Source organism: Hippoglossus hippoglossus, chromosome 22 (assembly GCF_009819705.1).
Source record: "Hippoglossus hippoglossus isolate fHipHip1 chromosome 22, fHipHip1.pri, whole genome shotgun sequence".
NCBI lineage: Eukaryota > Metazoa > Chordata > Actinopteri > Pleuronectiformes > Pleuronectidae > Hippoglossus > Hippoglossus hippoglossus.
The window spans coordinates 11,929,982-12,193,984 of NC_047172.1; the positions used below are offsets into that span (position 1 = coordinate 11,929,982).

The 264,003-nt window shown below is 42.3% G+C and overlaps 11 protein-coding genes and 4 long non-coding RNA genes across 32 annotated transcripts; 7 read left to right on the plus strand and 8 right to left on the minus strand.

Annotated features, from left to right (window-relative positions):
- Positions 1 to 17,987: 17,987 nt before the first annotated feature.
- On the minus strand, positions 17,988 to 19,951 carry LOC117755866. Its single transcript, XR_004612687.1, has 2 exons — positions 19,807 to 19,951; positions 17,988 to 19,774 (listed from the first exon to the last, which is right to left on the minus strand). It is a non-coding gene; the product is annotated as an uncharacterized LOC117755866 (long non-coding RNA).
- Positions 19,952 to 19,996: 45 nt separating this feature from the next.
- Positions 19,997 to 22,470, minus strand: LOC117755865. 5 transcript variants are annotated; one of them, XR_004612684.1, is made up of 4 exons: positions 21,781 to 22,470; positions 21,162 to 21,219; positions 20,803 to 20,953; positions 19,997 to 20,599 (listed from the first exon to the last, which is right to left on the minus strand). It is a non-coding gene; the product is annotated as an uncharacterized LOC117755865 (long non-coding RNA). The 5 variants fall into 5 exon arrangements; XR_004612685.1 differs by having other exon boundaries at positions 21,778 to 22,470; XR_004612686.1 differs by lacking the exon at positions 21,162 to 21,219.
- Positions 22,471 to 22,580: 110 nt separating this feature from the next.
- id2a (inhibitor of DNA binding 2a) lies at positions 22,581 to 25,143 on the plus strand. Its single transcript, XM_034576014.1, has 3 exons — positions 22,581 to 23,043; positions 23,361 to 23,421; positions 24,360 to 25,143. The coding sequence occupies exons 1-2, from the start codon at positions 22,690 to 22,692 to the stop codon at positions 23,415 to 23,417; spliced, it is 411 nt and encodes a 136-aa protein (XP_034431905.1). The 5' UTR covers positions 22,581 to 22,689; the 3' UTR covers positions 23,418 to 23,421; positions 24,360 to 25,143.
- Positions 25,144 to 26,475: 1,332 nt separating this feature from the next.
- On the minus strand, positions 26,476 to 72,459 carry kidins220a (kinase D-interacting substrate 220a). 8 transcript variants are annotated; one of them, XM_034576005.1, is made up of 32 exons: positions 72,305 to 72,459; positions 66,976 to 67,134; positions 65,570 to 65,668; positions 64,785 to 64,883; positions 62,441 to 62,539; positions 62,003 to 62,101; positions 61,667 to 61,765; positions 60,291 to 60,488; positions 60,062 to 60,160; positions 59,684 to 59,782; positions 59,300 to 59,398; positions 59,006 to 59,183; positions 58,711 to 58,875; positions 58,343 to 58,522; positions 57,608 to 57,773; positions 57,195 to 57,346; positions 56,705 to 56,805; positions 56,416 to 56,601; positions 56,138 to 56,278; positions 55,019 to 55,256; positions 54,818 to 54,909; positions 52,450 to 52,594; positions 52,054 to 52,216; positions 37,599 to 37,777; positions 35,157 to 35,368; positions 34,576 to 34,689; positions 34,013 to 34,072; positions 30,808 to 30,924; positions 30,474 to 30,572; positions 29,359 to 29,577; positions 28,380 to 28,601; positions 26,476 to 27,957 (listed from the first exon to the last, which is right to left on the minus strand). In XM_034576005.1, the coding sequence occupies exons 2-32, from the start codon at positions 67,105 to 67,107 to the stop codon at positions 27,043 to 27,045; spliced, it is 5,166 nt and encodes a 1,721-aa protein (XP_034431896.1). In that variant the 5' UTR covers positions 67,108 to 67,134; positions 72,305 to 72,459; the 3' UTR covers positions 26,476 to 27,042. The 8 variants fall into 8 exon arrangements, with proteins under 8 accessions (XP_034431896.1, XP_034431897.1, XP_034431902.1 ...); XM_034576006.1 differs by lacking the exon at positions 72,305 to 72,459 and adding an exon at positions 70,219 to 70,345; XM_034576011.1 differs by lacking the exon at positions 66,976 to 67,134 and having other exon boundaries at positions 72,305 to 72,439.
- Positions 72,460 to 73,299: 840 nt separating this feature from the next.
- Positions 73,300 to 113,391, minus strand: mboat2a (membrane bound O-acyltransferase domain containing 2a). Its single transcript, XM_034576016.1, has 13 exons — positions 113,110 to 113,391; positions 95,412 to 95,557; positions 90,832 to 90,909; positions 85,051 to 85,146; positions 83,633 to 83,688; positions 81,684 to 81,738; positions 80,439 to 80,625; positions 79,569 to 79,761; positions 78,941 to 79,044; positions 78,785 to 78,849; positions 78,067 to 78,199; positions 77,282 to 77,433; positions 73,300 to 75,797 (listed from the first exon to the last, which is right to left on the minus strand). Exons 1-13 carry the CDS (start codon positions 113,191 to 113,193, stop codon positions 75,632 to 75,634), a joined length of 1,515 nt encoding a protein of 504 aa, XP_034431907.1. The 5' UTR covers positions 113,194 to 113,391; the 3' UTR covers positions 73,300 to 75,631.
- A 727-nt stretch (positions 113,392 to 114,118) lies between these two features.
- Positions 114,119 to 121,583, plus strand: LOC117756519 (crooked neck-like protein 1). The gene is made up of 9 exons (XM_034577066.1): positions 114,119 to 114,160; positions 118,905 to 119,012; positions 119,225 to 119,416; positions 119,736 to 119,795; positions 119,944 to 120,024; positions 120,273 to 120,512; positions 120,648 to 120,749; positions 120,930 to 121,178; positions 121,269 to 121,583. The coding sequence occupies exons 1-9, from the start codon at positions 114,119 to 114,121 to the stop codon at positions 121,581 to 121,583; spliced, it is 1,389 nt and encodes a 462-aa protein (XP_034432957.1).
- Positions 121,584 to 133,624: 12,041 nt separating this feature from the next.
- Positions 133,625 to 188,045, plus strand: asap2a (ArfGAP with SH3 domain, ankyrin repeat and PH domain 2a). Of its 3 annotated transcripts, XM_034576017.1 has the most exons (29): positions 133,625 to 134,205; positions 153,329 to 153,401; positions 159,971 to 160,116; positions 161,639 to 161,713; positions 167,192 to 167,241; positions 169,989 to 170,118; positions 170,842 to 170,927; positions 171,021 to 171,096; positions 171,204 to 171,290; positions 171,796 to 171,804; positions 172,612 to 172,715; positions 173,223 to 173,292; positions 173,734 to 173,821; positions 174,395 to 174,443; positions 174,833 to 174,999; positions 176,060 to 176,193; positions 176,653 to 176,747; positions 177,676 to 177,865; positions 177,984 to 178,069; positions 178,474 to 178,589; positions 179,341 to 179,408; positions 179,521 to 179,628; positions 180,485 to 180,701; positions 181,522 to 181,674; positions 182,536 to 182,623; positions 183,171 to 183,229; positions 183,407 to 183,486; positions 184,432 to 184,551; positions 186,185 to 188,045. In XM_034576017.1, the coding sequence occupies exons 1-29, from the start codon at positions 134,077 to 134,079 to the stop codon at positions 186,257 to 186,259; spliced, it is 2,928 nt and encodes a 975-aa protein (XP_034431908.1). In that variant the 5' UTR covers positions 133,625 to 134,076; the 3' UTR covers positions 186,260 to 188,045. The 3 variants fall into 3 exon arrangements, with proteins under 3 accessions (XP_034431908.1, XP_034431910.1, XP_034431911.1); XM_034576019.1 differs by lacking the exon at positions 171,796 to 171,804; XM_034576020.1 differs by lacking the exons at positions 182,536 to 182,623; positions 183,171 to 183,229; positions 183,407 to 183,486; positions 184,432 to 184,551; positions 186,185 to 188,045 and adding an exon at positions 181,767 to 181,914 and having other exon boundaries at positions 181,522 to 181,735.
- Positions 188,046 to 189,521: 1,476 nt separating this feature from the next.
- On the minus strand, positions 189,522 to 193,630 carry itgb1bp1 (integrin beta 1 binding protein 1). Of its 3 annotated transcripts, none has more exons than XM_034576026.1 (7): positions 193,249 to 193,630; positions 191,234 to 191,355; positions 190,563 to 190,641; positions 190,348 to 190,478; positions 190,169 to 190,261; positions 189,737 to 189,886; positions 189,522 to 189,651 (listed from the first exon to the last, which is right to left on the minus strand). In XM_034576026.1, exons 2-7 carry the CDS (start codon positions 191,303 to 191,305, stop codon positions 189,580 to 189,582), a joined length of 597 nt encoding a protein of 198 aa, XP_034431917.1. In that variant the 5' UTR covers positions 191,306 to 191,355; positions 193,249 to 193,630; the 3' UTR covers positions 189,522 to 189,579. The 3 variants fall into 3 exon arrangements, with proteins under 3 accessions (XP_034431917.1, XP_034431918.1, XP_034431916.1); XM_034576027.1 differs by having other exon boundaries at positions 193,313 to 193,423; XM_034576025.1 differs by having other exon boundaries at positions 191,234 to 191,366; positions 193,247 to 193,363.
- LOC117755869 (cleavage and polyadenylation specificity factor subunit 3) lies at positions 193,580 to 201,945 on the plus strand. 2 transcript variants are annotated; one of them, XM_034576021.1, is made up of 18 exons: positions 193,580 to 193,777; positions 193,903 to 193,966; positions 194,390 to 194,487; positions 194,651 to 194,779; positions 194,861 to 195,038; positions 195,134 to 195,223; positions 195,328 to 195,478; positions 195,664 to 195,839; positions 195,946 to 196,104; positions 196,284 to 196,430; positions 196,539 to 196,691; positions 196,824 to 196,932; positions 197,173 to 197,271; positions 197,381 to 197,475; positions 197,829 to 197,916; positions 200,860 to 200,926; positions 201,049 to 201,145; positions 201,241 to 201,945. In XM_034576021.1, the coding sequence occupies exons 1-18, from the start codon at positions 193,707 to 193,709 to the stop codon at positions 201,340 to 201,342; spliced, it is 2,073 nt and encodes a 690-aa protein (XP_034431912.1). In that variant the 5' UTR covers positions 193,580 to 193,706; the 3' UTR covers positions 201,343 to 201,945. The 2 variants fall into 2 exon arrangements, with proteins under 2 accessions (XP_034431912.1, XP_034431913.1); XM_034576022.1 differs by lacking the exons at positions 201,049 to 201,145; positions 201,241 to 201,945 and having other exon boundaries at positions 193,638 to 193,777; positions 197,829 to 197,938; positions 200,764 to 200,869.
- A 113-nt stretch (positions 201,946 to 202,058) lies between these two features.
- On the minus strand, positions 202,059 to 204,377 carry LOC117755870. Its single transcript, XM_034576024.1, has 2 exons — positions 202,616 to 204,377; positions 202,059 to 202,562 (listed from the first exon to the last, which is right to left on the minus strand). The coding sequence occupies exon 1, from the start codon at positions 204,363 to 204,365 to the stop codon at positions 203,337 to 203,339; it is 1,029 nt and encodes a 342-aa protein (XP_034431915.1). The 5' UTR covers positions 204,366 to 204,377; the 3' UTR covers positions 202,059 to 202,562; positions 202,616 to 203,336.
- A 706-nt stretch (positions 204,378 to 205,083) lies between these two features.
- iah1 (isoamyl acetate hydrolyzing esterase 1 (putative)) lies at positions 205,084 to 209,092 on the plus strand. The gene is made up of 6 exons (XM_034576031.1): positions 205,084 to 205,235; positions 205,350 to 205,402; positions 206,024 to 206,187; positions 206,922 to 207,083; positions 207,175 to 207,296; positions 208,079 to 209,092. The coding sequence occupies exons 1-6, from the start codon at positions 205,170 to 205,172 to the stop codon at positions 208,253 to 208,255; spliced, it is 744 nt and encodes a 247-aa protein (XP_034431922.1). The 5' UTR covers positions 205,084 to 205,169; the 3' UTR covers positions 208,256 to 209,092.
- An 816-nt stretch (positions 209,093 to 209,908) lies between these two features.
- Positions 209,909 to 224,069, minus strand: adam17a (ADAM metallopeptidase domain 17a). Of its 2 annotated transcripts, XM_034576028.1 has the most exons (20): positions 223,842 to 224,069; positions 223,387 to 223,519; positions 222,166 to 222,299; positions 221,735 to 221,823; positions 221,147 to 221,333; positions 219,160 to 219,290; positions 218,619 to 218,705; positions 217,825 to 217,950; positions 217,382 to 217,526; positions 216,975 to 217,066; positions 215,658 to 215,810; positions 214,819 to 215,018; positions 214,550 to 214,653; positions 214,293 to 214,427; positions 213,525 to 213,655; positions 213,290 to 213,368; positions 213,101 to 213,189; positions 212,861 to 212,920; positions 211,504 to 211,540; positions 209,909 to 210,460 (listed from the first exon to the last, which is right to left on the minus strand). In XM_034576028.1, exons 1-20 carry the CDS (start codon positions 223,945 to 223,947, stop codon positions 210,051 to 210,053), a joined length of 2,628 nt encoding a protein of 875 aa, XP_034431919.1. In that variant the 5' UTR covers positions 223,948 to 224,069; the 3' UTR covers positions 209,909 to 210,050. The 2 variants fall into 2 exon arrangements, with proteins under 2 accessions (XP_034431919.1, XP_034431920.1); XM_034576029.1 differs by lacking the exon at positions 211,504 to 211,540 and having other exon boundaries at positions 223,842 to 224,065.
- LOC117755875 lies at positions 215,215 to 229,354 on the plus strand. The gene is made up of 3 exons (XR_004612688.1): positions 215,215 to 215,226; positions 223,809 to 223,814; positions 229,151 to 229,354. It is a non-coding gene; the product is annotated as an uncharacterized LOC117755875 (long non-coding RNA).
- LOC117755876 lies at positions 218,247 to 218,719 on the plus strand. Its single transcript, XR_004612689.1, has 2 exons — positions 218,247 to 218,513; positions 218,583 to 218,719. It is a non-coding gene; the product is annotated as an uncharacterized LOC117755876 (long non-coding RNA).
- On the minus strand, positions 225,250 to 234,691 carry LOC117755873 (14-3-3 protein zeta-like). Its single transcript, XM_034576030.1, has 6 exons — positions 234,570 to 234,691; positions 233,588 to 234,020; positions 229,631 to 229,754; positions 227,181 to 227,344; positions 226,999 to 227,094; positions 225,250 to 226,336 (listed from the first exon to the last, which is right to left on the minus strand). Exons 2-6 carry the CDS (start codon positions 233,903 to 233,905, stop codon positions 226,256 to 226,258), a joined length of 783 nt encoding a protein of 260 aa, XP_034431921.1. The 5' UTR covers positions 233,906 to 234,020; positions 234,570 to 234,691; the 3' UTR covers positions 225,250 to 226,255.
- Between the last annotated feature and the right edge of the window lie 29,312 nt (positions 234,692 to 264,003).

Sequence of the window (264,003 nt, forward strand, 5' to 3'; positions counted from 1 at the left end):
TAGACAGACAGAAGGTATAGATGCGTGTGTGTGTGTGTGTGCGTGTCCATGTGTGTGTGTGTGTGTGTGTATGTATGTATGAGCGGATGTCAGACCAGGTTGTGTGTTCCTGCAGTGGCAGAGATGAGAGGGAGAGAACAGGAAGCTGCTCTCCTGGAGACAGATGGACCGCCATGCTGTGGACACACACACACACACTATACAACACTACAGCCAACAAGAGAACATATCAGAGCTCGACTGCTGAAAACAGAAAAACACAGCAACATGCTAGCCGAAACAGGCGTTTGAGGATGAAACTAGCCAATAAAACTGTTGAATCCACAGTTCACTTCAAGGCATCGTCAGAGTCGGCCGCGTCCTGCGTCTCTCAAGTCTGCAGTGAACTGAAGCTCACCTGTCGGCAAGTTCCATTGCACAGAACTTCACGTAAAAGCCTAGAATGAATGCAGGGGGACGCTCATTGAGTAACATGCCTGACACACTCATGAGCATAACAGGTGTTAATCCTGCCAGCCTCAGGTATGTGGTGACAACCCTCTCACACCCAACTCGAGAGCTCTGGCGGATCTGGGCTACGCCAGGTTGTTACACAGGAAGTGTTGTGTGTGTACATCGACACACACGCGCGCGCGTGCACACACACCTTCTGCTTCTACTCTTCACTTTTTCTGTGTCTCTCTTTTGAACACAGGAAAAGGAAAGAACGGCGGAGTGAGGGAGCGAAGATGAGAGAGTCTTCACAGACATCGACTCCAGCAGCGACAACAGCAGTATCACACCGTGTGTTTGGGTGTTTCTGCGAGTGCATGCGAGTGTGTGTGCGAGCGAGAGTGTCTGTGTGTGTGTGTTGCCCGGGCGCGTATGTTAGGTGTGTTTCACAGGATTGCCAACACATCTCCTCGCAGCGAGAGCCCTATAGGAACAGAGACATCTGTGGAGTGAAAAGACGCCAGCTTGCATGGCCGTCTCTGGAGAAAGCAGAAGAGAGAGGAGAGGAGAGGAGAAGAGGAGAAAAGGAGAAGAGGTGAGGGTAGGATCTCCAAACCTTGTATGTCAGCTGATAATTAGAGAAGTCCTGTCTAATTTAGGCTGAGAAAATGTCTAATCTGAAGTTGCTTATTGAGTCGTAAAGTAACATTTTTAAAGGAACAGGACAAAATTAATAAAATCTCTCATCTAATTTCACTTTTTTCCCTTGAAATTAAAGAATAACTTGTCACTACTAGTTATAGAATGAGGATTTTGTCTTTTCAACTCCAAAGAAACGCACTTTTCACAATCTCCTCATACTCCTGACCCACCATATGAAGTCGGTGATTACATGTGATGTGATTTCATGGTGATATACTTACGTACAGGTTATTTAATACAGGTATTTTAATAACAGCTATATGATTTGAATGAAAAGTGCAATAGTGTAAAATCTGCTACAAGGGCCCTCGGTGAATATCAGCGGATTAGCAAATAGATATTGGAGACGTCAGCCTTCTCCGGCAATTCATCCAAAACCCTGCAGCCGGGGACTTCAGCCACAAATGGATTTGATAACAATACAAGCAAATGTCCTCCTTGTGTGTACAAACAAGTGCACTCAAGCAGATGTGCACGGCAGACCTTGGGAATATGAGCCAGGGAACAGGACACAGGTGCACCTGCTCTCTGCTCTCAATGAAAGGTCAGCCAAATTCAGAGAGGGATGCGACCTTCCACTGTCGGTGTGTGAGTGAGCCAGTGGAAAAGCTGAAAGTGTGCGAGGGAGGCACAAGAGCGATTATGGTACATTTATATTCTGAATATGCAGAGAGTATATCTATTAACGTGTCTTATTTGGAGAATTAGTGTTGCCCTGTAAAGCTCGTCTTTTTTTCCTATAATCATTTTATACTACACTCTTTTTTTTCTAAGTAGCCATCATTGCCACACGTGGCTCAGTGATGCTTGCCAAAGTGCATTTCCAGCGATCTGAGCAGGTATACAGGAGAAAACATGTGCAGCCGGACCGGTGCCAGAAGAGACAGAAGGTCCGCAATGATGTTTCACTACATAGATTATGCAGATACCGCGGTCAGAACGAGGAACAGACAGGGAGAGAGGGAAACGTGAGAGAGGGAGGACGAGCGAGTGCGGAGAGAAGCAGAGACGGAGAGCAGGCAGCGAGCAAACACAGACGGACGGAGAGGACGGAGACGGGAGCGAATGCAGAGAAATGGTGCGAGTGTGAGCATGAGAAGGGGAACATGAGAGACGGAGAGAGAGAGAGGGAAGCGGAGCAGGGGAGGGGTGTGTGCAGGCTACAGCTGGCAGAGGGATTCCCAGAGCCAACTGCCAGTGTAGTGGAGCTCCTTAACAACTTCACAGGCCTCTCAGAAAGGAGCTTTAAAGTGGCCACATGGCCTGGCCAGCACAGCAGAGCAGAGCAGCAGGCTTTACTGGAGCTCTGCACACATATACACACACACACACACACATTTGTGCACGAGCATTCGTACACACACAAGCTCAAACAAGACTCAGCCCGCCAGCTGCTGACAGGGACAAGAGTGTCCAGAGATAAATCTGCGAGCGTGTGTGTGTGTGTGTGTGTGTGTGTGTGTGTGTGTGTGTGTGTGTGTGTGTGTGTGTGTGTGTGTGTGTGTGTGTGCGTGTGTGTGTGGAGCAGAGGGTTAAGCAAGATATAGCAAAAAAGTAAAATGCCTCTTCTATCCATACATGCTGCACAGAAGCGACATCCACCGAGCTTTAGCCTCATACACAAGTCAAAGCCACAAAGCCACTTCAACAAAATTCATCTCCCTCCTACCCGCAGACGTTTTTCGTGTCTCGCTAAGCAGCCTCTTTTTACATAAAACAAGAAATACAAATTCCTACAACTGCCGTCCTGTACCTGCAGTACGCCTCCAGCAGTGAAAACATGTGGTACACGCTGCTCAGCAAAGCAGCTTTGCTCCTCGCCGTTTGATTCTTCCGATAACAGCGAGCAGCGGCTGATCATCAAATGTTTTCAAAGAGTTAAGCCTCCTAATTTTGGAATCGCCGCCTGATCCTTTAAATGCCAGTGCTTGGAGCAAAGTAGAAATTGGTTCCCTCTCTTTTTTTTCCGCTCCATTCATATGCTTGATAATCATTATCCCTCTTTTGAGCCGAACTTAGAGGAAGGGATAGAGGAGGTTTAGAGACGGGAGGGAGAGGGGAGGAGGAGGCCGGTGCATGAGATGCCTTGACACACCCCACCTCTGTGTGTGGTGAGACAAATATCTCCCACTTACTTTCTCTTTCTCAGACCTTTGACTAGACGCTTGTCTGTCTGGATCAGCAAAGTATAGATTCCAGGGGTTGTTCGGCGACAAGGTTTTTTTCAGTCGGGGGATTGTGGTCTTTCCCTTTATTTTCCCACCGTCACTATGCTAGACCACTGCTATACTAATGGTGGGGCATTAGCATTTCAAGGAGCCTCCATTAAGGAGGGCAAGAAAAGCTGCTCTCGGCGGGGGGAAATCCATTTTGTCCCAGGCTCCAACATCTGCTGCAGCCGTCCCAGCCAGAAGGACGCTCGGATAAAGCCGAAGAGCCCTCTGATTTACTGTAATGACAGACAGACAGATAGACAGGCAGAACGGATGACCATATGCGTAAGTGAGGGAGGAAAAGGAAAAGACAAAAACAACTTCTGTCTCACTGTCTGTCATTTTCTGGTGCTTTCTATGCGCATGTGTCAGTGACAGTGGGGGAGAGGGAGGGGGGGGTCATGGGAAAGGCAGGTTGCCAGTATAAGCTCTGCTGGGTGAAATACTTCATACCCAAAGTCGTGAGCAAAACATAAAAACAACTTATGCGTCGATTTTCAAAATATCGTAATGGTAAGAATTTTCCGGAGAAGGCATCTGTCGTCCTAATGAGAGCCGCTCACAGGTTGGCTGTCATCTGGTTCCACACGACGGAGAAAAGACCTGAACCAAACAAGTCTGAGGGAGAAGCAGAGGGACGCAGGACCTTGATCCCTGGCCCATCTGTCCTGTTCTCTCCCTACATCTCCTCCATCCTTCCATCTACATGGTTGTTTGCTTTGGTCTAAACTTATTAAGTCCCTCACCGCCCTAAAGCCCGGACAGCACGGCGGAAGCTGTCAGCAGACGAACATACAGATAGACACAGAGGCAAGATCCATACATTTTAATTATAAACGGCTTTGTCAAACTTAAACAATCACTGCCCACAAGAGTGTTTGGGTCTGTATCGGTTTTAATGCCCGTCCATACAAACACACATGAAACTTGTGTATCATATGACCGCTCACCTACACTGGACATACGCATGCTTGAATAATATCTATCAATCAATCAAATCAATCAAATTTTATTTGTATAGCCCATATTTACAAATTGTCTCATAGGGCTTAACAAGGTGCGACATCCTCTGCCCTTCACCCTCATAATAGCTTGTCTCCAACGCATGTAAGCAGTTGTATTATTCTAAAAATGCAGCTTAACTGCACAACAGCAAAGACAACAGGGTCAGCAACGTTTGTAATTGATTATCCTTGTTGCCCTCTACACTGGAAGCCGAGGCTAATGCCGGTCGTTTATTTACAAAAGGGGGTCATGTGATAGGACCCTGACGAATCAGCGACGGCTACGTCATGACCGAAAACACCCAATCAGCAAACAGCTGTAAGTGTCTACGTTATCGTTCCCAAACATCTTCACTTCTGTCCGTTCAGACTAAAACGCAACCCCAAAGTTCTCAAACTAAAACGGAGCCAGCAGCTTTTCCAAGCTTCTCGGTTTTATCGGCTCTAAAACTTCGGAGTAGGTGGACACCAGGCGTATCTGTGGCAGAGTTGATGCGTTGTCAAACGAATGGACGTGGCCGGGGAGATGTTTTCCAAACTGGGAAAACGCCATCCTGAAGTCAACGCAGGCAAAGAATGTGTGTTTTTATATCTATATAATAACTCATGTTATATAATGACACTGTGCCCTTCTAATGAGAGAGTATATTGCAATTACATGACCTGTTTCTCCACCCGAATGGAGCGTCTGTGATGTCATGGCGCCACAGCGCAGATATTTTTATGTCCATCTGCGTAGAGCATGCTTGATAATAGCCCATTCTCCGAGATAAACGCTGCAGCAATGGTAGCAGGCGTTTAACAACCTCTGGGCTGCTGTGACACAACACAACATAACTGTGATGGATACTGACTGTTGCCATGCACCAAAACAAAAAGCTCGCCGAGGCTGATAAACCCTGTATTTCTTTATTTTTGCAGCAGAATATCTGACTCCGACTCTCGCAAATACATCTGTCTCTGCTCTGTAACGTCTTCGAGGAGCAGAGATACAGATATAAAGTGTCTGCTGGAGTTTAAACAGATGGAGGGCCTCTACTGGGAAGAGCTTTTAAAGAGTTTTCTCCACACAAAAACACAGCAAACTTCATTAAAAGTATATTTATCAAGTCATTTCATCTCATATTCAATCTTTGAAACTCAGGCTTCATTCAGAAACAGAACAAAAGCTGTAACTGTCTCCAAAGATCTTTCAATTCGACATGGATGAAAATATGTTTATTACTTGACCTCAGCAAAATCTTGAATATTTGAAACAACTGGAATCATCTACTTAACAGCTTGTTGAAGATTGGTTTTCCTATGTGCTGGGAAAAAATACTTTTTTAATATTGTCAACTATTAATAATACAAACACACACACACACACACACACACACACACACACACACACACACACACACACACACACACACACACACACACACACACACACACACACACCCTCGAGCTGCCTGGTCTAGAAGTGTGGTGAAGAAAAGGCCGATGATGTCATCAAGCCTGTGCAGCATCACATCAGCGGCTGACCTGGTGATGTCGCCTGCGGTGAGCACCTGGCTGCTTTCACCACGAGAGAGCCATTACATGTCAGAAGGGTGTTTAGAACGCACAGTCATTACACACACACACACACACGCGCACACACGCACACACACACACACAGCGCCAACAGCTGGTCTGCAACTCCAGCTGGACAAAACAATAAAACTTGGAACATCACAACACATTGGATGGTACAGAAACCTGGTAAATTTGGACAGAGCTGTGTGTGTGTGTGTGTGTGTGTGTGTGTGTGTGTGTGTGTGTGTGTGTGTGTGTGTGTGTGTGTGTCTCTCGCTCCTCCCTGCCACCAAGCCTTGACGCCACAGCTTTTAGCAGCAGCCTGACTGATGCTGTGTTACTCTGTGTGGTCCAGACGTAAGTCATCCAGGCCAGTTGCCTCACTTTGTTTACTAGTTGGTTACTTCTTGCGCATGCACACACACACACACACACAAAGACGTCATCTCTCGCTCCACAGGACTGGTTCTGAGCTCCATCACTCCTAACAATTATCTTTGGTGTTAGCGCACAGTCTGGGGCTGTTACAGACAAAGCGCACGCTGGCTTGGAGATGTGTTTACAAGAAGTGGGGGGGGGGGGAGTAAAGTGTGTGTGTGTGTGTGCGTGTGTGTGTGTGTGTGTGTGTGTGTGTGTGTGTGTTACACGTGTGAGACAGTAAATGTACGAGTAGTAAGAGCAGAAGACGAGCTTATAGTGTGCTACAGTCAGCAACACTTAAAAAGGAAGGCTTGTGGTGTGCTTTCTGCTACCGGATCATGTCCCAGTGTCCACACACACTTATACACACACATAAACACACACACACATACACACACACACACACACACACACACACACACACACACACACACAGAGAGCCAGATGGACAGCAGTGCTAAGGCTTAGTTTAATGACAAAAGGACCCTCAATCTGGACACGGATTTATCACTCACTTTAAAGTCCATCTGCGAGAAGTTTGGACTGAAAACACAACTGTGTGCCTTCCTCAGCTTGTGTTTGAGCAACTTAGCTATTCTCTCACACACACACACACACACACACACACACACACACACACACACACACACTGCTCCAGCATCTGAATGAATGATGACTGTGAATGATGAATGTTTGAAAATGTTTGAAGACGTGTGGTGGCGGGAAAACAAAAAAAACAAGAGGGGACGACTTGGACTCTCAGCCTGGTGGCGATGTCTTGGAGACATGCGACCGACGTGGGCTTTTATTTCCTGGGATTTTAATGGTGTCCAGGGGCCTGGCAATATGTGGGGTGGGGGGGTGGGGGGTGGAGGGTGAGCTGGGAGGCAGATAGACAAGAAGAGTGACAGCACGGAGATAGACTAGCTACCTATTTATAGCCCGGGCCATCTGCAGAGCTCCCTCTTGTCTTTGGTCATCCTGTTCACAAAGGCTTGGAGGCAGATTCCAGCAGCCCAGCGCCCAGCCGCTCCATTCACTATTCATTCCAGAGCCGGCAGCACCATATGGATCCGGCCCCACTGCTGGGCCCTGGCCGGCCTGTTTCTCCCTCTCTATCTCGCTCCCTCCTCAGATTGACATGGTAATGACGCCTGGGTGGCTGCTTGCAAAGCACTCTCCCCCCCCCTCACCCTCTCTCTTTCTCCCTGCGTCTTTCCCCCTCTTCTCTCTTTCTCAAAGACGCCGGGCTTGAGCATGACCGGACACCCCCTCCCTCTCCTCCTCCTCCTCCTCCTCCTCCTCCTCCTCCTCCTGTTCCTCTCCGTCTTCTTCCTCCTCCATCTCCCTCCTTCTGTCCGTCTTTACAAGCAGGCCAGACACTCCTCCCTTCAGCCGCTCTCAGTCATTCAAACGATCTCATTTCATTCCCTGACACCTGTGAAGAGCTAATGTGACCTTAAGTGGCCAAGATGCTCTGCTGCCAGTCTCACTGTGCACACAATCATCTCCGTCCACACTGACACAAGTAGAAGCAGAAATGCAACATAACAGAAACTATAGTCAAATTGTCAGCGTCACATATCAGCAGCACAAGGATGCTCCCACACCACTTCCTCTTTTTTTTTTTCAGCTCACATCCCCTTTTCCAGCCAAAGTGGCAGTAAAGTGGGAAATGGAATCAGAGAAGGGGATTCCACACAAGGAAACTGTAAATGATGCTTCAGAGCTGCAGCCTCTTGAGGGAGGGAAGTAAGAGGGGCCTTGAAACTAAAACCAAGCACAGCCGCCGTCAGCTTCCCTCTGCGCTCGGTCCTTTAGTCAGTGGACAAATTAGAAGTTTTTTGTGTATATAAATGTTTTTATTTATAAAGCCGTTCTGGACAAAGTTCCGTCATAACTCCGCAAACTTATTTTTCAAGAGAAGTCATATTTCTGTCGTCTAGTCCGACACTTGTTTACCAATTTGAAAAAATAAACATTGATTGTTATAAACATACAAATTAACTAAGTTTTATTTTTTTCAAATTGAAGTCATCAATTGTTTTAATACAACTCGTTAACTTTAATGTCAACAAACTGAATTCATTTGTGTGACACCACTCAAAGTAAACTATTCTCTTTTCAGTGTGTAAAGTCCTTCACGCTTTCAAATCCTTCCATCTAGTTAAGTTCATCTAGTTTTGAATTGAATTAGCATTGAGGGTTTTGATATCTTGATCTTGGAGGCAAATTTACTAACTGACTCTTAACTTATTTTCTCCAGATAATGGTTTATCTGTGTATCTTATTTGTTGCCAGATGTTTGGATCAACCAGTTATCCCTTATTTAAGAGGTGTATAAACTCAAAGGGTAAAACTGGGGTAAAACTAGGTAACATTTGAATGACAGTATAACTTATTTAAAGTAGAAAGTAATTGACTTTAATTCACAGCTCCTAAGAAAACTGTGAAATGCTGTTGAAAGCTTACCCTCGCCTCACTTGATCTTAAAGGCAAACAAACGGCCTGTTGCAACATTTCATAGCTCTGGGCATCAGTTATATCAGTTTACTTTTGAACTTTAATTATACTACAAGATATTATGGTATAATTATTATAATTATACTTTAATTATACCAAAGCAACTGCTACAATATCAGAACTACAACGTCACAAATAACAGCTCAGGAAAATACAATAAGCACAAGTGCTCAATAAGGTTGAAACTCAGAGGTGAACTGTCTGTTGTGAACATTGTACAAACCAACTTCCTGCCTAGTTTGACTTAGACCCACTGCACTTAGTAATTCATTCACTGTTTTCCTGTGCAAAAATTTATTATAAGTAAAGTTCAGTAGGTCCACTCACTATTAGTTTTATGACCATAATAAATTGGTAGATAATCTGACAAAACTTCCGGATTGTTGAGAACCTTCTGATCAACTTTCATAATTTATTTTGCCTCATTGGACTTGTTTTTAAATTACTTTTATTGATTCATTGATTAGTAAAATCAAATTCTAATCTAAATCGAAGTAATTCTAAATTCAAATTCTAGTGTGCTCTAGTTTTTCTTTGGGACAAGTGACTGAATTTGTCTCTGCTGTCCTCTGACCTCTTGCTACAGGAAATGAACCACAATCCAAAGGTTAAGCAATTAAAAGCATTCCATTAAATACAGTACATAGGGCTAAATATGAAAGAAAAACAGGGCCTACAACACTGACGGGCAAAACTCAGTCTTAGTTTCAATCCCACCTGCCCGTCGACAGTGATGCGAACATACTTATCAAACACTGCCAGCTCCATGAGTTTTACAGGCTAATTGCAGAGGGAGATGGGGGCGGGGGTAACTGTGGCTTGATGTGGCAATATTTTTAGAAGATAGACAACGTTACTAGTCGGAGGTATCATTCCTCAGCCATGGCGTGGCAGTCACCTAGGGATCTGTGGAGCCCGAGGCCTCGGCCAGCCCAGTTAACCATATACGCTGCGCTGGGCCTAACCTAATTAGGTGCCATCCCAATGTCAACACTGCTGCGCTCAGAGCCTGATAAAAGACGAGCCCTCTCCTCCTCTGCTCGTCCTGTGAAAGGGCTACAAAGAGCCTGGTTAGAGAGAGACCCCCACCATCTGCAAGCTCTGTGTGTTTGTTTGTGTGTGTGAGACACATGCATGCTGTCACTTTGCTGTCAACTTTGAAAAAAGAATCATCTTCTGCGAAATGTAGGAAATAAAGCATCTGCAGGTTCTAAGTCCGACTCCTTTATTCCAACAGGAAACTGGCAGCGACGAGCGAACATTTTCACTCAGACTTGCAGCCACTCTCGTGAAAAACCACGCGACGGAATCGCTCACATCTCATTTACAGTAACGCACTTCTTACATCTTCATACAGCTGTATCTCTTTCAGCAATGATTTCATGCCGTGTATATTTTGTGAGTCTGTCCGCACTAAAAAAATGTACCTCACATCCCCGGCGTCAATAAAGCACAGAGAACATTTTTGCACAGGAATCCCAATTAGGGTCGATCAAGTATGGATCCTCGAGCACAGACCCATACACACACTCAACGTTTTTAATGTGTCGTCAATCCATCCACTAATTCCATTTATACGGATAAAACACTCTCACAAATAGATTACCTGCTACATACGATCCCCTCTTTCAGTGTGAAATTGTGGCATGGAGCCACATCCTCCCACTGCTTCTTAGTCCATTAAAATACAGATGAGAGCATTTTACAGCCCGGGCCAACAGCAACGCCTCCCAGCTAATCCACCAACAAACACAAACATCAGATGAATTATCTGTAATGGAGAGGACTCTGTTCTGGCACGGCTGACGGAGAAATGAAACAAAACACGAGTTTATTTTGGTAAATATTTGGATTTCGTTTTGATTCTGCTTTTCATGTACGTAATTAGCTGGCAAATATAGATCTGTATAGAAATCCTCGCTTTGCTCATCAAGAGGGTGTTGGTGTTTCTCAGTGCATGCTTCCAGCAGTTCCTTTCAGAACTGCATCACGCGGGTTTTCTCTCTGAAAACTAGATATGAGAGGAAAGTTTCTCTTGCTTTCGGCATTTGAAGAGTTTGTCGACTTCGGCTTCTGTAAAAAAAAAAAAAAAAAAGAACGCACTTTAAGAAGAGGAATCTCTGAATCCTCCATCCATCCATCTATCCGTGGCCAGCAGCACACTTGACAGTTTCACTGGCTCAGGAGGCAAACAAACAATGCTGCTCTGACAAGCGAATCTCTCCCTTGTCGGAATCTCATCTACTTAAAGCACTATTTATTCAGTACACATCCTTTTTAATGCTGAGTCTTGGCAACGGTGCATGAAATCCAGCACCTTAATTCCATTAGCTTGTTACTCCAATAAGTCCCAATAATCTAAAGCTAACTGCAACATATACCCAGGGCCTGGAAATACACGAGCCATAGCTGCTCCCTCTGGGGCATTTTTAATAACACTAACAGCCTTTAAAGGTTGATTTATTCTGCTGATACCAAAGTAAATGGCCGCATTAACCTGTGTCGGCTGGGGCCAACTGTGCAGCTCATGGAAGAGGGGAGGCCAAAAGAAAACTGGTGGCAATATGAAACACAGCAGGTTTCCGGGATTCAAAATAATTACATCACAAAGATTTAAAGATGCCACAGCTGAAGAAAGTTGTTATTCAAATGCTTCTGGTCTCCCACCGCTGCCGAGGTTCCCACCGTCCTGAATGAAGCCGCCTTACCCTCGATCACAGTCCACACACAGGGCCGCAGCTATTGTTGATAACAGACTGAGGCTTCTCTTCAAATGGGGGCTTAGCAAATGTCATTCAAAGGCCCTGCTCTTCATTTCAAAAGTGACTCAGCTTTTGTTAGTCAAAGGGTGAAGAGGGTCCTTTAAGACCCAGATGCCCTTGGTGGGAAAGAACAGATAAACTGGTGAGAGAGAGAGAGAGAGAGAGAGAGAGAGAGAGAGAGAGAGAGAGAGAGAGAGAGAGAGAAAACAGGATCAAAAAATAAATGAATAAAAGACTGGGTTGGGGAGAGAAGGATGGCGGCGCAAGGCAGATAATCTGAGAGGAAAGAGACAGAGAAAGTAATAGGGATATTAGGAGCATGCCAAAAAGGAGAAAGGCATGAGAAAGTCTGTGCTGGTAGGTCTGATCCTATGTGAGCCGATGAGATGGGTGACGGGTGAGGAGGGGCGAGAGATAAGAGCCAAAGAGGATTAGGGCCGTGAGAACCTTTGTTGTTGTGATCAGTTAAAAGCACAGGCGCTCGACGATCCACCTGAACACTTCAGTGTGCTCACAGCAGCAGATCTGCATGTGACGGACGACAAGACACCTTCAGCTGCGCTTTGGCGCCGAGGCTCCGACTCAAGGCCACGTCCACATTTTTCATCGCTCGTTTTTTTTTAAAAAGATCTCAAGTGCATGAATATGGAAATGAAAGTATGATGTAGAAAACATTATTTCATAAACATTATTTGCCACAGACATATCAAACCACTTAAAGGGATCGTCATTATCTACTCACCACTATGCCGATGGAGGGGTTGGGTGAAGTGTTTGAGTCCACAAAACACTTGGAGTTTCAGGGGTAAACAGAGTTGAAGCCAAATCCAATACAATTAAAGTAACTGGTGACCACTTCAGACGTAAAAATACAACAGAAAAAAACCCTGAAATGCCTCCATACTGCTCCAGTGGTGTCATCCGAGTGTCCGCAAGCCCCGACATTCAAATTCAACTGGACTTTTCTGTTGTTTTCTTACGTTTGAAGAAGTGGTCACCAGTTACTTGGATTTGGCTACAACGCTGTTTACCCCTGAAACTCCAAAACTTAAACACTTCACCCCCCCTCCCCTCCATCGGCATAGTGGTGAGTAGACAATGAGTGAATTTACATTTTCCGGTGAACTATCCCTTTAATGTGTTTGCCAGTTAGCAGAGTCGTTGTCTAGTGAGAATGATCACAGCCTGTATAATGGACTCTGAAAGCCAAACGAACTGGTGGTTGCTCTGCATTGATGCAGCAGTTTTGTAGCCTTGATGACTCAAAGCACTTTACACAAGGTTTTGCCATTCACTCATTCACACACATTCATACAGTGCATCTATGTGAAGCCCTTTCTCTGTAACGCATCGCTCACACGCAGTCGTCAAAGGGCCATTTGTGGTTCGGTGTCTTGCCCATGGACACTTCTAAAGCTCTGGGAACCACCGACCCTCTAGTTCATGGATGACCCACTCTATCTCCTGAGCCACAGCCGCCAACACTGTGGTCATGTCCCGGTGTTTTTATTTTTTCATTTGACAGAATTTGGGAAGTTTTGCAACCATAGCAGAGCACACAGTCGACAAACTGTTTATTTTGGGTGTTTCGTCCTGACGTCACCTGCCTGCAGTGGAACCAGCAACACAGTAAAGTTGTGTTTGTTAAAGTTTGTTAAAAGATGCTGAAACGCCCACTAGAAATGAGGAGAACTGCGGTGGGTGTTAAATTATCATTGAATTTGTGACTATGAATCCTTTTACATAATCAATTAATCCTTGTGAATCTAACGCGATCACAGCTTTAAATTTTAATCACTTTTACACCGACAAAAAAACAAAAACAAGATCCAGAATTTCTCCACCTCAGTTTTATTCCTGGCAGCACAGAAAAGCACCTCTTAACCTCAGTGTTTGAAGAACAAGACAGAAACTCTTTATTCTACTGACTCAAAGTTTCCTTTGAAGAGTCCTGTAAACAACAGTGTGATCTGTTACTAATTACAGGGGAAATAAATACAAACCTGTGAGACGGTTTCAGTTCTTGACTCAATGATTTTCAGTGGAATTTCCTTTCAAACGTACATCTGATATATGTGAACATTCGACACACCTTCTTTCAACTTGTGAAATTTGTATTTTCTGTCACCCTGTCCACAGCCCATATCTTCCACATAGAACTTCATCTTTAGTGATGTGTAGTGAATTAGTGAATGAGTTTTTGGACTCCGTCTCGCTCTCACTCACACATGATGTAGTTTTGAGAAACCGGACTCGCGTGTTCGACTCCAAATTTTCACACTTGCACTGTAAACAAATAAATTACACTTCAAAGACAATGGGAGGCAGCTTGGCAGAGATGGTATAATGCTGTTGGCTTAGAATCGTATAGATTTAAGTGTTTTTCTGTGGATTTGGCATTTGCTGATGGATAGAAGATATTTACTAAATGATCAGAGAATGTATTTTTGAAGTAATTAAAAGCGACTGAAGTAGAAAAAAGGCTATAGCTTCTAATTTTCTGTACAAAATCAGCCTCGAGGTTACACAGAATGGATTGTATGTGTTCTGGCAGCACCGCGGACACTTCCTTTTCCTTAGTAGAAATAACAGCAGTATGGGTATGGGTGGTCAGAGAGGACATACATAGGACAATGAATCAGCCGGAGCTGTTCTCTGACCTGTTCTCTCTTTTCACAGAAGCACAGCCGAGTGTGTTTCCTACATTAACTCTCTCTTCCCTCTGCGCTGTATAAATAGATGAAGATTGAGTAAGAGCGAGATGACTGTGGTCAGAGGGTGGAGGGTTGCAAGGAAGTGCTGCAACAAAAAAAAAAAACAGACACGGCTGAGGGAAACAGTTCTACTGAGGGGGGAGCTCAGTCCATAATACTGGCACAGTATCAGATCGTGACCTAAACACTGTCAGAGCAAGGGACCCTGAGCCGGTTCAAAAGTTAAAACTAAGATTAACGTGTCACTGCATTAAAACAAGGTGATTTTTTATCAGTTCTTACTAAATATTTACACCCTGGATCTGCCCGGTGTAGCCTTAAGGCCGATTCATGGTTCTACGTCGAAGGGGGCCTATGCCGTTTTGGCCGTTCATAGTGGTGCGTACGTGTGTGTGCGTCGCTCTGCAATTACACCACTGAAACGCTAGTGGCCGTAGAGTTTCTATGCTACTGTGTTGAGTTTCTTCCAGTTTCTGGTCCGCTTATTTACAAATGATCTGGCGTCTCTGTTTACTCCAGAATAATGGCGAGTGTTATCATGTTGGAGTTGGAGCTGACAGATGTTGAAGAGCAATTACTTTTTCTTAAAGAACTGCATGAAGAAAGAGAGACGTCGGAGAAAGACATTAAACAGAGTAAGGTGAAGCAGGAGATTTCGGAAATACTGTCTGCCGGAAATGCAATGGTACCAAGCGAACCAATCACAGCTCTTGCGGACTGCGTTGACTAAACCCGTAGTTACAAGCCACAACCACAAAAGCCACAACACAACACAACTACAAAAGTCACAACACAAACACAAACACAAAAGTCACAACCGCAAAAGCCATGACACAACCACAAGAGCCACAACACAGCTTCAAAAAGCGACAACACAACCGCAAAAGCTACAACACAACTTCAAAAGCTACAACACAACCGCAAAAGCTACAACACAGCTTCAAAAGCCAACACGACTGAAATGCAACCACAACAGACGTGAGCAGCAACAGCTATTACTTGCTGTAGTCCAGTCATGGGTCATGTGTCAAGTGAGCTGCCATTTGTGAAAACCTTCCTGAAGTGTGATGCTTGTCTATTAGAGGAGTTACGGTACAGGGTGCCTGGAAGGCCCAAAAAGGATGAACCCACCTTTACCGTAGTACCTCAAACTGACAAGCATCACATTTTAACCTGCAACTTGTTTGTGTTCACCAGACAATGGCTGCTCGATACCTAGCGGCTGCTGCCTCTCTGGTTTGGAACTGTTGCATGTAATTATTATTTCCACCTCTGTTATTGTATGTGGATCTGTATTTACTCTTATTTTGAAAGTGGTTACAATACGTCCCTGACCACATCCAGAGGTGATTTTTCCGATTGGATCACAATCCGTCCAAAGTTTCTTGGGAGCATTTACACCTGTAATTTCATGAGGTCAATCGCAATCTGATCAACATAACTGCTTTTTACTTCCAAGTGTAAATGAGGTATGTGTTGACCAACCAGTTTAAACATGACTTTGTTTACCAGCCAAGACTTTCCTTAAATGTAATGGTGCAATCTCATAAAGTAAATCACTAGTTTATTAGTTTTACAGTGCACAGATTCATGGTATTAATAAAGTTCACTATAATCAGCATATTTTATATAACATTGCTTGTTTGGTATGTTAAAAGAATTAAATACAGAAAAGTACCATTGCATAAATTATATTGATGATAATCTCATCACCAGATCTATTTAGTAGCTGCTTTCAAACATATTTCATGATCCTCCTCAGCAGATTTCCCTTATTATAGAATTGTTCATGTAAGAAACTTAGAAATGTCCTTTTTTCTCCCTGGGAGCTTCTCGTCCATTTTGTCTTGATTTCAAACTATTTATGTCCTCTTTCCATTTTTAACCTGAATATATTAATACTGATTTTAATAAAACTGGAGGAACTTGTCTAACCTATTTCAATAAAGGTCTTATATTTGGTATTCAAATAAAAAATGTGGAAATAACATATGCAGAAGTTCCCTGAAATGAAAAGCAACTTCACAGTGGACAGTGACACACTCCCTTCACAAGAAACACACACACACACACAACCATGTTACCACAGATTCCAAGAAGTCTCAGGCCGGGGCGGTATCACAAGCTACTTTCACGTCTCGTATACATTCTCAATTCCCCTTGGAATAGAGGAACCTGAAAAACTGCACCCTGGGATGAAAACACCAGCTTCATCACTTCACTTGCTGAAACTCCAGTTAGCGGCGACGAGCACTGACCGTGTGAAATCACTTTAGATTTTTGCTGCATCTGTCATTTTCCTACAACACCAAATGATAATGTTGATCATTTTTCGGTGAAGTGACCTCGCCTCTTTTCTCCGAGCTGATTTCCCCCAAAAAATCTGATTTCAACAATTACAGTCTACCAGGACGTTCAACTTCCACACTGTCATACTCCCTGTGTGAGAGTGGAGATATGCAGAGCTCTGATTAGTAGGGTACAGACTGTTAGCTGCAGTGACAGCTGTGCCACAGTGATAGGTGGGCGACACAGCAATCTTAACGTGTGATTGTATGCCAATGGGCAATATTGCCCGAAAGTTATACTGCAGCCAACTTTTCCACACGGCCAACTGGTTGGTGGTTGTCACGCTGGCCAAAAGATTTGAGTGGTTCAACTCTAACACAAAATATGAGAGTGGAATTTTTAAAAACTTTGAGTGAGTAGTTCCATCACATTGTAGATGCAGGTTATGGCAGAACATATATCTGGATGGGTCAGCCGTCCACCTCCACCCAGCCTCCTGCCTCGTCCCCTGCAGCCAGCTGTGTGCTGTGGAGGAGCAGTGTGTGTGTGAGCAGTGGAGGGCCGGGCCTCCGGGGAGGCTTCGAGTGGCCACTCCATGACCAGCCTGAAAGGCACTCGGGCAGCCATGGTGTCTTTGTCTCCTCGTCCAATCTGGCCAGCTCATCTCTCCCATCCATCCATCTCCCCCAGTGCTTCCTGTCCTCCCTGTGTGCCTGCTGCAGCCTCTCACGTTACAATGGAGCCAGGCCTCGATGGCTCAGAGAACAGACACTGTCCCATCTGGACCACTGAGGACACTAAAGAGAGGCGGGAGGTGGACAGACACAGGAGGACAGCAACAGACCAGATGAGTTTTAGTCAAACCGAGGCTACTTTCTACCTTCATGTATTAGTGTTTATGTTGACAAAGAAAATGAAGTTACTCCAGACAGATGGACTCATGCTAAATTTACATGATGTGTGTTTCAGGCAGAAATGTATTGATTTTGCTGATCATAACATATGAATGTTGGGCTCCTGGTGATTATGAACTATATTCTTGGACATTTAAAGAAACAACAAATAAATTGCTAAATCTGGTCTATAAACACAGACAGAAAGTGAAGAGCACACACAGCCAACAACAATACATACAACACAATTACCCATCACTCGCTCAGCTTCTCCCACCTGGACCTCAGCTGTTGGTCAACAACAAAACAAAACAAAACAAAACAAAAAAGGTAAATTAAAAGTTAACGAAAAGCACGGAAAGGTGGATTTGGGATGAGAAAATATAGATGATGAAAAAGCTAATGGATCTCAGGGACCTTAGTATTTAAATGAACTTGCAGATTAAAAATTATGATAATAATGATACCACTAACAATCATTATACATTGTATTTGTACAGCACTTTTCAATAAACTCTGGGACACATTTCGTAGAATTTAAAGAAAAGACAAAGTAAAGATAAACATAAAAAATATACACTATTAATCATAGATTGATATATAATGAAGGATGATGATGATGTTTGCAGCCACTTTTAACATCAGTGTTTATAACAGGAATAAAAGTGCCACAGATCTCAGCTCTGAACTCCTGATGCTGTTTTGTGGGGTGGGGGTGTCTAACTGCAGACCACGCCCCTCGGGGTCGACGCAGCTACAAGAGTCGTCGCGACTCTCTGATGTGCACACTCCTGCACGCGACAGGCGCGTGGCAGGCAGAGAGGAGCAGGAGAGCGCGAGAGCTGATGGACGTGGAGAAACACGAAGTCTGCGTGTGTGTGTGCGTGTTTTTTTTTATTTTTTATTTAATTTTACGGTGGAGACGGAGCGTGAAACAAGTTCAGGAATTCAGAGTATTTTGCGTAAAAGTGCACGTTTTGTAGAAATAGCTTCAAATCAGTGGAAAGAAGTCGAGGCAAGATGAGATGAAGTAGAAACAAATGATTTAATATTTAAAGCGTCTACATCAACTCTTTGGTTATTTCCAGCCTTTATTATTCGTATTTATCGTTTATTTAATCTTAAACTTGTTACTGAATCTATACGGATTATTCTCCAAAATCTGGCAACACGTTTGATTTTATTCTACCGTCCCACAATGGCCTGTCTTTAACTCCAGGACAGCTCACACACACTACAAGTTCCTTGCCAGTTATTAGCTGCTTTTAAAATAATCTTTTGCAATTATAGAAATAGTAATAGTATTCATTATTATTATACTAATTAAGCGGGTGAATGATTTTAGATGAGCTCCGTGCAGAGCGGAGGAGGATCAACACGTTGGCCGGAGCAGACAGCCTGACGCCGGGGCTGCAGGGAGGACTGGAGCCGGTGGGCAGCTCCACTTTGTTTTCTGAACCTTATCTCCTGAACCCAAACTAATACGGAAGAGAAGGTGGAAGAGTGTGTGTGTGTGAGTGTGAGTGTGTGTGTGTGTGAGTGGGTGAGTGAGAGAGAGAGAGAGAGAGAGCTTTTATTTGTTCACTGGGACTGAGGAATGTCTTTCACTCTTGGAGGGGCAAACTTTCAGAGAAACTTAAAATATGACTTGTGGCTCTGTGCTTCTTCCGTGACAAACTCTTTTTGGTTAACAAACTAAAATAAACAAACAGATCCTGGTCATTTGACAAACTGACTCTGGGTCAGATGATGTCGGTCATCACGCTGTCACATCTGGAAACAAGCAGCCTGTGAAACAGAGAGGACACAGCTCTCACATGACAAACAAGCAGAGGGCAGGGCAGGTTAGGTTTGGTCAGTTCTAAAATTTGCCTTCAGTAAAGTTCCCGAAAGTTCAGTGGAAATCTCTCACACCCCAAACACTCAAGAGTTTAATACAAAGAACATTTTAATAGGTTTTCCAGGTTATAAAAAGAAGAGGTAAAGAATAATATAGTTGCAAGAACTAGCAGCAACCAAAGGGATGGAGTTGGTGGATTTCAGCGTTTGTGGAGGTTTTCAAATTACATGAGCAATCCTGCTAAATTAAAAATACTCCATTACAAGTCTACATTAAAATAAGTATAATTAGAAAGATTTACTCACAAGTAATTAAAGTTTAAGTATATTCAAAGTGGAGGAAATTGTCTCTGTGAGGACTATTCCACATTAAATTAAAGCATCATTTTATTGATGCATTAAGATGCATTAAGTATCGTTTTACTGTTCAAACTGTTGCAAGAGATTATTTAAACTTTTTCATATCACGTGTAAAGGTTTCACTTACAAAATTCTATATTTGATTAGATCATCATATTATCACATTAATGCAAATATTGTTTAGACTTTGTTTACACTGTCTGTGTTGTTTACTTATCATGATAATAAACCAATCAAAAAACAAAAAGTGTTTTTTATGAATTTGTAAACTCAAGATGTTAAATAAATGGAGCCTGGAGGTGTAAAGGTGTAGGTCAAATGATTTCCTCTGAAATGAAACTACAAGCGTCCAAAAAGTGTGAATGACTGTAACATTCCATCAGTGGCCAGTTCAAACTCTTCTCCTCCCTGTTGGTCACATGTCGTGTTAGTGAAGCTCCGCGTGTTCTCCTCCTGCAACTCATGGCTGCTAGACCCTCAGACCGCCACCGAGGCGCAAACCCGCAGCGACCCCGAGAAAAAACACCCGAGTCCCGGGTCGATCAGCTGAGAACCACCTCCGAAACCCCGTCTCCATGGAAACCGCCTCAGCGGCGCCGCGAGGCCTGGCTCGAGGGCTGCTGTGAATGGGATGACGTCACGGCGCCGGCGCCAGAGAGTCTGTGAGAGGGAGAGAGTGAGGGAGAGAGAGAGAGGCTGCCGCTGCCTGGTGGTTCTCTGCCCAGCTCCGGCTCTGCACCGACGTGCCCTTGCGCCAATCCATCACCTGTCCGTCAGCCATCAGTCAGGGTGCGACGCGGGAAATGTGCACAGCTGCGGGCTCGCGAGGATGGAGGAGAGAAAATGGAAAAAGCCAATTGCACCAGATGTGGACACAGACTGTGGGAGCTGCGCGTGATATTAGAAATGCACAAAAAGAGAGAGGGAGAAGGGAAAGAGGATCGCGAGGAAGAATCTGTCCGTGTCTGGTGAAGAGAACCGCGCGTAAAGAACAGTGACACAGATGCGGTTTGGTTGGATTTAGAAATGTACTGTGGAACACGAGAGTTTAAGTCTTGTATTTCTGGACGCAAATGTATCATTACATACACCTTGATGGGTCGGAGCAACTTTTGTCTCCTCTCGGTGTTTCTGCTCTCAATAATCCAGCTGCTTGTCTGTGTCTCATCTTGTCCTTTACGCAGAATCGCTCCCTCGGTTTGGCTGAGATTCACCTGCATGCGTCCTTCACTCTGTACTGTCCTGCAAAAATTATAATAAACATTAAAGTAATACTATTTCCATCTCAAGTCCACCCAGAGTTTGAACTGCAGTCATCACCACTCCTCTTAAAACCAACCCCACATTACAACATGCATTGTTTTTATATTATATCCAAATTTCAATCCAATTCACTATGCATGCAAACGCACATGGAGCACATCACAACAGCTCACACACACACGCGCACCTGCCCCCGGGGCCACTCAGTCTGTCGGTGGCATCGAACACTATCCCATCACCTCCAGCTGCAGAACGAAGCGTGTAATTTCAAATGACTCATTCTGGAAACATTAACGTGTCAAATAATCGGCAGTCACCTCTTCACGTGCTCAGGTATGAGAGCCGTGTGTGTGTGTGTGTGTAAGTCATGACTCAGTGAACCAACACCACACTCAGGTGACCGTTTACAGAGGAGGTGCGCGAGGTGTTTGGATAAATGCGCAAAGCCCACTCCAAAACCATGAAGTGGCGCGAGGCAGTGCTGAATAAAACACTGCTCTGACTGATGTTTGGTGCGCACATTAAAATCATTTAACGACTGTAATTGTTACATTTGTTTGAGTTGTATTATAGGCTACACGTTAAGGTGTGGAAAATATTTTTTAAACTTATAAATCAGCTGGTAAATCATGTTTATTTTCTGATCGGCACTGTGGCGCACCAATTCTAAAAGTTTCGATGACATTTCCCTGCAGGGATTACGCACAATTTAAGCCACAGTTGGTAAAAAAAACAAAAAACAGAGAGTGACTAAAACAATCTGAGCGTCAACACAGTGAATCTTATATTTCGGACAAGTTTACCACCATTGGATCCACAAGCTCCAGTGCACAGGGACGCGTTTTCTCATGCGTAAAAACTGCTCCGTCTTTCCTCTCGCTCTCGACCGTGTTCCTGGTGGAAGCTGTTTCTGTTTTTACCACGAACATTTTCCTGCTGGAGGCTCCTGCAGTTTGATGAAACTTGCCTCCACGCGCACACACACACACACAGAGACGCGCACACCGGTCCGGGCTGGTGTGAATTAAGAATCATCAGACGCGCCTGATGCCATCACTGCCCCTCACCTTCCAAACACCGCAACAGGAAGGAGAAGGAGAATAAAAGCATGGCTGCTGGTTTTTATTACTGATCTGTCGTTCTGATCAGTTATTAAAAATAAACTCATATAGTGTTGCACATGGAGTTTGTGAAATGTTATTTTCTCTTGGCTGCTCTCTTGGTGAATTTGAAGTATAAATGAATTTCTGCTTGATCTCCACTGCAGAACCACGAGATCAAATCAAAATCACGCACGCGGGGGTGCTGGCGCGTGCACACACCATGCCATAGTCAATTGACAGCCACGCAAATCATTAATTTTCTTGATCAGAAACAGGTAAGGGCTTAATTTTCCCCAATTGCCCACCGGAGCTGCTGGAGCGCCCTCTGCGCTCCGCCTCCAGCTCGCGTTGCCACCGGTAACGCGGAGGAGAAGGGGATGGGTTTCCGCAATCGCAGCCAATAGCAGGGCTCGTAGGCGCTGAGTGACACCGTGGCCGCTCCCAATCGTCGCGTTTGTCCCGCCCGTGTCGCATGCCCAGCCTGCCGCCTATATAAAGCGCACTGACAGTTTAGTAACCCAGTCTGATCGCTCACCGTCTGGCTCCAACCGGGACTTTAAAAAGAAGAACCACCGCAGCTTCCCTTCGCTAAAACATCAACACTGATTTAAAATGAAAGCAATAAGCCCCGTGCGGTCCTTCCGGAAGAGCAGCGCGAACCTATCGGAGCACTCCCTGGGAATCTCCCGGAGCAAGACCCCGGTGGACGACCCGCTCAGCCTCCTGTACAACATGAACGACTGCTACTCCAAGCTGAAGGAGCTGGTGCCCAGCATCCCGCAGAACAAGAACGTCAGCAAGATGGAAATCCTGCAGCATGTCATCGACTACATCCTGGACCTGCAGATCGCGCTGGACTCTAGCGTCGCACTCACCAGCCTGCATCACCCCGCGCGGCCGGGGCAGGCTCCGAGCAGGACCCCGCTGACCACCCTCAACACAGACATCAGCATCCTGTCGTTACAGGTAATTACACACGCGCGTCCTCGTCAGAAAACGGCAAGCGGCTGGATGGTGGTGGTGCGTTTGTGGAGGAAAATCCAGTGCGTATTTTATCTGTGCGCATAGCTGCTGCGCCTTGTGCGCACAAAATGGCTTGTTGGGGGGTGGGTGGGGGGGGGGGAGAAAGAAAATGGCATGTATGTGTACATTTCTTCTTTTGTTCATGACAAGAGGAAGAGCTCCGACCTACACTGCGCTGTGGCAGCGTCGGGCACTTGGATTTGGATGCTGCGTAAAAAGAATTAACGCTCTGTTGTTTGTTTGTCTTTGTTTGTTTGTAGTCGCCGGAGTTGCCGTCAGAGCTGATGACAGATGACAGCCGGACTCTGCATCGTTAAAGCGGTGAGTAAAGGCTGTCCTCATGTCTGCTGCTGCTGCTGCTGCTGCAGTCTGTCCAGGGCTCCTCTCGGGCTCCGCTGCTACAGACTGTCTCAGTCTGCTGGAGCAGGACGCCTCACAATTATTCATTCACCAATGCATTTGTGCCATTTGCTAATGTGCGCTCGCGTTGTTGTTACGGTCCCAGTGTGTGTGTGTGTGTGTGTGTGTGTGTGTGTTGTTCTTATTGCATGAGAACGTGCTGCAACACTGGGGCGTCAGTTATGGCAAAACACAGTCAGTCAACTTCCTTTGGATCGTCCATTAAAGCAGATATTTATTCATAACAATAATAATAATAAAACCAGATTCCACCATGGGCTTCTTCAGGATTTCTCCCACATCCAAAGACACATGGATCAAATTGTATAAAGTCACATTTGCAGCCTTATTATTATTATTATTATTATTATTATTATTTTTCCTCTGCACTGGAGCTATGTGGAGTAAAATGGAAGTCACTGGCTCCAGGCTGCTTGGGTTACTGTACACAAGCGGTAGTCGTCAGGCTTGTATTATAGCCTCTTGTGTCTATAATGAAGAGCATCTGCAACAGGAGAAATAATGGCTGTTTGGATTACTGCTACTACGATGTCTGCACATAATTGGTACAAGAAGTGGGTAGGCGCCAGCTGAGCGGCAATTACGCTGATTCTTCCCCAGATTGTAGGTTGAAGTTGTGCGTAAAAAGTGTGTGTGTGTCCTCCCTTCTCCCTGCATGACTGTGACTGTGTGTGTGTGTGTGTGTGTGTGTGTGTACATCTGGAGCGCAGGGTTTGCTTAGTATTGGGAGTGTTTGGTTAAATGTTAAAAACTGCGGCTTCCTCCCTGGCGCCAGTCTGTCCGGATCTCTGCCCTGTTTGCATTTTCTAAACACGCCTCTCTTTCTCAATCTTTTGCAGGTGTTTGGTCAGGACGCAAAAAAACACACACACTCTCTCTCTCTCTCTTTCTCTCTCTCTCATACACACACGCACGCGCGCAGGACCTGGGGAGCAGGACTTTACTCCCCCCCCCCCCCATTCCTCCCCCAACTCTCCACCAACCTCTGTCCTCCTCCAGGCCTGGACTCATGTTATTTTTTCTCTCTCTCTTCTGACGCTGAAACCCAGAGACTTTTTTTTGTTGCTTATAATGGGACAATCTTATGTGATGTGTTTTTCTGTTTTATTTTTTTTTTTGGACACTTTCATTGTTATTTAACTTAAGATCTTTTTTTTATTATTATTTGTGGGTCCTTTCTGGAAAATGGAAGGCGCGTTATATTCCCGTAAATGGGAGGAAAAACGAGATTATTGTCCCAAGGATTATTTCCCCTCTCCTCCTCTCCCCTCTCCCTCACCCCCTTGTCCTCCCCTCTCCTTGTTGAAGTCTTCGCTTTTTTTGCGGAGGTGGGAACGTGAATAGAAGAAAAAAAAACTTGGGTTAGTTACTGTAAAAAGTTTAGTCTTGTCTTGTCCGATTTGTTGGCACACGAAGGACTGGACGCTGTTTAAAAAGAAAAAAGTCAAAATGAAAAGAATGAAACCTTTGTCAACCCTCATCGGGGGGTTTATCTTGTATAGTTGCAGGAATTTGACACTTCTGCAAAAGTGTAATGTTGTACTTAATTATGCTGAGACTTTTTATAAAAGTAATGTAAATTGTACCTTTTTTTTATACAAAAATAAATCGAAAAAACGACAACCATTTGGAGGGTGTTTTTTTTTATTTGAAGGAGTGGATGAATTGGTGTCATGGAACCAGTGCGTGGAAAACCCAGTGTCCCAGCTGTGCGTCCAGCTGACATTCCCCCACAGCTGTATGGACACGAGGGGCTGCTTTATGTACAGAGAACATGTGACGCACTTCAGAGACGAGCTGCACAACAAAGCGTCCTTATCAGACCTGCACTGTGTGACCCCATAATGGCTGGAAACGCTCCCTCCTCGGGGGCAAACGCGACCTGTTAAGGCGCACAGTTGCGTCGCAGCTTATTTGGGGCACACTGGCTGCACTTCTACTTCCTCACATGCCATGTAAAGTAAATAGGATTAAATGGGTTTTCTGCGTGACAGCTTGAACCATTAATGCTATGGGGCTGTAGGCAGTGTTTAAAAGAAGAGGGGGGACAATTATGGAAATTTAACTTGAGGTGAAAGTGGGCCGCTGATGCGTTGCTGTTCCCAAAAGTGTTATTCTGGGAAGCTATGGGTTTTAATTCCCTTTTCTTTTTTTTTAACTGGGGTTTGGTGTAAGGGCTTTAAAAATGGGTTCTTCTGTCTTTTGATACAGCAAATGACACCGATTCTACTTCTCACACAAGATACATCAAGTAGTTGGAGCACTATTGAACAGTTTCTGCTTCTAGCCTTTGAAATGACCTGGTGATATGAACACAGTGAACGACTTGAACACTGCACTGTGCAAGTGGCATCAGTCTGGAGAAGGTACAAGGGGCCTGGGGCTGCTGGGGGATAAAGATGCCTGTCAATCATCATCGCCTTCACATTAACACCACAAACCCCCCCCCACCCACCCACCAGGCTGCACACCCACATGTAATGATGATTCATCCCCTGAGTACCACTTCATGGGATCTGTTTGGATCAAGTGAACTCTCTTTACGGCTGTTGAAACAAATAATGTATTGATGTATGAATTATAATTCTAGTAATTTACGGTGAAATGTAAAAAACTTAAATGAATAAAAACTGCCCAAAGACCCCAGCAGGTCTAACTTTGAGGGTCACTGAGCTCAAGTTGTTTCCCACTTGTCTGACAGAGTGAGACCACACCACCAGCCTGCAACACGTTCGTATGGAAAGTGCGCCATCTATCGGCCCTACATGGAACCCTCCAGTGACAACCCTCATCTCAGCCTGCAACTGTCTTCCATCAAACTGCATTAAAAAACGTTAAAAAAAAAAGACTTAGATGAATTTACTTAGCGGCTAAATCTCAGTCTACACGACTCCACCGATCACAGCTGGTTTTCCTGTGAGAAGCGGCGGAAAAAAGAGAAAACATGACACCGAGTCCACAGGGTCCACAAGTTTATTGATTCACAAAACACAGTTTCACAAGGAATTTCGGAAAAAAGGCCGATACCGCTCTGGAGTCGAGTGCATGCGCTTTCTTCTACCACAGAAAATACCAACAACACCGTACCACTGTCTACGCCATCTATTTCAAATCTATTACATATTTTTACTCGTTTCCTGAAACGGCGCCTGCAACAATTTGTCCACAACAAGTAACATCTCATCATGCGACACAACATTTCCACACGACAGCAGCACGTTCACGTGAGAGAAATCGCACAGTAACTATCCAAACAGAGGAGAGGAACACGCATCGTAACACAAGGGAAGGTAAAACATCCCCGATTTGACCTGACCAAAGCATTTCCTGGTGTAATTAAATACTAATGTAACTACAGATGTATCCTAGTACTACTCACAGCTGGTTTCCTACACTTTCTTCCAAACATTGAAACACTACTCTCCTCTAATTCTTTGGAACACGTCACAACATCAAACGACAACATCAAGAAGAGCAGCCTACACGCCACTCATCAGAACAACAAACACGTTTGGCTCCTGCTCAGAGGACGCTCTCCCTCTCGTCTCCAAGGCTGATGGTGAGCAGGTTCTGGTTGTGGATGGTGGCAGTCGTGGTGTTAGTGGTGTCGCCGCTGCTGCCGGGGGTGATGACGATGGCCGGTGAGATGTCGATGCCCAAGGAGGAGTTGGTGGTGGACTGTGTGCCTGTGATGTTGGCCTGCCGCTGACGGCTGTTGTTGGTGTTTGTGTTGGTGTCAGTGGGACTGCTTGTGTTGTTGTTAAGCGTGGTGTTGCTGGCCGTGCGGTTGAGGTTGCCAATGTTGCTGGACGGCCATCCTTCGTCGGGGCTGCTGGCCATCAGGCTGGCCTCGGACGGAGCCTCGGAGCAGATGGACATGCGGGTCACTGTGGCGTCCTGCAGGCCGCTCAGGCTGCTGGGGAGGAGGCCTCTCTTCTTCACCAGCCCCTCCAGCTCCAGCTCAATCATCCCGGGCCTCATAGCATCTCCCTCTGCGCCAGCGTCACCTTGAGCCTCCTCCAGGGAGCGGTCCGAGGAGCGGTCCGAGGAGCTGTCGCTGGAGCGCATCCCCGAGTCAGACGAGTCCTTCTTATCCAGGAGAATTTCGCTGAGGAAGCCGGGCTTGGTCAGCAACCCAGCGGGGTGGGAGGCTCTGTAGGATGAAAGAGCCTCTTTGTGGAGGAGAGGTGTGGTGTTGTCAGCGTCGTCTGGGCCAGAGTCTTCATCGTTGGGAAGCTTGTGGTAGTACGACCCAGCTGCCTTCTTCCTGGGGCCCGGGGTCCTGGAGGATGAGCTGTGGTCCAGCTTCTCATCCTCTTCACTGATGGGGTCCAGGGGCGGGGCATCGCCCCCTGAGGCGAAGTCTGTGGCATCAATAGTCTTGGAGCCTCTCTTGCTGAGGGACTTGCGGCCGTCTTGGTCAGCTCCTTCCTTAGCCTGACGAATGGGAAGAGAATTTCAATGAGAATAACATGAAAATATACAGTATCCTGAGCGATTGGCAGAGAGGCCTCAGTAGAGGGGATTCCTGTCTGTTTTTATGTGCCAAGACAAACAAGGAGTTTAAGTCAATAATTAAGAAACACAAGAAGCAGAGATTTCCCCCCTTTCTGTTCCAGAATAAAACGTTTACTACTGCACAGGCCAGAGAAATAAAAAAAATGTAAAAAGCACAAGTTAAAGAACAACATAGCATTCAGGCTGACCTCAGGAATACGTCGACACAGATTAATGACGACGGTTACCACAAGTTATTTTCCTGACAGCGGGGAGCTTCTGCTCGGATTTGACTAAAGTATTCATGTCGCCAGTGATGCATTGACAAAAACTCCACAGTGTACTTGTGACTGTCCACCCACCCCTCTGTCCTCTGAGCTGGCAGCCTGCAGGAACTGGCCGGGGTGGGGCTGCACGGGCCGCTCTCCTCCACTGCCGGACATCTCCACCTGGGCCATCTGAGCGATGTACTCCCTGTAGGCATCACTATACTCGGCCTGCTGCTTGTCTGTCAGCTTGCAGATGTCATTGGAGGATTCCTGGGAGTTGAGGCTGGACATGCTTGAGGTGCGGTGATTTGCCACCTGACAAGACGAGACAGAATCAGGGTTGGTTTGTAAACAGCCGCGTGAGTTTGTTGAAGAATATATTTGTGTTGAATCATAGCACCATGGTTGTGCGCTGTTCCTTTACACTGCATATTTCATATTATAAATATAGAAAAAGTGGCAGTTACAGTGCATTAGTAACATATATTCGAATTTAAAGTTGCCGGCAAAGATCGCAGACTGAGCGGCGATGAAAAGGCGTGGTGTGTTTGCAGCCTTGCTTGATTTGAATTTGAAACACATCAAAAAGTGCGATCATATAAAATAGCTTCGGAGCCAGCTGTCTACGTGTGAGTGTTTGCTCGTGCCTTGCAGATTTTGCAAATTGGGAATAGGGGAAGGTGAAAATAACAAACACGGGGCCCTCAACACCTTTTTGCTGCACTGCAGATTGTGTGTACATGTGTGTATTTTTAATTCTTCCATCTCCGCGAACACCATGAGCTTCCTGTGCCGTTCTCTTTTCTCACGTAAAACCACATTAATGTGAAACCACTGAGGTCAGTAACACGCTGGCGGAACGGCTGCGCGGTGCAGAGGACACGTGGCCATGTGACAGTTAGGGGCGTATGACCTTGCGAGTAACACACTCACACACATATGCTAACACCTGCAACTTTTACTCATCTGTTTTGGGTTGAGTATAATATGCACACACACATCCGATGGGTGTGTGTGTGTGTGTGTGTGTGTGTGTGTGATCGTATCTGAGGTGGTGGTGGAAAAGACTGACCGGCCAGTGCAAGTTGGTGCTGTTTCTCGGGGGCTCCTCCAGCCCGGCCCCGCTGAGCTCCTCGAAGCTGAGGTTGAGGCTGAACGCCGCCGCCTCCGACGGGGCTCCTCCTGGGCGCCTGACGGGCTCAACGTGGTGCACGCTGCTGCCCTGCTCGCTCAGAGCCCGGGACTCATCGTGAAGCACAGCCTGGCTTTCAGCATGACGTTGCTCCATCACCTTGGGAAAAAGCATCATGGCTCAAGATTTCACATCAACAAAACTTTTGAGTTGGGTTTCGGAGTTGGTCGTAAACATGTTTTTTGAGAGCATGTGATGTACAAAACAGGAATGTGAGGCGACAACAAAAGCATGTGCTTGCGAGAGGAGCACTGTGAGCTGTTCCTTAAGTAGAGCTATTCAGCTGTCCACTCCTGCCCAACAATAACCTCCCTTCATACAGATACCAGGCAGCCATCTTGAACCAGATGGCTGTGCTGGCTGCGTCCTGGCAACACAACACTGTTTAGTACGTGAAGCCGTCAGGACACTGCACTCTCCAGCTGCTCGTATGTGTTGCCCCTGCATCAGATCCCCGGTAAAACACGACCAATCCCGGGCTCTGGTTTGGTATTAGGAGCACAGACTGACATCTGACGGAGCGGAGCCGGCTACATGTGTCAGTGATTTCAGCCGCGGCTCAGCCGACAGGACTCCTGGCTGAATGACCTTCTCGTAATACGGATTATAAAATCTCCGATCCTAATATATCTCAGCGCTGCTACAAGATGTCGTATTTTGTGATCCTGTCTTGCTTCTTTTTGGAATAAACAGGAGCTGACATGTTTCAACAGCAGGACGGCTCTGGCAGGAAAAGTGTCTGCAAAGTATCACAGAGGAGAATGTGCGCTATTGTAAATCTATTTCAGGCTTTGACTCTATAGAGTAATGAAAAGGTGGTTGTTATGTGGTGGACTTTTTGTCATTTAATCATGATGGCCCACTTCTTTTGATTTGACTCAACACACCATAATCTCTCATCCCATTTGCAACTTTATATGTTTAACACGAGACCCCCACAGGGCAGCGATATTAAATCAGGCTGTGAGGGAAGTGAGGGAGGAATTTAGTCTCACCATTCCCCTGAAGAGCTGCCAGTCGCCAAAGTTCATCTCCATCTCCTTCTTCAACTCATCCAGGTTACACTGAGACAGCACGCGGCCGTTTACATTGGCCTGCAATGGACAAGGAAAGGATGGATTGGTTTGTGAATGTGTTTAAATTAGAATCAGGCAACATTATTGTGTGAGGAGGCAGTTAAAAAGGAAACTGGAAAGAAACTATGTAAAGAATATGAAAACAACATGCGCGTTAACTATCCGCAAAGTATCAGAAAACTTTTTTTCCCCTCTTCAATAACAAGCTTTAGAAACATATGGATCGAAATCTGCCTGTTATTGACAGACACACCTTCTTGATGATGGAGGTGTATTGAGGCAGCATGCTGGAGTCGATTCCATCCATCTGTTTGAGACGCTCACACACGGCATCTGTGTTCATAGAGCTGAGCAGGGCTCCGGCAGAAACCTACACAGACACGTGCATACATAATGAGAAAAGGTATTCAGAGTTTTCCAGTGGATTAAGGTCACCGGGGCAAACTCGACACACTGTGTTAGAGCAGCTCATCACTCCTGACCCAATCGATTAGGTTCAAAACAAGCGACAATTCCTGGCAGAGTCGTGCAGGCCAGTTGCTGCGACGCAGACAGAGGCGCGACACACCACAATCCCACACACCGTAACTTTCTCCACCAGTCACACAGTGCAAAGTGTCAAAGTAAACATGGCTGTCAACCTATCCAAATACACTATTACCTGCTCTTATTCCCCTTTCCTCACTGTATACATAAAGCGAGTAAAGTGTGTGCACAACACTTGAGGGATGGAGCCTGCAAGTCTGTGAGGCGCAGCGGAGCCGAGCTGAAGCAGCGGGCCGGCGAGGAGCTATGAGGCTTGATGTGAGTAATGCCAGTGGCCTGTTGATGCTGTCGAAGGCCTCGCAGACAGACAACACGCCACCCTGCTGGCACGTAAACTAAACAAGCCGCATGTACCCTCCTGCGTCCCACTCCCCTCCCTTCTTCCACTCACCCCACCAGCTCGTCTTTGTGTAACTTCACTCTTGTTCCTTCCTTCCCTCCCTCCCTCCCTCCCTTCCTCCCTCTCACATTCCTTCCCCCTCAGTCTCCTGCACTGACCTCCTCCTCTCTTTTCCATCACTCTGCTTCTCTCTTCTTCCCACCCCTTTCCTCACCTCTGTCCTCCCCCATCTCCCAGCTATTAACACCATTAAGGAACAGCTTCAGACTCGGCCTTCCTTTGGGTTTTGTTTATGGTTTCGAGGGAGAGGAAAGAAGAGCTTTGTCGGACTGTGAGTGGTTGTTAGACAAAAAAAAATAAGCAGCTCACACAACACTGTACACAAGAGTAGGGGCCAACTTTCTGTAGTGGTGGGCAAGAGGATGAAAACTGGCACACAGGGAGGATAACTACTGTTCATGTCCACATAAGAGAGGGATTTCTCTCGAATGAAACTACATTAGTGAATCTACTGTACTACTACAGGACATGTGTTTTGACTTCTATTATCATCTTCTTCTACAGCATGCTTAATGAACCAATGTGTTAGCGTTAAAGGTGAGGAAGAGACAGGTGCAAGATGGAGAAAATGTTGGGTGTGGAGGTGAAAGCGATGAAACCAAAGGTGTACCTGCTTTAATTTGTAAGGCAGCGACTTTAAATGCTTCATGAGGAGACAAAAAAGAAGCAGACAGACAAATAGTCAGACGGAAATACACACAGACGCTCATGACATTATTTTTAAGCCGAGACTGTACCTGTGAAGAAAAAAGGAAAGAAGAGAGGAGGCAGAAATTACGACAGACAAGCTGCACACATGTTGAACTCATCATCAGGGGACAGGAGAGACATTGACAGCAGTGCAGACAGACATTTATCCGACGCACAGCAGGCAAGGACACGGCTCCTTTACAGCTGCCACCGCTCAGTCAGCCAGCTACGTCAGGCTGGAAAAGAAAAGGCTATTGGAAGTTGAATTATGACACAAGGAGATTTAGTTGTTTTCGCCAGAGTCAGCGGGCTTTTCGCAGTCATCATCTCTGCAGACAGAACGGATTGAGAAAGAGACAGAGACGGAGAGAAAGACCCAGCGAGAGAGAGAGAGTGAGACATCTCTCACTCTGACTGGAAAAAGGCAGAGGTTTCACTTCAGGAGAGGCTTTGAACGCGACTCCTCGACTCAGACTGCGACATGTGTTCTAAGAACACGAGCAATAGCGTGAATGTCTGCGGGTGTGTCTGCATGTCTGTGTGTGTTGTGTGTGTGTGTTTATGTGAACCCTCCCAGTGTGTGTGTTTGATAAGACCGTAATTACAGCTGGGCTGAGCTCAGGGCCGGGCAGAAGGATGGGGAAGAGGAAACAGAGCTCTGTGAGGGAGGAAGCGTCTTGGTAAGGAGATAAGCTCTACCAGCGCTGGGCTCTTTGTCAGTGTGTGTGTGTGTGTGTGTGTGTGTGTGTGTGTGTGTGTGTGTGTGTGTGTGTGTGTGTGTGTGTGTGTTAGAGTGTGTGTGTGTGTGTGTGTGTTGCCAGCACCAACAGTTGCTCTGATGATAATCCCAGCAGGCCAAGGAGTCCATACTCACAGTTATATCGGCGAGGCAATTACACTGGTCTAGGCCCGCTTACATATGACAAAGAGTCACACACAAATGAGCGAGTGTGCGCACACACATCCACATTCGCAGATTTGCAGAAATACAGGCACACACATGAGCACTGCACAACGAGATAAAGAGCAAACCAAACTGGGATAAGATGGGCTAACGTACATCGAAAAGCCAGAACGGGAGGAAACTGAGGAAATTTATACTGAGGAACAAAGGAGACAAAAGAGCAGCGAAGATATGAGGAACGGAAAACGGTACAAAAATTAAAAAGAGCGATGTCAGTTTAAAGGGAAGGATTTTAAGAAATGTAAAAATAGAAATATACAGTCAGAAGAGATAGAGGGAATGAAAATTACATAGTAATCTGTGTTTTAATCTTTCGTACAGCTCCTTTAAATGCTTGCTGGCAGTGCGCTGATAAGTGGCTTTGTGGAGCAGAGTGCTGTTATCATCAAATTGTTCTAATAGTGGCTGCCTGCTCTTGAAATGTGTGAATATCTGGGTGGAGAGATTTAGGTTATTTTCAGTGTCACGTGATGCATTCCTGAAGTGGGTTAAACAGCATTTTCTTACCCACTATGAAAGCTGCTCTGCCAATATCAGAGTTAACTTCATTCAGCGTATTATATTTACATATGCTGAAGCTTGTTTCTATATTGTTAAGTACATTGCACCGTGCAGCCCAGTGTGATTATCTTTATTTGCTCTCTCTGCTTCTATAAACCACAGCGACAAAATAAGTGGTCTGTCAAACACTCAGGCGTGCATGTTATTCATGCAACACAATCAATGAAAGATGAGGTTGAAGCGTCAGGACAGCAGGCTGATTACGAAGGACTAGTTATGTTTGGATAAGCACAGTGCAGCACAACTGTACGTGTGCAGCATGGGTGCTAATAAGTCAGCTAATGTTAGTCAGGTTACCATGGCGGGGTCAGAGGGGGAGGAGGGGAGGCTTTCTCTGGCATCCTCTGCAATAACATCCTGACGTAGGCACAGAATGGAGACACAAGGACTAATGAAGGTTGAGTTCATGACCGCTCAATTTACGGTTTAACCTTTGACGTCTTTACTCTGGGTTTGGGCTCACAAGCTGAGATATAGCCCCACCAGCATCAGGAGCTGGACAGTGATTTGTATATGGAGCAGTGAAGAGATTAAAAACATCAGGAGCTAATGGAAATGTAACTGAAGAGTGGGGAAGAGAGGGATGGAGGAGAGAGGTAGATGAAAAAAAAGTAAAGGAGGTCATGCTGTAAGTCGACACAATGGACCCGATAGTATATTATTATACAGTGAGTGATATAATAGTACTATGAGGGTGTTTTCTTTATTACATTTAAGAAAATATGAATGCAAACAGAATAACGTCTCCCCTAACTGGTGCTGCTGGGATACTGAAACTTTCAATCAGTCCAATCACACAGAAAATTTTGTTGCATAATGTAACTGCAACACCAACTATAGTGCACTACTTCTTTACTTACAAGTCCATTGGTGTCCATAGGTAGGCCAGTTGGTTTAATGGAGAGATGCGAGGATGAGGGAGCATGGTGGGAGTAATGCCGTGGCAGGTGATACACATGATGTGGGAAATAAGGCTACGAGGGAGGAAGGAAGTAATACAGGGGAGGGGGAGAAGAGAGGAAGTAAAAACAAAATGAAAATCATAAAATCATACGAGGGAACTCATGGGAACACATCTGACAAAAATGCAGTGGGGAGATGATAACATTTCTAACTTAATCGTGTCATGTGGTACAAACAAAGATCTGTTTACTGCACAATTCACTCAGTTTTAAATACCAATGGGTCATTGCAACATTAAACAATTATAACAGAGGAACAGAGGAGGTAAACTCAGAAAGATGTGTGGTTGCTTGTGGTTGTGGGGATCAGTGTGTGTACCTCAGGTGACAGACGCTGTTTCTACTTTCGCTGTTAGAAAGTGACATGTTATTTTATGACCCTGACAAACAGTTACTTTATTTTTGGATGGCACTAGATGGACTCTAAATAGAAGGTAGAAGACTAGGTTATCTACTCGTGAGTCCCTGTTCTGTCTCACCCGGTTGTAGAAGGGGTGCTGTGGTCCAGTCATCCCGCTGAAGTAGGCACTGTGGGGCTGAGGAGGCAGGGGTCCAGTGAAGGAGCCTGCCGGCGAGCAGGCGGAGGGGGGCTGGCCATAACCTGATTGGGGCCGGGGCACTGCCTCATGCAGTGGCAGCGTGGGATAGGTCACTCCCCCCATGTGTATCTGCTCCCTGGCCGCACGCACATCTAAGAGATGACAGAGCGGGAGAGGAGAGAAGGAAGCATTTATCCGCGTTGCTGATGATCATGTCTTGGCGATGACTATAAAGACCCTTCAGATCCACCCACGCATCAATAATTTAGCTTTATTTCATCATCTCCAGAGAATCGAGGCAGTCGTGAATCCACAGAGAAAAATACATATCAAACAATTGACGCGCACACGAGCAAAACTGCTTGATTCTGGACGCACTGGGGAATACAACAAGAACATTGTTGCTGAACATGTTCTCCTTATCCAAAATACAAGACAATCAAACAGCTGAATGCTGGAGAGACAACGAGCGCAGATGTTACAATTACAACAACCTTTAGCCGAGAATTACATTCTCATTTTGATTTCTATTACTCGGTTTGCTCACAAACCAGCAGGCTTGCTGATATTCTGTGTTTTCCAAATTAGACACCAGCCATGTGACGACTCTGGCACACCGAGCCCAATGCGGTCCCCGACAAATAAAGAGACCCATGTAAACAAACAAAACAGACCATGTGAACTCATAGACACTGTCTCAAAAGCGCTTTGCCGCAATTGTCTTCACATAAATCAATTTGACTTTGAGCCGAAGTAGGAGCTGAGTGGGGAGCTTTGGTAAAATCTCCCAAATTAAAGTCAAATAAGCCCAGAGGCAGAACAGAGTGGCTCTGTGTGGCTGGCAAAGAAAGTACGAACCAGAAACAGAAGCAGGCACCAGAATGTCTCCTGGTTATACAAGTGGCTGCTGAATGACACACTGAGTGAGACCCAATCCAGCCTGTGAACACAATGGGGGCCTTATGATGTGATTCAGCCTCATGGGCGGGTATCACTGACAGCACTGCCCACTGGCTGGCCACAGGACACCGGGCACCAAGTACCGACTCGGCCACAGAGGGAAGGGAGGGAGCGGGATGACTGGTTAAGAGCGCTGGTCACCTTCCGCTCCCGGAGGAGACGTGTGGAGGTGAAAATACCTGCATCCTCTTGATTAAACATACACAAATAAATACATTTGGCGGATATGTGAGGTGTATACACACACCTACACAACTTTAGGAGTGGAGAGCTGTACTTTCAGACTGGACGTCTGCTTGTAGAACTTGGTCAGCTGCGCCCTCCGTGACTCAACCTTGGCTTAATGGAACAGACTTTGTGTGTGTGTGTGTTTTCTGTGGTCTCATAACACTATGATGCAGCAGCTTCACACTAGCCGTCATTGACACTCTTGTATAGGCAGAACGGACACTGACGCACGGTAGCAAAAAGTATGCTTCCAAGAGCGTTGGAAGCACACTTCCAGATGAATAATGATGCATTATTACGTCACTGCAACTACAACCAGTGACATTTTGGTGCAACACTGGAGGCAGACTGGTGACAGCAGGTGAAAGTATTGTCCCGATCCCACACCGCCGTAGTGGAAAGCCTGCTCGACATTTGATTGTTTGGAAATGAAAAGCAGACTGAAGGTTTCCGAGAGCCCCACCAGAGCACAATTTTAGAGCAGACCCTGCTGCAATGTTATGAGTAACGTGTCTGCCAAATGAGCTGGCACTCAACGCATCAAATCATGTACAGTTCCTTTGTTTCTCCAAGCGATTGTATGCTCTGTCCTTTTAGGTACTTTAAACATGAATGTACAGTTTCTCTGATGACACTGCAACAGGCATACAGGCTTAACACTGGCACTTTCTGTGTGCCTGTCACTCGGGTGCACAGAAGAGCAAACTCATACACCAGGACTAGGCTCACCAGCCAACCACAGTCATCAACCACCACCAACCTGAGTCCCTTCAACGCCCTGGCAGCTACGACTACAGGTAGAATCTACTACTAAGGGAAAAGACTGCTGAATGTAGATAAAATGTTTAAATTACATGTAGATGTCAGCACAAATACTGTATATAGAGGCTACTATCACTAACAGTGAGTCACTGCTGTGGATTTCTGACCCCAAAAAGGTTGGACCTTTTGTTAAGGTCGAACCTGTGGCATCTTAGTCTTTAAACCACATCTTGCTGTCATGGAGATGGCTTCATTTTTCTTTTGTTTTGTTGTCACGTGATAACAATTAAAACCATCTCCATGACAACGAGCAACTCAATGTGGCGAAGGAGGACATGAGATGTGGTTGCTGATACTGTGCGACACCATTCCAAAGACATTGTCCGCTGGTTTTTCATGCCTCTGCACTTTACGCTACAAGTTTGTACAAACCTGCTATGATCTCCCTGAGTTTGGGGTCCAGGTTGACGGTCCAGGGCAGGAACGTCTCCACTTCTCTGGCAGTGAGGACAGGCGTCCTGGAGGAGAGGAAGACCTCAAAGCTGCGGATGTCTCCATCGATCTCCAGCAGTGGCTCCACGTCCTTAGTGGTGGGGATGCTCTTGGAGATTCTTCAGAGGAAAAAAGGAAAAGAGAAGGAGGTTAATGTCGTGATAGTTTTGATATTTCCATATTCATAACCATACGCAAATATGAATTTGAATGGTTTGGCAATTAATAATTGTTAGGATTATGTTTCTTCAAATTCATTAGATTGGGAATAAAAAGAGGTTATACAAGGAAATTCTACAAAGCTTGATGGGGAAAATCTAATTATGTAAAAGGTTAAAGAGGACAATACAATAAATTATGCTGCGTTATTGACATATGGCACAAATGTGTCAACATATCAGGTTTCGCTAAGTTTGACTGGTAGTTTTGTAGCTGTATAAGCAACACATTACTTTCAGATGAAAAAAGAAAAGAGGAAATAGCAAGCGGTACTGTTCAGATGGAAGAGATATGCAACGGTCATCATCATTATGAGAGCAGAGAGATAACTGGATTTAGAGAAGGCAAGATAGTGAAAGGGGGGATGTTTGGGGACAGATAGAGTGAGGGATGTTATCTTTTCTCAGCAGAGGAGGAAACCTGAGAAGATGACAATCAGGGTAATTTAAGCAAGAAGCAGACGGAAGCACGTCATGATGCGCCGCTATGGTTGACATGGTGTTTGTTATCACAGGCTTTAAGTAAACACCATGTTTGGAGATTGTTCCGTTATTGTGTGATACTGTTTTTCCTGTCAATACTGTAGAGAAAAAGAATGTTGTATTACATTCAGAACCTTGCTGCGTTCAGTTTATGGAATATTACATTTAAAATAACCTGAAAACTGCACAATATCAAGCTTAAAGCTGTAGTTTACGAGTAGCGGCAGCAGAGTCTCTGAAATGATGAATCGTGAATACAAACACTCAAGTGTTGGGAGTCGGAAATGTCAATTCAATTTCAGCTGCACAAGGTTTAAAAAGAGATATCAGTTTAATCAAGGACAACGTAACATGTGGCCAAGGCTACAAGGAAAGCAAACACCAACAACCCAGAGCGATCAGTACATCTCCCTAATCCTATCATTCAGACACGAAAAATATGAAACCATGAGTGACTTATGACACCAGCCATTCATCACCAGAATGCGCCGCTCTTATCAGATGAATGAGGGGAGTTCAGCAAGGAGCGGGACATCTTTCTCATGTCTGCCTCCATTTCTCATGCAAACCCTCCATCATTTCCTCAGTAGATGCCTTCTCTCTCCCTACATCCTGTTTAACCTTCCCTCCTCTCAGATCAACCCTGATCCACCCTCCTCCTCGTGCATCCGCCCCTGTGTGTGCACTGGTCGGCCGCGCTGCGAAACGCTGGCTCATGCGTTGGGTTTTTCCCTGGGCCTGATATGTACTTGATAGCGAACACAGGCAGGCCTTTCTGCGACTTGATTGGATGATTAGTGCCACAGCTGCAGCACGCTAGCGAAGTCAGTGTGCGGTCAGCATCTGGCGAAGACTCGACACGGCACACCGTAAACTAATAGCCTTTACTATCGGCTAACCCTTTCCAGTTAACACAGTGGCTGAAATGTCCCCTGTCAGCTGTTATATCATTTCCATTTTCAGCTTTTAGCTGATACCCCAACCCACACTGATTACAGTGAGTGAACAGGTAGGGGTCCAGTCTTCTGTTCAAGGACACTCTGACAGGACAGATGGCTGGTGATGGACACATCTGCTGTTGGAGGGCTCGGACCTGTGACCTTGTGGTTACAGGAGTCTGGCAAGAAATACAAGGAGGTGGTGTCCAAGGGAGGCGTTTTGATTATGAGTAACTTAAATGTGGAGATATTATCATTTTATCACAGAATCTCATTTAGCTAATTCCAAATCAGGAAAAAAACAAGTACCTGCAAATAGTAAGATGGCGAAGACAGAGGCCTCTCTCACACCAAACCCCACACCCTCTTACTAACCACTTCCACAACCAAATATCAGGCAGTGAAAGTGAGTTGCATTACATAGGTGCTGAGTTACTGGCCATGTGCAACACCATGTGTGACAAATGTAAGTTCTACATTCCACTACATTTGCAAACTTGTGCAAACATTCACTCTTAAGCAGCTGAAGCTAAGATAGAAATTAATTCTGTCATACAAAGGTTAACATCTTAAAGGTTACATTTTATTTAGGATCTAGTCCAGAAAAATGTTCATTTGACTCAAGGGTATTGTGTATATAAAGGGACTCTTGCAAAAACTTAACCGTTTATAAACAAAAAACTAATAAAAATAAAGATATGCCATCACAGAAGCTGGGAGGACATTTTATTTGGGAATGAGCAGGGATGTGAAAAGATATGACAGTTTCTGTTTCCGCAATAGAGAGATTAGTCCGTCCCACAGTTTTCTGCTTAATTTACACTCAACATCTTAATGAAAGCTGCTCCTGATCCCCTGATCGTTGCTGCAGACTCTGGCTCCAAATGCCCAAGACGGAAGTATTTGTATCCTTTGCTTAAGTTCTGGAGTGGGAGGAAGAAGAGGTGCGTCATCCTTCTTTATATTCACTCTAAGGTGTGACTACTAACAGAGTTAGACTCTGTGACTGAGTGTCAGTGGTGAGTGTGCTGTTTTGAGAAATGCCCATAATCATTATCTTTGTGCTCCATCAATACACCTCTCCCTAATCCTACGTGATGCTCCTGCTGATTCACTTCTCAGCAGACCAGGTCCAGGTGGGTCACCCCCAACCCAGCTTACCCCACCCCACTGCCGGTACAGAGACACTCGGACTGACAGAAGAGAGAATAGGCTGTGAGAGGAGAGGACACATAGACACAGCTGGGCTCCAGTGGACAAAGCCCTCTCAGTCTTTTCTTCGATTAGAACCTTTAACGAGACCCAAAAGGTCGAGGAAGCTCCATGTTGGCACACAGATGAACCCCGCTCATGTGACCTCTGCTGGGGAGGATGAGCAGGACACTGAAAGCACAGATGTTACCTGCATTAGCGGCACTGGAGACGATTCCAAACTATATCGACAAAAAGAGTGCTGTGTAATGTCCACAAGAGACACCTGGGCAGTGTGGATGGGGATATTAAAAGACACGGATGAAGGGCGGAGTGTATGTGTTTGTCCAGTACATGCACATTGTGTGTATGTGTGTGTGGGTGTTTGGTTCCTTTTCCCATGAACTGTATTAACCCATATACAGGCTGAGAGAAGCCTGTGATTTTTCCCAATTTCCAGCTGGCTTACTGCTGTTTATTTGTGGGTCTGCAGACACAGACCAACAGGAGCCAGTGACTCACACTCACACACACACACACACACACACACACACACACACACACACACACACACACACACACACACACACACACACACTTCCTTTTGCTATATAGAGATCAGCCTCCCAAGACTTTCTAAGGAATCTTGAGTCTTTTTACAGGACCTTCTAAAATGGCTCAGTGGTGTATCCACAGTTTGGTTAAACCCTGAATTCTTAAATTAGAGCGACATCATTATTGGCTACTTCAGATTCTGGATAATCCTGAAGGCGACAATTAAATTCTGCCTGCACATGTTTCACCAAACACATGCCACCCTGCAACAATGCCACACGACAAGATAGCTACAACACCTCATATTTCGCTGACATTCATATTTGCTCTTGAAAAACGTGGAGTACAGAGCACAGACGGCTGCGACTTCCAAAGACAACCAGGGGCCGGTGAGGAGAACAAATCAAGGGCATCCATCACAAAATTACACCCAGACAGATGGAAAGAGGAAAAAAAGTGAAAGTGGAGAGTCAGAGGTCCATTCCTGACGTTCCCAGCAGACTGGTCAGAGGTGTCTGCAGGAGAAGCAGGCCAGGAACAAAGTGGAGCTCACTCTTCAAACTGGCCTTTAAAGATATTTGGTAAAGATCAGAGGGCGACAATCAATGTATGATTAATAAGAAGAGTTATAGAAATACTAGAGAAGGAAGGAGAGAACAATAGAGAGAGGACAGAATTCCTGATATACTAACGAACCAGACAAATTATGGTTCATTAGACTGTTTCTAGCCAATATGTTGAACTGCAGAACAAACTAACCATTAAATGCCAACAGCAGTTTTTCAGTGAGGTTTAACCACTGTAAATGTCATCCTTTGCAGATAACAAATGATGAGTTGTTGGCCTAGGCATTACGCAATGACTTCATACTTAGTCATCCTCACTGTGAACAGATGATGCAGACAAAATTAACAAAGCCATTCTTATCAGCAATCACCCAAATGACAAGATGGATGTACGGGCTGGAGCGCCAAGGAAGCCGGCGTGCTACTTTCAAGCAGACCGAGGACGAGTGAGATAAAGGCCGGCAGGCATCCCGGCAGCCGTTCCTGCACAATGGCTCCATTGACAGGAACCAGCTTATAGCTGTGGCAGCACAGGCGCTTAGGTCCAACGGCTTTCTGTGTGGTGTGGCCACTGAGAGCTTTCTGAGCTTATCCAAATGCTAATAGGTCCCAAAGTTGACTGGAGCATAGCCTTTCTTCTCCTCTCAACCTCCCACACGCTGCAGCTGACGGGAATGAGCAGAATTCATCGCTCTACCCCTTCCGTCCTCTCTTTGGGCAGTGAAACTATGAATGTGCCACTTGACTTTGCTTTACAGCTGCCCTCTGTGCTTACGGACGACATGCGCACGCATGTCACAAAGAGGTGGTCTCGCTGCCAAACATTTCCATAAAGGGGCCCAAAGACAGAGAGAGATATGTGCAGAACAGACAAACGTCTGTGCACATTGTGTTTGAGAAAGAATCAAAAGAGTTTCAGTGGGAGACACTATTGTGACCAGTACAACAATGTGTGGGTGAAGAAGTTAACCAGGCCCAGGTCCGACACATTCCTCTGCTGGTCAGAGTCATGTCCGAGCCGCTGGCACAGTGTCTGCCAAGCGCGTGGATGAAACCAGAGAGGCCCTCTCTGGGAAAACAGTGGACAGGCGGACAGACCGGCATGCTGGCGCGTGGACGCAGCATCAATGCTGAGAGAGGTTATTGTTACAATGGAAACTGCCAAGACCTCCAGCACCCCAAAAGCAGAGGGGGAGAGAGCAAAAATATGTTTTCACTTTAGATGACGCCATGTTCTTTGTCTCCTAAAAATCCAGACATATTTCCTTGATTTTAATCAAATGCTTCAAGTAATGTGGACACTCTGTGTCTCTGCTTTCCCCTCAGTCTCCACCTCTCTCTCTTTCTCGCTTCCTTGCCTTGGCAGTGCCAACTGACGACTTGTGGCAGCGTCTGCTTTCCATACACAGTCGTGGCAAAGTTTAGTCCAATAATTGAGACTCTCATGTACTAAGCTGGACCTGTGCATCCCAAAGCAAACCACAGAGACAAGCAGGCTAATGGGAAACACACAAGACTGATAAAAACCCAGCAGCTTGGGAGCGAGCGGCCTCTCGATGAGACGGGCTCAGTATTCAGTGGTTCCCTGAAATGTTGATTAAACTCATGTGTAGCACCGAAACGGAGCCTTCTTGTTCCAGACCCCAAAAACCTTAACTGAACCCTCCACTCGGAGTAACTAAGGCCTCATTCTTGACAAACAGTAAAACACTAAAACCTCAGCGTGGTGATTTATGCACAAGAGGACAGTTTGGAGCATCACAGGGCCATGGCAGAGTTTGTTCATTGTGACACTAATTTCACCACAGAGTTCATATCAGCGCATGTGGTAGTGTGATAGCTGTAATGGCCAGCTGATCGGCTGAGTATGGTGCCAAGTTAAATGGGCTGGACTGCTAAAGTGAAGACAAATGTGCTCCTCTGCAGCAGACAATACATCTGGAATCAGTCTGTATGGAGCTAAAATCCATACAGTCACTGATGAATGTGACAAATAAAGATTCAGGCTGAACCGATAATCCTCTGTTTGACTTAACACAATGGGATGTGTGCATCAGAAATATGATGAGAGGGGGACGCAGGAACGTCGATGAGTGTTTGAGCGTTGGAGAGAAATGGAAGGAGAGGGAGTGAGAAGAAAATGCTGTTCAGTAAAACGGATTTCTACAAAAGCTTCTGAAGTCCACTGTGTGTCGGAGTAAAAAACCTCTTCTGATTATTAAAAACTTTCTGCAGAACCTGGGGCACATTGCTCAAGAGACCCTCGCAGACAAATCTGATATGTAAATCCTTAAGCTATACAGCGGCTGGCAGCATGAGTGCCTTATCAAGTGCTGCTTTAAAGCAAAGATGGGGTAGAAAAGGACACTAGTGATCCCTCCCAATAAAGGCTTAATCTTCAATTCGCCTTCTTTGGGCTCACTCGCTTGCCAGGTCGTTCTTTGCCATTTCAGAGTGATTTCTTCACACACACACACACACACCCTAAAAGGACCTGACTTTCATTGACTTTTAGAGGGCCAGGATGTTAATATCAGTTAAGGACCGGATGTGTTTGTGTCAGTGTGTATTTATGCACGTGTGTGGCAGCCAAGTGGCGAATCTCACTGTCGTCTTAAAGGTCATCGTTGACCCCCTTGCAACCCTGGGCTGCTATTTATAATGAGTCCCCCCCCAACACCTTCCAGCAGGTCCAGCACAATGAGACGGCGCAAGAAAGAGATCAGAAATAGTGCTCTACACCAGAGAAATACCAAAGTACGAGGCAGACGTCTGCTTCTCAGCCCCCCACGTCAGCTTCCACCTCAGTGTCACGTTTAAATGTTAATCAAAAGCTTGTCGTCACTGATAGACGACCCTGTCACTTTAGAGCGGAGGCCGGTCGAGGCTTTTATAACATTTGAAATGATTCTTCGCATAGAAAGGGGAACAGAGCAGTTCTCTTGTTTCAGACCAATTAGGCTAATCCTTCAACCTCGGCTTACAGGCAGAAATGAAAAGGGCTTTAAGGATTTTCTGACAAAGAATGCAGCATGACGTTCTTTCCCTCCTCACGTGGTCGCCTCCACACACAAATACTGTATACAGACACGTATACACAATCAAAACCTCACCTTGCACACACACACACACACTCCCTCCTGTGTCACCTGTACACAGCGGCTGACTTGTTTTTTTTTCTTTTTTTAAACTTTGAGCAGCTCAGCAGGGGTTGAGTGTTGGTGGAGCTGGCTGAGGCTGATTCATGCCTGAGTCACCACTGCCAAACAGGGCTGGAACGACAGTTCAGGCTGGACACACACACAAGCACGCACGCCGTTTCACCCTGTTTTTATAGCATCAAATAGTTAATTAAAACCAAACTAACTGTAAGGATGCCTGAACATCCATCAGTGGGATAAAAAAAGACAACATCTTGAAAAAAATGTATTTCACAAGAACATTTACTTTTTATTTTGGCCCATGTCCCATCCACTAACACAGAGGAGGCGGGTTTATGGCCTATACTGCAGCCAGCCACCAGGGGACGCTTTGACATCATCCATTTTTAATACACAGACTATCACGAACACACACACATACATACACAAAAAGCTGGAATCAGCAGAGGACCAGTTTCGCTAATGTAAACAGCCATGTGGGACCCAGGGGGACGTGCATCAATCTGTATGTGTCCACCACCTGGTCTATCTCACTTGGAGCAGCAGCATCACCTGAGGCTGTGAATACACCTGAGACCTGAGCTCACCAATGGCGAATTCGTCTCGCAATAATCCTGCTGGTATCTGGTCTGATCCTCTACAGTTTTCACACGTTCGGATTCCTTTATCTCTTTTCACCTCCTGAGATTGGACTCTTTTTTCCCTCTTTATGCCCTTTCTTATCTCTTCCAACCCCTCTCCATTTTCCATCTTTATCTCATGCCAACCATACATTCTTTTTTTGACTCTGTCTGTTATTTATCTGCTCGTCTGCTTCAGGTAGGCAGTCAGCACACGCTTGTGTGTCGACTCAATGCTGGCTGGTATCCTATCAGTGATGGAGCCAGAGCTCTACCGAGACCTAGGTGGCTTCACACCAGCCTTTACAAATACACACGTCTTCTTGTTCTCCTGGTAAATGGCGTCGCAATGAGCGATCGAATAACCAGTTTTACTCCGTCGTTCACTAAAATACCTCCTAGAGGGATTTAGCACAAGGGCAATGGGCTTCCTAAAGCTGCTTTCAGACATGCACTGAACTCCGTAGTCCCTCCGTATTTTCTCCGGAGGATGTCATGCGTGAACGTAAATGTTTTCATGATGCTTCTAGCCCGCAACAAACGCAAAAATGAAAAAAGGGGTGACACACACATAGAAGACACTGACGAAGATGTCAAGAGAATTTGTGGTGATAAGAGCTTTGTCTGTGTGTTATCTACACAGCAGAGTTAATACGTGACTTCCTGTCTCTGTCTGCTGCAGCCCGGCTGAACCACCTCTCGCCTGAATAATTTGGAGGATTTGATGCTGTTGTGAACGCGCGTCTGTGCAGAGAACCTCCCACTGTGTTGTGCATATGGGAAAGACAAACTGCGGGTAAACTCCGTAGCTATTTCTCTGGACTTTACCCGCAGGTCATGTCTGAAAACGGCTTAAGAGGACCCGGAGAAAGAGAGAAACAATTTCTGAGCATTTGAAGTTTGTGCACGTTACAGAAAGTGTCACTAATTTGATGGGGATTCACATGCATAATAGGCCGCGTGGCAAAGAATAAAGACTTTTCATTCGGGGGCAGGGAAAGTTAAAAACTATTCATTATAAGAAAAGAATAGGATCTCTCCATTCTTTTCCTATGCAGCCAGATATAAGAGCTTATTAAAGGATTCCACATAAAGGGAATCACCCGCATGAGCTTTGGAACAGCGCTTTTATCCCGGCAACCAAATTACAATAATTGTGCCAATTAAAGTAATCCTGAATGAAGAGAGTGTCATCTTAATGTTTCAGTGCTTGGGATAAGAGTCTCTCTAATTAAGACTGAATTGCCTGGCTACGTATTCACTCAGAGTGTGATTAGTGCAAAAGTTTTGAAGTGTCCAAGAAGTGCCTGGCTAGTCATGGTTCTGAAAGCGGGGGGGGGGGGGGGGGTTTGAAGGGGAATTCAGGGTCAGGCGAACAAAACAGAGGAGAAGAGACGACGAAGGGAAGAAAAGAATAAGAAAGTGATATTCTTCACAAACTGTGAATTAAAAAGCATCACGTGCGCAAAGATTTGTAGGTGATTAAACAGCGACACCGCAATGAACAGCAATTCCAAACACTAACCAACCTACCTTACCTCTCTGCTGCGTTCTGCTTCCTGTGCCGCGTGAACGTGTGCTGTGTGTGTGTTCCGTGCATACGTGTGTTTGTTGAACGCAGCCTGCATCTCAGGGTCTGATTAATTACACTGATTCCCAGAGGAGTTGGGGGTGACATATGTTCTTGCACTGGTGTGAGCTAGGTGTGTGTGTGTGTGTGTGTGTGTGTGTGTGTGTGTGTGTGTGTGTGTGTGTGTGTGTGTGTGTGTGTTACTTGCATCCGCTTTATGTGTGATTTGAGGTGTGTGCATGCATATGTTCAATCACAAATGTTATAGTGGCAAATACTGTTTGTATGTACGTTTGTTTTAGTTACAGCATGCATGTGTTTTACCACAAATCCGTGTGTCTGTGTGTGTGTACTTATACAGATATCTTTGTGAGAACCATTTTGAGCCCACAACCTACAGAGTGGGGACATTTTGGCCCGTTCTCACTTTCTGATCCTCTTTTAATGGACTGTTTGAGGGTTAAGACTTGGTTTTAGTGTTAGAATTAGGTTTAGGTGAGAGTTAGGCATTTAGTTTTGATGGTTATGGTTAGGGTAAGAGGCTAGGGAATGCATTATGCAAATTAATGTCCTCACTAAGATAGATGTACAAACATGTGTGTGTGTGTATGGCATACCGGTATTTGTGTGTATGTGTGTGTGTAATGAACAGAAGATTCAGGTGCAGTGCCAGAAACACACTTGTGAGTGCGGCTGGGGGCATCCTGGCACAGAGAGGGCACCAGATGTCAGAGCAGTGCAGGAACCTGCTCAGTGGACCAGTGACACTTTTTTTTTTTTGAGAGCTGAAAACGGGATCTGGGCGTCCAGGAATAAACTCTCTGAGGAGCTGACTAAACCTGCCCTCATTCATTATTGGGTCCAAATCTGTTAACCCCTCATCTGCAACAAGGTCAAAAAACAATCACCACTAAAAAGAAAAACACCTCAGAGACACTGACTGACACTGTAACAGAATGAAGACACCGTATGAACAGTAAAAATACAAAATAGATGTGTATACGCAGTGTTGCTAATTCTAAACGAGCTGATCATAAAAATCGAAGCAAATTGTTACAGGAAGGTTTGACGAAATCTAATCCGATTGTGTTCTTAGAATGGGACATGCAATTTAAGTGAGGAAATTTGGTTGTAATTGAATTTAAAAAAAAGGATGCAATCCCCCAGCAAGACTACCAACCATGTCACAAAGGCTAATGGAATTTAAAAAATAAAGGTGAGTAGATATAAAAAAAACTAAACAATAGTAAAGGTCACAACAACAGCCAGGAAGTGTCCTTGAACAAGATCCAGAAGGTGAACTTGCACCCTAACTTGAAGTCACTACACAGAGGAGCTTCCGCGTAATAATGGCTGAGTGTAATGTAATGACTCTAAACAACATCAAGGAAATAAACGTACAAAAGCCTATTAAGAGTATTTGGAAATGGCAGGGCTGCTTTAAAGCAATAACCATGAAGCAGGAGAGAGCTAGGTTAGCTCCAGTCATTAAGTCTCTAATGGCCGCTAAAACCAGGAACAACTGACTCCTGAGAGACACAACACTGAGAGGGAAGAAATGATATGGCTGAAATGATAGTCACAAGGCTGCAGGCTCCAAATTCAATTTGCCAGGGAGGGAAAAAAAGAAAAGAAAACGGCATTTGAATGGTTGGATTTGGCGTTGTTAATTTGACAGCTACAAATATGACGGTCAGGACAAATGCGCTCCTTGTTCTGCTTCCTGTTGAGTTTCTGCTGTGACGCTGGCTCACTGCTCAAGCTGTAATTTATAGATTCCCCTACAGAACTAACAGAAAACTTTAGTTATGCTCTGTGTGTGTGTGTGTGTGTGTGTGTGTGTGTGTGTGTGTGTGTGTGTGTGTGTGTGAGACAGAGATAGAGTAAGTTTCAGTGTTTTGAGCCAGTATCTCCAACAGACAGTGCCATCTTTGTTACACAATGCATTCCCCCTGCTATCTTGAGTTAGTCTGGGCAGCTCCCGCTCTTACCATTAATGACAGAATTGCTGAGGTTATTAACCGATTACACATTCTCCATCAGATTAGGGAAGGCTGTACTGGCCCGCTCCCTCTATGGGAATTAGTGCAACACATTTCTCTTCACGCCGTGTCCTACAATGACACCTCACAGCACCCCATCATGGACGCTTGTTATTGCCAGGCAAGCTAAAAACGGCTTTTAGCTGTTTTGAAAGCGTGTGTGTGTTTCTGGGAGATATGAGGGAAGGTGGGTGAGTGTTTCTATTTTTTCCCCCTTTCCTAGGAGTTCAGGTACATGCCACATAGAGCGGCTGTCTTCTTCTTCACTAAGACGCACTCTGTTATTCACATAAGATTTCTGTGTTGTTCAGTGGTTTAGTTTTCATTTAACGGGCTAAACTGAGAACAACTCCTGGCACATAAGCTGCATTCAAATCAGATAGTGGATACCTGACCCGAGCGGTAAGGGGCCACGCTGGGTGAAGACAAAAATTTTGAAATGATATTCGGGTTCAGGTCAATTGGCTGGGCAGATTTTTGTCTGTAATCAGGGAGAACAAGCAATAACCATGTGTGTGTAAGGGACAGGGTGCAGCTTACATAACTGCAATGGGCTCGGATTGGGTTCGGACACAAGGAACAGAATGCTTGTTGGGTTCGGGTCGGGCTCGGTTAATATTCTCTCGGTTCGGACGGGGTTTGTCACAAAAATGTCAAATACAAGGCTCTAATTTTATTTTTACTGGTGGAAAACGGCAAAAAGAAAACACCTTCAGTCGTATCGTTCTGATGCTCTGTGTAGTGTGGCCTGCCGTGCTTTAGTGAGCCTTACAAAGAGGAGAGAAGAGGAAGAGCTCGCTGCCTTGTGACTGAGATGCAGGGCGACAGTTGACCTATAAGGGGCTGACTCACCCCCATGTTCACTTCACCACTAATATATTCACTTAGTAACGCTCAGGGGATGTGCAGTTCCGCTGTGAAAAATTGGCTGAGCACAACAACTCGTACACACATGCATGCTAAAACACAAGGAACCTGCGTGACGTTAGTTTCAGAATTAAACAAACAAAAAAAGCTCATTATAACAATAATAATAATAGTCGAATCTATGAAAAACACAAGCAGAAGTATAAGCGATGTGTGTACACATGCTGTACGTGCATGTATTTATATACACTGCTGAAAAGGAAAGCAAAGAGAAATAGCTATCCGTTTCTCAAACAGACAGACAGTTAGAAGAAGGGGCCTGAGGTTCTGAGAGGCCAGTCAAGTGCTCATCTATCGCTCAGGGACAGAAAGACCGAATAACTCATCCAGAGCAAAAAAAAGGGGACGTAAAGAGCCTCAGATCATAAGAAAGAGGAAGAAAAGAGCAAGCACGGAGACAGAAAAAGATACACAGACAGAGGCCAGAGTCTTATCAGCTGAAGATTAGCGCATGAGATAAGGCCTCTAGGCAAGGCGTTGTATTTAGCCTGTTTGAGGCTTCCTGTCATCATCATTAAGGGTGCTTCTGCGACGGCCACTGCGGGAAACAGAGCAGCCATTTGGAAAGACACCCAGTGAGGAGGGAGATAAAGAAAGACAGGACTGTTGGTCAAAAACAAGATGAAGGCTATATTAAGTCTAATGAGCAGTGTAAGCACAATATCATGCTGTAGCGACTGCACTCGAATCCAGATCCAGTGTGTATCTAGATCTGCCAGTTTTATTTTCCACAATAATTATGGTGAAAGTGTGGATATAAGGTTTCCACTATACTTAAACATGGTAAAGATATAGAAAGAAGAAGTGTTGTGACATTTTTCCCACAATAACAAAATACAGAGATCTTGCTCGTGCAAAAAATACAGCTACAGCCTTCTGAGTCAAATGGTTCTAATCTTTTATCTTGTGCAGCTGTCACTCCTTAATACTTCAAATGTCACATGTAATACTTAACTTAAGCCATATAGAAGAAAAATGGAAGGTATTGCCTATTGTCCGGTGAAAACCAAACAGCTAATGAGACAGCAGCTAGCCTGGGAGATGGGAGGAGGGAGGTTTGTCTGCTAAATCTAGCTGGCTGACTGGTTGACAGTAACTGTCTGTGACACTTTCCTGCCGCAGGAGCTGTGGGTGCTAGTGTATTGTGACAGAGTGCAACCTTTAAAGGCCAACGACTGATGCACAGCAGCACCCAAACCCAGCGCTTCAGCCGGCGTCGACCCTCCTCCTCTCGTCTGTGTTGAGCGCGTCAAACGGCGCGTCCATGACCACACACAAATACAAAAGGCAGAAACACTCACACTGTGTGTACACACACACACACACACACACACACACACACACACACACACACACACACACACACACACACACACACACACACACACACACACACACACACACACACACACACACACACACACACACACACACACACACACACACACACACACAGAGAGAGAGAGAGAGAAAGAGAAAAGAGAGAAAGAATTTCCCTTTACTGCTCAAATGAAGACGTCTGACCTTCAGTTTTCTCTTGTCCAGCTTTTAGGAAATTATCCTTTCTTGAATCAGGTCAAGGCTATAATAAAGTCATTATGACCAATTACAAAATAGTTGCCTATTAGTGTGGCACTTACAGGCACCATGTACTGATGTGGCCCACATGACAAAGAAAATCCTCTACTGCCACCTGATGGTCAAAATACTCACATCTCACTTACAACTTACATATCTACGTGGTTATTTCATTAAGCCCAACACTGATGATGTTGTTGTGTTCTCGTTTATTGATCTACTTAGTGAGCATCTAGTGTTTTATTGTCAGAAGCTGGGTCACTTGGTCAGATGAATCCGAGATTGATCTAATTTTTGTTAAACATGCCCTCATTTGGTCAAAAGTGTGGCCCAAGTTCAAAAGACAAGGGATGGAAAGACAGTGAAAAAAGAGGGGGGGAAAGTGAGACACAATAAAAGAAAGAAAGAAAATATACACAGATGTGTGTAAGAGGGCTGTGCATCTGTAGATCAGATTAGCAACGAAAGAAGTTATTTTATCTGTGTGTGTGTGTGTGTGTGTGTGTGCGTGTGCGTGTGCGTGTGTGTGTGTGTGTGTGTGTGTACCTCTCATAAATGGTCTTGAGAGCGATCTGGTCAGACACTCCTTCATTCTCCTCTAGAAACAGAATGATCCATGACGTCCTGTAAGGCCACTCCTCTGTCAGGTTGATCCATGACGCCAGACGATCCCAGTTGAAAATGATCTGATTGGCTCGCAATAGACGACCTATCAAAAAAGAAAAGAAAAACATATATATATATATATATTACGTGTGTGTGTGTGTGTGTGTGTGTGTGTGTGTGTGTGTGTGTGTGTGTGTGTGTGTGTGTGTGTGTGTGTGTGTACACACACACACAACAACCCACATCACAAACCAATCATCTATAGAGGCTTGTTGTCCAGGTTAAATCAAGGCTCAACAACTTTGGTGCTAATGTACAGAGTGATTTATTTCCTACCTGTGATAGAAACAATGTTGAGCAGCCTCCTCATGGTCTGTGGGCTAATGTCACTGAACCAGTCTTCAGTCACCAGCAGCTTGGTGAGGTCGAATGACATCTGTCTGGTGACGGTCCTCTGCATCTGGCGTCGTCTGTATGTGTCCTTGACGAGTACACAGTGACAGTTAGTCTAGTTAGCATAATACTGGAAATTACTGTCTGTATCTGTTTGAAACCACAGTTTCACTTGTTTCAATGATGTCTATTTGATGCTGAAAAATGTTGGATCTGAGTCAGAGTTGGATTGTTATATAAGTAAATGGCAGAAATCAAACCAATAAAAACGGTATGAAAAGACAAACAGGAACCCAGGATCTTAAAACAATACAGCCACAGGAGACCTTTATCAGAAACATACTCTTGAGCTAAGTCTTAAAATTGTATCTCTAACGACAATACCAGAATATTTCTCCTGACCATGGCCAAAGTTTCAGATTTTATACTTTATACTATATTTGTGCATCATTTAAGGGTCAACATGTGATCTTAGGGCATGTCATCATACAACCTAGATGGCGTCCAGTTATACATTGCTGGGTCTGTTTTTTTCTATTGCATCAAGATAACCGAGCAATGGTCTACAATTAAGGCACAGTGCAAAGGTCTGAGACCACTTTTCCATTCTGGGAAAAAGAGAAACTGTATGTGAAGTGGTGTGAGTGAAACCAAGTAATATTTTCTTCTTTTTTTCTCACACTCAGCACAATCCATATCATCTCCTCGTGAGCAAGACATATAATTCTGTGTGACTGCAAATAAAAATCAAAGAGCCACAGCCCAGAGTTGAACACTCATGACACACAGGCGAGCTATTGACACAGATCTACCGGAGAACATCTGTGATGATATCAGACAGCTGCCGTGGTCATGAGCCAAGATGAGGCTTTTGGTTGACTTTGAAGTCGTAACGCCAATCTCATGACCTCTTTCACAGAGAGATGAAACATATGGCCACCACTCAGCCCGGCCTGAAAAGGTCTGTCAGACGGTATCGTACAGTCAGCCTCAGTGACCTGACTGTACAATATGTATTGATTTTTTTCTGCAGGTCTAGATCTTTACTGCTATTTTTTACTGTATTTGCTCACTGGTTCTCCTTCTCCTCACTGACACATTGGTCAGTCATTGATGTTAATAAAATATCTACACACAGAGAAGGCGAAAATACTGAATGCCAAGTTCTGGATAATAACCTTTTTCCTTGTAAACAAGATTTGTTTAATTCCGATAAATGGAAATTAGATGGTGGAGATACTCATAATGTCATCCACGACTTGAGAAGCCACATGAAAATGGAGAGGCACTAATTGATTTTCCCCTCCTGCCCTCATCTGAAGCTCCACTTGTAGAGAGAGGACCCTCCTGCCAAGAGCGAGCTAGTGGCGGAGGGCAAGTAAACAGAGCACACTGCCCTGTAATAAAAGGGCAGACACCAATAATTGACGGTACAAGATAAACCCGAGGTACAAACAAATGTCAAACAAACAAACAAGAGAGGGAGGTGGGAAGGAAGGAAGGGGGAGTTAGCGGGATGGTCCCGCAGGGAGGGTAGGAAAGCATCAGCGACAGCAGCAGAGTCACTTAGCCTCCTGCCAGCAGACCTGGTGCCAGTGTTTTGTCACAGGGACCCACTGCTGCTAGGCCTTGTCATTAGGCTGTGGCAACGCAGCAGGAAGGATAAACAGCCATTACATCAATTACAACAGGAACCTTGGCCGCACACCGAGCACCTCTCTCGCTTTTTTTTTTTTCATCTCTGTGTATCTCCCTCTGTCCTCTGGACTTTGAGATGCCCGCCAACACCAAGCATGTACTGAGCAGCCCCTTCAGGAAGGAGGCTGAAGAGAGAGACAGCAGCGAGGGGGTTCTCAGGCAGCTTCTCTCGCCCTAACCTGGTGTTTTGTATTCAAGTTGTGGTGAACTAACAGCCTTTTAATCTTGTTTTGATTCACGCGGGGACATCCATCATTAATGTCCACCTTCTAGATGACACTCATGTCGTGAAAAAATGTAATTATTTGACCAAAACGTCTGTGTCGGTTTTTAATTCTGTATAAAAAATTTCTCTACAACCTATTATCATTGCTGGATTTATGTTTTATGAAGGGTGGGGTGTATGAACTGTATCTATTTAGGGTGGCAATTACAATAGACAAAGCTTGATATATTGGTCTTACTATAAACCTACTCTTGGACTTTTGATATCGATGTTATCTATATGGATCAAGTATATAATGGGGTCAGGAACCACCAATGTTGAGCTATAAACTCCCACAAAACATTGTACAATCTATACAAATTTGAATTAACTTCATTATGCCATTACCCTGCGATTAAGAGCATTCTTGCTGCCAAACTTGGCCTGGTCTTGGCCCAAGGTGGTCTGAGACATCTTCCTGTCGAAGTCGTCATGCCATCCTGAAAAGAGAGAGAGAGAAAGAGGATATGACAAAGAGAATGACAGCTGACCAATGCTTGTGAATGAACACCAGAAATGTATATATTTATATCAGCCATTGTCCTTTACCTTCAGCAGGTAAGGTCTCTCCATTGGTGGGGGCTGCCATGCAAAGCTTTTTAGAGGTACTGAGGCCCCTGCTGTTGAGGAACACTGGAAGGTGGACGATGTTCCTCATGTAGTCGTGGCCGTTGATGTTGGAGTCTCTCAGCACACTGTTGAGGTTTTGGTTGATAGCTTTTATGATGATATGGGGATCGCTGGCAAAGATGGAGATAAAGGGGCCTTTGGAGAAGAGTACCCTCACCTGCAACGAGACATGAACCATGAGTTTGTGTTTAAAGGACGTAGTTCATGTGGACTTGATTTGGTTGAGCGAAAAAAACATTTTAAGGTCAGCAGAACGCTCAAAATGGAGGGTTTACAATCTAATCAATCAACAACATAACAACAGCTCGCTGTGGTGCTTAAACTTAATAAGCCCTGTGAGAGCTGACTGTCCGCAGCACATGGTTTTGGGGATTTCCACTTGGATAACTAAGGGACACAGTCCAAGTGTCACAGGACATCGCTTTGTGCTACATGCAGACACGGCTTGTTAAAACCCGGCCAGCGCCCTCGGGCTCGTCCCACAGGATGATGAACCTCCGTCTCTACAGCAGCTGTCAGCACCATCAACTTAGGCTCAATCACATGATGTCTGCATCTTTAATATACATTGTCTGGTATGAAGAGTATACAGACTGAAAACATATTTAGATTTGATTTTGTAATTTGTGTAAACTAAAAAAAAATGGATTTCTGAGTATGCGTTTGATCTCTGAACTGAAGATGGTTTCAGAGTGATGGGGACGTGCTTGCAAAGATGAGAAGATTAGATTAGCACGCAGGAGGTTGCCATGCTTTCTGGGATTACTTCACCAAATAATAACATTTGGCTTAAGGAAATTATATTACAGGGGGAGGAAGGATCTAAACTTGGAGGTGAGCTGAGGCAGCGCGGAGCACCAGGGGGCTGCACTGCTGCAGAGATGTGTGGGCTCTGAGGTGAAAGACCTCGTGGCAGCTGTTTTACAACAGTGGGTTCCATGGTTTAAATTGAATTGAGAGACAGATGTTGCGCATGTTAATTCTTTCACATTAACTTGTTAACAGTCAAGAGGAAGCTGCACGAGTGAAAACACACACCGTGTCCAACATTTGCAGCACTTTGTCCTGTTCACAGGCATCCAGGCCATCGATGATGACGGCCATACGCGTCTGGTTCTGGGTGAAACCATCAATGGTCTTGGCCATTTTTGACATTAGTTCCACCTCGTTCTTCAGAACCTGGTGAGAGACGGAAAAAATTGAATGGTTCAAGAGAATGAAATTTAACATCATAAACAAATGTAATGTCCCTTGAGCTATGACAAAGGATTTCAATTTGCCTGTGATTAGGTCCTGAATTAAGTGCATTTGTCTACCTTCATAAATCCTTCACTCTTGAGTCTGTGCAGGTTGTTGGCAGCGTTGTGCAGGCGCTTCCTCTGGGAGTTCAGGACGGAATCGGCCACTTGCCACCAGGTCCTGCAGTTGAGCAGTAAAGCCAGACCCACAACACTGGCCATAGCTATCAGCACTGCATTTACCGTCAAGTTCATAGGGTCCACCTGGAAAATAAAAAGGAAGTTAAATACTTGGGCACAGAGTGACCTAGTGGTTAGAAGACACACTGTTTTAATGCAGGGTCCCCAGCTCATTGATCTAACCAACCTTAAAGATGACCAACAGGGCCATACCGGTGATCAGGCAGCCTAGTGTCAAGGCAAACAGCACGAAGGAGGGAACGCAACACGTTTTCTTCCACTTTTGACCTGGAGGATGAGAGGGGCAAATCAACCTTGTTTCTTTCATTTTCTACACAGAGCAGCATTAGCTTTAGCATTAGGATGAGGTTGAGAATGCAAAAAACTATTTCTGAATCCTTGCTTTTACTATGCTTACGAGTTTCATTATGTTTAAGAGTCATTTTACCAACAATTTATTTGTCAACACAAACTGCACAGCAACTACTTTAAACGGATAACGCCTCAAAACCACCATCATATATTTCACTTTATCCGTAATCAGTATATTAGGTTGATGTTATGTTATGTGAGGTGATCAGATTCTTTTTTTTAATTTCAACACTAGACTAAAACTGTGTGTGCAGGCTAAAACTTGATACATGACTGACATCTGAAACTAAAGACAGTGACGTCACCTTGGATCTCATCATTCTTGAAAACCCTGAAGAGTCTTGTGGCCATGAAGCCAAACTCCCTCTCACAGGCATCTGAGAGCGTGGCAATCATCTCAGCCATGGACGTCTCTCCTCCAACGCTGGATAAGCGATTATAATCTGTGAACAAGAACCTGTGTGACATTGAAGAGAGAGAGAGAGAGAGAGAGAGAGAGAGAGAGAGAGAGAGAGAGAGAGAGAGAGAGAGAGAGAGAGAGAGGTGGGAAATTGATTATATTTCTCAGATAAAGAACAACCTCATATTGAGTTTAATAGGGTAAGATTTTTTTGTCTTGGACACTGATGTTACTGAAACTGAAACATGAAACTGATGTTTTTTGTATTCCAGCAGAAAGGTAAAGTGACTTGAGTATATTTGTGTCTGTCGTTGTCACCTGACAGGCAAGGCACGTGTGGTCTGCTCAGGAAGCTCAGGCGAGTTGACAAACATCAGTTGGAGCAGAAGCTCCAGGTAGCCAACCTGGCGAGCCAGACGGGTGCTGATGACCCACGCCCAGTTCCAACTTTCCCTCTCCCGACGGCTTCCAAAGTAAACCAGCGCTGGAGATGGGAGAAGGGGTCGTCAATGGAGCAATTAGTTTTAGCTTTTTACTGAGGTGTCAATTGTATAAAATATAATTTCATTATTCTTGTGGTTAAGTTCTATTCTTAAATATGAGCGAGTTATTTTCTCTTAAAAATCAACAATATCAATTCAAAAGCTCAACACATCATGTTTGATATTGGTTGTATAATGGCTCCCTCTAGTGAGCAAAGCAGTTTCAAAAGTATCATAAATAAAAGGTTAATTCTGTTTAAATGGAAATGTATCACATATATTATTGTGGTTTTCTAAGCAATCTGAATATCACCTTGGCTGGAATTGCTGTAGCTCTAAATGAGTTCCTTTCACTTAGGTTCAGGACGCAAAAGCACTGATTCGTGGATGAGATTATAGGAGATATACATGATATATGATAATGCCTGTTTGTTATATAAATATAAAAGAAAAACACCAGCACCATATAAAAATATGTCTGAAATTTTCAATGTGATCCATTTGCAGCGTCCTCAAATAAAAACTAAATTTAGTCATCACTACTGCAGTGTCACATCTTCTGTCCTCTCACCAAAGAAGATGTAGAGTAGAGCGAGGAGGCTGAGGGACACGGCGATTGCCAGCTTCGGATCAACAGTGAAGCCCAGGACCACAGCCACCGAGCCACAGAGTACGAAGGTGAGGAAGACCACCAGCCACGAGAACTGGAACAACGGCTCTACCTGCTGGCCAGCAAATGTCTTCATCTCGTCTAATGAATACAAGGGAAGAGAAAAAAAGCACCATGTCAGATGTTTCACCCAAGTAAAAGGAGACGGAAATATCGTACGCAATGCAAGGATAATAAGAAATGCGCTAACAAAGTCTGAAATTGTTACAGAGGGATTGAAGGAAAGAAGCGTTTCCGAATTTCCGTACTTTTCCTGTTTTCTCACTTACCCTCCAGTTTCTTAAGAAGGAAAGACTTGCCGCTGCCCCACTGAGCATACAATCCAACACAGATCGGTGGCTGCATGGTGGGCTCGCTCAGGATGTCTGCTAGAGCGCTGCTATACAGGTCATAACCCAACATGTCTCCGTCTGTCTCTGACGGGGAGAGGTGCTCTGAGAGAGAAAAAAAAAAGAAGAGCAAAGAGGAAGAAGAGAAAAGATAAGGGAGAAGAGTTTAATATTTTCTTCTTTTCTTTTTGTCACACAATCCTTTTCTAAATGACGAGCAGAAATTGGGTCATACTGGCTCCGAATATCTGAGTGAGGATGCTTTTCTGGTGGGTGCAGTCGATGTTGTACGGGGTCTCTCCGGCTTTGTTGGGCCGGTAAAGCAGGCGGCCGTCTTTAGGGTTCCTCAAAAGCAGCTCGGCCAATTTCCGGCTCCGACCTCGGATGGCAATGTGCAGTGGCGTGTCTGCTTTCTGTGTGAAGAGAAACCGAAAGGACTGATTCCACTGAAAAACTGAAACTCCAGATCAATAAAACTACACACGATTAAGGTTTTCTATCCAAACATCCGCTGTGTGCAAATGCATACCTTGTCCACTGCAGACACTTTGCCTCCTTTATCCAGCAGCAGCTCCACAATTTCTATGTTCCGCATCTTTGTGGCTTTGATAAGTGGGGTCTCGCCCTCCTAAAACAAAAACACACACACAAAATGTCTCATCAAATTCATTATGAAATGTATTTATGTATATGTTCATATGCATGGGATCTTTAAATTTACCATACTACACTACACAATTGGAAAAAATATACAACTCCCTCAATATAACAGTTTTTAGGAGGAAAGACTGGAGCAGGTTGTTAAGGTAATAATTATAGTTGTCTGATTGCATCTTTGGTCAACAGTGTTCTTTATTTGAATGCATGAGAAGAAAAGAGTAGATTCACCCTTTAACTGCTGATTGTGTCTCACCTTTGTGCAGCTCTCTGTGTCAGGGTTACACTGCAGGATGTCTCTCACCATGGTCGCGTTGCCTTTCTCCACTGCCCAGTAGAGGGCAGTCTTTCCATCCTGGTGTTGAAAGGAAAAGGCAAATACTAGCTTGTTTAACTTGGAAAAGGTCAACAGTGTCAGGAATGCAAATACAGTGTGTCACGTTGTGCCTATTGATATAGGAGTAATACATTGGTGCATTTCTCACCCATGGGTTTCAGTTTACTTTACCAAAGAACAGTAATGCATGAACAGTATTAAGTAGCAGTGTGATATTTCAAACAGAAAACAAAGAAGGGCTGCTGCTTGTATTTGAACATCAGTAAGGGATAAATAATAGAGGGAGAGGATTCCCACCTGGCCCCTGACGTCAATATCAGCGTATTTATTCAGCAGAGCTCGGACTATCTCCACATGACCTCCTCGCACTGCTCCGATCAGCATCGTCTCCCCACTCTGACAGAGAGACAGAAAAGGAAAAACCGACGGAGAGATACATGAATCAAATTTCATTCACACAAACCATTTAATGACATCCTGCATCTTTCAAACAGAAGCATGTTAAGCTGCAGTGAGGAGGCCTCACCCTGTCTGGGATATTGACATAGGTGCCGGCGTCCAGCAGGTCCTGTACAATCTCAGTGTGTCCCTCCTTGGCAGCAATGGCCAGGGCTGTGTTGCCGTCCTTGTCCGTCATGTTGACATTTGGGTTCCTCTTCAGCAGCTCCTTGACAACTTCTGTGTAGCCGCCTTTCACGGCCACAATCAGAGCCGTCATTGAATTCTGGGAAATAAAAGAAAGAGCTCATTTGCACATTAGAGGATTCTCTGACATTTCTCACATGTTGTTCTCTACCGGACAGTGTGTCAAGATTTTGGTCGGGGTTTGGATGTTCAAGTGACAGATGTTCAATCATTTATGGCTGATCAGGACAAACTGTATTTCGCACATGTTGTCAGTTTATCTCAGCAGCTCTGGGAAACACGACGGGCCTAATGACAATTTATTATTGACATCTCATTTAGCGAGCCCAATAATTCATATATTTTTCCAGGCGCTAGTGTCTCTTAATCACATATGAATTAATTGCTCTGAAACATTAGCTAGCACAGTTCCATCTGATTATTGATGCTACATATCAAACCATCCCATCATTCACGTTGTGTTGGCACAGATGCGACACGACTCGAAGGAGAACAGATGTGCTGCGTCATAGGTGCAATCAATTATTTAATATTGCAGTTTACTGACACATTTGTGGCGCTTCGCAGCGTTAGATGTTGATTGTGTGAAAATGAAACTAGCGAGAACAGACAGGGTTTGTGTGTCATGGTACCTGCAGTGACCCCAAGACCAAATTATAGTTGGTCACCAGTTAATGTACCTGGTTAAAACCATAAATTAGCACTGTTCAGGAAACACTGACAGAAATTACAATAAGTTTAACAACCGCTTCAGCACTCGGTAGAGCGCATACCACCGCCAAGGCCCAACATTCCTCTTAAATTCAATCAAGCTGCACCAGATCTCACATATTCATAAATGTCAGTCCCCTAATTATGCCTGATATTCCATGAATTATTCCCTTGGAAATCCGTGAAAATAAAAAAAACGCCCTATCTTACAATGTTAAAAAAAGGATTCACACCAAAGTTTAATGGTTCCTTTCTTGGCCCATGTCCCATCCTTTCACCATGTTTCCTTGAAATACACTTTGCAGTTTTTACTCTGCATGGATAGTGTTTTGCTGCTATTATTAATAAGTATGTGAACTAAAATTCCAAACTAGAGTTCTACTGAATTGATGTTTGACTATTAATCAAAATAATTTTGAGTTGAATGGACAGAAATAGAATGAACAGTGTCAAAAAGGCTTTATTAAGTCGTTCTATATGAAAACTGGACGCTACAGAGAGTAAAAATTCACAGGATAGTTAAAGAGATATTTGAAGTTGACTTACGGCTCCTTCCTGGTCCACATCAGCTCCGTTTGCCAGAAGGTGCATCACACTTTCATAGTGGCCCTTCCTGGCGGCCCAAATTAAAGGAGTGGTGCCATACTGTGAGGTTAAGAAGAACAGATTATACAATACATGAAACAGACGTGTCATGAGATAGGAAAAGGTAAATCATTTTTAAAGGGACATTGATAAATATAGGCAGAGAGGAGAAGGATTTGAGATCTGGGCTTGGATGTGGGCCAAAGCATTTGACTCTTTTAAGTTCATACCACTAAGTACATCTTCTGTGTGATTGAAAAGGAAGCGAATGATGAACATCTTTCAGTATGTGGTTACCTTATCTGAGCAGTTGACCTTGGCTCCGTGCTGCAGCAGGAGATGGACGATCTCTGCGTGGCCGCGACCAGCCGCCCAGATTATGGGGTAGACGCTGTACTATAGGGCCAGAGGACAGGGTTGAAGTCAGTCACTAATGATCAGTGTCACACTGGCACTTCTGGCCATGTGACATGATGCAAACAGCAGATGGTGGGGTAAAGCATCACGCTGTGCGGGTGAGGAGCAGGGTTGGGGTTGTGTTCACATTCATGTTAATCTAAAATTACGTTTACTGGCAAACAATCTGAATAAAACACATGATATGAAAACATCTGACACAGACAGAGTTATAAACCTTTCCTGCTTTACAGCCATCTATGTAACTTTCAATGCAGAGATAAATTAAACAGAAACCAATGATGATAGAGAAAAAAACAGTGTGTCCAGTCTCAGTACCTGTCCAGTGATGTTGGGGTTAGCTCCTTTTCCCATGAGCATCTGGGCCACCTCTGTGCTACCTTTATAGGCTGCCCACATGAGAGCAGTCCAGCCCCCCTGAGAGGAAAACACACACAGATAAGTTCAGTAGAAAAATTATGAGGATTGGACGAGATAGAAGATTTGCTCTTGGCTCTTCATACAGTACATGTAATAATACAGACATATACAATAACAAAAGGTGTTGTTTTTTATTTAGTAGGTAGGTAAGTGAGTTAAGTTTATTTAATTTCCCAAAAAGTCACAAAGTGCTTCACATAAATTAAATAAGAGAAGCAGTTTAGTTTGTTTATATTCACATAGTTGTTGTTTTTATTTGTGTTTGTAAGCATGCGCCCACCTCCCTCCTCAGGTAGAGGGAGTGCGCAAATCTATAAATTTGACGACCATGACGCGTGAAGGTAAAGGCGGGTGACAGCAGATTGCCTCACTGACCTAAGGCTTATCAGGTGTAGCATCAGCTCAATAGCAGATGAATGGACTTTAGACCTCTGCATTTCATTTCCTTACTGTTTTTTTGCAATAAATTACAAACCTGGAACCTAAATACTCTTTGGATACATTTTTGGGATGTTTTGGCTGCGAGTCTGACAAATATAGGACCTTGGGAAAAAAGGGGTTACAGGTCAAACCCATTCTTAAGATGTTTTACCACTATAGTAGTGATACACAATGGATTCAACCACTACAATGCACATGGTGAGACAAAAGCCAGTTGGAATAAATGGGGTTTTCAGTTGTTTTTAAAAACTTCAACAGATAATGTAGAGTGTAAATCTATAAGAGGAGTGTTTCATAATGTTAGGGTCCCAACTTCACATGCACGCTCACCTCTAGTCTGAAGATCTGTGTAAGGGCAACACAAGTATTACATGCTAATCTCACAGAATTGGTAAATTCGAAGTGGATTTTTGTGGTCGGAAAATGTGCTATATCCAGCTGGCGTGACACATTTTCCAGGGAGTGAACACTGCCCATACTGTGGTTTATTATAACCCCACTGTGATGACTGGCTGTGATCTGTCCCTGGAAGCTTACGCACACCCCCCACAAGGCGATGACTCTGTTAATGTCCTGAGTCACTAATGTTACAGAAGCTCAGTGTTTAAAATCAGCTCTACATGTCATATGTCACGTCAATGTGGAGCCTTTTAGTGCCAATATAACATTTTAATGCATCTTTTATGCTACTTGCTAATGGGTAACGCTTATTGGAAATGCTGCATGGAATACACACCGCCTCTAACAAGTGCTTTCCCAAAGATGCTTGGTGCCAGGTAATAAATATTTGTATCTCCTGTTCCCAATGCTCTGCTCATGATTACACAAAATTGCCACAACAGTAGTCCTGGAGACAACTGTCTGCCCCTGACAGCTCTGTATCCAGTAACTAAATCATATCACTGCTCCATGCGGAGACTACCAGAGCTCAGTAAATGGGATTACTATGAGAGAGAAGCCATCACACAGAGAGTAATTTCATTTTATGTCCATTTCAAGGATAATGGATCATCCTGTCCCACCAGCACTGGGGTCATCACCCCCAGCAGGAACCATTAATGTACATAAAATCAAGGCTTCATGACTTTATTATATTTCAAAATTGTAGACACCTACATTTTAACAGTCAACTTACAGTACGAGTACGAGCAGACTGTCAATCAACCTCTGACGCCTTATGTGTAGTTCTTTAGCTATTACATCTTTTACCTAAACATGAATTGTTATATAATTGTAGCACTGAGAATAGATTAATATCGCTTTAGGTTTTTTCCTTTTCCCCCTTTAGCTCTTTTTTTCTACCAAACATTGTAATTACCCTTTTGTTTTTTTGCTACTTTTTGACTGATATTGACATGATGTCATAACCATAATACAGTATTCTAACACTTGATAATGTGATGTCAGAGTTATGTTTTACACATATAAAACAGATAATCCGCACATTTATTATTATTATTGTTATTCTATAATAATAATAATAATAATAATAATAATAATAATAATAATAATAATAAGGACCCAAGGACACCTTATACCTAATAAACATATAAATAAAATTATAAAAACCAAGCATTAAATCGGAATAGGAGATGCAAACACTTCAATACAACAAGAAAAGTGAAGAAGTAAAACCAAGGTTAAGATCAGGTAAGAGGCAAATATACCTAACAGTACACATAGGTAAATATTTTACAGATTTTACAGGAATACAAAAACGTTTGGAGAGTTACTCTAAAGTTAAAACTAAATCTATTTTCATGTGACATTACCCAGTTTTCGTTTCCACCCGCGTACTTACCATGTCTCGATGTTCCAGGTTGGCATTGTTCTCCAACAGTTCCCTCACCACCTCAATGTGGCCCTCTTTAGCTGCCGAGATCAACGCCGTCCAGCAGTCCTGCACACACAGACAACCGTTTACCGTGGGAACTCCCATCAGACTCCACTTCCAGTTGGACTGACGCTTGTCAGAGCTGTGCATTGGCACATCCTGGGAACGGTTACAGCTATGTACCTACCAGCTGGTCGTACCAGGTGCTCATGGGAACACAATGTCGCATGGAGAGAGCAGAACGTCAGAGACGAGAGCAACTACAACCTGCTGTGCTTCTCCTTCCTCCTCGGCGTTAGAGCGAGCGCAGGTTTGAGTGTGCCGTGTGTAATTGTAGGTTTCATGTACGTGAGATGTTAATGAGAGGTGTGTAAGTGGGAGAGCGTACGAATGCACGAGTGTGTGCGTGTGTGGGGGGGCTGGCTTCTGGAGACACAGGGTGTTGGCCGACCAGTGGATCCTGTCATTTAGTCAAAAGAGTGAAGGTAAAATAGCGTAATAAGTTATCATTATGGCTCATGGCGGCTGGTAATAGATGAGGACTTAGCCCGAGTGTGGTGAGTTCAGCAAGATGGAAAACCGCGTACGTCTTCGTTGTCGAGCGGAGGATGTGGTTAAGATGACCGCATTGTTTTTCACCTGTGCCTGGACTCCGATCCCCTCTGTATATCTCACCACCTGTACCTGTGTGTGGCTGTGTGCGCTCTTATGAGGCAGATTGGGATGTTTTGTGTGTGCGTTTGCATGCTTACCACATCATCCAAGTTCACGTTGGCTCCTCTCCTAATGAGCTCTTGTACTATCTCCAGATTGCCCTGCTCAGCTGACACCATCAGGGGAGTCTGTCCATTCTGAAATACGGAGAGAGAGAGAGAGAGAGAACACAAACTGTGATAAGGATTTAAACAAGCTAATTAACTGCACTGTTTTCTCTGTAACTCACTGGGAAAAGAATGACAGATGGTGATGCTGTTTGAAGACTGAACTCTAATCCTATCCTGTATGATCAATCCCTCGATGAGATGTGGCCTACACGTTGCTTTTCTATTAGTCGGCTTATGGGATATGAATGGCACTGTGCAACAATTTTCTTATCATCAACACATCTCAGAACTAACGATGAGCCGGTCTCAACAATTCCAGCAAACATTCCAGCCCGACAATTCATTCCAACTAAATAAATACATATTTACAGGACCAATATGTAGGATTCCGAGGTGTGGAGCATCCTTTAGCTTGTAAGACAGTTACCTAATGTATATACATCACAATGAGAGGAGCTAAAATAGATCAAAATACTGTATTGTAAGAATAGTGGGGCATTGCTTATACTGGCATCTGCCTGTAAATACCCAGTTTGTTTCTTTCAGGGTACATGACCTCATGAAGTAGTGCCCATAAAAAGGTATGTACCTCCCTTTAAAGTTTCATCTTATTCTTGTCGATCATTAAATTAGGCATTAACCTAAGACTATAGCCGCACTGTAGTCCAGACATTTTGCTGACATTTGCTGAAGGAACTTCAGAATGTAAGAATGCAAATGTCAGAGTCGGATGCTCTGCACATGTGAGAATACAGCAGGAAAATGTCTGGAAAATCCTCAGCATTTGAGTCGATGTGTTGATGATGTGTCTAACGCGTGATGGACGGAAAACTGAAAAAACTCTAAATAATACAAATATGTCATGATGAAAAAAAGGGAGTGTCGTCTGGAGAGCTGGAGCTAATCCCAGCTCACATTGGGCCAGAGGGGGGGGTACAACCTGGGCGGATAGCAAGTGTGTCATAGGACTGACATATAGAGACACACAACAAAATATCTACTGGCAATTTAGAGTCTGCAATGATACAAGGCTGCATGTGTGTGTTACATGAATTATACAAGGACTGTGGAAGGAAACCCCACACAGAAAGTCCCTAGTAGAACCAGGGATTGAACCTAGAACGTTAAAGCTGTGAAACTAGAGTCCTAAACACTATACCGCCAATATTCACAATCATTTTCAGTATTATCATCATTCTGTTAGAGTTTCACAATGGATACAATATTCCTTTCCCCTATCACCACCTATCACGTGATCTTTGAGACACGTTGTTTGCTGCATACTGAACCCTAATGTAAACATCCAGAGTAAACAGAGGGTTTTGCTGACTTACATCGCTCCTGCTGTCCACATCTTTGAACTTGTCCAGATGTGATTTGATGGCAGCCAGGTTCTCCTCCTCCACATAGCTGAACAGAGTCTGGACAGCCAGGGAGGTCATCTTCAGGGAGGTGGTGGTATCCATGGCTTCCTTCTAAGCGCCTGTACACCACTGTAGAGCGAGAGAAAAGCAGGTTAGCATTCACAGTGAGTAACAGGACAACGACAAATATCTATGTAGCCAGCACAGCACAGGCTGGTACTGTCACACAACTGTATGACTCTACTCAGAGAAAAACAGAGAAGTTCAAATCCTGACATGGAAGCAGGGTGTGGTGTCTCTTTGAAATGATGCTGTGGAATAAACAAGTGTCCAAACTCAAGTCACACGCACAAACTAACACAGACAAACACAAAACACAGGCTGGATCTCTTTTTTAAAAAAGGAGTTACAATAATTGACCCAGTTATAATAAATTAAAACAAGAAAAGAGGGTGTCATATTTTAAAAGAGAAAGAATACACATCTGCTGTATAGGTGGAGACTTGCAGAATAAACAGGTCTGTGTTTGATGTATATTTGTGTGTGTGTGTTCCTTATGTAGTGTTTCCCTGCCATTTTGTATTTTTCTTCTTTTTCAAAGTTAAAGTAAAGCCAAAGAGTGCAGTTTTGCTGTTAAGTCATGTATGCAAAACACACTTCCACAAAAGAAACAACCACAAAAATACTGCTGAAGAATCCTGAACCTTCGGGATGCATATTACTCAATCAATCGAATATTATTTGTATAGCCTATATTTACAAATCACAATTTGCCTCCATCTGTACAAGACGCGCCATTCTCTGTCCTTAACTCTCGACTAGGATGAGGGAACACTGCCAAAACCATCTCACTTAGCAGGAGAAAAAAAACCCACAGAAACCTCAGGGACAGTCACAAGTGAGGGATCCTGAAGTTTGTATATGCTGCGTCTAACAGAGCACATAAAAAAAATAACAACATTTTAAACATTCATGAGAAAAGACAGTGTCTAGCAGACTTATTCTTCCAGGATGTTTAAACTACGGCTACATCAGGACAATGCTCTGGACATTACACACTCATTATAAGAGCTAACAGGGGGCACTCAGTTCAGTCCAGTTTAGTTCCGTCTGCTCGCTCATGCTGAAAACATGAACTGAAATTAGTCTGCTCAGTACAATGAAGGCAGAGCGATCACGAGAAAGCTGCAGCGACTCATCAAATACCGCTGAAGAAAAACAATAGTCAACAACTTTCCTCCTTTGAAGAACTAATGACTCGGACAATTGATGCTCTCGACTGCGCACTCCAATTACAGCGAGAGCGACTTCACTTCCACCCTCCTCCACTGCCTTAAATTGGACTTTGTGAAACTTTGTGTACACTAAACAAGATAAGTGCCTTTTTTAATGAATGGAAGCACAATAGGTGCACAGCTGCACAGTATTTTAATACAACTGCTTCAAATTGAGGGTAAAGAGCAGTAAGACACAGTTAGGTAACTACCTGCATCTGACAAATCAATGCTGACAGCCAACTTCTGGGAGATTATTTATAATTAGGCGGCACCTTAAAGGAAGTATTTTAAACCCAGACACAGATGAGCCTGTTTGTCTCTTTACTGAATCATCTCAAACCCATATTATGCAGGCAGTTTTTCTCTAATCACAGCAAAAGTCGGGCAGTAAAGTTTGAGTTCACCAGACTCGATCTGGATTTTTATTTAAATCTACACCAAAATTTCACACACACTCATAAAATATATTCTCGAAATATGCTTGATTGTTTCATCAAGATCCAGGACTTATTCCCTGGGAGATCTGTGACAATGCCCTTTATATATAGCTTTATCAAAATAATAAAAAGGGTGAAAATTCCTGGATATGTCCCCTCAATCGAATCTTTTACGTTTTAATGGGTTCTCTGTTGGCCCATGCATGTTCCATCCTCCCAACAAGCTTTGTGGTAATCCGTCCAGTATAGTTTTTGCGTAATCCTGTTAAATAACAGACGCCAATGAATACACAACCTTCTTGGCGGAGGTAATCAAATTCTTTTAGCTGCTTGGCAGTTACTTCCTCCCATTAACAAAATCTCCACAAAAGAATAATAAAATATCTATAAAAACTAGAATTGCACTCAATACAGCACACACCTCCGGCAAGGTCCAGCTGTCCCCTTATGAAACCAGATTTAGATTCATTGGTCCGGATTTTTATTTGGATCTTTACCAAATTTCAAAAACTCTCACATTAAATATCAGAACCCTGAACATGCCTGATTTTTTTACCATCAAGATCACTGAATTATTCTCTGAGAAATCAACACAACATTTAATAGGTTCTTTCTTGACCCCACCCTTCCACCAACTTTCAATAAAATGGATTAGTAATTTTTTTCTTATTCCTTCTGACAAACAAACAGCAATGAAAACATGGCCTCTTTGGCTGAGGTAAAAAATCTCCCATTATTATATGTACACTGAAAAGAAATGTTGTTTGTCTTTGTTGTATCAGGGATTCAGTCGATCGATGAGAAACTCATTAAATATTCATCAAGTTGGGCTCTTCCATCGCGGTCAGCCTTCCTTCCTGCCACAATTACACGAAATTACTCGGCTGCGTTCCTCGCGAGTTGTCCTGGAAACCGGTTTCACATAAAGACTATCAAACACACTGCTCAGTATTTCACCATAATCCCTGAGGCGAGCAGCTCGGGCTCAGGTCAGAAAATGCTTAAATGTCACATGCCTGTGAGGCTGCAAGTACAAAGGCCCAAAACAGTCAGTTCACTTCAGTCACATCCAGAGCTGCCAATCAATGACTATCTACACGTTTTTCCTTTTCCCCCCAACTCTGACCCTGTTTCCCCAGTCAGACACCACCTATAGCTCTTCCTCCATAACACACAGTGTCACACACAAATGGGGGAAAAAATCCTTTGTTTACAGTGAAGCCTGTTGACACACCCTCCTCAGCTCCTTGTCTCTCAGCACAATGGTTGGAAGATAACGCCACACAAGAACCAATCAGTAAACATGCATCTCTCTCTCTTGGTTGAGCTATGATCAAATGGGAGTTCACACACATCCTTTCTAAACACAACACACCCGCCCAGTAAAACCAGCAGAGAAAACCCACCTATATAGAAGCAGCAACAAATGATTAAAGCCCACTAGAGGAGACTTGAGATGTGGTCTCTGGAAAAACAAGGTTAAAAGAAGAACCTCTTACCTCGGTGCAGGGTGAAACTTATATTTGGGCTATTTAACACCAATCTTTATCCGCCGCTTACTCACACACTGTATCAACAAGCACTGCCAGGCTCACGCTCAGCATCCCCCCCTTCACTCAAGGATGAATATTGAATGAGGGGGCTGGCCTACGCCCATCTCCTCCCAACACAATAGACACACGCATCCTGCATTTCATTCATTACATGCACTGGCTCGGCACCAGTAATACAGATAAAAGGGGAGAGACGATTATTCTGTCGGCCTAATGTGGGTGATTTAATTTAATGAGCGATACAATAAAGTAACATTAGGGTGATATTAATGTGGAGCTATCACTGGCACAGATTAGTACTGAAGTCACTTGAGTGTGTTTCAATGACTTAATTGCTCATCAGTTTAAGCCCAAAAATATTAAGCTGGTCCTGGTTTTCTGTGGTTTTTGTTCAAATATCCACTACTATCGGCCATTTTTACCTCCTGGGTTGGGCAGAAAAATCTTGACGAAATCAATATTACAATATTTTCATTTTAAAACACATATATATATATATATATATATATATATATATATATATCAATACATTCAAATTATTATTCAATAGTGATATCATATATTTTCCCTTTGGAAAACATTCAACACAAATGTTGAATAACTCCCTATCAGGACACAAATACTCACACTTGAAAAGCCAGAACTAGTCACATTTTTAATAAAGCTAATTATTTTGCTTTTAGAAGAAAAACAAATCAACTTTGGAAATTGGTGCAGATCAATTTCAACTCATTGATTAATTGACCAATTGTTTCAGTTCTTATTTTAGAAGGAGGTTGTTTGTGCTTTCAGACATTTACACTGTTGTCCCTGGGAATCCTTCAAGGATCCCGATGACACAAATCCGGCACATGTTCAGGGAACTGATATCCATGTTAATGAGAGAGTTGTTTTCTCTCCACAGTCGCCAAAGTGCTTGCTCATTGCGGGAACTGCTTCTCGACCTTACTATGTTAAGTGCCTTGCGATAATGTTTATTATGATTTGGCGCTTTACAAATAAATCTGAATTGAAGTGACATGAGGCATCCCCTTCTTTTTTCAGCATTCCAATTAAAACACTGAAATAAATATAAAAAACACATGTCACATAACTGTAAAAGCAGAAAAGCACAAATAAATCATAGAGCAAACCCAAATCCCTCGTGATACGTTGCCTGGTTTCACTTCACATCACATATGGTATTCATGTCAAAACACAAACCACTGGATATCATCATAAAAGCTCAAATACAGCACCAGTCAGCTGAGCCGTTATCTGAACTTGAACATGAGCCGAAGAAGCAACACTGGATAGGATCTCTAAATTTAACCAGTCAGCTCTTCGTGTCATGTGAAACTGCTGAGAACTCAACTTCCAACACATGCTCGAAAAAAACACATGTTCCCATGTTCGATAAGGGAAAATGAAGCTGGACTTTTTAAACACAAGTATAAACTTTGTACGTGCACGTGTCTTACATTAGTGGGGGGTCTGGCTCTTACTTTGGAAAGTGTCACCTGAGTAAACCTGCAACTTAAAACGGATCCCTGGTGACAGGAGCTGCTGGAAAGTGAAGGTCTGACAAACACACAAACAGCCGGGGCACAGTGTCAACTAACCGGTGACAACACACACACACACAGAGGATTTCTGCTAAAGGGTTCAACAACTCCCAGTTTCCTTCCGCAGCGGGGAGACGTGACCACAAACCAGTGGCCAGTGCCTCGTCCTGTCAATAAGTTAACATCTGGATGACGCACGCGCAACACATGGCTTCAAATGGCACCACACGCGTGAAGGAAGGACGTGTAATAAACGTTGTTGTTTTTCTACTTTATGGCAGACAGGGGTTTCACACTCGTGGTTGAAAAGCAAAGTGACTTCCTGTGTTCAGTTCTGTCACAACAACACAACAAGCTAGCTGAGCAGGCTAACGTTAGCTGCAGCGAGGCTAGCTCCCCAACAGGTCCTCCTTCCCCCTTTTTCACGTCTAAAAAGTGAAGGAAAACAAGAAAGAACAGACACAGTCAACATATTAAAGTCTTCTTACCCAGACCGAGCTGCTCTGAGGCCGTTCAAACCCCCCGGCTCGGGTAACGTGGTTAAATAAACCACTTTTTCACGTCATACTGTGGATCTGTGGCTGTTTTACACAGCAGCGTTGACCTACTGCTACAGTGAAGCTCCGCCCACTACTACCTCTGGTTACACACACGCGCGCACACACACACCACATATTTACTCAAATGCTGAACAATCAATATTTAAAGTGATTTTTCTGATTCAGTTCAGATTTTGAAAAACACAAAATGTTATGTTATATTTCAGGAAACCAAAATTCCCACGTGATGTAGAAACATGAGCTCCAGCCTTAACAGCGAATCAGTGATAATAATGTAAAAATACAGAATTCACATGTTTCTGTGTTTCTGAGTATTTTTTCTTTTCATACTTTAATACATTGAGTCAATAACACCTATTTTGCTAAAGCAGTTTTTAAAAAAAAGGACTTTTATTTAAAATGTAGTAATTTTGTATTATGGTACTGCTCCATTTATAAAGTCTTAAAGGATTTGAATAGCACAACACCACTCCATCGCCTGTTCCATTAATGCATATTGACTGTAGATGATGGGCCTCAAGTTGAGAAGCCAGGGACATGTGCTGAGATTGTTTTAATACTTTCTGGAGTGTCTTCAGGAGCCAGCCACACACACATGAATGTAATTTATATTGTGTTAAAAGATTTGGAGGAGTTAAGTATGTATTGGACCTAATAATTTGAATTATGATAAATTAAACTTGTTTTCCTTATGATTAAATTAAATGATTAAAATATGAAAATGGGAATGCCGATGTCATTTTTCTCCCTTGTGTTTAACTTAAAGTTTAAACAACATAGGCATTTTACTTACAGCAGGAAAGCTACAAGAACAATTTGGTATTCACTATTAATGCAATTAAAATTTTCAGTCACAGCAATCACTCTACCAATATTAATTTTCCATTATTGGAAAAAAATAAGACATATTTTCCAACCATCACTTTAGTGTTTAAAAATAATTTCTCTTTATTTTGCCACATAAATCAGAATTTTAATGTACTGTTATACAAATCTTTCAATAAATTTCCTTCTGACACAAAAATAACCATTATGTTACACAGGCGCACACTCACACGCACTACATGGACACATGCCCACACATACTCACACAGGCACACATGCATCCATACGCACAAAACAATATGCGCCGTTCATGATTTGGCACTTTGGACATGTGGAGCAGTTTGCATTGATCTGCTGGTTTGGGTGGCCATGCAGTGCAATAATCGCTATGTTTGTAGAATGACATCCCTTTCCCTTAGGTGGGCCGCACTCGCCGACACGGGGCCCAGGCTACAAATATAGATAACGCTAGACCACATCTACATGTACAGATCACATGAATACTGGTACGTACACACACACACACACACACACACGCACACGGAGTTATGGCAGGAATATGCAATGTTAGAAAGACAGAAAAAGAAATGAAGAGGTCCATATTTCAAAGCTCACCACTGCTGCTTTGTTATTATTTTTTACATGACACGAATGCACGAAACCAACTAAATATACTGACAAGTTTTCAAAAAAGAAAAACATATGCACAACTTCAAGGTGTTTATGATATTGTGGGCTTAAATTCCCCAGACTACTTCCTTCTCTAACAGATACGTAAAAATGTGACTCGTTTGACTGTTTGAACAACAGCTTGGTGCGTTTGACATCGTGTTCTCCACACCACATTTTCTTCACTAAACCCCTGAAAGTGTCTCATGAACTGCTGAGTGTTGTTAAGCGTAACCTGGATGAAGTGGAAGGCTGAAGGTGAGCCATGGACCGGAAAAACAACATGAGGAACCAGTGTCTCTTACACCATACAGTAAATGCACCCTGAAACATCCCCTAATCTAACATAAGAGCACACAATATGAATTAAGACCATGAAACTACAGTTGGTCTATGTCTTTGAATTTTGTACAATAAAATGTCACATACATAAATAACTGGAGTTGGTCAGATTTCCTCACAGACGAATGCAAATTGCACATATGGCAGCAGACAGGATTTAACGCCTGAATACATTAACTGTGCATCAATTTGGAAACTTTATTTTTTTTTATACATTCAATTGGTTTTTAATAATTAATGCTACAACATCATATTACAATAAATTAGTCTTCAGTAAATGTGGTAATCGGATTTAGATTTCTGATGCACCTCTCAGATTTAAGAGTTTAAGAATAGACTTTAACTACACAAGTGTTCAGCAGTGATGTTAATCCACTGTTTTACCAATTAAACAATTTAATTATTTAGACTTGCACTGATTAAATATTTTTGGAGACTTAACAGTTTCACAGAGGCATTTGAACACAGAGGAAACCTGTTGTGTGAAAAAAGATGAACACATTAAATAAAAAAAATCATCATACACCTGAACCCATGGTCAGAAATCTTAAAAAAGAACAAAAACAAAGGTTTTCTATATCACGACAGGTTAATAAACTCCCTTTGAAACACACATTTATCTGATCTGAGTGAGACAAAAAAAAAAAAAGCGGCAGATATGAATAATATTAAAAAGAAACAGAAATCCATGTTTAGACTTCCCAACGCTGGAGATGGACGAAATTTGGATTGCACAGTCAATTCATCCCAGAAAGAAGCAAAAAATAAAAACAAAACATTGAAGAATGGTTTTCCAATAGTGACGTCACAAAAATCCAAATACAAAACAAGTACAATGCGAATTCTTCTCCAATAAAGGTTTTTAAAAAAGACACAGATCAGACGATGTTTTGAGGATCCTAAGGCCTGTTTGAAATTGGCAGCTGATGATAAAGAATTATGTTTCTTTTACATGAACACATTTCGCTGTTTCCACCTAACAGAGGCTTGTATCCAGACAATGACAAAAACCCTCCACATACTGCACTTCTACTGCGTCTGTATAACCCAACACCACACTGCTTTCAGGCTCCTGCAGCGTGCCGTCATGACCGAGTACATAGAGGGTTTAAGGCAGCTTGGAGGTCTTCAATTCCACTCATGTAATGCAAAGTTACCACTATCACTCATTAGTTTACACTGTGGCCATTGTTACATCCTGGTCTCTTCTCCATGTCAGAAGTGTGATTGCTGTCGTCCTTGCTACTGGAAGTCTCGACAGGACGTTTGTGTGTTTTCTGTCTGTTAGGATTCTCAGAGCGTCCGATATTTGGTTCCTTGTCAAGTAAACAGACTCGCCGCGCTCCAGTCTCTCAGTGGTTTCTAGTTCGTCTCAAGTGTTCCTGCTGCTGTAGGGACTGTGCGGCGCCACGCCGAGCCTCATGAGGCTTTGGCTTTCTGGTTGCAGTTGTTGTCTGTGCTGTTGTGCTCCACCTGGTTGTCCTGTAGGCCGTCCTTCAGCTCCTTGGCCTGCCGGCGTCTCGATCTGACGGGCAGGGCCAGGACCACCAGCAGACACAGAAGGTGTAAGCAGTAATAGCAGGACCTGCACAGACATAGCACAGTGAGAATCATCACAACACAGATCAATAACCAGTGCTGAACATGGAATTATAAAGTTAAGTTATTAAGTTAGTTTTTAGTGTTGTTAGGCTACAGCAGTGACTCTACGACCCTGCTCACACCTGTCATTAAAATGCATCCTGAATGTGTCTCCTGTGTCCACTTGTGATTGGAACTCATTTCCTCACTCCATATGCAAATAAATAGGTCGGTCATTTGTGTAACTAAATAAGTTAGTTTTGACCCAGTCTGAGTTTACAGATGTGTCGATTGTCAATGTGTTTTTGTGTGTACTGGTGTGTGTTTGTGTGTATGAGCGGCATGTTAATATAAAAAAAAAAATCAGCGTATTGTCACTGAGAAGCATAAATTTACATTGGATTAATTGTGAAACTCTAGCGGGTCAGAAGATGTCAGCTGAGGGGGTGGGCCTTCATATGCGACCCGGGACGTATTTGCGTTAACAAAGCAAAAAAAAAAAAGGCCACATACGTCCCAGACGACCTTGGACTGTGGTCGGACTGATCGGATCTCAGGATACATTAAGGATGCATTTGTAATCGTTCAGACCTGAACTTAGAGCAGACCACATATGATCAGATCTGATGCCGGGTCTGAACGGTGTTGATCTGACTGCTGGTCAGTCCATCACTTTGGTTCAGACTGAAATAGTAACAGCTACTGGATATCATTGTGTGAATGTTAGCTTGCTGATTCTAGAATAAGCACTGTACATGAGTACAGCCCCCTGTGGTTTTGTTACTCAATGGAAAGCAATGAATGACATATATAATATATAATATGATATATAATATGAGCAGTGGCTCAATGCGTATCATTTACAGAAGAGAGAAATAAAAGTTTTAATCGAAATGGGAAATAATTGCTAAAATTTGCTTTAAAACAAACTACTTCTCAACCAACCTCAACCAATTCCAGACTATACAGTTATGCTTATTATGTAATTGACCAAACCAATACCCAGAGATATCATTTCCTGCTCCGTTAATGAGTTAATGAGTTAATAATATCTGTTTTGTATCTCCTGTCCGTCGGCCACATGCTCCGCTAAATGACGCCGGCCATTGTCAGCTGTATATTTCGTGGCAGCAGGCGAGCACTGTTAAGGCCGTTGGTTTTATTTCCCTCATAATCAATCCTCCCCATCCTCTGCTCATTAAGCTGTCTCGTTAACGGTTACAGCCTGTTACCGCTAACAAAAGGCAACCAGGTTAATGAAAAAGTGTTAATTTCTGCACTGTGGGCAGTAACTTCATCTACAAGCTCGATATTAAAACGATTATGCACAACAACGGCGTGCAAAATTCCCGCTACTAATTACTTGATAGAGAGGCCTACAGTTTCTCCTTCTACTCTGATACTTGATGTAATTTTCTTCGCCGTGTCAGTAGCACAACTCAGAGCAGTTTTGTATCAGTAACACACTATTCAATCAAACGCACATACCTGTAGAATTTGAGTGAGGGTGCCACGGTGAGTAGGACGAATGGCACAACTGTGTAGCTGATGGCGACCTGAGTCCACGCCCATGTGATGACATCATAGATGCACTTGTACGAGTCAGAGACCAGGAAGTATGGTCTGATGTTGTGCCTTACCTGGAGGAGAAGAAAAATAATTTCTCAACATGAAATTCAAGCAAATGAAGCAGCACACAGTGAAGTAAACTTTAAAATGATAAGTGGTTATTATTTATCTTCTACCTCTTTAGAGAAGTCTAACTCTGATCATGTCTGTGTCACCCGGGGCCAGTAGTATAATGGTGTCATGGGGTCAGGGGTCTTTGTGTCGTTTATCTCTTCCTGTACCGACACTCCTCTACTGTCTCTACATACTGTAAATATGCTCTTGGCTTCTTCTTTCACAAAACCAGAGTGAAGTGATCTGGCTTAGCAGAGATTAGTGGTAATGGCCTCACACTTAACATGAGGTATAAGCGGTACACAGCTATCATTATCCCCTGAGTCTCCATAAAGGGATTTTGTTGCATGTTTGTTGGTCTGCTAAGTAGCTGTGGTAAATCTAAAGTGTTCATAGACTCTGTCAGGACAGAGGGAAAACAAATAAATCAATGTTCGGGGAAGAATGTCTGGATCAAATGTGGGATCAACCTCTCCTGCAAGGGCAAAATATGTCACTCCGGAATATGGATTTTTATCTTCTTTGTTCAATCTGGCGAGAAAAGCTGTAACACTAGATCCTGTACAAACAGAAACAGTGTGTGTACTCACTGCACGTGCTGCCATCGTCATGCCGATGCCGGTGAGGAAGGTCAGATAGTAGCCGGGGTACACCCCGTGCCACATGGCCGACAGCAGGAAGGTGGCAGCAGTGGGGTTAATGGGACAGCGCTCGTAGCACACCCTGCAGACAGGACACACATTCAGTGTTTGAACCAAGCAAACTCATGTAGAAACAAATAAAAAGCTTAATTGCAATTCTGTGTGTTTTCTAATAAAGGCCTTTGCACACTCGACATGTTTTTAGTAGAAGTAGAAGAAGAGCAACTTCCTCTTCTATCCAGTCTGATATCAAGTTTGTTTGTTGATTTATTTAATATATCAAAATGATGTGATCTACCCAATTTCAAGCAAAGGATGGAGCAGGGGACCCAACTCCTGTCGAAGAAAACTAATGAAGCAACCGTGCACATCTGAGACTGTTAACAAATACAGTAAAACAAGACCTTTGTCAAATTAAATACTCAACTTAATTTGTTCCAGATGTTGCAGCAGATGTGAACAGTCAGGTGAATTGAACATTTGGAATTATTCTCTATTTTGTGGCGTTTATTTGCATTTCTCTAAATGTACAAAGGCCTTAGCGCTAAGCATTTGCAAAACATTTTGTGGCATTTGAACAATCAAAACATTGAATCCTTGACTTGAGATATGGAGATATGTATAATACTCTCACACAGACGGAAGATTAGAACCTGAATGCTTTTACCTTTTGAGCCAAAGAGCTGTCTGGATATTCCAGTTGTCTAGGAACATCTTGAAACTGGTGGCAAACTAAAATGGGATTGTAAAAAATACACTTTTAGGGCTTTAGTTGATAAGGGGCATTATCATGATTTAATCGATCTCATAAACAAAGCCTGACCTCAATGTCCAGAATCCTGAGATTTGATATCATGTCCCACCGTGGGGAGCCATCTTTGTTGTATCCATTGAAGCCGAATCCGGCTGCGTTGTTGATAGCATCAGCTGCAGGAGAGAGGCACAAATGTTTCTGAGTTCTAAAACAGGCTACGCATCGGTTTAATCTCAGTTTGAGAAGCAATGACAGAAACAGATGGGGGATGCAGCATCATATGTATTTGTCACCAGAGAGAATAAAGAGCTGCAGTTTTGGAATTCACCACTAGATGACACCGTTACGTCAAGAAACATCATTAAGTAAGACTTTGGATTTCTTTTTTTAGGTAACACTCTACTTTAAAAATAACCGAGTTCTCCGAGGCCAGAGCAAATCAGTGAGTTCATGCCACTCAATGGAACAGAGGCGCCGAACAACAAAGCTGCAACATAACTATACAAAAATCACATCAGATTCAATCCTGCTTCATCTCAATATTCACTGAATTTAACCTGTGTTGCCTCTCTCTTTTGATGCTTGTTAGAATAATGTATTCATTCATTTTCAAACAATCAAATAAAAATATGAATCTTCATATCAAATAAATGGTCAGGAAATGTGTTCTGCTGTGAGACATTCATTTCAAACTCACCGAGTGTCCAGACAAAGTAGTACTTCGGCCTAAGTGCCAGCATGGCCACGTAAAGGTAGATGACCTGAAGATGGAACGGCGTGGTGCGGACAAATTCGTCGTTTATGGAGTGCTCCACCGGGATCAGCTTGCACAGGAACAAATAGGTGCCCAGCGAGATGGCACACGTGCACAGCTTGGAGATGACGTCATTCTGCGTGAGGAGGAGAGGAGAGAAGGGGGAGGGGAGAAAAACTCATTACACTGCATTATACCCAAAAAGGAACAATAACCACATTTCGTGATGTGATACTTAGAAAACGTTGCAAACACAAGGTTAACTCCAGTCCCTGAGCATTCTTTCATGTTTTAAATTTAGCAGCGCTTGTGTTCGACTGTCTGTCTTTTCTCTTCTGAGATAAACACACACTTAAATCTTGGAGAATTATTTCATTATTAACGCGTGATACAGACAGAACACAGAAATAACCTTGAGGTTTAGACGTTTGGGTCATAACATTCTCAAAGTCTCAGTTTCTCAAAAGGGGTCCAAAAGAATTATAATTGGGCGCAGGCTCCTTTAAAAAAACTCTACTCTGTGCCTTTTATTACACATTACCCAAATATGCACTCAAAAGAGAATTGCACGGTTCAAAGTCCCACTTTGCAAAATCAAAACCCCTAATGATGATTTCAAGTAATCTCTTTGTGGATTTGAAGCATTTTCGAACATTTTTCCCACCCTAACACTAAATGTAGGTCGATTTCCCCACAGTGTTTACAGACATGCGCTGTGCACTTCTTCTCCACGGTTATTTATTGTTCATCCTGTCTGCATATAATAGTTTTCAGACTACAACTACACAGAACCTCCACAGAGGTGTGTTGTACCTTGGGTGAGGGTTCACTCTGCTTGTACTTCCCGTTCTCCTTGCCGTTGGCGTTCTCCTGGTGACGTGGCTGGTAGCAGGTGCCTTCGATAAAAGCCATGTAGTCGTTGTAGGAGCAGGTGGGCCCGGCCAGGATGCCCATGAAGTTACAGTTGTAGCTCAGGTACTCCAGCAAGCTGGGCATCCGACTTGAGGGCAAAAAGGAAGGAAAAAGGGGCAGACATATTAGGAGAACAAAATGTTTTTCATTACACAGTCCAACACCGACTCAACCCAGGAATTTGTGCCTTAGAGCGGTAGTTCCAAATCCTTTTTTGAAACATCAATTTAAAAGAAAGTGTAACGGTACACCAGACAAAACACCACTTGTGAGGATGGTTGCCCGTCCACTGAGAAACCAGGAGGGAGGGTCTGAGTGCTTTTACCGACTCCGAAGAGTTTGTGGTCTCTTACTTTTCTCTGATGAATTTATTCTGCTCAGGCAGCAATCGAACTGTCTGAACAGGAGATCTGGTTTCAACTGCTAATTCTCCACATTCCCAGTATCCGGGTCTGAGTTATCAGCTGACTGACAGCGAATTAACAAAGGTTTATGAAACAAAGATTTAGAAGCTCATTTTCAAAGCCTTATATTACTATTACTACGATTAATAATAATGATAATAATAATACCAACAACATTACTGCCACTACTACTACTGCTACTACAAATAATAATAATAATCGTTATGTTAATAGCACTTTTATTGACAAAGTTAGAAGGTACTTCACAAGAGAATAAGACAATAAAAACAATACAATTACAAACACTAAGATAAAGAGAAATTAAATAAAAGTAAATAGAATAAATATATAAAAATAAATCACTTTTCTTTTAAAGAACGTTTTAAGACAGCACCAACTCATCTCCGTACACATATCCTGCTTTTTCCACATATGAACCACACTACTGTCTCCAATACTAATGATTACTGGAAACCATTCTCCAGCTGCGTTACGGGATTGATAGGGCAATTCTGACAATATAGGTCACATGTGAGTAGTGAATGGAATGGTTCCCTAGATACCGGGCGCCTGACAACAGCTTGACAGCAACCCCAGAGAGCCTGAAGGGGAGGCGGCATGCTGAAATCAAGCCTTCACTAGAACTAAGAGCAGGATCTCCTTCACACTGAGCTTAATGCTGATTTGAAAATTCAGCTTAACCCAACATCTGAGGCAGTAAAAACATACCTGCGTCACATACCTGATAGCAAGGTATTTCTGACTGGGAGTCAGCTGCCCCTCTCGCTTGGTCATTCCTACAGGCAGACACACACACACACACACACACACTTTAATTCATAGTATTCACAAAAATCTGAATTTTTCAATCTGACTATCAAGGATTGTGGGTATTGGAACCCGAGCCTCGCCGGGGACAGAGCTACCTTGCAACACACAGGCTGAGGGGCCATGGGGGAGCAGGTGTGAGAGGCCCCTACAATATACATCATTTCTCACAGCTGAGTAAGCAGAGGACAGCGCGTGAGAGGTGGGAGAGGGACGAGAAGATGATGCAACAGTGAGAGCGGAGCTGTTGTGTGCGTAACCTCATTAGAACTCTTCATCTAACGTGACTCATTCCATTGTCCAGGCTGCTCGTTTGCACCGGCCTCATAATGAGGGAATATTCTGAGAGAGGACGATCTCGGCCAAACATTTTTCACAGCAGTTATCTTTACTAGCGAGAAGGTTTGTAAAGGTTGGCTCTGTTCTCTGGGCTAAATGCATCTGGGTACATTTGTTTTAATCAGTCTGCTCTTTGTTTATAAAGACCTGCGGTTATGGAGCTCATTAGACTGAACGCTCTGGCAACATGGGGCACAGGTATGGTTGAGCTGAGTTTATTTAAATTCTGCTGCTCCTCTGGCCACAATTAAACTGATTTAATGATCCCAATCAAAGGAACGGGAGGATGAACTCCGAGGCCCTGATAGTCTGGAATATGAGGTCTCCTAGTGTTTTACTGTACAGCTGCTTTTTCTGGAGTTATTCAGAGGGCCTGTCTGTGAGAACACAAATATTCAAGTCAACTGTTTTACAAACATTTTCTGAACTTTTGTGTGTGGCCGGGGTGAGAATACAACAGGAAAATGCCCAGAGAACTCACAGCGAGTGAGAGGGCATGCTGAGGACACTTAGAAATGTAAAGATGGCGCCGACGTGAGTGGCAGCCTCTCCAGTAGCTCCTCCTAAATTTCCCTCGGGATCGATCCTAAATTTCCCTCAGGATCAATAAAGTATCAATCTATCCATCCGAACATCTATCTATCTGACATGCGGTGAATGCTAACGTAAACCCCCCCCCACAAGAAATACAGCAGTGGAATTTACAAACACTGCAGTGTGTGCATGTTTGCAAGTATAAACGACCAAGAGGTGTTAGTGAAGAGCAAACGCCTTGTTTCTCAGAACCAGTGATCTGAAAATACATTATACAACACACACCAACATATTAATTGTTAGCATTCTAAATGTGAATATCCTGAGGGGCCAAGCAGGAAGTAAAAAAACCTCTGAGTGACTCTCCTCACCCTCTCAATCTACAAGCCTCTTCTCACCTCCGATACCTGATCACACTTCATTTTAACGCCGGTGTCAAATCTCCATCTTTCTTTATTGTTCATAAGCACCTGAGATGCTTCAATAATGACTCTTCATCTGCTTCAGAAAAGCTGAGACAGTCACGGGTCAGCCAGTGGAGGATCCCCTGGAGCATGTCAAATAAAGCTGCTGGGACTTAAAAGGGTCTGCAGCGCTCCCGTGGCACATGATTGGTCGGCTACACAAACAGTACCTTGGCTTGTACACTGAGTCATGAATGGATGAAGGATTACCGTCCCCTGTTAACACTGTGCTGTTTTAATTCAAACTGGGCTTGTGTTTCAAGTCAGCCATTAAATACGCACAGAGAGGGAGGAGGGAGGGAGAGGGTGCATACTTGGTCACTGCTCGATTACATAACTGTGTTGATGCTCTCTTTGTGGTTCACTAGTCCACTGTTAGAAGTCACTACTGGGATGGAAACATGGCCTGTCGCCTTTTTTTTAATACTCCAAATAGAATTTTAGGGACACTTTAACTTTTGTCATGTCTGCCGCTGTGCTTCCTCATACAAGATATACACACATGCTTTAGAGACACTTGTCTTACCGTCATGGATTTCAAACGCCAAGCTGGTGATCTTCTGCGTTATAACCATCATGGGCCTAAAAATGAGCATTAAACAGAAATGTTAATGTTAATATTTTCAATTCCAAACACCTTCCACTCTTTACAGCACAAACACTCACACACAACACAGTAAATATTATCGCATCATCATACCCGACCTTTACTGTGGATGTTTGTCTGTCTTTAATTTTAGTAAAGATCCTGTTAAACTGAGATCCCACTTCTTATTCAACCAGCATCAATGCATCTTGAGTGACGGGCATTTGGAAAACACTTAGCGGTGCTTCGAATCTAACCTCTTATCTCAAAGCAGGATAACTTTATAGAGTCTGTTCATGTGCTTTAGCCTGCATGCATGTAGATATATAAAACCTTTACTGTTAATACACATATAAGTCCAAGTTCCTGACTAATTTTATGCATGACAACGGTCAGTGGCCACATCAAGTTTGTCTACAGGGTAAAAAATAAGCACCACAGATGTTCTGGTCTTTTAAAGGAGATATATTAGGCTCATGTCCAGGTTCATACTTTCATTTGGGTTATAACTTGAAAAGGTTTACCTGCTCTAATGTTCAGAAAACTGTCATTTGCTGCAGCTCCTCTTGTTTTCAGCTCCTGTCTCTTTAATGCCCCCCTCCCTATAAAGCCCAGTCTGCTCTGATAGGCCAGTTGGCTCCCTTTGTTGTGATTGGTCTACTGCACGTGCAGGAAATATCGGCCTCTGCTCTCGCTTTACCTGGTTTTGTTAGGGGGCTTTCCAGACTAGCCCCAAGGCAGATACCATGCAAATGTCAGGGCATCGTGATGTCATGTGATGTTTTTAAGAAGTGTTGGCTAGAATACTGACACGGTGTTTCAGGAGCTCCTTACATATATAAACACACTAGAGAAAAGAAGAACTGAAAAAGCAATATTGTCTCCTTTGACAATATTTGAGTTCAATTTCCTGTACAACAAAGCCTATTAAGCTGTGAGGGTCAGTGATATTTCGATGAAATTGACATTTCAAAGAAACCGAGGGAGAACTGTTGAACTGAGTGAAATCACTGCCCTTGCAGAGGCTGTATGGGTTTTCAGATGGTTGCTTAGCAACCGGCCACCCCCACCCTGTAGGGAGAGCAGGCTGTCTGCTTGAATTGTCAGACAGTCTGGACGAGTTGGAATCAATCACAGCTCCTCCTGTGGACACAGCTGAGCAGTGTGACCAGCTCTTGTTACTGGTTGAGTCATACGAAAGATTTCTCTGACTCTGACTGGTAGCTCCTATTTTTTTATAGCACGAATTGTTCTGCATCTGGGATTGAATATTAACACCGAGGGAGGCCTTGTATTTTTATTTCATTATGAACAACTAAAACGATTTTAAAGAGAAGTGTGTTTTTAGTGGATCTTACCCTGTAAAATCTGCAGAGTACATGCCGTAGTCAAACACGTAGACTCGTGTGATCTGACACAATATCAGATAGCCCAGCGTCACAATGAAGCAGTACCTGAAAGGGAGAAAAAGAAAAGGTGAGAAATAACATTTTAAACAATTATCTAAAAAATACAAAACAACTAGTTGACACTTAAAATAACTATAACTCTGTTTTATTATTATATCATATTAATGATATAACAATATTTTATATTAATTATATGGTATGATATGATAAGGTATGATATATTATATCAAACCATTTGGCCCACACTTTTTTAGATTTCAAATTTCAAGACACCCCTAGTTTGCTAACACATATATCTTCTGGTATATATGTACAAAATGTGGGGGTAAAAAGAAGAAGCGATAATACAAATAAAAAAAATGCACAAAGAACACAAAAGAAATCCAAAAATGTAATTATCACATACACAACTGTTTATTTATAAATTGAGTCGATAAAGAGCTTCTTTTTTCTTCTCCCAGGTTTCTCAAGATAACTGATGAAATTTATATATTTCATAAATAAACAGCTAACCTAAACAGTTTTCCCCTCGTTACACATTATGTAAACCTTTAATTTTGCAGTTCACCTTCTTTCCAATACAGTACAACAGAGTGTCCATGGAAACAGGGCAGCGCTACTGAAATGGGGGAGGGGGTCAAAAATTGGACAAAGGGCCAGGGGAGGCTCTAATAATGTGTCACTGTCAGAGGCTGAAGACTGAGGGAGGACAACACGACCTTTCAACAGAAGACTAAAGACAGCGCGGCCCTGAAGCCCAGGGTACAAAGCTGTTGCAGAGTCAGCGCGGCTGAGGGCTAGCTAGATAGCATTCCTCCACTGCCAACAATAAGTGGATTGTGCTGCTAGGAGAAGGAACACAGCACACGAGCGAGAGCGAGACTGTGCCGGAGATGGGACATAACAGGATCCTACTGTAACTGCGGTCCAAGATACAGCAAAGACGTAATCTGCGCTTTAGTGCCAAGACTAAATAAAATAAACCACTCACACTGCAGTGATATGAAATTCAGACCTTTCAAGAGCTCTCTTAGTCTCTAAAAAAATCATAAACCCCTCAGAGAAGGCATGGTGAATAATACGAGCAGATAATCATTATAGTCCTTTAATGTGCTCTGAGATGACACTGTTTGTTTCCAACCCACACTATGTATGTTTTTTTCTTTCTGGTTAAACAGTGTCAACAACATTCTTCAGCATCCTACACAGAGTAGGAGACTGCATGTCTGGTTACAATAGCAACCATGAATCTAGACATATATCCAGTCCAGCCCTGCATCAAGAGGGCTCATTCAAGTGTGCTGTGAAAAAAATAAAAACTCACACAGACAAGGGGAGAACATGCAGACTCCACACAGAAAGGCCCTGCCCAACCCAGGATTTGTACCGGGAACCTCCCTGCTGTGTGAGCTCTAGACAGTGAACATCAGAAGGACCATCTAGATAACATTGTCTAACTTTTCTAGAGAGGCAAAGAACAACAGACATATAAATATAAATATTCTCAATGCTACGTGTTTTTTATCAAATGAAATCACTGAAACATCTTTAGAGGAAGTGACTTCTGTTGGAATCAAAACCAAAAGCTAATCCTCGTGAGTAAAAGGAAAGCACAACTTAAGCATATCTGCAAATAGTACACCAGGGTCCGAGCACCCAACACAACTTACAATTGAAAGTGCACCCAACTTGGGAGCACGAAGAGGGTAAAACCGCTGCTGCCAGGATCTGCTCCACATCTGGAGCACATCTGGAGTCTGTATCTGCACCAGACTTGTCTCAGTAAAGCTTTTTGCATCTTATTCAGAAATGTCTCTTAATAATTCAGGCCCAATTCTCTCTGATACACTAAACACCTTCAAGGCAAAAACAAAAGTAAACCTAGTTAGTTCACTTCCCATTTACTGATGTGTTACTACACGCAGCAGGAAAAAACAAATTCTACCTACAGAGTAGAGTTTTCACTTATTTACAATGGCACAAAGTGACAATATCCTATTGAAGACCACTCCAGCAATGTCAAGAAAAATTATTATAATTAACACATTACAAAATAATTAATACTGCACTAAAACAACAACAAAATATATCTGGTGTTGTTTTACTCGTTTAACCCAAACCCAAGTGCGTTCAATACTGACATTTTGGCTTAAAAGTAGCTTCAAAATGCTTAAGGTTTTTCTGTTGATTCTCCTAACATTCTCAGTCCATGGCAACATCCCTATTTAACCGAGCTCAGCGCTCTCCGCCGGCAGCTGCAGTTATCACTGGGGATATGAGCTATACGTGCTGCAGCAGCTATATTTGCCGCGAGCCCACCAGTGAGTCTTTATCCTCATCTTATTTATGTTTGTGTAATTCACAGCTCAGAAGGGGATGTTTCACTACCACTGAAGGCATCAGATAGAGCCTGGGTGTAAAGAAGGTTGCCCGCCCGCCCGCCACACACACGCACGCACGCACTTTCACAAAAAAAAAAATCATATGAATATAAATTAAAGGTCGTGATTATGTTACTCACAGAGAAAAATGACTCAATGTTATCCTTAACTGTCTGGGACCCTCCTGTGGAAGGGTAGATCATCATAAAGAGCTTAACTTCAGAGCCCCTGCACTTGTACATGTCTGCTCTGATTGGGTAATGAGCTAAAGAAGGAACTGTCTGCATCTCTCTTATATCTACAGAGTCAAAACTTAGTCAGATAATACTAACATACTTTACTAACATACTTTAACTGTGGTTCCCAAACTGTAGGTTGGAGCTCACATGAGAGGTCCCAAGATACGGGTCACAAGATATATTCTTTTTTTTATGTTTTAATCAACTCTGAGATTAAAAGGTTTACAACTGGTTAACACCCGTTTTGGGGGGTTGGGGCTAAAAAGGCAGTCCACAGAACACTGAGGCTGCAGCACCGCTGCTGCACAAAGAGCTGTTCACCTGTTTATTTAAAGTTCAGTGAAGCTCGACTCAATACGGAGAACCTCGAGCTGGAGAATCAGCTGCTGTTGCAGTTGACAATGGACATCATTAAGATGATGAGTCCTAGCTACTTCTGCTACAGAGCGTTTGGCCGCCTGTTTACTTATTTATCATTAATATTGAACCCATTGCATGTCTACATGCCACCATATCTGACACTGTTCTTCCTTTGGCCATTAACTAAACACATTCCAAATGTTTAGCCGATAAGATGACCGGTCCTGGAGATATGTGTTCCTCACACAGACACACAGAGGGTCACAATCCCAAAAATGTGAAAGCCAAAGACCTAGAAAACAAAACTAATTTGCCGTAAAAATTGAAAATAGGCTATAGAATACACTGAGCATTTATTATACGTAAACTTAATGCACTGTATTTGCACAAGGGAAATATTAAAATGTAGTTACGATTCCTCTATAGAACCTGTTTCAATTAAAGAAGGTGCTTGCGTTCCCGCCGCAGCCCTTAGACCGTATCTAAGGATTTCACAGTTGTCTTGTCTCTCTTTCCTGTCCCCCGGCAGCCAGTGCTGTGATCACGCTCGAGGCGAGTGGGGAAGCGTCTGGAACATTCCCTGTCTGCTCACTAAATCCAAAGTCAAACAGTGCGGGGAAGTGGGAGAGCGGAAGAGAGCGAGAGATACCCGGAGCCGCACAAGAATGAGTGGCATGAAATATGACGCCCTGCCGTCAAACAAAAAGTAGTCTGGTAAGTCTCGAGCCACGCATTCCCAGCAGGTCCCGGAGCCCAGGGGAGAAAAAAAGCTTTTTGCAACTGCAGCTGTCACACTGAACTCACTGTACACTTTCCTTCAATGACAGGGGGCCTGAGTGAGAGAACAGCAAATGGAGAAGCCTACGTCTTGCCACAGTGCGCTGGTATTGGGAGAGGTCAGCTGCACTGTGTAGCGTGCGTTCCCAAAGAGTTAGGAGATACAGTAACACAGGGCTGCTGCAGGTTTCTACAAGTTAGATTTAAGACTTTTTAAGTACATAATTATTACAATTTAAGATGAAAGATATGAAGGAATATCAGAATTCCAGAATGACATAATATTTACCCTGGAAAACCAAGCGAAGCTAAGTAGTGACATAAATTCTGACGGTGGCGTTTGCAGACTCAGTTGGTCTTATTTGTAGTTTTATTACAGCATGCTCACATCTGTATTGTTGAGAAAGAACTAAAACACACAGAAACATTAGAATCTATGCATGCAGCCTAAAAACTATTTTCTAAATCACGATGGAAGTAGCGTTAAATAAACGTCAGCATATTTAAGATTTACCTTAACGTATTTAAGTACTAGTATGTCGTTTTTCAATATGCTTCGGACTTTTTAAAGCCTGAAATTCTGCTTATTAAATTTGAAACTTTCGGACATAATAGCACCCCATGGACACCCTGTGACAATACAGGACATTTGAAAGGAATGGGACAAAAATGTGAGGATGCTAACAGGTAGAAAGGGGCAATCTTATCATTGGATGGGTGACAAACGATGTACAATAATATCCCATAGACGATAGTGTAAAACGAGGCAAGGTGCCAAATGCCTAAATATTTGATATGCAACCAACTCAGCGGTGTAGTTCAGAGATTAAAAGGTCCTGAGCGAGAGCCTGGGATGGCTTCTACACCCAGGTGGCCAAAAAAAACACAAGGGCCCAGAGTTAAATCTATACCTGCTGCTGCGGCAATAGCTAATTTGTTATGCAAAAAACCTGAGGCAGTGGGTTTAACTGCCTCGACAAACACAAACATGTCAGTGCATCCTGCCTCTGTGGTTCTCCTCCCCTCGGCCCCCGACCTGCTCCGGCCTGCACCCGGGGGGCCGGCTGAACTTTATCTCTGAAAGTGGTGGAGGTGAGCAAGTTCGGCATGGGTGACAGTGTATACAGTGTAAGAGTGTGTGGACACGGCTTATCTACACACTTACAGCAGAGACAGAACACCAGGCTAAAAGCGCACTAATGCTGTTTGTGGACGTTTAATCCTGGAGTAGGTATGTGATGTGACATTTGATGTAAAACACGACTGGACGTCAAGATGTCAGTGTCATTCTCCCTTTATACGAGTGCAGTTGCTATTGAGAGTAATGCTTTGTTAGCATCTATTTGAAGTGTTCTCCCGACGGATTAAACCTCTACTGTTTACACCTGGAATTATAACCTTGAATTCTGATTAAAAAAAAACATAAAAACATTATAAAGTGTGTGAGTACAGATGTCTTAGTGAGGACAAGTTAGGAAAGTGAGGACATCACTTTCTGACCCACTGTCAATAATAATAAGAATAAGGTTTAGGTTAGGGTTAGGAATTTGTCGTGATGGTTTAGGTTAGGGCAAGGGACTAGGGAATGCCTTAAGCCGATGAGTATCCTCACTAAGATAGAACTACAAGTGTGTCTGTGTGTGTGTGTGTGTGTGTGTGTCTTGATGAGCTATGGTCACAGATGGAAGCCTGGAGGCAAAATCAGTTGTCACTGTGACCCAGGCTCATGCGCCTCAAAAGACTCGAACACAAAGAAGAGGCGTGTCTGAGGCTCATTCACAGTGGACCCATTCTCAGCATTTATCTTATCTGACATGCAATAAAACATTTTTACAAAATGTTGGTTTACTGGCGTTATTGTGCTTCCAGTTCCCCTTTCAGATCATTATTGTGGGAAATTGTGGGGCATTATAATTCCGGACACTCCCAGGAAGCACATGTGGTCACCTATTACTTTACTCCACTTGACTTACTTGTGCATGTGCTCCAGGCCAGCGAACACCATGACGCTGTAGGAGATGCCGCTCTGCACCAGGAAGTGGAGGGAATACCTACGAGGAGACAGACAGACATAAATAAGACTTTACTGATGCAAATGAACAGTAAGGCAGATCTTGTACAAAGGAGCTGGTTGGCATTTAGTTGACTGGTGCTGCATGAGGAATAAGAAGAAAAAGAAGAAGAATGGTATCACAGGCTGCAGTATAAAATGGTACGGCACCTCATTTTATTGGTGTTTTACCTAGAATGGCACTCAATAGTGTAAACCTCTGACAAGGCCCAGCAGTCCCCGTATGATACCACATTTAAATTCACCAAATGCTGAATTTTATTTAGAGCTGCGTCAAGATCTATCGATTATTCTCTGAGAAATCAATGATGTTGAAAAAATGCCCTAAATCTAGATTTTCCTGGAGCTGCCCCCTGATGTGTTCTTTCTTGAGTCCCCCCCCACCCCTCCGCAACAGCTCATGGAAATCAGATGAGTATTTTTTGAGTAATTCAGCAAATAAACACTAGTTAAAAAACAACCTTTGTAGCGAAGAAGAAATATCAGTGTTTTTAGTAGTGCCGCATTTCTTACGAGCCAAATTTGCAAAAGTGAAGCAGTGCATGAGTAACGTGCAGAGCTCTGCGTCCACTGCCTGCAGGCATAGTGGGCGTGCCAACCGTTTTCAGCTTTTCTGACACAGCTGCGAGGGCTGGCCCACAGAGCCGGTGTGTAAAAGTCGTTTGACACCAATGAAAACCACGGGAGCCGACAATTTAAAGAGCTACAGGTTAGCGAATGTGATAGAACCTTTTTCAGTTTGACGAGGCGGTTCGCTTCAATGACAATTCTTTAATTTAGCTTCATCTTTTTAACCAACTTAAAAATAATGATCAATACACATGCCCCCTGCTTAAAACCGACCATCTTAGACGTTATCTGCTCTCTGTTTTATGATCCACATCCTGTTTTTTCACCACTTACTGTCACTAGGAAGTGGAAATTACAGCATTGCAAAACCACAGTCACACCATCAGTCATGTGAGGCTCCCCCACTCGTCGTGTCAAATCCAGTCACAGGACGGAACGGTGACGATCGCGCCACACCATCTTATCACCTGATTCATGTGCCCTCCCCGCTGCAAAGGTTCCTTATGTCGCACCATTACAGTGAATTGTGTCTGTGCCCCCGCTGATAAAACATCCACCTCTCGCCCGTATAGCACAAAACAGTGCACACACACACAGTTCAACAGCAGCAGCTACCAGATGGGTGTTTGAAGGGCACAGTGTGTGATGCTGCCGACGTCAAGCCTCCAGGAGAGCCGAGATGCCACACTGTGTTAGCAGTGAGTCAACAAAGAGGGCAAGGGCATCGGGGGTTGGCGGGGAACGAGGGGCCGGGTGAATTAAATGAACAAAAAAAAGGGGGTTTAACAATGCAGTATTATCTGAGGATGGGAGAGGGGAAAGATATTGGAAAAAGGGGCCATGTAACTTTAAATCTGTTCGCTTAGGAAGCATTGAACAAACACAACAACTTGTTGTCAGGTCTGAAATGCCTGAAACTAAATCAGTCCCCTTTAACGGAGCAAGTTTATTCCTCCCATTGTTACCTCCCCTCAGGAAATTTTCTGGAGGGCCTGAATGTGACAAATATCAGTCAGCCAGCCGCCTGGTGAAAGGTCCAGAAAATATCAGAGTGAGCCAATATAACAATACAGCAGGAAAATTCACAGCGAGCGGGTGGATGTGTTGAAGACTTTTCTAACACACAAAGACAACCTCTGCCTGAATGTTCTGGAAACGGTCCTGCTGTTGTGAATGTGTCTGATCTGGACAATATCCTGCTGCGTTCTTTATATGTGAGCGGCAAATGCGGTTCATGTCTCTACAAACTCAACAGCTTTAGTTCCTGCAGCATCTGTATGGCAGATACTACAGAACTTTCTACCACAGAACAGTATGAAATATATGTGTCTGTGTGTGCTCATGCAGACAAATGAGTGAACATGGATGCTTTCATGCATAACACATGAGCAAGCTGCACTGGGTGAAGTTATTTTGTATCCTGCAAATAATAAACATGTGCACGGAGCTCTGAGTTACCTTGAAAAGTTCAGATTAATGTCATCAGTCTATTTGAATCAATATATTGTGTGGTATTAAAAAACGCCTTTCAAGTAAAAAAAACACTTTGGTTCTTGTATTTAGCACATTATTTAGATAGTTAAACATAAAGAACTGGTACACTGAGACAAGAACCATAAAAAAACATTTATAACCTTTGTAAAATGTATCCACTAATAAACATTTATATGGGTTTATTTCTATTTAATTACTGTAGCAAATAAAAGTGTCAAGACTTAAACCTCACTTATTGTTTGTTTGACCTGTTTGGACTAATATAGGCTCAATTTAGGTTCAATAGGTTTTTGAGCTTGTAATGTGATCGTAAGTCATAAATAAAATAAATGTGTACAGGAAACTCAAGTTTGTATTTTTATTTTACCCCAACTGGTACAAAGCAGAAAACTGTAAAACTCAGCACTCAGGATCCCACAGTGTTTGATGCTCAAGTACAAATATTGCCCCTGGTTTGATAACTGAATCTGATCGGACAATTGCTGATCGAATCAGCCTTAAATCACAACAAAAAAACTTTAAAAATAAAGGATATATATACTTTAAAGGATATATGTGCATATTTGCATTATTTATCATGCATACCAGGCTATGCTTTCTCTTTGTGTGCATTTTTAATGCATCTTATATATTATAGCCTTGTACCTATTTGGAAATAGGAAATGAATTATGCAACGTTAGCTCTCCTAGCCACAACAAATGATATAATCCTGCCGCAGATCAGTGTCAGGCGCATCGTGTACTTGAACCGTCTGTCGCCGGGTTATCAGATCAAAGTCCTCACCTCAACCCTCATCACCTATTACCTGACGACCAGGTAACATTCACCTGATTAGCATTTTTCCACTAGTTGGATGTCTAGCTAATGTTTTCTTAGGTCTGTGCGCGCACACACACACACACTAATCCATCCACATGTACACACCGCAGCACTTTGAGAGGCACTCTGCCAGAGGTATACAGTCAAGTGGGTTGTCTATTAAAGAGCAATAGCTTTGTAATTGGATATCAGTTACTACATGATCGACCCACTTGCTTTGGCATGGATGAAGAGAATGAGGACAAGGTGAGGGAGAAAGAGAAAAGGAAAGGGACAGCAGTGAGGGTAGTGGCAGATGTGAGAGGAGAAAAAAACATTAACATGGAGAAGGTTGAAGGAGAATTAAAGCAGAATAAGAAAGAGAAACTCAATGGGAAGTGAAATACTCTACTGGTATAAATAATGATTATTTTATCATTATCAGGCTTTATCATTAACATTCAATTACACATCAAAAGCTGTTTTCAGACATGAACTCTCGGTAAAACCTGGAGAATTGGCTTCGGAGTGCACACATGCACAACAGAACGGGAGTTTCTCTGCACAGACGCGTTCACAACAGCATGAAATCCTGCGCATTTTTCCAGGCGAGAGGTGGAGCAGCCGGGTGCAGCAGACCGAGGCAGAAAGCGACGCATTAACTAAGAAGTTAATAAAACTATTTCACAATGTGGACCCAGTGTCCAAATCCAAATCCATTCTGAGTCGTAGCTCTTCCACTCATAAAGTCGAGTTGGCAGTTACCAGATGTTAGCACGTTGCCCATACCAGCGAAACACCAGGACAGGGGATATTAGCCCATTCTGGCAGACCTAAAGAAGTGCCAGTATGACATGCAGTTTAATTTATTATTCAGCCTCTTCAACTTTCTTGCTATGATTAGATATCAATGACCTTTATGGAGTGCAGTCAAAAAACCTGTTGTGTTTTACCTGAGGGATGTGACTTTTTCTTTTGCACAAACAGAAAGGGACTCTACTTAAGGCTACAGTGGCATGGATAAAATACTGCTGAAATTATACTGCAATTAAAGATCGTTTTTTTATTATTGATAAATCTGACCCATATTTTATTGATTTATTGATACATTTCATCAAAGAAATGTCAGAAAACCAAGAGAAATGTCCAAAGTGACAGACGGTAGAAGATCTACAGCTCAAACAGAGAAAAGTGCCAAAACTTCTCACTGAAAAAGCTTTTGATTGAAATAACTGAAGAATAAAAAAATAAATAAATTTGAAATTCGATTTAGTAAACTCATTGATTTATCAACTTATCCTTTTAGCTGTAGCTGAAATGATCAGGCACATCGTCTGCGGTTTGTGAATAAGCATTCTGGGAAATGTAGAAACGGAGGAGCAGCAGTTGTCACTTCATTACATAACAACATCTTTCATTACACAGCATTATATAACATTTCAAAAACCAATAAGGAATTCATGAGAATAACAATATCCTTCGAGATAGTCCAACAGCATTTACTAATAATAATGTACAATATTGTCAAATTGGGATATGGCCACGGTCTGATGGAAGAAAAGAGGGAAGAGAGGAGTATAATGACAAAGAGCTGCTGGTGAACCCGATAAGTGACTCACCAGCCAAAGCAGAAGAGAGCTAAGTAGAAGCCCAGCAGAGTGGCCACCACATGTCTGATGAATGGACTGGTCTTACTGGGGTGGAGGTAGAGCCGAAACCACACAGCCATCAGCAGGGCAAACAGCTGACATGCCACAAAGTTAACCTGCACAGAAGAACACATAAACATATTATTACAGATGTATGACAGCTGGAGATGGAACAAGTTCTGTGAATAGAGAAATGTTGAGGTAAATAAATAAATGAAAAATAATTAGAGAGAACCATTAAGTTGACCTGGTTTACTGTGGAAAACACATGCTTTGCTAACAAAGTGTATATACACAGCAACAAGTTAAATCCGAGATGTCAGCTGCATGAACGTTGTATAAAATAGCTGTGTCTAAATTCGGGGGCCACATTCGGGGGCTGCATCGTTCGGAAGCTGCGTTTATATAACGTCACAGTGGCACGACTTATTTATTCAATATTATCGTTATTATTATATTACTTTTCTTGTAGTATCAGATGTTTTGTTTTTTATTTGTATATTTTAATATATAAAACACTGTTATTAAAAGTTGTTATATGTGGAGAAAAAGCCCTGTGAACCTGAACCAGAAAACGCCATGTGTGATCCTTTGTGGTATTTTATGCAGTCTATCTTGCAGTAAACAATAAGACAAGAGATAATCTCCCCAAATGTACCATCATGTTGTATTTGTATATACATCTCTCATGGTCAACCATGTTCTGTCTGAAAGGTCAGAGTAAAGCTGGGTTAGAGTGGGCGTGAGACCTTGTTTCATCTGCTAATGTCTCCAAATGGCACCGCAAAGAGGCTTTACTCCAGACAATAGTGAGACTCACTGGATCCATCAAGAGGGGACAATGGAAACCTCTCTGTTTGATAACACTTCATTTCTCTACATTGTGCCGGAGATGCATGTGCATTATGTGCTATTGAGACCACTGGATCATGTTATCCTGTCAATTTGATTATTCCAAGACTATTTGATGGAAGGACCATCACGACCACGACCCAACATTCTATAGTGTTGACAGTGTGTGTGTGTGTGTGTGTGTGTGTGTGTGTGTGTGTGTGTGTGTGTGTGTGTGTGTGTGTGTGTGTGTGTGTGTGTCTGTATTCCTCCCATACAGAGTGATGACTCAGGTGTGGTGTTTGATGTGTCATGATATTAATAATATATTCATCTACTCTCATCATCACACTCTACACACACACACACACGCCCACGCCAACACACACACACACAGTAAAAGCTTCATCATTTATTTATTCTAATAAGTACAAATATATAACATACAAGACATCCATGAGTAACTGCAATTCAATAGCTGCTCTTCTAGTGCAATGACCTCATCACACATGATCAGTGACTGTGCACGTTTTTAAAACCCAGACTTAATTGCCAAGTATTAAATGGCTGTTGAAAAAGTCATTACTCTCAATACTGTAAAGCTGAAGCAAACACTTGTCCTCCAGGAAACCTTCATTGTTTGATGTCACGTCAAGTGATGCATGTCTGAAGACACAATGGACCACAAATATAGGTCATGTTAACAGATCCGTCTGGCCAGTAAGCAGTGAAAGGCTAAAGACACCACGAGCACCATTCATTATCTATGGAACCTGCATGATTAATGAGAGAAAGGGAGAGGGACAGACATAGCCCTAAGCATGTGGTCACGCAAGGTCTCCATGGCTAACAGTTGCATTAAAAAAGTAAATACTGAAGTGACTTGTATTCACTTCCTGGAGACCTACTTAACCCAAACCAAAACCAGTACTTGCCCAACTGTACCCCTAACTTTAGTCTGAACCACTTTCCCCAATTGAAACACAGCTTTGACCCAATTGGACAAGCTGTCCTCAATTTGTCCCCAAAGGTAGCCTATGACAGAAACAAACACACACACACACACAGGCCTCAATAACAGAAGGTGGCCTCTATTGTTCTTCTATTGTCACGGACAGTATGGTTCAAGAGAGTATCCCAGTTGGGACTAAAATGAGTATTAACAAATAATCCAGCAAGAGAACCTAAAACAAAAGGCTGTGAGTCAGTTCCAATGCTACTGTCTGAGCTTCACCCAAGAGCAAACTAAGGCCCTGTTCATACCTGGCATTCACACGCATTACAAGTGGACAGCTCTAAATACACAAGTTTGTCTGTTATCAATGTGTTTGTGAGTGTGCAACACACATAGAGAGAAGGAGTGAGAGCAGGGCCATCGAAGTCAGCTTTTACTCATTTGAAATAGTATCAAAAATCAACCTGTGGTGTCAATGTTGGTATTACAATTAAATGTATGGGAAACAATAAGAATATACAAATATTTGTATCATAAAAATGCATAGACCGTATACAAAGATGGCATTCCTCCCACTATCCAGAAATGAAGCCAATATATCCTGGATACTAACGCAGCCATCTTCCGCAGTTGGAGCCAGAATCTGTACAGTTTCAAACAGGATGGAGCTGTGGTAGCAACGTCCCGCGGATAAGCGCACTCGGCCAATCGTGAGTCAGTCTCACCTGTCAATCAGGACATTTTACCCATTTTTATAGCACCAAATAACTAATAAAAACCCAATTTAGAGGAAAAATTTGCACTTAAACATACATCAGAGTGATAAGACCTATGTAAAATGACATATGCACCTTGCCGTAATTTGGTCCATGCCCCACAAAATAACATGGAGGAGGCGGGATTTATGACCTATACTTCAGACAGCCATCAGGTGGCAATTGAGAGGGTTTTGCTTCACTTCTGGGGAGCTGCCATGCCCTCCATCTATACATACTGGGTGGTCTTTCGATGTGGCCCACAAAGAATTTACATTCACACTACTAGAAGAATGCAGCCATATGACCACCTATGACTGTGGTCTGAGTGATTGGATCTCAGATGTGTTTAACAAACCCTTATGTTAAACTGTCCACTTGTGATTGCTGATGCCATGTCTGAACAGGGCCCAGAGGCAATTAAAAACTAGCTAATCCACTGGCCATTCATTTCTACCCAGGCGTGTCAGTTTAGACACCGTCTCTATGGTATCGAAAAGCAAACTTACCGTCATTTGTCAATCCAGCTACAGTTGCTTTCAAAGGCAAACAACGCAGCCCATCGTTGTGTCAATAAAGATAAAACCCTTTATTGACACTGGCTCCTATTTCCATCATTCAACGATGAATAACACGATAAGATGATGAATGCTGGGTAACCCTTGAGTGTAACAAATTAAAATTAGTACCAGGTTCAACTGCAGGTGACCCCTTCCTCCGTTAAACTGCTAAAAACAAAATGAGCTGCTCTGGTAATGACAGCGAATCACATCAAATGGACTTCCTCTGGCTTCCTCTTCTCATGCAAGCCTCTTTTTTAAACAGTGTTTACCCAAACCACAGCTTTGGATGTCATTTCACGCTTTGATTACTTCAAGCTGCTTTCTTTCTTAAGAAGCCAATGCTGGCTGTTTCACTGAAAGAAAACCTGACTTGCCAGCTTGTGTGCCTGTCACTAAAATGACTGACTGGCTCGTCTGCAAACCAGCAAACATCCCACTCTTACAACAGCTGCTGATTTATCAAACCCACGGAGGAAAAGATAGCTGGCTATGTCACATAGATAGACAGTTTCAGCATGAATCAGTTTTCCTGTGCAGACTCATACATGTCTCCACGGACATTACAAACCCAAAGATGATCCTATCTTTTTTCAGTATCTTGTTCAATAAATAAAAAACACAGGGTATTGTCACTACTGTTCTACTGTCTGTGTTCGGACAAATGACTTGACGAGTGGATAGACTAATGAGATTCAACTGGATGACCTAAAAATTGTGCCTGCTCCAGCCTGTGCTGTAGAGTACAGGGTGTGAAGTCAGCCCCTCCCTGGATATGAACATGTTGCTTTGTAAGAAAGGAATTTCATGTAGGAGACTGGATGGGCGTGACAGAGGAACTGTATTGTTCAAGCAAAGCCCAGATATGGGTGACTAAAAACACTTGTTGGAGTTGATGGTCTCTCTGTAGATCCTCTGTTTGACCATAACCACAGACCTCTCACTCAGCATCACAAACACAAACCCTCTCAGTTCTCTAAATTCAAAAAGCTAGTCTGTGTTCAAAGAACCAACTTATGTGGTGGTAAGATGCGTGGAAATCGCTGTATCCAACCATGAAACAGGCTGCTATTGTCTCCTTGTAAAAACTTGTATGTGAACCAGTTGATTGGATAGATTATCAGAGACCTCAGGTGCCCTGAGCCTGAGATCACTAACCGTCACCTGGGAAACAGATGATTAATGAACTGGGATGCATCTTTAAAAGACAGTTCCTGAGAGTTTTATTTTGTTCCCGATCACTTCGTCACAATATATGATCTCAATATCGATGTGGACATATACGAAGTGAATGCTTGAAGACAAGCTGTTTCCAATCCCATTCCTTTGGTGTTTACGTGTTAACATCAATATCAAACTCAAAGTTTGGACAGTTCATTCATTAAAATTAATAAAAACAAGTGTAAACTGACATTGGGGATTATTACCAGCAGTTGGGAAACTGTCCAAGTGAAGAGAACCGTTATTTTGCTGAGCAGCAGTTGCACAATGAGACCACATTCCAGTCAACCTGCTACATTTCACCCACAGATGTTACTTTACACTGTGGTCTGACACCAATGCATCACAGATGCCTTCCACGTGGGTGCAAAGAAATGTATTAACCACTGATGCCTCCAGGGCGCAAGCTGCACCTTACAACGAATGTATGGCAACACGAGACGTTAGATGATGCACTGCATGAAAAAACAAAAGAGACAATATCACTCTTTGTTATACAGACAAGGTTAAATGTGTTTTCTCTCAGCCTGTCGCCGGAGTTGGAAGTAGTTTACTGAATAAACATTTTGCAATAGACGATCGTCTGTGCCAGGGTGCGATGGTTTCTTTATTCATAATGCATGGATCTCCTTCTCCATTATTGATTCATTCTGCAGCCAACCCTGTCCTGGGGTACACCACTCGTATTGTTTGTTTTGGAGTGTAAGGTTGAATATCTGTGCTACAGAATGCTTTGCAAGAGACTCAAAGGGGCACATTAAAAAAGAAAAGCCACTCAAAGATAAAGTCAATAAAAAAGTGGTTCAAACTATGTAATAAGTAGAATACAAGGGATGGAAACAAAAGTTGGACAGTTGGGGTTATGTGTCCTCCACCAAGAAACGTTGACCCAGTTTGGGGCCAATTGGGGGATTCGGAAATGTGTTGGCAAGTGGAAAAATCATGTGCCTTTATTTTCTTCTTTTCTTTTCTTTCTGATCACCTGTGTTAACAAACCCCACTATATTTGTTATTTTCTGCCAAAAGCTCAAATAAAGCCGACCCAAAACGGTTTGGAAAGAACATACACCTTACACAAGAACTTTTTTAACCACCTTCCTCCTCAGTTTGCTCTTTCTTTATCTCAGTACAGGAGGATGGTGCCTTGGAAGATCAATCACATACTGTTACAGTGTGATGGGATCAGGGAGACACAGGGAGCGCAACATGTATGCAGATGTTCTGATGGGTAGCAGGCACCAGTGAGCGATTAGCACTTAAGGGCAAATGAGCTGTCAGGGAGTTTCTCCTGGTAGCTGTGGCACAGGGCTTAGCTCAGCTTTAAGAAGCGAGTTACATTATAGACTGACACACAGACTGGCAACGAAACTGAGGGGGAGGGAGGAAGTGGCTGTGGATGCAGTGGAAGAAGGAGATAAGCCAGCTTCCTGAAGCTCATTACTGAGTGAAATACGGTGTGTCAGTGTACGTGTGAGGTAGAGAAACATCACGACCCTCGGGGGGGGGGAGCACTGTTCCTGTTCGTGTCATTCTCACACCACATTCCATATTTGTATTGTCAATCATGATTTTACAACAACAATCATGATTTGACTATAAATTCTCCCCTCCCCCCCCCCTGCTTGTTTTTCAGTCTATCTCATCAGCTAGAGATGAGAGAACCTGCAGCCAGGCAACGGGTTGTGAAGACGTTAGTGATGGCGAGGGAACTGACAGATGGGGAGTTATTTTTTCCTCTTTCCAGAATCACTCATTTATCCTCGTAGGACGATTAGTAGCAAAATTCACAGAAATCCACCCCCCAAAAGGTAGTATTGGAAAGAAAAAAAAAATGTCATCCTCATGGTTTCTCTGAAGGAAAAGTCGGGATCATCCGAAGTACTTGATACTTCGTAACCTTCATTTTGTCATCTGTGTGCGTATGTGTATGATTCAGGAAGATGCAGGACGTTCCCTTGGGGCACATAAGGCAGATATACATCTCAACAAAACTGGCTTGTTGAATCGGACCTGCTCTCTGCAGGTGCAGGACACCTTTCCCATGGGAGAGCTCTTTGCTTAGGTAATGACTTTTACTCCTGCAATTAGCCCGGGCAGCATCCATCCCCACCCCCACACTCACCTCTACCCCCTCCCTGTGCGCACTGTTGTTGTTTAGCCCAGAGAGACTAAAATACGTTTCCCTATCAAAGCGTTAGCCGAAGCGGCTGGTGGCTTCCTGTCTGTGCGTGTGTGCTTGCATCTGTTCGTTTGTGTCAGCGCATAGAGTGGGAGATAAATTTAGACAGTCATTAGCATAAAACCCATTTTTCCATGTCATTAAGTCACAACTACCCCCCCACCCCCTCACTCCTCCACCCTTACAGCTTATGTGACGCTACGGCCCAGTTCTGCACGTTCTCGTTTCCATCAGCTGTAGTCGACAGTGACTCATGCAGATTCAAGGCACTGCTGCCAGCGTAGAGGGAGGGAATCAGCAGCTAAACGTTAAACTCAACTAGTGCCAGAGTCTGAGTTCGAAAGAAAAGTGGCTATGGTGCATAATGTATCTCACACATATGTCCCGGATCCTCTTTAGGGTCTACAACAGCACAAACACCCTGTGGTCAGCAGTTTTCATGTCAGGTGAGAGCTGGAGAGAAGTCAGTTCCCACGGAGGATTAACAGCTGATGATGAGAGTACTTTCAAATGTTATAGGGCTGGCTTAAGAAACTAAGTAGATCTTCATTTGAATGATCCAATATGTGTTCATAATATGCTGAGAGCAATCTTTAAACCGCAGTATGACTTTGGCAGTATGGCCTTTTCTTGTTGAAGCACGAAGCTTTAACCTTTCTCGTGCAACTAGATCTGGACCTACGAGACATAAAATATGGGAGCTGCTCCACTGAAGGCACCACCAAGCTTCGAGGCAGATGTCTAGTTGCCTTTTGAAGAAAGCACAGGGCTGGACAAATACAATCCTTTATTTAAGATGTGCAACACGGAGGTGAAAAACTAAGGGAAGTGCAAAAACAACCGTGCAGTCTGCAAATAATCATCTGTCCAAAACAAATATACACAGCTGTATATATAAGGAAGAGAGGAAGAGCAAAAAAAAAACTAGAATTTGTCTTTTAAAGACAGCTTTCGAAATATAGGAAATTTGCAGAGGACTGTAGAAGAAGAGACGAGAATGTAGACTGTTGAGGAAGCAATACATTTAGCTTTCAATCAGAAACATGGAGAGAGTGCATTAAGCAAAGCTCCAGGAATAATGCTTCGTCATCCTCTGCTGTTCAACCCCATTCATAGGGAAATGACGGTGAGGTCTGCCAGTGTTTTCCCACATGCAAATCAGGCGCGCGCACACGCACACACGCACACGCACACGCACACACACACACACAGTAGCCAGAAAAAAAACACGGGCGATGTCATGACTACTTTAGTCAAATGTGGCACAATTCATCACAGCTCCTTGAGACAAACTGATGCGTGTGTGCGTTTAAACTAGCTCAAGCTGACAGTATGGGAACATCTTTACATGATTGGTGGGTTGCATTGTTTCCAGTGTACGTGGAGGCAGCAATAGATTTTACTATAATCCTCAAGGATGCAATGGTGGTTGTGTTCATGCTGGAAATCATGAGAGAAGTACCAAGGCGGGACATAAGCAGCCCAAAGGAGACATGCACAGACACACACACACAGGAGTGTGTGCAGCAGGGTGCACTCCTCTCGGAGCTGATCCACAGATACCAGTCAGCTCTACGGTCAGACCGGCTAAAAATAGCCAAACAATGAGCCATTCCCCACAAGGCGAGATTATAGGGCTGCTTTTGTTCAGAAACGTCAACTGTGCTCTGAGCAGTCATCCCGGTGTTCGATGAGAAAGCATAATAATGAGGTAATGTTATCAGAGTCGGGATGCAATTACACAGTGATGAGTGACCTTGGTTTATGTTCGTGTCTATCTGTCATCATGTCAGTGCACGGACGAACAGGAACAAAGGAGAAGCAGGAGAGAGACAGACATATATTTTTTTTCAGTGTAGCTTTGAGTCAGTCTCTAAAAGGTTCCTTCTTTCTTTAATGTGCTTCTATTGGCTCTTTATTTTTCCCACAGAGCTTTGCTTGATGCCGTTTGCTCCATTGAATATATACACGTCCTTGCAAACAACTGCCAGCCATATGATTTATATTTAAATACATAGTATTCAGACACATTCACGTTCCATTTGCAGCCTTATGGTCAAACTGTTCAAATTCACCTACTCCTCACATCAATCTACACCCAATAATAAAGTGAAAACAAAATTTTTGCATTGACTTAAGTATTCAGACTCTTTATACCGTACTTAGCTGAAGAATGTTGGGCAGCGATTACAGCCTCACGTCTTCTACGACAAGCTGTGCACATCTGGATTTCGGGATTTGGAATCTGATCTGAATTCTGAATCAAATTGAACTTCATTTGAATGGATTCATAAAAATCTTACGACTGATCTTTAAATATTTGTCTCAAGTGCCAAAACCCACGATCTATCGTCTGCTGGGTTTAACCAGTTTCTCATGAAGAATATCTGCTAATGAAGACTACGCTAATAAGTGAGACAGGCTGTAAATACACTTTAACCACCACCCTCACGTTGTTTGAACACGGGGCCACAGCTGTAGATCCTCAACATGAAACGTACAAAGACTGAAGTTCAATGGGAGGGCATGTTGCCACAGGTGATCATTTATGCTTTGAAAAAAAAAAAAAAAACTGACTTTGAAATAAAAAGACTACAGCTGCTTACATCAAAATGGTAATGCATCATCGCAGAACATTCTGTCGTCTCTCTGTTGGACCACCATTACTGTCTCTCTCCAGTCTAAACCCAGAGGCTACTAAAATTATTAATGAAGACTGAGGCTCCCTACTGCAATAGATTAATGCACTCAAACAATTGCCTGCGTGTGAATGTAAGTGTTGTGTGGCAGGTGAACTGCGTGCAAAATGTTGGAATGTGTTTAAATATGTCTCATAAACTCTACAGCAAATCAAATAAACGCAAAGCAAACTTCAAGTTCTGTCCATGTCCTAGTAACTTCTGATTAGTGTTGATGTTTATTGTTGATGTGTAAAATGAGCGTAGATCAGTGGGAATGCACGTATTGGAGAAAGTATTAACCGGATTAACCGACATGAGCAAGATTAAGTCGCTGAGAGGTTATAAATGTCGGTTTCGATATATCTTCGGTTAATTGGCCAGCCCTACTCAATAATAGTTTGAATGCACCAAATGAACGTCTTCGTCTTTCAAATATTATATCTTCAGAGGCGAGGACTCCAAGCAATCCAGGGAGTCACATCTGTTTCTTTTTTCTTCTTCTATGTTTTAATGCTGTCTCAACTTCCAGCAATTGGTCTGAAAGCCAGATCAGATTGATCCTGACCGAGACCATCTTTTTTTGTCAAGGCACCTTTCACACCTGCTATTTAAGTCTGAAGGTAGATGTGAAAGCGCCCTTAGTCAAACAGTGATGAACCAACAATAGTGCCCCTCATTGTTCCAGAAGCCCTAATCCTCAACAATACAAACCTGCCAGATCAGGTTAGTCAACTATTCATGACTTGAATCCACTTAACAGCCATAAACTGTAAAGAACAGCACTGAAATTTAAGTTAAATTGTCAGTTAATCTATGCTCATGTTATCAGTCCTACAACTCTTCAACAATAGTTCATGAGTAAAGGAAAAATGGCAGGAGAAGAAACAGAACACTCATAGCTTAAGCAACCTCTACCTAGATGAAAAAGGAGGCACTCAGTTGCTATGATACAGCACCACAGCAAAACCTCAATGGTGTGCAGAGGGTGAAACCACAGATCTTTACAAGCACTCTGGCAAGAATCTGCAGCCAAGTACTCAAATGACCAATTGTAAGTGTTGACATTGACAGTTGAGGGTGGAGGCTTTATACGAACTTTGCAATTCACAATAAAAGTCCACTTAAAACCTCAAAACTTTGACAATAACGCTTAAGTGTCAGAACTGAGCGAAGGACAAAAGGTTGTTTTATCTGTAAAGTTTTAAAAAAGACAAAAAATGGAAGGCAAAAGCTTCATAAGCACGTTAAGTAACTGACATTTTCTGTCTGAGTGAATGTTCTGTGATTGTTCCACTATGATACTGCTCAGATACAACTGACAACATCAAGAAGAGCTCCATGTCCCATTCAATGGCTGTAATTTATAGTTGTGAAGAGACAATTCACTGAGGGGGGTAAACACATTAAAAAAACAACAAAAAAATGTTTCATCTCTTGCTTTATACACACACACACACACACACACACACACACACACACACACACACACACACACACACACACACACACACACACACACACACACACACACACACACACACACACACACACACACACACACACACACGTGAAGTGAAACAGTCAAAGAGAACAGAAAGTGAAACAACTTTACGTGCTTGACACGGATATGTGGTAATAGTAGCAGGCATCATGGGTGAAGCACGGTGAAGGAAGCTGCTTCAATGTCATTAGACTGGAGTGATGCAATCTGCAAGGTATCTTGCAAATTGTTGAGCCTGTTCTACACAAAAATGTCTTTAAAAAAGCAGAGGAAGACTTACGCTCAGTATGATGGAGACATGAATACAAGTTTATGTTTAATCCTGATTTGTCCAATCTCATACATTTTTGAAGGGGCATCAGATAAAGTCTTTTATAAATCACCCCATTGTATTGTAATTTAATTTCTCCTAAGTTGTATTTTTTAGTTTTGATTATGTCACTGGTGACGGAAGGATGGACAGACAGAAGGAAAGACAACACGAAAGTCAGCAAGAAAGAAAGAAAACATATCCACAGTATATAGATATATATGCTGACATAACGGGAGGCGTATCTTCAAAGTCTTGGATTCTTGCTTGTTAGCCAAACCAACTGCTCCTCCAAGCAAAAGAGGAGAGTGGAGGCTTATTAAGCACAGAAAGCCAAATCACCCTCATGACACCGCACCATTACCAAACGGAACTGATGAGTTATGAAGCTGAGTCATCCACTTTCATGGCAACAGCGACTACTTCAGATCGAAGAGGAATGGCCGATGCACAGATTTCCCTGCCTATCTACAGCCACAGTAAGCCACTGTAATGCAATAACTATCAATACGGGACAAAAGCATGGTTAATGTGATCTAACAGGCTCACTCTGGCAACATTCATAAACTCAAATTAGATCAAACTCTGCAAAAAAAAGTTTGGAAAACGTAGGGAACACACAAAGTAATCTGATTCGATTATAAGCCATCATCAGATCAATAGGGATCATCTCTCTCCATCCCACGTTGGTGCTTTTTGTAGGAAACATGACCCGCACAGAGTAACACTGTCAGAGATAGATGGAGGAATAGAGGAAGCCTGACAGTTGTACAGTCAGAGGGTCCATTCCTCTGCTTCTCTGGATTACATTTTACTCTGGCAGCTGAGACACATGATCATAAAGTCTAAGCCACCTTCAATGGGAACTGCCTGCTTGTGCATTACTGTGAAGTCAACCACCCAGTAATTGTTAACAACACACCCAAGTCTTTACATATTCCCCAGGAGGAATCACACATGCCTGTTGACTGTGCACCATATTATTGGCACCAGCCAGCAGAGACTCCATTATACAGAGTCATGGGGAAAGAAATCAATTGGACGGATAAGACTCCCCAGACGACGGCCAATTAAAAGACAAGGGGGAGGTAGGGTAACTCTGACGACACCCATGGGCTTAAAACTACGACCAGTGGCCCCGAGCTGGAGGCTCTGGGGGACTCAGTCAACAGCGGGAGGCGTTGGAGGGAAGCCAACATGAGATTCTTCAGGTAAAGATGCTCATCAGAATTAAACCTACTGAGTTTCAATCTGTGTATAAAGCTGTTCCAGAAGATTGGGTCCAGAGGTTTTGCCTTTCCCATATGAAGAAAGCAGCAGGAGATTGTTCGGCTTCACAACAACAGGAAAACATCGAGAACATTCAGGTGAAGGGTGGTGCATGGGCAGCATCAGCATCAGCCCTCATCACCAGAAGCTCTTGAATCTTCCAAGTTGACATCTTCGTCTGCATCTTCTACATGTAGGGAAACTCATTTTCATCATGGGACATTTGGATTCTTTTTGTCTTTTTCAGGTTTGCGTCCATCACGTGTTAGAAACATCTTCAACTCACCCAAACACTCACTGATTTCTCCCGGCATTTTCCAGCTATATCCTCACATTAACTCACACTGACATTTTGTGGATTTTTACTTTTTTACCCTTGAAAATGTCCGGAGCAACTGACTTGCATTCTCAAATACAGACCCTTCAGAAAATCTCAAGAAAATGTCCCTAATTCAGTGCATGTCTGAAAGCAGCTGAGTGACGCTGAGCACCTGATTTTCACCTTCCCATTCATTTAATGACAGTGTCCGACTTGTATCACTGATAGCAGGGAACCGTCAGTGGATAAAAGGTGAGCGGAGAGTCAAACCCTCAGCACCATTTGAGCTCACAGGCCCACGGTACAATAGCCGGGTGGGAAACGCAGCAGCAACAACAACAAAAGACGGCTTGTTATCATGATAAAAGATTTGGCTGTTGACTGTGACAAACTGCAATCCAATATGTCACATAAACAGAAGACTGATTGTACAGCTGGGCCAGCATAGGCGGGCTTTTCATGACCACGGGACACACAGCAGCACCACCTCTGCACGGCCAGCTGGTACATATGGGGCAGCGTCTTTATATCAAACACGGTGGGTTCACTGAAATGATGGCTGCATATTAGAATCATTACCAACAGAGCTATTAGAATTATTATGATCCATACGATATGTCATCTCTCTGCTATAACTTCTCTGTATGTACTGATAGAAATTAGCTAGCAGTAGTTCACTCAAGTACCAAGAAACAATAGATGACCAGGCTACATTTGACCCACATACTGTATAAGCAGGCTCCTTTTTTCAAACCCACTGCAGCCACTGAAAATATCATCCAAAATCCATACTTACATGAATACTAAATATGAACTATTTAGAATTATGTCATCAGAATAACCCTACCAACAAAGAAGCCTTGGATTTATTGAATAATGTTAAATAATGCCATGTTATCAGGTGTAGCTTACTAACCAAGAGGCAGTCTGCAGACACAGATGAAAAACCTGCATTGTGTAAGCATCAGCATTGTGTGGTCACCTGCATTTAACACAAAGAACAAAAGGTACATGCTAAATAAACAGTATTAAGGGGTATGCATGAGTCACGCTACATCACCACCTTTTTGTTTTAGACTACATCAAACTAAAAAACCCTGGCACCTCTTGGTTCTCCATACGAGCACAAAAACTCTGAAATATATTAGGCGGCCAAACAATGAAGGGATTAACAAACAAACAGAAGGTTGTGAGGGTTCATTGTATGTTGTGTATACGTGAGAGAGCCAGCAGAGAGATGCACCATGAGCACAGCTGCTGCATGTTGAAACAGCTGCAGCGAGCGAGTTACCAAAGTCCTCCTTTCAGGGGAAACAATAGTTTCAAGGTCAACAAAAGGAAGATATGGTCTAAATTTTGATGTTTCAGGTGGATAAACCGGGGCCCACAAAATTATAAGGTTGCTATCGAACCTTAGTAGTAACAGTGCAATGGTTTGTGGGATTTTTTTTCTGTTCTGGATAATGTACTTTATGGTGCCCTGACCCACTGCATGGGAAAACATACGGTTGGGATATTGGCATGCACCACAGACACTGGACCTGGTGTGGTTTCACACTGCCCATGAAAATGCTATGCTAATCTACAAAGCAGCTCTGCTTAATAGTATCAAATGCATGTGTGCTAATGCCTAAAGGGACTGAGATAAATCAGTATGCAACACCTGCAGTTAAAAACAGTGAACAGAGAGAGAACTAAAGTCATCTTAAAGACCGTGAAAACGTGTTTTCTGATAGAAATGGACACTTGAAATCAAGCATGCGGTTTTTGGACTCGAGCATTATGGAAGTTTAAAGTGGAGGTGGGGGAGTCCAAAGAAGATACAGCTAAATGTTTATGATTTTCTGAATGAACATTGTCAAGTGTTGAAGACTAAGAGCAGCAGTGTTCTTACTGGATATGACCCTCATGCCACAGGGCTGGTGACGCGCAGATGAAAAGTGCTCAAATAAAACCATATCTGAGGAAGACACAGCTTGGGGGGGGGGGGTGTCAGGGTGTGAAATCTTGAACCTATAAAGCATCTTCAGAGCTCCTGGACCAGAGTGGGCCTCATTCAAAGCAGCTACAGTGTGTTACAGGGAAAGAAAGGAAAGCAGAGAGAGGCAGGAGCATAGTGTCAGTTCAGATTTCACAGCTCCCATTATAGCTCTGACACAGGCCGGCGCAGAGGCCTGTCTCTCCAGTGGGTTACCGCCCTAACAACATACATACAACAGCTTCATAAAAAACAGTGTCTGCCGTGCACACAGATCATACTGCATCTGAGTGGCTGTGTTGATTTGTGTGGTGCTGATAGCAGCCCTGGCACAACAGGCCAAACCAGTTGGCGGGAAGCACACAAACCGCATTGTCACAATGGGTGACAACCTGTCCAACAAAGTAGTGTTGGCAATGATAAGACATGATTACGCATCCTATTTGTGTAGTGCCATTGCCACATACTCAGCCGGTAGTCATTCAAAACGAGAGAAACAACTAAGCACAGCCACAGGCGTAGAATTCCAAGAGTCAATACCAATAAACAAATGCATGACAGAGTGGGTGACTTCTCATTTCCTGCTGAGCAGTTCCTGTAGACGTTCACTGACTGCACTGTTCTGAGCACTGAGGCAAAGGGATTGAAACTGCCAAATAAGATGAACTTTAAAATATTGTTATAATTAATAATTGTGGTCCCAGGGTCAAGAAAAGTATTAGATTTAGCAATGTAGCTAATAACTAAACTGTACCTATCCAACTCTTAGGCACAGTACGAATAGACTTGAACTCCTTACCAAGTTCAGAGGAATCATTTGCCCTTAAAAAACAGGAGTTCATGCCATGCAACATTCCAATCAGAGGGTGGAGAGGTTTTATAATGACGCGCTCCAGTCTGCACATGCAGGAGGGATGGAGCTCTTCTTATGTTTGAACTGCAAGAAGAAAAGGAGTGGCGTCACATGGCTCGGCAGCTGTGGTCAAGATCTGCTGATGTAGAAGTCAAGTTTGTAAAAAGATAATGCATCATCCGAAATAAAAGGTGGGTACATAAGAATCTAGTCATATCTTAAAAATGCCCGCTTTTTTATATGATTTCAAAGATGAATTATTTACGACATCTCAGCTGAGGATACACACACTTCCTCCCGTGTGCTCCTTTATAATCACAAAGAGGCTTTGCTTGGGTCCGGGCGGGAAATAAAGTGAGTCATGAGCTTGTGGCTTGCATGTAAAAGGTACTTTGCAGTAGGAGGAAACGGGCTCATCTGTATGTGACCCCATACCGATAACAATAGAATAAAGATAACAACTGTTGATTCTCCCGATACTGGTATGGGGGGGGGGGGGGACACAGGAAGTATCTGCCAGCATTAGAAGAAAAGAGACGAAGGATGATTTTGGCAGTTGCAAAGGAGCAAGACTGTATTTTCCCTGATGATAATACATACAGTGGAAAGCTGGAAATCAAGTTTAATTTGAGATTACATTGTGCTTTCATGGAAAAGAACATTGCCTGGTGTTCTTACAACCAAAACAATAGCTGTAACTATGTGGCTAGTAGAGCAAAGGTATTAGTTGGACCAGTAACTCAGGGGGAAATTTCATCCTCCGCCGTGTAGAAACACTAAAATCACAATGTAGTTTGGAGGAAACCACCGTGGTTAACATGGGATCTTTCTAAGGTTTCCTCACTCCAGCCACAGCAGCACTTCGACAAATCAAAGTGTCAACAGTTGAGGTGATGGAGGGAAAAGCAAAGAAACTGGTGTTTGGGTAGGGGGGAAATCTGGGCTCTAAAAGAAGTTGGTCTAACAAACCCTGAGTCGTGAGCAAACGCTTCCACACACTACCACAGGCTATCTGTAGTCTACAAGCTTCATTTATTGCTATGGAAATATTCTTTGCATACGTGCTTGTGTGCACTGGTGGGTGCGGCACGCATACAATTCTGACAGAGATAACGTTTACAAGGCTCATAGTTGTACACATTGCCCTGGATTCCCCTTCTGTAATCCAATCCAATCCCAATATCCATCCCATTATTTAAGGTGGACCGCACCTACATTATTTACCAGACCTGTTTCAGGGCCGACTGAGAAAGTGTGGTGGTGCACAGTAATTGCAGATGAGCAGTCACGTGAAAGAACACCACAAACCACACGTTTTTAAACTTTCCTCTTGGCCTAATGTATTATTATTAGTAATAATAATATTATTCCACGTGTTCTTAAACTGTTATAATTTGGTTCTCTGCCCTTGCTTTATGATTCACAAATATATGAATTCCTTTATACTCTATAGTCTTTATTGTCATTCTTCTTGGTTGCTGAATATGGTTTTTTGATTACATGTTTGATAACAGTTCTGTTGGTTTTAATGCAGTTCAGGAATCCCATGTAAATGTTTAAATAAATGAAACCTTGAAACTATGATCCATGTAAATCATGACAACATATCATTTGCATGGCCTCCTCCAAACTAAATCAGAATGACGCCTAATGCTAAATCTGACTTCATTCATAAATACATGCTCCCTGGATTTAAATATAACCATATTACCGTTTTTTTTTTTTCCTGTTGTACAACAGCTTTTCTTGCTCAGCTGTAAGAAAACAGTGGCAATAGCATCACATTGATCCCTGAGGCCTAAATGTTCCACTCTGTTCTATGGCTGAGTGCATGTTAAATGAAATGTAACTAGTTAATCCAGATTAAACTGGGTGGACGGCAGATCCAGTGATCTCTGAGGGAGGCTCCGGTGTGGCCACCGCTGGATCGGGAACTGGGTGGCCATCGAAGGGCACAGACATTAGCTGTGCTCGTAGCCCTGAGCTGATGTGTGAGAGCGGAACAACGACAGTGATTTGTGTGTGTGTGTGTGTGCACTCGTTTTCTGTAAATCCGCAGGCTGAGAATAGCGGGGTTTTTTGGGGGGGGGGGGGGTGAGGAAGAGCAGCGGTGCGCATCACCAACCTCTGCTACATCCGCACGTACGCTAACGCTAAATACGCTGATTTTTGAAAGTACGTTTTCCCACTCGGGCGGGTCGTGAATCGCTATTTCATCCACCATCCCCTCCCCAAACCTCCCCCCCCTCCCTGTACCTGGTCGACGGGGAGATTGATGATTTCGCTGATGGGCTGCAGCAGAGTGGATCCGGTGCATGGTGCCGTCGTTTGGGTCGCCATGCTCGGTGAGGATCCGTTAGGGGAAAAAAAATCCCCAGTTTTCTCTCTGTTGTCTCCTTCCTCCGCTTCTTCTTCCCCTCCCCGCAGCCGCTGGTAGATCCGCTGCTGCTGCTGCTGCGACGGGCTGGATGCTTGTAATCCACAGAACCCCACCGACAAAGAGAACAGGGGTAGGATGGTTGCTACCCACCACTTCCTGTTTCGCCTGTTGAGTCCTACTTTGGCTAGCACCTCACAAATATGCGTCTATAAAGAAAGTGAGAGAAAGAAAGAGTGGATAAGTAATAAAAAGAGAAAGATGAATGAGAGGGAGAGAGAAAAGGGAAAGAGTGAATGAAGAAATAAAGGTCAGAGAGAGAGGGAAAAGAGGGAGAGAAGGAGAGAGAGAGAAAGAGAAAGAGAGAAATAAATATTTGTGAGGTGTTTCAGCTAGTTTAAGAGAACATATGGCTAGCTAAATTTCACGTAGCTACACTTCCTTTCTTTTTTTCTAAACAAGGTTACAAAGTGCTTCACAAAATCCATGTTAAAAAAAAGAATGAATAAAAAGATAAGGTATTCAGTTCAGTTCCATTTTCAGCACCACATTATAACATATTTAGGTCGAGACCTTGACATTTAAAGAGAAACCCAACAGTTCCCACAATGAGCAAACACTTTGGCGACTGTGGAAAGAAAAAACTCCCTCATTAACTGGAAGAAACCTCAAGAACCAGATTCCGTGTGGGCGACATCTGCCTCGACCGGTTGGGGTGAGAGGAGAAAAATGGAGAAGAGAGGAGAGATGGGTGGAAAAGAGGGGAGAGAAGAGAGAGAGTTGTGTGTAACCATCGTGTTTAAGCTCTGTCAGACTGGTTGTTATAATGTAAATAATAAACTTCAGTTGTAACATGATGTCATCGGGTGATTCTACCTTTTAGTCGCAATGACGTTAAAAGCCGAACCTGAGGGTATGCTGAGGCTCAAGGTATATCTGACTGAAAAAATTCAGATCTGAGAGAAATCTACGGAGCCCCTGAAGTGGGAGTGCTCCACATATCTCACCTTTAAGATCAATCTTAAATGATGGCTCCTGTTTACATTTGTTTGTGTATGTCGTTGCTTGTGATTCATCTGTTATTGTTTGTTACCTTCCCCCGGGACTACGGATGTAAAATAGCATGTTTACATGTAGTGTTTTTTTATACTGATGTTCATTAACATGCTCTGTCCCTATCAAATGTATAAGATAAACAAATAAAAATATGAAAATCTAAAAACAAGTTAAAATAATACAAATAAAGAGGATAAATCTGTGTAAAATAATAAAATACAATGATGTAAGACCTTGTTAAACAGCTTAGTTGGGGGCGCTTGTGAATATAAATGCTTTCAACCTGGTTTTAAAATCTGTAATGGATAAAGCTAACACCATCAGGCGGTTGGTTCCAGCACTGTGCTGCATAACGATGTATAATATGGTTATAATAATAATTTCACGCCACAAACGACCGACACAAAGGTTACTATTACAGTAGAGAAGGTGGTGAACTATCTTGACTGCAGAGCTCCTTTGTCGACATTAAAAAATGGTGTAAGTGTGGGTGGAGAGATGGCGACCCACCCCTCAGCCATAACCATTTTTTTTCGACCTATCGCGAAGGGGAAAGTGAAAGCCACCAGCCAACCGGGTTTTCCAAATGGAGGCAGGGGGCGGGGTGAAGCTTGATTTACAGTTTTCAGAGCAAATCGAATTGTGCCTGAGCTGATGATTCATGTGGAGCCTCTGTCCCTAGCCCTCAAGTATTTGTAGCATTCCACACGTGAAGGAGAAAGAGTGTGACGTAAGGGGGGGGGGAGAGGAAGCGAGCAGGAAACGAGACAGTGATGCATCTCCAATGTGAGCAGCATCCCACACTCACATGCATTCAAGCACTGTACAATAAATGTGGTATACTCACCCTTTAGGATTATATGTAACGGTATGATACATGTCACATTTTTAAATCATGCATAGGACACAATGTATTCCTAGAGTCTCAACAGTAAATTGAAATTTTAGGGCTGTCTGGGCACATCCTATGTCACGACTTGTTCTTGACACCAGTCAGCCACACAAACCCCCCCCCCCCCCCCACCTTATACTGGATAGGCCACACCTCATGTTGCTATAACAGCGCTGACCCATCAAAGACACCTGAAGGTGTGCTGTGGCATCAAGTACCAAGACGTCAACATGGCATTCTCAAAGTAGCGAGGTGGAGCCTCCAAAATCTGATTTGTTGTCCCAGCACATTCCACTGATTGTCGATTAGATTGAGATCTGAGGCATTTAGACTGCCTTGACATGTCATGGGAAAATCAAAACTTAATTACTAAAATACAGGACAAAGCACAATGTCAGACAAATTAGTAAATAAACTGAACTAACACTTTGTGGTGTTGAGTGCAATTGTCATGCCATGTCATGTTCCTCAATGTTTTTTTGCAGTGTAGCAGGGCACGTTAGACCCTAGATGAGGATACTGAAGAATCGTTCCCATGAAGGGGCGTGATGTCTGCAACAGTATTTAGATTGGTGGCAGACCTGAGTGTCAAAGTGAAATGCCTTCTTTACAAATAGCTGTCCATGTCCTGCAGCAACCTCTTCCCCAGGTAAACATGCCACGCACCAGGCCGTCCACATGATGTAAAGTCGTCCAACTTGGCCACCTTCTTACCTTGCTCCACGGTCCAGTTCTAAAGCTTACGTGCCCATTGTTGGTGGTTTTGGCAGAGAGCTGAGGTCAGTATGCACACTCCAACCAGTCTGCAGCTACACAGCAGTGAGCGTCCTGACAACTTGAGTGTGTTGTTAAGATCTTCATCAGTTTGTGGTGGATTGGGCCACAACTGCCAGTCTCCACTCCACAAAAATGCACGGTAACAATTACACTGCACCATAAAGTTGCAATGAACAGAAAGCATCTAAAGGACAAAGGTAAGAATGACTTTCAAGTTATACCTGAAAAGATAGTTCAAGGTTTTCAAAATACTAACCGGGCAAGGAATGCAAATGAAGTTGGTGCATTTGCAAGATAAAGGTCATGTATGCAAAGACTACCGTGATCAGTCAGATCAGCAGTGGCTGCTCGAGGTATGCAATGACTGGAAGTGAAACTTGCAGCAGCCTTCCGTTTGAGTGTCCATTGTCTATCAGCACCACCTACTGGTTATAGCAATTCCTAGCACCCCACATGGATAGCGTTGAAGTAAATGCATTTTCCTCTTTAAATACAATGAAATAAGTACTTCAAATAGAGATGGTTAAATCAAGGACATACACGAAGAATTTTACATCATATTTTCAAGTCATCAAGCTATGAATTATGTAGATTCAACGTTTTTTCCATGAAATTACATTTCTTTATTTCGTTCTTTTGTTCTTTTGTTCTTTCGTTCTTGCTTTCTTTGGTTCTTTCTTTCTTTCTTCTTCTTCTTCTTCTTTCTTCTTCTTTCTTTCTTTGTTTCTGAATGGATGAATGAGTAGATAAAGCAGGGAAGTTATCTGCACCCACTCACAGTTGCCAGTAGAGAGCAGCACTTAGTAACAAGAACAGTCCATCTGGCTGGACTGACGTTTTTGCACTTTGGTTCATTCAGATTTCCTGGATCATACCAAAGCCTTCAAATGTGTCAAGTACCAGAATGGAAAACCAATTATAGGGAGTGAATGAATCATGGCAGAAATATTCACACAAGTTATTACTGATATATACTTTTAATCTGTGAGAGAATCACTTTATAAAGATTTATAGATATAGCTGGATTTATCATGTTGACACTGGTACAAAGAAATTCGGACATGAAACATTTTGACGCAAATAAATCTGAGTTCCCTTTTCTAAAGGACTCAATGCATATACCTCTCACCTTATATAGAGTTGGCAGTGGACTTACACACATGAAACTATATCTCTCACACAGTTCTTATCATGGAGAAAATCAACTCGTAAAAAAGATGTACAACATAACATATGTGACGTCTCATATATGTTTGGCTACAGAGAAAAGGCGACATTTGCAAGAAAGAATTAAGGGAGGATGAGGAACTGAGGCAGAGGAGCAATAAACAGTGAAGACCTTCAGGCGCCCTGGTGGACAGGTTCCACTTATCACATCAAAGCTGGATACTTACATCTGAGCAGAGGTAAAGGAAGAGGGGGAAAAAAAATGAAAGGATCATTCGAAGAGCTGCAGCAGAGCAGGGTATTGAGCACCTTAAATATGAATTAGTAATGAATGACATGGGTTTAATTCAATTGAATGTTAGTCTAAGTGTTAAATGAGCATGAGTGAACTTACATATTGAACATGTCTCAACCCCATGATAAATAAACGTTATCCTAAGGATTAAACTAGTTAGACCTCAACCTGTATGTAAAGTATTATTGAAAGTAGTAAAATAAAATGTATTATTATTTTCCCTCACTATATATTGTGTGTACCTGCCTGTGAGGGATGGGCCTAATACATTATTTAACAAACACTGGTGTATCACAAGGTAATTTGAGGCTGCGCATCATTTTCAAAGCAAAAGGATTTCATCAAATGTTAAAGAAAACAGCAGAAACACATTTTAAGCCAAAGCATCAAGTATGAAGATGATAATCCCTTAAAAATGAATTAACAAATAAAATGTTCATTCATTCTTCACATTAAAGCGTGTGAAATGTCAGAATTGCTTGTATTATTAGGAACTATATTTGCATATGTGCTGAGCTCTTGAAGTCTCTTGTCTCGTCCTCAGTGGACAACGTGCACTTCACTTACTACAGCTCTTATATGATCACCATTAATCATTCATAACTACACAAAGGAGGAGGGAGTGTGACACAAGCAGACAGCCACACAGAGATCCAGTGCATTCATGTCACTCCACTCAAACACCTTTTTGTTTTGTCTCGGCTTGTTCTACGTTTAAACTTCAATCAGGAGGACGCGCACAGTGTGGTTAAGTTGGCATCGTCATGGCAACACCAGCCCCTTTCCTCGCCGCCTCTCTCACAGACTGATACTCCGCCCATAGAGCTCGGCTTTAGAGGGCAGAGGAGAGACGGAGGGAAGGAGCAGGGAGACACAAAGCCTCTAATCTATGTAAAAGGCTGTAGGAGCGTAGGAGTCACTGGAGGTTCCCACTCATTCATAATGAAGACCAGGGAACTCACAAGTGTACACACGTGTGATAACCTCTGCTTTCAGCCTCCTTGATCATTTTCTTTGTTGTAAAAATTCTCATTCTTGATTTTAAACTTCAAATACTATTATACAAATTTATTCCATTTTTTCAAATTCAATATTACATAATCAAAAGTGAAAAATAACACAAATCATTTGAATTTATCACAAGCGTGGGAAACCAGACGAAGACCGGAAGTAAAGAGAGGAAGAGACAAATAAGGTAAAAGAACGTCAAAGCATAACAGGAAGTAAAGACCAAACAAGGTAATTATTAATCAAATCTTGATATATATCTATATATATATAGATATATATATAGATATATATCTTTGTCAGGGGAAGATTCTCTAATGTCTCTGCTGATCTCAAATTGAAAAGTATTACTATTAATATTATTGTTTCCAAAATTTTGGAAAACAAAAACATAACTTGTTAACTGACTGTCCCTTCCCTCACAGGTTGAACGTGCTCGGGTGATGTTGCTTGGACAGAATCCCTGAACACCGGCACAGGAGCTCCTCAGAAACTACACAATCTTCATTAAGAAGTATGGAGACCGTAGGGGGATCGAGGACGTCATTTCCAGCAAACGAAGATTCCAGTACAAGGAGGAAGTCAAGGTATTTACCAGGAAAACTAGAGCCTGACATACATTCAGTAGTCGGAAGGATTTGGGTTTCTACTGGTTTGAGAAAAGTGATGAAAATATGATCACGCTCAATCTGAAACTGTGCCATAAACGCCTAAAATATCTTTGATTCATCAGTGAGTGATGAAGCCTTGTTTTCCTGTTTTGTAAGTTAACAAGTCATCATTTTGTTTTTGTTTTCAGGCAAATCCACATAACCACGACGCATGGCTTGACTACCTGCGTCTGGTGGAGAGCGATGCTGACACTGAGACGGTGAGGGAGGTTTATGAGCGAGCCATTGCCAACATCCCGCCCATCCAGGAGAAGAAATACTGGAGGCGGTACATTTACCTGTGGATCAGTTATGCCCTTCACGAAGAGCTGGTTGTCAAGGTGGGTTAAAAAAAAGACGCAGTTTAATATGAGTAGTATGAATACAAAGACAAGGGGAGTTGACTATCGTTTACATCTTTTTCTAGTTCTAAAAAAACATCTGGTAATGAGAAGATTATCTGTTTTACTTCCAGTATTAACCAACATGTCCATCACAGAGCGATATTTAATTTATCACGTCTCAGTCTCAGAAGAGACCAGGGAAAAATAATATGGTTTGGTCATGTGTCTTGAGATTCTATCTAATTGTAGAACAAATAACAAATCAATAACAATCCATTCTAATTATATTCAAATATTTTTATTCTTTCTTCGTCAGGATCTAGAGAGAACGAGGCAGGTGTATCAGGCCTGTCTGGCAGTCATCCCTCATAAAAAGGTAATACAGATTTGTTCTGACAAATGTGATCTTACAGTCCTGACTCTCTATATAAATAATTATAAGTTAATATAGTAGAACAGAATTTTTTTTAAGTTGGGGCTGTTCTTAATAAACTATTAATCTTGTATCATATTTTTTGTTTCAGTTCATATTCGCTAAGATTTGGCTGCTTTACACCAACTTTGAGATCCGACAGAAGAACCTGCCGTTAGCAAGAAGAGCCATGGTGAGATTCCACAACAGAAACGTTCCCTGACACATTCTCGTATGGACTCTTTTTCCCTTTCCTCAAACTGATTCATGAGATTTAAAGAGACGAATAGGTTAAAAGAGCAGCATCAAAACCTTTTGACCAAAATTAATACAGAATCAAGGATTGCAAACATTGTACACTTAGGATACATGACAGATTCAACTTTATGAACAGATACATGCAGCTGTGATTTCCACTCATTCCCGTTTCTCTTGGCTCAGGGCTCAGCGATCGGTAAATGCCCTAAGAACAAGCTGCTGAAGGGCTACATCGAGCTGGAGATAGAGCTGTGTGAGTTCGGCCGCTGTAGGGAACTGTACGAGAAATACCTTCAGTTCAACAGGGCAAACTACACTACCTGGATCCAATTTGCTAGGATGGAGATCTACCATGGAGAAACCGACAGAGCCCGCACCATCCTCGATCTAGGCGTCCGACAACCGAGACTCGATATGCCAGAGGTATTGTTTATAGATTTTACTAGTTTTTGTTTTATCCTGCACATACAAGTACACACTACAATCATTCAAAAACCTATCTTTGTTTGGCTTGATTTTATATTGTTTCAAAGTATTTGCTTCTGTTATCGATCCTAGATTCTGTGGCAGTTTTACATCGACTTTGAGAGCAGCCAGGGGGAGTTTGGAAACGCGAGAAACCTTTATAAATGGTTGCTGCAGCGCACCCAGAATGTCATTGTGAGTACTACACTCCAGCTATTCACTCCAAAATACCTGGTGTCCAACTTGGTGGATGTACTTGTTTCTGATGTTTCAACCAGTAGTAAACCAGCTTCAGGAACCCCAACAGGCAGATGTATCACATGTTTCATTTCGCTCTGTGTCTCTTATCGGCCTCCTCGTCTTTTCCTCGCTCAGGTTTGGATCAGCTATGCCCAGTTCGAGCTGTCGATCGACAGCCCCGACCGGGTGCAGAAGTGCCGGCAGATCTACGAGGAGGCCAACAAGTGCACGAGTAGCTGTAAGGAAAAGGAGCAACGGCTGAAGCTGCTCAATTCCTGGAAGGACTTCGAGAAGGAGTTTGGCTCCGAAGGCAACATGGAGAGAGTCAGCAAGCTGCTGCCAGAGAAGGTGAAGAGGAGGAGGACGTTGACGGCCGGGGGCGGGGTAAGAACAGTTTCAGTTTTTACCTTTTATAACGATGACTTGCAGCCAGCCACAGGTTTTGATCATTATCTCTCACCGATTTCCCACCAGTCGGATGCAGGTTGGGAGGAGTACTACGACTACATCTTCCCAGAGGATACCGCCAACCAACCAAACCTCAAGCTGCTCTCCATGGCCAAGATGTGGAAAAGGCAGCAGGAGACAACGGCTGGCGAGACAGCGACTGGCGAGCCAACGGCTGGCGAGACAACGGCTGGCGAGACAATGCTTGAGGAGACAACGTCGCCACCACCGTCCTCTGAGCAGCCTGCAGCTCCTCCTGGGAACGATTCTCACAAAAACACTGTGACTGAAACCGAGCAGGAGAACATGATATTTAATAACGGAGGTGTGATGGAAATTTGACCTGGTGAGACTTGTGAAATAAAGAGATTAGCGAATAATAGTCTTTTAATATACTTTATTCCTTGCAAGGAAGGTCAGACAATCATACAGCATGCGAAGAGCATTCTGCAGAGGGAATGACAAAGAAACTGTTGCAGGCGTGTGCTTTTTATGCAGATGCAGTGAACAGATGTGTGTGTGTGAAGAGTTAAACTGTGTGTGTGTGTGTGTGTGTGTGTGTGTGTGTGTGTGTGAACTGTGTGTGTGAACTGTGTGTGTGAACAATGTGTGTGAACTGAGTGAATAGTAAAATCCCAGGAGATAAGACACAGACACAGGCTGAAGGCCTCTTCGAGGTCTTGTTGGGGGCGACGAGCACAGTCTCAGATTTGTGGCCCTGATGTCATCTTGGCAGTTACACAAGCAGAAATAGTATGCATAAGCACAGATGATATATAGTGTGGTATAATGGTAAAATTTTCCATTACAAAAGGGAACTTAAGTTTTTAATTGTCTTAAATTGAAATTGGATGGGTGTTAATTCTGTTAAGTCTGTTTGTTTTATCCCAGAAACTAATCCCTCACTAATCAGTCTGCTAGTTTGTTTGTGACCAACGATAAGAGGCCTAAGAACCCATCTATGCTTCTGTTCCTCACTCTATATACATCTACTTTTCAAAATCTGTGAGAAAGCATGTGATTGTGTCCAGTTGTACTTGTTCTGTGTCTTTGCGCCTCTTTATAGAGGTTTTCCTTATTTTTGTATGGCCCCATGCATCCTAGAAGCCTCACAAATGTGTTGAATCTATTTTCCTTCCACATTTTCTGTGTAATATTTTGGGACTTGCACTGTCTCATAGTAGGAGAGCATGTTATTTTGTAAGGAAAATAACTGGTTGGTTGAACAGTAAACTCATCCAGTGGATTGTAAAAGTTACCAGAAACTTACACCACACTGCAGGTGGAGAGGCTCTGCGTCTGTGGTTAACGACACTAATGTGAGAGGGTCTGGGTTTTCGCCTTTGTTCATCTGGGCCAGCAGGCAGTTACGGTGGACCTGGACTCCGGCCTTCTCTGTGGCTTTCAGTGCACATTTTGAGTTTGTTGTCAAAGAGACGATAGACCTCTTCTGTGTTTGTAGTCCATTTTCTTTTCTTTTGTAGTAGTCGACTGGCTTCCCAGCAAGAGTTGGTTGGGTGTCTAGTCTCGAGATGCCGCTTTATTTTGGAAGGCTTCAGCACCTCATTTGAAAGCGTCAAGTCGCAATCCACACACTGGGCTCTGGGCTCTCCATCGTCACCTCCGTTAACAAAACCATATTTAATGAAATTGGGGTTGTACCTACGTACAAATTTGACGTTTTTTGGTGGATTAGTAGCGTTACTGTCGTTGTTTTTCCGCTTAAGGAACCACAGTCTCGCGGTTAGCATTAGCTCACCTGTCACTGGGCGTCTCAAACCGATGACGTATGCGGCCGTCGCGGCCCACTAGCATCAAATTGAAAACATTTCACGGCCCAGTAGAGGGCGCTCACGGCCCACAAACGTCAGCATCACATTCTCAAAGTAGCGATGTCGAGCCTCCAAAATCTGATTTGTTGTCCCAGCACATTCCACTGATTGTCGATTAGATTGAGATCTGAGGCATTTAGACTGCCTTGACCTCTTTGTCATGTTCCTAGATGAAGATACTGAAGAATCGTTCACATGAAGGGGCGTGATGTCTGCAACAGTGTTTAGATTGGTGGCAGACCTGAGTGTCAAAGTGAAATGCCTTCTTTACACATAGCTGTCCATGTCCTGCAGCAACCTCTTCCCCAGGTAAACGTTGCACACGCACCAGGCCGTCCACATGATGTAAAGTCGTCCAACTTGGTCACCTTCTTATATTGCTCCATGGTCCAGTTCTAAAGCTTCCGTGTCCATTGTTGGTGGAAGTGAAACTTGCAGCAGCCTTCCTTTTTAGTGTCCACTGTCTATCAGCACCACCTACTGGTTATAGCGATTCCCAGCATCCTACGTAAATGCATTTTCCTCTTCAAATACAATGAGGCATATACTTCAAATAGAAAGGGTTAAAATCAAGGACATACACAGAATACGTTTACATCATATTCTCAAGTCATCAAGCTTTGAATTGTGTAGATTCAATGGTTTTTCGATGAATTTACATTTCTTTCTTTTTTGATTTCTTTCTTTCTGAATGAATGAAGCAGGGAAGTTATCTGCACCCACTCAACGTTGCCAGTAGAGAGCAGCACTTAGTAACAAGAACAGTCCATCTGGCTGGACTGACGTTTTTGCACTTTGGTTCATTCAGATTTCCTGGATCATAACAAAGCCTTCAAACGTGTCAAGTACCAGAATGGAAAACCAATTATAGGGAGTGAATGAATCAAGACCAAACTATTCACAACATAAACTGTGCCATCACACAAGTAATTACTGGTATATACTTTTCATCTGTGAGAGATTGATAAATATAGATGGATTTATCATGTTGACACTGGTGCAATGAAATTCTGACGGGAAACATTTGACGCTAATAAATCTGATTTCTATTTCAAAAGGACTAAGACAATGCATATACCTCTCACCTTATATAGACTAGAGTTGACGCTGGACTTACACACATGAAACTATATCTCTCACTCAGTTCTTATCATGGAGAAAATCAACTCATAAAACAGATGTACAACATAACATAATATGTGACGTCTCATATATGTTTGGCTACAGAGAAAAGGCGACGTTTGCCAGAAAGAATTAAGGGAGGATGAGGAACTGAGGCAGTGGAGCAATAAACAGTGAAGGCCTTCAGGCGTCCTGGTGGACAGGTTCCACTTATCACATCAAAGCTGGATACTTACATCTGAGCAGAGGTAAAGGAAGAGGGGAAATGAGGAGGATATGGAGCTCCACATAAAAAAAAGGGCATTGAGCACCTTAAATATGAATTAGTAATGAAATACATGGGTTTAATTCAATTGGATGTGTGTTAAATGAGCATGAGTGAAATGTCTCAACCCCACGATAAATAAATATTATCCTAAGGATTAAACTAGTTAGACCTCAAACTGTATGTAAAGTATTATTGAAGCTGCTTCATAAATAAAAATGTATTATTATTTTCCCTCACTATATATTGTGTGTACCTGCCTGTGAGGGATGGGCCTAATGCGTTATCTAACAAACACTGGTGTATCACAAGGTCATTTGAGGCTGTGCATCATTTTCAAAGCAAAAGGGTTTCATCAAATGTTAAAGAAAACAGCATGTGAAATCCCAGAAATGATTGTAATATTAAGAAATATATTTGCATATGTGCTGAGCTCTTGAAGTCTCTTGTCTCGTCCTCAGTGGACAACGTGCACTTCACTTACTACAGCTCTTATATGATCACCATTAATCATTCATAACTGCACAAAGGAGGAGGGAGTGTGACACAAGCAGAAAGCCACACAGAGATCCAGTGCATTCATGTCACTCCACTCAAACACCTTTTTGTTTTGTCTCGGCTTGTTCTACGTTTAAACTTCAATCAGGAGGACGCGCACAGTGTGGTTAAGTTGGCATCGTCATGGCAACACCAGCCCCTTTCCTCGCCGCCTCTCTCACAGACTGATACTCCGCCCATAGAGCTCGGCTTTAGAGGGCAGAGGAGAGACGGAGGGAAGGAGCAGGGAGACACAAAGCCTCTAATCTATGTAAAAGGCTGTAGGAGCATAGGAGTCACTGGAGGTTCCCACTCATTCATAATGAAGACCAGGGAACTCACAAGTGTACACACGTGTGATAACCTCTGCTTTCAGCCTCCTTGATCATTTTCTTGTTTCCTTTTCCTCCCCCCTCTCTTCACAAAGTCCACTCCATCACCATGTGACTGATATTTATTTACAGGCCAGCCTGTGTGGCTGATCTGTATTGTGGTGACAAAGTACATAAGCTCCTTATATAGTCAGAAGTTCATGTTCTGTGCTCCTCCAGGGACATGGAGCGTTTCTCTTTGCAGATCAGACAGGAAGTGTCTGGTGTCAGGGCCCACTGGACGAGTCCACTACAATCCTAATGTTTCTTATGTTCCAATGTATTTCCGTCTCCACTCTCTTCCTCTCCATCTTGTTGGAGTGATGCCTGCAGACACAGCTTATTTAGTGCGTCGGCCCACTCACTGGTTCTCCAGAGGGAACTGTCTGGGAGCACATTAGGATCAGAACTGAAAATAGCTCAGCAATACAACCTGCAGGAATCACTGAGATGTTGCTTGAGACCAACGCCATATTTTCCAATCAATAAATAGTGTTACCTGATCAATATGCTCCTGCTCGCTGACAATTCTCCACGTTGGGAGATCAGTGTAAAGACCTCCAGAGTGGAGTATATAGAAAAATGAACCTTTAAGTTTCAACTCATGTGTCGTCTCGCCCTCCTTTGTCCTTTCTCGTCTCGCTAGTCCAGCCTCCTTTGTCCACCATGTTTGGTAAATATCAGCTCCGTACATTTTGCATAATCCTGCAGAAGTCCTGCACCAAATTGCACACAATCATAAATATCAGTCCCCTAAAATGCCAGATTGTTTTCATTAAGATCCATGAGTTATTTCCTGATCTGAATCTGCACCAATATTTACACGGTTCTTCTTTATGTCAATTTCATGGAAATTTGTAATTACTAAAGTAGTTTAGTAATTTTTGCTCAAGCACGTACGAAGACATAGCTTCATTGGTGGAGGTAATTAAGGGATCTATCATGGACATTTTTTAATAAGCAAATTGTGGCGGATGAAAAATGTTCCTGTTGGCTTGAGTATTGATCTGATGCAGAAAAGATGACAATCCTCCATTTCTCTCTTACATTCATCCAGTCTTTCCTTTACTGCTGCAATATCGTTCACTGAAGGACAGGTTTCTCATAATTAGCTTCTCTCTTCTCTCTCACAACGGATAATGGATGTGTGGTTTACACTCTACGCACTGTTCTGTCTGACCTGCTCATACATACAATCACTGAGTTACATGGACTGAACTCACTTCTCCTCCATTAGCATTCCCAGGAGGATTTCCAGCAGATTCACTGCACACACAAGGCTTCATTCACGTTATTCTTTCCTGAGGAACATCATACTGTTGCCTCGCCTCCTTTATCACACTCTTGAGTATTTGGATACAAGATTGCGACGTTAATCCCACACAGAGAAGAAAAGCAAACACCCGAAAGGTACACTTTCATCCTCTATCGTCTCCCACCACGATCCCCTCACTCGAGTTCAAAAGCCTGAGAGGCTTTCAACTCATCGGTTGTGGAGTCTGAACAGATGCAACACAGCTCTGGGAGTCTGCACCGTGACGGCAGCCGCTCCGGGAGTTTACAGGACTGTCAGTGAGGCTGATTTGGATTCACGGTGCTGATTCCGTCATAAAGTCGGGTTAAATGTTTACTTTGGGTTAAATTGAAGTAACGTGGATGAGCCGGGGAGATCCAGCTTCAAGAGGCTGGCAGTTTCCTGAAGCAGCGATTTGACATGTGGTCTCCTCTCAGAGCTACTGGGAATGCCTTGGGTGCAAATGAGGGTACTATTGAATCTATGCTCCATATATTTATGTGTATGGTTGTAAATTTAAATGAAGGAGGGATAATATCAGTCTCTTGCATGTCACTGTTGGTCATGACTGTTGTGACACAGAACTTAACATCTTTTGTCCTCCATGAAGCCCTGGAATAAGTGATTTGCAGGAACCTAGGATTGAAAAAAATAAAGGAAAGATGATGCTGTAATAATGGACACATTTTGTATTGTCAGCTTTCTTCTAAATGTTTGCACTGACCATATGTGACATTGATTTGGAGAGTAGATACAGTAAGGTATACAGTGCAGTGAGTGCTTTTGATTTACCTTTAATTGGCCATATTACGTCTGACCAGGAGGTTATGTTTTCACCCTTGTCAGTTTGTTTGTTAGCAGGATAATGCAACAATTACGAGATGGGTCAGGGAACAACTCATTCAAATTTGCTGCAGATCCAGGAACTTTTATTGTATCACTTTCCTGGGCTTTTCCAAGACAGTGTCATTGTTCCCATTGAGTTTGAATGCATCTATTATACTGTATGTTGCTTTGGACAGACGATTCGGCCAATTGAAGGTAATGTAATATAATTTGTTATCTAAACAAATGGTCTAAAACAGCTGTGGTATGAGCAGTGTTATATTTCCAATAAAGGGACACTGGGGATACATTGCTAAGATTTTTCAGATCATAATCGCGTGTGTGTGTGTTTGTCCTGTGGTTTAACAATTAATATCCTGTGGTTTACATTGCTCGGGGCCCAGAGGAGATGATCAGCAGCACACACAGAGGGAGAATTCACCACCACTGACTTTTTATTAGTTCAGGGACCGGTGAGAGTTCACTGGCACTGTCCTATCCTAACACTGTCTCGGGGGGGCACTGAATAACACGGTTTGCATCACAACACGATGAGATAAAGCCAGCAACTTGTTCTGCTGCAGTATGCAAGATAAACAGCGGTGCAGAGATTTTTCTCCAGGGGAGGTAGAGTGGAATCCTGGAAGTGAGATGCATGATTAAACACTTCAAGTTATGGTAACTAGGAAACTGAGGAAGGATGGGGCTGGTTGAAAAGCTGCCTGTCAGAATATAATGAAGAACAGGGACACTCGATATGTTCAGGCTCATGGGGCCAAATCCTAAGAGGAGCAATAATTACTGTAAAAGCCACTTGCTCCTAATGATGATAGTGAAGCAGCTGCAGACCCCCAGCTCTTAGCAGTCATCCCCCAGATGGGTGTGTGTGGTGGGTGCTGGCAAAAAATGTCAGGCAATTATTTCACCGAACATTATTTCTTGGGTGTCCTTCAAGGTGGCAAGGTTAAATGGAGACCAGGAGCCGGACTGTTTTGTGGTTGAAGTGTGTGGGCGTGCTCAGATTTGGACGTTAATGGAAAAACGCTGCGCTCAGCCCTGGAAGAGAAAAATCTCCTGCTTTATTTGTTGCTCCACAAAAAAAAAACAATCTATTATACAATGCAGCATACCGACCATATATTATAATCTGCCACATAGGACAGGAGATGTTTTAATCTCCACCAGTTCACTGTTAACCAAACACTGGGTAATTGCCTCAAATGGTGACCTTTGACCTTAATTGACATTTTCTCCCGAGTTGAAGATAATGAGCTATATGACACCAAGGAGCCTTAGGGCAATATTGAAAAAGATAAATTATAATTTCTAATATTGCGAGAATTTAGTCGAAATCTGATTCTACGATTACAAGAATAAGACATAATTGAATGAGAAAAAAGTCATAATATCATGGGAATAGGAAATAAGCTATAAGGAGAATCCATGCTCGCTGGAGTTTCACTTATAATGCAAATAGATACAAACTTTATTTCTACAGCACTTTTCTAAACAGTCTGAATGGCTGCATCAGTGTTGAAATACAACAGTATAGTACAATGTGATGATCACTTCTCTGTGAATAGGAAGACGCCTGCACAGAGCATCCATTCATATAGAATCCACTGGTTCACACTTTCCCTGAATTCATTACTGAGCTTCATCTCTGGGAGAAAGGATCCAGGTTGGTTACAATTCACTGCCCTCGTCTGAGCACCCCCCCCCCCCCCCCCCCCCCCCCACCCCCCCCCCGTTAAAAGCCCTTCCTCCCTCTCCCATTAGGAATCCCAGCGTGTGCAAGCTCTCGCTCAGGATCACCGGGCACAGCTCATGCAGCCAACTCGTTTGTGTAACAAGCTCTTCTTTTAATGCAGCCTTTAGTCAGTGATGTGATCGGGGAGACGTTGAGAGAACTTCCTCCACATCTCAGTGTTTCAGGACCCGAGCTCGGCCCCGTTTCATTTACCGCCGTGCTGGAAAATTTGGACGGTTAGAATCAGTTGCAAATGACTTTGAACAAAGACGTCTTTCATTCCTCTTATTTGAAACACAGGACGCTGGACTGTGAGGTGATCCCACCTGTTCCACAATCATGATGTCATGGCAGAGCAATTAGGAAAAAGTGACTCCAGTACTCCAACCCCCCCCCCCCAACCCCCCTGTATTTGCTGTGCTATGTTGTCTGTTCCTGCAAACACTTTGGATGTCTGTGGCTCGCGTTGACCAAAGAATGGGAGGACTGACACACCCTGTGCTTTTCCTCTTCTGGTGAAATTCACATTTACAAATTACAAACAGCTTTTCTCAGAGTGTCTCTGCGTGTGTGGGTGTGTGTGAGTGTGTGTGGGTACAGTGTGACATCTGCTTTGGCGATTGTTCTGCCTGCAGCCGTCTGGTTCTGGTTGCATTTGGTTTTGGTTTGTTCTTCACCAGATCAGCTTTGCTTTTTAAACAAAAGTGGAAAATTGTGCACCAAAGGCAGTGGATAATGTGGACGTTTTTACTTTTGTGTCTCGATAAATCACTCCAAAATGTTCAAATGCAGCAGCCATAGCCAAAGCAGATCCGACAATTTCCACTCCGACTTGCTACTCAAGGCTGTGAGTTGTTTGCATGCAAACTAGGTCTATATTGAGGATGGGCTTCGCTGGTGAATGAGGCCTCTGTTCGCTTTAATAAAGCAGCTGCTTTGGCACCTTTTTTTTCAGAGGGAGCAGCAAATAGGGCTTTAAAAGGCAAATCTCCTGTGATTATATTTGGAGAATATTATTTATTCAAAGGCTACATTCATGACACAGTACATTTTACAGAAATAGTGCTTCCTTGTTTCCTTTTTATGATCCCTCATTGAGATGCCTGGTTGTGTTTTTCCACGTCATATAAAATACAAAATGTGCTTCTCATATTATGTTCTCATCCTGTAGCTGCTGAATGACCCGATGCACCTTGGTATCCAGTGCAGCACTTTATCTGGGGGAAATTCAAACTGATGCAAACTGACTCAACATAAAAGAGCACAAGGAAAACGGAGGAGCTCTCTCACCTCACTTGCCAAATTACTGCATTCACCCTGGAGTTTTGCTTCCATCACTGCCAATCAGAGCCAGAGCCAATTAAAACCTGTGTCTCCTGCAGAGTCATTGGAACCGGGAGTGAATACTGATTGTGTCCTTTCCCATAGCAGACCAAAGCCAGATGTTAGTGGGGTTTTATCAGTGTAAAAGGGGCTATAAGCTACTTTCCGACATGTTCTGAATACCAGATATTCTCCTGAAATTTTCAAGAGGCGCTGTATGTGAGAAGACATAACACAAGACACCGGAAAAGATGTTTGTCTTTTGGGGAAAAGGGTTGACGCTGGTGTTGAGCTGCAGCGAAAATCGATTTGTCGTGTCCTGCATTCGCTACCCAGACGCCACCCCTCACCTGAATGTTACGGAAATTTCCCAGTTGATTTGAAAGAATCCGACCCGGCCAGTCTCCTGCTGCATTATTCATGTGTGAAACCCAATTTTCTAGACATTTTCTGGAGTTCATGTCTGAAAATTTATATTTTCGGTTTGGTTTGGTCATGATTTAAAGTTCAAACCCCGCATTCAGAAAGGCAGATGGTGCTGAATACATAAAGCCATGTCGGTCGTGAAGAGCAAAGCTGGTGTTGCTTGGTGCTGCTGACCTCACTCCCTGTGTCTCTGGATAGCAGATGTTCATCGGGAGTGTGTGAGTGTGTGTGTGTGTTCGTTTCATAAGGGAGTCGAGGCCCGAGTCGCCACTCAGGGTCAGCCTGGGTCCCGGGCTCTTCATTTAGCAGCTTGCCAGGAGACGCTGCAGAGCTGAAAGAATGTGTGAACACTGCCCAGATTGTGATTTAAAGGCTGCCCATGGTTTTTTTGCCTCGGCCGCTGAGATACTATTTATACCGGTAGCCGTCCTGTCGGGGCCGGAGGAGCTGGGAAACACCAGAAGATTCTTCATCCCAAAGCCCAGGAAAGGGAAAAAAACCTGTAGCTTTGGGAGAAGTTGTTTTTAAAAATCCTGTTGACCAAAATTCAGGCATGGGAGAGAGTCTTCCCAGGTCTCAGACAGTGTCCAATGATAGCATGTTTTCAGTGTTTTTATTTTTTTTCATTTTTATTCTTGGCTGTGGCATATTGAAAATGTTAAACATCTTCTCACATGGGGCGTCTGCAGTAGCTGCTTTCATGTGAAACTCTGGAGCACACAAGGATACAAAATTGATAGCACTCTGTTAATTACTGGTCTAATTAGCCTTTCTATCTGGTTCCCTGTGATACCACACTATCAGGTCTCATTACCAGCGTCAGTGCTTATCCGGCTCAGGCTTATGTCTCGACAAATGTCTCGATCCCTTTTCTGTTACAATGAGTTTTTCTGGATTACATAAGGGGCAGCATCGTGAACCTGTTTTTACATCTCAGAGAGGGAGTTTGTTCACTTGAAACCTCCTAATTGATTGACTTCATATCCATTAAATGAATTCTGAATCAAGGAAACACAGATGGTGAGCTCTTTGAGCAGGAGCGTGAATAATGGAGTATTTTCCATTTTAGGGCTTTTAACAACTTGTTGCTGCATGTCTGAAGATAAAGCATCTGGAAAAGCCATATTCAAATGTTATTTTATTAAAGTCAAATGAAATGCTGTCTTTTAAAAAGGTCTCACAGAATGAAATTTACACTGCAGTGTAGTTTTTATTAAGGAGAAATAACATTGCTTGATCCAAAAACCTGAGACACTACAATCCAGGCACCTGTTGCTGACTTCCTGTTACTTCTGCTGTAACTAGCTCCAGATAATCTAGTTATAAGTGTGCATTTCATATTCATTCATAAATAGTGAAATCCAAGGTTTGTTCTTCCTCCCTTTTCTCTAAATCTTCTCTAAACTGTGCAAAAAACCTAATGTTGCAACATTAGGCTAATCATTCATGGTACAGCCTGTGTGATCAGACTTAACACTACATGCATCTTTAACACAACTCAACAGACAAACACAACATAAATGACAGATGTATGCACAGAAACACACAGTAAACTACACTTTCAATATGTTGTTGAATAATTTTCACATTTCTATTTATTTCCTTATCTCCACCCATGTCTCCACCTTAAGAAACTCCCAGTGGGGCTGTAATCAAGATGTTGCTTTCAAGTGCTGTCGGGAAATATATTCATTAGACATTAGACTGCACTGGAGTAATCAAGTGACAACCACTTGACCTAAGGACTTGATGAGAAAGGTTTTTATCTTTCTCTGAAGAAGACACATCAGCTCATGTATTAACATTGAAACTGGAATTTTTTAATACTTATTCTACAATAAAAAAAGTTTTACTTTACTAATAAAGGTCCACTTGGTATGTGTGTTCTTAACTATCAAGGCTATTTGTCATGATCGACAACCACTCGTTTATTCTTTTACTCTACCATACTACCTGAAACTTGCTGCTGACAAAAATTCAAGCCAATGAAGTTTTGACATATAAAATATAACATATTTCTTTTTGAAACATTTTACTTCTGAAATGTTAGAAAAATACATGTGCAAATTAAGAAAACAACTTAATCAATTTGATGACTCATGCGCTGCAACAAGTCTCAACACATGCAAATACTGAAACGCGCTGCTAATAGCGAAAACGACAACGGAAATGTTCCAGGGGGCCCAAAAATGTGATGAACCTAGCCGTAGTTCAATACTTTGTGAAGTTCCATCACCACTGACAAGTAGCAGACTTCAATAACTTGACCAACTACAGCCAGGTTCATCACTTTTTTGGGTCCCCTGGAACATTTCCGTTGTCGTTTACGAATCGATGAAGTTGTTTTCTGACTTTACTTGTGTTGCAACTTGTGTTGCGCGTGTCGTCAAATGGATGAAGTTGTTTTCTTAATTAGCACGTGTTTTCTTCAATGTGTTGTTTTCTTCATTTGCAGTGCGTAGAGCTCTCTCGGCCACCGTTAAAAGGCGACTTTTTGAAAAATCCCGATTACGAGGAGCGTGTGAAGGCATCGTGATACCACGCCCTCCGCTCGCGATTGGCTCCTAATTACCAACGGGCGCCTCCCATTGGCTGCCGCGCCTCCACCGCTGCCCCTCCTCTACCTTTGTCACTTTGTTGCGCTCCCGTTGAATCGCTGTCGTCTCCCCGGGACTCGGACGCTGGAAGAAGAAGTTGCTCGCCCCGCTCTGTCGCACGTTAGCGGGGGAAAAAAACAAGCACCGAGAGAGGGAAGCTTCACCCTCACCTGCCGCCGGAGGACGAGCCGCGTGACTGGGGTGTTAAAACCGGAGCAAGCGGGGCTGAAAGGCGGAAGGGATAAGAAGCTCCATCCCCCTGTGGAAGCGCACGGAGCCAACGTGCAGCACCGGACCGTGTGTGGAGCTAACGAGGGAAATGACATAAACACACACCCGGGGATGGTTTACTACCCGAGGGGACCTTCACAGACACTCCCGCTGCTACCACTGTGAACTTCTCTGTCCTTAAACTACAGACCAGAGAGGGAGAGCGGATCAGAGAAAGTAGTGCGTCTCCTTCTTCTCCTTGTTATCAGCAGCTAAGGGATTAATGATGCCGGACCAAATCACAGTTTCAGAGTTTGTGGCGGAGACGAATGAAGACTACAAGTCGCCCACTGCCTCCAACTTCACCACCAGGATGTCCCACTGCAGGAACACAGTGGCTGCCCTGGAGGAGGTGAGTGACTCTGGGGGGGGGGGAGAGACATGTGGTTGTGCCCCTAACCCCCATTTCCCACACATATGATAATGCAAACGTCCATCATGGGTACTTATTTTCTCTTGATCATGAAATTGACCATAATCCTGATCATGTTTGACCTAGTGAAGGATTTAAGTTGAGGAAATGGAATATTCTTAATGTTGCAAGATAGATAGATAGATAGATCTGTATACTCCATTGATAGATAGATAGAAAGACAACACACAAAACAGTCAAACACAAGAGCATAAGAATAATAAAAGGTCAAAATGAGTGGAGAGTAAGTTCACTGCAGTGAGATGAAAGTCTCGCCACCAGAACTACTACAAAGCTGTCACTGTGAAGAAGTGTGTGCTAATGGAGATACTGACAATACAAATATATTTAAGTATAAGGTGATTGAAAGAGTATCGAAGCCCAATATGAATACAGATTTAAAGATAAATAACTGAAGCTATACAAAGTTGTGCATAAGACTAACATGGCAGTGTATTTCAAAAAAGTGAAACTGAGAAAGTGAAAAAAAGGGTTGTTATAAAGCTGTAAAGTCATCCCTGTTTAATTTCAATATAATCTGCCCCCCCCCCCCCCACACTTTCACTTTCATATATTCATTATGCGCCCAATTGATATTCTAATTAACTCAGCCATTGCACATCCAGATTTTCATCACAGTGTGATTTTAAATGTGCCACTGTGCAATGATTTTCATCAAGAAGTTGATTTTGACCCGTCCCCCTCCAGGATGAGCCAGTAAGAGCTCCTATAGTCAAGTTCATTTACAGTACAAAGCTAAAACAAATCATAAATCCTGTTTTGTCTCAAAGGGCTTTACAGGTTTGTAGTATATTCATCAGATAAGGGAAACTCCATAAACATCCTTTTTAATGGGGGGGGGGGGGAGGAAGAGAAACATAGGATGGATCATTCTTCTAGGATGTTGGACACACACACAAGATGGATAAAAAGAGGAGACACACTGAGAAAAAGAAACCGCAATTACATTTCAAGGTAAATAGTATAGTATAGAATATACACACAAAGAAAGCACAATCGTCTGCACACATACACCACATTCCTGCAGCAGTCATACAGAGTATGTTTGCTTACTGATTAATCCTGCAGTTAAAAGGTGGGATAAATAGCATGGATTTGCCCCAGTTTGCTGCTGCAGAGCTACTCTGCATGCAAACACACACACACACACACACACACACACACACACACACACACACACACACACACACACACACAGAGCACTTTGTGTTCCTCCTCCAACTTGCAGGTCATCAGGAGGAAGGACACTTCCGCTTTGTTCCCTGACAGCCCTCCCTCCCTGCCTTGTTACAGTTTCCCTACTTTGTGTTGCTGTGTAGCACTGCCTCGCCCTGCCTGACGGTAAAAATAGAATTTCCCACATGAGCTGCCTCGATGTGTTATGTGTGTTAGTGTGTCTCTGCGCCGCTTGTAGGTATTGAGGTGACGTGTGAGGAAAGTGAAGAAAAAAACCCCTGTCTTCCTGGTTCCAATGAGGAAAAGTTGCGCCCAGATTGGATCAAGACAAATGTGTGGCTTACACCTTGTGTTAAATTGTAAAAACAGATGTCTGAATGCAAGATATGCAGAGACGAGATAAGTCGTTGCCGTCTAATGCCAGTTGGACTCGGTTAATCCACATCTGGGCTCAGTGTCAACGTCACCTTAAGCCCCCTGATCCTCTACACCTAAGTGAGGGTTGTGGCTTTATATTTAACCTGCCTGTGTGGAGGCGTGAGCCAGACGTACACCTGCTCAGGCTGACAGGTGCTTCACTCGGGCGTCAGACATGTTGCTACGCACCGTTTCATTCAAACCTCTGCTGCTGCTGCTGCTGCTGCTGCTGCTGCTTCTTGTTTTAAAAATAGCAGTTAATCTGCTGTTGGGAATGATTTCAGCATTACTAAGAGTAGTGGAATGTGCTTTTCTGGGGAAGTAAGCAGATAAATGTGTGGATATTACTCCTTTTTAAACAGCTGTAATAGCAGGCTTGTGCGGGTGAATTGTTGGACCGGGGATCCAATTCAGCAGCTTTGTTTTAGTGTCGCGCTGCAGTCGAAGCTGCTGAATTGTTGTTGGTGGAGACGCAGAGTAGCGTGTTGTCGTATCACATTGACCTCCCCACGCTCAGGCTCAGGGAACACAAGCCCTTATTGTTTGGTCAACAAGACCTCAGTCACTCTGTGTCTGTTTGACCAATTAAACGCTGCAGTGGAAACAGGGGAACACTTCCACTTATTGTCTGCCAGGCCCGCCTAAAGCCACCAAACACAAGCACGCAACCCAAAACACATCTACATATGTACGTACACAGGCAGCGTCCATCTTTCCTAGTTTACAAAACAGTGTCTTTCTGTTTGCATTTTGACCAACCATCAGGAGGATGACTCTTTCACCCTTGAGGAATATAATCACACATCTGCCTACTGTATATTCATTCGGAAAAATACGAATATCCGATTTTGCTGTTTTCAGCATTATACTGAGTTTTCCAACATTGTGCTGATTCTGTTTTTTCCCCACAGTAGCGGTTTGTTAAATAAGCGCTCACCTTTCAGTTTGTACCCTTGAACTGACAGTTTCGGACAGGCTGATTGAAGCAGCACTGTGTTCTGTGATGCTGCAGCGGGCTGGTGTATTATTTCAGAAGACGCCCTGTGTTTCTTTGAGACCTGGCACCTCTGAGGTTCTATAAGGGGCTGTCTGTTTTCTTGCTGACTTCAAGACTTAAGTTGTTGTTTAGATATTTTAGAAATATAATTCCATTCGTCAACATGTGGTAATTTTGACACCATTTTCTGGAAGGGCAATCAGTAAAGCATTAGAAGAAGGTGAAGGCACATCCTGTTCTTTACACAAAACCTTATATTTGGTCTAATTCATCAGCTCTGCTTTGACATTGGTCAATTGAACAAGGGAGATACATTTGTTGGAGAGTAGAAGAGTCTTTGTTATTGTGAAAATCTGCTTTTCCAGATGTTTTTGAGTTTTTACAGTTTGAAACAAATTAAAAAGACGTTCTGGTCTTAATGCTGTTACCAATGAAAATAAGAGCCAGACTGATATATCGGTAGAAACATTTATCAAAAATAAATTAATAAATTATATAGTGACAGAGTGCAGCCTATGGGATTCCTCATCCCGTTAAAGACATACATCTCCGTCTCTGTCTATCAGACCATCTTGATCCAAATGTATGAAATAAATTGCATTTAATGATCTGAATTTCCCATTCGAGCTCTTTTTAAATAGCTGATGCACTTCCAGTCTCACCTACTTAGAGGACCTGTAAGACTGACCTGGGTCTGGTTGTTTATAGGAAGCCTTTAAACACATTAACAGGAGAGGGGACTCAAGCACTCAGAGGTTTTACGTGAAAAGGCAGCACAATGCAGTGTAATTATCTCTTTCTAAATTTAACTGCAATGGACATAATCTTAATTAGGCTAGTAGTTTTAAACTGCTGGCTATTAAGAGGCTATTCACTGAGCCTCTGTGCATGTGTGTGCGTGTTTGTGTTGGTAAAACCACACCAATAAAAACCTGTTTATCCAGTAAGAGGATGACAGGCTTTGCGTCATGACCCCCCTCCTTTGTGCTGCTGTACAACACTACTTTTCTTCCTCTAAACTTTTTTTTAACACAAAGAATAAGAGCTCTGGCTATCTGGTTTCTCCCCAAAGGTTAATTTAAAATGAACTAAACAACAAGTGCTGACTGCTTGATAATATGATCCACTCCTGACAATAACAATTTTGTGATTTTCTGATTTGATGTTGGCCTATTTGATCGACCTGTTGTTGTGGCATTCTGAATGCTCTTACTTAGTGTGTTGTGACTGTTTTTGAAAATGTGGCTCCTTGTAAAAGTTGTTTGCATTTTATTGTTGGACGTGTTTTTCCTTTTCTAGTTTAGTGACATTGAAATGGTGAAAAGGCGACGCAGAATTCTACAAATTTGAAGAGGTGTCAGTGGCTGCATCAACTTTAACCCTGGCTTCCACCCAACCACCTAAAACAAAGAACTTCAGATATGTTTGAAAACTCTTGGCCTACGATTTAGTCTGGACATGCAGAAACTAAGTTGTTTGGAAACGATGACACACTCACCTGCATTTGCTTTCTGATTCGTTCTTATTTGTCAGTTTAATCTTGTCATTGGTCCAAGATAAAGAAATTCCTGCTCTTACTTTTCACTGCTGTATCTCGCGAGTAGTATTTTCTGTAACTAAGAAATCTACCGAAAGGTTGTCTATCCACTTCCTGTTAAACACATGCCCAGTGTATGTGAATAGTTGTGTGATGTGTATTTCTAGTTAATACTGTGTGTTACTATGGATGGAGATAAAATGCTTGTCTGGGACAGCCAGCAGTTTTAAAACTAAAACATGTTCTTATGGATGTACCCACTGTTATGAGCGAAACCACTTTTACACTGAGTGCTCAAATTTGAATGACCTCAGAAGTTCCATTGAAAGGAAGCATTAGCCCCTAAGGCAGAGCTGACCTCTCCTGAGTGCCTTTTGTTTGACCCAAGAAAAACTCACGAGGACATCTACACATTGTCTGTTTGCGGCTAGAAACTGGCTCACGCTGAAGTCTTCTGAGGTCTATTTTTGCATCTGTGACTGTTTTATGCCCCAGTTACTGAATCCTGCCAGACAAAGAGAAACTGCTGCAACGATGCAATCAATAACGTTGTCTCCTTGAACAAATCTCAAGTGCATCCACTTCCAGCCCAGGTATGAAATGTGTGTAATATCACGGCGTTGCACTCATAGCTCACTGGGCGGCTGTGGCGGACGTTTAAAGCTTTGATGGTGTATTAATTCTCTAGAGTGGGTCAGTTATTGGGATCGCGGCATATCACATCAACGGCCCTCTCATAGTGTCGGCTGACTGAATCAATGGGTATGACAACGGATCTGACTCAGACAGTAGACTGCGGGAGATTGCTGAGTATCAGGGCTTGTGGCCGCAAAACAGCCGTCACTACTTGACATTCAAGACTAGCTTTTGTATTGTCTGCAGCGTGGCCCTTTGATCAGTCTGTCAGCTGCTTACTGTTGAGCAGACAGCGACACAATATGTTTCATGACATTACGGCTGCTTTGTGATTTAAAGTTGTTTGGCAGGTGGAGAGGGAGCTTGCCAGAAAAACAGGCCGGAAAACTGCCTGGTTTGTTCCATAAATACACGTGTCTTCCTGGACCGTTAGCAAAGTTCTGTATTTGATGAGCCCGTCTGTCCCCCCAGCACTGTGTATTTTTTTTATACAAGGGACAGGTACATGGCATCAATCAGTGTCTCCCAGCATTCATAACTTGTTCTAAAGGGCAGGACGAAAACTTTGGTGGAGGCAGCTTTTAGGTTTGAAGCTCCGAGGTGTTGGAACAGTCTCCCTGAGGATCTGAGAACAGCTGAAAGTGTTGATGTCTTTAAACACAGACCTCTCTAAATTGGGTTTTGATTAGAATATTTTACTTAATCTATTTTATTGCTTTATATTATTATATACATTTGATTATTTTAGTTTTTTTTTTTGTTTGTCTTGCATGAACCTGCATAAAAGGTGCTATACAAAGTTTTATTTATTCATTCAATTGGTTGATGAGAAAATGTGATGATATTGGATTCATATTTGTAGATTTGCATTTACCTAGGTTTATTATATTTATGGGGCTTCATTATTGTAGAGGGTATATCTCTGAGCCCACATAACCATCAACACTCATGTACAAACTGCAGGCCTGTATCCGTATAGAGAAAACAGAGCTGCTGCACAGTCTATCTGTCCCTATAGTGTTGGAAACTCGCCCACGAGGCCTCTCCCTCTGTCCCATATCCTTTTGTCCGGTTCATTTTTCGCCAATGAATAACAGCTATTTATAGCCAAGTCAGCTTTTCATGGTCCATTACTGGTGTTGCGGGGGGGCTCAGTCCTTAAAACTAGCATCATTACTCTTCCATCAGGCTATTATTTCCTCTGACAGAGGTCCTCCACACCGGTATGCCAGCTATGCACTGGTGAGGCATGTTGGTGGTTGATTTAGTTGGGAGATTATTGGGGATTACCTCTGGGAATGCTGATGGCATTCAGGACATGCACAGGTAACTGTTGGCACTGAGTGCCAGCTGGTTCTCACAGTCTGGTTCTCACAGACTGTCTGTAGCTTTTCCAATGTTGGTGTCTAACAAGGTAATGAGGCTTTCGAAGCAGTAAGCAGATTCTCATTGAACTCATGGGCGTTAAAACGCAGTTGATGAACGCCTGCTGTGAGCAGCTTTAGTCTCTCATCCCTTTATAGCACCTCCAACCTTAATCTCAGGCCACTCATTTTGAGTATGTGCTTTAACCTTAGTCCAACTCTTATCTTGTATTAACACATAATCATATCTTGTTAAATTTCTACCTGCCTCAGTGGCTTCACTGCTTGCTCTCTGCAGTTGTTGCAAAGCAAAATGTATTTTTTCTGTACTTCTGCTTGGTGTTGACACATCTCATTTTAAGTTCAATGATTTATGGGGTATATGTCAACATCTGAAGGCAAGTGTGCTCTCGTAACTCTTCTCCAAGTGTCAGTCTGTCGGCTTCTGTTGACGCTGGAGTTGTTCTCGGTCCTGGCCTTCCTCTGCCCAGATTCCTCCCTCCAATTCCAGGCACGGTTGGGAGGACCGGCTGTGGCCTGGCTGTGAGCAACAGCTGCCCCTCGTGGAACAGGTGGCCTCGAGGAAAGTTTTAACAAGGCCTCAGACAGTAGGATTATCGATGCAGGGACAATCCGCATCTAATAGCTTTAGAGGCACACGGACAGATCTATCTGCTCTCATGCACACATGGCCTAATTGTGTAGTCTGGTCAAAGTGAGCAGCCCAAAGCCCCAGCCACACTGACCAGTCTTCAGTATACCACCTAAGAAGCTTAATGCCTCTTATAATTGAAATGGGGATTTCTGGCTGAACAAAGTCTTGTCACCCTCACTCTACATCTGCTGTCCCCACTGTCCCTTGGCTTTGCTTCAGTGTATTTAATGCACCAGAGGAGGCCAAGTACACTGAAGCAAAGCCAAGTGCATTCATTCTTCAAAACCCTGAATAAGATCACTTTGGTTCTATGTAAGAATTGTTGATGAGATTCTGTTCTGGGCACATTCTTGTTTAAAAATGCAATTTTTTAATCACATTTTTCACAATGTTGACATCATTGGTCTTTTTAGATAGGTGAGCACTGAAAGGTCAGGGGGTTAGAGTCAGGGGCTGCAAGGCTTGAGTATAATTTGGGTTATAGTTATGATCCCAAACAAACAACATGGGAGCTCAAGCACTTGCTTCTCATCTGTACTGATGTTACTAACTGTATGTGCTGAGCAAATGCAAGATTCAGTGGTGCATTAATGCTTACCTTGGTAAAAACAAATTTCCTTTTCATCCTTTTTGGGTGGCTGCTACTGCAGTCGTTCCCTCGGGATCTTTGTTTGAAATTAGAGGTGTCCCCCAGCCTCCAGCGTCTAGGACCTGGTTATTCTGTGTTTGTGTTATCATTCTGAAACAGGCTCTCACCAGACCCTCATTGTTATGCAGCAGCCCTCCCAGTTGATCTACTAGGGGCGAAGGTCATGGTCCTGCCCCAATCGATTCCAAACCATAATCTCTCTTATCCCCTGAGGGGCTTTGACTGATAGGATGTGATATTTCACTCAATTTTGTGTCTGTCCTTGTCTGTCCTGGTACGCGTGAACGTACCAGGACGTGGCTGTGAATTGATTGCCATTGGGTGGAGCCCGTTGGCCACTGTCAGGCCTGGTGATTCTGTTTTGTTTGAAGAAGGGATGTCAGGGCAAAAATCATGAACGCTCAGTCCAACATGGTGAGGGGGATCGAGGTGAAAGGGGAGACTGGCTGCCCTCGGTCCTACACAGAGGTTACGGGGCTGGACAGTGGGGGCACTGGGGATAAATGGGAACTCAAAGTTCCTCTCATCCATCAGAGTGTCCCGGCCCAGATTGCCCGAGACAGCTCCTGTTGACGGCTATTGTTCGCGGACAGGCCCTGCCTCTTCATTAATGAACTCCGTCACTGATTTGTAGTCCTGGCCACTCGGCTCTGCTTGGGGCCAGGGCGGGGTGCACAGGGTGAGTCCTCGCAATTGTGTTGTCCTGCTGTCACTTTCACTCAGAAAGCAGACCTGGACCTCTTCTCTGTTGGGGTTTCAACAGAGGCTCCTTGGCCTGTTTCTAACTCAGGTTGGACCAAAACAAATCTGTTGTATGATGCTGGAATTAAACAGACAAATCAAGGGCTTTTTGCTCATTAACATCTGAATGTAGCCTACTTTTTTCTACATGTGATGATGTATTCATTCCAAAATTATCTGATAATCCCCAAAACGTCTTCAGGCTGCACAATAGGCAGCAGCACTATTTAAATCAAATTTTACCAATGCAGCAAGTTTCCTCCGCAGAGACGGCTGGTGGAGTTCTCCTGAAGTCTAAACTCCTGGAGGGGCTGGTTTTATGTCAAGGAAAACTCTTTTCATGCTTCCAGCTCCCATTGAAGTTCAAAAGGAGTCTTTTGCGACTGAAGTGTGCTCTCAAGCCCACAATAGTCACACTCGCTGTAATGTTTTACTGCAGTGTTTTCCAGATCATTTTCTTTCTCTCTCTCAAGCCTCATCGTATTTCCTAATATGTTGTGGTAACCGTTGGGTGTTTTGCCTCTGGAACTACTACCTTGACACCGGCAGTGTATGTCTACGTGAAAAGAGTCAAACAGAGAATCCAATGTGAAGTCTGAGGAGATTTTCCCCTCCAGTTGCAGCACATTTGGTCTTTATTTCCCAGCCCCTCCTTTTAAATGTGGGTTTTATCAGCCTCCTGCTAGTTTATTAACTGAACTAAATACTCCCCTCAGAGAAGGGGAGACAATTTTAACAGGTTTTTAAACTTGGTCCCTTTAGGCCTCTTTTGAAATCCATCTTGTTTCGGAGTCTGACACATAGATTGATTGTGTGCATTTCACACTTATCCCTCTTTTTCTAAGCTTTTTTAAGGTTGGGTGAAGAAATGCTCGCCAGCTAAGAACAATGACAAACAATACATTGGGATTCTTTACACAACACACACAAATGCATTGCCACAACCCAGATCTTTAGAACAACGAGGCTCTGAAGCTGTCTGGGAAAACCAAACGGAAACAAAAGTTCTGCCTGGTTTTGTCACCTTGTAAAACATCCTGAAAAATGCCCAAGTGGTTAACATGAAAGTTTGTTTTTTCTAACACTTAAAATTATTGCAGCTGATGTTGTCATCCCAGTGTGATTTCTGGCAGCTGGCGGTCAAGGCACTGGTCCAACAGTGGCCTTTGTTGTGCTCCCTGTGGAGCAGTAAAAGCAGCAAGTGTCCCGGTGCTAAAATACCAGAAGGCTTGTAGGTAAATGAGATGTCAGACAGAAACATCTGAACAGAAACTGCATTGAAAGGTCCTGTTTAGTGCGTACAGATTAGGGCCAGGCATAAGGAAAGTATGAGAGTAAGATTTTTTAGCATTATGCATTTGGAGAATAAAGTTCAAATATTAAGAAAAAGTTGAATTCTTAAGATTAAACTTGACATTTCTAACTACTTGTTAGTCCATGTAACTGCCTGTACAAAATGCCTTGTATAGATTTATTGATTCAATTTAGAATTGGTTTTATTAACAAGGAAATTCTTTGTCTTTTAAGTATTACCCCTTTGAAGTAAGCAGATTGTCTATACAGTCGGTTGCTTGGTTACAGAAAAACGAGGAACAGCAATGATGAAGAGTAAGAGCAGGGATTTCTTTTCTTGGACCCACAATGAGGTGGAACTGTTACTGACAGTAAGTGTCAGCAGTGTTTTGCATTCACCGCTGGTAGTGGACTTGTGATAAGAATGATAAGAACCAATTAGAAAGTGAATGCAGGCGACTGTGCTATTGGTTTCCTGTTTCTGCTCGAGACGTCAAACTAAAATGGGGCCAGCAGCGTTTCCAAACTTGTCGTTTTTAGGGACTTAAAAACTCAGTGGACGGCAGACATAAAAAATACAGCGCATTTAAAACTAAAACATATTTGTGTGGATGTTGCTACAACACATTTGACCACTAACACTACTAGTACAGCTTTCCCAGCTTTGTGGTGCAGTGTACATTGCATCAGCTCAAGTATTAATGAGCTTGTGCAATAAGCACACTCCCCCGTGCCCACTCTTTCCTTCTCACACTTGCACTGAACTTGCATGCTGGAGTTTTCCATGCTGCCTCGGGGCCGGTTGACTACACACATCTCAGCTGTCTGAGAGCACAGAGAAACCCTGCAGCCATGGGCCGTTAGCGGTCGCCTGAATGGAACCCACCTCTATCCAAATATTGACTTAACTGACTCAGCGTGGAGAGAAGTTGTGAATGAAACACTTCTAAAGATGACTTTGGACTGATTTTTCTTATAGTGGGTTTGTAGTTTTGGCTGCATAGACTGGTTTCAAAATCTCTCAGTCTTTAAGTGGTGGCGCCTTAAATAGATGAGGCTAAAATATAACTTCCTCGATGACTATCTGTCTTCTCTTATATGCCTGCGGGGCTCAACTGTTCTGTATTTTTGACACATGTTTTGAATGAGTCACAGCCTTTTTCTCTGTGGATGTCAAGGCAGAGCGAGTGCCCTTCTCGTGTGGCACATGTGGAGCTGTAGACAGCAGCTTTGTGTCTGGCTGAGAGCTGCCGGACGTGGCGGCTGCTTTTAATGCCACACTTGCAGAAAAGCTGACGTGTGTCTGCAATGTGGAGGACGAGACTGCCTTCTAATGATATGATGTTTTATTTATTTTTCTACAGGGAAAGTCTCCGCAGATTGCTCACAGGTGACCTCGCATAACTGTTGTCAGCCATTTAGGAGTTGTGGTTTTGGACATCAACATTTCACACCAGCATGTCATTACACCATTTTATTCTGGTATTATGTGTCCTCTCTGTTAACACCTAAAAAAGGATGCCATGTGCTGCTGTGTTGGAAGAGGACAGGAAGCAGGCGATAGGATAACCCACCTTCACAGTTCAGTGACGGGCTCTGTCTTTAAAGAAGACAAATGATGCTTTTTGACTTTTTCTTTCTTCCAGTGGGTTATAAAGGTTTCCTGTGTATTTAAAAGTCTGCAAAGCAAGTCCAAGTGAAAAGAAAATTTCCCTCGTCAATAGTCCGGTTGAAGCATTGTGATGTCACATGGTTTCCTGATGGTTTAGTAGGTAGGTAGCCCAGAACCCTTACAGTTGGGTCCCGACAGGCTCAGGTCAATTATCCAGACTAATTTAGAGTCTGAGAAAAGGAGCTGCTGCAATGGACAGTATGAGCAAAGTGATGATTTTTCTGAACATTGGAGCATGTAAATATTTCCTGGTAATGACCCAAGTTGAAATAATGAGCCTGAGGATGGGTTTTTAGTTGCTGGTTGACAATTCCACAAACATGTTTGAAGCACACTGACATCGGAATTGCTAAAAAAACAAAAACTCATCATCATGTACTGATTTACTGCCACTGGTCACATTTATTCACATGTGATTTGGTTTTAGTGATCACAGCTCATCTGTAATACTGAGTGATATTCTGAACGTGCCACTGCCATTTGCCGTTACTGATCTGAAAGTTGATCAAAGAGGAAAATCGATTACATCTGTCTCAGCGAGAGATCTGGTTTCACATCGTACTGCTTCTCCGAACACTGTGGGCTTACCACGGCACAGTGGTGAAATAACAAGATGTCAAATCTTCCCCTTGATTTTCACTTCAAAACCAGGGCTTTTTATGAGTGTGTGTGGAAGTTATACGAGAGCTTAGAAGTTCTCTCTGGAGTAAAGTTTGTTTTTCATCGTGTAACATCTGTTACCTCAATGAAACATGGATTACAACACGTTGCCAGCTGCACAGATACTGTACCCACACGTGAACCAAATAAATTGGGTGATTACATCCAAGGCAACCGCCTTCTTATGTCTGATTTTCATCGTATGTGGCAGATTGTTTCCTCACATGACTGTCGCAGAGGGATGGATTAAAGGGTCAGGGAGGATTAGAAAAAACACTGGAGTGTGTTTGTGTGTGTGTTTGTGTGTGTATGAAAGAGATTTAAAGAAGTGTGTGGTGATGACAACAGTAATACTGCAGACATGGGGGATTTCTTGGATTGTTAAAATTGAATGCGTGTGTGTTTTTTGAAGGGGCCTCTGCGAAAAGCGGGAAAGCGTCTTGCTAAGCAGACATGCTGTCATCAGCAGATAGCTGGTCAGCAGGAACAATGGGGCTGGGTCTCTGCCTTGTCTGTCAGTCAGTGCAGCATGCAATCATCCAGGAATGTCTTTCTTCTTCAGACAGCGGAGGACGATGTTAGAGAGCGCTGAGATTAAACAGGCTCGTTAGCTGAACTCACTTCTGTTGTGGCCCGGGGCGTCTTGCCCCCCCCCTCAGTCCCGCTGTGTGGAGTGAGCTCTTTTTGTCTTAACACCAGCTTAGATACTAGACTCACGAGTTGCTTAGAACGACCCATTGTCAATTAGGAATGGAAAAGATTTGAATTTGTGATTATGGCTTGTGAAGGACAAAGAACAAAAGATTGGTGGTCCTAGCTTCTTTCTGCTCTTCTTTCCTTTTAAAATACACTGAATATCTTTAATACCTTGAATTGAAATATTATGGTATTTTATATAATGTATTGTTTTATTGTTGTTTCTGTCCTTTCTCTATCTATTCAATTTGTAACTTTTAAGAAAAGTGCTCTACAAATAAAGGTTATTATAGCCGCATTTTGACTTTGGGAACTTCCCCCCAGAAATAGGAACCTTTGTAGGAACTTTGAGGTTTTGAGCTTCAGCTGATCATGTTGTTCTTGCATTTCAGGCATTTTGAAGCCATTGCTACTAAAGCTTGTCTCTTTTCCGACATTGACTGAATTTCCTAATATTCGAGGCAGTGATTGACTTGAATCTCCTCCATGTTTTACAGTGTTGCAGAAATGATCATGTCTGCCCCGCATGTCCGCTTTATATGTCAGCCTTGTTGTATATGCTTCTGGTAATACCATCACCTTCTGGACTGGAGGGGAACTGTATGTTGGCTCATCATTATATTGTTGCGTCAGCATTAGCATTAAAAGCAGGATGCTGTGGGTTTGCAGTGGCATTTTGTCAGGTGTTTTTTCTGACCTTTTTATAAAGAAGCCATTAATCATTGTATTTAGCAGTTTAATAGCCTAAGACACATGGTTATCTAATTCATCCCACCTGCATTTTAACAAGGCAATGGAGAGGTACTACTACATGGTCAGTGAATGGATTGTTATGCCAGTGTATCACAATCCAAAAATAGTCCACTTTTCTTTTTTCTCTGAAAGGTTATAACCCTACCTTGTTTGGTATTCAAGATTAACTTCGCATTCTTCTTCGGTTGTGGCCGTATGAAGGGACTTCAGTGTTTTACTGAGGACAGTTGCTGTTTTTAAAGAAACCTCTGTGTGAACCTCCTTTGCAAATTTCCCCTCCTTGTTTTGGTTTTGAAGAATCTGGCAAATGCTGATCCAAGCACGATGGACGTAGTAGATCTGGTGTGGGTGCTTGGAGTTGAACGCTCACTCAGCTTAGCTTTTTTCGCAATGACAGCAGTCAAAAATACTCGCTCATTCAGGAGTTGGTTTCCTGTTTTACACTGTGTTTTCCTTCCCAAAGTTACTTGTGGTCACTGCCGACAGGAAGTGGCTGTGAACACTAAGGGAGGGAAATCTGCAGGATCCACTCTCCTTTACTTTTCTTTATTCCTTTTCTTGGTTCACATTTTATTCATCCTCTCAAATTATCATCCTGTTCTCTGAACATCCTCAACATTAGTTAAACTCACAGTATCTTCTTTCCCTCTCTCTCCATCTCTGAACACACACATTAGATATTATCTATCTGCACTGCACTTTCAGAGATTGGTAACCTGACACACGTTACTCTACAATTCAGTAACATAAATGAACAGATCGCCGTGGCAACGACCTCCCTGACCCAGCAGTGTTGTGATAGACGGGCTGCAGCAGATGGTGCCCGATTGTAATCACAATGATGATGATGATGACGATGACGATGTCATACATTAAGAGGACTAATTCAATTCAGTTTGTGGGTTTTCTCCTCCTCTTGCTCAGTCCACTGGGGTCAGCACGGGAGGGAGAAAAGAGCCACTGTACCGTGAGCCGCTATTAGGAGAAGAAAAGTGCTGACATCGCAATAATGTCTTATGAAGTGTGCTTGTGAAGCAGCTCCAGGCTCAGAGGCCAGGCCTATTGTGAGGGGATTTAGCTCTGATCCTGCGCTACACAGCACTGGAATTCCCCTCTCGCTCTGAATACTTCTTTTTGGGTTAAAAGTGTCTAATTTTAGAGCGGCCTGTGCTGCAAACAAGAGGGCTCGCACAAAAGGTGGCCTGGTGCTCAGTGTAGAGTCAACCCTGGAGAGCAGTGGAAATGTGTGAAAGTGATTTAAGGGTCCTGTGTGTGTGTGTGAGAGAGTGTGTGAGTGATTTAGGGCTATGCATTTGTTGTGTTCAGCTGGTTTATTACCCCGCCTGGCTGTCCCCCTCTCTTGTTTTCCCCCCCGTTCCCGGGCAGACCACTCTCTGTAGATTGAAAGGGTCTGCTGGAGCGTGATACTGCCTGATTGTGTGTGTGTGTGTGTCTGAGAGAGGGACTTTGGGCTGGTTGGAGCTGTGATGTCCAAGTCAATGTGCGTGTGATGCTTGCAGCCACATTAGTTGGTTGCAGATATGTCTGTAGGTTTCCACTGATGAATTATAACAAACAGAAGTACAGAGCCAAAAATACGTTGGTAGTGACAAGTTCCAATTTCCAAAATATCCTTTTCACTTTATTTTTTTGTTGAAATTGTTAGAAAAAATGACGAGAGCTCATTAGAAAAGCTTGTTCATGGGTATAATTATTGCATTTTTCTTCTAAATACCAGTATCATACCAGCCTCAACAATCCAATATTGATTGGGCTTTAAATGCCACAACATAAAGTAAAATGTGTGATAGGCTACTTTTTGTAACTTGTCTGGTGCTGTAATTTTTGGAGGTGCAGATATTATTACATTATTTTTTTTTCAACAATATGTTTTTAATAAAGTAATAACGCAAACAAAAGAGAAAATATTTTAACAGGTAAAACATACATTTTAGTAATAGTAATAATAATAGTAATAGTAATAATTGCATAAAATGAATTAATTACACATATCCATAAGAAATAAAGATTGTGACTGCATATATCATGAAGAAAAATATTTTAAAATGTGAATAATACAAAGATGAGTAAAAGACAATACAAAGAGACTTGTGTTAGAATAATCTTAAATAAAAGGGAATAATACAAGTAAAAAATGAGATGCAAATGTATTCAATACAATTTTCTCAACATTGACGTGTCATTTCGGTTCACAAAGCTTATTTTGATCATTTGATCGGTTTAAACCGAGCATATTTAATTATAATTAGCTGTAATATAAGTACTATAAGCTCTAATAAAATAAAGCTGTTTAGGCGAACACTGTCAGTAGCTGCCATCTGACTGTGATGATGCAACATATGCTACAGAAATGTGAACAGATTGCTATAAATCTCTTATCTGTTAGGCTTGTTTTCCATCACAGAAACATTCATGCTACTGCCAGAGAGCCATGTAGAGTGCCATGTTGTCACCGTGTGCAGATAGTGATAAAGGTATTCAACTCAGCAGTAATACTTCCTTTAACTACAAGAAGACAATTAAGCTCAGACAACAACCAACAGGAAGTCTCATCACGTTATAGCTGATTTAGCGTGTCTGGTGTCTAATTGATTCTTTGCACTTTTAACTTCAGTAGCTCACCCGTGTTTGACCTCATATCGTCTCTGCCGGAACGCATTCGCACACCATCAGATCGCCAATTAATAAACGGCAGCAGTTTAAAAGCTTTTGATAGGCTTGTTTTAAAATACGCACACAGACGACTGGTGTAGTTTAGGGAGAGTTTAGCATGCAAGTGATTTTCTTATAAATAAACTGAATTACATCAAACTTTAAAATTTCGCATTGTGTCTGAACTTATTCATTGTTTTTACTGTATTTTCCATTTTTACGTTTGGGTGTTTGCTGAGGTATTACTATTTTGATAATGGACTAATCATTCTAATAAAAACTCCTAAAAAAATCTATATAGCTTTTTTTTCTGCTTCTAGGAATTTTTAAAGCCACTACTACCTCGAGCTGTGGAAATTAAGACTGGCTTCACTGTTTCCTGACATTGTTTAGAAAAACAGATTAAGGGATTAATCGAGAAAATTACTGGCACATTTGTCCCTTATTACATTAATCTTTACTTGCGTTGGCCCAGCTACACTACGATCATAGGCTGCTGCATAGAGACTGATGAACAGGAAATTAATATACCTCTCCTGTCGAGCTCACCAGCTCAGATACCAGCAGAAATGCTTTTATTGCTTTTGCTCTCAGTACTACGACATTAGATTTAATGTACAAACCAAAGGGGATATCAGTTTTGCTAAAAAAAATGGTGGTCGTCTCCAGTTACCCTTTTTCAAAGTCTTTGTGTGGGTGGATTGGTTTTGCGGTGTAGACACAGAGAGATGAGTGTGGTTTTGTAAAGGACCTACTGCCCTCACTCTTTGTCTCTACCTTTTGTTTTTACCTGTTTAAGGGTATGCATACATGTGCATAGCTGTGTGGGGCCTGTGCTACAGTCAGAGAGTCTGTCTGGGCCAGACACAACTAATGGGACAGTAGCAGATGAGTCATTTAACAGGAGCGGAGGGAACTAGAACTACAGCACTGAAAGTCTTCCTTCAACACAGAGGAACAAGTAGCTTTTGTGTTACACTCACTGCTTAGTTCAGGTCTGTTCCAGTATAAATTAGACAGTGGCTGGTGGAGAAACATGCATGAATGATCCATTAAAACAGATGTTAAATCTTGATGAATATGGTTTTAGTTTGATCAGATCCTTCATTCCTCATCATTTAGATGATCTTATTCTGTTCAGTCAGTGTAACTGTATGCCTCAACAAGCTATCTTTTACAAGTCATAGGTCGCCCCTGAGAGCCACTGCTGATAGTGAAAGAGCTCATCGTGACAGGTTTTGTCATTTCTCTGAGAACTGTGTCTCTAAAGCTACCAGTTACACTTCATTTATCTGTCACTTACCCTTCAAAGTCACTTCTGCCTTTGTGCGTGTGTGTGCGTGCATGTGACAGAAATATGACGCTGGGGGAAATAAGTGCTGAGCAGTTCCACCACTTTCCAATAGAAAATCGCTCAAAGCCTCGATATTAAAACAGCACAGATTTATGGATTTAATAAGTTTTGTCATCATATCTTGTGCTGGAAAGAGATTGTGTGTGTGTGTGTGTGTGTGTGTGTGTTTGCTGATATGCAGCGATATTTTTACACAATAAACGATGCAGAAAAGATGTTCATTTGTTTATTTTCTTGATTCAAGTTCTATGTATTTGGTTGTATTTGTGTTTTCTCGTTTACCTTATATCAGCATTTGCCATCGGTCTGGTTCTAGTGTACAGTGTTGGTGTGTGTGTATATAGAAGCTGAATGGGAGCCATTGTGTGTTTTTGTTTTCAGAGGGTCTGGGAGATTTGATATGTGTCACTCAGATGGGGAGCAGCGGGGGGGAAAGTGGCGTCTGACTTTGACCCGGTTGGGTGGACGTTCATAATAAAGTCCCTAAAAGCTAATTTCCCCAAAATCCCCCTGATCTCAAGAGACTCCCTCACTCAACGCTGATATAGTGGTGCATTGTCTGCGCTGGACTTTCTGGTGTTTGTCTTGGTTCCTGTGTGGGTCTGAGATTAATGCAGACATGTCTGTGTGCGTGTGCGTGTGCTTGTGCGTTTGTGGCTTGGTATTCATAGGTGTGTGTGTGTGTGTGTGTGTGTGTGTGTGTGTGTGTGTGTGTGTGTGTGTGTGTGTGTGTGTGTGTGTGTGTGTGTGTGTGTGTGTGTGTGTGTGTGTGTGTGTGTGTGTGTGTGTGTGTGTGGGGGTTTTCTTGTGCAGATATACAACTCACGAACATTGCTCTTCATGTAAGGGACCTCAGATTTTCACTGGTCCTGTCCCACAAGCTATTACACTGACACACACACACGTATAGACATACACACACACTTATAGACATACACAGATACTAACATAATGACTGACATGGGAGCTCTGGTCTATTCTTAGCTTTGCCTTGAATAATGCATTAGATGCAGCCAGAGTGGAGAGATTGCAAAGAGACAACACACAAACTATATCTTCTACATGCAGACACCTATAATGGGTGTGGACAAAATAACAGGAACACCACACAATATAATATATTTCAGCTTCAACACAATCATTACAAAAGAGTTCAATCAATCTCTTGCTGACAGTTTATGGACAGTTTACAAATACTGAGATGTGACTGCAGGGCTGTCATATAAGAATAGATTTGAGTGTCTGGTATTTAGTGCACTTCTATATGAAGCTCAGCATTGAGGTTTGAGCTCTTTGAATCTTGAGTCAGAAAGAATATTAGACAAGTACAACAAGAAAGAAAAATAAATTAGCATTACTATGTCAACACAAACTTGAAACGACAAACTTTAACAATAAAATCTTCAAACTAAACAAAAAAACCTGAATACAACAATTGACAATATAAATACAATGTTAGTAACAACTTATGGCTTCATTGAGGTACTTCACATGAACACTCACACTGGCTGCGCTTTTATTTGCTGAATATGGACCTTTGCTGTCTGTGAAATTTTCTGGAGTATGCCCATTGATAATATTTTGCACTATGACGCAGTTTCTATTCATTTATCTGCACTGCAGTTGTACAGGCAGCAGTCGTACACTTCTAAATTCATCACTACCCATAAAGTATATTCACATTTGACTGACAGTAATTGGACTATCTGGTGCTTGAATGATTTTATCCGATTCTTCATCTCCCTGTCTCCCTCTGTTTGTCTGGTCAGGCTCTGGATGTGGACCGCAGTGTTCTGTACAAGATGAAGAAGTCTGTGAAAGCCATCTACACGTCTGGTCTGGGTGAGTCCTCCTGTCTTTACATTCGCACTTTAGCCAGAAACCTTAAGAGACATTTCAAGCTCAGTCCCATTACAACCCAGCTGTTGGCCCATTTGATGTTTTGTTTATTTATTTTGATAATGTTTTCCTCTTTGCTTTTAAAAACAATGAAGAATGTTTATTTTTTTACATAAAGCAAGCAATTTGAAATCCCATGAGCTGTGGTGTCTCTGAATGTTTTTCTCTTTCCATTAATCCCAGCATTATTAGTTTAATCCACAAATATTGCAAAATAGGTTGAACATGTAAATAATTATTAATTACATCTGCAGAGCCTTTGTTTCACCGTCTCTAAGGGAGGGGAAGGGAGTGTATTTTTTCTGCTTCTGTCTGACTGTGTGTTATTACCATGCTCATTGTGGCTGGCTGTGCCAGTGTTGGGTGTTTCCAGTGTCTTTTGTTTGGCCTGCCTGACAGTACCCCGCTGAGAGAGAGAGAAAGAGAGAAAGAGAGAGAGAGGGAGAGAGACCTCTGAACAATGTGCTGAGCATGTCTTTTTCAGAACAGAGTGGGCTCTGTTCAGGCCAGAGGGACAGCTGCCTGATCCAGACCCCCAGAGGAACAGCTGGGGAGGGGCACCCACTGTGTTTGTGTGTGGGTGCTGAGGCATGGACACACACTTGTGTTCTCACTTCACCTCACTACTGAACATGCATTTACACATATGTCCTATACACGTAGGCTCTCAGTGGCCAGACTCTCAGTGGGATATTGTTTGGGTATCGACTCAGTAGTGTATGTAGAAGATTAACCTGTTTGGTTTTCTCACACTGTTCAGCTGCCAAAATGAATACCACCATTGTCGATACATTGCCTTCATTTGAATGTGTGTGCTTAGTGCAGCAGGACGCACATGTTTAAGAATGAGAGGTAGCTGAGTTTTGTTTTCATAATGAACAAGATAATCTGCTGCTGGAAAACCCAGGAGGAAGAAAACCAGCCCTTTTGCCTTGAAACCCGAGACTTGTCCAGATTTCTGTCAGTGTTTACAGTACAAACAGTGTTTAGTCTGTGGAAAAGCCACAAAGCTGTTATTTACAGGTCTACCAAGAGAAACTCACTGTAACCTGGGTCACTTTTTGTTAACAACAGTTATTATGGAAACGCTGCCAAGTCTCATCTGTTTTGTATTTAACCTAGATGACTTTGCTTCTCTAGAGCAAGATACAGACTTAAATATGAATGAAAAAGAATAATGAGGGTCCTATATAGAGAAGAGTCTGCTATTTTACACCATTTGTCTTAGATATTGTGTACTTAAGGGTGCATGAATCAATGTTCTTGTATTAATAATTGATCAAATAACTGTGTAATGTTATAGTAGCTGATCTTACTAATCGAGAATTATTAGCTAGTTTTGGCTTTGTGACCCTGAACTCTACTGTTCTTTCACTCTCAGTGCTCTCATAGTGTTGTGGTCACCATCACATCAGGCAGTTGTTTTCAGCATTGCACCTCACTGCACCAAATGGTACACAGACAAAGTTGGCAATTGTAGTGTAGTATTTAGCAGCTAAAGAGCCAGGTATACCCCACAGGAACTGGTGGAGACCAAATCAGGGCTACAAGGAGAGTGAATATTAGAAATGTATTCATCAAGTAACCTGAAATAGGTAACAGTGCGGCTGTTTTTAAGATATTTTCCAATCATTTCAGACATCGTCTATATGCATTTCATTTGCTAATAAGATATCAGAGTTGATGCAGTTTAGACATTGCAAGTCAATCAACAAGCAAACTACATATAAAATGTCTGGCACTTGAAGTGGTTTGTTAAAATGTGAAAGATGCTGTTCATTTGTAGTTTAAGAGCTGAATCTTGCAAACACACTGTTGTGGTTCTTAAAGCAAATATAAGGGAAGAGGACAACCAAATTGAAAAAAACTAAAATCGTAATCCAAATATCGAAATACAGCCAAGTTGCACTACGAAAATTAACTGACAACATGCATCAACTGAAAATACTGACATGCACGTTAACAATCGTGCTGCATTATTTAAAAGCCAAGAATCTCTGCCATCTGAGAAAGAGAGTGAACGCACAGAGTAGTCTTAATGTTCTCCAGAGAGGATGCTGGGATAGAGCCTGAATAATGAGATACACACAGGGAGCCTCGACGCTGACTGCATCAATACACAGACAATATTCTTCTAGTGTCACTGGCTGTCATTCTCATGAACCTGCAGGGATATTTTTGGAAAAAAGGAAATGATGAGGAGGAAGCGGAGAAGGAGGAGGATAGAACGGGCGATAGTGAAACTGGAAGTGTGATGAGGAAAGCTAAACAAGACTGCCATGTTAGTGTGAACCTGAGAGGCTGAGCAATTAATACCTGCGCTGCTTTGCATACAGTCTATGGCTTAAACCAGAGAGAAGGAAAACAGGTGAGTTGAGAGACGTGGGTGAGAAAGGGTGATCCAGGTGAATCTTATAGGCGAGTGAGAGAGCCCTGAGTTGCTGCAGGAGCCTGTCAGGTTTGTCAGCGAGAAGGGTTTTGATGAATAAACCAGCAGCAGCATCTCAAACCCCTGAAGAAGCTGGAGCTGATCAAGCACAGCCACCAGGACAGACCTGCCAAAGCTGCTGAACAGATAATGACCCAAGGCAGACGAGTGAACACCGTGTTCATGCTATCACACCTATTGGTAGGCAGGATAGCTGGATGGTGTGTCTGAATAATGCTGCACTCACCTCTTGTTGCTTTAGGAAAAAACTGAATTCGATGGCTTCTGGAATGACCATGTCCTCCATTTCGCTGCTGCAAATGCCGCAAGAATTTCTGTCTTAATAACCAAGAAAATGAGAATCCCACAAGTGCTAATGTAATTACACTGGATGGATGTCGGAGGGAAAAACCCTGAGGGGACGGTGAAGTAAAGGAGGAAGAACACAGAAAAGGTTTAATGAAATGAAACACAGAACCACCTCTATTTGTATTCAATTAGTAATTTTAGACAATATTTTAGAAAATAAGCTTATTTGCTTATCTTCAGAAGGTTAAATAAAAAGTTAGACACCACTCATGCACTACTACCTGGAGACGGTTAGCTTAGCTTAGCGTTAGGGCTGGGCGATATGACTTAAAAATCAATATCACGATTATTTCAAACTTTTGCTTGATTACGATTAATAAACGATAATTTTTAATAATTGACTAGCACTTCTAAATCTCTTTAATTAATGTTATATCTTGTTTCTTTGATTTGGATCAAAGGAGCGTTCTGCTGGTTAAGCTCCGCACAGAGCCAGGCTAACAGTTTCCTGCTGTTTCCTGTCGTTATGCTTTGCTAATATAACTGACTTATGTTTCATATTTACAGATATGACCTTGGTATCAATCTCAAACTAACCCTCCCTTCTCTCAGTCGGCCGGTGGCCATATTGCCAAGTGGACACGGAGTCCAGAGTTGTTTTCACAGAGTGTTCAGAGAGATATGAAATAGATCTGAGGTCGGCTGGACATTGTTTTAGTGAGTGTCGGAGCGTCGGCTGACCAGGACCGATGACGCCATGTGCGAGGGAATGAGTGTGGGAGAGACGGAGAGAGGAAGCAGAGGCCAGTCTGCTACCTGGTGATTAAACTGTGTGTGTGTGTGTGTGTGTGTTGTGTGTTGTGTGTGTGTGTCAGATGGAAGAAGTTGCAAAACAGGCCTTTGGGATGTTAGATAATCCCCAACAGACGCCTCTACGTGTGTGTGTGTGTGTGTGAGAGAGACGGTAGGCGATACGTCAAAGAATGTTGTGCACAACTGGGTATTAGCAGTTCGCGTAGTTTGGAGTAAATAAGTGTGTTTATGTGTTTGACAGTGTTATGTCTCTGTCCTCCAGTAAACACAAGGTCATTGTTTCCAGAAGTCAAGCAAAAATAATCATTCTCTTTCTCTGCCACCTTCATTTCCTTGAAGGCAGCAGATCTGGGCAAAATTTCATGACAATCACGCATTTGCTTGTGAAATCTGTGACAGCAGTTAAGCAGCAGGACTTTCTGCTTTTTAAGTTGGTACTTAAATCATATGTAGGTTTCACCTCCGATGATCTTCTTACGTTTAAAACCGAGCTAAGAATCCAGTCGGACTCTGCTGGTGTAGCAGTTATGAGGTTAAGCTTTGTACATGCAACTGCTTAAAGGGATCTGGGGTTGGAGATGAACAAAAAGTGAAAACAGAGCTTTGCAATGATGTTTGGTTTTGCGTAGCATTATCTCAAAATGTGGTGATAATGTGCTTCTATATATGATGTGATATAGGACCTCAACGTTTCCTGTTTCCTTTCCCTTTCTCGACTCTCATAAACTACCACAGCGCATCATATAAACCTTTAAAGGTTCAAAGCTGCTCCGTACTATAAGCTGCATGTGTGATGTGTTTAGGTCCTGTTACAGCAAATATGCATGTACTCACTGAGCAGCCCAGGGGGGTGGTTGTGCTGTTTATCAGTCTTGAAAAGCAGAGCTGAGGACTCTTTTGTGCCACTTCAAAAACAACAGCAGGCCGCCGCCCTGTTGGCTCCGAGCCACAGCCAAACAGTGGGAGCTGATGTGTAAACAGTGGACTGTGGGTGTGTGGTGAGGGTCGGTGTCTGACACTTGACGATGATTGAAGTCGATCTCTCATATGTCCCATCTCACTGCTTTGAGCCACAAACGAGTGAAATACACCCGTCACATTGGTCCAGAGTCCGATTTGAGAAGAGCGAGAAAAACAAACTCAAAAGAGATTGGATTTTTTTATTTGAAAATGTATTGACTAATTATTTCTTCTTTTTTAAAAATGTAATATGTAATTATAACAGGGTGTTTTTTTTGTTTTTTTTGCTTAAATAATATTATTTGTTTGTTAACAGACGATTATTTAAATTAATTTTAACTAATTCAGCAAAGAAAGATCTAATCAAATGTGACAGTCTGGTTTAATATACCTGAAGATTTCTAATTTTGGTCAGACAAAATATGCAGCTTGCTGGTTCTGGGTACTCGACATTGGGTATTTTCCTTACTACTATAATATGTTTTTTAATAGAATAAAATGACTTGGTTTCTCTTATTTCTAGTTGTGATGAGGGGGAAAAAATCGGCAGTCTTAGGCACATGATACCAAAGGCTCTTTGTGCACAGAGTTTCATTGGAGCCTTATCATCCAGCTCACCTATTGCTTCAGTTGATGTTTGGAGACTTAAATTAGATTTGTCTGATGTGAGGAGGTCTGCAGGTAGTGACTCAGAGGCCCTCAGCTTTCCCCTTTTAATAACATGATGGATATCTCTGCTGCTGAGACATGATCCGGCTTCATTTATAAACCTGCCACATCTGAGAATCTGTGTCTGGCTGCTTTTTAATCTACCTGTGTGTGTCTGTGTGTGTGTGTGTGTCTGTCTGTGTGTGTGTTTGTTCCAGAACAGCCGACTCATGATATAGCTGCAGGAGTCTTTTAGTGTATCCTCACATTTTGACCCCCCCCCCCATCACCTCTCTTTTGCCTTTTTCCGTCCCTCCCTCGTGTCTCCTATCACTCGACAAACCCCCTTCGTTTCTGTCACGTCTCTCGGTGAACGTCGTCATAGCAACTGTCCCCTGTGCTCCGGCCCTCGCTCCACCACCGTCCCAATGGCATTAGCTGCTATCAGCCGTCTAGTCAGGCATGAATTGTATTAAGTCGAATCATCTCGGCCGAACCTCGTAGTAGATTAGTCCGACTTAAGACGCGCTGGGAGACTTTGGTCACGGTTAGTTTATGGGTTTCCAACTGGTGCAGAGACTTTGGTTATGGGTGATGACTGAGAAAATGGAAGGATTTTCAGCAGTTTTATTTATATATACTATAAACCTGCCTCTGTAAAGCTCTTTAAATTGCTTTGTCTGAATGGTGCCATATTAATAAACTCACCTCAGCTGGCCTTGTCTAGAGACTCCCAACTTACCTGAAATAAAAAGTGCTAATGTCAGAAAATGTTATAAGAGTAACTCAATTGTACACATCTGAATCTCCCTCCAGACCTCTGTTGCTCTGTTTATTTGGTGCGAAGAAAATGTGCGTGTAGAGATAAGTTAATTGAGCAGACCTCTGTAGCTCGCTCCTCATCTCTGATTGAAGCTACGTTTACATCTTTGACTGACCCATTAGGTTTATTTCCTTGCTGCCGGTTTCTGCTGCTCAGTATCATGTGGTCATTTATTGAGGGAAGTAGCAGCACTTGTTGTGATGCAACTGATGTTCCTAATGAAAATGCTGCAAAACAGTTTTCCTTTTGAAATGAAATTGCATAGAGGCATGAATCAAGATCACGTTTTTATTATGGATTGTGCAGCGCTAGTAGACAGGGCTTAAGACCACCACAAAGCACTGGACCGGGGAAAACCTTGAACAGTGATTGAAGAATGGTTCAGCCTAAAAAGTCCATATTTGTTCGCTTGAAAGGTTTCCATTTATTATTAATGCACAGCGATTGATTTTTGACTTGTAATGATCATAGAGTGAAAGACCTTGGTTCTACCTGTCAAAGCTCACCCTTGTGTGTGTGTGTGTTTTCCAGCCCATGTGGAGAATGAGGAGCAATACACTCAGGCCCTGGAGAAGTTTGGAGAAAACTGTGTCTACAGAGACGATCCTGATCTCGGTTCAGCCTTCCTCAAGTTCTCTGTCTTCACCAAGGAGCTCACTGCGCTTTTCAAAAACCTGGTGAGTGTACTTTGTGTGTGCAAGCATACAGTAGGTCGTTATGGTCGATAGAGTAGGGAGGGATGAAATCCTCCGGGATGGAGAAAGATTTCCATCCTGTCGCTAATTGTCTCAATCCCCCTGAGTCGCTGTGTGTGTTCTCTAACAAACACACTGAGTAAAGCCCTCAGGATGTAGCTCTAGGTTTCCATTGACAGAGCCAGAGTAGCTTAAACACCAAATACTGTTGGATCTTATTCAACCTGTTAAAGCCAGTTTGTGTGTGGAGGCCAAAGCTTTATTACAAAAATGTGACACCATGATGTGAGGTCCGCCGTTGCCCTTGGACTCACACTGAGTCCATCTCCGCGCCTTATTTTAAGGGAATATGAGCTTCCAGGGACCTGGATGTGAAGATATAATCATACAATGCACCACCACTTATATTTCTTCAACTGAAAAAAAGCAGTTTGCGTAATCCAATTAAAATTCAAATACAAGTCAGCAAAATTCACCATTCAGTCATTCACTCTTCTGGCCGTTTCTTTATTCATAACAAATTTGGAAAAGACACATTATAAAGTCAGCCTATTAAACATGGACAGTTTGTGCTGCATCCACAATTCCTGCTGGAAATGAAGGTTTGCTTAGCTACGTTTTCATTGTGCAGCCTTTAGATGAGCTGGACTCCTGCCAGCACTGCAACTCTGCCCCAGAGTGGATTTTGCTGCGTGATTTGCTCGACACGTTTTATATATGTAGCACTTTTCTAGTTAGATCTAAAACATACTTACCTGTAAGAAAAAATGAAAACTGACATTTCAAAGTTAATAAAAGCTTTATGATTAAAAAAAACTGTTTTAATGAGAAAGACACTAAGGAGTGAACTAAATCAGTCAAAACACAAACTGCTGTTGTTTATTCACATAACCTGTGTAGTATCGTCTTATACTGACTGTGGCGTAATATTATCAGCATTGTTAAACCGTCAGTCAGGTTTATGTTAAGTTCATTAATGTATGTAAACTTGTTACAGTAGGGACGGTGGTTATGTTGTCTTCGAAACGAGCCACCAACTTGCATGTGCACGTGTGTCATAAGTGCTGCGGTGCTTAAACAAATAGCCCTAAACCTCTGGTTGTAATCTTTTAAAGCTTTAACAATAGAAGCCTTACACACAGAGGCAGAGCTCAGCAGTAACCTCCACAGTGTCGCATAATAGATCTCCTCATTTATTTGTCCTTAATGGAGTGAAAATTCAATTTCTTAGTGGTTAAAAAGATGCAAATGTTGTTGTTGCAAACATTCAAGGTGTAAGAGAGAGACTTAGCAAAGCATCATTAACTTCTCTGCACCATTTCTTTGGTAATGGTTATTGACGTCATTTCATTTTATGTAGCTCATTTATTTCATTCAGCCTCTTATTGCCCAACATTTAGCGACAATAAAAGTGCACCAAAGACAAACACTCACATAGACAACACACAAGTCCTCTATTTTAACCTCTCAACTCTTCTCTGCGTCCGTCTTCACTCTCCTCCAGTTCCAAAACATGAACAACATCATCACCTTTCCTCTGGACAGCCTGCTGAAAGGAGATCTGAAGGGAGTCAAAGGGGTAAGATAACCAAACAGCATGGTCTTGTTTTACTCTGCGACTGAACAGGAAGTGCTTTTAAGATTTTGTTGAACTGAGTCGGGTCAAGTGCTTGCATCATCAGTGACCTCAAAATTGACCATATGTTAATGTGTGTAATTAGGAGATATCTCAATACAGTTTTCGACAAACATGTCACATATGTTACATGTTGTGAGACTTATCTTATAAGTAAAACATTTTAAGTAATAGGCTTGTAATTTGAAAGTAAAAAAAATCTTCTTGGCAGCGGTTTAACCTTGAACCACAGAAAACGTTAAAAAGCAGAGACCAGCAGTACCTCGATGTCATTCTGCTTGTTCAGGGGGTTTTGATGCAACTACTTGACAATCATAGCTACACTTGACGCACTTTGATCTTGTTAACAAGGTTAATACTGAGCTGCTTTGATCAAGCTGAGGCTGCATAAAAGTGAGAGCTGTGTTGAGGAGATAGAGCGACAGCTGATGAAATTGTTGCCAAAATCCATCGCTGTTCAGCCCAGTGACGGTTTGAGTGTTATTAAGATGTTCGATTGTTCATCTGATGCTCAACGTTAAGACTCAACACAGTGGGTGTTGTGCTCGATTGAAGGCTGTGATCGCTCAACATGTTGTGTGTTTAAATTTTACAGTTAAGTTCTTCTTTTTTGGCAAAAGAAGCCAAAGTCAGGAACTCTATATCAAATGGTGTAGAATATATTATATTTGACTAGTGAAAAGGATCACAAATCAGACCAGACATTCAGTGTTAACTTTAGTTCCTTGATTCTCATTCTCACACTTTGGCTGAGACACAAACCTATAGTTTATACTAATGCAACACACTGGTTAGTCAGTCAGGCGATCATGTGTGTCGACCAACTGGACTGAACCCAGACAGACACTCATCAACAGTCTCTGTGGCTCTGTATAATACAATCAGGACTCATTACTGTCTGTGGCCCTCTGTGACCTTTCACTCTCGAGGCACATGATTGGCTGCGGTTCTCGCTGAGGTATGATGCGATTAAGCCGGCTCTGTAATGAGGCCGGTTGCCATAGAGCGGTCATTTGTCCCCATGACCCTCGGCCACTTGGCAGTGTCACGACCTCTGAACTGTTGCTCCCCGTTTGTCCTCGCTCTTCTGTTGCTCTTTTTTTTCATCTCTCAAGTGCAGTGTTTTCTTTTCGGCCCCTGTCGGCCTTTTCTCTCTTCCACGATTTCCTGTCTTTGTCTTCTTGTCTTTTCTCTTGACTCCACTTTCCTTTTCCCGTGTTTCCTTCAGCCTGTGCCCATCGCCCTTCACTCTGCAGCCGGTCACATCTATAATACTTACCCACTTATTGCTCATTAGGCCTTGAATGATTCTCATTACCCCACTGACATGGGGCTAATGAGCTGCTGGCTATTTTGTACCTCAGGACTAACACATAGAATTTGCACACTCATAAATGTCTCCACTGTGGTAATGTCCATCAACCCCAGACTGTCAGTGTGAGGAGAAGTGAAAGGCAGACGGAAGTAGAGAAATAGACGTTATAGATTTTCCTGTCATAGTTAGCAGCTACCCAACCTGTTGCTCACCTCCACAGCCCAAGGCCTTTCCCTCGTCCCTCCCCTGCCCTTCATCTTTGTCCTTCTCCTCTATTATTATCCTGCTCCTTCACTCCTGTCTTCTCCCAGGGGAAGTACCTGGTAAAGGAGGGGGAAGCAGGAAGAAGTCCAGACCTGTGTGACAGGGCTGTTTAGACTGCAGGGAGAGGAGGGCGGGGACTATGATGAAGTATCGTATAGATGTCATAAGAGAGACGCATTAAAAAGATCAGAGAAGCCTATGGAGAGAAATGAGTCTCAGTATTGGTGTCAAATGAATGTTTATGTGTATGATGATTTGTAATATAAAATGTTGATTAATGAGTTTTCCAATCACCACCCACTTTGACGTATGGAACTAGAATGTCAGTGGAGTGCATACCTCGACCAATGCTAAACCATCCTCAAAGTGTCTTTTTCCATCAAGATCCATGAATTATCTGGGAAATGCAATTTTATAGAAAATGAAAAAAAAGCTCAACAGTCCCCTAAAATCTGATCAAGCATGATGGGATAAAAACATTGAATCTGAAGTTTTCAAAATTCAAGCAACATGAACAAGAATATTCATTTTTAAATACTTGTATTAAATACTTAAATATTTGTATGATCAAAGGCAGATGAGTAATTATATGTTTGAAATTCCACATGAAACGTGCTGAAAAGCCAGATACTTAAAGACAATATGCATTTGTGGAAGATTCAACATTCTGTTTACAAATAATGTTTACATGTCAGATCCATGTACACGTGTTGATCCTTGTACATGCATGAAGTATTTTGAAAACAAATGGAAAATGAAGGCTAATTTTTCTCAATAGAAGGCTGCAGCAGGGACCCTGAGGTAGGAATATACTTTCAGGAGAGTGTGGTAAATGGCGCAGTCTTGTATCTTAGAAAAGCTCCGCAATTACTGCATCTGTGTGGCAGCTACAATAGTCACCAGTCCTTTCATTTGATTTACCTCAGGACTTAATGGCTTTCTAGTGGCCGTTGTTCCCTTAAAACTTGTTAATATTCTGTCAGTGCCTTCATTGGCAATGAGTGCGATGAAGTAACCCTCGAGGGAGGCGGCCGCTAATGGCTGTGTGATTAGAGAGCTTCTACCCGGCAACCTGTCCGCGCTGTTACTCAGCTTAAAAACCCACCATTTTCCACCTCATCTACCTCCACGCTCCTCTCACCACAGAGCACGGTTTGGGAGTTCATGTGTAAAAAAGAAAATCAGTTCATGCCATTTAATTTCCATGCTTGGTGCAGTGTTGATGAAGTGAAGCAAACATAAAAGCAGGTTAAGTGATAGGGAAATAACCTTTTATTCTGAGAGGGAAATACTAAACATGGCAGGGGTGGGGTCCCTGGAAGACCCAGCTGTATTATTGCTGAAGATAAACACACACACACACACACACACTCGCAGTCAGTGGAAAATGGAAAGTGCTGAGTCCAAGGGGACGTTCTGCTAACAGCGGACTTTCAGAGTGGACGGCGGCATGATGTCATGCCTGCAGCGGACCTCCTCATCCACTGCGTATTGACCAGTCTGTGTTTCTAACCCACCATGAGTCATATCAGCTTATCACCATTCAGTCACAGAGTCTGGATGGTTGTAGTATAATCTACTGTGTTGGTGTGAGGAGGGTGGGGGCTGTGTTTAATGCTTCTGGACTGATGTTGGTCCAGCTGTGTCCTGCCTCTTTGTGGTTCAGTGGGCCGCGGACTCCCGTAAACCTCTCATGCGTGCTTGCTTTTTGAGATTGTTGAGCAGATCACCGATGAACGTTGGTCCTCCTTTAGTTGAATACTCCATACTCTGCTATTGACTAAAACATCAGCCTCTGTGGTTATTGAACTAGGTTTTAACAAACCGCAGTAATAATGGATTCAAGTGTAAGTTCAGCCATTTTTATATACTTCTGGTATCGAGCTATACAGATAGACAACTTATCTGAGGGACATGCCAAATCGTGATTTGAGTGTACTGTTGCACCCCTATTGGGAGAGGAGGGATATCTCAAAACCTCCTGATACTAGTGAGACTATTGACATGACTGGATACCACTAGAGTACTTCTGATCCAAACTGAACTCCCTCATTGCTGCGGACCAGGTAGCACATTTGGTCCGGCAGTGGGAGAAGGTGAGAGTTATGTGTAACAGGAGCTGCCATTCCTGGACATGTGTGGTAAGAAGTAAGAGGTGATAAGTTTGTGTATCCAGGTCGTTGTCAAGGGCATGACATTCCTCCTCATTCCTCCTCATTCCTCCTCTCTCCTTCAGACAGGGTGCTAAGAGCTCTCGTCTCTCTCAGGGAGTGCTCTGCCCCCGTGCTTTGACCTATTCTGCTCTGCCCTTCCTTGCCCAGCGATGCCTGCATCTGGTATTTTTAGCCATTGTTACCATCTTTCTCCTCTCTCCGGCGCTGACATTTCCTTCCATTCACCCTCTCTCTTTTTTTTCTCTGGCTTCATTTTTGACCTGCAGCTCGTTTTTTTGCGGCTTCCTCCTTCGCTGTGCCTTTTTTCTCTTCGCATGGTCATTTTTTTCACTCCATTTTTTTTATATATTTACGCTCAGTTCCTTCTGTTTGTTTCTCCCCTTGAGCCAGTTGAGTGAATGGCTGAGTGCTCCTTGACGTGGCCCAGCGAACCAGACCGTGATCCTGTGAGCTGACAGGTTGAGCACGCCACTCCTCTGCTCTTGAAGCGGAGGTCAACAGTGGCATCACAGTCCTCTCTGCTGCTCTTAACGGTCACATTACAGCAGAACAGAAATGTGTGTGTGTGTGTGTTTTACGTATATAACACAGAAATGTGCTTAACCACTTAGTGCTAAGCTGTTAGCGTTCAGAATCTCATTTCGACGCCATGTTTCAGCAGGTGCTCACTGTAGTTTTGGGGATTTAATTACAAAGTGGAGTTAAATGCATCATGGTTTTCTTGATTACTGTTTGAGTTGCAAGCAATTGGGCTTGGCATCTTCTCTCTGTTATTAGTCAACAATTCCTGTTGCTGAATTGTGTTTCTTGTTGTTGTACGGAGTGACACAGCCAGTTGCACCCAGTAACGTCTGCTTTTGTTTGTCCTAATCGCTCTTAAATCAGCGCCGCTGCGGTAGAGATGATGTTCAATCAAGCATTTTGCTCGAGCAGCTATTGAGAGCACACCTGTGACAATGAGGAATCAGCATTGCCAGAAATCGCGCCACGCTCCTGCTTTTCCAGAAAAACCTTCCATGTGACCTCACCCAGGTCCCTGCTCAGACAGCTGTGGGCCGACTGGGAGGAGGATGATTCAGCGTACTGATTCACACTGTGATGAAACACACACCTGCAAACGTACACACACACTTGCAGTAACTATGTTCATTAGTTAGTAAGAAAGTAAAGTATCCGCCTGTAGTTGTCATGATGGTGTCATCTTTGTGAACCTGTGGGTTCGACCTTTGAAATTCCTTTCTGGCTTTGAAACAGGTGTTGCATTAGTTGTTTTCTTTTAACTTGGTGAATTTCATTGGGTTAAAGTCGGCTGCAACTAAGGATTGTTTTTATTTATGTTATTAGGTCAATTACAGGAATAGTTTCAACATTTTGGGAAATACACCTTTTCACTTTTTTGCAAATTAGCCGTTAGTGGATCGTGGGGTGAATTTTTTGTCAACTAAAAGATTTGTTGACCACTTTGTATTAAAAGTTAAGATGGAAAGTTTATTTTTGATCTTTTGAACAATACTTGACATAACAGTAGGTATTTTAATGGTTTCTGTCCTATAATTATGGTAGTGATTATCTAATGTTAAAGTAATGGATTAATTAACTATTCAGTTCAGCACTATATTGCTTACTTTTGTTTAAAATATGTATTTTTTGTGTGTTTTTCTTTCACAGGATCTAAAAAAGCCTTTTGACAAAGCCTGGAAGGACTACGAAACTAAAGTGTAAGAATCTAAACATGTTGTGTCTAATCACCATCTCTTCTCTGTAAATGTACAACGAGACATTGGATGCTTTCAGTGAATTTCTTAAAATTGTGTTCAGGAGTTTGTCAAACTAATCCGTATCTGTGATGCCATGTGTCAAACTGAAATGTGCCGTTTGTGTCTTGTCTCTGTCCGACTTGTCTGGACTAACTCTCCCTCTCTAACCTCCCCCTGTGATTTACTGTCAACACATCCCTGATAATGTGAATAACCAGCCCTCACTGCCGCCTCTCCTCCTCTTCACTGTGATTGTGCATGCACAGAACACACAACTTTTTATAGCACTTTCATATATTTTACAAGCTGCAAAGGACATTCTTTACTGAAAGGGTAAAAACGCCTCTCGTCTTCAAACCGTTTTTGATCGGACAGTGCAGACTTTGTACTGACATTGAGAATTCAGCCGGATGCTTTGTGACTGTTCCTCTCCGCCCCGACTTATTCTTTTGATTTGACTCTATTGATGGGAAACTGAAGCCGTCAATAGAGTCCAGCAGTTGTCTGCCTGATCGGAAAAACCACCCGAACCTACCCTTTGCTGTCGCTTTACTTTCTCAGTGATCTCTCTGCTGTCTACTGCCGCTACACAGCAAGAGTCTCTTTTCATATCACAGCCACAGAGAGATGAAATTATTTTGTTTTTACATGCTATTGATTTCTGATTTTCCCTTTTTTGGTTTGCGTGCATCCGACACTCGAGTTAGATTTTTGTCTCCTGATTGGAGATCATCTCATTTTAAATGCTGTCGAGTCAGGAAGGAGTTTAATCTTTGATTTATTGACTAAATCAAGACAAATTTTCTTAAATTTAAATGCAGAAAGAACATAGAAAAATCGTAAGTCCTGTATTTGTGTGCTGACTCCCTTCCTGAAGTGACAGGACTGAAAGTGAATACTCTGCCTCATCATCAGTTGAACGACCGTCAGTTTGGCCGGCAGCCAGTCAGCCTGGCTAACATGTGTCTCGCTATTAGTTGCAGCCCTGATGATGCTGTAATGCTGCCAGGCCTGAAGATTCATGTGCTGACAAAGGCCCACAGTGTCCTCACAGCGACATCAAATCTCACACGTTCACATAAGCTAAACGGCAAGTTTATGACCAAAACCGAAAGCTGTCACAGCTCGTTGTAGTCGTCCTTCAGGTTATGTATTTTAGTTTTCATTAGATGGTTGATTACCTTATTAAAAACAACTTTAACTTGGTCTTCTCTTAACATGGCTCAAAAGCTTTTCATTCATAACTGGCACTATTTAACAAGTAAAGGCAACGACAAAGGCAGCATTTATTCATAGTTGGACAAGCTCGGACAAGGTGTCAAATCTAAGTAAATAGAGGCTTTTGTCTGATCCCCACAAAAGCTGAATTGTGTAAACGAAAAAATAACAGCAATAACTTCCTGGAGCGTTTTCCTGGCACCTCGAGGTAGACAGGCACGCAACCAACAAATCCAAAGCTTAGCAAGAAAGTGAAGAAGCATATTTCCTAAAATGTTGAACTATTCCTTTAAGAGCAGTTGGTTTGTTTTTAAATCAAAAGCTGGCTCGCGTCAGTCACACCACACTTCCGTCTTTGATGCTTCAAGTGTATAAACAGCTTTTCCACAATCAGACATCAGTGAGTGAAGTCTGTCTATAGATGCACATGAACCGGGCTGAACAGTTTTCAAACGGCTCAGTCACCGACACAATCTCCTTCCGTCGCCCAGGGAGTGAACAGACTGCTGCATCCTTTTTACAGGAAATATGCTGTGATTAAAGCAGCATATGAAATAAAAAGAATGCCCCTTCTTGCATGGACTGGTGCCCCCCCTCCTGTGTTTTCCTGACTGCCTGCGGGAGATGCTGTATGCAGAGTTAACGGTCTTTGTGATGAATCAGCCCTGAGCACTGACTGACAGGCAACGTAGCGTGTGAAAGATCTCACCAGAAGCAGATTCCTCATGCTACGACAATCAAAGTCTCCAGTTGATGCTCACTCATTGTTTTGTGACTTCCATTAAATACCCAGTGTTCATTCATTATGTGTTAAAATAGACAATAAATCTAGGATTTTAATAGAGAACAGTCCAGCTCAGTGGATGGTGATGTTATAATAACATGATTAAACAAATGATCAAATACATTTTAATGGTATCTGTTATTTGAATTTGACAGAGCAAATGTATATGTTCACTTGATTACATTGAAAATCTGGCAGTGCAAGACTTTAAAATTGGTTAAAAACTGGTTACTGTACATCTTTTGTTCTGTTATCTGGTCAGGAAACCTCAGTGAACCACACCGTGCCTCCATATGACAGAGGATGTTGCCTGTATTACTTAACTATCTCAAGTAAATCCTTATTTCCTGGGCAAAGTTGCTGTGGAGGTTAAATTTTTCTTATCTCAGAAAATAAGTGAAGTCCTCATCACAAATCCTCTTAAATTTAAAGTTTAAAATCCTCATATCACTGTGATAACAGAGGTGAAGATACACTGACATTAGTTTCCCCAACAGTCCCTTTATTTTAGTCCCTTTATTTTACCCATACTGGTAATTTAACCATTTCTAACCCAATAACAATTGTATGTGAAAGCATTGATCCCCTCTATTTGTTTGCCAGACAACAACAGGGCTGATTTGACACAATACCACACTTTTATATGCATTTTGTGGTGCAGTCGGGGATGTGCTTTTTAATTTCCTGTGATGTCACTTCCTCACAGCACCAAGATAGAGAAGGAGAAGAAGGAGCACGCGAGGCAGCACGGGATGATCAGGACAGAAATCAGCGGGGCGGAGATCGCTGAGGAGATGGAGAAGGAGAGGAGATTCTTTCAGTTGCAGATGTGTGAGGTTGGTTTGTCTAAAAGAGTAGTTATCATTAACTCCGACACAGAGGTTATGTTTTCATCATCACCTATTTCTTAGCAGGATTACACAAAACCTGCTGAACCGATTTTATTGAAACTTTGTGGAGGGATGTGGTATCGGTCAAGCAATAACCCATTACAGTTTGGAGCAGATTCATTTAAGGGGGGGATTTCACTTTCTTCAACTTTTTTGTTGATCCCTCAAGAAATAATGCAGGGATCTTAATGACAAACAGGCCCACTGAGAGGACTGATGTCTTTGAGTTTGTGCAATTTGGTGCGGCTTGATTGAATTTAAGGAGACTGTTGGACCTATGTGCTCCACTGAGTCTCCATTCTAGTTTGTTTTTCAACTTAGAAGATAATAAGAAATTTGATATATGCACCATAAAGAATGAAAATTGCATCTCCTGCTCCGAAAATATGACTGCACACAGACTTTTTTGAATCTAAACCATAAACTATTTGTGCCAAACTTCTGCAAAGCTTGAATTCATTACATTTTGCTATTTTTCTGTTGTCCGTGTCTTTTTCATCTTTCATTTTAATGAAGCTTCACCTGAAAGATGTAGATTTTGACTTTGAAGTGTCGAGACGTGAGATGAAAGTGATGTGTCTGTTTAAGATGAAGCCCCAGTTGCTTTTCCCCTCTGAGTGAACTTGGCCTGACTCTGCCTGACTTCATCTGTATTCAATATGTTTACAGTATCTCCTCAAAGTCAATGAGATCAAAATCAAGAAGGGGGTGGACCTGCTGCAGAACCTCATCAAGTACTTCCACGCGCAGTGCAAGTAAGACATACAAATGTGATTCCCATCTTAAGAAAAATATATTTTTATTCTATTTAAATTATCAAGATAAAACATGATGTGCTTCTCGTTCAGTTTCTTCCAGGATGGTCTTAAAGCTGTGGACAACCTGAAGCCTTCCATTGAGAAACTGGCCACAGATCTGCACACAGTGAGGACCTCAGCAACCCTAATGTCTTAACTTTCGCATTTTCTTTTCCTCTCTGATTTACACATGTATATTTTCTTTCTCTCCTGTTTTGTTTTCCTTCACATCAGATAAAGCAGGTGCAGGATGAGGAGAGGAAGCAGCTCACTCAGTTGCGAGACGTCCTCAAGTCGGCGCTACAGGTGGAGCAGAAAGAGGTAACACACACACACAAATCTACGCACACACAAACACACAGTGCTGAAGGTCCTCTTTGACCTTTCAAAGCCAGTCCAATATCCTAGTTAGATTTATTACTATAAAAAGGGATTTTCTAAAATGAAATTATTTATAATGTCGATAATCCTGAACTTTGTTATTAACCAACTTCTTTCAGTGATGACTGGGAGCATTACAAACAGTTCAGGCCACTAACTGATCACACACTGAACCCTAATGAGTGTAAATGTGTGGGATATGAAGTGCAGCATATAGAAGCACTGTATAAATGAGAATGACTTGTAGTGTTTAGACCCTTGGAGCTAAGACTAGAAAAGTCATATAAATGCATTCTATTGCAGTCTACCCTGTTGTTTGATGAATTTTTATTTAATTAATTATTATGAATTATTAAATATGCTGCTAATTGCTGCAGCAGCTCCTGGTCTCATCTGAAAATTGTTTTCTTCTCTCTTCCACTGCCTCCATCTTTTGTGAAACAAGTCTAGGAGAGTAAGTGGACTTCATGTAAAAACCTGGTCGTTTACATCCTGTTCCTCATCCTCATGTCGGTGTTGTTGCAGTTACAGGACTAGATGATATCTGTTATTTTACCCTAGATGATCATTTATGTTCCTGTTTCAGTGCTTTTGTTGCCTTTTAGTTCTGCTGTTGAGTTTGAATGACGTGTCGGTGAGAAATGTTTGAACTCAAGCAGCAGTCCTGCTCCTTTGGTTGTGTTTGTGTGTTTGTGTGTGTGTGAGAGTGTGTGTGCGCTTGCACCAACAAACTCATTAATGTCCTGCCAATGCTGGCCTTCAGAATCAGTCCTCTTTGTTTCCCGACAGGAAATGACATCACTCACACAAAATTCCTGACCTGTGTTTGGTCCTTTTTTGTCGTAGCGGTTGTTACATTGCAGTCTAACCTGTATATTCACAAGATGAATAAACATGTAAATTAGTTTAGTTAAGGTTTTATATCCTTTCAGATTTACTAATGAGTCTAAAAATGCTAATGGGAGCTTTGTGTCGCCTGTTCAGAGGCATTAAAGCGCTTCCTATCTTCTCCTCTACCTCTTGTACAAAACCATTCAGGCTCACAGCAGCACTCTCTTTCCTATTGTTGATCATTCTCGCCTCGAAATCCTCAGAGGAGCCGGAGAAGCAGAGCGTTAATCAGCCATTTAACACTTCACCGGCTCCCACACGTTTGCATGTGGATTTGCGAATCCTGCATGCAGCAACTGCTTTTTGTGTCATTTTTTAATTTGTGTAACAGCTCTAATTTGTATTATCTGGGTGTGTGTGTTTCTCCCAGGATTCACAGGTGCGGCAGAGCACCACCTACAGCCTGCACCAGCCACAGGGTAACAAGGAGCACGGCACCGAGCGCAGTGGGTACCTATACAAGAAAAGTGACGGGTGAGTATTTTAAAGTCACGTACAAAGATCAGACGTCAGATTCTATAGTAACGAGCTTTAAATGTGTTATGAGCACATTAAGATAAAGATTCTTCATAACAGGAGGGAAAGGTTTTGATTAAATTAGGCTGCAACTAATGATGATTTTAACAAAACAAGAATGTCTATTTTGTTTTCAATGTATCAATTGAGCTCTATATTATTTATTTATTTATCCGAACCAGTGACAGCCAGTGGCCTGAGGCATTATGTTTTTCGGGTTGTCAGTCCATCCGTACATCCAATTGTTGTGAGAACAATATCTCAAGAAGACCTTGAGAGAATGTCTTCAAATTTGGTTCAAACGCTCAGTTGGACTCAAGGATGAACTGACTAGATGTTGGTAGTCAATTATTTTTGCCTTTTGGATGCGATATCTCAGGAACACTTGTCTCCTCTGTGAATTTTGTAGTTTGCTATGCCATTGTATATATGAAATACTGATTGCTGTGTGTATTGGTGTTGCAGGTTGAGGAAAGTCTGGCAGAAGAGAAAGTGCACGGCGAAGAACGGATACCTCACCATCTCACACGGCACGGTGAGCAAACATTAACACCTCTTTCTCTCTCGTCTCTGAAAACACAGCTGAAGACAGGACAAGTTCGATGTGGTTGCTCTGAGTAAAACACATGAACAGACCTCCACTTGTGCTTCACTTCCACTTTGGGCACCTGAGTTTCAGTGTCCTGGCTGCAGGCCTTCTCTCCCCTCGCTGGCTTGAATACATAAACAGCAGAGCAGCGGCGATCACAGGCCGAGTTCACCAGTTAACATTCTTCTCACATCGCTGCCTCAGCCGAGTCTCACTTAACTCAAGTTGTTCCCATATAAAGATTGAACTTGCCCACAATAGTTCATCTCACACAAGCACCTTATCAAGTGTTTCATTTGGCTCCAGCAGCCATCAGATACGGTTAAACACACCACCCTCACTCATTTATGTTGTTGTTTTTCCTCCACCCTCCCTTCTCCCCGGCAGGCTAATCGGCCGCCGGCTAAACTCAACCTGCTCACCTGCCAGGTGAAACACAATCCTGACGAGAAGAGGAGCTTTGACCTCATATCACGTAAGTTCATCCCACTTTTTATTACTTACGTTATCTTCCAATTTTGTTGGTGTGAACGCAAGAGAGAGAGAGCAGGGAAGACATGCAGCACAGGGCCTGGTGGGAACCGAACCCCCGGCCGCTGCAGGAGGCCTCAAATCTCCGTACCGCCCAATAGCTCACCTGGTTGAGCAGGTGCCACATAGATCTCCTTTCCCCTTATCTTTTCTCCAATCTGAGGTTCTAACTACAAATGCTTCACTCAGTAGAGAGCAGATGAGATAATTTTAACAATAAGTTAACAAATCCGGTTGGACTGTGAGGTGTGGCTAATGACCCCTTTTTAAAGTAATTAAGAAGAGGAGATGACAATGATTATCGAGAGGGGAAACTATGAAACAAGAGCTTAAAGAGTTTTTTGTTTTCTGTTTAGCACTTCACCCTCAGCCCGACCTGACAGTGGGATATTTAAATGCTCTCTGGAGGGGAATCGCTCAACGCTTTGACTTCATCTCTTCTCCTCCATGATTATTGCTCTACCTCCCTTTCCTTTAATTCACTTCTCTCCTCATTTATTTTTATTTTTTCTTTTAGACGACAGAACGTATCACTTTCAGGCTGAGGACGACCAGGACTGTCAGATGTAAGTGCCTGTTCCTTCCTTGTGTGTGTGTGTGTGTGTGTGTGTGTGTGCGTGTGCGTGTGTGTGCGCGTGTGCGTGTGTGCGCATGTGCGTGTGTTCATGTGTTCAGACTTGTGCCTAAGTGTATCCTGTTTACCACCTCAACCACTTTTTCCACACACTTCCTACCGCACACCGGTTCAGCCGCTCGGCCTTGTGTTTACCCAGCACCTCCTGCACATTAACTGCCTTTTACTCCATTCTCACAATTTAAACTTTCTGCTTCAGCTGCTCCCAGCCCCTCCCCTCACCCTTCTTTTCATCCTCCTCTTTCATTATGGTCATCTCTATCTGACTCACTTCTCCTGTACGCCCCTCTCCATCTCGTCTCGTTCTCTTCCCTCCACCAGCTGGATCTCGGTGCTGCAGAACAGTAAGGAGGAGGCGCTGAATCAGGCCTTTAAAGGGGACCAGCATGTCGGTGAGAACAACATTGTGCAGGAGCTGACCAAGGCGATCCTCGGAGAAGTGAAGAGGATGACGGGAAATGACCTTTGCTGCGACTGTGGAGCCCCCAGTGAGTGGCAAAGATAGGGAAACCACTAAAACACGAACAGAATCAAAACTAATTTAATGATCTTTAACTAATTCTAAATAAATAATGCAGCCAAAAGTTAGATTGATGTTCCAACTTCCAGGCAACATTTAGTTACCATCTTAGACAGGTACTTGCTGTTGTGTAGAAGTCTGCCACCATCACTCAACCAAAGAAGTGTGAAGTGTGATTGATTCCTAACTTTTTAGATTCATTATCATCCCCACCTGACGCACAGTGTCATTCTCAGATTGTAAATAGATGTTATTTATTGGGAAACACCTAAAAAATGTACAGTACACTGTGCCCTCAGATGGTCAGTATTCAGCAGCACCAACACAAGATATATAGCATGAACCCTTTTATATCTGTTGTATATGTTGAACTGTGGAAAATTATATATTGCTCCCACTGCAACTATGTGCTATGAAAGTTGACCTTCTGGTCGTCCCAACATCCTGAATTTGTAAAGCCAGTGATATGTGCACTGTAATGGATGAAGTGAAGCAAATATACAGAAATGATTTGGTGCCTGGAAAGTAGGAACCATTCTACAAATTAATGTTATGCACTTAGAAAAGTGTTAGCAGTGGTTTATATTTATAGTTATCAGCTAAATCATGTAAAAACCACTGGTATGTTTGTCCTAAGTCCCTGATTTAGAAAAGCGGAAATTCTTGCAGACCGGATCTGTTAGGACTCAAATCTTTCTCCCAATAATGTTTCCCAAATGTATATATGTATATTCTTAAACCTAATGTATACAACATACATATATACTCAGATATGTGAAGTGTATCTAGGCCAGGCTTAGTCACAGTTTGGCTCTGTCACTTTCCTCAGACGTTTTTGTGCCATGAGATAGTGAAATGTCCTTGAGGCAGATATCAAATTTCCAGAGCCCACAGCTTCCCACAAGGACACATCGAAGTTAACTCATGTGCTGCAGAAATTACTTTTTTACCTCAGTGAATTTTGCCCGAGGAAAGTGTGTCACTCATGTGTTACTTACTTTGTATTCTCTCCTCTCTCTGTGTGTCAGACCCGACGTGGCTGTCCACCAACCTGGGTATTCTCACCTGTATTGAATGTTCGGGGATCCACAGGGAGCTGGGCGTCCACTACTCCAGGATCCAGTCGCTCACTCTGGATGTACTCAGCACCTCGGAGCTCTTGGTAAAGCACTTTTCTGGCATCCGTCTCTGATCTTCCTCATGTCCCCTGTTCTCATCAGTGATTGATTCATTCGATTGTATTGATTTTCTGTATAAATCTGTCGGAGACTTTTCAGGCAGGATTGAAATAAGTAAGGAAAGGAACTGAGGGTGAGTTTAGAACAGGGAAAGAGGGGACACTTGGAGAAGGACGGTAAAAAAAGCATCCTCCTTGGCCTCCTCCTCCTCCTCCTCCTCCTCCTCCACTCTGAGAACTCTGGAAGTCTCCTCACCCAGAATAGCTGAGATTTTGTTTGGCTTTTCTAATCACCGTTTGGTGCAGAGATTTACCGCCTGTGGGACGACCGGTATTAAACGCTTCCAGTCTTGATTGCGTGGTGTTAAAATGTTTTGTTGACCATAATCAGATTGGTGTTGTGCAATTTTAATGTTTGTGTGTGTGTGTGTGTGCGCTCCACAGCTGGCCAAGAATGTGGGGAACGCAGGCTTTAATGAAATCATGGAGGCTTGTTTAAGTGCTGAAAATGTGGTGAAACCCAACCCAGCCAGTGACATGTAAGTCACCCCTACAACTCTTCTCCTACACACTCATCCCTCACTTCTCCTGCCTCCTTCACTCGTCTCACATTACACTCTTCCACAGCCAGTCCACAACTGGCGATACCTTAATGATCCGGTGCCACGTCTTTTTAAACTGCATGATCAGCATTAGATCAGCACACAGTTCAACCAACTTGTTTATATCAGTGATGACATGTTAATGATCAATTATATGACACAATACGCCTTCAGGGAAAAGGCCTTTTCAGGGTTAAACACAGTAATTATGAATCGTTAGTGTATTTATCCATCATTATGCTTTTATGCATCATATTTTAGGTTTAATCCTTTTTTATTAGCAGATTTATCACATGATTCCACTGTTCACATCCTGTGCACGGCTGCTCAAATCACATCCATGTGTCACATCTCTGACAAAGGTTTGCAGACATAACAGAGAAGAACAGTGGTTGTGTTTGTTTTCTGAACCTGTCTGACACGTTACTTTAACAGGACAGCTGATTTTATTTTTATTTTTTTAAATAAAGGATAGTGAATGTTACAGAATTCAAAATGTTATATATATATTGCAGAAAAACGTGGTTCAAAAAAAGTAACTTAGGTTCACAGAATCTAATTGGACAAAGGGGCTAAAACTCGCTGCTAGAATTCAAACTGTAGCTTCATTGTTCCTTCATCAAAATATCAACCATAAGAACCATGTAGCTATGTAGCACATAGTTTAATGCAGATTTATATATTCTACTTTTGTGTTTTCCCTTAAAATGTATTAAAACTGATAAAGCATGGCAAACAAAAATCTAATTCTTGGCTTTGGATTGGCACTTTCCCTACATTACTGCTCAATCACACAAACACGTGTGAAACAGTCTCACCTGCTACCTGTAACTCAACACCTCTCCCTCCTTACATCCTCCACCAGGCAGGCGAGGAAAGACTTCATCACAGCCAAATACACAGAGAAACGTTTCGCCAGGAAGAAGTGTCCTGAAGCGACGTCGCGGCTCCACACGCTGTGCGACGCCGTGAAGGCCCGAGACATTTTCTCCCTCATCCAGGTGTACGCCGAGGGAGTCGACCTCATGGAGCCTATACCTCTGGCCAACGGACACGTGAGTACACTTTACTTCTTAGTCATAATAATCTGTTGCGTCGTTATTGCTCATTGATGATTCTTAATAAATACCTCGTACTCCTAGCGGTTTTATTCAAATGTTGTTGTTTTTTCAGGAACAAGGGGAGACGGCCCTTCATCTCGCAGTGAGACTGGTGGATCGAACATCTCTTCACATTGTAGACTTCCTCACTCAGAACAGGTAAAGTGAAAAAACAGCAACCGTGCATTCATGCATCACCTCAGTTATTTTTTACTGGCAGAATGAAATGTGCTCGAACGAGTTTTGACAGTTAATCTGACTGTGCAGAAAACACTGGAGAGACCACAATGAAAACACTCTCTATTTGTCCAATTGGAGAAATGATTCATCTTAAAACTTAAAACTTTAGAGCTATTTTCTGATTTATACTCGATGCAAACCTTCATAGAAATAATATACACATATTTTACATTCTGGTCAAAGCTCGGTTTGTTTGTCTTTTATTGGATGACGTTATATATCCAGTGCATCTTAGAGGCTGTACAGAATAAACCAAGGCTTTATTTTATGCCTCCAGTGTTTGTATTTAAACTTTTCCTCTCTGTGTTTGTGTCCCCCGACAGTTTGAATCTGGATAAGCAGACAGCCAAAGGCAGCACGGCGCTACACTACTGCTGTCTGACCGACAACAGCGAGTGTCTGAAACTGCTGCTGCGGGGGAAGGCCTCCATAGAGAGCGGTGAGGAAACCGGGATGAACCATGATTCATCACTGTGCAACTCTTTCCTTCTCTTTCTTTCTTTTTCTCACCCTTGGACTTTATTGCACTATATATTCAGTTTCTTATAGCTGTTTGCTGTTTTCAAAGTAATAATTTAACTGGCCACTAAAGATGGATGTTCCATTTATAGACTTAAGAAGTAGCTAAATAGCTGTTTAAACTTTTTTTAAATTTTATTCATGAATACATGTAGAATTATATGATTCAGTTCGTATTATTCCTGCAATCATTGATCGATTAATTGATAGGTGAATGAGCAGAAATTTAAGGTGCCTATTTCAATAGGAAATTTATTATTTAAGCTTTTTTCACATTATTTTGGTGCAAACTTTTTATGGTTTTTAGCAAAGTTACAGTTTATTCTCTCTCAAAGTTAGTTTATTCTCTCACAAATTCTTCTCTCATACAGCTCTTTCCAACTCCTACACATTTAGTTCCCAGAGATTTGAGCTTTGCCAAAAGTCCATGGCAACTTTTTCTCACGACATCAATTTATCTGCTCCGCTCTGACGCCAGCAACACAAGCACATAATAGATACACAGAGACTGAGCGCAGAGAGAAACCAGGGAGCTGCTCGGTGTGGGAAACAATCTAATTACACATTTCTCATGCCACTGTGGAAAGAGAGGAAAGAAAATGGGCTGTGTCTTTGTGCTCGTGTGGCATGTGGATACAGTGATTATATGTTTCTGTTGTTTTCTCTTGCAGCTAATGAAGCCGGGGAGACGCCGCTGGATATCGCTCGCAGGCTCAAACACCTACAGTGTGAGGAACTGGTGAGCTCACTGTGTTTAGACTCAGGCTTATATCTGCAAACACATCACTTCCTGAAATCACGTCGGTCATCTGTGTTTATATGTGCATGGATTTTTTTTTTTGTCTGTGTAGTTGAACCAAGCACTGGCAGGGAAATTCAACGTCCATGTCCACGTTGAGTATGAGTGGTGTCTGCAGCACGAAGACTTGGATGAGAGTGATGAAGATCTGGATGAGAAGGTAAGAGATCTCTAGGGAGTATTTATGAAGAAAACTGCTGTACAAGGAGTTGAGTTAATAAGAATGAAAAAAGAAAATGATTTGCAGCTTATAGAGGAAAGTTGAGACCTAAAATAAATATGCATCATATCTGGTGACTCCTTTTGTTTAATTTTTCAGTAAAATTGGATCAAATGTGATTTGGAACATCTCAGTTTGGGAGTAAGGATTGTCTGAATTTGAAAGTTGTTATAGGAAATAGGCTGGGTTTTTTTGTGTGGTTTGATTGTACCTCAGCATATTTTGCAGCCAATCATTTTATGACCAGCACAATTATGAAAGAATGACCTGCTTTTAAATTTTGGTTTGAGAAATTAGCAAATTTACTTGTGTAATAACGATATGTTGAATTTGTGTTTTTAATCATACCTCATAATAAGAACACTAGCAGGCCGCTCGGAGAGTATACTGTACATACCTCCGAGGTTAACGCCTTATTTTAACCTGTTAAAGAAAGTGAAAAGAAATTCTTGGTTCTTCTCTGAAATTGAAAAGGTTCTTCGTCAAGTCATGACGCACCCCCTCCATAGAATTTTAAGGAAATATATTCTACAGATTCTGTGTAATCCTGCTAAAAATCAAACAAAGGCAGATGAAATATCTTTGGCAAAGGACAAAATGTATCAAGATTCAAAAGTGGGTAAATCAAAAACATCATGCCTTAAAATCCGAGAGGAAAAGACCAAAGATGGCAGAACCACAAATCTGATGAACCACGTCTGACCTGTTCGGTCTCAAATTGTGCAATCACAAATCTCACATGTGTACACTGTATATTTGACCTTTGACCCACACTGACCCTCTGATGTCCTTGCAGCCCAGTCCTCATCGCAGAGACGAGCGACCGGTCAGCTGTTACACCCCGAGCAGTAACTCCACCCTGGGCCCCGGAGGCCGCGACGCCCTCTCCAAGGACAAACAGCGCGGCTACATGCCCAGCCTGGTGAACAACGAAACCTACGGCACCATCCTCAACAACAACCAGAGTCAGAACGCCACCACCTCCGCTCCGCCCTTGCCCCCGAGAAACCTGGGTAAGGGTCAGACACAGCAGCACCAGAGATAGAAGAGTGGAAGGCCAATGTAGATTGTAGATTTAATGAAATCTTAAATCTGAGAAACTGGGTCTGACGTCTTTGCCCTGTGGAAGTGAACTAAAATCTGCCTCAGAGGAACATCCTCCTTTACCTCTACAGTATCTGTGAAGTCTCCTTTCCCCTTGTGCTGCTGGTTGCCATGGCCTTTATGTAAATGACTCTGCGGATGTGAGTGACATTTTGACCTGTTCTAACGCCACAGATGTCTCTGGGTACAGAGGCAGAGAAAAGATGGACAGGCCGCCTGCCCAGAGAGTTTCTGACCTCTTCACCAGGAAGAGTTGGTCTCATCCAGTCAAATGATCTCAGGTCTAAAGGGCAGGATTTATTTTCATGTTGGACAGAAGCAGTTTGTGACACCGAGCTGAACTTCATGAAAACACAGTTGTTTTAAAAAGGTGTGATAGTGTTTGAAGAAAAAACAATCTGGAACCTTTTCTCATAAAATTTTGTGTGTATGTGCTTAGGGAAAGGGGAAGTTATTTCTTTCGGCAAAACGACTTGTGACAAGTCCACCGCATTCGATCTTTAATAACATTAGTGGTCGCCTGGAGTGCGGCCAAGAGAGCGGAGGAGAAACAACCAGCTGCTCACCTCACCAGCCTTGACATTCTGCACATTCCCTCTCCCCATTTAATGTCCTTCTCGATTACACTCAAATAGAAACGGCTTTTAAAGTGGACGGCTGGACGCTGGTTCGGGCAATGTGAGGCACTCTCTCTCTCTTCCCTATTAATAATCTCTCTCTCTCTCTTAGTCCAGTTATCCGGTCTGGGTGGGATCATTCAGTCGTCAGCGTCCGGCAGCTGGAAGCCCGGTCCTTTAGACCTGGTGGGGCGACAAAGGTCGTCCTCAGACCCCCCCAACATGCATCCTCCTGTCCCGCCTCTGAGACTCACCTCGACTGGAGGTATGGAGAGACCTCCACCCATTGTTCCCTCTCAAACTTAACCAGTTTCTAAGTAAAAGCAATCATGGATTCAAAGTTGATCCTCTCATAAATGCCTCTGTAAAGAAGATGTAAATATTCCAGTTTTTAATGGGCTCTGCTAAACATTCAAATCTTGGAGACATATGCACATATGTCATTTCTCTGCAGGTGCTGGGTTTGTTTATTATTTATTTACACAGGTTGAATTCAAACAAATGACACACTAACAATCATTCAAATCTAATATGTGCACACAAACAGAAATATTTGTAGCGTACCTTTGTTTCTCAATTGAATCTGTTCATTTATTTATTCTAAGATCATTTTAACAATTTGATAATGATTTATAATAACATAATTACTCAGCAACCCTTTAAAGGGTAATTGTATCAAATATGATTGGATGATGATGATTTACACTCACTGAGCATATTATTAGGAACATCATGCTCATACTGGACAGGGCCGGTTTTAAATCAGTGTCAAGTTGTTGAAGTTCAAGTTGTCCTCTTTTTTTCGAGAGCCTGTTTTTGTGAAAATCCCTGTAGGTCTGCGGGTTTAGGAACTGCATCACGGTCAAAATCAATGAGATCACATTTTTTACATGTATGATTTTAAATATTGAACTGCTGCCACATGACCGACTGGTTGTATAGTTGCATGAATAGGCAGTTGTACAGGTGTTGCTAATAAGGTGCTAAGTGATGTAATGATTGATTCTTTATTGGCAATTTTGCAAGTATATTTTATGTGAATGATAATAAGTATAATAATATTAATAATGATGATGATGATATGAACCAGATGAAAATAACTCTGGTGTGTGACTATGTGTTCTAGTTCTGGGTCCTCCTCCTTTGAACTTACAGTCCAAATCAGGCCAGGGGCCCCCGGGGTCCAGAGCGGCACCACCCAAATCTCCTGCTGGGTAAGAAAATAAAACTGCATGTGTGTCTGCAGCCGTAAGAAAAATATCACCGTGTACAAAAAGAGTTGAGCGGTGACTCCACAGCTTCATTATCTTACACCAGAGGACAATAGATTCATATATTTCAGTACACACACACACACACACACACACACACACACACACACACACACACACACACACACACACACACACACACACACACAGGGAAATCATGTATTTCCTCAGGGTTGTGTATCTTGCTGTTGTGAACTCTTGTCTCGCAATGTGCTGTTTTGTTTCCTCAAGAGGAATGAGCTCACACGGCTGCTGTTTAGCTACTTCATTAGCTCTGAGGCTAAACTCCGTGTCGAGCCAGAGGAGCAATAACTCTCCTCCCCAGTCGCCCCTTTTTTTTCCTTTTTTATCTCCCCACAGGGCTGATAGTGCTTCAATAAATCTGCTGCGGCGTCTCCGAGAGCTGGACACTTTACTGTGTCTTTATGTGACCGCTACTTTAATAATGGGGACACGTGTTTTTTTTTTTTACATTCTTTGTATTTTTCAGCAACGATAAAAGCTTCAACAGAGGACCTCTAAATCGAACCCAGTCCATCGAGAGACCAGGTGAGAGATGAGCATAAGAGAGGGAAAAAATCACCTCAGGTCAAATCTGCGTCTGTTCAGTGTCTCCGTAAAGTTCACACATGTTGTTTCACAATCTGTCAAATCCTGTTTCTTCTGTGGAAATTGTGGAAAGTTCAGTTGTTGCCTGCGTGATATAATTTCCTCTTCCTGTTCCAGCTAAGGAAGTGCCAGGATGCCCCCAGAACTCCATAGGTCAGTCCCTGCCGCCAGCCCCCATGCCGAGGAAGGCCTACCCAGTGAGTGCCTCATGCTTCCCCTCATTATCGTCCAGATACTGCAGCGTGTAAAGTGCTTATTCATTGGTACTGTTTCACTGAATCATCGGCTGCTGATTTAACGAGTCGTGCTTCATGCCGTTGCTGGGGTTGTGCGGTTTCCTCCTGTGTAGGGTCCACCTATTGTCTCAGTGTTTCCAGTGTCGACTTAAGCAGTAAATATCCTTCCTGTACTCTCACTCTGTTCTCATGCAAAGATTCATTCAGTTTCTGGAGGGAAGCTGGTTGTGTAAATCTGTTTTTAAGATTTTTAAGGTGGAAATTAAGAAAAAGTAACTGATTGCATTTATTTTCATTTTGTCAGGATTATAGCAGGTTTTCCTTTTTGTCTTCATTTGGTGACTTTTTCTCAGTTGCATGACACGACATTCTCTGGAAAGGCTGTTCACAAGGAAATATTTTTTTTTTCTGCCACCCCCATAGTAAAATGTCCGGAAAATACACAAGCGGGTCGATGACGTTTCGTGCAACGTACACGAAACTGAAAAAAAACTCAAAAATGTATACATATATGAAAAAGAGGTGTGATTCATATAGAAGATGCTTGAATGTTCCGGAAATGTTCCTGTTGTTGTGAGCGCATCTGTTCCAGTTACTTTAGTTAGAGAAGACAAAACAAAGTTTGGTCATTCAACCTTAAAAAGGCACACGTTTGTCCGAGAGGAATTTACAAACTATACAACATCCAGCACCCCGCAGACAATATACAGCAAAGACACTTTTCTCAGTGGAACTTGTCCCTAAATCCCAATAATACAAGTTAAACATCTTAAATATGGTGAAAAAGAGACAGAAACAAAAGTCAAAGTGAGACAGAATCAACCACGATTGTGTTGCTGCATGTGTTGTGGACAGTTGTCAACATTTTCTTCTCACACTTATTAAAAGCTTTGATTTGTTTCACAGAAGCAGAGGCCGAAGCGAGTGAAGGCCATCTACAACTGTGCGGCCGACAACCCGGACGAGCTGACGTTCTCCGAGGGCGAGGTGATCGTGGTGGATGGAGAGGAGGACCAGGAGTGGTGGGTCAGTATCACGCTGTAGACTCACACTACTGGTTTCTTTTACATGAGATTACATGAGTGTCTCTTTTCCCACTGTGGTCCTGTTTTTACCAGCGCTAAGCAACCACGGTGGCTCACAGCAAAAAAAAAGTCGTGACCTTGTTCTGGCCCTTATCCCGCACCGCCTCCTCCTCGTCCTCCTTCTCTTTTCCCGCCTGCTGTTGCTTCCTCTGTGGAGCCCTTGTGTGAACACCGACCAGCTGTGGCTTGTTTTCCTCGGAGCCACCTCGGCAGATATGACCGTATTTAGTCAATCTCTTTCTCTGTGGCCCTGTACAGACCCCGTGTCCCCCGAGGTCCCGTCCTCCACGCTTCCTCTCTGCGTTATCACCCCTTCTGTGTTTCTCGTACTGAAATGAAGGCACCGTACAAATAGGAGATGAAGTCACTGTGGCGCTTAATTGGATTATTATGTTACTTTGAGTATCAACGTAAAAAGACAGAAGGGTGTTTTGTTGTATGTTAAACAAGAGTGCAGCTCGGGCAGCATTTTTCTGTCCAAACTCTTTCTAAGCCCAAGAGAAAAGTAGCCAAACCCGACCTGAACCTGACAGGATTCCAGTTTTTATCTCTGAACCCGAGCTCGACAAAGTAAACTTAATCTGCACTGAGTTTGTGTCACTCTGTTCCTGACACACATGGATATTGCTTGTTTTCCCTGATTTAAACCAAACCAAACCAAACCTGAATATCACTTCAACATTTCGTCCTCCACACTCCAGTGAAGACGCCTGGTTGATAACATGACTTTTATCTCTTGTGCGTTGTCAGTTGTATCCAGACCAGCCTGGATCAACACTTCATAAAACCATTGCTTGTTATTCTGTATTTTGTTCTTCAGAGCAGAAACATGTCCTAGCTTTTTTTTCCAGGTGTAGAAGACGTTTAAAAAGCCTTAATGGACATAAATAAGTACTCTCTTCCCTTAAGGTAATATCGTACAGTAAATTCATTTAAAATATATTACTGAGATAGTGGTTGTGATTTAGACCCTCATAGTTTTAGATGGTGTTTAGTAGAGATGGATGTTGACACTGATTTCTCAATTCAAATTTAATTCAATTTAGATTCAGTTCTAATTTGTTTTATTTTGATCTGGTTATTGCAATTTGACCTAAATCAGGTTGCAAAAATACAATTAGACTTCATCATAAAAACTTCAATTGCTTTAAATGATATTTGAAATAAAATAATTATTTTGATCTTACGACATAAATGTGTTAAACCTTTTTGACTGAAATAACCTTTTCAGCGTGTTATGTTAAGTCATTTAAAAACCATGTAGACATTTATTTCATTACCTCTGACTCTACCATTTTAATCTTAACTCCATACACAACATTTAGAATCATTATGGAATCATTCAACAAAAAATTTAAATGAACAGTTTTTTGTTTTAGCTAGTCCCAGTGTTTTGTTGTGTTTTAGTGATGTATATGTGCTTAAGGTAACATATACATCACTACAGAGTAGTAAAATGTTTTGGTGTCCTGGTGAAATAAGACTTTCCCAAAAAAGTGAATACCACCCTTAAAATCCAGGATTTTGGTTTGTATCTGCCCTCTGACCTTTCACCTCTGTCTTCCTTCTTCTAGCTGGGCCACATCGAAGGTGATCCAATGAGAAGAGGAGCCTTCCCGGTCACGTTTGTGCACTTCATCGCTGACTGAAAGATCACACTGGGTCTCAGGAAGTGTCCCAGGACGCAGCGTCCCACCTCCACCCGCTGCCTGTGTCTGTCGACACCCACCAACCCACCATCATCCCAGTGTTTGTTTGTCGACATCATCGGCATCATCATCATCAGCATCATCGGCGTGCTTGAGGAAGCGTTGCTGATCCATTACCTTAGCTGCAAATTTGTGTGGCCGTCATTTCAGCGGTAGCACACACACACGGGCCAGCAAGTGTCAGTGTCGTGGATTTTAATGCTTGCTGTTAATGTTTCTGAGACAGACTCTTAAAATTCAAAAAAAACTCTTTATGATTGTAGTGAACGGCCTCTCGCAATAAATGCACTTTCTTGTCTTTATCCCTGCTACAACATAAGACGACGTGACATGATGAAGGTTGTGTACAGAGTTCTTTTCTCCCGTTTTTCTGCAAATGTACCAGTGAAGACTCCAGCAATGTATCTTAACTTTAACTAACGACTGTAAGAGTGAACGTAGACGACATGCTTACATTCCACCTCCGTGCATGTGTGATTTTATAAAAGCCCACCTGCTTCTAGGTGTAGTAGCCCTCCTGTGTGGAGGTTTCTCTAATGGTGCTAAGTTAAACCCCAGAATATGCTCGAAGCTGCACCCAGGGGGCGCTATCCTCCCTGTCCCTGTTTTCATAGAGAGACATTAAAGTGCTGCATGTAAAGAAAAGCCTTCACCTCAGCTGCTCTGGGAGAAGATGCTTTCTCCCCCCCACGTGTGTGTAGAGTGAGAGAGCTGCACATGAATTCTACGTCACACGTCTTCCTCCCTCTTTTCTGCCTGAGCTATTTTAGGAAAATATCCAACAGCAACACTTCTTCCTGCCGAGCTTCTTTGGGTCAAATGATGACAGTGACTGGAGCCGCAGCAACAGCCAGTAATTACCTTCATGTCCAGTCTGACACCTCAGGCTGTCTTCACCTGACATCTGCCTTATTAGAGAAAGAGGGAGTGTGTGTGTCGGCTGCACAGAATAAACTGAAGATGACAGTATTCAAGAATATTGAAGAAAGAGGAAATTAAAGAAGAAAAATCGAGGGAATGTGGTGAAAAGCAGAAGTTGGCTGTGACTTCTGTTGCTTCCTCTTGTCTTTTAGCGCACTAACGCTCCAACATGCTGATTTTTTAATTTTTATTTTGACGCTCTCTACAACCACACACAGAGAAGAATGTCCTTCCCACATCTTAAGCTTCTCATACTTGTACATAACCGGGGTTCTATAATGTAGAAAGATTAGTTGATCTATAGTGTTATTAAATAAATATAAAACACACAATGTAATTAACTTTGGTTGCAGAGCAACTTTCTTTCTGTTCATAATGTTGATATCGAGCCTTCCATGGATTTGTGAATGACAAGAAGAGAAGCGTGTGAATCACTGAGCTGATTCACTCGCTCTCTTCATCGTGTTTAATATGAACTCACTGGAAACAGGAAGATTTAATAACCTATTCATGTAAATATGTTTGGTTTGGTTTTGTTGATATTTAAATGTAAAGAGCAGAGTTAGCGTGGGCAGTGAATGTCTTTTTAATGCACTGTGGTGATGAGCAGTTACAGATGTGACCTCAGCTGGACCTGTGTGTGTGTGCGCGCACTCAGAACACAAACACACTCACTGCTGGGAAAATACCCTCATCAGTTCATTCTCATTAACTGTCTGTGGATCACTGCGTCGACTCTTAACTCTGTTGTGGAAGAAAATGGGAAAATGAAACTGGAATAATAAAATATGAAATAATACGATGATTTGGTCTGACTGGTCTGAGTGTTAAATGAGTTTGTGGTCAATTTATGCAAATGATTCCTAGTTCTAGTAAATAATTGATTTCTTTATTTGAGGATATTTGAGTCTTAAGACCTTAATGCACAAAACTACTTAAACTAATGGACTCATATTAAAGTATTTATTAGTATTGGTAAGTATAAACAGTTTAACTGGTGTGAATCTCAAGTCAAAGATAGATGATGAAACATGAGCTCCCTCTGTTGGGCGGTATTTCCGCATTACTGCATCCACATTTTAGAAAGCAGAAGGAAAATGTGAAAAGAAAAGTATTTCTTTAATAAAACCACTTCATGATTAAGGGTGGGAAAAAATATTATACATTAAAAAGTAAAGACAACACTAACATCAAAAGGAGAAAGGACATTTTAATCAGTAAAATACTTCAAATACAAAACTTCCTCTCTTTTATTGTACCAGATCAAATACATTTCATAACCCAAGCTCAACTGGAATGAGGTGAACAGGAGGAGTACATGTCCTAAGTGATGTCCAGTTTGTGCCACGAATGTAAACACTTTTTTGTTGCTCCTAAATCTTTCTGATGGTTTTTTACAGCCCATTCAGGTTTCTCTGGTATCAGATGTAAAAAAACAAGTCAGAAAATACATCAAGCTTTTGGTACAAAGAGATTTTAAACAAGAGGAAATAAAAAAAATGCGCACAAAACCAAATTTATTAAGAAATGCTGACCGCTGTTGTACCGACACTGTTGTTTAAACACAAAGACACAAAAAGATTTAAAACCTCCAAAGGGATCTAGAGGTTTCCACGTGAAGAGAAACAAACTGTGGCTCATAAATACCGTGTGTACCGTCAAGTTTGAATGTCTCCCATGAATCATCACATGCTGACACACCTAGGTGGAGATGTGTTGCAGCATCATGTACCGTCATTTATATAAATATGAGGCGTTTACCTTTCCCAAACAAAAAACTGCACTGTCCTCCAACATTTTTTGTTTTTTTTAATGCAACCATTTCCCTCCTTTCCAAACTTTATTTTGAAAGGTCAAAGGAAGAGGTGAGGTAAAGGAAGCTAATTCCAGGGGAAATGATTACGACAAATTCACTGAGGATTTGTCTCAAATGGAGAAAGGAGGGAATGAGGCTGAACGAGACTCTGCCATCGAATCAACGGCTTGAATCATGAAAACTAACAAAGAGCAGCAGAGCAGATTTACCCTGCACTTAAAGGTTCAGTGTGTAAAATCTAGTGACATCTAGTGGTGAAGTTTCATGTGGCAGCTGAATACCCCTCTCCACAATTTAGATGAAACACAGGATAAGTTTATATTCAATTTCTGCCAATAGTTCCCTCTAAGCTAAATCTTACGCACTGAGCCTTTAACCTCTGTGAACAAAATCATGGAAAAGTTGGGTGAAAAGGGAAATGGTCACATGTTTAAAAAACAAACTGCAGGTTTGCTGGTTTCCTTATTGTCAGCTGCTGGGATTGTTCCTGGACAGATCTCGGCACTGGTCCGTGTCCCTGACCTCAGGACTTGTCGGACGTCAGAGCGCAGTCAAAAGAAGCCGACAGCACTTTGCAGATGGACTGAGCCTGCTCCTGTTCGGACAAATGAAGATTCTTGTTTAATAACCTTAAATCTTTGTTTGTGTCACTGTTTCACTTTGCACTCGGTCCCACTCACGGAGCTGCTGCACTGGTACACCCAGATGCTGCACTCTTCCTGCTGCGGGTCAGTGGTTTTGAGAGCCAGGAGGTTCTTCCCGGCGCCGAGGCCATCGTCGTAACACAGCATACGTACGATCAGGTACAGAGGGTGACGATGCAGCACGTCCTGGCCGAGGGAAAACACTCCATCAGTGACTCATAAGATACAGAATACATTTCTTGGATTGTGCTACATGGTCAAGAGAGGTAATCGTTTTCAGCCAATGTGGTTTCAGATGTAATTGATGCAAACATTTTGGTTCAACACTGGATTATGTCCAAGGAAGTGGAGGGAACGTCGGGGGAATCACTGAAATATTTGCGTCAATGATGCTGAATTTCCTGAACCATGCAGTTTGACTCCATTGATGAGTCTTCGATCACTTTTACGTGTTGTGCTGCTACTCACACACTGGTCCAGTGAGGCCACTTTGACGCCGTACTTGGACACTCCCAGAATCATGTCCTCCTCTCCGGGCACAAACGGCAGCTTTCTGTCTTGCTGAGAGACGGAGCAGAATGTGTAAATCAGTCTGTCTCTGTCTCTGGAAGCATCGTTACTCCATCACAGTCTCTGTCTCTTCTCACCTGAGCTGCGTCGATGTAGTTGATGAGGTCCAGAGGCTCTTGCAGCGTCCTGCTCATGTCAAACTGTAACTTCTCGATGGCTCCCACGTACCTCACCCGGAACTCAGCACACGCGTCAGACGCACTGTTACCTGAAGTGTCAGACGACGAGTTGGTTAAAGAAGAAAAGTGCATAGCAGGAGGAGAAGGGGAGTAAAATGTGTCTGATGACCGACCTGAGCTCTTGGTGGAGTCTGTGTCGAGGCTGGCGACCGTGCTCGATCTGGAGAGCCCCCCCAAACTAGAATCTACAGACTGCAGAGAGACCCAAACAAGAGCAGGTAAGAAGACAGTACCTGCGTTCAGACCCGCACCGAAGTCCAGATATGTTCCTGAAATTTGCCGGAGGAGCTGATATGTGAGGATACAAATGTCCGAGTCAGTTGCTCGGGACAATTTCTGAGTAACTTTTCCTGCCAGCTCCCTGGTAAAATGTCTTTAAAATGTCTATGTGTAAAGCAGGAACATTTCTGGAAAATTGGTGTGTTGGTGATGTTTCTAACACACGACGGACGCAAACCTGGAAGAATACAAATGTCTCAGGATGAAAAAGGGGAGCCGAGCATGAGGAAGACGCTGATGAAGAATGTCTACTTGGAAACACAACGAGATTCAAGAGGAGATTCTCAGTCATCCGGGTCATAGTATCTTCAGAAGTTGGAACTTCGAGAGCTTTTGGTGATACGGGCCGAGGCTGGTGTTTATGTGAAAAACACTGATGTAAAATGTCTAAAGTTCATTTATGAAAACAGCTAATGATTCTTTGTGTGTGTGTGTGTGTGTGTGTGTGTGTGTGTGTGTGTGTGTGTGTGTGTGTGTGTGTGTGTGTGTGTGTCTCTTACTGTACCTTGCTCTTAGTGCTGATCTCGCTGCTTTGCGAGCTGCTGCTGCTGTGGCGCTTCTTGACTTTCCGGAACATCCTTCACCATGACGACACCATCGAGGCCTCCAAGCCCCCCCCCCACTGACCTGGATCACCGCGGACCACAGTGTTAAAAACCAGACAGAGCCGCCCTCTCACATCTCAGCCGAGGTGATGAATAATTGATTGTGAAACACAGCATAGACTGCATTTTTAATAACGGCTAAATGAGAGTGTAGACCTTCAGCGTAACAATTCTTTTAGCTATGATCCTCTGTTTGCTCTTAATGTGTCTGTGACAGCTGCACAGCCTCTCACAGCATATGAATTATAGAGTGTTATTTAAGCTTTACTCATTCTGAAAACACAAACACACAATAATAATACTAGAGCTGAGCCAAAGGGGCTTTTGAGGTCAAGGACAGTACCAATATTCAGGAGTAAAACTTTTCCAAAACCGAGATTTATCGGCTGTTATATATTTAAAAAATGTGCAATGATTCCAAAAAACCCTTAAGACAAAGAAATGTAATGTGTGCTCCGTATTTTACAGTTTAACCAAAAACAAACAAAAACACAAATACATCCAGATAGAACTTTCAAAATTATGTCGAAAATAAAACAGATTTTTTAAATCTAAATCTAAATACATCTTTTCTGCATTGTTTATTCTGTAAAATAACATCTTTTTAAATATGTTTGAATCAAATTGCTTTTTCTTGTGATTTCCTGTTTTGTTCTTGTTTCGATATTTCAAAAACAGTGCTGCCCAAAACAACTAGGCTTTGAAGACACTGAATCAAAGACATTTTTGATGTTTTACTTTCAGTTTCAAATGACCTTACTTTTGTTTTGTGAAAGAAGTTGTTAAACGTTTCATGGATGAGTTTGCTTCAGTTTTAACTTGACTATTTCCACAAGTCCCCAATTCCACATCTGGAGTCAGATAATATAATATACGAACATATATAATATGATAATATAACTTAATAATAACCATATAACAACAATAAACACAGATTTGAATGACCTATATACCAGCAGGGTGCTTGTGATAAATATTGAGTAAATATTGAAGTTTGATCGGAAAGAGCTGGTTCAGATGATGATTCTTCATGTTGTGGTTGAGTGTAGGAGTGATATAACGGATATGATGGTCTCTCTCTCTCTTTGTTCTTCACTTCTCTGTCTCTTCTTTCTTTTCTCTCTCTCTCTCTCCCCCCCTTCGTTCTTCTCTCTCTTCTTTCTTCTTGTTGTCTGTCTATTCTTTCTTCTCCCTCTCTTCTTTCTTCTTCTCTCTCTCTTCTTTCTTCTTCTCTCTCTCTTCTTTCTTCTTCTCTCTTCTCTCTCTCTTCTTTCTTCTTCTCTCTCTCTTCTTTCTTCTTCTCTCTCTCTTCTTTCTTCTCTCTCTCTTCTTCCTTCTCTCTCTCTTCTCACTACGACCACACAACCCTTCTACCAGACGTCTCCTCCCATTGAAAAGGAGCCAACTTTTTGCTTCTTGCATTTCTCTATTATAAAGTAAGACAAGTCACAAACTACACAAACTACCTTTGAGATCACGTGTGTTGGGATTTGTCGCAATGCAAAATAAAGTGAAACTGAAGAGAGGCCTCGATTAAACAAGTTTATATGTTCTACACCTGCAGCCAATGAACTTCTCCCACCTCCATCAGAGGAACAGCAGGGTTTAGAGATGGAGGTTTAGAGATGGAGGTGTTTCTTTACCGTGGATCCCAGCTCTGTACTGGGGGGATCGTTCAAACACCACAGCCTCCATGACACCAGTACAACACCAGCATCAAACCATCTCTACATTCAGCTAAACTCTAACCTTCATTAACCTCCATCCGCTAGAAGAGAAAAAGCCCAATTTCTCCAGCTCCACCTTAAATGTCCCCCCCACCTCACTCTCTGGTTTAAAACGCGACTTTCTCAGGAGGCTTTAACGAACACAAACACACACAGGAAGTGGAAACCAACACAACACACACTCTTACCTGTGTTGCTCGCGTGTCTGTGTGTGATCACGGTCTGTGATCTGGAGTTTCTCTGTGTGTTTGCCTCCGGTTAGTCTCCGCAGCTTCTCCCGCAGCCTCCACCCAGCTGCGCTGAAAGGCGACGCAGATCCAGCCCGACGAGAAACTGCGTTAAAGTTGCGTACGTGTCGGAATAACACGTTGGTCTGAAGAGTAGTGAAAATATGTGTTTGTTGTGTCTCGTGTGGTTTTATAATTCTTCGTTATTTCCTTGTTTTAATCGCGCGAATTCGAAAAAACAGTCCAACGTATGACTCGGAGCTTTTCTCCACGCGCTTGGTTTCTCGTCGGCGGTGTTTTGGAGCACCAACCGGAAGTGTGCCGTCTTCGCCCTCATTCATTCATCACACAAACAGCACCTGTGACCGGATGTGTTTTTATAATGTTTCTTTTAAATTAACGCGTTAAATTCATCGATCATGGCTTCGAAACGTAAAGTAGACGTGATTGTTCCCGCTGAGGAGAGCGATCAGCTTATTATCCGTCCGCTGTGAGTTCATTTATATGTGTGTGTGTGTTTGTGTGAATAGATTATTAATGCTGCTTCAACATGGAACCACAGAAATAACCAATGCATGTTAATTAAATTTCATAAATGTGTTTTGTCGTGTGCAGAGGAGCTGGTCAGGAAGTGGGAAGATCATGCATCATCCTGGAGTTCAAAGGGAGGAAAATAATGGTAAATACAAATATATAGAAGCTGAATGTATTAGTGGATCAGTTAATGATCAATGATTGATAACAGAGTCGTCGTTTTGTGTTTTTGGATTTGCTGCTTTTATTTGGCGCATATCAAACTGAAAACTGAATATTTATGGGTTTTGGTTTTATAGAATTAACAATTAATAAAAACAATATTCAGAAGTCAGATTAATAGATAGGTAATTGTTAGTTGCAGCCCTAAGATCAAAGTTCTTCAAATGTACGAAATACATTTGGTCTGGCCTGTTAGTTGGAGCACAACATGCAATTTTACATCGTTACCTTGTTCATGCTGCTGTTATTGTTGGATTTTATTGTTTTGGTTTATTGTTGTTCTGCTGTGGTGTGTGTTACCGTGTGGATTTTCCTGGGTGAATCAAGTCAAATGATATTTTCACAGCTGGACTGTGGCATCCACCCGGGCTTGGAGGGAATGGACGCTCTCCCCTACATCGACTTGATCGACCCAGCTGAGATCGACCTGCTGCTCATCAGCCAGTGAGTCTTGAGTCTTACGGGGGGGGGAGAGACATCTTATGTAGTTTCCTCCACCAGTCTCACAGAAACATGTCCATCTGCTTGTACTGTGTTGGTTGAATTGAGTTACTCTACTCTAGCAGTGATGTGTCATTTGATGTTCATGTACGTGTCCTCTGATTAGTTTCCACCTGGATCACTGTGGTGCTCTGCCCTGGTTCCTCCAGAAGACCAGTTTTAAAGGCAGGACGTTCATGACCCATGCCACCAAGGCCATCTACCGCTGGCTGCTGTCGGACTATGTCAAAGTCAGGTAGGAGAAGAAGTCCGTATTCAGAAGTGCCTCTCTACTCTGCTGGATTATGATGTAACTTAATCATTTTATGCATTGCAGCAACATTTCTTTGGACGACATGCTGTACACCGAGTCCGACCTGGAGGAGAGCATGGAAAAGATCGAGACCATCAACTTCCACGAGGTCAAAGAGGTTGCTGGAATCAAGTTCTGGTGTTACCACGCTGGTCACGTGCTGGGAGCTGCCATGTTCATGATCGAAATAGCCGGAGTCAAGGTACAGAATGACAGGACGTCCTGGTGTGTTTGATTTTCTGTTTCTGCATAGAAACCAGTTTAGTTAAGATGATGATGCAATCCTCCCCCCTACAGCTGCTGTACACAGGAGACTTCTCCCGACAAGAAGACCGACATCTGATGGCAGCTGAGATCCCCAGTGTCAAACCTGACATCTTAATCATAGTATGCAATAAATGCCTCGTTTTTTAAATTTCATAATTCACATTAAATACTCTCTTTAATGGAGCTTCATGTGATAAATGCTGTTCTTTTTTTTCCTTCTGCAGGAGTCAACGTATGGCACCCACATCCATGAGAAGAGGGAGGAGCGTGAAGCCCGGTTCTGTAACACCGTGCATGACATCGTCAACAGAGAAGGTCGCTGTTTGATCCCCGTGTTCGCTTTGGGACGGGCCCAAGAACTGCTGCTCATCCTGGGTGAGAAGTCCTGAACTACTCCCTGCTCCGGAATTTATCTGTAAATTACAAATTCATCTTTTGAGATATGGAACCTGATTTAATTTTATTTATTTTTAAAGGTGGTTTTGTCTTTTGTATCTTTATTTTATCATTTGTCTGTGCCTCAGAAAGTCTGTGAAGTTGTGCTGTGTTTTCCCCTCCAGACGAGTACTGGCAGAACCACCCGGAGCTCCACGACATTCCCATCTACTACGCTTCGTCCCTGGCCAAGAAGTGCATGTCTGTGTACCAGACCTACGTCAACGCAATGAATGATAAGATCCGCAAGGCCATAAATATCAACAACCCTTTTGTCTTCAAGCACATCAGCAACCTGAAGGTAGAGCCTGTCACTGTGCATCACTCTCTTTAGGCTCAGTTAATGTTGTATCTTCTCCATGTGGTGTCTGGAAGCTGCTGCCGACCTGTAACTGTGTTCTCCGCAGAGCATGGATCATTTCGATGACATCGGCCCCAGTGTGGTGATGGCGTCTCCTGGTATGATGCAGAGCGGCCTGTCCAGGGAGCTCTTTGAAAGCTGGTGCACCGATAAGAGAAACGGCGTCATCATCGCCGGATACTGTGTGGAGGGAACACTCGCTAAGGTCAGAGCTCAGCGACAGTGAAGTGTTTAAAAATACATAGATTCATCTAGTTTCCTGGATAAAGGTTCACTCGTGTCCAACAGTTTTAATGTCATCTAAGCTTAAATTAGTTTTATTCTATTGAAATAGATCATGTGTAGCCACAGCAGCTCATTGTGTTTATTGTCTGTTTGCTGCAGCACATCATGTCTGAGCCGGAGGAGATCACCACCATGTCGGGACAGAAGCTGCAGCTGAAGATGTCGGTGGACTACATCTCCTTCTCTGCCCACACCGACTACCAGCAGACCAGCGAGTTCATCCGGGCGCTCAAACCCCCGCACGTGGTAGGAAAAACACTTGTTTTGTGTAAAATGTGCTGTTTTTTGTCCCCATAGATATAAATTCTTTGATGCTTCTTGGCCGTACTTTGAGTTCTCCGTGTTTATTCTCAGATCCTGGTCCACGGGGAGCAGAACGAGATGGCCCGTCTGAAGGCTGCGCTGATCAGAGAGTATGAGGATAATGACCAGGTTCACATCGAAGTTCACAACCCTCGCAACACGGAAGCTGTCACCCTGAACTTCAGAGGAGAGAAACTGGCCAAGGTCAACAAACTACCTGTGTTCTCTTTCCTCCATTAAGGCTTTTTAATGGCTTGAAGCCACTCTGTGCTTCTTCTGTCTTCAAAATGTTGTGTCCAGTCCTGACAATGACACAGACTTTGCTCCGTCTCGCAGGTGATGGGCTCTCTGGCGGATAAGAAGTGCACTCAGGGTCAGAGGGTGTCAGGCATACTGGTGAAGAAGAACTTCAACTACCACATCCTCAATCCCTCCGACCTTTCCAGTAAGTCACTTTCATTTCTCACAAACTCCTCCAACCTGAGGCTTCCAGTTTTTTGCAAGTTGAGCACTGACCAAAAAAAAACTAGAAAAATCCAATAAGATCATCAGAAACAGATCAGCTGCAGAGATGCTAGTGTGAATTTGTTATAGATGTGTATTGTGCACCAGGGAGCTTACAACAGTCTCCTCAGTTTTTGCACTGTGCTGTTAGCTGTATTGATCTGAGGGCTCTGTCTTGTAGCATACACGGAGTTGGCCATGAGCACGGTTAAACAGAGCCAGGCCATCCCCTTCACTGGGCCTTACTCACTGCTCGTCTGCCACCTGAGGAACCTCACTGGTGAGACCTGGAAATATCTGTTGTGTTCCATTTCTGCAAAGTTCAACTGTTTTCAATGTCAATTTATCTAAGTTTAGTCCGTATTTACTGTCTTTTTTTGTTGTCTCAGGTGACGTGGAAGAGCTGGACGGAACTGAGAAGAACACTTTGAAGCTTTTTAAAAATGTCACTCTGATTCACGAGGTCGGGATGGTGGTGCTGGAGGTGAGTACGGAGTTATAATAAAGTTACAAAAAAAGTTCTCCTTGCGATTTAATTGGACCCTAAACAGCCTCATCAGAATTGTGCCAGGTTGGGAGTGTGTGCAAAGTTGAGAGGAGAGGTTGAGGGAGAAAGAGACAATACGAGTGAGAGGGGTTATTCTTGCACATATAATATAAATAAAGGTGAGCGTGCAAATACATTTATTTATCACAGAAAAGATAATTGTTTGCTCAAATTAAATAATTTTCGGCTTGCATGTATTTATCTTCAAAATATAATGTATTTTCCTCCTAAATGTGTTCCAAATCTTAGATTTCTTGCTCAGGAATGACGCCATATTTCTCTTATTTCAGTGGGTAGCGAACCCTCTGAATGACATGTATGCTGACGCCGTCACCACTGTGGTGCTGGAGGTGCAGTCGAACCCGAAGGCTCAGAAAGGTCTGTCTGTCCACGCTTTTAGTTAGGGCCCGAGCACCTCCGGTGGGAGGCCCTATTGTATTTTGAAGGATTTATATTTCCCTTTTGGGGCTTTTTCAGGGCCTAGACATGCTCAAATTGTTACCAAAGTTTGCAGGGAATTCAAAACCCCAAAAAGTAATTGTATTCTGGGGTAATTTGAAATGGGCGTGGAAAAATGGCTCAACAGCGCCATCTAAGGAAAAGCCCCTCAGTTAGCTTTCACTGATCTTCACAAAAATCGTAGCCCAGGTGTATCATGACAAGACAAACAAAAAAGGTCAGAGATGCATGGGAGAAAAGCAACAGGAAGCCCGCCATTTTTCACATTTTTACTGTGACGAACTTGTCGTAGGGCTTTCATCAGATCAACTTCATATGGAGATGAGTGTCATTTAAACACGCCACCAAAACATGAGGTTCTGTATCTCTGACATATTTGTTCCAATCGAGTTCCAAACTAGAGATGTAAGACAAGAGTCCCGGCCTGATGACATCTACACAGAAATCTTGACTTAAAATCACAGCGCCACCTGCTGGCAACAGGAAGTGACATGTTTTTACTTTGAAGAACTGCTCCTGGCTGCTTTACAATATACAGCTCAAAAGAGCTCAGTCAAGTCATTGGACCATGGTCAGAATTGTGACATTTCCTCAAACCGTGTAAACATTGAGGTGCGGCGAAGGTTCATCCTTCGCCAAAGGAGACGATGTTGTCATAAGTCCAGTGTGCATTGTCCTATCACCGCCAAACTGATGTCACATGATCAGAGACCATGCCTGAACAGCTCTATTTGTCAATATTTCCTCAGTGTCATAGCGCCACCTACTGATTCGCCATGAAACAGGAAGTACTTTGTAAATCCACTCTGCATTATCCAACCAGCTCCAAACTACTGACCTATGATCACAATCCTGATCTGAACACATCCATATATTAATATTAGTACTTTTAGTTACTTTTTAGTTACTTTTGTACATTTAGTTACTTTTTAGTTACTTTCGTACTTTTAGTTACTTTTGTACTTTGAGTTACTTTTTAGTTACTTTTGTACTTTTAGTTACTTTTTAGTTACTTTCGTACTTTTAGTTAGTTTTTAGTTACTTTTGTACATTTAGTTACTTTTTAGTTACTTTCGTACTTTTAATTACTTTTTAGTTACTTTCGTACCTTTAGTTACTTTTGTACTTTTAGTTACTTTTGTACTTTTGTACTTTTAGTTACTTTTTAGTTACTTTCGTACTTTTAGTTACTTTTTAGTTACTTTCGTACTTTTAGTTACTTTTTAGTTACCATTGTACATTTAGTTACTTTTGTACTTTTAGTTACTTTTTAGTTACTTTCGTACTTTTAGTTACTTTTTAGTTACTTTCGTACTTTTAGTTACTTTTGTACTTTTAGTTACTTTTAGTTACTTTTGTACTTTTAGTTACTTTCGTACTTTTAGTTACTTTTGCACATTTAGTTACTTTTTAGTTACTTTCGTACTTTTAGTTACTTTTTAGTTACTTTTGTACTTTTAGTTACTTTTGTACTTTTAGTTACTTTTTTACTTTTAGTTACTTTTTAGTTACTTTCGTACTTTTAGTTACTTTTTAGTTACTTTCGTACTTTTAGTTACTTTTTAGTTACTTTCGTACTTTTAGTTACTTTTGTACTTTTAGTTACTTTTTAGTTACTTTTGTACTTTTAGTTACTTTTTAGTTACTTTCGTACTTTTAGTTACTTTTTAGTTACTTTCGTACTTTTAGTTACTTTTTAGTTACTTTTGTACATTTAGTTACTTTTTAGTTACTTTCGTACTTTTAGTTACTTTTTAGTTACTTTCGTACTTTTAGTTACTTTTGTACTTTTAGTTACTTTTGTACTTTTAGTTACTTTTTAGTTACTTTTGTACTTTTTAGTTACTTTTGTACTTTTAGTTACTTTTAGTTACTTTCGTACTTTTAGTTACTTTTTAGTTACTTTCGTACTTTTAGTCACAGCGCCACCTGCTGGCAACAGGAAGTGACATGTTTTTACTTTGATGCACTGCTCCTGGCTGCTTTACAATATACAGCTCAGTCAAGTCATTGGACCATGGTCAGAATTGTGACATTTCCTCAAACCGTGTAAACATTGAGGTGCGGCGAAGGTTCATCCTTCGCCAAAGGAGACGATGTTGTCATAAGTCCAGTGTGCATTGTCCTATCACCGCCAAACTGATGTCTCATGATCAGAGACCAAGCCTGAACAGCTCTATGTGTCAATATTTCCTCAGTGTCATAGCGCCACCTACTGATTCGCTATGAAACAGGAAGTAATTTGTGAATCCACTCTGTATTATCCAACCAGCTCCGAACTACTGCCTATGATCACAATCCTGACCTGAACAGTTCCATATATTAATATTAGTTCAGGGTCATAGCGCCACCTACTGATCAGTGTGATAATTAAGTTGTTGTAACATTGTCCAATTGACACAAAATTGCTCACGCTACATCAGAGCCCCTACTTGAACAGATATATTAGTCTGTAGGTAATAATAGTGATGGCGCCACCTACTGGCAACAGGAAGTAAGCTTTGTTTTACAAATATCATTCGATTTACATAAAATGTTCACAGTGTGATGTGCTATTTGATAGCGTGGACCGTAATGAGCAATTAGCAGGCAAAGATCGACATCGCGTGACGGACGCAGGAAGTGAAGCATTTATCCTTGCCGCAGTGCTCAAAACGCATTGCAACGCAGAGACGTGTGCTTGTTCATTGATCGCTCTCTCCACTAACTGCAACAGGCTTGAAAATGCCTGTGCTCGGGCCCGTTAGTGCTACAACGTAGCCCTAGTTTTTATTGTTTTCTTTCACAGCAGGAACTGTGTAAACCCAATTTTTGTTTTACTAACACTTCAAAACCTTAATGCAGTGTTTTTTTCATTAACAGTCATGGAGACTCAGAGTGTTGTTATGGACATGGACGTCTTCCAAGCCCGACTAGATGTCATGCTGCAGTGAGTGCGACGCTGTATCTGTGCCAACTGGATTATAACATTGTCTACAATATAAACATTTTTAAATAAATGGACTTCTTCTGACAAACATTTCTTCTGTGAACTTTGTGATTTGTCTCTAGGGACATGTTTGGAGAGGAGTGTGTGGATTTCAGTGATGGTAGAAACATCTCGGTGACAGTCGACGGGAAGACGGTTCTTATTTGCTTGGAGACGAGGGTGAGAATCTCTCAGCCTGACACACTGAGACCCAGATAATGTATTTGTAGCAGTATTGTTTTGAATCTCTCACTGAATTCCTCCGGCCTCCTCAGGCGGTGTGCTACGAGGACGAGTGCACAGAGGACGACACGCTGAGAGAGATGGTGGAGCTGGCGGTGCAGCGGCTCTACGACGCCCTCAACCCGGTCATCTGAGGACGGAGACTGGACGAGTGAGCAGCACACGTTAAAAAAACAACGAATATTTGTACCAAGTTAACGAGGAGCTTGTGTTTCTGTGTTTAACACTACATAACAAATGCTCCTGTGGATCACAGCAGCGTGTCTAACTTATCGATGACTCTGACGTCCATGTTTCTGCACCGTCAGGATCCGTAGTTGTAGCTCATTTGTGATTTGACAAAACAAATCAGACACAATGCAGCTGTTTGACCTGTACACGTCCTGAAAACCGTCTCCCCCCCCACTTTAATTCAATCTGAAAAGACGAGATAGGCCTCTTGCAAATTAAGAGATAAACTCTTAGCATCTATGATGTAAGAGAAGGAACTGAATAAGCTACCGTTTGTCGAGAGGCTTTATTTTTTCGTAGATTTTAGCGTTCTGTTTTGTCATGTAAGCACTTTTATTTATCGTGTATTCATTAATAATTTAACTGTATTTAAATGTACCTGCACTGTACTTTTTGTTTGACGTGAGAAATGAGTTGTGGTAACTTCTAACTGTGATGTGAACTGTGAATTTCTAAATGCACTAAATCTGTGTTTATTGTTATTTGAACTAAAAGGTTTTAAAGAACCTGTGTTTCCAGTGAATTATTTTGTCACCGTCGTCCTGTATTAAATCAGTGTTGGTATTAATAACTAAGGATGTCGGTAAATAAACAATAATAAAAGAATCAAGCAACATTGTTTCACTGAGCCCTGACAGGCTCTGAACATTACTCATTTATTCTTTAAATATCTGCACAAAACAAACCATAGATTTTTACAATAAATTGTATCCAAGGCACATTCTTTAACTTCACTATGTGAGCATAACCTTACAGTTCCCAAATGCCCGTTTAATGCATTTTCAAGAACTGACTCATCTGACATTCTTTACATTGCTATAAATATTTTATAAATGGCAATAAACCCTGTTCAAAAATAAACTGTTGAGACAGATGACTTTATAAAAGACAAAGGAGTTGAACTGAAACAATAGCAGGTTGTAAATCAACCACTGAATCTTCCTCTAGCAGCATGTGATCACATGCCAACAACATGTGGCACGGAGGACAATCACTGGCACTGACTGTGTGTCACTGACGAACTGGGTGGCAAAAAAAAAACCACAGAGTAAAAACAGTACAGAATTAGAATGACACTCAACAGAGCACATCACCTCCACCAAGGCCCAACAATGAATTCAAGCTGCACCAAATTTCATAGATACCACTTCCATAACGGTGCCTGTTCATCAATACTCATGAATTATTCCCTGCAGAAATTGTGAAATTGTTGAAAACGTCTGTTATTGCACAAAGTTCTCAGATCTTCTTTCTTCCTTGACCCAAAACCACATCCTTCCACTAAGTTTTGAGTTTTTGTTTATGTAATCTTATTTACAAACAAACAAACAAACAGACATGGGTGAAAATCATACCTCCTTGATGGAGGTAATGAAACAGGTGACATTTAACTGTTCTACAGACATAATGAACCCTGACTTCACACAGTGACAAGAAGAGCACTGCACTTGTCCCGTGGTGAATTCTTACTCATATGCACGCTGCAACTGTAGATTGTTTTCATCACTAAATAATCATTTGGTCGAAAAAATGACCAAACATTTGCTTTAATATTTCTGGATACAGAAAGGCAACAAATCCTCTCATTTGTTCTTGAGTAATGTTTTGTGACATGGTAATTAATTGATCATGACGTGACAATGGTTGTTTGGAGATGAATTGTTTCAGCTCTATGCTCATATACCAGTTCAGTGTTTGGTTAGCAGCTTGCATGACAACAGTGTGATCTATAGAAAATCACTCTCTTGAAACAAAACATGATGGAGCTTCATGTCTCTTCCACAGAGAGGTGTGGAAACAGTTTCCCCCAGTAGTGTGAAGGGTGGGGACAATTCAAGGGCCCCACAGTGAATCTATGTCCATGTCCAGCAGCCCTGTCCGGGTCAACGTTCCTCCATCACCCCCGTTTTAGACTGAAAGTCAAACCCAGAGCCATCACCACCAGCAGCCCGACGCACATCTCCATCAGCTTGCTCTTCCTCTCGACCATCGCCTCGTGTTTGTCCCGCAGCATGTCCTCTCTGCGGGCCCGCATCTCTCTCTCTCTCTGCAGCTGCTCGTTGTAGTGGGACTTGAAGAACTTGTCGAAGTCGTAGACGCCTCCTCGGTTGTAGGCGCCCGCCACAGACCGCCCGCTGTCGGCCTGCTGTGCGGCGGAGCCCCCGGGGCCGTCCTTGGAGGAGGAGGAGGAGGAGGGTCTGGCCGTCGAGATGAGGTCCGACTGGCTGAGCAGCCCCCGGTCGTACTTCCTCCGCAGCGCCTTGTTGCCCAGCACCGTGTAGGCCTCGCTGATCTCGGAGAAGCGGACGGTGGCCACCTCGCTGCCGGCGTTTCTGTCCGGGTGGAAGACGAAGGACTGCTTGTAGTAGGCGGTTTTGATCTGGGCCTGAGTGGCGCTGGGCAAAACCTCCAGGATTTCATAATAGCCGGTCTTGGTTTTGAACAGGGGCTCAGATCGGGTCCCGTTGTTCCCGAACTCCCGGATGAACACAACCTGTCCCCAACATGCCCGCTGACTGTGGAGGAAACTCCTCCTCAACTTCGTACGACTCCAGCACCGAGGCAGAGTTTCTCCTGTAATCTGACCCCGGGTCTTGTTATAAAGTGAATCCTCTTCAGGTCCGTGACAACACTGATATTCAGCGACATTTCCATTTCCACAAATATCCTCCACAGCACCGAGCTCCGGTGTCCCACTTGTGTAACTGTCCCGTGAGGCTGCACCGGTCACTCTGTCCGCGGCACTGTCACCTCCCTGCAGTCCGCCATTTGTAAAACAACCCGACAGAAAGGCGGAGGTCAGAGACGAGGACTGTGTTAAACTGTTACCGCGTTTAATGGAACTCTCCCGGAGGTGAAGCTTGTAGAATCGGTCCAATGCTCCTCTTCCAAAACAGAGCCTGACCTCCGCCATGTTTACAGGCATAACAGAAGAAGACGGATATCCGGGTAGCTGAGGAAGGCTCGAGTTCCTGCAGCGCCCCCCAGTGGTGAGTACGAAGAAGTAAAATGCAATGTTACAGGAAATATAATTGTAGTCAGTAAAAAGTATTTTAAACATGTATTATCTAGGTTTTTAACAAATGAAAGGTGAAGGAATCTGAACAGTTTAGCAGATTTTCTAACCCATTAAACATCTTAATAACTCAATATCAAAAAGTGTCCAGCTTAGTGTGAGTACTGGGTTTTGAAACTAAAAGAAATATGATGTAAACATTCAAAACCGAAAAAACTCTGATTGTCTGAAATACTTTTTTTTAACCTATTAATAACTAAGCAGGGAATTTGTGCTGATTTTCTAATCACAGGATTTCATGGTATCAGTGCAGACAGTCATTTTTCTGCGGTAAAAGAATGACAAATAAAAAATAAAGAAACACTCATATTCTAATATTACGAGTCATGTTTTTGAGCTTATGTTTCAAACCAATGAGCTATGAAGCCAATATTCAGTCTTTTCAGAGAATAGATCAAGAGTTTTAATGATTAAGTATAAAACATGCAGGAATAAGTCAAATATTACCGTTTCACCACTGACTTACCTCAACATTTATATCTTTAATTTTCCCAGCACAATTTGGCTTCCAAAAATGAAGACAATTGAAATGTTTGTGTTTATATATCTTTATCTAACACATTATATAAATAGTAGAGGCTCAGACCTTTATTGTGAAGTGGACACACTGTCACGGAAACCGGAAGTGATCGTGCAGTGGCGCGTTGAACTTTCATGATGTCGAAGTTGAAAACAATCGTTTGGCCCAAAGTGATTTTATTCGGAGACTCCATCACACAGGTTCGATTCCACACTCACTTCTCAGTGTCACATTATATTCCCTGTGTGTTAGCATGAGCTGTTAGCCTGTTAGCTCCAGTTCGAAATGAATAAACCCGCAGTGGTGTGTCTCAGTTCTCCTTTCAGCCCAACGGGTGGGGGGCAGACATTGCTAACAGACTAGCGAGGTGAGTGGTTCTACTTTATTAATCTGATGAGTCATTGTTTTTACAGAGGCTCCTGTGGGATGTGATGTGCAGGCCCGGATCCAGACTGCTCAGAGTGAGGGGGGGGGGGGGGGGGAGTTTTGAAGAATGCAACCATTGTTATTGTGACAATAGGAAATTCATCCAAGCTGTGGTAAAATAATAATAATACTGATTGTTATTATTATCATTATTTAATTCTTGTTTTTTGCAAGTGCCACGCACAGAAGTGTTATCAATAAAGATTTGTATTTTAAGATGTGATGCAAGCATGAAACTTGACGTGATGAGTTCCAGTAAGGAATCTGTGAACCGACGAAGGTGCAATTAAACACAGCACTGAAGGGGGGGGGCTGAGTGTGATGGATCCCTCCAAATTATGAATCAATATCGGATTCAAATGAAGATCAATTTTTATCAGAGAACAGTTTTTGGAAACCCAACCCTGTGTCCAACCAGCAATTCAGAAATCAGCAAATTCTGATGGGGAGAATCAAAGGGCACAGAATAAAGTGGACCAATTGGGAGGGCAGAGTAGAAATGTGTTCTTCTAGACCCGGGCCCGGCTTCGTGTCCCTCTAATGTCTGAAGTTGTCCCTGCAGAAAGTGTGACGTGGTGAACAGAGGACTGTCCGGGTACAACTCCCGATGGGCCAAGATCGTTCTCCCTCGTCTGATCAGCAGCCACAGCTCAGACACCGACATCAACAACAACAACGTCGCTGCTGTCACTGTTTTCTTTGGAGCCAATGACTGTTCACTGGAAGGTACAGACTCACTCACACAACATGTGGTTATACAGCAGCTGTGAGTATAGATCACACACTTTGTTCCTGTGTAAAGGGGCAGGACACCGATTTTTCACATTAGGTTGAATTTCCAAGCATATCTCCACTGAACTGTGCAGTGTTGGATTTCTTTCTGTGCAGTTTCAATATCTCATGTATGCAATCCTACAAACCTGGTTTATATTCTATTCACATTGTATTTATTGCAATTTTTTTATATTTCCCTGGGTTTATATTGCGTGTTTACTTATTTATTTAGTTTTTACTGATGTTTATAATTTTTACTATCCCCTTCACTGCTGGGAAACTGAGTTTCCCCTCATCTGTGACAATAAACCACTTACTTACTCCCAAAGTAATGAACCAACACAGCACATTTCCCCACATTTGGTCAAATGAACGATTATCTTATCACTGGGAATATGATACAGAATGATAACACAGTTGTGTTGTCCAGTTTGATAAAACAACCATGGAGAGGCAACCAGACAACACATCAATGTTTAGTACCACAAACCAGTCCTACACAGTGTACCAGTCTGTTTAGAACACTGGTGCACGCTTGGATGTCCAGTAATGATTTTGTTGTTTAATTTCGTTAATCAAAATGGACCTTTATTCTAAATACATCACATACAAATCCTGTCACTGTTTTTGATATTTATTTTTTTCTAATGTATTCTGTCTCATTTCGGTCTGTTCCCGTCATGCAGATAAAAACCCGCAGCAGCACATCCCTCTGCAGGAGTATTCAGAGAACCTAAAGGAGATCATTCGGCTTCTGGCTTTAGCCGGAGTGTCCGCAGACAGAGTTATCTTCATCACCCCCCCACCCCTTCACGAGCCAGCCTGGGAGAAGGAGTGTATTTTAAAAGGTAACACCTGAACACCAAGTCTTTTTCTCTCTAGTTCATTTATTGTCAAAGTCTCCAGACCTACAAAGATCACACCCTGCGTCTCCTCCAGGATGTCCTCTCAATCGCCACAACTCTGTAGCGGGGCAGTACGCCCAGGCATGTGTCCAGGCCGCCGGTCAGTGCGGTACAGACGTCTTGGACCTCTGGACACTCATGCAGAAAGATGGACAGGTGAGCACAGTGCAGCAGTATTTGTTGCTGCAGCTTCTCCCCCCATGTTGTTAACTTCAAGGCCTTTCACTAAATCCATAAATGATCCTTACTGAATTCAATTATATTTGTATTGCGCCAAATCATAATAAACATTATCTAAGGCACTTTACATAGACAGTCAAGACCTTTAAAATCTTAGAGATACCCAACAGTTCCCACAATGAGCAGCACTTTGGCGAGTGTGGAGAGAAAAAACTCCCTCATTAACTGGAAGAAGCAGAACCAGACTCTGGCCATCTGCTTCGACTGGTTGGGGTGAGAAAAATGGGGAGGAGAGGGAAGATGGGTGCAAAAGAGTGGGGAGAGAGAGAATTAGGGGGGAGGAGGAGAGAGAGAGAGACTGAAGGAATCATAACTTGACAGAAAATGTAATCTTTCAATAGATAAAGGTTTCATTGAATTATTGTTTTTCTAATGTCGGAGAAGTAATTCAATTATTTGTAATTCTTTAGATTTGAAATAAATATTTTATATACAGCGATAGTGTCATATATTTTTGGGCTTTTAAGGACTAACTGATCGTCACTATGATGCTCATGAACATCCTGTTCTGCTTTTCAAAACAAGATGATTAGCTGGGTTTTTCCTGTTTCATTTCAAGTATCTTTGGGTTTATTTGAGCAGAAGAAGACAACAATTTTTTTTTTACTAAACCATAAATCAACTGCACCTAAAAATAATCTAAAGATTATTCAAAAACATTCCAAACAAGACATCTCTGTTTGTCCCCTGATCCGCAGGACTACACAGTCTACCTGTCTGATGGACTCCATCTCTCAGAGAAAGGGAACCAGTTTGTGGCCCAGCACCTGTGGGGGCTCCTGGAAAGCCGAGTTGCCCACTTGCCCTTCATCCTGCCCTACTGGGGAGACGTGGACGCCAAGAGCCCCGACAGCAGCCTGCTCTGTGACCAGTGACCGAGTCGTCGCCCATTAGTTAGAAAAAAAATACTGTGGACTTGATATTTTGAAGGGAGCCTGAAACTGCACTGCATTCCTGCTGTGAAACACTGACGCAGCTGTGATGTGCAACACAAGACCCAAGTGTTAATGTTTAAAATGCACATTAAAGATTTTTATTTTGAGATGTGATGCAAGCATGAAACGTAAAAGAGGAAGACGATGGTGAATAGTTGTAGATAAAGAAACAAAGAATATAGAAATCAGAATATTAGATACAAAATATTTTCTAGTTGTGTCACAGTTCACATCCATCCAGTTGAGCTTATGTCAGCTACACAGTCGACTCATTTTCAACCTACAGTTACTTAAACATTTTATTATTATAACAAAACAGCAGGCGACAGTGACAGCCTTAAAAAAAGAGAAAGGGGCTAGAACTCACATTGGCACAAGGACAGAAAACAAAGTGGAAACATAATATCTGATCAGTTTCTTTCAAAATACATTTCAGCATTGTCTGCCGTCATCTACCGGGAATATTCTTGTCTCCTTTCACTAAAACAGGTCGGACCAGCGAGGCACAAAATCTGAAAAGGCACCATGTTGTTTCATATCAGTCACGCACAAAATAAAAAAAACAATGACACTATGATTCTCTTTAAGATTCAATAGCTGAACAAATACAGTAAGTGTAACGCTGGAGAGACTTCCGCTCATTCCTTGCACAGGATTAACAAGTGATGTACAAAGGGGTCAAAACATGAACAGGCCTGGGATTTGTCAAAGCATCAATTCATGACACAACAGTAAGAACATGTACAAAACTTAATTCAACTCTGGTGATGTGAAAAATACGTCGTCTTTTAAATCAAGTTTTCTTTCCGTTTGCTATATCGTACTGAAATGTTTCCCACTATGGGTAAATAACCACGGCAACAACATCAATAATATTAACATCTTTCACCCGTTTCAAGTGAGTTGAGTAAAACTTTGTGCACACGCGTGTTGAGCAGGAAAGTCGAGATGGACACAGTTAACTCGAGGCCTATTTGTTCTTATGGTCCACAATCCAACTTTAAACACAGCACACAGACAAAAGCAGACAGAGCCTCGGGATCAATGTAATTAGTTTTCATGTCTTTTGTTCTTAGAAATATCAAAAATCAAAAACCTATTTAGTCAATAGGATCCAGGATTTTTTTTATTTTTCTTTAACATTGCGAGAAAGGACATTTTCCCACATTTTTGTAGATTTAAGAAAACATACTGAGAGGACTAATATCTAGGAGTGTTTGCAATTTGGTGCAGCTTGATAGACTTTAAGTGGACAGTTGGGCCTTGGCGGAGGTATGGGCCGTTCTACTGTCACTACACGATGTGTTTTTAGAACCTGGCCAATGTGAATTTATCCACAAGGACCTCCGGTTTCCAAGGCTTCTTCTGGCCGAAGATATCGTCTGCCTCACTGAGAAAGGCACAGCATTATTTCACACATAAACTTTAAGTCACTCAACAACTATTTTGTCTGCAGTCACAGCGAGTCTAGACTTTTCATGAATCATTTTTCAGTGACTCAATGCAAGTAAGTGAGTAATATCCAGTGTTGCCTGACATGTTCTTAGAAACGTGATCTAAATGACATGTATGATTTTACCTCTAAACTCTTTGTGTATGTGACTTGTGATAAGAAAAAAAAAAGCCTATGAAGCTGCTTATATTTGCATGTTCCCTAAAACACTTATCAGGTCGCATGTACATGTTGGTGCTTTTAAAGTGCGGATTGTTTACTCAGCACTCGGTCTCTTTAGTTTCAATGCAGTCCTGCCTCTGGAGGCGGCGCCGCTCCCTGCCCGGCAGGTTCTGTTCGGTCAGATCCTCGTAGGAGGACTTCGTAGCCGACGAGCAGGCTCCTGCGGTTGTGAAATCGTCCGACAGGCCCTCCTCTCCCAGGTGAGAGTCGCTGCTGGTGTCCTCCTGGATGGTAGCCATCCGCAGCCCCCCTGCGCTGTCCGGGGTGGGGACGTAACTCGGGCCGGGGGCCGGGGTACTGCTGCTGCTGCTGGAGCTGGCCACGGGAGGGGCCCCGACCTGGCTTAGTGGATGAGGCCGCAGGGGCTGGGAGGAGGGCGCGGTCCGGCCGGCGCAGGAGTAGGGAGGCTGAGGAGTTTTGACGATGCGCAAGCCTGACACTGACTCGAGGTTGTTCAGCATTTCTTGACTCTGAAGAGCGAAAAAAAACAAACATGCGAGTTAGAACCACATCAAAGCCGTGGGTCTCTGACTGAGGTGGAATTCATTCCCTTTTTACTACATTTTGAATCATATTTCTCATCATCTTTTAACTTTAACTATGTGACATACTTATTTAGTCTAATAACCCTCATGTTATTTCCAATATACTAAAGAAAAATTTAACAACCATTACTTAGCTCCACCCCATTAACTTTCTCAACACCCCCAGTAAAAGTGGGAATGAGTGAAACAGTAAACCTTCCTCACAGTGGACATTCTGTGTTGTCACAAACAGAAGTGTAACGAATACCAATAATGGCTGCAGTCCCTTTAAAAAGGCACCAGGACCCTGATATGGAGCAAACTGACTCACTTACAGGATTAGTTTAGTCGGGTTATCTGTCATCAATGTAATTAGAACCTGGCCTTTTTCTTTTACTACCATTTATTTATTATTCAAAATGTCTGCTGTGAGAAAAATCTATAGCGGAATGTGTCCTCAGTCTCCACATGTCCTGAATCAGACCTGACAAACGACGCAACACAGTGCAAACAGCAAATTACAAAAACAAAAAAGGCTAAGAAACAATCAAAGAAGAGAAACAATCACCTCAACGACATTGCCCTCATCTTGTGGCTTAGAGCAGCAGCCGATGCAAACGTAAAATGCTGACACACTGCATGGGTTTTCACATAAAGACGACAAGGTGCAACCTGTTGGGGTCCTCTCTCTGTTTGAATACTCCTCAAATGCACCCTTGTTTTCTTGAGGTAATTTCTGATCCGATGACGACTCACACTCGCAGCCATTAGGTCACGTGTAATAGTTTTAGTTTGAGCGTCTCTAACTCAAACCCTCTCAGGATCAGCGCCCTGAGGGAGCTTGAAGGCTGGGAATGTGCAGCCAGATCAGTGATTACATCAAGGAGTGACCGACTGCAGGAGTATCCCAAACGTGGGCCACTGACCATGCATCCTCACGGAATCGATGGCAACGCATCGCAACACCAAGCCATGGCACACGCACTCACCTATGGCGGGAGCCCTATTACAAACTTCCACCATCTGCTGCAGTTCCGATGAGAACAGAAAGGGCCAAGGCAAAGAGTGATGGACAGGTCATTTGCAACTTGAACCCAGCAGAGACAGTGCGGCCATTACAGACGTATAACCTGACCACTGGTTTACACCGCTTCGTGTTAAAGCTTCTTCTCCTGCTGTTCTCTATGTTCACGACTGTGAGCGCATTCAGCCCCAGATCTGTTCAAACTCCTCTGAGAACAACGAGGTTTGAAAAGTTCTGCCCTAAGAGAGACATTTTTGCAGTAGCACTTGACGTGTGTCAAACAGAAAAGAAGCATCATTAGACAACAAATTTAATAAGCAAGTTACAAACTGAGGAATTGCTGATGCCATACATAAAAAAGCTCCTGAAAACTTTGTGTTTTAAATCCTCAAGTCTCAGCTGCACACTAATGTATTTTGCTTATTGATACCTCACTTGGGTGTTTGACCTTGACTGTGCTGAACGATGCACAGTTATACAGTGTCTCTGTGTTTTCACATGTATCTTATATGGAGGATGACAGTGTTCATAGAAACCTGATATCACAACTGGTTCAGAAGCAAATCATTGTTTAGAATGAAACGTAAACTAGTTTGACGTGAGTCATTAGGTCCAGCAGTTAAACTTCAAAACAATTCATTTCATAGACTCCTAGTCTGTCAGTGAGGGAGATGGAGTAAATGTCTTTAAAAGATTTTTTGTGAAAAATTGTATAGGACAACAATTATTACTCAAAACATTATGTTTTGTATCTGTCTTAAAACATGTCTAAAGGGGAATATTTATGACTAAATGAGCTACAATCAGAGTTAAACCCGTCAAACCAGTGAAAAGAAAAGACAAAAACAGATCAGAATTCTCTTTCTGATCTAACATCATAGTTAATAAACAGAGAAAACGTTCAAGACCATTATAATGTAATAAATAAATACATTTCTTCCAATTATATTTAAAATTAAACAGTTAAAGCAATTTTAAGTTTCTTGATTTTTTACATTTTATAACATGACGTTTTTTAAAGCTTTCTTCACCCACTGCCAAACAGCAGAGATAATCTTGGCGTTAAAAATAATTGTTGGTAATTTCCTCTTCAGCAGTGTTGTCTGAATCAACATGTTGTGACACCTTGTTTTTTAAAAGTGATAAATCAACAGACAGAGATAAGGGAAATGCCTCATCCTGAAAAATGAACCTTCATGCTCCTTTTCCTTGTTACCGATGTCAGTTGTTTCCAAAAGCGTTGGGATTGTATTAGTTTTGTTAGAGTGTCAGCAAGGCTAATGCACAGGATTCAAATAAAGAATAGGAATAGAGGAACTTACACTTGGAGGGTAGTAGAAGATCTTTGTGTTCTCTTCATACTGCTGGTCAAGTCGTTTGTCCTGCAAAAAGAAACAGGACAGCACTGTCACCACTTGAAGTAAAACAATAAAAATCATTACTGCAGTTGGTGATGAAGAGATCACGCTTAAACCCCAGTGATACAAATTCGATAAGGAGCGGTTATTGACACACTGACGACACTGGGAGCAAGGGAATACTGATGTCGACCAGTTTCTTACCACACAGTGGACCAGAATACTGAGAGGAATCCAGAAGACGAGGGAAAACACCACGACTGAGCCCACGATGTTATCAGCCAGGAACTTCCCTGGTGGAGAGGTAACGTTGGTGATGATTGAAATGTTTCTTAGTATTTCACATTGCCACGCTTGTTACAATCTAAAAGCATCCCGTCGTCAGAAATTTACCAAAAGTGTTTATGTCCAGCTTGTCGATAAAATCCCACAACCTCTCGATGACGTCCTGCACCTGCTTCATGCACTTTCCCTGTTTTAACAAGAGAAATGTTGATGAGTAAATCAGAACTCAAGGCATTAACTCATTGTAACACTATACATTTCAGTTCAGGACTGTGTTAAGATCAACAAAAGGAGGACCAATCTGTTTGTAGATCTGACAGATATCAAAGGTTTGATGACTCACGCCCTCGTCACAGAAGCCCACAGTGCACGGTTTTCCTTTGCGAAGGTAAAGGAAGCTGCCATTGCCCTGGACGAACGGAGAGCAGAGGCCAGCTGGTCCCCTGCAGCACACTTTACAGGAGTCTTCCGTTTCTAGAAACAAGAGAGAAGATTATTTCTATAACGACGTAAAAAAAATGTTTTGTCCTTCAGTTTGGCTTTCAGAATAGAAATTACAATATTTAATCAAAGGGGAGCTCATTCAGAGATTACCAAGCTAAACAGACTAAGGTGATTGCTGAGACTATGTATGGTCCTTTTGATTATTTATGACAGAACACTGCTATCTGCAAAAACATCTAAACTTCCCATGTGGTGCACAACCAGTTTTTATATTGCAGCAATTTGCATTTCTATGCATTTAGTGCCTTTTTTTAAATGATAGAAAAATGGACAGCAAGCATGAAATGAGGAGAGAGAATGGAGGAAGACGTGCAGCAAAGGGCTGGGTTGGAATTGAACCCACAGCTGCTATCAGAGGACTCAAGCCTCAGTATGCAGGGGAAATGCTTGTGGGTTGATGTTTGATCATTTATCCTCCAAAATCTCAAAGATTAAATTCTAATCTAAACTTTAAAAAAAGTGTTTTCCCCAAAGTTAGGATTGTATTTGATTATTATCTTAAATCACCAGAGTCACATCTCTGAAACAGATCATCCAGATCAGCTTTTATCAGTTTGGGGCTCTTGCACAGTTTCCCCTGCTCTTGAGACATATCAACATCTTTTACCGTTGCAAGCACAGGACTGAAGGTTCTGCATGGCCTCACAGAACGGGTTGCACTCTCCTTTGTGACAGCGGCCGTTGTCAACACACACAGTGTTGTCAAGTGCATTTTCAGGAGGTGGACACTGGCTGCTGTTGCCTAAGATGTCAAGGAACGGAAGAAATATAGTTTTTCAGTGTTTCCTATAAATAAATAAGGGTGGCAAACAGCCCTTCAGAGATTGCTGCAGCTCTCGTGATAAACCAGCAGGTGGCGCTCACCTGTGCAGGAGGATATGCCTTTACAGGTTGCACTAATGGGTTCCTGACACCTCACTCCTGCCTGTTCAAACTTGCAATTCAAACAGCAGGGACTGTTTCTGTCACTGTTGAGAGAACAAGGACATGTGAATCTCACGAGCAACAAACATGTTCTGATTCATTATGTCAAGTTCAATGATTTAACCTGATCTTTGTGTGTGTGTGTGTATTTATAATTGATGGCTTTGGTTTTCTACATTTTCTTGCGGTGGATCTTTTGGGCCACATACCTGCACTGTGCACCATGTTTGAACTTGCAGGTGGAGGAGCAGCAGGGGTCATCATTTAGGTGGAGTAGCCCGGGGTCACACTCCTCCCCCTCCTCCACTCTGGAGTTCCCACATACCTTACTGTTCCTCTCCTTGAAGCACATTGGAGCCTTGGAACGTAATGTCTTTCCTATGGAGATCTTGCTGCAGTTGGAGAAACGCTTGAGGCGGAAAAGGAGAAGTAGAGTGAGGTTAGATATTAGCTGGGAGTGGATGCCGAGGACATGGTGATAAAGTGCTGCCATGAAACTAGGATAAAATTTGAACAGACATACGTAGCTCCATCAAATAAAAAGTACACAATCTTGGTGAAACAATGGGCTTTTTGCCTGTAAGGAATGTTGTCTTTTGACAAAACCAAGCATGAATGTACAGCCACATCAACAGTTGCATTGCCTTTGTATTAAGTCTTATTTATGTATATTGATGTGATCAAGATAGTGTAAAACCCTGGCAGATATCTTGAAGAGGTTCAGTTGCCGAAAAAGCCACAACAGATAATCAACAGCCCTTTCAAAGTCACATGTAAATTAGCTGCAAAGGCTGGTGACGGAGGAGGTAAAGTACATTTACTGTCTGTCACATTTCGCAACTGTGTCTGTGACTCACTATTACATAACGCTGATCAGGACATCTCGTTTAGAAATGGTATTCACACCTTTTCACATTTCACTTTGCATTATTAACTCAATGTGTCCTCTTACCTGACTGACAGCACGGATTGTTTTATATATTTATTTATACATCTGTGGCATCACACTGCATGTTGAGGTTCAATGCAGTTTTTGACTTGTCGGTACCTTGTTGTTGTAATGGTCTCCGCTCACTGCGATGGGGTACATGACGAACTTCCCCCCGTTATCGTCACTGGGAGCACAGTAGGGGATGTTGTCAGGGTCGTGCTCTGCTCCAAAGTTATGGCCCAGCTCATGAGTGGTCACCAGATCCGCTTCCTGATGAGACGCAAACACACCAGATGTATTAAAGGCTCTTCTGCTGTGCTCTACATACATTTTGTCCATATTTGTTCAAATCTTACAGATACGAATCAAAGCAGTACTAGGGCATGAGGAATACATGTCAACTTTTGAAATGTATTCCTCTTTCTTAAGCGGTACATTCTCCCAACCTTCTTCACCAACACCATGTTTGTTGTCGTCAGAAATCCTTGACTCTACACTGCCCATAAGGGTAGTCACAATTATATTGTTTGAAGGGGACACATCTCTTTTTGTATGTAAAGACAACATAAATGAGCCTTAAAGCTAGGGTTGGTAATACTGGACAAGCTAGCAGTAGCAGGCTACACTTTGAAAGAATTCAACCGATCTCAACCCACCTATCAGCCCTCTTGTCTAAGCTACGCCTCAAAAACACATGAACAGGCTCTTATCTGCCAACGCCTACGAGCCAACCTTTGTGTGACTCGCTCGCTAACTGCTCGCTGTCGTCTCTGCTTCAGAGAGATGTGTTCATCTCCAAGGCTGAAGACTCCAGTCATGCGCAGTGAGAGCACGGGCAGACAGGTCGTTCAGTGGCAGACAGGTACGCCATTCATTCAGTTTGAATAAAATGATTGGATGTTGGTATTACAGTCCTGCCAAGGCCACAGCCACCAGCCTTTTTCTATTTTCTTCTTGAAATCATTTGATGGCTAATTGGGATGTGAAGAAGGATTCAACAAACAAGATAAAAGTTTCAGAAACTACTTACCAACCCTACCTTACAGAACAAACACCGATAAGGACTGACGATACTTTTTACTATTCAATAGAAAGATGCTGGTGTTTCCGTATTGCACTACTCATAACAGAGAATTTACTGCATGTATACGTCATCCTACAGCTTACAGAATAGCTCCAAATCAAGCTCAAATGAATGTGTTGAAACTTTGCGGAAACTCGTATATGGAGCATTCAACACACTGTTACTGTAAGTGTCAAAATGCAACAGGGGTAGAATCATTACTCATAACACCCACACAAAAAGGAGTGTCTGCTCTACTTCCAATCCCAATTTGGCACGTTGACAAGTTGCATAACATCCTGACTGGGGCCGAGTGCACCCACTTATTATATTTGTCAAAGACTGCGGTGGAGAATGAAGTAAAAACAGACCTTTGTGAGGATGGTTTTGCCGTAGTTCTTGGTGCTGGTCAAGCCCGTGTTAAGGTAACTGGGCTTCTTGATGGAGTGAGACGGGTAGTAAGCTACAAAATGACAATCGGAGAAAGAGTTCAGTGTTTGTTTAGTTTCTCAAAAGGCTTACACAAGCAGCTCTCCCTTTTGAATGTGACGGCTTCAACTTAATCCTGTGTAATTGTTACAAATCCCCAGATCAGTATTCGTGAATCTACACAACTAACTTCCCATTAATTAAAATGTTTATTGTTATAGAAACATAGTCGCTAAAACATAAACACACAAGCAGCACAAGAAGAGCAAGGTGACTGTAAAATATTTCACTGACCTTGTAATTTAGACATTATTTGACAATACATACAGATTTGTCATTGTGCTCTTACGTTTGGGGCAGAGGCCGCCCAGGGCCTGAGCTTTAGAGGGGGCCACGTAGGCCAGCCCCAATGTGCCCTCATCAAAATCCTGGTAGGTGAACAGGTGGGCCAGACACACATTGGAGGCGTTGCCAGCGATGTCTGAGCTGAATTGCTGAGGGAACAAGAGGAATTATTATCTACCAACTGTAGAATCTGTCAAAGGTAGGTTTATTTAAACAAAAAACAAGTCATAAAGAAAAGGACATTAACAAACTAAATTATATCGATCCCATAGAAACCCAATAATTTAGTCCATCTCCATGAGGATTAAAAACAGATTAAAATATTTTTCATTAAAGCTGTAAAGACATGACCATTGGGTAAGATCCGGAGAATTAACTCATGCCTTTATCTAGACATTCTGTTTGTCTATGTGTTGACCTTTCTGTCTCTTTGATTCTTATTCCTACCTCAAGCAGTCGCTTCACGTCCCACACCACTTTTCCTTTCACAGGGCTGTCCTCCATGTTATAGTGGACCCAGCCGGTGCCAGCATGACCAGGGGGAGGCTCTGTAGGCGCCTTGTTGATAATCATCTGAGAACAGTAACCAAGGATGTTATTTAAGGAAAATTCCTTGTGTATAATTACCCAATTTTATGATTTTAATTAGAGGCTGGAAAGATCCAGATTTAAAAATGCATAGTAAATATTACATTTATTTCTCAAATGACTGTTGAATTATAAATTATAGTAAATTACAACAATGGCTGTCAGAGGTGGCCTAACCCCAGACTTACAGTGGCAGCTATAATACAATAATAGCTATATATATATATATATATATATAGATATATCTATATATATCTATATAGATATATAGATAGATAGATAGATAGATATGACAGTTCTTCTTGACTTTAGCGCGAAGAAAATTGCAATATAACTCTGAGTAGCTAAATGAATGCATATCTTTTCAGTGAGGAAACCCACAACTCATCGTATGAAAAACAGTGTCTCCATTCATTCCCACAGCCCGTGGAACAAATTCAATTACCCCACAAGCCACACACAAAAGCTTTCAGTTCCTCAGAAAAATGCAGCTCTCGAACTCTGCAGGACTGTGTTATTATCAGCTTCACTTCGAGGAGTGACTTGATGTAATACAAAGCAGTTGTGCTGCTGGGAGCAGTGAAATGTTGTTTAAATGCTTTAAATTGGTTTACAAGTGGAACACCATACAAGACACAGACAACACTACAGACCTGATGGATCTGAACCCCATAGCCTTTGAATTCATCATCCCACGTTGTGTTCCTATAAATGTCATCAACTCGATCAATCAGCTCAATCTGAAGTGAGAAAATAAAAATAAATTACTCAGCAATAATGATTAAAGCAAACAACAATACTAGAATTATTTCCCCACAAACATACATAAAAGAAAACTCTGACAGGCCTAAAAATTATGGCAATGAAAAGGAATTGAAAAAAATTGTGCAGAGGTAGCAGCTAATCTGTACGACAAAATTTCTCTCATCTGACACTCTGAATAATTTCAGAGCCCCTGGTTCCCTGGTTCCCTGGTTCCCTGGTTCCCTGCTTCTGCTTCTCTGAAACATTTGAGAGAACACCCACTCTCTCTCGTGAAACATACTTATAATAGATTACAGGTTTGTCTGTTTGGGGATGTAAAACTAAACAGTGGAGATGATTAATTTAATACCCTAAGAATACATGTTAAAGCTTTACATGTCTCTCTTCCATAATGAATTATGTTTTGTACATATGATCATAAACTCAGACCAGGTAGTTGAGAGTGACGCTCTCTTGTCCACGGCCCATGTGTCTAAAGAAGCGGTAATCTGCGACCAGCAGCAGGGGGCAAGTGTTCTTCTTGTGGTCGTGTGCCTGTCTTTTCTCTCTGTGGTGGCTCTCTACAAGGAAGAAGCAGCAGGAGCAGTTTGAGAGATTAATTAATTAGAAGAAAAATGGTCAGAGGCTGAAAAACAAGCAAAAAGAGGAAATTATCATGTGTTTAAAAAATATCCTAACAGGTTAATCTTACAAATAAATAGGGACAGCAAGAAGTAAAAGAATGAGGCCACGCTCCAGTGTCCCGCCGTTAATTGCCCTAATTTTCACATTTAGCAACATGTCTTCTTTTATGTTTGCCTGTGGACTGATTAAGCTCTGTCTCTGTTCTTAAAGCCAGAATAAAGCTGATGTTTAACATGAAAGAAAAGGCCTGAGCACATATTGAAAAGTGTCAATGAGGTCTGATGTATATTTTAACAATTAGATAAGAAAGTCACTGTAAACTGAAGCAGAATTAACAAACACACCATACAGTGATGTTGCAGTTCATTTTAACAGTTGGAGCAGCAGTTTTCAGGATAAACTCTTTATTTCCATAGGCGATTCATCTTGATATTATGCTAATAAGTGAATCATGTAAAAGCCGAACACTATCGGAGCGGAGCAGCCACCTCTCGCAGTAATAAATGAGACTGACTGACCACACGCCTGGAATAACTCAAGCCAAGTGATCAACCTCTACCGACAGGCACTGCTCTGGTGTGAGAAAATATAAAATGGCCACCAAACTTTCCCGGAGTCAATGGTAATGTCTTAAAATTGTGCACTTTGTTCAACAAATAGTACAAAGCTTAAAAAAGTATTCTGCTCACAAATAAATTAAGCAGCAATTCTTAACATTTTAGAAGCTGGACGGGTCAACCTCGGATTTCATCTAATTGACAGAGAAATGTATAAAGTCTAATAATTTTTGTCTTCTGAGAGATTAAATAATTTGATAATTAAATTAGTCCATTTGCATAAAATTCGTTGGCAACTATTCAGATGCTCAGTAAATATTTTATGTATATCAGAAGCAAAAACCCCAAACATTGTCTCGCTACAGCTTCTCCAATACATCTGCTGGTCAGACAAAACATGACATCCGAAAACACCTGGTTGGTTGTGAGGAAATTGTGATTATGAGACTTTTTTGGAAATATTTGTTAGTTGTAGCCCAAATTATTCTTATTTCAAAATATTTCTTTAATTGCATCTATTCATGTAATCTCCCCGTAAAATGTGTGTAGCATGTTTAAATTCCACTCAAGAATTCGGAGTAATTGAGGATTATCAAGACAACAATAAGAAACCTCATTTGATCATTACATCGTTCTGTACACATGACTCTACACTGCTCGAGAGTGTGGGTGTGCATCGCTCTGGCTTCCACAAAAAGCAGTGGGAGACCAGTGACAACTCAGAGTCATCTCATTGGGCCGCTAAGCCTCCATGAATTTGAATGCCTCCTCCAGAAGAACCTTCACCTCGACTCATCTCCCCAACGAGTGCTTTCAACCAGAAGCCAGTGAGTGGTGTTATAGAAATCTCCTCTGGGCACATTATCAGCGTTATATCCTTTACGTTTCTAACACAGCACAAGAGAATCAAAAAGGCATTTACATAATACCCACTTGTCAGTAGTGTGTATGTGCATAAAAGAGGCTTTGTTTTACAGATAAAAAAAGGCTGTTATAAAAGTGAATGTTACAGAATCTAACACCCACCTCCTTTGTCTCACTACTACACCCTCCTCCTCCCTCCACCTTAATCATTTGTCATCCTCCTACTCTTTATCTACTCTTTGCTTTCCACCAACAGGCTGCACCAGATTTTTTATCTTTATCTTCACGTTACCACCACACAGGCACAAATGTGAACACATTTTTAAAAAACTCAACAATTCTTGTGAGGGGAAAAAGACAGCAGAGCTCACCCTCTTTCTGTTCCACTTCCTGCCCATCCCAGTCCCTCCTGGTAGGCTTGGGCAACAGGTCCATGTCCGCCGCGTGGACGTAACCGCACACCTTTGGTGAGGCGATGCGACTCAGATTCTTGATGTCTTCGGAGCGATAAACCAACAACCTGCCATCAGTTGGGGAATCTGTAAACCTCCATAGGGGCTGTGTGGACAGAAACACAAAGAGTGAAACATATGGGTCAGAGACGATCACAAGGTGGAGAGAGTATGACCAAGATGACAGGGTACAAGAGATGAGTAGGAGGAATATGGCACTCGAAAGCTGTGTGAAATGTACAAATGATTCGCCTTAATAGAATTTGTTTTTAAATAAGAAAACAGAAAAAGGCACCTGCACACTGAAAAGCTCCCCAGATTTACAGACTACATCATTGTAGCACTGGATTTACTGTATGTTCCTTGAAACATGTGCTGTTTGCTTGGTTTACTTAGCTCTGGTAAAGCCCATAATTTCATCACAGTCTTTCATACTGTGGCCTCACAACTGTCAAACCCCATTGTCAGTCCCTCCACAGATACAATGGTTTCACAGCGACTCCTTACCTCTACATTGTACTCTGCTTCTTCAGTTAGAATGTGAGCTGAAAACTCATCTCCGTCTATGTGTGCCTGCACACGTGAATTCTCTTCTCCTGCAGACAAAAAACAGGTAAGGTTACTGTTATTGAAAGACTAACAACAGCCAGTATCCTGTACTCTCTTCATATGAGGTGCAAACATATATTGGCACACTATCATGTCAGTCAGTATCATCTGAACAAGACAGTACTTAATCAACCCAAACATTGTAGTTACTCCTGATATTCAACAATAAAGTCAATTACTTGATTGTAATTTCTCAGATTAAGTTCTTAAAAATGTTTTTTTCTTATTTAATTTGACTTGTTTTGCACATACAAATTAAGACTCTTAGGAAAGTGGCATATTTTGTCAAAAAAACCTGAATTAATTAATTCCTAAATCGTGTAACTTACCAACAACATGTCCTGTGAAGTAGTTCTGAAGCTGAATATCATAGTTCTCCTCCATCCCATGTTTATCTACAAACACAGCTTTGAAGTTATCAGTGAAAAGGTCTGTGTTGGTAGTCAAGTAAAGCTTGAAATGCCTGAAGTCAGAAAAAGAAGATGAAAACATGCATCAGCATTAACCCAAACACTGTGGTTTTGGGGTCATATTTAGTGACACACACACACACACACACACACACAACAAATATTCAAAATATTTACTGTCCACATATTTTCAAGCTGTCTCAACACAAAAAGAAGTAGGATCATATGAACAGTATATTGACAGAGTCGTCAGTCTGATGGCTGTAACTGTAGATTCTGTCCATAAAGGCAGTGACGTGATTCTCTCTTAGTGTGACTCCAACTGTACAGGCTGGGGGTCAAAATCCTCAGCTTTAGTTTTGTGCAAATATACATCCCAAAGATCAGCTGGTTAATATGCATCTTCAGCTATTTATATACTAAAAGTCAGAGGATAACTTGAAATTATAGAGTTAATACATATTATATATTATGTGTAGTTATCATATAAACATCCCAAGGATCAGCTGCGGTTAATATGCAGCCATTTGAGTAATAAAAATCAATCTTTCAAGTCATTTTTGGTTGAAGGATTGTAACAAAAAGATGGAATTTCACTTTGATCAATTTCACATGACAGACTGTGGACTTTCACCCTCAACTATAAAATAGTTTGTATTAAATCGACCAAATTTATCATTTGACCTATAAAAAGCAGTTGCTATGAGCCTTGGAAAGAAATATCCGCATCTGCATTCCCATTTGCCAATATGCGACAATATGAAAACTTTTATTTTGCAGAATAATGAAGAACAATGTGCATTTATGTTGACATTAAATGTAAGAGAAATGTGTTTATTATCTTAATTCTGGTTCTATACATTTGGTTGTATTTGTGTTATAACTATGAATAAATTTAGGAAGTTTACGGTTAAAGCCTCAATTACATTTCTCTGTCAGCATGTCAGGACACCTTTTTATTAACATCCAAATATCAATAACAGACCAAACACTCTGCCGGGCTCTACTTTTTAAAACCTACATATTGTATCATAAGCCAGATCAACAAAATTATGAATCTTCCATTTAAGATGGAAACACTACTCCACAGATCACAACTCCTGAGGCTGATCGCCAGACATGTGGCTGCTGCTGCTGTACCTGTGCAGGGCTGTGAAGCTCACCAGCCGCTCCAGGTGGGACTGGGTGTGGACGTCCCTCTTCCTGACTGAGTGCAGCTGGAGGCCCGAGAATGGCAGCACATCAAAGTCTGACAGGAAGGAGTTCAGAACATCTGGAAAACACACAAGAAGAAGAACAAGAAGAAGAAGAAGACGAGTCAGTAACTAAGTGTCCCTGCACAGACTCGTCACTGGATCTGACAAACCCACTTCCTCAATTGATATAATGTGGTTGTATTTTAGCAGCTAGCCTAAACTGACGACTCGACACTTTAAAAACAGATTAAACAAACAGCGACATTGATTATGAGAAGAGATGAAGTGCAACGTAAACACTTTTTTAATTTATAATAGTCGCTGTTTACCGTTAGCATTCCTAGGAGAGCTAGCATTTACTTTAAGGCTAACGTTAGCTTAGCTCGCTAAGTTACTCACCGAACTCCGGGTTTTCCTCGAGGTTGTCCTCGGTGGTAACTCTTGACTTGACAGCTCCGTTGACCCAGCAAGGAGCCAAAAGCACCATTATTAGTATGTTCCTCATCCTCAGGCCTCTCGCAGAGCTAGTCTAATACTGCCATTGCCCCGAGTTTACTGTTTGTCTGCACCGCTAACGTTAGCTGAGCCACCCGGAAGTGCACCGGCTGGAAAACATCCGCTTTTCGCATAGTAACTATTTATCATTTATCACGAAAGGCCCCTGATGTGTTTTTATTATCTGTGGTAAAAAGAAGTTTAGATTCAAATCCTTAGCTGTGAGTAAAAGTAGCAAGTGTGAAGTGTTATTTAAGTAACAGTGAGTAACAAAATATCCTTGAATCGCCCCTGTCATACTATTCCTTCACTGGCTTATCTTCATTTCCAAAGCAATTAAGTTAAATCAAATTTCAGAATAGTATCATGCTTTTTAATCTCAAATCCCTGAGGCTGTTATAAATTAAATATGACACAGGTATAAATAAATAAATGCAGAAATAAATGACAGATAGTTTGCAATGAAAAGGCTATTTCTGTATTTATACTTATTTATTTTTCCATATATCAATTCATTGATTTCTGCATTTCTACATACACATATTTATTTATGTATACACCAAAAAATTGAACTCTGAGTGGCCTGTGCCACCCACACATACAGTAATTCCCTACACTCAGCCAGAGAGACCTGTGAGGTTTCATGTTAAATCCCTGAGGCTGTTATATATGAATGACAAAATATAACAAGTGTGTATAAATAAATGCATAAATAAATGATTAAATAGAAAAATAAATGAAAAAGATTAATAAAGTTAGCAATGGGCTATTGCTGTATTTCTACTTATTTATTTCTACATTTATTTATGCATTTTTATATTTAATTAATTTCTGTATTAATGTCAACTCAAGATAGAAGTAGAAGATCCTATGATCACCCTGCGAACCTAATTAACACATGGAAATAGAAATACATCTGGACATTAATGGGCAAATGTAGAATTGCAGTTATAGCCTTCGTCAGAAACTATTTTTTTATATATATTTAATTCTCTGCATTTTACTTGTCCTTGGAGTAAAAAGTATAATATTTCCATCTATACCTTCATTTTAGTGCAACTAACAGCATGATTGAATCAAAATACGCAATAAAAAGGACTTCAAATTGGTTATTAGATAAATTTGCTCCTTTACACCGCTGCCAAAGATACATTTTATACAAAACTCCTGCGTGGACAGCTTATTTAATCAGTTATGTTTCATTCCAATAATATTTTGTATAATGTTTATGGAAAACAGTCTAATAAAGCATTTGCAAGAATAATAGATACAGTACATTTGTTTTGCAAGTAAAAAGAAAGACTAATATGGATTTGGTTTATAAAATGTTTTATTCATGTTAACATAGCTGATACATAGGGATTCAAACAGTTCCACAAGGCTTTCAGGGACTACAATTGAATGAATAGCAAAACAATAGTGGTCCAAATCTCTAATGACAATCACTGGACAGACTAACAAATCACCCTCATTTAGGATGTGTACAAACCTGCATTGAAAATTACTAAAACTGACACTTGGACTTGTGTGTGTTACAGCAATTGTTCCCATTCCAGTGTAATATCTGAAGAGACATGCATGACAGAATTGTCTTCTTCCCATTAAAAAGGTCCCTGCGTTTGGTCAGACAAACAAGCACCACCATTTTCCCCCACAAAAAGACATGCTTCAGTGATAGAGTGGCATCATAACCAGGGCAGAAAGTGAGGATTTCACCAATGGGCACTACTTAGCTCTGTTATAGTTTTGTTGCCAGCATGTAAAGTGCACTGGCTTTCCCTGCAGTATGAAAATTACATTTGTTTTGATGTTGGACTTCAGCTGCTGTAACCGTACCACATATTTGTAGAGACAGACTCACTACGAAAAAGCTATAGGGGAAACAAATTTTTTTATATCCAACATTTCTTATTGGGGGAAAAAAAATTAAATCCAACTCTCTCAATGGTGGGATTTAGGCTTATTCAATGACGGGATATAATTTTCTCAGCCTTTAAAATTGAGCAAGGAGTCTGATACCATCGTCAAGCTACTAATCACTTTTCTACAGCTGAAACTGCACACATGGGAAGGCCAGGGCAAGCACAAACCAGAAGAATGGAGGGTTTCTTATTTTTTATTACACCATTTGTCAAAATCAGCCATGTGAAAAGAATGATTTTTTTTTTTTTCTCATTTGTTTCCTTACACAACTCTTTTCAGCAGTGGGTTTCATTGGTAGAATGTTTGAGTGGAGCAATAAGGAATGAAGGATGTGTAAAAAGTTTTTTTTTTCCTTTTGTCGTTTTAGGAGATGAACCCAACATTGAGGGCTGGTTTTAGTTCTCATTCTGGTTCTGGTTCTCCTCGTTCCCTTCTCCGCCCTCTTCACCCTCGGTAGCGTTGTCAGAGGTCCATAACTGGAAAGAAAAACAATATATATTTGAAAAATTGTCAGATATACATCCTAAATCACCAGTTCTGAATTTGATGGGTTATGAATCTATTGGTATATGCACCCAACAACCTGAACTCTCATTCATTCACATACTTTGTAGAGGTACTGACGTGATTTTAAAAATTTGAGTTTAGTTATAAATGTGTGAACATCTGCCTTTCAGGCAGTTTACTGCAGAGACTCATAAGATCTTGAATTTCCCCATCGACAATTCAAAATTTGTTAATTTCATCACTTCCTCTTGCTTAAAAAAGGAAAAGATTCTGGTCCATGGATAGTGAATTAATACTTGAGGCAATTAAGTAGTGTCCTTCAAACAAAGTGAGATCATTGAACACAATGGGAATCGGCTCTCTGACAAAGGAAATGGGGTAGCGAACAACAATTTTATGCAAATCTCTTGAAACAGGCCATCTGACTATCATGGTCACTTTACTCGGTGGTTAGCCTGAGACTATGTGTGCTGATTTGAAAAAGAAACTCATGTCATGTTTCAAACAGACAGTCCCCCATTTTGTCAATTAATACACTTCATCTTGTTTGAAGCAGACATTCAAGACAGACAGTCAAGCAAAGCACCACAGTATTGATAGTTTATATTCCATGTTAGAGCAGAACACTCACTGTCAGGTTGTCTCTGAGGAGCTGCATGATAAGAGTGCTGTCTTTGTAGGACTCCTCACTTAAATGGTCAAGCTCTGCAATGGCCTGATCGAACGCCTGTAAATCAAAAACAGGAAAAATATTTACAAACAGTATTACAGATAACTGAGGACAAGTGACATATTTTTGCAAGATCTACAGACTTCTTTGGCCAACAAGCAGGCTTGTTCTGGGTCGTTGAGGATCTCATAGTAGAACACGGAAAAGTTAAGTGCCAAGCCCAAGCGGATGGGATGTGTGGAGTCCATTTCTTCCTTGCTGATTTTAAATGCCTTATCGTATGCTTCCTGTGAGTCACTGATGGTCTCTGGAGAAAGGAAGAAAAAACAAAAAAAAAAACAATCAGTGAGCTTGTAATACTCAATGTATATTAAAGTCTAGGTTGAAATACAAATCCACTCAGGGAAATATCATTTTAAGACTACACTCAGTTTAATTTGACCAAAATTTGTCTGAGCATAACATAGGTTCTGACAACTACACAAGGTTTCTTTTCAAAGTAACTTGAAATAATTTTGTTTTAAGGGAGTTCTATACCAGTTGCTACAATGGTTGCAAAGAAACCACTGGATATTTAATGTTCCTGGCACTAGAAATTAACTGCCAATGAAATAAAATGTTAGATTTCACTAGATGTTCATTTGTGAACTTGAGCGGCGCTGGTAGGCTTGTGCCCAGCTAAACTATCAGCAGGTGACTCAAGCTTTATTATTCAAAGCAAAACCTTTCTAGAGCGAATAAATCTTCTCATCCAACGCTCGGCAAGAAAGTGAGTACGAATTTCCCGTAGAAATCAACTTATTAAATTTAACTAAAGGACAGGTTTTATTCTACATTTCTTATCGTTAATAAATCCTATGAAAAGCCAAACAGTGAACTGATCTGACTAACTAGTATTGTATGTGTACCCTAACCCTGGAACAAATTTCCTTTGAGTATTGAAATGACATTGTTGGTAAAACATAAAATTGATGAGCCACATTACTGTTTTGTGCACCTCAAGCTGCTGAACATTAGTAATCACTAGCACACCAAGCAAATGAGAATTAATTTGCAGGTGAAAACCATCATCAGCAGTAAAGTTTATTATTAACTATAGTGCGCACATTTACAAATTGAATCAGAACCAGTAAACTTCATGTAAAGTGCTACAGATGTCTAAAAGTATCGAGAAACTCACAAATTTATTGTGCCTTTTTGTTAGTTTTTTCCCCACAAGATCTGCTGACGTCAATAAAATATAGATCTCCACAACCTATGTTTTTGTTTTCCTCCATCGAGTAAGAGTCAGTTTCCCCAGGTAAAGGTGAAGCAAATGGAATTAACTGAAACCCAAACGCTGTCCAGCTATTTTGAGTTTCCAAGACAAAAGGCGATGATTTACACTAAAAGCCAAAGGTTTAAGCTCATAAATCAATTTCTATTTCATGCCAAGTTTTGCTTCAGAGGCTGACAAAGAAAAGGTTTTAGTAAAGGTCAAGTTTTTCAGAAAACTTCCTTTTAGGAGGTAGTTAAAAACATACTACATACTCCAGATCAGTGGGTGGCGGTACTGTGCCTGAAAGCAGTTTTCCAACAGACCATAAAAACAAAAAGAAACTAATGCAACTACACTGAGTGAGGGCAAGATGAAAGCTGTCTCAAGTGTGATTACACTTGAGAAAGTCAACACTGGCTGCAATATTTATGATGCAAGGTTAACACAAATACCTTTAAAGGCTGATGAACAAACAGCGTTCGAGCCATGGCAGTAGCTACAGCTAGCAATAGCTCCCTTGCAGCCAGCGCTGAATCATCCATGGACGATGTAACATTTAAGGCATCGACAACATTGACATTTTAGCCAGTTGGGCTGGATTGCTGGTCTTATAACTGGTATAACTGGTCTTTGCGATAACTGAGCTTCGTTTCAAATTACCCTAGTATTTGTTTAAAGCGTTACCAAACACTGGCTGCCTCTAAAATTCCTTGCCAACATGCCATTTGGTACTCTAAAGCGAGTCAGACTTGTTTCTGCATGTCTGAAGCCCTAGTATAAAAATCAAAAAGTACATGAACCGCATGCAGTTTACTGGGAAATATTTGCGCATGAACTATGCAAGAATTACAATAGGTAACAGCTTCAAAATAACATTAGATTTTGCAGAAATAGCCAGGTAGCTGATTTAACAGGAAAACTTGGATCTACATGCAATACTTACTGCTAATAATGGAGCAGTGAAGGCTGGAGGCAAAGAAATTCTTTAACATAGTTTTCCCCCCTATGAGGGAACTCTGCCCCCCTCCACCCCCACCTCCCTCCTATAAGATAGGAGACTGGTCACAGGACTGTGACACATCGACCCATTTGACGTCATTTCAAGCTTTTAGCTCCAAGACAAAATCTGTCACATTCCTATTCGGAGCGTGAAGGGGCCCAGATTCAAAAAGACAGGGGGGGGGTTACTTTTGTTTCTACATATAAATGAAAGACAAATGGATACCTTAAAGACTCACATTTACTCAGTGTACATTAAGAGAAGCAAAGAGAAAAATTGAACTTAAAAATGTTGGTGTCTTTCTAAAACTAAACCAAGTACTTATGAAAACTCACTTTTTTTGTCATCTCCATTGGCAACCTCAGCAAGGTATCTGAAGTAGTCACCCTTCATTTTTAGATAGAAGACCTTGCTCTCGCCATTTTTGGAGTGTGGAATTAAAAAGTTATCCAGCAGTTTCTGTGAAGACAAAAATGACAGATCAATTTAATAAAGTACATGCACAGTGAACTAAACCATAGGCACACCACAACAACCAAATATGGATGATTATGGCATCACTTAGTGAAACTCTAGTCATGCTATTTAACTGAAAAGTCATAACCTGTCTGAGATTTTTCTTTATTTTATTATAAGAAAAAAAGGATCTGCTCACTCTGCCATAAAGCCCAGATAAATACAGGCCATATTTAAAGCAGCTTGTTTTAAGAATTCTTGAGGCCACTGTGCTCTTGGTAACTCTGAGCTCTACGGATAGAATCTCTTGGTTTGATTTTGCACTAATATGCTTTTTCAGCTCTGAGACCTTTTGTAGGTTCGTGCCTCCATTCAAGGTTTGGAAGCATCTCACAAGATGTTTGAGTGGAAGGAACCTGAGCTAAATGTCAAGTGTCAAACAATGATTCTGACTATTTATGCATGTTCAATTTTCCTTTATTCAAAAATATTGCTATATATTTTGCTTCATTGCTATTGTGTTTTTTTTGCATAATGCTGCAACATAAAATGTGAAAAGGGTCCAGTGTGAATACCAATGACCCAAATGTCCCATGAGCCTTCATCCACCAGAGAGCAGAGCAGAGCGCAGCTCAATGACTAATGAATATACGGTTCTGCTCCATCAGGAGTCAAGAAAATGTGTTCAACCAGTAACATTAGAGGAAACATTTTGTTCTGTGTCAGATTGGACTAAAGTTGCTCCAAATTGTCCACAACCAGGGCAAGCTACTCGTGTGCCCCCAGCTGCCTCCTGCACCAGATTCCTTCCCTCAGCAATGTACAGCAACTATCTGATGTCTTACTGCTGATTTAAGACTTTGCAACATTCTTTCTTTGCCTAATGATATTTCCTCAATGTTTAATTAGCAGCATCTAGAGAATGATACAAGCACCACCTACAACTACTATTTGAAATTTAGCTTCAGATTAAGGATTAAATTGTTTAACATTAAATCTGTAGCTTCCAACAAAAGACAAAAACATTCCCTCAAAACTACAATTACATGCTACAAATCACACCCTGTGATTACACTCATGGCCAAGTCATCCATCTTTCCACAGACTTGAGAAGATTACAAGGGCTAATCTGTGTCAGTGAAACCATGGATAAAGCTCAAGTTAACTGATTTAGAGAGCAGATTAATCATTTCGCCTAGAATGAAAAAGCCTTCCATCACCTCAACCCGATGACAGCCCTGACTGTCTGTTCAGATAGGATATTAATATCATATTTGACTTTTCGAAATGCAATTATTTAAAAAACGAAACGTTTTTTCTCCTGCACATAGGAGCAAGATGTCTCTCTCATGAGTCAAACCCACACGATCAGCCACTCCCAAGTCATTTACTGACTCAGCAAAAATATGTGCACGTCTCAAGTGCAAAGCATTCATCTTTCACTACGTGCTCTATACAATAGACAAGAGGAATGGATTTGCTCTCAGGGCATTCACACAAAGATCTAATTTCAGTCACCAGTGCTACTAAGATAGTACAAATAGTGTCGCTAAATGAAAGCCTAACTGGTTGTTTGAACCTTCAGACGCCTAAACAAGAATATATACTTCCCAAAAATGAACTAAACTCTATTTAGCAATTTGATTAGCTACAGGGTGTTTGGTGATGTAGCAGGGGATCATTGTAGTTGCTGACTTCATCACCATTGCTGTCATTGTATCAGCTTTTTCCAGTCAGTAATCCTTCAGTGTCAGTCGTTCGTGAGGTCTGCTCTTTTCCAAAAACAAATGGAGGTAACCAACTAAAATTAAACGATAGAATAAAGCTCTTGTCAGAAACACTCCAATTTAGCGCTTAAGTCAGCTGGCTCACTCTTAGGTCATTGGTCAACCACTTAAGAGCATGGAATGAAAATTTCATTCCGCTCACCCAAAGGTTTCCTGATCAGCTGTACGTACACACCACTGTAGCCATGGTAAAAATGGAGGTGGCCCTGCGGTAGATAATTTACAGGGGGAGAAAATAGGAAGGAATGCAAACGAGGCATTTCAGGCACTCCAGGAGCAGTGCTTTGAGGGCGAGAAGGACTTCCTTTGTTGAAGACTCTGGCCTTTGTGATCTAGCAGACCCTCTACAGGCATAAAAATCTATGACGAAAGATAGGGGGGGAATATGAGCACTTTAAAAATCATCGTGGAGGGACTGCACTGTGCTGCTCCTAAATTTTGCTCAGGTTGTCCCTCTGATAATATTTTTTACCAGAAGCCAACAATAAATCCAAGTGAACCACTGAATAAAGCAGTTTCACTTCAGAAATCAGTGTCGCCAAAACACTTCCGTGGACATAGAACTCGTCCGATGGGCTGTGAGCCAAGCTGCTGCTAATGGTTGTTCAACTAGATTCTTTGATAGCTTGAGATCAGACTTCCGATTACCAACCTTCCTTTATCCTGTTAATTACAGTTAAATTGAGTAAGTATCATTAAAATGGTTTAAACCTCAAGTCAATTTTGATCAAACAATGCCAACACATCCGCAAAGGGCAAATACAGCTATTAGAGGCAGCACACAATTTCTTTCATGTCGCAAGACTTTTTTCCCCTCCCGAGTTAATTGTAGTTATAAAATTTATGAAAATGTACTTATCAGTAGAAATGACAGACTTCGTTATATCAATATATATAATAAATTTGTTATATTCCTATTAAACTTTCTATTGCAATATTTGTAGCACCTTTTTTTTTTTTAAAGTCACCCATCCCTACCCAAGCAGCTCCGCAGTGCATTTTAGAGACAGCAGCTCAGGGAAAGTGTCTCAATCTTCCAGCTAGGCTTACACCCAGATCTCCTCTAATCCATTATGGATGCAGGCCAGAAATAAATGTAAAGCAATCTGTGCTGTTGCATTAGATTAAACGAGAGGTGAAAGCATTCCCCCCCTTGACCCAACCAGTATTTCAGTAGATGATGGCATTAAAACGCAGAGAGAAATGTCTGGGAATTTTAGTTGAAACCAAATGGCACAGTATCTCAGGCTTCAATCTGTAGCTCAGCAGGAGGGTGTCATTTTTGGCTTTCTGTACAAACTGGGCTTAGAGTAGGAGTCCTTTGAGCATGTAAAAAAAAAATCTTGCACTTGGCTAACCACATTAGGCTTCAATCTGCCAGATGGGACTGCATGGACATAGAGCCTAGCATGGCTGTACAGAAAACAGTATAGCCCTTATCTTTCCTGTGTGTGGCTTGAACCCCTCCTCCTCCTCTCAGACACACCTTGCTGGTGCAGTCACTCTGACCTTTTGTCAGTTCACACCCTCACAAGGTTTCAAGCCCATTGTTCTAAATCCAGATTCCCAAAAGGCAGGAACAGTGGGAGGACTACATAATACTTCCTTGTCCTTCTCCGCCTGTAGGGGCCTTATTTATACAACAGGGCGCTCACAGGAAACAGGGAAGATGCCGTTCGAAAAATAATCATGAGTCACTGTAAATGTGTGCGTGCACGTTTCGGGACTAAGCGAAATTGCGTTAACATTTAAGTCGCATTCGACCCATTTTTGTGCGCATCCATAAATAGTTGGGCTACACAGGACATTGGTTTTTAGATAATACTTGACTTAAGAGCAGGAGTATTAAATAAACCGCAATGTATTTTGAGTCAATGCGGATTCAAAATGGCCAAATTCATTACAACATTAACCAGCAGCAATCTACCATAGTTGTGCATTGGGGGGGGGAGGGGTTTCCACCTCACATGCAGGTATGGATCCATGCAGCAGACCTTAAAAAAAAAAATTTAAAAAAAAGATAGGGCCGTGAAAATCTTGACACCTTACCAAGACGTTGTTGCAGATGTCCTGCAGCTCCTTCTCCACCTTCTCCCGATACTCCGTCACCAGCTGCTGCTTCTTCGTCTGGGCCTGGTCGGTCTTCGCCCCGATGCTGGACAACACCCTCCACGCGGACCGCCTCGCCCCGACCACGTTTTTGTAGGCGACGGAGAGCAGGTTCCGCTCCTCGTTCAGCAGCGGGTCTTCCTCGGTGGAAATCTCTGTGACCTTCCTCATGAAGTCCGCCATGTCCTCGTAGCGCTCGGACTGCTCGGCCAGCTTGGCCTTCTGAATAAGATCCGCTTTATCCACAGCTTTATCCATGTTTGCGTGACGGGAGTCAGAAATGCAGGGGGAAGCTACGCGACAGTCACGGGCTGCGGTGCTGAAGGGTCGTGTGCAGCAGGCGATCGACGATGTAATTCCTCACCGATACGAGCTGCGAATGAAAAAAAGTTAATGCAATTAATACGTGTGGGTGGAAATAATCCCGCGGATCGTTATCGAGGCGTACAAGGACATGCATCCGCCCGGTGTTAGCGCACAACTAGGAGGCACTATTTTCGGTAACAGCAGCCATTTATATCCTTCAAGACAATCACTTGACGGGCGACGTTCGTGCCAAATGTACCAACCCGATGCGATACTGATTTAAATAAAGAATTTATCACGACTCGTATTGTGAAGATACGAATAAATCCCCCCGTCTTTTAAAAAAACGGGTTTCGAAGCTGAGGCAGGCTACGAGAATCGGGATTTGCTGGAGGAGCCGCCACAAAGCTGTCTGGTGGGTGCAGCTAACTGGTTAGCCGCGGCTAACGGGCTTTAGCTACATCGGCCACTCCTTTCAACGAAGAAACGTCCAGTTACCGACACTCGTGGCGTTCAGCGAGTCGAATCAACCAGCCAGGTGAGAGTTTAGCGATTAGCCCGCGATGCTGCATATAAACGGGGAAATGGACGCAGTGAAATACTCATCGTTTCTGACCTCCTGAGATCCGATTGCTCCACGAACTGATCCGATTTGACAGAGAGAGGCGAAGAACAGCAGCGGACACCTAACAGCAGTGAGCAGGACCGGGGGCGGGTCCTATGACAGCCAATCGGCCAATCATAAACCGAGCCCTGTGCTGATTGACAGACAATAATTGGCCGAGTGAACCAGTAGTGTGTCAACGCGGGGTAAAGAGGCGGGCCTTCTGGGTGGGGGATAGTTTGACAGACCGGAACGCTGCAGCGGCTGGGGCCACGGGGTTTCCTCCAATTAGAGCAAGGGACGAAGACGTCATCGCATTGCCATGGAGATGCTCGGCCAATCACTCCTCGCTTTCACGCGCTGTAGGCGGGTGTGGCCCTCTCACTCTTTACATGCACACTCATCCCTGACATTTGTTAGGTTTTAATACTTCATATCGTGATATTTTATATTTCTCTTATCGTAAACTAATCACATTTAACACCAACCCCCCTAAAATGGCTCGATCCCTCTTACAAGTGCATACATTTGATGAAGCGTATTCGTCTGTGTCCCCCGCCACCATTGTCTCAAAACTCAAAGCTCATTTCTACATTATGATGTTTGACTAACATGAAATATAGACTTTATTTTATTTCATTAGAAGGAATCAATTGGCTCAAGGAAGTTGAAAAGCACTGATATGGTTGATATGGTTGACTTTTGTCTTTTCATGAAATGTGTTGACAGTAAGAAAAACGTAGAACAAAACAGGCCTTGTCCCGTGAGGCAAGGATTGTTGCGTTTAAAAAATATTGCCAGAATTATTCATTTAAATACACTTTAATTGCAGATCAACTTGCCTTTATTCTGCAGCTTCCTGGGTTTGTCTCTTTTGGAATTATAAGACAAGATGGCGGAGGTCCCTTGTATGTTTGAAGGTCTTCCGCACCAGCTTGATGGAGAGTTGCCAACCACCAGCAGATTTTAGGGATCTGGTGATCTAAAAGTGACCAACTGCAGATGTTAGGCACACATCATTTGACAATAAATCAGGATGTTTTGCCCTTTGATCACAAGACACCCTCCTCGAAGGCAGGGCCATCACAGGCTGATCAGACCAGGGTGTGTGTCCAAGACATCTTGGGGCCCAGTTGGGGTCGTTCCTCCTGATCCAGAGTCATTGGCTGCAGCGTTCTCAAGTCTGTCATGTTTCTTTAATGGTCTGGACAAACCCTGGTTTGTCCGTGGATTCTTAGCTCTTTGAGCAACCTGACCGTGGATGTTGCAATAGAATCCCCATTACTTCCCAGCGATCTTTCTCTCTGCCAATCTTGATTGTGGATGGATCGACACATGGGGCCCAAAGTATAGACCCAAGTGGATTAGGTGGTCCTGGGCCTGTATCAGGGAAGGTTGGGTTGGTGGTGGGCAGGATGGGGACACCCCAGAGCCCATGTTTATTGTACTGTAAGTGTGACTCAGGGAAAAGTGTTTTTGGATAACAATAAAGCTTAATGGCACAGGTGGGAAAGTTGTATTAGGCTTTGGCTGCACAAATAAACTGTTATTCGGCTCAATTCATTGTTAGTTTTGGTAATTTGGGAGTTTTTAACAATAAGGAAAAACAGAATACAGACATATTAGTTAATTTCTATTTATTTGCTGCAACAACACATTTACCTTGTATGTTCATTACTGAAACATTGACATTACATGTCAATGTGTCGGCACTAAAGCAGCCCTACATGTGTATGACACAAACTTACGGTGGTTATTAAATGAGCTGCATGGGAAAACCTTAGGGGCAGTTTCTTTTCAAATCATGTTTGCCATCACTCACCCTCCTCATAGCCTGTTTGTTGCACATTACAAAACCTCACTCTGACCTTTGCGCTAGCTTCATCCCCCTCCGTGTTCTGCCTCTCAGTCGCAGAGGAGGGCAGAGTGACAAGCTGCTGAAGTCATGACAAGGCTTTGGCTTATGTAATGAAACAAAGTCCTAAAGAAACACCTGGGTGTAGTTGGTCTCAGCTGAAACCGGCTGCCGCCCAGTTTGTATGACACTCCACAGATCATCGTGTCTGTGAACACACAGATCCCATGCGGCGTGTTTCACTTCCAGCCCCGTCTATCACGCAGGCTGGTTAATAATTCTCCCTATTTAGATCCATGCAATAGCTGATACCATACAATTATTTACCATACAATTAACATGAGGGAAATGTAAATATAATTCAGTAAAGGTACGTCACTGAGCTTGAGTGCATACACCACAATACAGCCTCTGTCCTTCTCCTCAACAACCAGCTTTTATTCTGTGTGCTTAGTCATACATTGCCACGGTAACCACAGACGCATTATTTGCGCATTATTCCCGACAGACAGTAGACAACCTTTTGGGAGCTTTTCATCAAAGCCTCAGCTGGAAGACGCTATAAGGAAGACAGACAGGACTGAATCTTAATAAAGCAAACACATTTCTTCTTGATGCTTTGTGAATTCTTTCTTCTTCACGTTAATGGTTGGACTGCATTTCTAATAAAAGTAATACTGCCACAGTAGTCAATCCCAGTTTTAAGGTTAATAGGGGATGACAGTGAAGGTGAAAGTGATTAAAATATAGTCATTTACTTTATGAACTTCTCTCTTCTTCACGGTTGAATGCAGGCGTCGGCTCCCTCGTACACTCAGTGATGAGGAAGCCTGTTGTCTGATGAGGTCGGGGGACGTGGTGGCAGTGAGGGGCCTCAAGGGATTTTCGGAAAAAATCATGATGAGTCACTGTGTCACTTTGACAATTTATGTTCTAATATATTAAAAAAGTAATATAATACTGGTAAACATAAATTATTTAATATTAATATTTATTATATTGAATATGTTTTCACATATGTCCATTTGTTGGTTTGTTTGTGTCCAAACAAGATTACACAAAAACAACTCAATGGATTACCGTGAAGGTTAGTGGAAGGATGTGGTTTGGGTGAGGCAAGAACCCATTACATTTTGGTGTGGATCTGCATCATTCTCTTGTTCTACTGAATGCCTTTCAAGTATTCTGTGTGTTAATCTGTCTGTGCTTTGGCTCGATAATATTTCCCCCAAAATCTTGGCCTTTTTCTGTATCACACTGTAAAATGAGCCACTATTTAGGCACATATGCAAATCTTTGACGCACATCTTTTACAAGAACAATGGATTATAGGCTTTCACACTTATACAACCTTACAGGTTTTAAATTCTTCTTTTTCACACAATACCTTCGATTGATAAACTCATGATATACAGTAGTTCAGACACAAAGGAGACGCAGTGTTTAAAAGGACAGAGCTCTGTGCTCATTGCAGTTTCAAACGTTGTCTTTAGGCAGACTTTTGTTCTCACCGCACTTAACCCACACAACTCAGAGCTTGAGTAAACACTTGAAACCTGCCTGCTCGGTGTGACTGTGCACTAAGAGAGGAGTTAAGACAATCCATACGCTGTAGCTCAAAAGTGAATTAACTCATTCAACTCACAATATTTTAATTCGTGGATCAAAATGATTTTAGTTCAACTTCACCAAAAAATCCCAAAATAAATAAATAAGGCTATCCAATGCCTGATATGTGAATGTGCTAATAATATATAATTTTACATTGTGATGAATGCATATATCTCTTGTTTTTGCTTATTCCCAAATGATGCAACAACCTTATTCGATGCCAAAATTGTGTCTAATCACTTCAATCCCAACATGGTTTGACAGATGTTAATTCACCAGTTGGACTCCTTGTGTTTATTGTGTCCCTATTCTTGAAAAGGATGAAGCTAGTGTTGTGTGTTTTCTGACAATGCAGAAACATCCGAACAGACAGCTAACAGCTCCACCATCGGACCATGTGTTGTGTCAGCACACAAACAGACACAGGCGGTGCAGAAAGACCCTCTTGCAGAGCAGAGCGGGTCAGGATGCACGACAACAGCTACTTCTGCTCTGTACAGGAAAGAACATAAAGGTTAGCATCCTGTCTCGGGCCAAACCAAACCACATAACAAGTCGTTTCTTGTTTTTACACACTGACAGCTGAACAGCTTCCATTCACATCCTGACAGCACCTGCGTCGACAATTTAAATTCTCAATCAGCTCAACGTCCCATGCCACAAACTTGATTGTGGTAGTTTGCATGTCTTTAAACATACTGTGTGTGTCTTTAAATGACTCTTTTGTTGTCATCAGCCTCCAGTGTTTGCTAGTTTCTGCCTGCTCAAAATGTGCCTGTTGGTGGGCAGCATCCTACTAATCAATCCATAATTCACTTCACAGTTGACGCTGCACTTTACTGGGATCCCCACGTATAAACCTAATGCGTTTTAGGACCTAAAATATGCTTTCTTGTATAGAGCAGGTCGTCCACTAATCTGAAGGTTGGTCATTCGATGCCAGACTCCTCCCGTCTGCTAATCTAAGTGTCCTCGGGCAAGACACCAAACCCCAAATGGGTGTGAATGTGTGAATCCCTTTGTGAATGGATGTTACCTCAAGTATAAAGCACACTGAGTGGTTGTAAAGACTAGAAAATGATATATGGATGCTGTCTAGTTTTTGTTTTATTTTTTTAAATCAAATGTTTTGGTAATATTGATATTGCAATGAATTGTCTATGATTAATGGAAATAATACAAATAAATGACGTGAAAAATTGATAAAATTAAAAATAAAAAAGGATCGGAGTGTCTCAGTGAGCATGCATTTTGAATATAAACCTCAATATTTACTGTAAAAAAAATTATCCAACACAGCCAGGTCTTTCGCTCTCTACTTTAAAGTACATATTTGAATCACCACCTTAAACTCTATAGGCTGAGAACTAAGGCATCTATTTCTGTCATTCGATGAACACTTTCTTGTGCACAGTAGGCCACATGGTTATAAATAGTAATGGTTAATAGGTTGGGAAATCCCAAGGCTTCAGCTCCAGTTCTGAGCTGCTGGTGTAGATATTAGCCAGCAGCAAGACGACTTCTGCAGCTCAGGTTCACATTTCCTGTTGTTCGATCTGACACGTAGAGCTGCCAAAATATGAGGTTTGAAAAAAAGGTTTGAATCCAGGCGTTGCCCCATGTCTTATTCATGTCCTGGCTGCTTCCAAAACTAAAAACCTAAACTCAACCTGCAGACGAAGCTGCATTTTTGTTTTGTTCCATCGAAATCACCTGAAGCTTAATGAAACAAAACCCGACTTAACATGACACTTTGTCCGGACCTTGGAGGTTCAGGTTGGGTAAGTCAAGTAAATCATTATAAATATCCTGCCTGGTTAAATACACCCACTGAACATTTGGTATATTCTTGTTAATTCCATTGGACACAATTCTTAAATTCGCCCTCCAAGGATTGTTTTTGGACGAATCTGGGTAAAGTGCATAGGTGAAAATGAACCCCCACATTAGGTGTCGACGAGCTTCTTTCAGAATGCAGGTGATCAATTATATCACCAGCAATACCAAGTGCTGCATCACAAGCCTCCAGATTGACACTGACAGGAGCATTTTCACCCTCCTCTGCCTTGTCTGGTGTCCTGTTGGAACATTTGACGAGGATGTCAGTTATGATTCCGTCAGCTGAGGGGACACAGATCTTAGATGTTATGCTCTGAGGTGACTCACATTCCACAGTGGATGAACAGTTTATTTTTCTGCCCTTGCCAATTTATCTCCACTTAACTATTCCTGTCTATTGCAGGGTTGCAGATGAGAAACTATGCAAAGAGATTATGGTTTCATCTGCGTTTGTTTGTTAGTTAGTTAGCAGGATTACGCAAAAAAACTGCTGGACAGGTAACTTCGAAACTTGGTTGAAGGATGTTCCCACATTTCTTTAACATTACGAGTAGGTGTTTTTCAACATTCTCTTGATTGACAAAAATCTGTCACATTTAGGAGACCATTATATGTAAGTGTGCAATTTGGTGCAGATCCAACCAAAAATCCAGATCTAATGGTTTCGTAGGGGACTGTTTGGCCTTGAGTGCCATTCTAGTTTTGCTTGTGTGTTTAGATGTATAATAATGAACATATTAGACAATGTTCAGGAATAGAATTGTTAAAATTGGTCGGTGTGGTCTCGCTCTTCTCACACCCTTTTACCTCAGCCTGTCGATGTGCTACTGCAGCTGCACTTTGTAAGATTCAACATTTACAGAGCGAGTGGCGCTTTTGCTGGCAAGAGGAACGACTGAATGAATTCACTGACAAGCGGCTGTGATTGATTGTATGTAAACCTGGCTGTGTTTATTTATTGGTGTTTGACTGACAGGGGCCCACAGAGGAAGCTGCTCTCCACCCTGCAGTGGCGGGAGGTCGTCTGATGACAGCTAAGGCCGCTGCGCTCCAGTTCACGGCCCACCTCTCAGCTCTCATTAGAGGTCATTAAAACACTCATCTTCTCACCGTCACACACAGACACATTCAAGCATAATAGCGAGCAGGCACCTGGATTTCAGGATTTATGCTCTATTTAGTTCCAACGGAGAATCTCACTGCATTATCACCTTCAGACTCCTGTACTGTCAGTACTGTCAGTACTGTCAGTACTGTCAATACTGTCAGTACTGCCCTCTGCTTGGAGCTTGGTTAGTTTTCAGTGAAACGGATGTCCTCAAATTAGAAATCAGCTTCTGTACATTTGCATGCACTGCTCTTTAAACAGAGGTAATTCGCTGTTGCCTGTGTGGAGAATGTACTGCATAAACTGTACGTGTGTGTGTGTGTGTGTGTGTTCAGTAGCTAGCTTGGTATGCAGGCTGCATTTACTCTCTCACTCTTTGACTGCTTGTATGAATAATACATCACCTGTGCTCTGTAAGTGCACATTGCTGTAGAAATTCACAACAGCTTTATATATATATAAATATATAAATAAGTGTATGCAGTATATGTGGGGGTGTGCTCATATACATGTGCATATCAAACAAGACATGTTCGCTGCAGCTCTCTGTAGCACAACCTTCATCAAAGTCGCCTCTCCTCTCCTCTCCTCTCCTCTCCTCTCCTCTCCTCTCCTCCTTTATAAGGTTTATTGAGGGTAACCAAGATGCAGCACCTTTCAAAGCGCGTCCTCTGTGATGTTCGTCCCCTCTCCCACCTACTCTGCGTTCATAATGTATGGAGTCTCAGTGCTCAGCACCACTCCTCTGCCTCATCTCTATTTTCACTCTCTCCGTGTTCCTCTCGACTGACTCAGCCTTTCCAGGGATGCTTGACAGTCCGACATGTTCAGACACACACACACATACGCTCAGGCTCGTCACAGGCAGAGAAATCGTGCAGCATGTTAAGCGCCAAGCCTGTTTCCCCCCTCCATTATACGATCACTCCCCACGTCCTGTTCCTTTAACAAGTGTGGACCAACCACCTAAATTAACATGTCTACATGCCATGTTTCCACACACACAAACACACGCATGCACAGACATACAACATGCCGCAGCAGCTCCCGCTCGGAGTACATGATTCCACCTCCCTGCAGAGTGGAGTGGCAGCTGGCTGCAGAAGAGCCTGCATGCGGAGAAATATTCTGTCGGAGCCAGAAAAACATGTTGAAATAGCTGAGTGACAGATGAGAAATATGAGCAAGGGGACATAGAATAAAAGACCGACGAAAAACAGAGAATGTGACATGAAAAATGTTGTCCGTCCCTAACAAATCAACCATAAAAAATACGTAAAAAAATATACCGCTGGGGTTTGTTGGTACACATTCATTGCCCTGAAACTCCAAAATGTCCTCCAAGCTCATTAAACTCATTCAAATTAGAAACTTAACAGTGAGGTGGGAGGAAAAATCAGGTAGATTGCTTTTTATGCCTATATTCACGTATTTAACACATTCTCATCTCCAAAATGTTCCCTGAAAACCCCTTAGTATTTAATTGTCTGAGCATTTCATGCTTATATTCACAGTGTCAGATGCTTCATGTATTTTTTAGCTCGTCAAGAGGCTTCTTCAAGCAAATGATAGACTTTGATTTCATGATTGTAATGTAATTGGCTGTTTGATTCACAGATTGACTTAGTTATCTTGATTTTCTCCTTATCATTTTTTCTATACGGTGTAGGGGAATATGGGGAGGGGGGGGGGGGGTATGAAAATACCTTAAAAACTGCTGAAATGTCCCACACCAGTAGATGAAAAGCTGTTGTGTTTCAACCTTGTTGTAGCACAGTTTGATCATAGTGTGGAGGATGGAAAAGGTGTTACACAACAAGTGGGCTTCCAACACTCCCACGCAGGGTGATACAGGACCAGAGACTCAGCCAAATGAAACAGTGATAGGAGTAGGCTGAAGTGCTTCTTTTTCTTTTTCACATTTGCCTTTTCTCTTTTTCGTTGTTTCATATCATTTCCATTCCCTCCTTTCCCCCTCAGTCTATGTATGTTATACAACATGCTCCCCTGCACGACAACACATGCAGTGTCACCAAAACATCGCTCCTCTGTGTAGTAAGCACTGGGGCCGTGTTTGCAAGGTACACACACTGCAGAATACAACAGTGGGTGTGAAGACAGGAGGGCTGATGGGCTCCTGTGTCGACCTGCAGAGAGGAGCCGCGGCCAGTTCTGCTCAGGAATGCAGCCAAGAATGAAGGTAGAGGAGGCTACAGAAAGACAGTAAATGCCTCGTCCCAGGAAGTATGCATGATAAGAACATTAGTGTCCTGAGGGAAAAAGGCTTTGGTGAGCTAGTAGGAGTGCATTTTACAGTAGAGGCAGGAAGCAGAGCCTAAGCATGGAAAACATTTGATGTTTACACAACAATCATACGTGTTAACCCTGCAGAGATCTGGTTCTACATATTTTTTTCCTAAAACAAAAGCATCTAAACCATTTTTCTACTTCAGATATGGACGCCTTTTGTTCTTAAAGGTCAAAAACAATTTGCTGTTTTTTTGTATCAATCAATCCAGATTTATTTGCATAGCAACTTTTAACAACAGGTTAGTGTATTCACAAGTGCATCACTATTGACTGATGATCCAAGAATGAGCTAAAACAAATAACAGTGTTGACAATTAAATGCCATGTAAGATTTTAAAAGCTGTAAAAACAATGACAAATTAAATAAATAGAGGAAGAAGGTCAATAAAAGGGGATCAAAATGTTTATTGATAATATAAACAGACAGTTAAAAGTAGTTGTAGTACATTTTTTAATTTTATATATTTTACAAATAATCCTGCTGTATATGTGGATGCTGAAAGTACAAATACATTTATTTTAAAGCAAAACATAATAATAAAAACAATAAATAAGGTACAACAAATAGAAGAAAAAGTCCATAAAAAGGGGATAAAAACATATACTAAAAATAAACTAACATAACTAATAATCACTTATAATATTAACAGATTTTTCTTTTTTACACCACATCAAGCTATTTTACAAATAAGAAAATGCTGTGTTTTAGAGATTTGGATGCTGACACTAGGAAACCATAGAATAGATTTTAAAAGCTCAAATACAATAAATTAAACAAACAAGTCAATAAAAGGGAATAAAAACATTTACTAATAATATTACCAGTCAGGTAAAAGTAGTTGTAGTACATTAACATAATTTTAATATTTTATTAACACTCCCATTGTGTTTTAGAGATTTGGATGCATTTCATCATCGTTTAGTTTACACTGATTTCTGTACCTTGAGTAAATCTATCGTCTTGACACTTGCTTGAGTTGAACATAGAGTCTGTGTTTTCATTTTTGTCAGGCTGACAATATTGCTACATTGTAATGCAGGTGAAGCGCAGGTCGATGCAAACAGTTGGTACGGCGTCACCTCATGGAAATGATGTAACCTAAACACTGGCTCTGATAACATGGCTCAGGGAAGTTTTACGAGTCTACTAAATCATTTTTACACTAAGAAACTAACTAAAAACCATTTAGATAGAAGAGAACTGTGAGGAAAATAATTGTGCGGCACAAATTGAAAATCTTAAATATGTATAATAAAAAGTTATCGAACTGAAATTAACATGTACTCTCAAGTCGATCCTTTCAGACAATAAAATTGCTCAACTACTTAGTCTGGCTGTCACACAAGCCTCTCCCTGCTTCCTCTGCGGTGAGAAATGGAAAGTTACTCAGGCTGGTTTTTATAATATGCAGGCCACTCCCTGAGGTTTACCCGAAGGTGAAGCGATGGCTCTGTAATGTGTGATGGGGCATGTTCTTTCTTGGGTGGCTGCAGCACAGATGAGAACCTTGTGGCTGATAAGTGCAGGGGGTTGCATGCGATTAATTAAAAAAGCAACAGTTTGAGTTTGAGAAAGAGAAGGTAATATCTGAGTTTGAGAAAGAGAAGGTAATATTTGCACAATCAGGGCCTTTTTTTTTTTTTTGAAGTGTCTTGAGTTTTTTTTATGAGTCATGGCAGGGCTGGGCTCAACCACTGGGCCAGTAGATAAATAAGACAGTGCCCTGAATCTGCTTCAACATGCCTGAGGAGAGAGCTACTGCTCATAAAATCCAACAGGGAAAATGGAGCTGGTCGGGAAGATACATTTATATCTATTGTATATACAACTGTATAAAACACTTAGTCCCACTCCGATTAACTTCTGAACCAATTCTGAAATAAGCAAGAACGTGCCCTGCAATTCTTTTCTAGAATTATGTCACAGGTAGAAAATAAAGGCCCAACAGTCCCCTTTTGAAACCACATTGAAATTCACTAGATACAGATTCTTATTTGGATCTACACCAAATTGTACATATTCATAAATATAAGTCCCCGAAACATAGGAGATTTGCTTCATCAAGATACATGAATTATTCTCTGAGAAATCAATGAACATCGTGTAATATTAAAGAAAATGAGAATAATTCCTGGATCTGGACAAAAAAACGAACAAACAAACTAGCTGACAGATTCAGATGAAGACACAAGGTCCTTGTCGGAGGTAAGAAAAGGCATGACACATATCTACAGTTCAGTATGATGGAGCCAAAGGTCTGCTCTCTGTGAGCCCCTGCATCATGTCCGACTTTGAGGCCGGCAGATTGGAGCACACCACCAACAGAGCCGAGGTCTCCGAGTCCTGGCCAGAGGGGCTTTTCCAGTGCAGAGCGTCGGAGCGTTTGGCTCCAGACCCACAATGATGATGTCAGCGCACTGCATCGAGGTCACAAACTCAATAATTTACAAGCATGCCTCATTCTGGATCAATATATCGACTGATAGGTTCGGAGCATAACCGCAGCAGATGAAACGTTGCAGTGTGTTCACTATGCGGCTCTCGACCATAAACCCTGTGGCTTCTGAGGGTGTTTACATACATGCGTGTCATAGGTCATGTTTGTTTGTCTCTTGTGCAAACCTCAAGTCTTAGAGGGGTTCATTCAGTCAGAAAAAAAGCACAAGGGGAGAATTATTGATTATATGAATAAAAAGAAAATAAAAATGAAATGTATGCGACAGGCCCCATTTTTTAAAAATCTGCAAATTATCAATTAAAAAATACAACACGTGAGCTTAATAAACACACATTCACACAGTTGCAGGGCTTCATGGCATCATTAGTACGACCCACATGAAATGGTTTGGGAGGTTGGTGTTAATTATTAAGTGTGTGAGTCAGTCCCACAGCTTTTCAGGCAAACGGCAGCACAGAGGTCACTGGAAACGGGACACTGAGCTCGTTTCTAATGATTACAAAAAAAAACACACCCTGAGCTGATATTTAGATGCTGCTGTTATATGGTAAGTAAATGGTCAAACACAGTCGCACACAATCCCTCACTCACAGTGCAGCAGATAACAGCTCGTGTTCAACAGAACAGGCCGTGGTGAGTTTTCATCAACCTCCTCCCGCGTCCCTCCCCCATTCATTGTAACTGACAGTGCACTCTGTCTTTTCTGGGTTGCCTCTGCATGCCTCTGGGGCACAGATCGGCACAGAGATAAACTTAGCAGCAGTTAGCCAGGTCAGACTGCAGCGCTAATAGAGGCGAAAGACAGAGCCAATGAGTTCTGGTGTTGGTCGGGGGGGGGGGGGAATTGTTCCAGAAATATGACACCCAGCAGGTATAAATAGGTCATTTCTCTGTCGCTCTGTTGACTTCTGGAGCGTTTTACTGGGAATAACAATGACTAAAGAATACAAATGTTCAGCGATAATAATATTTCCCACTTATTCCCAGTATGTACTGCTCTTGTGGGACAAGTTTAAGCCTATTCGTTCTTTTCATTCTTTCAGGTCTGTCATGCCTGATCGCCGGAGGCAGCGTGAGGAAGTGGCCCAGCCCAGAAAGAGCTTCATGTTTTCACCTGATATTCAAGAGTACGGTGAATGATTGAGCTCTACCAGAGGCTTCCAGTCAGTGTGATCTTCACAACAGGAAATCACAAATGAATAGAACTGTAAAAAACCTTGTAACAATAAGAGCCTTGACAAACCAGTTTCTCAAAGCTTCTGATTCTATTGTGTGACAAGAGCTTCTTTTGAACTGTGACTTATACACACTCAACTTTGGGTCTGTGTGATAGTCTCCTCTCCGTCACCTCTCCAGTAGCTCTCTCTCTTTCTGTTGGTGTCTCTTGCACATGAAAATGATGCAGTCAGCATATAGCAACCATCATCTGATTTGGCTGTGGGTCGCCTGCGGCTCAGGAGGTAGAGCGGGTCGTCCTGCAACCACAAGGTCGGTGGTTCAATCACCCCCATTCCATGCTAGCTGACAGTGTGTGAGTGATGTGTGACAGAGAAAGTGCTTCTCTGTATGACTGTGTGTTTCAAAACTGGAGTCTACAGTGCTATATAAATGCATTTGCCATTTACCTGTTTAATTGGATGATTAAATCATCAACATATTTAATAATTATTTTCCAATTAGTTGAACAAACCAACCAATATGTCCCTGTTTTAATCAACTATGGCTAAAAAGCTAAAAAGGTTTCGTTTTGAGGCCTTAAATGCATGTGCAGATTGAAGATGAATAGAAACAGGGAAAAATAAATACAGTATGCATATTTTTTAGATCCAGGCCTAAAACAATGTAGATGGTAGCCTTGAACACCGATGCCTAACACTGTAACATGGAAGGCCCAGGCCACATGCTGTACACCAGCTTAGCTTAGCATGAACAGTTGAAGCAGGGGGGAAACAGTTAGCTTGGCTCTCTAGCTTCGTGTTCACTGTGCAGACCTGAGCGTGGTGTCAGTCTCCTCATCCCACCTGTGTGAATGCCACACAGACCCTCCACCACACCACTTCAGCTTCAAGTGCATGTTGCATAAACCATTGAGCCGCTGACATTTCCTTTACATCATTACACCTCCATTGGAGAAGACGCAAGGGTCTCCTCCCCCCTCATGGCACACTGAGGGTCTCTTTATCTCCACATCTGTATTTTTAAAAATCTCTGTCTCACGTGGTTCATCATCGTTCCATCAATGCTCCGCTCTCTCTTCTCTCTCTTCTCTCCTTTCTCTCCTCTCTCTTATCTCTCTATCTTACAGATTCTTTTTTGGCGTTTCTTGCCTCCTGCTGTGCTCTTGTCACCATAGCGATCCGCCTGCCCACACTTTCCTATTATCATTTAAAAAACAATGGCTCCATAGAATAGAACTGAACAGAGATGATACCCTACAGTAAACGAACAAACGCAGCAGCAATCAGATCAATACATCTTCTCTGTGTCCTCAGAGGTTACACTCTGATGAATTAGTGGAAAAAGTGGGCAGGAATTCTCATTATCATTCACCACATCTGCAGAATTTACTATGCTATTTACTAAATGCTATAATTATAACAGGCATGGGGCCAGAACTGGAACAAATATCCTGTGGCTAAAAACACACAGAGGATATTCCTGCAGGAAGTTCTGCTAGACCGTCTTCCTGGAAACAATACTTCAACAGGAAGGGAATTATGACCCAATTATGGACTATAAGAGGTTTGTTACTGTACATGTTTCAGCAGACTTCAAATATTTTCATTCATCATTTTAATTCCAACAAGATATTAAATATCTTGTTGGAAATGGCAATTACTATAATGTTTCGGTGTATAATTTATATTTTAACTTTAGGCTATCTGCTCTGAGCTGATTATGTAAGACGATCAGACTCACCCAGATGGAGATCTGCATTTTTAAAAAAAATTTTTTTTATCTTTTACACTTGTGATGAATGTTTTTTCTTCCACTGGCACAAAACTGTCGACACAAGGCTTCGTTTCACTGAGGTGATCTGGCTGGAAGGCTGAAAGATGCACAGACGGCAGAAGAGAGAGAGAGGGAGAGAAAGAGAGCAAGAGCGAGGCTTCGATCTGTGTCCAGGCCTCAGGTCACGTTCTGCTCTCCTCTCCTCTCCTCTCCTCTCCTCTCCTGAATCTGTTTACTTTTATGTAACACCTTATTTTTTCCATTTTTCTAGTATTATGCCCAGAAATTTGATTTGTGCGACTCTATTGCCATAGCATATATGTGCTTATAAAACAAACTGTTCATACAAGAAATTTATTATTAACAGTAAACATAAAACCATATATTGTGAATAAAATGTATCATCGTGTTTACCCTATCACGTGCAATGCCCACTCTGACTGTACAAATACAGTCCTGTATTGCTGGCGCCCCACATATAAAGGCTTGACTCCTGCAGCTGCTGTGGGTTTGATTCCGACCTGCCCCTTTGCCATGTGTTTTCCTCATTCTCTCTCCCCATTTCAAACGTGTACTTTCCCATAAATAAAGGCAATATGGCCCCAAAATATCCCAAAAAACAGTCCTGCCGTGCTAATATATTGTAAGCATCATTTCACTTTTGACAGTTTATTTGTCTGTCTGATACATTGTCTTGTAGCAACAGGGAACAAATTGAGCTACAGTATTTATGACGATAAATTGCGTTTTTCATTATCTGAAAATCGTATTTTTAAAAACTTGTAAACCTGTTTTTCCCTCTCTTGATTGTATATTTTTGACCTATATATTAAATCAATGCATCTCTGAGGGGCTGCGGCCTGTTACATGCAGTACCCTCACAGACATTACACTCAGGAACTGTGATGACAGTAAGAATGATGGATGTGTTGGTTTTTAACCTCACTTGCTACATGGCTCCTGAATAGACCGCACTGACGGGTGTTACAAATATTTTGCATCACTGAGGTCAGGGAGAGTAACAGAAACACTACTCACTTTATACAATGTAAGCCACCAGGGACATCCACACATATAACATTGCAGTTGAATCAGCAGCTCTCTGAAACAATTTCACCAACAAGTCAACATTATAACCTCCATGATGTCAGGATTTATAGAAGCACTGGAGCTAATCTCAGCTGACATTGGGCAAGAGGCAGAGCACACGCTGGACAGGTCGCAGGAACAACCATTCACTCTCAATTTAGAGTCTCCAATCAACCCTGACCCCAATCTGCACGTCGTTGGACTCTGGGAGAAAGTACCCAGAGAAAATCCACATAGACGTCGGGGAGAACATGCAAACTCCACACAGAAAGGCCCTGGCTGAACTGGGATTGAAACCAAGAACCTCTGCGCCACAGGCTAACCACTGCACCACAGTACAATCAGCATTTCCATTGAAAAACCAGTCACACCCATGCCGAGCCATAAATGGTCGATCATGATTCATCTCTGTGAACGTGCTTCTCTCGGAATGTTACTCTCCACTTCCCTATAACTTGACTGTTGCCACTAAACACACACAAAAATTAAAGAGACAAACGTACAGGCTTGTTCACATGGCTCCCTGAGCTAGCTCTGGTCAGTGAGGTCATTTGTCGCACATGACCCACAGACAGACGAGAGTCAGACAGAGACAGACAGAGATTTGGGGGGAGGCAGACAGAGGGAGGATGCCAGGAGAGTGTGTCACCAGCGACTGGACAATAATCGGGCCAACACCTGGAACAACACAAACACACATAGATAAAGGGTCTGTGTCTTCATGTGGCTTCCACCTCTAACAATAGAGATTTACTGTCTCTCTCTCTAATCGGGAGTAGAGCCGTGACTCCATCAGTGCTGTTTACATTCCAACACGACAACTGTCCCAGGGCGTCGGCCGAGCTGATAGCTGGAGTCAGTGTGAACAGCAGACACGACACACTGGGAGGAACCAGACGGGAACCAGGACAGGTGGGGGTGTGGTTTCATGACATAAGTTTTAAGAGGTATGTATTTCACAATAGGTGCTGCATTTCCTCTCTTGATGTTCTATTTCTAGTGCCTCAGGTGAATGTTAACAAAACGCCCATTTTCCTGGATCAAGTCTTTGGGTTTTATCAGTCACCTCTGTCTCATTTTATATTTTTCTATTTGCCTTATCAATACAGTGTAATAAACTTTGGTGCTATTTCTGTGCATTTATCAAATTAAAAAATGTCCTCTGAACAATTTATACTTTCTTATTGTTGTCCTCTGATTTTTTGACTCATCATAATATACTGGACTTTGTTGTTTAATTTGGTAAAAACCCAATTGCACCTAACAAAAGGTATAATTTACATTTTATAGCCCTGCTAGGCAGTTAAAGTTTACCAAACTATCATGGGCAACTTGAACTACTTTGAGTGACATCACCAACAAAGACAACAAGTGAGCTACTGAACTGAGGAGGAGGAGGGATGTGAAATTAAGTTGAAAGCTCCGGAAAAGGCTAGTTAGCAAAAATGTATTTAGTTCCGAAGCTTAAAAAATTTACTAATAAATCTTATGAGGGGCTATTAAAAAAGGTAAGTCAAGTATGTTATACAAAATAATTACCAATATGTTATTCAATATTACTGAAATAATAATAACTAAGTTAAAAAATGGCCATTTACCAGATAACATTTGACAAATAAAGTGTTAAAAGAAAGAAAAATAAAGAATGCATGTGTATCAAAATATCTGAATGGATGACACAGACTCTTTAGATGCGTGTCTGTAGATTTATTCTCTAGATAAAGGAGGATAAGTAATGTATTCCATTCAAAACGCATTCAACGCCCCCCACACCATTTTGTTTAAATCTTTGCCTCACTCTTTTGTGTTGGACACATTCACATAAGCCTTCAGAACAAAAGAAACAAGCAGGATGTGTAATTCTTGGCCTCGACTTGTTGTCTGTGCAGTAAAGTCGAGCGTATGAACACACAGCTCGGCTCTCGTCATGGTGATGAATGCAGCAGCCTCTCTCTCCCTGTGGTGGGTGGGACAGTCCCGTTATCATGCTGTGATTGCTGCGAATGCATCTCAAGCAGCCAGCGCGCAGCGGTTTCCATGGTTACCACCAGCAAGCCAGCTTCTTTTTTTTCCTTTACAAGTGCAGAGGACCGGGGATGAGGGGAATTAGACGAGAACATCTGTGTGTGAGGAGTATGGTGAGGAGGAGGAGGAGGAGGAGGAGGAAGACAAGGAGGAGGAGGAAGATGAGCAGGAGGATGAGTAGGAAGACGAGGAGGAGGAGGAAGAAGAAGATTGGGTGGAGGAGGAAGAGGAGCAGGGGGAGGAAGAGGAGGAAGACGAGGATGAGGAGGAGGAAGACTATGTATCTCTCTATCTATCTATCTATCTATCTATCCATCCCTCTCTCTCCATCTATCTATCTATCTATCTATCTATCTATCTATCTATCTATCTATCTATCTATCTATCTATCTATCTATCTATCTATCTATCCATCCCTCTCTCTCTATCTATCTATCTATCTATCTATCTATCTATCTATCTATCTATCTATCTATCCCTCCCTCCCTCCCCCTATCTATCTATCTATCTATCTATCTATCTATCTATCTATCTATCTATCTATCTATCTATCTATCTATCTATCTATCTATCTATCTATCCATCCCCTCCTGTTCATGGGTGTAACCTGTGATTATAGATCCTGTGGTAGTTTTCTTTTCTTTGCTGGGACATAAACAGAACAATACTGACCGACTCCCCCTCTCCACCCTTCCTCCTCACACCTTCAAGATAAAAGAGAGGGGGAAGGAGGGGAGAAGAAGATGAGAGAGGCAAAGGGAGGTTTGGGGAGAGAAGCAGCAACAGGAGAATGAAAACAATGAAATATTCATGAGGGAGAGGGAGAGAGAGAGAGAGAGAGAGAGAGAGAGAGAGAGAGAGAGAGAGAGAGAGAGAGAGAGAGAAATAATCAGACACAGTGCAGCTCTGCGTGAGGGTGTGTGTCTGTGTGTGTGTGGGTGAGTGAAAAAGCAGATTATTGTCTAATAAGAGGCCTCCCAGCGTAAGAAGCCTCATATCAAGGCCTTTTATCTCAAGCATCAGTTACAGTCCGGCCCTAATTTCCATAAACAAGAGCATCTAAACTCTGTCCTCCAGGAAGACATTTTCATACAAGAGGGGCCAGGAGAGGCTCAGAGTATATACAGCCCTCTTTACTAGTGTGTGTGTGTGTGTGGTGTGTGTGTGTGTGTGTGTGTGTGTGTGTGTGTGTGTGTGTGTGTGTGTGTGTCTACCTTGAAGGCAGAACAGAGCAGAACAGAAGGCGTGTTGCAACACATTTCTGAAAAAAGATCAATGTTATACAACCTGTTCCCTTTTAACACACAGTGAGAGGACTGAGGCGTGGAGTTGTTTTCATAGGATTGTTATCATCTACTGCCCCCCTCTGGCCTTTAGCCTCCACTGCTGCTGCTGACGCCCCAGAGGCAGCGATCACACTGATAAACTCGAACGTCACTCAGGAGAGGACACACCTCCGCCAAGGCCCAACAGACTCCATATGAAACCACATTGAAATTCACTAGATCCAGATTTTTCATTTAGATCTGCACCATATCACACACTCATAAAGATCAGCCCTCTAAACACGTCTGACTGTTTTCATCCAGATCCATGAATCGTTCTCTGCGAAATCAGGGAAAATGTCGAAAAAGGCCTTAACTCACATCGTTAAAGAAAGTAAAAAAATAAATTCCTAGATCCGCCCCCTGATCCGGATCAACCCCGACATCGATTGGGTTATCTAAGGACGAGCCCTCTACAAATCTTTAATGGAAACCGGTCTGGTTGTTTTTGCGTAATCCTGCTACAAAACACATAACCAACCGACCAATCAGCCAAACAAACGCAGATGAAAACAAAACCTCCTTGGCAGAGGTTCTAAAAAAAATCTGTGGATTATCACGTGTCAAGTCTCTGCTGTTTTATTTGTCTTATTTTAAAAACAAGGAGCAGGAGTTGTGTCACCATTCAGAATCCTATGCCTCCACTACACTGGATTCTTGTTGAATTTGAATATATAACTTTACATTTGATTATTTTTGAAGGTAATTTAAGGCCTCTTTAAACCACACCACCCACACACACACACACACACACACACACACACACACACACACACACACACACACACACACACACACACACACACACACTCCAAACCTTAACCATGACCTAAAGCAAACCTTGAACATCTGAACCAGGACCCTAAAAATGAAGTTTTACCTTATTAGGACCAGGCTTTGGTCCCCATGAGGTCTACTGGTCCTGACAAGAAGAGTTTTTATGCTGAAAAAGTCCTAAAGTGGCAACAAAAATGACTACACACACACACCCACACCCACACACGCACACGCACACACACACACACACACACACACACACACACACACACACACACACACACACACACACACACACACACACACTGAAATTATAGGGTATAGTGGCCGGTGACAAAGCTGATGTAGTCAGTGACAACAGAAACAACAAAGTCTCAGTGACTTGACAACACGACCTCATGCAACAGTCGTCCCCTGGAGACAAGGCTCACAGTTTCTTAAGAAAAGTGTTTTGTTGCAGTAAATCTTTTCCCAGCAAAGGTTTTATAGTGACAGTTATTATTTTGTTTGTTTGCTTTGGATTTTATGCATATTTATAAAATGTCTCCTTTGTAAAAAATTGAAAGGCTTTATGCACTTCTCTGTCTTATTAATGTGTCAAACCATGTCTGGTGATAACATACATTATATTCTGAGTAACAAGTCTTTAAAGTGACAAGTGGCACTAACACAATGTGATCATTCAACAGTATTGTGCTCACACTGAGTGAAACCCTGACCCACATGAGAGCCAAACCCAAACCTGACAGTTTGTCTAATCCAGCTTGTCAACTGCAGTGATTTCTCTGCCCCGCCCTGGGATGGATGGAGCTGCTGCTGGTTTGACTGGTCTGTGGATCAGTGAACAAAAGGCATCCCGGTAAGGATGTTGTTTCAGCGGCAGGTTTCACACTCCCTTTGACCCTGTAATCACTCCACACTTTATGGCCTGACGTGTGAGGTCGTGACAGGAGGAACATTGAGATGAGAGAGATCGTACTGATACAATCAAACTGTTTATGTGGCCTGTGACGACTGCTAAACAATCTGATGGGTATCAAATAAAATTTTGTTAAAAGTTAATATTAATCAAGAATTTATAAATCTTCCAATGATGAAATGCTTTAAAAAAGTCTGGGCGGGCAGGGCTGTAGCCACGGTTTTAGAAAGAATGAGGTCATCGGCCAGTCAATAACATCTCAACATGTCTGATAGATTTAATATTTAATATTTCATATATTATTTATTATTTTATTAGTTACTTGTTTAACTGCATCCTATGCAACTTGTATTTAAAAAGAGCATTTGTGCATGTAACAAACAAATTCTAACTAAAGGAACTATGTATTTGTAATTAATAGTTTTAATACATACATTTTTGTAATTAATTTCATTGTATTTTTCCTTTTTGGGGAACTTAATTATGAGAAAATGTTTGATGTGTAAAATAAAACATGACATTTGTTTTTCCCAACATGAAGCTCAGATGTTTGAAGCCTATCTAAATTTATACAGGTGGAAAAGTAGTTGTATGTGTAACTAAGGTGCAGAGGACTTGAGCTCAGTGTCCTGGATTAGGTCAGATTATATTACATACCCTTGATAAGTGCTGGAGAACTTTCCTACTCTCTTTCCTTTTTGTTTTAAACTGTTACTAATACTAATTTTCAATATGGGTGATGTGTGTTAAGGAATTTCATCACAACCATGGCTGTTTCTCACCCCCCCCTCAGGCTCACAGTCTTGGCCCCGGTTCAATTGAAACTCGTCTGTTTTCTCCTGCTCTCTGTCGAGGCCTGACGTTCACTTACTTTGTCACTTGCCGCCGACCTCTTGTTTGGAGTTAACTTTTTAGTTTTAACCAGCAGAGGCACCTTCATTTTGAAACACTTCCCACACATTAAACCAGTGCGCGGTAAGAAACCTGTTTCCCACCTCCCACCAACCCAAATGTGCATGGGCTCATGGGACGAATGTTACAGGCGTGGAAGGAGAGGACAGTTTCACTGCAGCAGTTTCTTCACAATATGAACGTGGCAGCGACGGTTGGCTTGAAGACAACAGAAACTCCTGCAGGTTCACACATGCCCCCTGACAACGACACAGAGGAATCAAATCTGAGACTCAGGCTGTGAACATGTGTCTGTGTGGCGACAAATCAAACTGATAATCCCTCAGCGAAACTTCTCCTGTATCACCCACCCTTCGCATTTTTCAGACGTAAAAAAAGCGGTTTGTTTTTCACCTCTTTATGTTTAGTGTCTCCCTTCGACGGATGGCGTCAAATCATTAGTTACGTTCCTTTCAGATTCAGATTCAAATTTAGATAAATTTGGGAGTTGAATGCAGAACTCCACAGATCAGGGTGCAGGTCACATTTAAACACATTAGAAATTTTGAGACGCATTATTCATGTAGCATAAAAATGTAAAGAACATAACAAGAGAGCGGTGTTGAAGAAAGGTGAAGCCGCACGTGGAGAACATAATGTCCATTCAGCTTTTATGACATCCATCAAATTGAGTTATACCCCAGCCGTGCCATGTTTCTGCTACAAGAACATTTAGCAGCTCCACAGTGACAGAAACTCTCCTTCACAGATCCTCCATCTGAATGAGGTCCCTCAGCTTCTATGAGCTCGGCCTCTGCAAACCTCACCTGAGCAACACTGTCCCTGTCAGACTGTGGTCCGCTGAAAGCTGCCGGTTGGATTCCCAAACTCCACCGCAGAGTGCTTAACTTTATCCAGGTGCATTGCTCCTTGTAATTCATCCAGTTTAGCTGCATGTTTCCAGCTGTATTAAAGCTCTGAATTGGCCTTTGTTTCATGGCCGCGAGCACCTCCCTGCAAACTAGACACACTGGCTGGTCTTTATTTTTTGAAAGCACAACATAACAGGACGCAACAGGAATGACGATTGGGGCAACACGTCTCGATTGGGGAAACAGAATTTGACACAACACTGGATCAAATTGTCTCAAAGAGGCCGAAGGTTCACACCCCTGCTAATTCATGGAGGGACTTGACCTGTGATTATTACAAAAATATTTCTTTATGGCCTAAGAATAAATGTATTCATCTTTAAAAACTTGGAGACCTAGACTTATTCTACAAAAAATGAAATAGGTTATAACATATATAATAGAATAAAACAGTTTTTAGAAGACAAACCAGGATTAAAATGGAATAAAAATGACGGTTTATGTCCTTATATCAATGTCCTATTGTGCAATTGTTTTCCCTTGTGGGGATTTTCTAAGGGGTGAATTTAATCTCTCTCTGTGAAACAAAAAGTCTGTTGTTAGGTCACAGGGAAAAGAACTGTGTGTACAAAGTGTCCCCTGTGAACTTAAACATCTCTGATGAGGTGTCGAGAGCTTTGACAGTTCTGACGTCATCTAACTTGAGGATCCACCTATTAAGAGATAACATACAACTGAAGCATCCATTCAAAACAGAAATAAATGTTAATGTCGACGTGTTGTTTACATTTTCCAGAAAGGTTTGAGATGCTGCGTTTATTTCCTGCTTCCTCTCAAAAGACACATTTCAGGTTTGACGACAGATTTGCACATGAAGGATTACGCTCTGTTGACTTGTGTGTCTCTAGTGTGAGCACACGTGTTTTGTGTGCGGCTGAACCTGAATGAACACAAATGTGACAAGTCCAACAAACTGACAAATTCACCAGTTTTTATATCTCTCCGCTGCCGACAGACAGATTTTATTGCCTGTGTCGTCTAAATGCGAAAATAACACAAATTCACATTTAAATAGATTTTCCGGTAAATACTACACACTTGTACTTCAAATGTTGAATGTTTGACTATGATTTGTACCAAAGTACATAAATACTTAAGTAAATATTGTAGTAAAACTACAGTGAGTCAGGATTTTCCTTTTTGTCTTATGACACAGTTTCGTTTACATTAAATGTCCGAATCCCCGACGTGGGACACCAAAGCTCCTCAACCATCAAAGTGGCACATCACATCTTACACATCATATCACTCCACCAATGTTAAACATCACTCATATTTCATGCATATAAGCTGTGCCACATTATATAGTTCCAGTACATTTAGCTGATAATTCTAAATACTTATTACTTCTAATGTTGAATGTCTGACTGTATTGGTACCAAAGGGATGTTATATTGTGGTATTACTACAGAAAGGCAGGGTTTTCCTCCTGGCCTTAACTAAAGCACACAGTGTCATCTGTGTAACGCCACGTTTAACATCCGAATCCACAATGTGGTACGTCTGAACTCCTCAAATTTTATATGTCATATCACTCCGCCAATATTAAACTATGTCACTTCTCAGACATAGAAGTGATGTAATTAAACAGAATATATGTTTGAGTACAGGATAAGTTACTAGTTACTTTCCTTAAATGACAAGATGAGGAGGTTGTGATTGCGTTAGAATCAGTCACGTCACAAGCAAAACTGGACAGGGCAGAATTGGAGGCTAAGAGTGGCAGAGCTTGTTTGACAGTCTGCTTTCCTCCGACAATAACTGCCTTCACTGAGGTCACCTCATGAGTTCCATCCCTGAGCCTCAGCCACCACCGCCGCCACCGCTGCCTCAGCCTCCATAATGCACACATTGTTGTCTGTCACATGCTCCCCTGTAAGTCACAAGACTGTAAACAATTATCAGCTGCCCTCTGAGGATTCAGTTTGATCGTAGCAGAGCCTGAATCACCTCAGGAAGACTGACAGAATAAATTGAGATTGCAGTAAAACATTGGGTTGGGTTGTGAGGATCCAGACGCTCAGGCAGATCCAGACAAACCACCTTTTTTTCGGAGGCCTGCTGGGGAGATTGAGAGAATTGAAAAGATGAGATCTCATCGGATCTGAGGTCGATTTGAATAATCTCACTTCCCCTCACCTTGTCATTGAAATGTCCCTCAAATTAGAGTCATACCAGATTTGCATATGTGAGAGTATCTAAACCCAGAGATCACGATATAATAATCGCGAGATTTTGTTTTTTCTTGTAAATTTAAAGATTTACGTTGTCGTATCTCATGACCTCATGTCTGCCTTGCATGTGAAATAATCTTCTCTGTGTGGATTTTGAGTTATGGGGACAAACTTTCCCATGATGTGAGTCTTAAAATAGGGCGTAGAAGCGTCCGTGCTCACGCAGGAATGCCGCGTGTTGTGTTTGCCTGCATTCCTCAAGCAGCCAACACTGAGTCAGGCTGCTTATAAAAGAGCAGAGACTTAGAGCTGACTGTAAATACAGAACAGTTATTATGGTGTCACTTGTTAATGGGATTGAACTAGTGTCACAATGGAGACTTGGCCCGGCAGGAACAGTAGCAGTTAGTGCAGCCACATTCCTCCGCCAAGGCCCAACCGTCATCTTACATTCAATCGAACTGCACCAAATTTGCACTCATTGAAATCATTCCACAAGATCAAGATCCATGAATTATTCTCTGGGGAAATGAAAAATCCTACATCCACACCAAAATCAAATGGCTTCTCTCCTGACCCACATCCCTCCACCAAGTTTCGTGGAAATCTGTGGAGTAGATTTTGTGTAATCTTGCTTACAAACAAAATAAACAGGCAAACAAAACTTCCCTCTCTATTCAAAATACATGAACAGTTAAAAACCTCAGTTAGATGGTAAACCTGACCACTTTTTATTTTCCTTTTCATCATTTGATGAACAGAATTTCTCTCTCGGATACAAATGATCTCAACTGTAGTTTAGGTTCATTTCATGGAGCCAAACTACTTGAAATTTGTACATTATATATTATTATTCTGGCTTCTTTCTAGTACATTATTGCCATGCACGTGTAGCAAGCATCATGTTATTCTGTTTTCTTCTTTATTTTATGCTGATGTTTCATAATCATTCTTTTGAGTTTTCTGTTTATGCATTCATTACATCTATTTTTGCAGTCAATGTTTTATTTCCCATCACTGTTAAATCTGCACATTGAATTAATCAATTAAACACAAAACTATATTTTATCAACTTATAGCTATGGTTTGACCAATTGTTGATCAACCCAAAAAATTAAATGAACTGAAGCAGGAAACATGATCTAGTTCCGAGGAAAGTGTTTTATTAAAGAATGTTGATGAAACATAATCATCTTCCTCATTGCGGCACATTGCGTCAAATCATCACAGCGAGCCTGCTTCAGTCCTGTGCACCACACAGTGTTGTTGTGAATATTAACAGTCTCTTTAATACACAGCCTGAATGCTCGGTAATATCCACAGCTCGGGGCTGAAACATCAACAGTGTTGTGAAGCAAAACACTTGCGCGAACACAAACACGGAAGAATCCCAGAATCCCATAACACCTGGAAAAACCACTGACCTGTTTCCTTCTCCCTGTGTGTGTGTAAGTGTGTGTGTGTGTGTGTGTGTGTGTGTGTGTGTGTGTGTGTGTGTGTGTGTGTGTGTGTGTGTGTGTGCGCGCGCGCGTGTGTGCGTGTCTTTGTGAGTGTGTGAGCACAAGTGTGTTAGGGCAGCATGCGGGTCTGCAGTGCCCTCAGTGTCTGTGACTGTTTTTACTGTCATCACTGGGAAAACGTGTGATAACATCTAACACCAGCCTCAGCAATAAACACTGCAGAACGTCACATAGGTTTTGCAACTCTGAAATATACAGCACACAATGTTCTGAATATAAAGAGTAATCTGAGAATGATAGAGGGAGGAAGTCCCGACCAATGAGGCTGAAACAACAAAGGAAACCACAAGTAATCTATTAGACGGGAGGGCAGACGATCCCATAATGTCAATAAGACAATATTTGTAGTGGTCCAGGTAGAGTTGAGTAGATGTAAATAATAGTCCTACTCACATCTCTTTAAAACCTCGGGCCCCATGAGCGTATACAATATGTGATGTCTGTTAACATTTAGACAACGACCGACAGCATGATAATGATCTTCAAACACATTACAACACTGTGTCATTGTTCATATAGGCCAGTCCACTGTTTACCCATCAACAGAGTGCTTCACTGTGACCTCCCAAAACTTCAGCTGCACCTGAACTGACAGTCCACTGCCACTCCAACAGACCTCAGAACAGTTACAAGCGCTCTCGGCTCAGACAAGTGCTCACATGCCAGAAAAGGGGAGGCAGATTTGCATCTTATTTCCATCCCGGTTTGATGCCTGGAGTGAGTTGGGATTGGCGTTAAGAACCAGCTGCCTTTCCAGGATCAGGGAGGGGATAAGGGAAGGGAGCTGCAGAAAAGAGGGATGGGAGAAAGGACGAGGGGTGGTGCGGTGAGTGGTGTGTGTGTGTGTGTGTGTGTGTGTGTGTGTGTGTGTGTGTGTGTGTGTGTGTGTGTGTGTGTGTGTGTGTGTAGCTGGGGAGGGGGGGTCTGAGTCCCTCTAAGTAAATTGACACTAAGCATCCTGGAGGGTTCATGTCGTTGGAAACTGTTGGAAACCACTTTATGTCAAGTTGCACTGATGCATGTGTGGATTTTACTTGTTCACTCGTCAGTGGTTTATTACGGTTTTGTCTGTTCAGCAGCAGTTATCCTCTCTTCCTGTGTGTTTGTGTCTGTGTCATCTCTTCCAAAAAGTCATGAGATCATCTTTTTGCCTCCAGCTATTGATCACCAGTAACTACAGCAAGCCTGCCCTGGATTTGGGTTCTCTTCTGTTAGAGAGCACACCTACATTAAAGCAAAAATTTGCTTGATAATTGTGTTTGTCCTCGCTTTGAAACAAAAGTTCCAAAACAGGGACTATTTAACCAGGGTTTCTTCCCCTTTCTGGGGTTTTACTGCTGTTCTCTAAGTAAACATGCAAAGTATTGCAAAATGCATTTCTTGATCAGATGTCACAAAGTGATTCACAATACAAAACAAAGGACTACAGGCACAATATAAAAGTAAAGATAAAAGTAAAAGTGAGGGCGAAACAGCCAAGTTAAGGAGCCAAAATTCTGGAGCGAGGAAAAACCAAAAGGTCCTGAAAATGTTGTTGGATAAAATTGGATTTGAAATTTCATGGGAAACCAGTGTGAAAAGAAAAGACCAACAGAACTGATCAAAAGCTTTGCTGTAGAGTTGTTGGAAACAGCCCAGGGATATCATGCTAAAGCAGGTGAGGAGAGTTTAAGTACACCAAACATGAAAGTCTTACTTTTTTCCGCAGCCTGTGGCCAGGACAAGCATCTCTGTTTTATTGCCATTGAGTTGCAGAAAATTCTCAGCCATCCAGTTTAAGTATCAGACAAACAGTTGTGTAAATACACAACTTTGTCATGTTATGATCTTAAAGGAGTCCCAAGTTGCATTTCCCCACCATAAAAAAATGGAAATCAAGTTTGGTTCTGCTGAAAACTCCAAAGACCAACTGTTACCAAATGTGTATGTCTCTAGTGACTCCTATTAATTCTAAACAGTTGCAAGATATATCTTCAAAAGCTTTTTCACATCAGTCCAATAGAAACCAACGGACAAACGTACAAAGCAAATATGTGAGGATCCAGAACAGAGCCTTGGGGTACACCACAAGAAAGAGATGCAGATGAAAAGACATAGTAACTGACAGCAACTGAAACCTTATCAGAGAGGTAGGAACCAATCCAGGGCTCATCCAGAGACCCACTGGGTTCCAAACACAGTACTTGGTTACAAAGTACATTAACTCTAATACTGTACAATAGCCCAACTAATTAGTGCTTGTGCTTTAATAGTATATTTCCATTTTCTTTACATTTTCTTAATCTTTATACTTCTGCTGCACTACATTACAATATTGTACTTATTTCTTCAATATTTGTTTAACAGTCATAGTTACTCGTTACAGGTAAGGGTTTTTATTTCAAATATATATGAACATATGATAAAATGTAATGCAAACCTGTTGTTTCCAACCGTTTGTCTTCTTGGAACTTTATCCCCTCAAAACTTCTAAGGTAAATTTAAAAAAAGGCAGAGAAAAAGCAAAGATAACAAAATACAAATGTGCTAACTTGTTGCAGAAATTTCCAAGACCACTATGTTAGTTTCATAAACAACTGACCTGTAATGTATAGTATTACAGTGGCTAAAAGTAGCATGATCTTGATCAACTACAACAGTAAAACATTTCTTAAGAATTGTTGCATCATTAATAACAAACTAAAATGTAATATACAATAAATCAGTCCCACAGAATGAGTACAATTATGATACCTTTGTGGGATTTGGAATGTAATACCTTTATTTTGCTTTGCTGAAGTGGTACTTTTACTTTTAGGATTTTGTCCGCATCAACATTATCTTCTTTTTTCCCGGGAGAAACTCAACGGGTCTTTTCTCAGGTTTGATCTCATGCTTTGATGCCGACTCTTGTTTTCTTTTGTCTGTTTTACCCCCCATGGTTTGGCCTCTGTTCGCTCTGTCGAGTCAGCGTCCCGTCAGACCCGCCATCAGCCCCAAACTCCCACACACACATACACACATCCTCATATATCCTTCCCTTACAGTATTATCCAATGTGCTCAGTGCTTACACAAACAAGCTCTGGGAGAAGCAGGTGTCCTACCACTGAGATAAATAAACAGTAAACCAGGATCCAGGAGCAGGAGGGTGTGTGTGTGTGTGTGTGTGTGTGTGTGTGTGTGTGTGTGTGTGTGTGTGTGTGTGTGTGTGTGTGTGTGTGTGTGTGCGTGCGTGCGTGTGTGTCACAGAGAGGGGGAATGAGTGTGGTGGAGGGGGAGGGGGGGCATTACAGTTAGTTTCTGTCTCAGTGTGTATGTGGGGAGAAACTTTGAATATTGCTGATAGCATCTGTTAAGCCCCCTCTGTCTCAAACAAAGCTGTTTGTTTTCACTCACAGTTTCTCTTCTATTTATGTGCTTTTGGGTTTTAAGGTTTTATTGTGGTTCAGGTTCATGCGTTTTATCTTTTTATCACAAGTGGCCCAAAGCTAGTTGCGGAGGATTATGACGAGAAGAATCCAAATACTGAATGTCACAAAATATATGATGGATGGGTGAATGAATAGATGGATGGATGGGTGGATGGGTGGGTGGATAGATAGAGAGAGAGAGAGAGAGAGAGAGAGAGAGAGAGAGAGAGAGAGAGAGAGAGAGCGAGAGAGATGGAAACCCGTTGATT

Excerpts from the sequence above, each read along its gene's own strand:
- id2a (XM_034576014.1), top strand. The coding sequence starts at position 22,690 with ATGAAAGCAATAAGCCCCGTGCGGTCCTTCCGGAAGAGCAGCGCGAAC. Across the intron at positions 23,044-23,360 it reads TCAGCATCCTGTCGTTACAG|TCGCCGGAGTTGCCGTCAGA; the intron begins GTAATTACACAC and ends GTTTGTTTGTAG.
- kidins220a (XM_034576005.1), bottom strand. The coding sequence starts at position 67,107 with ATGGATACCACCACCTCCCTGAAGATGACCTCCCTGGCTGTCCAGACT. Across the intron at positions 64,884-65,569 it reads ACGTGAACTTGGATGATGTG|GACTGCTGGACGGCGTTGAT; the intron begins GTAAGCATGCAA and ends CTGTGTGTGCAG. Across the intron at positions 28,602-29,358 it reads GCACCAACTTGCACTGGCCG|GTGGCAAATCACCGCACCTC; the intron begins GTCAGTCTTTTC and ends TCGTCTTGTCAG.
- mboat2a (XM_034576016.1), bottom strand. The coding sequence starts at position 113,193 with ATGGCGACCCAAACGACGGCACCATGCACCGGATCCACTCTGCTGCAG. Across the intron at positions 79,762-80,438 it reads AGAGTGAACCCTCACCCAAG|AATGACGTCATCTCCAAGCT; the intron begins GTACAACACACC and ends CTCCTCACGCAG. Across the intron at positions 79,045-79,568 it reads CTACTTTGTCTGGACACTCG|CTGATGCTATCAACAACGCA; the intron begins GTGAGTTTGAAA and ends TCTCTCCTGCAG.
- LOC117756519 (XM_034577066.1), top strand. The coding sequence starts at position 114,119 with ATGACGTTAAAAGCCGAACCTGAGGGTATGCTGAGGCTCAAG. Across the intron at positions 119,796-119,943 it reads CAGTCATCCCTCATAAAAAG|TTCATATTCGCTAAGATTTG; the intron begins GTAATACAGATT and ends TTTTTGTTTCAG. Across the intron at positions 120,750-120,929 it reads AGCGCACCCAGAATGTCATT|GTTTGGATCAGCTATGCCCA; the intron begins GTGAGTACTACA and ends TTCCTCGCTCAG.
- asap2a (XM_034576017.1), top strand. The coding sequence starts at position 134,077 with ATGATGCCGGACCAAATCACAGTTTCAGAGTTTGTGGCGGAGACGAAT. Across the intron at positions 181,675-182,535 it reads GAGACTCACCTCGACTGGAG|TTCTGGGTCCTCCTCCTTTG; the intron begins GTATGGAGAGAC and ends TATGTGTTCTAG. Across the intron at positions 183,487-184,431 it reads TGCCGAGGAAGGCCTACCCA|AAGCAGAGGCCGAAGCGAGT; the intron begins GTGAGTGCCTCA and ends TTTGTTTCACAG.
- itgb1bp1 (XM_034576026.1), bottom strand. The coding sequence starts at position 191,305 with ATGTTCCGGAAAGTCAAGAAGCGCCACAGCAGCAGCAGCTCGCAAAGC. Across the intron at positions 190,262-190,347 it reads ACTACATCGACGCAGCTCAG|CAAGACAGAAAGCTGCCGTT; the intron begins GTGAGAAGAGAC and ends TCCGTCTCTCAG. Across the intron at positions 189,652-189,736 it reads TGTACCAGTGCAGCAGCTCC|GAGCAGGCTCAGTCCATCTG; the intron begins GTGAGTGGGACC and ends TTGTCCGAACAG.
- LOC117755869 (XM_034576021.1), top strand. The coding sequence starts at position 193,707 with ATGGCTTCGAAACGTAAAGTAGACGTGATTGTTCCCGCTGAGGAGAGC. Across the intron at positions 195,224-195,327 it reads AACCTGACATCTTAATCATA|GAGTCAACGTATGGCACCCA; the intron begins GTATGCAATAAA and ends TTCCTTCTGCAG. Across the intron at positions 195,840-195,945 it reads AGCACATCAGCAACCTGAAG|AGCATGGATCATTTCGATGA; the intron begins GTAGAGCCTGTC and ends TGTTCTCCGCAG.
- LOC117755870 (XM_034576024.1), bottom strand. The coding sequence starts at position 204,365 with ATGCCTGTAAACATGGCGGAGGTCAGGCTCTGTTTTGGAAGAGGAGCA.
- iah1 (XM_034576031.1), top strand. The coding sequence starts at position 205,170 with ATGATGTCGAAGTTGAAAACAATCGTTTGGCCCAAAGTGATTTTATTC. Across the intron at positions 205,236-205,349 it reads TCGGAGACTCCATCACACAG|TTCTCCTTTCAGCCCAACGG; the intron begins GTTCGATTCCAC and ends GGTGTGTCTCAG. Across the intron at positions 205,403-206,023 it reads ATTGCTAACAGACTAGCGAG|AAAGTGTGACGTGGTGAACA; the intron begins GTGAGTGGTTCT and ends TTGTCCCTGCAG.
- adam17a (XM_034576028.1), bottom strand. The coding sequence starts at position 223,947 with ATGAGGAACATACTAATAATGGTGCTTTTGGCTCCTTGCTGGGTCAAC. Across the intron at positions 222,300-223,386 it reads AGCTTCACAGCCCTGCACAG|GCATTTCAAGCTTTACTTGA; the intron begins GTACAGCAGCAG and ends TTCTGACTTCAG. Across the intron at positions 211,541-212,860 it reads TCTTCTACTACCCTCCAAGT|CAGATGGTGGAAGTTTGTAA; the intron begins GTAAGTTCCTCT and ends TCGGAACTGCAG.
- LOC117755873 (XM_034576030.1), bottom strand. The coding sequence starts at position 233,905 with ATGGATAAAGCTGTGGATAAAGCGGATCTTATTCAGAAGGCCAAGCTG. Across the intron at positions 227,345-229,630 it reads CAATGGAGATGACAAAAAAA|AGACCATCAGTGACTCACAG; the intron begins GTGAGTTTTCAT and ends TCCTTTCTCCAG. Across the intron at positions 227,095-227,180 it reads CCTGCTTGTTGGCCAAAGAA|GCGTTCGATCAGGCCATTGC; the intron begins GTCTGTAGATCT and ends TTTGATTTACAG.